The following is a 288,358-nucleotide window of genomic DNA, read 5'->3' as shown; positions in this document are numbered from 1 at the left end:
GGGATGCACAGCAACCTTTGGCACAGGCAGCAAGAGATACCTAGGTTGGATGGCCCCCTCCAGCAGCCTCACCTTCGTCCCCCTTGAGCTCAGTCACCCAGCGACCTTAGGCCCCCCACTGTCCCCAGAGAAGCCAACATTTATTGTGCACTATCCTCTTTGCTGAACTGTATTCTGAATACTTGAGGTTTATTAATTGAATCTAATGACAACCCTAGGAGCTCTTCCCATTCACAGATGAGGAAACTGAGGCACACAGAGGTTGAATAACTTGCCCACGTAAGTGGGGGCAGAGAACCTGGAGTCCGGTGTAGGTTTTACTTGTGTCTGCTGCACCTGCAAATGACTCTTTTCTCAGGGTTCTGTTAAGGACTGTGTCCCAAGCATGCCTGGACTGTCTCGTCGCCTGCATTTTGGGTCCTGGGCTGTGATGTCCAAAACTAGACCTCTGTCACAAAGTCTCCCCCTCCCTCTCCATCTGTTAGATCTGCAGTGTTCTGTCTGAAGAAGTAAGAGCAGGACAGGGGCAGCATGAGGTAAGACCTTCCATCGCCCTCCTCCTTGTACTTGTTTTGATTAAAGAATATTTTATTCATTGAGGAATATTTGCATACCATATTATGCACACAGTCAGAGTGTGAAGTTTGATAAGATTTGACAAATAGATCTAGTCACGTAACCACTGTTCCAATTAAGAAATGACCATTTCCATCACCACAGAAAGCCTCGTGCACCTTTATAGTCAAAACCCTGTCTCCACCCCAGGCAACCCCTGATCCCATTTCTAGCACCACAGATTAATTTTGCCTGTTCTCCAACTTCATAGACATGGAAATATAGAATATGTACTTTTTGCGTATATGATTCATTTTACTCAGCGTAATTTTTTTGACATTCATGCGTGTGGTTATATATGCCAATAGTTCATTCTTTTTCTTTTTCTTTCTTTTATTGCTGAGTAGTATTCCGTTATTTGGAGGTACCACAATTTGTTTATCCATTCAACTGCTGATAGACATTTAGGTTGTCTACAGTCTTGGGTTATTACAAATAAAATTGCTGTGAACATTTGTATATGTCATTGTGTGAACTTGGGTTTTCATTTCTCTTGGGCAAATGCCTAATAGTTGAAGGACTGGTGTATGTTTAAGTTTTTAAGATACTGAAGAACTCTTTTCCCAAGAGGCTGGACTATTTGATGCTCCCACCAGCAGTGTACGCAAGTTCTAATTGCTCCACATCATCACCAGCACTTCATGTTATCTATTTTTAATATTTTAATGGTTCTATTGGGTATGAAGTGGTGTTTCATTGTGGTTTTAATTTGTATTTCCCTGACAACTATAGATGTTGGCAATCTCTTAATGTGCTTATTGGATATTTCTTCTTTTGTTAAGTGTTTGTCTTTGGCCAGTTTTAAAATTGGGTTTTTTTTATTACTGAGTTGTAAAACTTCATTATAAGTTCTGGACGTGGGTCTACGTCAGATATATAAGTTGAGAATATTCTCTCCCAGTCTGTGACTTGCCTTTTCATTTTTAAAGATAATTATTTTGAATTCTTTGTCAGACAGTTTGTAGATCTCCATTTCTTTAGGGCCGGTTACTGCAGCTTTTTTTTGTTCCTTTTGTGGTGTCATGTTTTCCTGATTCCTCATGATCCTTGTAGCCTTGTGTTTGTGTCTGCACGTTTGAAGAAACACTCACCTCTTCCAGTCTTTACTGACTGCCTTCAGCAGGAAAAGCCCTTCACTACTCAGCCCAGCCAGAGATTCTGGGAAGGCCAGTTGGTGAGGACCATAGTTGTTGGTAGGATGAGCCTGGTCTTGGGGTCCCTGAGTGGGCCTGGTGCCAGGGCAGGACACACAGTTAAGGAAGTAAACACCACATTTATGCCATCCTTGTTTGTATCTCAAGAACAATAGTCGTAAGTTCCCTTGGTCCTCTTTTGGTAGTCTGAATAAACAGTAACGTAAAGCCAGCTCAAGTTACTGAGCAGAGCTTCTCAGACTCTGCAATCTCAAGGGGTCCTGTTTGCTCAGCTCTTTATTCTCTCCCTCTCTCTAGTCTGCAGCATACATGCTTTTTGGCAGTCCCTCCAGCTTCATTGTCATGTATCCCAAGGACACATTCATACACCCACAAACACGCAGATACCCTCAAACCACCAGGCCCCATATCGGACACTTGAGAACCTTGGACTAGAAATTGGTGGAGACAAAGAAGACCTAGAAGTGGTTAATCTCCCTCTCCCTAGGGAGTGTGTGATTATTATTGGAGACAGAGGTCATTAGGAAGGGGACAGGCGAAACTTTATAAATGAGTAAGTAGAGACACATCTGTCAGCACACACAGGAATAATACTAGGGAAAGGGGGTGGGCTGTAATAGAAGAAGAGCATCTGGGAACTGGAAGCGTCCCACAAAGTTGTATAGCCTGACTCCTGTTGAGATGCGGGAGATCACCCCAGCTCCCAGCCCTTCCTTGACAAACACCTTGACTTTGTGAGATGAAGCTTGAGGATGGGGAGGAGGTGCTAATTACACCTTATATTCATGAGGTTTTGTATGACAGTAACACAACTCATGCTATCAAGCGAAAGGGGAATATTTTGACTCACGTATCTGAAAAGTCCAGAGGATATGTCTGGTTAGACAAGGCTGGGTTCAGGATGTCCACAATGTCATCAGGGCTTCGTCTATCCCAGCTGCTCTCCTTATGGTGAGCATGGTGGCCACTGATAGTGAAAGGCTCACATCCTACCAGATTAGTAACTCAGGAAGAATAAAGCTTCTTCTCCGATAGTTTTGGCAGAAAAGTCCTATGGAAGGATCTGATTGTCTGGGTTTGGGTCACATGACCATCCCTGATTCAATTACTTTGGCCAAGGGCATGAAGTATTGTGATTGGGTCAGGACAGGGTCTTGTGCACGTCCCTGAAGAAAAGCAGTGACAGCCCCATCCAAACCACTTCGAATGGATTCCCCACAAAAAAGAGAGTTCTTTTACCAGAAGAAGTAAGGAGGTCGGTTCTGGACAGGGAACGCAATAGAAGCCCACTACACAGTCCAAATCTTAACTCCATGTGTGATTAGATGAATTAAATTACTTAACCTTGGTGGAAAGACAGTCTCTTCAACAAATAGTGCTGGGAAAACTGGACAGCTACGTGCAAAAAAAAAAAAAAAAAAAAAGTGAAATTAGATCAGTCCTTAACACCATACACAAAAATAAGCTCGAAATGGATTAAAGACCTAAATGTGAGACCGGACACTATAAAACTCGTAGAGGAAAACATAGACAGAACACTCTCTGACGTAAATTGCAGCAATATCTTTTTCGATCTATCTCCCAGAGTAATGGAAACAAAAGCAAAAATAAACAAATGGGACCTAATTAAACTCAAAAGCTTTTGCACAGCAAAGGAAACCATAAACAAAATGAAAAGACAACACACAGATTGGGAGAAAATATTTGCAAATGATGTGACCAACAAGGGATTAGTCTCTAAAATTTACAAACGCTTATGCAGCTTAATATCATCAAAACAAACAAACAATCCAATCAAAAAATGGGCAGAAGACCTAGAAAGACATTTCTCCAAAGAAGACATACAGATGGGCAAGAGGCCCATGAAAAGATGTTCAACGTCACTAATTATTAGAAAAATGTAAATCAAAACTACAATGAGATATTACCTCACACCAGTCAAAATGGCTATCATCAAAAAATCCATAGACAATAAATGCTGGAGAGGAGGGAACCCTCCTGCACTGTTGGTAGGAAGGTAAATTGGTACAGCCACTATGGAGAACAGTATGGAGGTTCCTTAAAAATCTAAAAATAGAGCTACCATATGACCCTGCAATCCCACTCCTGGGCATATATCAGGAGAAAAACGTGGTCCAAAAGGATACATGCACCCCAATGTTCATAGCAGCACTGTTTATAATAGCCAAGACATGGAAGCAACCTAAATGTCCATCGACAGAGGAATGGATAAAGAAGATGTGGTACATATATACAATGGGATATTACTCAGCCATTAAAAAGAATGAAATAATACCATTTGCAGCAACACGGATGGACCTAGAGATTGTCATACTGAGTGAAGTAAGTCAGACAGAGAAGGAGAACTATCGTGTGATATTGCTTATATGGGAAATCTAAAAAGAAATGATACAAATGAAATTATTTACAAAATAGAAACGGACTCACAGACTTAGAGAATGACCTTATGGTTACCAGGGGAGAAGGATCGGGGGAAGGGATAGTTAGGGTGTTTGGGATCGATATGTACACACTGCTGTATTTAAAATGGATAACTAACAGGGACCTACTGTATAGCACAGGGAACTCTGCTCAATGTTATGTGGTAGCCTGGATGGGAGGGGACTTTGGGGGAGAATGAATACATGTATATGTATGGCTGAGTCACTGTGCTGTGCACCTGAAACTATCACAACTTTGTTAATGGCTATATTCCAGTATAAAATAAGAACTTAAAAAAAATTACTTAACCTAATTATGCATCTATTTCTTTTTGTTTTTGTTTTTGTTTTTTGCGGTACGCGGGCCTCTCACTGCTGTGGCCTCTCTGCGGAGCACAGGCTCCGGGCGCAGGCTCAGCGGCCATGGCTCACGGGCCCAGCCACTCCGCGGCATGTGGGATCCTCCCGGACCAGGGCACGAGCCCATGTCCCCTGCATCGACAGGCGGACTCTCAACCACTGCACCACCAGGGAAGCCCTATGTATCTGTTTCTGAAAGGGGAATAAATTCTTGGTGGATGTAGGACTTTCACATGGCCTATGGTCAAGAATGCACTCTGAGATGTAAGGGAGTGTGTATTCTCTCCAGCTGTCGCCCATGGCACAGACATCTTCTTCGTGGGAAGCCTAAGAGACTCCATTCCCAGAGGCTCTTTATCTTGGTAACCAACTGAGGTAACAGAGAACTGTCCTTCGGAAGACAAAGGCACAGAGATGGCCAGAAAGAGCAGACAGTAAGGATTCCAGTCCCTCCCCTCCCCTCCCCCCAAACTGGGCTCCCAGGTTGGACCCCAGAACACAGGACGGGCCTCAGGTAGGTGGGCCTTGGGGACACACACCGTGTGGCCTTCTTTCCCCCACTTACCGCCCCGCCTCAGCACAAGCAGCAAATAAGATTACAGAAGCCACGGAAGGCAGCGTTCGGAAATTTAAAAGATAAACGTGCACCGGGTAATTGAATAGCATTCTGCTGAGAAATGAGCTCTCAGAGCTGATAATCAAGACTGTGCTTCACCCGAGGGGCTCTGCCTGCCTTGCTATGCAAACACAACAGCTCTAACCCTGGGGAGGGCTCCGCGGGGCAGGCAGCCCTTGGCTTTAGGTAAGGATGAAGGTGTGAGCTGCCCAGCGGCAGGCAGGGAGCTCCTTGTCCTCGGGACAAGCAGGGGATAGATGGTGGGGGTGAAATCCGAAATTGCTGAGGGGCCTATCAGTGCTGAGATTCTGATTCTCCTGTCATGATTTTTCAGACCCAACCAGTACTGGGCTGAAAACTGAGGGATAAAAACACAAAGAAATAATAAAAATGCAAATAGTTTATACAGTACTTAGTATGCACTATGCATCATTTTAAAGTGCTTTCCAGGGACTTCCCTGGTGGCGCAGTGGTTAAGAATCTGCCTGCCAATGCAGGGGACGCGGGTTTGAGCCCTGGTCCGGGAAGATCCCACGTGCCATGGAGCAACTAAGCCCGTGCACCACAACTACTGAGCCTGCGCTCTAGAGCCTGTGAGCCACAACTACTGAAGCCCACATGCCCTAGAGCCTGCAACAAGAGAAGCCACCGCAATGAGAAGCCTGCTTTCTGCGACTAGAGAAAGCCCATGTGCAGCAAAGAAGACCCAACACAGCCAAAAAAAAAAAAAAAAAAAAAAAAAGAAGTGCTTTCCATATAGGACTAATTTGATCCTGGAAGCAACCAACAACTGTAGGAGGTATGTATTACTACTGGCCTGACTGTACCATTGAAGAGACTGAGGCACAGAGTTCAGGTTAATTTACCCAAGTTCACATAGCGAGCAAAGAGAGCATGGGATTCAGACCCAGGTGACAGGAGAAAGAATATAAGATACTTACTGATAACACAGTCCCCACTCATGTGAATTCCCCATCCTGTTGGGAACAGCAGAGAGTCTGAGGATTTGAAAGGGTGGGGATGGACGAGACCAGAGGCTGAAGGGCTCCTCTGGGCCTTTTTTGTCAATCCCCCTCCAAGGCCTAGCCTTTCTCCAGCCACCCTTGGAGGGGGCTGAGGATGGATGCTGTCCTCTGGGGCCATTACTCACCGATGTGCTGGCAAACCTCCCCCCTCCAAACCCACCTCCCTCTCTCCTTTTTTCCCCTTTCTCTGGTTATTGTAATTATTGGGGAATTTACAGAATAATCTGTCACCAAGTCCTCCAGAACAAATTGAATGTCAGGTTTATAAAACAACCTAATAAAGCAGATGGCGTTACCCGCTGGTAAATCTCTTCCCCATTTCCTGCCCCACTCCCTCCCCACTTCAGTGTCTTGGAAGCTGACAGATTATCCATTTATAGGCAGATTAATCCTGAACAGTATAAACATGGGGAGAAAATTACACTTTCTTGTCTCTATAATTGATAAGGAGGACACATCAATCTATAAAGCCCAGAGGAAAGGCCCATCTGTCTGCCCAGGCAGACCAGGGGGTGTCTGGGAAGGAAGGAGACCCGTTGATCTCTGTCTGTGTGTCTGCCTTTTTATCAGAAACCGCTTTCCCGGGGGTTTCTCACTCTCTCCCTGGCCCTGGCAGCTGGGCACTTGCAACCTTAGACTACACCCACCCCCAACCATGAGGCAGACAGGGTTCAAGGTCCAGGATTTCAGGGCTCCAGGCCAGGGGCAGAGGCTCTGCCGCCAGCTTTCTCCTTCTTTCCAGAAGCTTCGACAATTGAGGGGGAGTCTGTCAGCCTCGCTCTGCGGTGATGCCATGTTTGCTTCAGGTGGCCACTCTCTGGTTGGCCCTTGAGGGGATCCAAGAGGCATTTGTTCAAAAAGATTCAATTCCCTCCCTACTCTATACTATTACTTTAAAACTTTTTGCAAATTTAAACACTTCTCTCCTCCTACCCCGTTTCCTCCTCTTCCAGCACCTTCCCTGGTAGAGGCAGCTGTGAGGCATTAATTGTCTCCTTGAGTCCTGTCAGGAAATGTCACACCGGCCAGATCCTCTCTCTGCCGAGGGAGCGGGGTGGAGACAGGGATTCTGAGGAGGCTGTGCTCCAGAAACAACTGTCCCCCTTCCAACTCAGAGACGGACAGCGACATGGACAAAAAACACTCCCGCCCTTCCCCCCCCACCCCATCTGAAGAATTTAGGGCAGGCTCCCTCTGTCACTGTGCCACCCCATGGCTTGAGCTGGAGATGCGGGGAGTGTGGCAGGTGGGGTGGATTTATCTAGAGTGGGGGAGAGGGTCCACGGGAAGTCCTGACAGATCCCCATTTGAGCAGAACGACTCTGTTTGCCAGTAGGGCCTCAAATGAGAGAGGGAGGAGATTAAAAAAAATGAGGATGGAGAGGGAGACAGGCAGAGGAGACAGCCAGAAAATACCAAGGGACCAGGAGAAAGGGAAAATGAAATAAAGATGGAATAAAGGAGAAGTAGAGAAGTCTAGGACAAGAGGTCATCATTTCTGCTTTCTGGATGGGTGGGCATCTCTTATGATCTGGGAGTCTCTGTTCCCTTACTCACTGCTTCCAAAGGTGCTGGCCTCCAGATAAGTGGGTACCTTCCTAGGGCATCCCCCAACTTTGTGTTAGGTGCTCCAGGTGCACAGAGTCCAAATGAATAGCAGAGACCTTTCACCTGTGTATTGTGCTTCACAAAACACTTCACAATTGCCTGCTAGATTGTGGACCAGCTTTGGCTAGGCCTCTCCAAAGAGGTGGCCTGGGGGAGAGGGTGCCACGGACTGAATCGTGGTCACCCAGGGCCACTTCCCTTGGCTGGGAATTGGTGGATGCAGAAGGGCTCTCCACAGGTGTTCCAGTCTTTGCCTTTAGACTTTAAGCTCTTTACACAAATGACACCCACTACTCCTGGAGAGAGTTTGAGGATGGCTATAACCAAGATTTCCTAGAATATGTCCCTGGGAGCACTAATGGTGCTTGAACTATTTTGGGGGCTCTGCAGTTAAATAAATTTGGAAGGTTCTGGGCTAACAAAGTTAATGTCATTTCCTCTGTTTTACTTTTGCTATTTTCTGCTTTTTTTCTCTTCTCTACTCTGGATGATTTTTCTCCATTTCTTTCTGGTTTTCCTCTTGCCCTCTATATTACAAAGCACTGATTGTGGGTTTGATGCATTCCCAGGGAAATTATAAATACTAACTCAGTTTAGTTTCATGCTTTCCTTTTTAAAATAAATGATTAAGTTCTGCCTATATATATTTTTCAATTGACAATTATTATTTTAAAAGAGAAACAAATTAGTGACTCTGACCCTAGGGTCCTGAAAGCTTGGAGGTAATATCATTCCATTTCCATTTACTAATTTTAATAAAAATCACTGCAACATAAATGGTAAAGTAATGGTATGTAAATTATTTAGAGAAACCAACAAAGCACTTAATTTTTATCCCCTTAAATGTCATAATTAATGCTGGATGAACATCTAAGGTTTGGAGGGTTAGTTTTAATAGGTATAAGTTTGGGTGATAAAATGAAATTTTTTACTTATTCTGTTTCTAAGAGTCCCAAAGTGCGTCAACCAATTAACTTATTACTGTCTAAAGAGGCAGATTTTGTGCCTTTTTAGTAGGGAAAACTGTTTCCTTGTTCTGGCACTGTATTTTCATAAAGTGACAAACCCGAATCGGTCCTCCACATACTGTCCAAAGATCATGGCTGTATTTTTTTTTTAATTGGCAAAGCGCCACATTAGAAGGTACAGGAGAAGGGGGGAATTCTATTCTTGCCCTTAAAAAGACAACCGTGTAAGAAAACATGTCCCTCCTAAAGATGTCATTAAGAACTTCACAAACAAAGTCAGCTGGTGAAGGAAAAAAAAATAAAAATAGAAAGGTGAAGTGAAAGAGCATTGGAGAATGAAGAACTGGGTTTTGTATGTGTCATGTCTCATGTTTGCTTACAATGTCCCCTTTGCCTAGACTGCCTCTCCCACACTCTGTATACCTGCTTAAGTCCATTCCTGGCATCTCCTTCCCTCCACTAACTTGGTAGAATTGATTCCTCCTCTTTTGGGCCTTCACTGTATGTGGTCCGTACTTATATTAACATTTTATTGAATTTTAATTTTATTCCATGTTGGCAGATTCAAGAGTCAAGAAGCTTAATAAACCCTAAATAGGCTAAACTCAAAGAAAACCTAGACTCATCATAATAAAAATGGTGAAAATTAAAGCAAAGAAAAACTTTTGAAAGCATTTAGAGGAAAAACAACACTTTACATATAGGGGAACAAAAGTTCTAATGATTTGAGATTTCTCATTAGAAACCCTGAAGGTCAGAAGACAGTAGTACCTCATCTTTCAAGGGCTGAAAGAAAAGAATTGTCAACACAGAATTCTATATCCAGTAAAAATACACTTCAGGTATGAAGTCAAAATTAAGCTATTCTCAGATGAAGGAAAATAAAAGAGAATTTGTCACTAGATTACCTGTTCTGTGAGAAGTGTTAAAGAAAATTTATCAGGTTGCAGAAAAATGATAACAAAAGAATATTTGGTCTTGAGGAATGAAGGGAACAAAACATAAATGGTAAATATCTGGGTAAATATAAGAGACCATATTTCCCCCTAGTTCTTTAAAACACATGTGACTATAGTAAGCAGAGGTTATAACACTATATGGTGGAATTTTCAATGTATAAGAATATAATACAAGTGACAATGATAACATAAAGTTTAGCTGAGGAGAATAGTAAAGGAGTTGATATGATTGCAAAGCTTCTACATTTTACTTGAATATGAAAGTGTATGTATTGTAATCTCTACAGTAAACACTACAAAATAATACAAAGAGGTTTATCCAAAAAACCAATGCAAAAAAAAATAGAATATTAAAAATTATTTACAGGGCTTCCCTGGTGGCGCAGCTGTTGAGAGCCCGCCTGCTGATGCAGAGGACACAGGTTCGTGCCCCAGCCCGGGAAGATCCCACATGCCATGGAGCAGCTAGGCCCGTGACCCATGGCTGCTGAGCCTGCACGTCCGGAGCCTGTGCTCCACAGCGGGAGAGGCCACAACAGTGAGAGGCCCGCGTACCGCAAAAAAAAAAATTTAAGTAATCCCAAAGAAGGCTGGAAAGGAGGATATAGTACAAATATAGAGGGGAAAAATAGAAAACAAATTGTAAGATGGTAGAACTAAATTCAACAATATTAATAATTACATTAAATGCTAATGGTCTAAACCCTTCAATTAAGACCTAGAGTTTGGCAAAGTGGATAGAAAAACAAGTTCCTACTTTGTTTCCTTCAACTAACAAACTTTAAATACAAGAACACAGATAGTTTTAAAGCAAATAGATACCATTCAACTAATAAGCAGAAGAAGCCTAGAATTGCTATTTTTAACAGATAAAATAGGCTTCAACATAAAGAGTATCACTCTTTCACTTTTCAAGAAAAAGGTGGACAATTCAAATGATAAAAGGGACAATTCATCAGGAAGACATAACAATTATAAACATATATGAACCCAGAAACAGAGCCATTCCAGTTTTAGAAATAAAAACAACAAAAAGGAATACACAACATTGATGAACCTCAAATTATTACACTTAGTGAAAGAAGCCAGGCAAAAACAGTACATACCATATACTCCTATTTATGTAAATTCCAGAAATTACATCCTAATCTATAATGACAGGAAAGAGATGGAGGATGGAGGCAGAAGAAAGGATGGATGTTAAGAGCAGAAAGAAACTTCTGGGAATGATGGAAATGTTTGTCATCTTTATTGTAGTGATGGTTTTAATTGTGCATACATTTGTCAAAACTGAACAAATTGCATACTTATATATGTGTGGCTTCATGTCCTTCAGTTATATCTCAATAAGGTTGGAGAAAAGTGAATGCTTAAAAAAATCATGTATTGGACTTAATTGATATTTATAGGACACTCCATCCAAAAACAACAGAATACACATTTTTCTCAAGTGCTCATGGAACATTCTCCAGGATAGATCATATCTTGGGTCACAAATCAACCCTTGGTAAATTTAAGAAAATTGAAATTGTATCAAGTATCTTTTCCGACCACAACGCCATGAGACTAGATATCAATTACAGGAAAAGATCTGTAAAAAATACAAACACATGGAGGCTAAACAATACACTACTTAATAATGAAATGATCACTGAAGAAATCAAAGAGGAAATCAAAAAATACCTAGAAACAAATGACAATGGAGACACAACGACCCAAAACCTGTGGGATGCAGCAAAAGCAGTTCTAAGGGAGAAGTTTATAGCAATACAAGCCCACCTTAAGAAGCAGGAAAATCTCGAATAAACAACCTAACCTTGCACCTCAAGCAAATAGAGAAAGAAGAACAAAAAAACCCCAAAGCTAGCAGAAATCATAAAAATCAGATCAGAAATAAATGAAAAAGAAATGAAGGAAACAATAGCAAAGATCAATAAAACTAAAAGCTGGTTCTTTGAGAAGATAAACAAAATAGATAAACCACTAGCCAGACTCATCAAGAAAAAAAGGGAGAAGACTCAAATCAATAGAATTAGAAATGAAAAAGGAGAAGTAACAACTGACACTGCAGAAATACAAAAGATCATGAAAGATTACTACAAGCAACTCTATGCCAATAAAATGGACAATCTGGAAGAAATGGATAAATTCTTAGAAATGCACAACCTGCCAAGACTGAATCAGGAAGAAATGGAAAATATGAACAGACCAATCACAAGCACTGAAATTGAAACTGTGATTAAAAATCTTTCAACAAACAAAAGCCAAGGACCAGATGGCTTCACAGGCGAATTCTATCAAACATTTAGAGAGGAGCTAACACCTATCCTTCTCAAACTCTTCCAAAACATAGCAGAGGGAGGAACACTCCCAAATTCCTTCTACGAGGCCACCATCACCTTGATACCAAAACCAGACAAGGATGTCACAAAGAAAGAAAACTACAGGCCAATATCACTGATGAACATAGATGCAAAATTCCTCAACAAAATACTAGCAAACAGAATCCAACAGCACATTAAAAGGATCATACACCATGATCAAGTGGGGTTTATTCCAGGAATGCAAGGATTCTTCAATATACGCAAATCTATCAATGTGATAAATCATATTAACAAATTGAAGGAGAAAAACCATATGATCATCTCAATAGATGCAGAGAAAGCTTTTGACAAAATTCAACACCCATTTATGATAAAAACCCTGCAGAAAGTAGGCATAGAGGGAACTTTCCTCAACATAATAAAGGCCATATATGACAAGCCCACAGCCAACATCATCCTCAATGGTGAAAAACTGAAAGCATTTCCACTAAGATCAGGAACAAGACAAGGTTGCCCACTCTCACCACTGTTATTCAACATAGTTTTGGAAGTTTTAGCCACAGCAATCAGAGGAGAAAAGGAAATAAAAGGAATCCAAATCGGAAAAGAAGAAGTAAAGCGGTCACTGTTTGCAGATGACATGATACTATACATACAGAATCCTAAAGATGCTACCAGAAAACTACTAGAGCTAATCAATGAATTTGGTAAAGTAGCAGGCTATAAAATTAATGCACAGAAATCTCTGGCATTCCTATATACTATGATGAAAAATCTGAAACGGAAATCAAGAAAACACTCCCATTTACCATTGCAAGAAAAAGAATAAAATATCTAGGAATAAACCTACCTAAGGAGACAAAAGACCTGTATGCAGAAAATTATAAGACACTGATGAAAGAAATTAAAGATGATACAAATAGATGGAGAGATATACCATGTTTTTAGATTGGAAGAATCAACATTGTGAAAATGACTCTACTACCCAAAGCAATCTATAAATTCAATGCAATCCCTATCAAACTACCACTGGCATTTTTCACAGAACTAGAACAAAAAATTTCGCCATTTGTGTGGAAACACAAAAGAGCACGAATAGCCAAAGCACTCTTGAGAACGAAAAACGGAGCTGGAGGAATCAGACTCCCTGACTTCAGACTATACTACAAAGCTACAGTAATCAAGACAGTATGGTACTGGCACAAAAACAGAAATATAGATCAATGGAACAGGATAGAAAGCCCAGAGATAAACCCATGCACATATGGTCACCTTATCTTTGATAAAGGTGGCAGGAATGTACAGTGGAGAAAGGACAGCCTCTTCAATAAGTGGTGCTGGGAAAACTGGACAGATACATGTAGAAGTGTGAGATTAGATCACTCCCTAACACCATACACAAAAATAAGCTCAAAATGAATTAAAGACCTAAATTTAAGGCCAGAAACTATCAAACTCTTAGAGGAAAACATAGGCAGAACACTCTATGACATAAATCACAGCAAGATTCTTTCTGACCCACCTCCTAGAGTAATGGAAATAAAAACAAAAATAAACAAATGGGACCTAATGAAACTTCAAAGCTTTTGCACAGCAAAGGAAACCATAAACAAGACCAAAAGACAACCCTCAGAATGGGAGAAAATATTTGCAAATGAAGCAACTGACAAAGGATTAATCTCCAGTATTTACAAGCAGCTCATGCAGTTCAATAACAAAAAAACAAACAACCCAATCCAAAAATGGGCAGAAGACCTAAATAGACATTTCTCCAAAGAAGATATACAGACTGCCAACAAACACATGAAAGAATGCTCAACATCATTAATCATTAGAGAAATGCAAATCAAAACTACAATGAGATATCATCTCACACCAGTCAGAATGGCCATCATCAAAAAATCTAGAAACAATAAATGCTGGAGAGGGTGTGGAGAAAAGGGAACACTCTTGCACTGCTGGTGGGAATGTGAATTGGTTCAGCCACTATGGAGAACAGTATGGAGGTTCCTTAAAAAACTACAAATAGAACTACCATATGACCCAGCAATCCCACTACTGGGCATATACCCTAAGAAAACCAAAATTGAAAAAGAGTCATGTACCAAAATATTCATTGCAGCTCTATTTACAATAGCCAGGACATGGAAACAACCTAAGTGCCCATTATCGGATGAATGGATAAAGAACATGTGGCACATATATACAATGGAATATTACTCAGCCATAAAAGGAAATGAAATTGAGCTATTTGTAATGAGGTGGATAGACCTAGAGTCTGTCATACAGAGTGAAGTAAGTCAGAAAGAAAAAGACAAATACCGTATGATAACACATATATATGGAATTTAAGAAGAAAAAAAATGTCATGAAGAACCCAGGGATAAGACAGGAATAAAGACACAGACCTACTGGAGAATGGACTTGAGGATATGGGGAGGGGGAAGGGTGAGCTGTGACAGGGCGAGAGAGAGTCATGGACATGTACACACTAACAAACGTAAGGTAGATAGCTAGTGGGAAGTAGCCACATGGCACAGGGATATCGGCTTCGTGTTTTGTAACCGCCTGGAGAGGTGGGATAGGGAGGGTGGGAGGGCGGGAGACGCAGGAGGGAAGAGATATGGGAACATATGTATATGTATAACTGATTCACTTTGTTGTAAAGCAGAAACTAGCACACCATTGTAAAGCAATTATACCCCAATAAAGATGTTAAAAAAAATCATGTATTAACACCTCTAATTCCAATCCAATACTACAGGATTCTTCCTCTCCTTTTCCCATTCTTTATCTGTATCTCATTCCTCCACAATGATTCTCTCAAATAGGTTCTTAACCTCCCTGGTTCTCAACAACATCAATATATTTACTCATTTGCTCATTGCCTAAACACATGCAAATAATTTTGAAATTGCTGTACCCATACCACTACAAAAACAATACTATTAGAAAAGGTTAAAATTCCTTTACAGTTCTAATTTTTAGAATATGTCTCACTGAGGATGTACAGTCCAAATACTAACCAAAAGTTAGCTGGATTAAATTTTTTCCTTTCTATATAGTTATCTTACCAATTTAATATGTAGATAGGTTCATTTGTTTCTATTTACATTCAGTTTTAGGGTCTTCCCCCACGTTTGATGATTTAATTTTATTTTTTGTATGGTAAAATATTTACATGGGTCAAAAATCAAAACTATACAAATAGTATATTTGAGAGACATTTGTGTCTCTTTCTTAGCATTTTTTCCTTATTTCAACTTATTCTCTGAAGATGACCAATTTCATTGGCTTCTTTTGTTTGCGTGTTTGTTTTTTTGTTTTATCCACTGGCTTCTAATTTATCCTTCCTATGTTTCTTTTGCAAAACGGGTATATATTCTTTTTTAAAAAATAAATTTATTTATTTTATTTATTTATTTTTGGCTGTATTGGGTCTTCGTTGCTGAGCGCGAGCTTTCTCTAGTTGTGGCCCGCGGAGGCTACTCTTCGTTACGGTGCGTGGGCTTCTCATTCTGGTGGCTTTTCTTGTTGCAGAGCACGGGCTCTAGGCACTCAGGCTTCAGTAGTTGTGGCACATGGCTTAGTTGCTCCGCAACATGCAGGATCTTTCCAGACCAGGGCTCAAACCCGTGTCCCCTGCATAGGCAGGCGGATTCTTAACCACTGTGCCACCAGGGAAGTCCCCTGGGTATATATTCTTATTTCACCTTATTTCTTACAAAAATATAGCATAGTATCTGTGTCTTCTACTTAAAAATACCCTGGAAATCACTTCATACCAATTTATAGAGATATTTCTCATTTTTATAGCTTCATATTATGCCATTGTATGGATATACAATGACTTATTCTACCAATCTGCTCTGCATATATGCATGTAGATTGTTCTCAATATTTTGCTATTATAAATAATACTACAATGAGTAACCTCGTGCATATTTTATTTCATATTTTTGAAGATGGATCTTCAAAGTAAATTAATATAAATAGGATTATTGGGTGAAAAGTTATATGCATATGCAATTGTGTGAGATATTGCCAAATCCCTCTTGTGGAGTTGTACCATTTTGCATTTTCACCAGAATTGATTTTGAGTGTCTATTTCCCCATATCCTTGTCAACAGAATACCTTATGAAGCTTTAGAAATTTTGCCTATTTTGTAGTTGCAAAATGGTATCAGTGCAGTTTTAATTGGCATTTCTCTTATTCTGATTATCTTTTTAACATCTCTCTCTCTTTGCTTTTTTTCCATTAATCTCTGTTTGGGCTTTTCCCTCTTGATTTTTTTTTTTATATATTTTTTAATTTATTTATTTATTAGTTTTGGCTGTGTTGGGTCTTCGTTTCTGTGCGAGGACTTTCTCTAGTTGTGGCGAGCGGCGGCCATTCTTCATCGCGGTGCGCGGGCCTCTCACTGTTGTGGCCTCTCCCGTTGCGGAGCACAGGCTCCAGACGCGCAGGCTCAGCGGCCATGGCTCACGGGCCCAGCCGCTCTGCGGCATGTGGGATCTTCCCGGACCGGGGCACGAACCCGTGTCCCCTGCACAGGCAGGTGGACTCTCAACCACTGCGCCACCAGGGAAGCCCTTCCCTCTTGATTTTTTTGAGCTGTTTACATACTAAGAATATTAGCCCTTTATCTGTGATATGCATTGCAAATATTTTCCCACTATATAATGTGCCTTTTGACTTTGTTTATGGTGATTTTAGCCATGCAAAAGATTTTTTCATGTAGTTGAATTATCTTCTATTGATTTTGGATTTTGAGTCATAATGAGAAAGCTTTTCCCAATTCCAAATTATCAGGTACATCACCTGTTTTCCTCTAATACTTGTGTCGTTTCCTTGTTGTATCATATATCTCTGATGCATTTGCAGTTTATTCTTGGGTAGGCTGAGAGGTATGATTCCAGTTTTATCTTTTTCCGAATGGTTATTCAGTAGTCTCAACGGCATTTATTTCAAATTCTATCTTTTCGTCAGTGATTTGAGATGTTGCCTTTATCATATAAAACATTTCCTTATGCACTTGGGCCTGTTTCTGTACCTACTAATTTATTTTAATTGTCTGTCTACTAGTACAGCAATACCACACTGTTTTAATTTTAGAGTGAGTTTCAGTGTTTTAATTGGTAAGCTAAATCACCTTATGTCTTGTAATACTACTAAATAAGGAGTTTTTTCTGCCATATTATTTCATATTTTCCATTTACTATACATTCCTTTTGTTTTTATTTTGTCTTATTTTCATTGCATAGATAAATTGTCTTAGGCTTATTCAAAAGTTATATCTTCTATTTTTATTATTATGGTGGTTGCCTTTAAGAGCTATGCTTACGTTTATTTGCTTGAGAGTGTCTAAAATCTTAGCTTTGAGAGCTATAAATATGTTTTTTCTTTTCAAATCTTTTGTTTGATCCTTACTTTTTTAGAGAACAGTGAGCTTTTTTAGGGTATTTGATCAATTCTTCCATTGAATTTCCCTTGAAGCACTTTCCTGGATTTATTTCTCTTTATTTGAGTACTCTTCCAAGAGTTATCAAAATGGGATTTTGTGATGTAAACCTCATATGTCTGGAAATATCTTACTGACACTCTTGCATATAAATGACGATTTGACTATATGTAAAATTCTAGGTTCAGTGTTCTTTTCTTTTAATACTTTAAAAATATTTCTCGGGGCTTCCCTGATGGCACAGTGGTTGAGAGTCTGCCTGCCGATGCAGGGGACACGGGTTCGTGCCCCGGTCTGGGAGGATCCCACATGTCGCGGAGCGGCTGGGCCCGTGGGCCATGGCTGCTGAGCCTGCGCGTCTGGAGCCTGTGCTCCGCAACGGGAGATGCCACAACACTGAGAGACCCGTGTACCGCAAAAAAAAGAAAAAAAATATATATATATTTCTCTGTGTTTTCCTATACCCAATGTACCGTTAAGAAATCTGATAAAATCAGAGTCTTTACTTCTTTAGATGACTTGTTTTTCTTTCTGGAAACTTTTAGAATTTTTTTGCATCATTGATTTCTGAATTTCACTAAAATATTTCTAGATGTGTCTTTTTATTATCCTACTTGGCACTCTATAAATCCTGTCAATCTGAGGTCTTTCATCTTTTAATTTCTTCAAATATTTCCTTCCCTCTGTTGTTTCCTTTCTTTCTTGTAATTCCATTATTTGAATATTAGTATCTCTATTTACTTACCGCATGTCTTAGTCTTTCTTTAATTTCTTTCTTTTTATCTTCTTTCGCTGACTTCCAGGAAAATTCCTCAACATGATCTTCTTGTATATATATTCTGTCTTCAGGGTTATCCATCCAGCCATTCATCTCTTTTATTTATTTCAATTATTATTCAAATACGAGATTTCTATTTGTTTATTTTTTTAAACTTATTTTATATTTCAATACTTTTGTTGAGAATATTTATTATGCTTCTTTAAAAATCTTGGTGCAGCTGTCCCAATTATCTTGTTTCATGGGATGCATGATGTTAAGTTTGTTATCTTTCTTTTAAAGTGGTTTTATTTCTCAGGGTCAAATTATTTTGACCTGTAAACATACTTTCCCTTGGGAATATAGTTATGCTCTCTGTAATGTGTAGTGGGAGAGGTTCTAAAATCCTAGTGTGTTATCTCTTGGTGAATTTAAAGAAGAGAGGTGAGGATGAGCTCCAAGGCAGAGAACCTTTGTCTCTGCAGAAACCCTCTTGATTTGTCCCAGTAACCTGCTGCCCCTTCCCAATTTAGGATCCCTTTTAGATACTGTTCCCTTACTGTGCAACTCCTCTCTGTCTGGCATTCTCCTTTGAAAGAAGCTGAACTTGAGAGGGAGCTATATCCTCAGTAGATACACCAACCTTGACTGTTGGGGGATGGGGAGGAGTGTTGGATAGATGCGTGAACATCCAAGGGCAGCTGGAAGCACACTTCTGGCCCCACTAGCTCTCATCTCAGCAGGGTTTTAGGATTTCTCTAATACTCTTGGAATTCTGAAGGTCTGGGTTGTGATGCTGCTTATTCTGCGTAGACAATGGTCATCTCAGGGTAGCTCTGTGTGTGTGCGCATGGACATGTGTTGGGGGAGAGGAGGGTGGTATAAGATCAGACCTTCAGAGCCAACCTAGTCTCCCACTAGGACTTCTCCCCCTCTATTCCCATTCATCCACCACCCATCCCCCTCACAAACACAACTATTCTCAGTTTGGGGGAGCCTTCTCTCTCCCAGGGGTTTCTCTTAGTTTTATGTTTAGATCCTCAGATTCATGACTTATTTTCTCATCTGTAATTTCTCCAAAATTAATTTTGGGGGAAGGTTCCAGCAGCTTATGCTAGCTTGCCATCTTGTCAGGAACTGGTGTTTCATTCTTTTTGGGTAAATGCTCAGTCTTAGGGATGTCTTCTCCCTTCCTCTGGTCCCCTTCACTGTGGTAGAGGGTTTAAAAGACGTTGTGCTGCTGTGGGGAGAAGGATGTCTTGGATTCACATGACATCATTTCAAGTTGCCTGGTCTCTCCTGCAGAATGGCTGATCTGGGCTGGTGCCTAACCTGGCGACCCCTGAGGTCCTGTCTGGCTGTTTGGAGCATTCACTCTGGCACCCACCTTTAGTGTCTATGGTCCAGTTCTGGGACTCTGATTGGAAAGGACCTGTAGCTTTTTCATCAAACCTCGAGCCTCTGCTTGTCCACTGGCCACCAGCTGAGTTTCTTCACCAGGGCACAAGGAGGTCCTACATCATCCCTACAAGCCATTGGCAGACAGAGCAGGGACTCAAGGGCATTGCCTCAGGCTCACTAATGTAGCTCCCTCCCTCCCCAGTGGCTGCTCTTATGCTCTGTGCCGTGTTGGCTGCCTGTGTGCCAAGCATCTCTTAGACTGAGGTTTCCAGCCTTCCTAAACCTACACCCTGAGAGGGTACTGCTGTCCTTCTGATGGTCTTGATCTCCCCTCATCTATCTAGATGTTTTCATAGTGCTTCCCTTAACCAAACTATAGAATTTTGTGTAAACTTCTGTTATGACTGACCTCTTTCCCTTTGCATCCTAAGTATTTATGCTTCTGTCTCTCCAGCAAGAGCATGAGCTCGCCTCGGGCAGGTACAGTCTAATATTTTTTCTTGCACTGCTCAGTGTCTGGCTTAGGGCTTGGCATAAAAAAAAGCACTGGGTAAACATATTGTTGAATCAAATTGAATAATACAAGTTAAAACGAGATAAGTGCTTGAAAAGAGGTGTTTGGGTGAGAAAGACATTATTTATTGTGGGGGAATATGGGAAGGTTTCTTAAGAAGGTGACGTGTGAGGGTGTTGACTGATGGAAGGAGAAGAATGCTTGGGCTGCAGGTAACATCAGGAGGAAAGGCACAAAGATGGGAAAGCACAGGGTGTTTGTTCCTTTCCTTGAGATGCTTTGTGAATCCCTTCTGCAGTGTCTTGGACGTAAGTGGTGCTGAGAATAAACTGCATTGAGTGGAATTAAATCCCCGTCTCCTCCTGCCTCACTAGGAGGGGGAGCGAGGAGCTGGGGATGCCCTGTGGTCATAGAAGACTTTAGGTTAGAAAGAAAAGGACTTTTCTTTGGTGCAGACACATGCAAGTTTACAGTGTTTCCCATACTGTATCAATCAAGGTCCCTGCAGAAACCACATGGCATACCCAGACAATGTGACTGAGGAGAATTTAAAGGAGGAGCTATTCACAGAGGTGTGGGCTGTTAAAGGAAACCAACAAGGTGTGGGGGGTCAGGCACCTTGGGGCCAGAAAAGATCATTCCGAGGCCTGAGGGGGTGTCCAACAGCAGCTCTGTCTCCTATAGAGGCACTGCCAAACTCTGGGGTGTACACGTGTGTGCCTGTCAGGGTGACGAGCCTTCCGACCTCTTTCTCCTCCTGCCCTCTGGAGTCCCCCACCTGTGCCTCCCATTGGGCCAACTGGAAGCCTCCAGGGCCACAGAGCAGGGTGGGGGAAGGCGAGGGTGGGTCTGCAGATGGAGAATATCTAGTATCACCCGTTGTCTCACTCGATTCTCACAACAGCCCCATTAGGATGGTTGTAGCTATTGACATCTCTGTATTATTGTTGAGGAAAGTAAAGCCTGAGAGTTTGACTTTTCCAGGATCAAAAAGTTACTCCAAGGAAGACTTGGGTCTTTACTGTCTATAGTAATTGTTCTGTGTGTGTGTTGTGTGTGAGCAGATATAGGTGCTGAGGAGAGGGGACACATGGCAGGCTGGAGGCCTCATAGACCACCCTGAAAGGGAATCCTTGGAAGGATCTGGAGGGGCGTTATGGATCTGGGGTTGATGTTCTGAATTAGAAACTGGACCCTGGGGCTTGGATGCAGGAGGAACACCAGGGCCCCAGGTCCAAAGAGAGGTGTTATGGCGATGGGGACAGTGAGCTAGAGAGGGATTCTCAAACTTTTTGGTCTCAGGAGTCCTTTACACTCTTAACAATTATTGAGGACTCCAAAGAGCATTTGTTTATGTGGGTTGTATTTCTAACACAATAGTTCCTGTATAAGACATTCAAACGGAAATTCAAAAAAACTTATTTTCAATTTATTTTAAAATAACAGTGGAACATAAAAATAATAGTAATAGAGCCATTCCATGTTAATATAAATAACATATTTTTATGAAAAATATTGTCCAAAACAAAAAAAATTTGTGAGAAGAGCAGCATTGTTTTGCATTAAAAACAATCTTTTTCGTGTTTGACTTGATCCCATCGGCTTCTGCATCAATCTGTTGGGATTTGTTGTTTTGGTTGAAAATGTGAAGAAAATCCAGCCTCATCCAAATATGTAGTTAGAAAAGGTAGGAGTTTTTTGTAATTTCTTTAGATAATTGTGGCTAATCATCTTTGATCCTACACTAAAACTCAAAATATGACAGTTTCTTAAAGGTTATTTGCAATTGAGAATTTGAAACCATATCAACGAACGTTTTATACCCTGTTGTATGTATTGTATAAAAATACACGGGTGATTCTTCTACTTCCAGTGGCTCTTTTATCCAGCCATGGTCTTGTAGACTCATGCCTTGGGCATTTGGAAAATATTATTTCACTGAGCTATGTAGATTTCCAAAAGTTGACACATTTCATTACGTAAGATAGAGAAAAAAAACCCAGAACAAAAAATAGATTTGTTACTATCATCACTGACCTCATCAAGAAATATTTGAAGTATTGGGAAGCTATCACTTCACGGTGGTGAATACAAATTTTCCAAAATTTCCACATGAAAGTCAAATTTTATCATTGGCCACATATCTGTCAACTGTTTTCCTTAAAGTGACAGGTTCACTTTGTTCATTTTCGAGAAAATTCTACCCAAAACATAAGTCTAAATTACCATAGTCTGTTAGCTGTTCTTTCAAATAAAAATGGTGTTCTGTGAAAGGAGTAACTTGTTCAGTTCACAGCTCACCCACTTGAGTGCTTTTCATTCGGGGCGGGGACTGGGTTTCAGTGTCTGCAGAGATGCTCTATGTGTACTTCTCATTTACTCACACGGAAATTTATAAGATGTGACTCAAGGGTTGAGATTTAATATAATTAATGATTTCTGCTGCTTCATGAAGAACACTCATAAAACTGTGAGTATGAGATGAGGAAAACATAAAATGACTATTAGTTCAATCTGGTGCCATTACTGTGGTTCATGTGGGTGTCGGCAGTTTTACCCACCGATGCCTTTGCACCATTGTGCAAATGTCAATATAGAGAAAAAAGATAAATAATGTCTTAATATTATTATAAAATGTTTTGACTTTGTGGACCCCTGAAAGTGTCTTGGGGAACCCCAGGGCTCTGTGGACCATACTTTAAGAAGTGCTGAGCTAGAGAACCAGGCATAGGTGGTACTGAGAACTGAGAAGGCACGGCCCCACCTGTTGGAGGAGTAGCTTCTAGCCGCTTCTGCACTCCCTTCACAGAGGCTGGGCCTTTGCCACCCACACAGACTGTGGCAGCCACGGATGGGGGAAATGTCTGGGGTGGGGGGTGGGGGTGTATGTGCCAGGGGTTGAGCCACTCCAATGTGAAGCTTAAGTAGCTTTTCCGGGTTAGACAATGCAACCTTCAAGAGTGGATGCTGAAAATTAAGCAGAGACTGTGTGGGCAGCAGCTGCTAAAACAGGAAGACCCATAAGGGCCATTGGGTGGGCTCTTCATTTAAGACACCCTCCATGGAGACAGCTGGCTAGAGGGCTGAGATGGCTCTGGGCTCCCGTGCTGGTCCTTGCCTGCCCGGTCCCACACCCCACGGCCTCTTGGAGCCTTTTAAGCTCAAAGTTTTTTCTCCTTTATGTGCCTGAAGGAGACGGTCTCCAAATGGAGGAAAAAAATCTCCCAATCTAAGCTCACAGATCTGAAAAGGAGTCAGGAACTTGTTTTGAGCATCTGGATTTAGTTCTATTTTAATTTAAAATCCTACATATGTCTTACCCGTATATTAAGCAGAATCCTCCTGTGTGCAACCCTAACTGATTCTTGAGTCCAGTGACTCACAGTTCCCACCTCCAAACAGATGTCTGGTCCAGGCCTTGCTGCCTCCCACCAGAAACCCCTGACACCCTCCTTCTCCATCCCCATGTCAACCCACTTCCCTCCTCTGCTTTACACTTGGCTTGAAATTCACCTCCTCCAGAAGTCTTTCTCCATTACTCCTGCCCTCCTCTGTAGAAATGTCACTTGGATCCAGTTATTCTAGTTCCCTCTGTGCTCAGAATCCGTAAAGCGCCAGTGTGTGCTAGGCACTCTGCCAAGTATCTGGTTGTTTCTAACTCTTATTACAGGAGTCACTCTCTTCTCCCCTATCTTTCTTCTGGTTCTACCACCTAACCTATCAGCAAGTCCTGTTAATTTTACCTCTAGCACTTAACTTGCATCCATTCTCTTCTCTCTGCCTCCACACCACCGCCCAGTCCAAGGCTCTGTTGTCCCCTGGCTGCGCTACAGCAGAGCTTCTTTCTGGTCTCCATCCCAGACCTCACACCACCAGAACATAAGCTCCTTGAGGGCAGACGCTGTGTGTCCTGTTCAGCATTCTATCTCCAGTGCCTAGCACAATGCCTGGCTCAGACTATCTGTTCAACATTTACTTTTGAATAAATGGATGTAGGAGTGAATAAATGAAGAAATGGTAGCCCTTGACTAACGAAGATATTGAGGCTTTTTAAGTAATGCACCCATGATCTCACGATCTCACCAAGGTTAGATGAGATTCCAGCCATGTGTCTGGGTCCCTAACGTTCGTGCTCTCTCTACTTCCCCACCTGCCTTGCTGTAAACTCATTTCACACTAGCGTCAGATATATGCTATCCTTTTTACCTATATGCATTTTTTGTTGCTGTTGTTGTTTTTGTGGTATGTGGGCCTCTCACTGTTGTGGCCTCTCCCATTGCGGAACACAGCCTCCAGACGCACAAGCTCAGCGGCCATGGCTCACGGGCCCAGCTGCTCCGCGGCATGTGGGATCTTCCCGGACCGGGGCATGAACCCGTGTCCCCTGCATCGGCAGGCGGACTCTCAACCATTGCGCCACCAGGGAAGCCCAACTATATGCATTTTTGATGAGCTTAAATTGATCGTAAACTTCTCGGGAGAAGGGAATGATGGTAAACTATCTCATAAGTCCCTGCACCCAAGAGTTGCTCCAATTTTGAGTTAGGAGATCCAGGTTCCTGAATAGATCCATCAATATAAGTTTTGCAGTTCTTTTAACAAGTAATTCCACCATACAGAATCTAGTTTCCTAATCGGTATATTGGGGTCAATATTATTTCTCTGACTTAGCAAAGCCACAGGAAAGCAGAGGGCCCTGCACTGGACTGGGGTGGTGGCAAAAAAACGTTGGGGAGAAGCAAATGGGATCTAGATTTGTATTGGAGGTGGAATAGGCAAGGCTGGTAGCACCAGGGATGAATATTACCATTCCTGAGTAGGGACTGCACTGCAGGCCAGGATGAAACGCACCTTCCGTCATTTACTCTCCTTCCTAAGTGGGCTGTGCTCCTCCTAGCAAGGCGTTAGGGTCCCTGATGCTGCCACACTCCTGTTTCTCCATCAGTAAAACCAGAGGTCACCTTTCATCCACCTGTTTGTTCTCTCATGCAGTGCATTCCCCAAGGGCAGTGGCTTCTTCCTGGGTGAGGCTCTGTCTTCTCTCATTCACTGGTTCTTAACTGTGTTTCTGACCATCTTCACCTCCACCTCTGTCTGAATAATCTCTTCAAGCCCCAGGGTCCCCCTGCCATGCTGCCATCAGCCCTCCCAAGGCTCCCCATTGTCTGGTGGACATTCAAACTCCTCTGCTCAGCCTCAGGCCCCCTGTCCGAGTCTCCTATCTGGTCCTAGTGGCCTCTTACCTCCTCAGGCCCCTACACTTCAGCCAGACTCATCTCCCACTTCCTTCTTCAATGAGGGCTTTGTTGTCCTTGGAAAGTTTAAAATCTTCACTCTGGAATCCAGAGTGCTGAATGACATCCAATCCAACTGGCTGCTCAGGTATCCCTTCTAGAGTCATCTCTAATAAAATGGTTTCCTCTGCATTGAAGTGGTCTCTGCAGGTCCCCTCCTTCATGCAGGCACCAATCTCTCATGTGCGTTTTGTTATTTTGCAAACTTTCACACCCTAACCCCTGCCATTAGAGTCCTTCCCTCCTTTCAAGGCCCCATTCAAATCTCACTCCTCCACACTGTGGGCTCTGGCCACCAAGCCCACAGTGATCTTTCTTCCTTCTCTACTCCCTTGGCATGGTACTTAACAATGCCAGTTGGTTTTGTTTTGTTTTTTAAATTGTGGTAAAAACATATAACATAAAATTTACCATCACAGCCATCTTTAAGTTTACGATTCAGTGGTGTTAAGTGCTTTCACATTGTTGTACAGCCGTCACTACCATCCATCTCCGGGATGTTTTATCCTCCCCAACTGAAACTCTGTACTCAGTAAACACGAATTCCCCATTCCCCCCACCTCTCCCAGCCCCTGGCAACCACCATTCTATTTTCTGTCTCTATGAATTTGACTACTCTAGGTCATTCATATAAGAATCATACAGTAGTTTTTTGTGACTGGCTTATTTCGCTCAGCCTAATGTCCTCGAGCTCATCCATGTTGTAGCATGTGTCAGAATCTCCCTTGTTAAGGCCAAAGATATTCCATTGTATATATATATTCCATAACGTTTATCCATTTATCCGTGGACCGACACTTGGGTGGCTTTGACCTTTCAGCTATTGCGGATAGGTCATGTGAGTTTGGCATCAGACGGAAGAGTTTAAATCTCAGCTTGGGTAAAATGCCTAACCTCCAGGAGTCTCACATTTCTTGCATGTCAAATGCAATGGTGTCCTGTGTCTTTTATGATTTTTATAGACAGTGAGTGAGAGAAGGGTTGTGAAGCGGCTGGTGAGAGCACCTGACGACTAGCAAGTGCTCAGAGCAGGCTAGGATGCCACTCATATCTCTCAAGTACTACTTACCGGTCATGGTTTTGTAGTGTACTTCCTTTTATTGTTTTTAAATCCACAATCGTTCTGTCTCCATAACTCACGCTGGAATCTCAGGGGGCAGGAACTTGAACATAATAAACGGTCACTAACTCTTTGCTGATTGTTTGACTTGGGAATGGTTGTGTGTGTGAGTATGTAAAAGCATGAATGTGAGTGTGTGTGTGTGTGTGTGTGTGTGTGTGTGTGTACACGTGTGTGGGCTCCCTGGGGAGCACCAGAGAGGATGTGAGGATGCGTGTCTGTGGTGGGCAGGGTTGGCATATAAATAATGCCCCTGCGGGCAGCATATGAATCTGTGGGACTCGGGGTGGGGGGTGGGCACAGGTGAACGTTTTGTGCCCACTTCTGTATTTGTCCCCTCCCCACCTGTCATGCCACCCTTTCCGTGGGGAGGGAATGGGTGTGGAGTGAGCCAGGAGATGGGTACCAGAGGAGGAGAGCAGCTAAAGAGTAGATGCAACCGGCGGATGGATTCTTTGTTCTGTCCGGTGCTCCCCCTAAACACCCGCCGCTCCATACACACCCGAAAGAGTTGTTTTCTGTGCCAGCTTGGCCTGCCCATTCCCGCAGCCCAACAGAAGGACTGTCCCCACTTGGCTTTTGCACACCCTGGCCTTGTGACAATACGGTCGCTTTCCCAGCCTCTCCCCTCCCCTGGCCACGTCGCTTTGGCAGGTGTGAAATATTAATTGCCTCGCTGGGGACTGGGCTCTTTCTGTCTGTCGTGTCTGACCAGAATATCATTCTCTCCCACAGATATAATTACCGGGGTTGGGGAGGGGGTCTGCAAGGTAGCGATGGAGAGCGAGTGGGGGAGGGGTGTGGAGAGGGGCTGCAGCTTTTTTTCTTAATCGCCTCTCGCCTGTCTGTTAATTAGGAGCCGTGCTTTGCTACATGCTGAGATATTTTGGTTAATTATGAAAGAGAAAAGGACAAATTTGTCACGTCTTTTGTTTTCATTCCACCACGTCTGGTGGTGACGGCGGTGTGAAGGGTGATGGACTGCTCAGGCGGTGGCGCCAGATGCTCTCCCCGGTACCCCCCTCCTCTGGAAGGGGGGCCCGGTGGGAGGCGGGCAGGGGGCGACCTGGCAGACCTGGGCCTGGGGCCTGGCTGGGTTGCATCCTCGGGGGATCAAATGGAGAGATTCACATTCTTGGATGAGAGCGCGAAGCAGATGCCAGGAGCGAGTGTTTCTGCAGGAGCCCGGGAGCCTCCTGGAGGAGGGGGAGGGGAGACACTCATTCCTGAGCCGGCCAGTCTGGGTTATTGGCCTTAGGTGAACACCCACCTGGGCCAAGGTTGCCCTTGGCAACCCGAGCAGACAGAAGGCTGGCTGCCCCTCCTAGGGTGTTGAGGAAGTGCGGGCCTGTGCATGTTGGAGGGTGGGGGTGTGCAGAAGGCAGTGTAATGCTCTTGAGTCTGTCATGGGGTAGACCACCCAGGGGGTGTGGAGGGATGCGTCGGTTCTCTCTGCCAAATGTTCACCTGGCTAAGCCCCGTTTCAGGTCTCGGCTTGTACCTCCTTCCCCTAGACTCAGAGAGATGGGAGCAGCACCTTTGGGCGCTATGGCTCCCTGAGCTTTCAGTGTGAGGGTTCATTCTGCGTGTCAACTCAGCGAGCCTATGGTGGCCAGTTGTTTGCTCAAACACCAGTCTAGATGTTGCTGCAAAGATATATTTTAGATGCTCTCAACATTTACAACCAGACTTTGAATGAAGCACATTGCCCGCCATGACTGGGGGCTTGGGGCTCATCCGATCCCCTGAAGGCCTTAAGAGCAAAGACAGGTTTCCTGAATGAGAAGAAATTCGACCACAAGTCTTCAACATAGAACTCTCCCTTGAGTTTCTTGCCTTCTAGCTGCCCTACACATTTCAGACTCGAGACTGTATCAACTTTTACCTGAATCTCCAGCCTGCCAGCGTGCCCTACAGATTGCAGACTTCCCAGCCCCCATAACAACATGAGCCAATTCCTTAAAATAAACCTCTCTCTTTCTATGTATATGTTGCATATGGAATGAGTTCATTTGGGAAACAAGAAAGACCTATATCTCCCGAACCAATCAAATAACCATCCACTGCAGCCCAGGCAGTTCCTGACTTATAAATGGGTTGAGTTCCCAAAAGTCCTTTGAGTTAGTTGTCTGAGGTTTTGTTCCCACAAGAACAAGGGTGTCAGTGCTGGCGAGGCTCCCGGGCTGGCTGCCAAAAACCTATTTAACCCATAGTACAGATTAAGTACTGTGCATTTGCCATGAAAAATAGCAGAAAGTAATACTCTCGCAAAGCTAGTAATTAAAAGAGAAATATGATAGCATCGAATAAAATAGGTAAACATTTTTTATTTTGAATATTGGAGTCTGAGGAAAAATGATTAGAAAAAGATGAGAAAGTAGAGAGAGACTTATGGAAAAACCTAAATGGACTTTTGGAGTATTTTCAAGGGTTTTAGAAGTCGATGGGACTGAATCTTTATTTCATCTAATTTCTGTGCAAAACTCAGAGTTGTCCCTCCCCCTCCCTGATTGCTATATAATGAGGCCAGCTCTTTTACTGGTCTCAATTAAGGTCATTAGTTTGTTCACAAATGTAACAAAAACGAGGGAGTAAAGGAATCCTGGGGAGCTTCAGCAAGAGTTAGAGAGAGAGAAAGGGGAAAAAAACCCAGCATAGAACCGGAAAAGGGTGTGTGCCTACGCGGGAACGAGATTGCTTGTGCTGAAATGCACTGAGCCTGGAGAGGTGGTGAAAGAGAAATAAAGCAGGATGGAGCAGTGGGTGCCCAGGCTCTGAAGAGCTGTAGGCATGTGGGGAAGTGGTGTGGAGTCAGCAGTTCCTCGTAACAGTCCCCAGGAGGCACTGTTGTCCTGTTCTCCAAAGGACTGAGGGTCTGAGCCTTAAAGAGTCGGTGGGGAAATTAGGGGGTGGGGAGGTGGCATTTTCGAGTTGGGTGTTACTCCTGGAAAGCTACTCTCTGCTTATAAGGAGCGAAACGAGTGATGTGGACAGCAAATACCCTAAGATGCAAAAGAGGGAGTGTGCCGGTTGGAGAGTCACAGAGAAGGTGAGCTTGGGACTGACCTTCTAAGGCTGCTGTGGTGGGACCAGCAGGAAGGCAGGGGGCAGGCCAGTGTGAGCAAAGCTCACGAGGCAAGAGGGAGCTTCGTGTGTTCAGGGAAGTGAAATAACCCCAAGGTACTGACTTTGTGACATAAAGCAGCACAAGTGGACTTTTTTTTTTTTTTAAGGGAAAGCTATTTATTTATTTATTTATTTTTGGCTGTGTTGGGTTCCCATTTCTGTGCGAAGGCTTTCTCTAGTTGCGGCGAGTGGGGGCCACTCTTCATCGCGGTGCGCAGGCCTCTCACTGTCGCGACTTCTCCCGTTGCGGAGCACGGGCTCCAGACGCGCAGGCTCAGTAGTTGTGGCTCACGGACCTAGTTGCTCCGCGGCATGTGAGATCTTCCCAGACCAGTGCTCGAACCCCTGTCTCCTGCACTGGCAGGTGGATTCTCAACCACTGCACCACCAGGGAAGCTCACACAACTAGACTTTTAGGAATAATACCACCGAGGTGGAGTGCCTCTCTCATCCAGCAATATCACAAGGTTCACGATCTTAACATGACAAACTGGGGAAGTAAGCCCTTCTAAGTGCTCTCCAAAAGGGTAGCATCAGCCTGGTTTTCCAGAATAATCTAGCATTCCTGCCTATGTGTTCCTTATTATCCAGATGAACTAGAAAAGGCTTCCTGCTCTGGAGAAATTGCACACTTTACTTCCTCTGGGTAATTGCTCATCAGCATACGCAACTGAAAAAATCACTGTTTTTCCCTTCCTGCACTTCATTTGTAAGAAGGAGCTCACTAAGTCCAACCCACAGTCAAGGGGATGTAAATTAGGCTGCACCTTCTGGAGGACAGTAAAAAAGAATTTATGGAGAGGTGCTAAAACCACCAGGTACACAGTACATGTTTTGGGGAGATGCTCTGAAGCTATGCAGATATCCTGTTTCTGTGAGTTCATTAGTGGGTTAGTTGATTTTGCCAAAGCTATAGTGCAGAGGACATAAGAGGGAGATAGAGACACAGGATGAGAGATCGGAGGGTCCCTAGGACTTGGGATTTGTGTGTGAGAACCAGAGAGATTCATTCTTTTTCCTGTTGCATCTAGCATCTAGCAACTTGTTGCCAGAACCGGGACTAGTTGAGTGTTGAGAACCAGGCCAGGACCTCTGCAGACGTGGTCATGGTGGTGGAGGAAGTGATTGGGGGTGAGGTGTGGGAGGAGAAAGTGCGATTAGCGTGGACTCCTAGTAATGAATTCTTGGCCATCTTTTGCAGGAGAGGGCTCAGGGACTGAGCTGTAAGAATTCAGTCTGTCTTGTCTCCCTGCTTGGCCCTGGGACTGACATGAGTGGAGGAGATGCCCTTCAGCTTCTTTGAGGGTCTTACTTCTGATCTGTGATAGCAGCCTGCTTCTCAGCCCACTAGGGACTGTCGGCAGCCTCCTTCATAGGGCTGCAACCTGACACAGCCCAGCTTGCTGGCCCACTGATTGGCAGTCTATTCTTTTTTTTTTTTTTTTTTTTTTTTTTGCGGAACGCGGGCCTCTCACTGTTGTGGCCTCTCCCGTTGCGGAGCACAGGCTCCGGACGCGCAGGCTCAGCGGCCATGGCTCGCGGGCCCAGCCGCTCCATGGCATGTGGGATCTTCCCAGACCGGGGCACGAACCCCTGTCCCCTGCACAGGCAGGCGGACTCTCAACCACTGCGCCACCAGTGAAGCCCTGGTGGTCTATTCTTGATCAACTTCATCTACCTCTCCTCCTCCCCAGATTCGGGGAGTCAGTCTACAGTGACTCACTAGCTCTGTTGGTGTGTAAGTAACACTGATGCACCATTATAGGAGCTGATGTCCCAGCATCAGGACCCTTGAGGTTTTGCCCCTTCTGTTTTCCCCTCCACATCTCAGTTTTATAGAGAGTTGCCTGAGTTGGGAGCTGTCTGTTTCTGAAGAGCTGAGGTTTGTATTGGCTGCAGGGCTGCTTAGGACCTCCTTCCTCTACTCAGAGTCACCTCTGCCACTGTCCAGCCTTTGAAAGACAGACTGACTTGGTGGGATGCAAAGGGCGTTATCCCAAAATATCTCCTTGGGTTGACCAAGCCTGGTTCCTGATGTCTTGGCTTGAATCACAGCTGGTGCTTACTGTGTGCATGAGAGGACACACACACACACACACACACACACACACACAGGGAAGTGCATTAAATACACTGTGCATTGTCTCTTTCAGCATCCTCAGCCCGTCTTTGATTTATTTGATTCCATCGATCTGTGACTTGGCTCCGTCTCACTTCTTCCAAAAAGCCTTCCTGATTTACTTCATGTCAACTGAATTTTACTTTAGCTGATTTAACCTCAGCTCTATGCTGTCCGTGTTACTGAGTAGTTTCAAATGTGAACATTCAGGCTCCCCATCCAGAGTGTAAGCTTCTTGAGGGGATTTCCTGCCTCCCTAAGTCTGTATTAATTGACAGGCAAACTGAAGGATGGAAACTGAAGGGTTTTTATCTTATATGGTCCCTAGTGACCTATAACTCAATTCGTCCTTTGGAGTGGTTCAAGATCTGCATCAAACTTCTAAGAATCTGGGGATATCCTCCCTATGTATGTGTGTGTGGGAGTTGGGGGTGGGTGGGGAAAAGTGCTTCTTATTCTAACCCGATGGTCAGACCTCTGTACTACAGCTTCTCCATTTCTCAAAAGAAATTAGCAGGAGGCAGAATTACTTTTCCTCAAAGGGGTTCAAGATTCCTCCCTTCCCTGAGGCTACAATCCGCTGCTCCCCAGTCCCTGCAGAGAGAAAGCTGGGTGCATAGACTAATGATACCCTGGACAAACATCTTCCATCTGTCAGGAAGGGGGAAAAGTGCACTGGTTCTACTCAGGGCTTTAATTTGTTTTCCTTGCCTCCTTATTTGCATTCAGTAAGGAGGTGACATATTCTCGAACATAACCTCTCTTTTCCATTACAGGAATCTAATTGTTATTTCTGTGTTTGTGAAAGATAAAGGATTAGCAAGAATGCTTTGCATTAAGGTGCCATTTGTAAATGCTTTGTAATTATTTATGAAATTATCCTGCATTTTATAGCATGGGAGATAATAACTTAAATTGATGTATTAAACATGCATAATCATTATTTTAACAATATTAAATGCACCTCTATAGAATAATCATTTCATAAATACGAAGAAAGCATTCAAAAGTGGCAGCTTAATTTAAGACATTACAGGATTCGTGACACCCAAACCCACGACCCTTTTTCTTGAAGACAGATGGAGTTTCTTATCAGGCTGCCGTGTTCCTCTTTCTTGAAGTGAAAATGAATTCTTAAATTAAAAAAATATATCATCGAGGTAATTTTGGCAATGTGATGAAGCAATGGGAGGGGAGATAAGAAGCAGAATTTCCAAGGACCCGAACAAATTGGGCACACCTTATCTTTGCTCGTCTCCATCCCTATCCTTCCCACACCTTCCCATACTTGGAGAGTCATCTGGTCTCCTTCAGGGTTCTGGGGAGGAGGTAAGAACTGACTGATGGTGGGGGTCGGTACATTATTCTCCGCTAATGCCAGGGCTTTGGGGCTGTTTTGAGCAAGGGGAACCCGAAAATAGAAGATCCATTTCACACAGCAGTGGGTTTCTGTAATGAGGGGGAGAATCCGGGGAAATGTAAAATCTGGCAAAAAGGTGTAGGGAGAAAGAAAAGAGAGGAAAAACATAATCCCAATGTATTATTTATGCGGAGCTAGTTTGTTTGTTTATTTATTTACTTTTAGTTTATTTTTTCACCAGATTAGTGGACCCAAGGCAGGTATGCCAGTCTCCCTAGCAGCACAGCCCCATCGTCTCCTGCTGGTGGTGCCCTCTGCTGGTCACTGTCAGAATTTCAACACCGTTCAAAGAGTGTTAAAACATCTCTACCAGTAAAGAAGCACTTTCCAGGGTCTAGACCCTGTGTTACGTATTTTATGAACATAATCTTACTCAATTCTCACAATAATCGTTGTGATGAGAAAATCGTTGGATGAGAAAACATACCTCAGAGAGTTTAAGCGCAAATCTAACCTCTTAACCGCTGAACTATCCTGAGTCAGCCAGTAGGCTAGAGAGCTGACCTTGGGTAGAGGGCCCTGTTATTTAGCCCCAGGCCCCGGGATGAATGCAATTCTATTCTGCATTAAAGACCATACTCCAGAGTCTTAATGATTCTATTTGGAAGTGCGTCTTAGTCTCTAACTTAAATCCAGCAATATCTCAAGTGCATGTTTTGGGGAGTAGAATGTCTTTGAAATATGTATTATTTATTCTATGATCTAATCATGGCCCCTGTGCATTTAAATACTGGAAGTCATGCTGATTCTTTTGCTTTCACACCTCATGCCCAATCTCCATCAGGAAACTCTATCAACTTCACCTTTAAAATATATCCAGAATCCAGCTCCTTTTTACCAAGTCCACTATTACCATCTTGGTCTAAAGCACAGTCATTGCTTGTTCATGTTACTGTGACAGCCTCCTAACTTGTCTTCCATGGTCTTCCACAGCAGTCAGAGCGAGTCCAGGAAAACATAAATCGAACTGTGTCCTTTCCTCCACCTCCTCCAGGTAAAAACCAAATGGTCTCATCAGGATCTATAGAACCCTACCAAGTCTGGCCTCTCTGGTCACATTTGCCACTTCTCTCTCCTTCCCTTTCCCTTTGCTTACTCTGCTCCAGTCCCAAGGGCCTCCATGGAATTCCTTGAATTCCTTGAGGTCAAGCTCTGCCTCTGATCCTCTGCACTGGCTTATCCCTCTGTCTGGAATGCCCTTCCCTCAGATATCTTTGTAACTTGCTCCCTCACCTCCTTCAAACTTTTGCTCAAATGACACTTTCTTAATGAGTCCTACCCCGATCACCCTACTTAAATTTACAACCCTCCACCCCTCATTGTCAATCTTCCTTTCCTGTTTTATTATTCTCCATGGCATTTTCTAGTACATTACGTCATGCACTTATTTATCATGTTTATTGTTTGTCTCCTTGACTAGGATGTAAACTCCCTGAGGGCAAGTTTTCATCGGCTTTGTACACTGCTTGCTTCCCAGCAATCTGGAAAGGTGGCTGGCACGTTGTAGGTACTTAACAAATACTTGTTAAATGCACAGTGCAGCTCCCTTGTCCCCCGGTGGTGGCAGGTAGGGTGACCAGCTGTCCTGATTTGCCCAGTTCCGACCTGATTTTGGTGCTGAAAGTCCAGCATCTTGGAAAACCCTTTAATCCTGGCAAATTGGGATAGACAGTCATCTGAGTGATGGGCAAGAAGGGCATGGCGAAGCGGGGACAGCCATTCTAAGGAGCTGCTGAGACCTTTGCCCCAGCCTGGGAATTTGGAGAAGGCACCTGTCTTTATATCACCGGAGGATGGAGAATGGCTCCATCTCAGAAAAAGCCTTCTGAGTTATTGAATTTGCGGTTTATTATGAAGAAGAAAGTGAGTTTCTATTTCCCCGTAATTGGCACAGGAGTAGAAAAATGATAGTGTAATGATGTTCCAGTGGAAAAATTCTTTTCCTCAGATGGACCAACATAAAGTATCACTTTGATTACACTCGGCCTTCTTTTTCCACCCCCTCCGGCTGAGCTTAGTGGCCAATAAATCTTCCTTGAGCCTCCCTGACCTGCGGCTGCTGCCTCCGCAGGTACTCACTGGCTGGCTGAGCCCTGCTTCTCCTAACTGCCCTTCAGGTGATTCATAGGGGGCAGAGGTTGAAAGGAGACTGAGGCAGAGGGAGAGGGGGCCGCTTGGAGGCTCAGGGTATGACCTTGAATCAGAGATGAAGGCCTGCACTGGGGCTGGGCAGGGGCTGTTAGTGGAGGGATGGAGATGGAGGGCTCAGGAAGAGAGTTTAAAGGCAGTTCCATAGGGTTGTTTGGGGATGAAAACAAAGAACAAGGATCTCTCAGAAGGTGAGGATGGGTCTGAAACTGCAGAAGACCATAGACGGGGTTCGTCTGTGCTGCCAGCTGAGGGGGATACATGGAAAGCTTTCTCTCGTTCTCTTGGATTAAATCTGCTGATATACTCAGGTTGTTTGGTCCCTGAGTCTGCCTTAAACTGCTTAGGCTGCCATAACAAACTACCGCAGGCTGGGTGGCTTAAACAAAAGAAATTTGTTTCTCACAGTTCTGGAGGCTGGAGGTCTAAGATCAAGGTGCTGGCTGGTTTCTGGTGGGACTCTCTTCCTGGCTTCTAGACGGCCTTCTTGCTGTGTCCTCACAAGGAAGAGAGAGAGAAAGAGCTCTGGTGTCTCTTCCTCTTCTTATAAAGGTACCAGCTCTCTCAGATTTAAGGCCCCCCTCTGACCTCGTTTAACCTTTATCACTTCCTTATAGGCCCAAGTTCCAAATACACTGGGCTTCAACATATGAATTTGGAAGGGGGAACACAAACATTCAGCCCATCCCATTGACTGTTGGAACTGGTGCTTCCTCTTGGGTCCTGGGATTGCCTCAGAGAGACAGTCTGGGAAAAGCTCACTTGCAGCCGGAGGATTATATCCTGTCCCCAGGTATTTAAATCAGTGGTTCTCAGAGTGTGGTCCCTGGACCAGCGGCAACAGCATCACCTATGAACTAGTCAGAAATGCAAATCCACAGGCCCCGCCCCATCCCCCTGAGTCACGGGCTCCAGCAATCTGTGTTTTAACAAACCTTCTAGGCAATTCCGACATAAGGTAGAGTTTGAGAACAACTGTGAACAAATGAATGTCTTCCCTGAGAACCTTGCTTGGAGATTTTCAACCTTTAGAATCAGAATCACCGGGAGAGCCGGTAAAAACAGAGATTGTCCAGCCCCACCGGCAGAGTTTTTGATACCGGGGACTGAGGTGAGGCTAGAGAGTCTGCGGTTCTAACGAGTTCCCAGGGAGACAGCTGCTCTTGGAACCACTGTCTTCAGTGAGCTCTTCGGGGCACTTTCCTGGAAAGTTGCTCACTGTGAACCAAGTTCCAAAGTGTTCTCTGCCCCTTCCCTCCAGACCTGACTGGCCCCTGCTTCCCAAGGTCACATTCCCCTGGACTGTTGCTCAGTCCCCCGTTGTGTGGTGTTGGGGGTTGGGTGCCAGCCACTCCCAGGCCAGAGCTCCACCAAAGCACCTGCTGCCTGTCAATTCAGGCTCAAACTGGAGGTGGGGAATAGGGCCACCTAACTGCTGCCAGCAAGCTTGCTCTCTGTCCCTGACCAGGCCTCTTTTGCCACCTCTATTTCAGGACTTAAGTGGGACCCTGGTCAAGGTGTCTGAGCCCAGCATCTGATCTGGATCCCGTTTCCCCACTGCTGGTGGAGCTTGGCCTTAACTGTGCTTTGCTCTCCTTCCATAACACCCAGCTCTTGTACATCACTGCATCCCTGTTTTAATTTCTGTTCCTGAACCTGGATGCCGGAGCCAGGGTCCTCCTACCGACTGCCAGCCTTTACTGATCCCTTCCCCCTGCTTCCCCAGTTTTCTGAACTTGGCCTGCTGGGAGGTGATTCCCAGCCACTGGGTTGTCCACTTGTGCATCCTGAGGCTCCAGGCCACCAACTGCTGCCATTCCCTCCACACGCCCCTGTGTCCACACCACCTCCAGCATGAGCAGCAGTCCTCACAGGTCTGGTCCACCGCCGTGGACCGTCGTGGCCCCGAGTCCTGCCACCTCTTAGCCTGTCCACCCAGCTGCAGTCCTTTTTCCAGCCTGGACCATGTCCGGGGATATGACAGGTCCCAGTTGTCATATGCCAGGACATAGTCCTGCCTGGCAGAAGTGGTGCTGGCACTTGGAGATGCAGTATCGTTAAGTCCCATGTTGCTGTGGCCATAGAGGTCTGGGCTGTGCTGTTGGATGGGCTCCCAAGTCCTTAGGATTAAGGACAGGTGGTGGGTTTTTATTTCATTGTTATCAATTATAGGGGTGCTTCAGCAATTGCCGGCTGGGAATGAGAGGAATGAAGAAGGCTATGGTTTTTGTCCTAATTTCTTTGCTTTGGGGCTGGACCCCAAGCTCGGGAACCATAGTAATTAGCCCAGCTGTGGAATTGGGCAAACATAGCACATGATGGCTGTCATTGCTCCAAGGGGCTGGGCTGGCATCAGAGCCACTGGATCTAATGAGGCCTTTTGTCAGCTGGGGGGTGGGTGTGATTGCAGCAGCAGATGTGGAGGGGGCCAGGGTTTTCAGTTCCCAGCCTCCCCTCCCCATTCCCTCTCCCTCCCCTTTTTGGCTTTTTGAGCTGCCCCATTGCTGAGTCCGAGGGTGGGAAGATCAGGGAGGCAGAGAGTCCTGGGATTAGGAGGGCAAAGTGGAGGGAATGGCACAGTGTCTGACCCGCATCGAGGCTCGTTTGATAGAGAAGTTGGGGTCTGGCGCTCACTGAGCAGGGGAGAGCAGAGAGGAGCATTGCAGCTACATTCAAATGGAAGTTGTACATAGGCCCAGAGCTCTGGGGACAGAGCAGCTGCAATTTGCTAAACCAACCAGAAAATTAAAAAGATGGCTCAGCATGCATGCTGGAGCTCTGGGTGGGAAAAGGGTAGGGAAGAGTCAGAGAAGTGAGGGTGTACTGGGCTACTGAGAAGGCCTATGTGTCAGCCACTGACAGGGACCAGGCTGGGGGGGCATCTTCCCACGTGGGGCTTGTCAGTTTCACCTGGAAGTGCATCCCAAGGCCCGTCACTGGAGCTACAAGCTGTGCCAGAGGTGGGCACTGGTGTACATCCCACAGCTTTCAGGGGGCTCCACGGCCTCTGGGGGAAGCTTCCCTACCCTGGCTTTCCTTCCGTCCTTCTCAAGCCCTATTTGAGATGCCTCGTCCTCAGCTCACCTGTGTGAACAGTTAAGCACCTTCAAGCACTTGGTTTCTGTGTGCTGCAGTGTCCAGAATCTGTGGCATTTTTCTGACTCTAATTCTTTGCTTTTAATTGTAGAAGGAAATACTAACAGGAGAGATACAGGGCAGACATCAGGAGGAAATTCATACTCATAAAAGGAAGTGAGGAGTGAGAGAAAAAGGGCTGAGGGTTTTCTCAACAGTTCATTTCAGAACTCTGACTAGGAAGTCAAATGGGGTCGAGCTGACCGCTGACCCCTGGAGGCTGGGGAGGAATCCACCAACCAGAGACTTTTAGGGTTCTCTGAGTAGACTGAGGCTGGTTCCATACCTTGGAGCTAACATCTCACCACCTATCATTTCCTTCCTTAGTTGAATTGTCTTCCTTGCAGTGTGCCCAGAGGGTCAGCCGTCTTGGTACCACAAGGGACACAGTGCCATTCAGAGAGGGATGCTGGGCCTCTGCCCCCTTACCTCTGCCATGTGGAGTCTGTTGGACACACTTCCTTTCTCTTCCTGTCAGCAAGACTGGAGGACGTGCTCTTTCCCAAACCCATGGCAAACGGCAGCCACTGGCTTTTTTTTCTTGCCCTCGCCATTCCCAACGAGTCTGAATGGACAGAGGGAGAGGCAGGGAAAGGATAAAACCCCCAGATCCCGAGAGGTGGTCAAAGCCATGAGAGACCAAGAGAGAAGGGGGTGTGAGAGTTAAACACTGGACTCTTGGGCTGACGTATGGGGAGAAGAAGGTTGGAAGGGTCATTTCCCTCAGGCTGTGTCCAAGCCAGAAGGATGCAGACTCTGCTGTGCTGTGGGGGCGGGGGTGTGGGTGCACAACATCTGTGGACGTAACAGCTTCATCCTCATGACCTGCCATCTCCCTCGTGAGCCTCATTGCACTGCCCCATTTTTGTCCTCACCTCTGATTGAATAGCAGTGATGTCTGTTTTGTTCATCCTTGTGTCCTCTGGGTCTAGAACTTAGTAGAAACTCACTAAAGTTGGTGAAATGAATTTACCCGAGAGAGATATGGCTGCCGACCCCAGCGCTGGGCATGGGAGCCTCCTGCTGTTTCTACTGTGGGCTCTTCCATCTAGTTTCTTTCTCTTCTCATATCCCCTCCTTTCTCCATATGCTACTGCTGTCATTTTTTCTTTCCTCATTTTCCCCATTTCCTCTCCATAGTCCTGGCCTGGTCCCTGGTTGTTCTGAAGCATACAGGCAGATGCATTCGTAGCGTGCTTTCTCAATGGGGTCCTCCCCAAACCCCCAGTCCCAGTACGAAAATATGCAGCTGGGGTCCCACTGTGCACTCCCTTCATGAACCTTCCTGGATTCCACCTGCTCACACCCCTCTCCAGGCGTCTGAAAGGACCAAGCCAGCCTGCATCCAGGCAGGTGGAGCTGGCCCCAGATGTGACTTGATCATGTCACTCTGACCACATATCACCCTGTGTTCTCACTCTACCTGCTGATGCTTGACACTCCTTTAAAAAAGTAGAGGCCTTGGGACTTCCCTGGTGACACAGTGGTTAAGACTCTACGCTCCCAATGCAGGGGGCCTGGGTTCGATCCCTGCTCAGGGAAGTAGATCCCACATACATGCCACAACTAAGAGTTCGCATGCCACAACTAAGGAGCCCACGAGCTGCAACTAAGACCAGGTACAACCAAAAAAAAAAAAAAAAAATAGTGGAGGCCTGTCGTACACCATCACAGGAAAGAAATCGTGTTTTCCTAATGTGACAGACTAGATATTGGAGCTCTGTTCCCAGAAGATTTATCAGTCGAGGTAACACTGTGAGAAAGTACAGACAGAGCTTGGTGCCTTTTATTTAAGAGACTAATTTGTAACACAGAAAATAATTTTAGAGGAATTTTTGAGAGGAGCGATCAGCGGGATGGAGGGAACAAACGTTAGGATGTCATCAGTGATTTGGTCAAAAAGTCAGCTTGTAGAAAATATCGGAAAATCAGTACATAGTTACTTGAGCTGTCTAAGCCTTCTATTTCAACGTCTGCTGCCATGGAAAATAATAACCAATGAAGACAACGAATGAGCCAGAAATTCTGCAAGATTCTCATCTGCCAAAGAACTTGTTTATCCCTCATGCTGGTTTCCAGCATGTAATGGCCCTTTAAATGAACTTGGCTTGCCCACACATGCAGTCCCACCTTTGGAACTAAAAAAGCAACCGCAATGTGGTAGGTAGCCTTTAAGATGGCTTCCAGTGATCCCTGCTTCTTGGTATTCACTCACTTGTGTAATCCCTTCCCCTTTAATGTGGGCTGGATTCACTGATTTGCTTCTAATGAATAGAATATGATAGAAGTGATGATATGTCTCTTCCAAGATAATCGGGTTATAAAAAGACTGTGGCTTCCTTCTTGGGTGTTACTCTCTCTCAGTTTCTCCCTCACTTTCTGTTCTTGTCTCTTTCTTTCTCCAATTACCAGCTGCCATGTTGTGAAGACCTTTAGATAGCCTATGGAGAGGCCCATGAGATGCCAGCAACCACATGAGTAAACTTAGAAGTGGATCCTTCCTCCTGCCTCACCCCTGAGTCAAGCCTTCAGAGGAGGCCTCAGCTCTGGCCTTCAGCTTGACTTCAGCCTCACGAGAGACTGAACCAGAGGCATTTGGCTAAGACATGCTCAGATTCTTGATCCACAGACACTGTGAGATAGTAAATATTTGTTTTAGGCCATTAAGTTTTGGGATAATTTGTTACACAGCTGTAGATAACTAATACACCCAGATACAACCAATTCCTAACCTCTGGGACTCCTTCAGAACCCTTCCATTCACCACTGTCCCTACTTACTGTTCTCCAGCTTCCCAATTCTATCTCCCAACCCCTAACCTTTGACTCCATCTTTATCTCCTTCTCCAGCTGCTTGGGTTGATGGTCAGGTCTTGGCCTTATCATGTGGCTTTGACCTTTCCATACACAATGTTGGGAGTCTTCCTTCTGATTTCACACTTTATAATCTTGTGTAAGAAACTGCTACCTCTGGAACTCTACACTGGTCAGGCTTGCCTCCCACCTGCCCCAGGTCTACCCAAAAGCAGGATCAGAAAATCAGCTGACATACTAGAGCAGGAAAGCTTAACCAGACCCCTGGAAAGATTTTCAATGAAAGCTGAAACAACTTCCTTATTATGAGAAAATTCATTGCTTTGTAGCCCTTCACCATTCTCTTAGCGTTCCTATCAATCTGGGCTTCCCTGCATTTGTTAGCTGATGGATGGCAAATGGTTAGCCCATTACTTTGTAAAAACAAAGATGCTGTTTTCAGATATTTTTCTTCTTCCCTCTTTCCCCCACTCCTGCCTCACTTAAAAGCTTTCATTTTTTAAGTTTAGTCAGTATTTCATTCTTTATTATCATTATTTTTGGAATTTAGACATTAAAATGATTGGGTCTGGGTTCCATTATGGGGCTCTGGTGACTTAGGAAAAATATTCTCTGAGACTGAGAGAGTGTTTGGCTACTTTTTCTCAGTCATCCTGGTCTCATGATAGTTCTGGCCTCGGAGTGAATCAGAGGACAACCTAAGGGGGGCATAGAATTGGAATTTGATTCATGGTCACCGGATTGCCAACAGATTCTGATGACTCAAATAAAATCTAATGTTTCTGTGTGGATCTGGGGGAAATTGCACATGACATTCCTCATCTCTTGTCACCAAGGAAACAATATCCTAATAGAAGAAATGCTTAGTAACAAGAGATGAGTGCCTTGCCTGTAGGAGATGCATGCTAAGTGTTTGCTGCAAAGATGAATAAAATTGTGGAGGTCCACTGAGGACCTGTCTGGTCACCCACCTGCCATTGACCTCATCTGTGATCACACTGAAGTCATTGTCTATGACCTGGTCATTCCCAAAGCATTATCTCCAGGCCATTATCTCTCTTGAGCTCCAGTCCCCTGTACCTAGCAACTCACTAGACAACTGCACTTGAATGTCCCTCAAGAACTGAAAGCTCTGCATGGCCCAAATTGAAGTTTTTTCTACTTACTTAAGTAGAGTTGATTTACAATGTTGTGTTAGTTTCTGGTGTACAGCAAAGTGATTCAGTTATGCATATATATATTCATATATATTGTTTTTTAGATTCTTTTCCATTATAGGTTTTTACAAGGTATTGAATATAGTTCCTTTTGCTATACAGTAGGTCCTTGTTGTTTATCTACTTTATATATAGTAGTGTGTATCTGTTAATCCCAAACTCTTAATTAATCTCCCCCCCCCCCCGCCATATCTCCTTTGGTAACCATAAGTTTGTTTTCTGTGTCGGTGAGTCTATTTCTGTTTTGTAAATAAGTTAATTTGCATCTTTTGTTTTGAGTCCATGTATAGGTAATATCCTATGATATTTGTCTTTCTCTGTCTGACTTCATTTAGTATGATAATCTCTAGGTCCATCCATGTGGCTACAAATGGTATTATTTCATTTTAATGGCTGAGCAATGTTTCATTGTATATATGTACCACATCTTCTTTATCCGTGCATCTGTCGATGGACATTTACGTTGCTTCCATGTCTTGGCTATTGTAAATAGTGCTGCAATGAACATTGGGGTGCATGTATCTTTTGAAATTAGAGTTTTCTCCAGATATATGCCCAGGAGTGGGATTGTAGGATCGTATGGGAGCTCTATTTTTAGTTTTTAAAGGAAACTCCGCACTGTTCTCCATAGCGACTACACCAATTCACATCCCCACCAACAGTGTGGGAGGGTGCCCTTTTCTCCACACCCTCTCCAGCATTTATTATTTGTAGCCCAAACTGAACTTCTTATCTTTCACCCAAAGCTGCTGTTCATCCATTCTCTCTTTCCCGTGTTCTGAAATCCCTTCATTTTGTTCAAGCTAGAAACCTGGGATCAAATGTGACTCCTGTTTCTCTCTCACATGTGCTTGTTGCCAGTCAATGAGTTGGGTGGATTCTATGTCTTCTACGTCTCTTGAATGGGGCCACTTCTCTCCACCTCCACAGTCACCCTCATGTCTCCCCTGCATTACTCCTAACTGGTCCTCTGCTTCCAGTGGCCAGTTCATCCCCACATTCCTGCCACAGAGACAAGAACTTTAAAATCATTCAAAGACTTTTCATCACCCTTGGGTGAGCTGCCCAAGCTGTGAGTGTAGGCAGCAAGGCCCCACCTGATGTGATCTGGCCCTGCTTCCTTCTGCAGCCTTATCATTTTTTCCTAATGCACCTTGAATTTTATGTTTCAGGCACAGTGAACACTGTCCAGCTACTCTCTCAGGCCTTTGCATGCAGGGTTTCCTTGCCTGGAAATCTCCTCCTCTTGGCCCACCATAGCGCCTGGGCTTCTTCTCTTTGCCCTTCCGAACTCAGCTTAGCTGCCACCTCTCCTGAGAAGTCTTCCCCATCCCCCGGTCTGTGCTGGCTATTTCCCAGCGGGCTCCGATGGTGCCCTGTGTTTGCTCTGCCGTTGTCAATACCTGCTTGCCCCTTGAGAGTGGGGATGGCCATGTGTCCAGTGCCTCAGACAGTGCCTGGCCCACAGAAGGAGATTTGTAAATAAGTCACTGGGAACAAAGGAATGTGCCAAATCCCCTGAGGGGGAGTTTTCCACCTTCTAGGAACCGATACATAGTAAACCCCACACCTGCACCACTCACCCAGGGAGGAAACCTTAGCAGATAGAATGCGACAAGTCCTAGACTCAGGGTCTTGAGGCTGCAGGTTTGAACCCCACTTTCCCTCTTATTAGGGAACATGGAAGCCCCAGCTTGCTGAACCGCAAAGCAGGAACCGTAACACATCCCAGACAGGGCTTGTGTGAGGAACAGGCAAGGCAGCATAGGCAAAGGTGTCCATCTCTGTAAATGCCAGGCTAGGAGGGAGTCATTCCCTCTGCTCCCATAGAAGCCTGTACCCAGGGCAATGAACTTGTGCTTTCAAGAGCAAAGCTGACAGAGCAGACTTGATAAGGGCCCTGGTTGTCGGATATGATAATAATAGTCTCATTTATTAATATAAAGGCCCGCTAATAGAGGCGGCACTTTTAATTAGCCAACACGGCCACGATATTAATTTTTATCCAGAGTTATTTAAGCCCAAGAGCTTTCCTCCTCTCTTCTGTTAGCACTTAGCTGGAGGGCGATTGAGAACATCTGTAATTGGATTTCTGTGCAGGACTTAATTATAAGGAGACAATAAAGCCCCTGAAATGCGGCAGGTTCTACCCTGCTAACTATTATTTTCCAGAGACAGGCACAGGCCAATGAATGCACAGATTTATCTAAATTATAATTTTTAAACTTAACAAAGCTTTCCTTCCCCCGCCCCCCAGGGCTGAGGGGAATCTGCTGGGAGGGCAGCTTTGCAGGGAGGAGGGCACAGAGGCAGAATGCTTCATTCCTGTAATCAAGTCTTTCGATCCACGGGCCACCAGGCAGCTTCCCCGGGCCCCTCAGGATCTCGGAAGAGTATTTTCTTCTCTTGGCCAAATGGCTTATTAATAGAATCGGCTTATTTATATCTCACCCAGAAAATCCCAAAGTGATACAGCAAAAGGGAGGTATTGAGCCAATTAGTTGTTGGGCTTGTTGTCATGGGGGGAAATCTAGTTATTAATTTACTGCCCTTCACCAGTGGCAGAATCAATTCAGAGGAAACCAAAAGGAAAAGAAGAAGAAGAAGAAAGCCACGTGTTTCAGACCATCTGGGAAAACTCAGAGGCAAAGCTAAACCATTTATACCTTCAGCGAAGCTGCCTAACCGTAGGAGAGCAGGGAGGTAAGGGCCTCGTCGGTGGTCGGCTAGGTGTGGCGTGGGCACCGGCATTCACTGAGCATCTACGATGGGCCCGTTTGCATACATTATTGCATTTGGTTCTCACAGCCACTCTGTCGAGTGGGTGAAATAAGCCCACTTCACGGAAGACGTGTTGTTCATTCATTCGTTCAATATTTATTGAACCCCTGTGGGGAGACAGTGGTGGCCATGACAGAGCCTGCCCTCCTGCAGCATACTTGGCTCAGATGGAGAGCGTCCCAAGGTCATTAGCCAGCATGCATACTTACTCAAGTAGGACTAAGATATAAACCCAGGTAGGGTGCGCCAACACCAAAGCCTGGGGAATCGCTTTTCCCTCTTCCGGGGTGCTGGGTCCTGTGGGTGGTGTGGCCTTGACGAAGCAGACTATGTGAGGGCCCACCTACTTCCCAACTGGGCAACCTCAGAGGAGTAAAAGAGGTCACCTATGGGGACAGTTTAGTTGAGGACTGGGAAGAAGAGGGTCCACTGAGACAAGAGCATGGGAGAGTATTTTGGCTGTACCACAAGAGTGATTGTGAAAGAGAAGTTCAGGGGTACAAGTATTTTTAAAAATTACAATCATTATTACACTTGTAGAAATTGGGGGCTGGGGTGGGAAACAGAATAAGTACGAAGTAAAATAAAATTCACCCATGGGGCTTCCCTGGTGGCGCAGTGGTTGAGAGTCCGCCTGCCGATGCAGGGAACACGGGTTCGTGCTCCGATCCGGGAGGATCCCACATGCCGCGGAGCGGCTGGGCCCGTGAGCCATGGCCGCTGAGCCTGCGCGTCCGGAGCCTGTGCTCCGCAACAGGAGAGGCCACAACAGTGAGAGGCCCGCAATTCACCCATGGTCCCACTGTCTTGTTCAGATCATGATGTAACACATTATGAACAGTTTTCCGAATCGTGAAAGATTCGATGAGGGCATAATTTTAAATGATAGTATAATAGTCCATCTTGTGGATATACTGCAACTTATTTAACTTTCCAAAACTTGGTGGATATTCAAAAACTTGGTAGATACTTATTTCTACTTATCATTATAAATAAAAGAGATGAATGTATGCTTGTCCTTATTTTTATTTGCTTGAAATCGAAGTTGGATAACTGCAACAAAGAGAACGAATATTTTAAAGACTCTGGAGGCTTGCTGCAGCATTGTGTTCTAGAAATACTGTACAAATTTTATCATGCTAGCAGTGTGTGATGTGCTAGCATCATTGCATCATACCTTCATCAATACTCCACATTGACTTTTACATGTATTTCCTAATTTGATAGGCAAGAAATGTATTTCATTACTGTGTTGTGTTCACAGATATTGATTGCTAGTGAGGTTTAACAGTCCTTTGCATGTTTAAACTGTTATTTGTATTTCTTCTGCAAATAGCCTATTCTTGTTCTTTGCACATTTTTCTTTTGTGTTTAGTGGTTTCTGTTATGTATAAATGCCATTTTATATTTTAAGAACATTAATTTTTTTGATGGTTTTGTTGCAGATATTTTGCTGTTTATTTTTACCTTCAATGATTTTTTTTTATAGAGATGGTTTGATTTTTTTTTTTTTTTTTTTTTTTTTTTTTGCACTACGTGGGCCTCTCACTGTTGTGGCCTCTCCCATTGCAGAGCATAGGCTCAGCGAGCCGGCTCCGCGGCATGTGGGATCTTCCCGGACCGGGGCACGAACCCATGTCCCCTGCATCGGCAGGCAGACTCTCAACCACTGTGCCACCAGGGAAGCCCGATGGTTTGATTTTTTATGCAGCCAAATATATCTATTTTTTCTTTGTGACTTCTCAAGTTGCTTTTATGCTTAGAAATTCCATTTCCACACCGAGATAGAAATAATCTATATTTTATCGTAAGTATTTTATGGTTTCGTTTTTTACATTTAACTCTTTAATTCATCTGAAATTTATTGTGTTCTCTGCTGTGTGGTAAGTATTTAAATAGATTTTTCCCCTAAATAGTTAACATTTATCCCAGCATCATTTTTTTAAAGAATGTTTTTTTCTCCATTGGCTTGAACGCCACCTTTATCACATGCTAAATTTTTTTTAATATACGGTAGTCTATTCTGAGCTGTCTTACTCTGTTCAGTTAGTTCTTCTACTATCATCACACTGTTTTAATTATTGTATCTTTATACATTCACATATTTTAAAATGTGACATATTTGTGTATGAAATGTAGCATTTTGTTTTCTGGTAGAACAAATCTCCCACAATTACCCAATTTTACAAAAAAAAAAAATTGGCTATTCCTGCTATTTTTCCAGATGAATTTTAGAGTCATGCTGTTTGGCTCCAGAAAAAAACAATCCCATTTGGGACTTTGAAAGGGACTGGATTCAACATATATCTTAATTCATGAGCCATTTGCATCTTTATACTGTTCAGTTTTACCATTCGGGAAAAATGACATGTTCTGTTTTTACTCCCCCCTTCCTTTGTTTTTACAGGTTTAACCCTTTAATATAAGTAAAATTTTAGTGTAGACTGTGAGAGGAGGACCAGAGTCGATTCCTTTTCAAATAGCCAATTTCCCCTGATTCCAGTTTTTGCGTAACTCACACCTTCTCCAATAATTGATGATGCTTCTTTTATCATTTATTCAGTCCTTAAGTATATATTAGGGTCTGTTTTTAAGCTGTTTTTAATTCCCACTGATCTGTCTGTTCTTGTGCTATTGCCACACTGCTCTGATCACTGTCTGGTCTTCCCCAGTACCAGTTGGAAACGCCACCCCTTCCAGATGGCTCTTGGCGTCACTGCCTGCTTTCTCCCAAACCGGGGTTCATTTCCTAATAGAGTCAACCTTTTGGCCAGAGCTTCTCAGTGACCCGAGAGATGGTCCAAATGATCCGAGAGATGAAGCAGCTTGGTGCCAGGTTTCAATTTTCAGTTAAGAGAACACCAAGGTGGGTGGAGGCTGAGACCTGTCCTGGTTCCTTCCGCTTCTCTCCGCATCTCAGCACCACCAGCTGCCGAGGGAGGTGGTGCAAGATAGTTAACGCTGGACTAGAAAGTTCCTCACTTCTGAAGTGCCTGCTAGGTATCTGCCACGCCTGGGCTAAGGACATTACATTACCTTCGTCTAATTTTCCCCGGAGCATCTGAGCCGATACCACATTTTACACATTAGAAGACCCGCTCAGAGGGAGTAAGAAACATCTAATATCGCCCAGCTACTAAGAGGCAGAACATGTTTTTCACCCCAGTTGCCTCTGATTCCAAATCCCATGCTTATCACTTCTGTGCCTGGGTGACTCAGACAGAAGAGGAACTGCAGCCCCTCCCCCAAGGGCTCTTGTGACGGGGAATTTGTCATCTGGAGAAAATGCTTTCACCTCCTTGAGCTTTGAGGGGTCTCTCACTCCAGCCCCTATCCACCCAGGCTAGTGGGGTCACCTTAGGGTCCACACCATTCTCAGCCCTGGTGGAAGCTCTGCCTGCAGGTCCTTCTCCCTCCCCCTCTCCCCAACCTGCAGCTGCCCTGTCTTTCCAGCCTGCCAGGTAAGTTGGCCTTTTAGCTGCTGACTCTCAAGGTTGGGTGTGTGTGTGGTGGAGCCTGTGTGCCTGGTGAGGGTGGGAGCAAATGTGCGGGACCTACAGGGAGAAGGAAGAGGAGGAAACCCATTGCTTGAAAAAGGATTCTGTGGACCTGGTCACATTCTGTCCCAAACAGTGGCTGAGATGGCTAAGACAGCCAGAATTTAAAAACAATAAGCACAGGGGCTTCCCTGGTGGCACAGTGGTTGAGAGTCCGCCTGCCGATGCAGGGAACGTGGGTTTGTGCCCCGGTCCGGGAAGATCCCACATGCCGCAGAGGGCTGGGCCCGTGAGCCATGGCCGCTGAGCCTGTGCTCCGCAACGGGAGAGGCCACAACAGTGAGAGGACCACGTACCGCAAAAAAAAAAAAAAAAAAGAAAAAAAAAGCAGCATACATTTATTTAATCTGGGCATATATCTGGAGAAAACTCTAATTCAAGAAGACACATGCACCCCAATGTTCATAGCAGCACTGTTCACAATAACTAAGACATGGAAGTAACCTAAGTGTCCATCAACAGATGAATAAAGAAGATGTGGTACATATATACAATGGAATATTACTCAGCCATAAAAGAATGAAATATTGCCATTTGCAGCAACAAGGATGGACCTAGAGATTATCATACTAAGTGAAGTAAGTCAGACAGAGAAAGATGAATATCATATGATATCACTTACATGTGGAATCTAAAATGTGATACAAATGAATCTATATACAAAACAGAAATAGACTCACCAACATAGAAAACAAACCTATGGTTACCAAAGAGGAAAGGGGGTGGGGGAGGGGTAAATTAGGAGTTTGGGATTAACAGATACAAACTACCATGTATAAAATAGATAAACAACAGGGTCCTACTGCATAGACCAGGGGATTACATTCAACATCCTGTAGTAAGTCATAATGGAAAAGAATATGAAAAAGAATATATATATATATATATATATATATACATATATAGATAACTGAATCCCTTTGTGGTACACCAGCAACTAACACAACATTGTAAATCAACTATACTTAAATAAAATAACTTAAAAAAAGGACACAATCTAAATTTTCATCTAATCTTGGTCAATAAACAAACGATGAGCACATGGTTACTTTCCCACCCAGATAATCAGTGTGTACTTGTCCCCACAGTATACACTGTCCTCCTTTCCATGTGAAGTTAGTCCATATTCACACATCCACATATGGACATAGTTCCCACGTTTAGTTTTTCATGGTCTATAGCATTCCATCCTGTCAATAATCCATAATTAAAGAAAATATATTTCAAATGCTGTCTGGAAGGGGCAATGCATGGACAGACTGATAACAAAGGATCTGGTCATGGGAAGATAAAAGCTCATTTGCTTGGTGGGGGGATTTTACGTTTGGGAGGAGGAGGCATAGAAAATGTAATAGTGTAAGTTGTTATTCTGAAGATATTCCTTTGATGCAGGTAGAGCCCTAGGCTAGGAATCTAGGCACCTGGGTTTTGAGCTTGGCTTTTTCTTTTATTTACTTTGTGTGTCTTTATAAGACACTTTCTTCCCCTGGTTCTCAGATTTTTCTTGTTTTGTTCTGATAGTCATAGAATTCATAACACCACAGGGATGGAGGGACATCAGAGTTGACTTCATCTAACCCTCTTATTTTATAGATGAGAAAAAATGAGCCCTGGAGGTCAAATGAATGGCCCAAGGTCACATAGTCAGCCATTACCTTTGCAGATGGCTCCCCCACCAGCCTTGTGGTTCTGGGACTCATGTCAGAGATGGAGGGCTTGGCATTCCCTTGAAGAAAGGCGTGGTGAGACCCTTCATTATTATTCATGCCAGCCCAGCTTTGAACCTTTGGAGTGTTTTTCCATCTAAGCCTCCTGGACTCCTGCTTCTCCTTCTGGATTCCCAATAGAGCTGATTTAACTAGGCTCTGTAGAAAGAAAGAAAAAAAGGCCACAAGGTTTCCACCTGAGCCCTGAGGCCATCTTGTTTCTTTCCAGGACGCCTGCCCCATGTCTCTTGTCTTTTCCATCTGTATGAGCCAAGTTGCTCTTGGAACAGACCAAAGCAGCCACAGTGCTGTTATTCTGCACTGGCAGAGCCTAGGTACTGTTTGGCTTGTCATAATTATCTCACCATCTTGCTGTATTTCTCTCTTAGTTTGCAGAAAGCTCAAAGTGAACAAAGACATAGGCACAGGGGCTAGGATAACGGGGACTGGGTGGGGCTTTGCAGCCCCGGAGATCTGGTCTGGTCTGATCAGAGAATCTACAGCTAGGAAGTCCAGTGGAACCTCCCACAGGGAAACTGTCTTGCTGTGTGGTAGGGACTGGAATGAGACCCTGGGAGCAGGTTTTGTCCATTTAACGTTATCATAGAATGATAACAAGTTAGCAATGTCACTGACACAGAGGTGGAGGAGATTCAGAAAGGGATGAGACCAGCTCAGGGGCAAGGAGGAGGGATGTACGGCCATCTGTGGTATGTGGGTCCCTGTCCTTTCTCCTCCCCTACAAGGACCAGGGGAAGGGGCCTTGAAAGGAGAGGTGGGGAGCCTGGGGGGAGTGGGATGGAGCACAGAGGGAAGAGAGAATCACATCACAGTTTTTCCAAGTTCAGAATTTTCTAAAGACCGAGATCAGAGAACATCAGAGGAAGGTTTCTCAAAGCTGATGTTTTGGACTGGGGCTCTCTGAGCTGTGTGCTTTGCTCAGTGTCCCCCTGGCTCTTTCTTGTGTCTCTGATAAAATACAACTTTAATTCAATGCAAAGAAGCAGAGAAGGAGGAGGAAAATGGTAATGGAAATGTAGCGATAGGGAGAGGGCAGGCTGGGCTGGCGGGAAGGGGCTGGCCTCCAGCCTACCTAACATCTGGAGTCTAGGTCCGTGTTCTGAGTCCCCCCTGCCCAGGGCTTCTTGAGACTGTGAAGTGGAATCATTGCTCCTGGAAGTTTCTTCGTGGCCTGCATGGACAGAGAGGGGGAAGGGGTAAAAAGAATAGGAAATGGGCCAAGTTTAGTCCCTTCTGTCCACTTGCCATCCCCCAAAGTTCCTGTATGTCTCTTTCCCTTTCCTTTCTCTCTTCATTTTAGAGCAGGAGGTTGGCCTGCTTATCTCTCTTCTCATCAGCTGCCCTGGATCCAGGTCGCTCTGAAACAGGAGCCTGGTTCTTGAGTCAGCACAATCCCTTTCCAGTTTTGAGACCCTCTCAACTCTTCACCACATGAAAACAGACAGAGTTTACAATATAAACAATCCTGGGGCAGATAAAGGTTACATAAATCTCAAAACCATAGGTATTGGGTAATCCTGGTCTTTGTTCAAGTATAAAAGGGTTGGGTTCACCCATCCCATATGGCATTTCTCCCTCATCCTCCTCGGGTGGTGCCTCGGGATCTCTTTCTCTTCACTCTGTCATACTCTACTCTGGGGTCGGGGCTCCCCAGCCCTCACAACCTCTGGACACGCAGAACCACCTCCAGGCTCTCCCTTGTTCTGCCTCCTAGTCTAGCAGAAGTCCTGTTGGTTCTCTGTAGGTAGAAAAGCAAGCACCTCAAGACTCAGGTGACCTTTGTTATGTTCCTTGGGAACGCTTCAGAAACTCTCTGCCCCCTGCTCTGTAGATCATTTCCTGATCCGAGAATATTAATGAGGAATTTAGAGAAAAAAGCTATGGCTGGGTCTGGGGGAATGGATGTTTGCCCATGGTGGCCCCTTAAAGGAACCTAGAATGCCCTCTCCTGCTGGGCTGGACCTCTATAAGAGCAGCTGCATCCTTCACTATCAACTCTGGAATTGCTCAGGCCCCTTGTACTGTTGCCTCTTTGCTACTCCAACTTTACCCTCTCTGATTTCATTATTCTTATGTTGGCTCCATATTTGGCCCTTGCTCTCTCCATAGTTCCTTGGATTTGAAGCTGAGTTTTTTTTTTTTTTTCTTAAGCAGTGTGGATCCGAGGGTATCATTAAACCATCCAATGGGTAATATGTAAAGGGCAGGGACTTAATCACCGCAAACTTATGACCTGCACTCACTGGGAATTCCTTGTTCATGGGCAGTAATTGCAATCCCCGGTCCCCATCACGAATGGGGTTCCATGGGTTACCGGAGCCTGCTGGCGTATGGTAGGCACACGCTGAGCCCGCCAGTGTATCTTGCGTGCAGCCCCGAACAGCTAAGGGCATCACAGACGTCTTATTGCTCAATCTCGGGTGGCTGAATGCCACTCGTCCTTCTAAGAAGTCGGGGGTGAAGCTGAGTTTTGAACCTGGATTGCAGTGTGACTTTTGGCACCTCTCTCTACCTGGTCTACAGCGCAGCTGTGGGCTGGAGGCGCCTGTCTGATAGGAAGGGTGGCTTCTTGGTGGGACCATAGGGGATCATGGGTATTCCATGGAGCCCTAGGGGTGTACAGAGGTGCTTTAGGGGGCAACACAGAGGAGTGGTAGGGGAAGACCTGGAGTGGGGAGGCGGGACCGGGTGGGCTGGGGCTTGGCTTCCTGTCTGTGTCTCCCCTCGGGCAACTTCACTTGGAGCTGGATTCTGTATGAGCCTTTCTCCGATAAGGAGTTGAAAACTATGGATCTTTTCTAAGCCCCTTCAATTCATAAAGGAGAAAGCTGAAATTGAACAAAGAGAAAGGGTTTGTCAAGGCCACCTAAGTGCTTTAGTGACAGATTAAGGCTTTAGGAAGAGACAATCCTAATGGCTGGGGCAGATTCCTGAGGACACTGGCCCAGCAGCATGACCCACCTCTCCAAGAGTCTTGTGGATTTCTGTATCTTGCCCAAGCTCAGGCTGGGAGCGGCCTGAGGGTCCAGGAGTCTTCAGTGCTGCTGTCACAGACTGGCTCTGAGCAGTAAGGGCCATCTACCCCTTCTGCTATGAGTATTGTGTCCTGGAACAGGTGAGGCTCCTTCCTTGAGTCCTAAAGAGCAATAGGCCTTTCTCCATGGCTATTGATGTCACAGCTTGTGACTGTGTGTGATTTGTTATGTAATCTCTCTGAGCCTCAGTTTCCTTATCTCTAAAATGGGAGTAAATAGTATTTGCTTCTTCAGGCTTTTATAGGAGCCAATCAGATCATGTATGTATAGCCCCCAATGACAGTAAGTGCACAGCAGACTCACAGAAATCATTGCTACCAGGTGAACATAACAGCCAGCAAAACTCACAAGATTAGGATGTCAGCTGCCAGGTCCTGGGCTTTCCTGGTGCTTAGCACAGAGAAGAGCATATAGATGGCTCTCGATAAATACTTGATTAAATAAACAAATGAACAGGGACTGGCTGTCCTAGAGAGGAATCCCTATACAGCTTTCCCATGTCTGTGCACTCTCCCCACATTCTACCTCACTCCTCAAGTTTGAAGAAGAACTTGCGGGAGGAGGACGGAAGATGCCTGTTCCTGTTTCCTCGGCATCCTCACACTTCTAACAAGGAAATGGAGTTGAAATAAAAACTAAGGCCTGCCTCTAACACAGACAGAGGAGGTGGGTTCACTGCAACCACCCAGGACTTCACTCTGGAGACGGTTTTGTGGCTTTTAAATTCACCGAGGGTTGTCAGATGGAGGTGGAACGAGGCACTGTGAGGATGGACTTGGGGCTCTTCAACTGAGTGGCTGGAGGCAATTTGCGATGCTACGTCAGAATTCCAGGTTGAGATTTCCCAAAATGCGCATCATCAAAGTTAGAAACGGAGCCAAATGAAGATGGGAGAATGAAGGACGGATGAGACTGGGGAGATGGATCAGGAATGTTGGAAATCTGCATGATTCTTGGAGATTAAACAACTAAACATGTTTTTGTTTGTTTTGATCAGCTTCTAGTGTGTGCTCCTTAGGTGGGGCTTTTATAAATGGGCTAGGACAATACAGACATCTGTGAGTTCAGGAGAAACACCAGAGGATGGGATGGTGTCGATTTCTTCCCACTCCCTCTTATTTATGATGAGTGCAAGAATCAGCGCCTCTTCCCTGATCTGCAGCTGGAACCCTCTCCGTTTCTCTCTCATTTCTAGCATCAGGGGCTCCATACCTGTTGATATTTGTCTCTTTTCTTCTCTGGTTAGCTAACAAAGGTTGGGATTTTTCAGAAACATTTTCTACTAGGAAACTAAGGGTTTCTTGGTTAGTTTGTGGGGAGGGAAGAAAGGGGAGTTATTATTGTTTAATGGGTATAGAGTTTCAGTTTTACAAGATGAAAAGAGTTATGAGGACGGGTGGTGGTGACGGTTGCAAAACAATGTGAATGTACTGAATACAACTAAACTGTACATTTAAAAATGGATAAGACGGTACATTTTATGTTATGTGTATTCTACTGCAGTAAAAAAAAAAAAAAAAAAAAAAAAAAAAAAAAACACATCAAAGTGGATGGATTTACAGATCATTTGCCCTGAGTTTAGCTTCAGTGTTTGTTAGTAGGTGACTTGTCTTTTCTTCACTGTGATGGTAAATTTTTTGTGTCAGCTAAGCTAGGCTGTGGTGCCCAGGTGTTTGGTCAAACACCAGTCTGGATGTTGCTGCAAAGGTATATTTTAGGTGTGGTTAACATTTACAATCGCAGACTTTGAGAAAGCAGATTACCCTCCATGGTATGGGTGGGCCTCATCTAACAGCTGAAGAGCAACTCTGAGGTTTCCCAAAGAAGAAGAAGTTCTGCCTCCCGACTGCCTTTGTACCCGAGACTGCGCATCAGCTCTTGCTGGAGTTGCTAGCCTGCCAGCCTGCCCTGCGGATTTCACACTTGGCAGCCTCCACAGTTGTGTGAGCTGATTGCTTAAAATCTCTCTGTCTCTATCTACCACCCTATACACACATAGACACACACACTTCCTATCCGTCTTTTGGTTCTGTTTCTCTGGAAAACCTTGAGTAATATATTCACCTGAAATGAGTTAGAGATGGAGGTGCTCAGACTTCCCAGAGGGGAGACAGGAGAGGCCCCCTCCCAGGTCTGGTGAGCACCCTGTTCCCTCTCCTCCTCTGTTTCCCTGGGGACTTGGCCCATGGAGTCAGTGCCCTCTGCCTCCAGCCTACTTGCCTTTCTCTGTTGCCCCTGCCCTGGGCCTGAGGTCCTGCCCCGCCCACTGGCTCTCTAAGTGAAGGAGGGTCTTTCCTATGAGGCCCCACCGTGTTTTGGACCCAGGCCCTGGTCAGGCCTTCCGGAAGCCACCTCCTGACCTTGCGGCCAACCGGGCTCTGCCCGTGGTTCTAGCACATGCAGATTTGGCTTGATCCACTCCCGTCTGTTCCTTTGCGTTTACCTGTACCATATTTACCAGCTGGTTCATAGCTGGTTCTTCCATTGGGTAAAGCCTTGATTCACCTCCTATTTTCCTTGGCCAGCATCCGTGCCTAGTCTCCTAAGGACTTAACTCTCAGGCACCAACTTTTATTGCTGAAATCCATGGGCATTAATTCAGCTTCTTCCCACAGCCAGCTAGAGATCCTCATCTCCTCCTGTAGGTCCTGCTGGACTGCCTGTAAAAGGAGGATGTATGGTTAATTCCCTCTCTCTCTCATTTACCTATTGTAATATTTAGGGAGTTCATTATATACACTATCTTATTTAACCTCTACAAAACCCCTTATTTAATGTATAGTAAACCCATTTTATAGATTTGAAAATTGTTACACAGAGAGGTTTTGGAACTTGCCCCAGGCCATACAGTTTGGGAATGGAATTTAACCCCAGGCACTCTGAATCCAAGGCCTGTGCTCTTAGCCAGGGATACATGAAAACTTGCAATTAGGAAAGAGGAGGAAGTGAGGAATAAAGTAAGTGAATTAGAGACATAAAGCAAAACCAGGAATAAGATAAATATTATGAGTAGACTGCAGAAAGTCCTGCACATGTGCTACTGGTGGGCCGCAGATTTAGCTCCCAGTTCCTAGCAGCCGACACACACCCAGGCAGGGGCCTCCCCTGCCTTTCAGCTCACCTGCTGAGCAGGGAGGTTTGGCAGTGCATGGTGTCATCGTGATGGAGCACAGATCACCAACATCACCCACTTCCCTAAAATCTCTTGTTTGGCTTATCATGCAGGTTTTCCCTCAAACTGAAGAGCCCAGCTCTCTCAGAATCCTACTGCTGCAGTTTGGCAAAATTATTTTGCACTTGGGCTTCCCTGGTGGCACAGTGGTTGAGAATCTGCCTGCTAATGCAGGGCACATGGGTTCGAGTCCTGGGCTGGGAAGATCCCACGTACTGCGGAGCGACTGGGCCCGTGAGCCACAACTACTGAGCCTGCGCGTCTGGAGCCTGTGCTCCACAACAAGAGAGGCCGCGACAGTGAGAGGCCCGCGCACCGCGATGAAGAGTGGCCCCCGCTCGCCACAACTAGAGAAAGCCCTCTCACAGAAACGAAGACCCAACACAGGCAAAAACAAATATAAATAAATACATTAAAAAAATCATTAAAAAAATTATTTTGCACTTGTAGTAAAAATGATATCTAATTCCCACTAAGAAAAAGGATGAGTTTTTCTCTCTTAGAATAATGAATAGTGTTGATATTAGATTGTAAAATCTGAGAAACCTGCAACTTTAAGACTTAGCTTTTTTTCTCCTTTGTATGTCTAACGGCGCCTAGTCTAGTGTCATTCTACTGCAAGTAATGGATAGAAATGATTGTATTGAGCAGATGTGAATAGTAATGGATGCTGAAGAGTGCTCTCATAGCACTTGCTTTTTACAAGAGGAAGGATCACTTCCTGGGAAGACTTTCAAGTATTAAATGGTTCTAGAGCTAATGGAAGGCAGTGTTGTGCAGTGGAAAGAGCAGAGTATCTGTGTGACCTTAAGCAAATCCCTTAACCTCTCTGATCTCAGACTATAAAAATGGAACATGTCTATCACATGAGACTGAGAGGCCTACAAGAGAGGATGTTCCAGTGTTTGCAGTACGGAGGTGTTTCACAACATCCATTTATTCATTCTTTCATTCCGAACATTCTCATCGGCATCTGCTATAGGCCTACCCAGTGCTCAGTGTGTTCTGTCTTGGGACTACAACAGTGACCAGGATAGACAGACACCTCCTCCCCAATTTCTTCCTTCCCTGAGGATAGTAGTTCCTGCAGCAGATATTTAATAACAGAGGTGCCCCAAGATCAAGTTACTGAGGGGAGAGATGGTGGGGTGGAAAGAAGATTGGGGAAACTCTGGGGTACAAGGACTGCATGCAGAGAAATGGCCTTTTCCATGCAGTCCATATGGCCCTGCGTGCCAGCCCAGCTGACCCCAGGGTCCCCAGCAGGCAGTGGCAGAGGCCGGTCTCATCTAACTGCTCCTGTCTCACACTGCCAACCCTCCAGGAACTTGCCAGGGCGACGTTAATGCTTCTGCTGAGGAACGATTATACCTTCATCACTGTGGTGGAACAGAGTGCCTCCAGTGCTCAAGGCCTGCATTTATAAGAGAAGCGGAGGATGGTTTAATGTTAGCAAAACAGCCCAGTGCACTCACAACAAAACCTCTGTGCAATCGAAAACGATGTACTAATTACACACAGGCCTCGACAACGTGCTCTTTTCCCGGCTCTTCAGGGTGTTGTGTTTGCATTTTTCTCACCCTCAAGACCAGCATTTGCATCTCTCCAAGTCTCTCCGGGAATGAGTGTGTGTGTGTGTGTGTGTGTGTGTGTGTGTGTGTGTGTGTACGCACAAACACCATAAACTCAGAGGCTGCAGAATAGGCCCTGAAATATCTTCACAGGAATTATTTCTCTGAATCCACAATAATTTTACAACTCTAGTGTGCATAGATTTATCAATATGCAGTTGCTTACGTGACTGTGGTTTTCAAGTCCCAGGCCCCATTCTTACATGCGCTGTCTGTCTGTATAAGACATGTAAGATTGGGCTGTCCTTGAGAGCAGGGTCTGTGTCTCCCCTGTCAGGCTAGCGGCACCCTGAAGGCAGGGACTATCTCTGCCATCAGATTGGAGGCCCTCTGAGGGCGAGGGCTGCATCTCACCCTTAAGGATCCTCCACTGAGTGCTGGGTCTGAGACTGTGGGCCCAGACACAGTTCTGACGTCATGGAGGTAGATCGGTGGTTTCCCGGCACGCTCCGTTGAGATGTCAGATTGACAGATTATCCTCGTTTGCTCCTTTAGCGGCCGAGAGTGGAAGTGTCACCCACACACTTTGGGACATGGGAAAGAAAAATAGAAAAAAGGAGGTACAGCAAGGGGAAAGGGACATGGCATCCTCAGGCCAAACATCAATTCCCTACCTCTAGGATGCGTTGCCTCTGGACTCCATGTCAGCCCTGAACTGCTTTTATCCCCCAGGCCACAGCCCAACCCTTTTCTCTCCCCTGGGTTGGATCTAAAAGCACACAGTATCCAGCATCTTTCCCTCGATTCACCCTTAATCCCTCAACTGAGAATAAAAGAAAAACAACCAAAAAACCCTTCCATGGCACAGCTGAGACATTCCTTTTTCAGAATCCTTATGATTTTCATACCCTAAAAGGCTGATGAGGGCAAAGATTGTGTCTTTCTCATTTATTATTTCATCCCCCAGCACTTACCACAATGCCATTCCCTGGTAGGTGCTTGAAATTTTTAATACAAATAAATGAATGTAATTTTCAGGAAGGAATGCAGGTGGATCTCCTCCTTCTGAGACCTAATTCACCCCTAGGAAAGCACCTCAACCCAAAGTCTACACTATCAGCCTGTTGTTGGAGAAAAGCGATGTTCTGGGTCTTGGGGCCAGGGGGCAGTGTTCACCCATTGGTACAGCCAGAACATGTGCGTGTGTGTGTGTGTGTGTGTGTGTGTGTGTGTGTGTGTGAGTGCTGGTGTGTTGATGCTGATAACTGGACACTAATAAGCTCCGGCTCCAGAGAGAATTCTAGAAGTCCCTCAAAACAACTTAGCTCATCTTCCCACGAGTACCCGCTTCTTAAATATGCCCAGGAAATGTTATTCTGCATATACGCTACTGAACAACCAGGTTTATTTGAAGATTTAAGGTTTTTTTAATCCAGTAAACTTTATTTATATATAACAACAGTACAAATTGTGTCCTTGGCTTGCAAAATAGGAGTGTTTCATATTTACAATAGGTACACAGTAATATATTAGAATGACAAAAAAACCCCAGTTTATTGGAACATTTTAAATACGTAATTTTCTTACAGTTTTTATTCCACAACACCTGTAAAAACAACAAAACTGGACAGCTATCATTCTATTTTCTTAAAAAAATATATAATACAGATTCCAGTGTGTCAAGAAGAGTGGGTTTGGGTAGGAGAAGTTGAGGGGAGAGGCAGGTGGGCTCAGGTCCTTAGTCTCGTGGTACAAAGAGCTTGTCCCTCCCTCCCTGACACACTTGGGAACATCTGCTCTGTAGGGGGAACTACGTTCCATTATGTTCTCCACCTGTAATGCCAACGCAGAGAGCACACGAGGCCTGAGTCAGGGCCTTGACTGAAATCCAGACGATGCCTCCCATCTCCTTGAGGTGAGGACAGGAGGCACGGGCTGCACTGCAGAAAGGATAGAGGGCCGAGTCCCTTTAGGGTGAGGGGAATGCGATGGGCATGTCCATGAAAGGCCCAGAATCTCCAGTTTGCTGACAGGGCTGAGGCCCTGGCCCCCAGGTCCTCCCTAATACCGAGGGTGAAACTTTATTTTTTTATCCCTGGCATCACGGAGCCCCCAGATGCTAAAACTTCACTCTTGGGGAAACCAGAAGAAAGGAAAGGGACAGGGAACAGAGACTGGGGTGATGAAGAGGAGGCCGCCATCTTCTCAAAGCGTGTTCCTGAGACAAGGCACCAGAAGGCCCTGAACTTCACCTCCCAAGTCCCCCCAGAGGACCTGCTCCCACAGCCCTGTGTCCACTAAACTCCTCTGCATTTTCTCACCCACAGAGCCCCCATCACTGAGGCTCAGTTCTTTCCTGCCCGCGGCCAGGGCCCAGGAACCTCAGGCAGGACAGCGTGGCTGGGAACAGTGGCCTCCTCGAGGGCAGCTGCCCGCTCAGTATCTACTGGCTGCAGGGTAATGGGGGCAGTGTGGCAACTGGGATGCACCTGGGGACTGATCAGCCAGTGGCTTTCAAACACTCTCAATTTGTGCTGCCCAGACCATTGTAGTCCAGCTCACCCATCCGTCGCTTCTGCTTCATGCTCAGCAGGGCCAGGGGCCTCCACTGCTATTTCTTGTCCTCGTTTGGTAGAAATAAAGGGAGGCCAGGAGCTCAAGCAGCAGGGGAAGTACCCCCAGAAGAGACAGCGGCAGTGGGAATGAGAAGGGCTCTCATGGCTCTCGGGACTGTCCCCAGAACGAGGTAAGGCAGCTGGGTTGGTCGGCTTTCTTGCTTCCTCTGGCTCCCTTTTCTACAAAACTTGTGCCCTCTGCAGGTCTGGGAGGTGAGCTATGCGGGCTAAGTTGGTGGCAGGAACCAGCAGCCCGAAGAACGTCAGTTTGCTAGAAGAAGGCCCTTCTTGGTCTTGTTTGTTGCTGTTTCTTAGCACCTGGAGCAGGGCCTAGCAAACAGTGTTACACAGGAATGTTCTCTGAATGAATGAATACAGAAAACAGCTCCCTCCCGCGAGTGAGGTTCCCAGTGGATCCGTGCTTCTAATGACTGAACGTTTCAAGGAGGGGGAGCTCTCTGCCAGTAGTGGATCAGGAATGGTTCTGAGAGATGGGCTGTGGAGAGCTGTAGGAGGGCAAGCACAGAAGCACCTGAGCCCTTGCTGGGCGGTAGGCAGCAGCAGGCCAGCTGGAGGGACTCACTCCACCAAGATGGACAGCTTGTCCATCTCTTTCTTGTGTGTGAGCACCCTCTGTCTTGCCAAGCACATTTCTGGGGTGCTTTTCCTTTCCAGAAGATTGTCTCTTGTGCAGACCAGTGAAACAAAATGGAGCTGGATCAACCTTCGAGAGAGAGAAGTCCCTCTCTGCCTCCCTCCAAGACGGATGACTTCATGTGGGGGAGGGAACGTGACTTTAATACTTATCCCTTACACAAGGTCAAAATATCTTCACATCACATTGGATAACAGTGAGGACAGAGGCCAATTAACTCCCTCCCCTCCCTTCCCACAGGGCATGCACTCTCGGTGACCCAAAGCCAAGCAATGCTCTCCATCCTTTCACCCTCATGGTCTGACTTGAGTCCAGTCGAGTTCTCCTTTCTCTTAATTCCTTCCTTAGGGATGCCCCTGTGCCACAACCTTTGCCAGCCCACATTCCCCAGCTCTCTCATGGAATCCTGAGAAATGTGGTCAAGCTTCTCAGGCCAGCTCTGGCACCTCTCCTCTCCACTGTCCAAGCAGCCATGCCTCCATCATTCTCCCACTCCTCCAAAACCTTCAAGGAAGCATCCCCAGGGGTGGTGAATGGTCACCAAAAGTAGCTGCTGGGAGACACCCGGGTAGATGCCTACAGGTTGCAGTTGAGATGTCTAACTTTTACTTCTTGGTGGGGCAGAGCCCAGGATGCCAGTCTGAGCAGTGGTGTGATCAGAAAACCTTCATTCAGAGCTCGGAAGTAAAAGGAGGGTGGGCTGCACTTTTCTGTGGGCAGCACAGAGTCCCCTGCTCACGTTCCTCTTGCCGTTAGCTCCTCGCCTTTCATCTCCATAAATCATGGGCTCTGAGCTGGTAAGCTTTGGGTATATGAAGGGCAAACACTTTGGCTTAGTGCAGAAGGCCAGTCATTAGTATTTCTTTCAGGCTATTAATAGGGCCCAGAGACACGTTAACAGAAGTGGATTATCAGAAGAAAGTGGCCTTCACATGGCTGGTTGTGAATTATAATGAAAACAGCGAGTTTCCTGAGTATTTTGCTGAATGCTTTTCTTCTCCCATTTGTCGGCTGCATTCAGGCAAGAAACTGGAGCTGAGGCCAGGACCGGGCAACGTCTGCTGTGTGGTTAGCACAGTGATGCAAAGCCACACCCCAGCGATGGAAGCCAGCCCTCAGAGCTACCCCTCCCCCTGGCCCTTTCCTGGTAATCCAATGTGGTCAGCAGAGCTTTTGGAAATTGGAAGTGTTTGGAGGTAAATCAGGGCACAGAGAAGCCAGGGCCCAGAGTTAATTACAGAGGAAATGACCCTGGTCTGGTATCGCTGGGGGTGGCTGGACCCGATTCCCAGCATTGCAGCCCCTTGTAAAGTAGAAGGTGGGAAGGGTGGGCTGGTCCTCTCCTGCTGCCTCCCTTCCCACCCCTTTGCCTTTCTCTTGTCCTCCTTCACACTCACTCCGACGCTGCCTGCGGAGAAGTTGGAGCTGGCTGGATTCTTGCCAGAGTGGGAGGCCCGGAAACGCCGGTGGCTGTCCGGTCACTAGGGTCCTGCACCAGCGGAGGTGTCTTCCTCTGGATGCCTCCCACTGCCTTCCATGGGGCCTCAGGACCAGGGTGTGGAACTTTGGTCTCTTTATTTGGAAACTACACTCAGGACGGAGGGTCATCCACGGATTTAGGTGTTAGCAGGAGAGAGAGAAGCTGCCCACTTGTCCTTCAAACTCATAAGGGAGAGACAGAAAGAGAGGCCGAAGAAGACATAACATGGGGATGCTACAGTCATCTCTACCGAGGCCAGTGCTCAGACAGACGATCAGGAGCTTCCGCATACGAGCGAAGGGCTGTCTCCCCTCTCTAGGCATGAGAGAATAAAAGACAGAAAGCACAACAGTAAATACTGCAGCTTCTCGAACCTATGCTCTTCAAGTATTGCTTGCTGTAAACAGTGTTTGAGTTTTGTTTTCTTTTTAATTGCAAGAAACCACTGGCGGATTGGAGCAGAATCCGAAGCCAAACACCCACATCCCCAGGTCAGCTCTCAAACGGAATCTCCTGGAGGCCTGGCCCACGCGCCTCCAAGGCCTTTCCCCAGGGGTGCCTGGTTTATGACAGTGACGGACGTAAGGCAGAGCTGCCCAGCATCCTCGGGGAGGCCAGGCCTCTGGTCTCGGAGAGGCCCACCTCTGCCCCACTTCTGGTAGTAACTTTAGGGAAACCCAAAGGAAAAGTACCAAAATCAGCTCCTCATTTGTGGAGGTTTGGGATTAAATAAAACAAAACCACCAAACAGTAGCAAAAAGCACTGGTACTCTACAGACACATATGTCCTCTGGAGATGAGAATACACAGGTGTGCGTATGTAAAGCTGTTTCCAGGCAGCCAGGTGGAGCCGCTCGACGGCTTCGCCATTTGTGCAAAGGCTAGTGAGTCCTTCCCCACCTCTTACGGCTGCCGGGATAATTTCGGGTTTCACTGGCCTCTCTTTTTGCGAAGTGTTTGGTGCCAACTTGTGCTCATTCTTCTCCTCCTCACTTTTTTAAAACAACAATTCCGAAGTTAAGGAAACAATCATTTTTCCCTCTGCTTTCTCTCAGCATCTCTCTGTAGGCTTTTTCCGGCATTGGGAACCAGGAGTTATACGAGGAAGGAGGGACAGGGGTCGAAGAAGGAAGGGGGACAGAAATCAGAATTAAACGAAAGTTGGACGGGATGAACAGGGAAGCTTTTTGTTTTGTTTTATTTCTGGTTTTCCTTTTTCTTAAAAAAAATTAAATAAAGTTCTCATTATTTCCCCAATATACACTGAACGAGTTTTCATGCAAAGCAGCAGTCACAGAGGCAGAGCCGCGCTCAGTCGTGCCTCTCAGCTTGAAGAGCCACCTCCTCTGGGTCCTGGCGTCCCTCTCGTCCTCGCCGCGGGGAGATGGGGCGGATGACACCCCCGGTCTCTCCCTGCAGGAACAGGCTGTGACGGAACTTGGCTGGCGTGGGGAGAGGGGTCCTCCCCTCTCCCCGGGAGGGGGTCTCAGGGGACAGCAAGCGCTGGGGCCCGATCCCCTTCACTTGTCCTTCCTTCTGAGATGCCCAGTGTGACAGCTTTCACGGGTCCCTCTTCCCAGGAACAGGAGACTCCATTGCTCAGCTCTCAATGGACATGGCGTTTATGAGCTGTTCCACCTTGTATGCCAGCCGCTGTCGCCGGGCCTGCTCGTCCTGCTGGAGTGCCCCAATGAGCTGAGGAACAAAAGCAAAGTGGGGGGGCAGACTCAGCATGGAAGAGGCCATTTTCCAGAATCCTATATCCTTCTATCTGCCTTTCCATTCTGCCCTCATGAATATAACCATAAATAATGTAAATAATTGAATGTATGTATGACATACAGATGTCATACATACATGTATGTGTGTGTATGTACATATCTAAAGTATTTAAAACGACATTTAGCATATAGCAAGTGCTATGTGTTAGCTATTATTATTACTACGATTATGTTCAGGTACAGTGCTAATGCATGACTTGTGAATCCTCTGGAGCTGTCCTCTTCAGGATCTAGTCATGTCCACCTGTCTGTCTGAAATGTAACTGACAGCATCTGCCCAACTGCAAAGAAGAGTGTGATTCATTGTTTAAGAATGGATGAAATTAATCGTACACTTTGAACTGAAAAACAATTACATTATTTTTTTTTTTAACTTTTTTTTTTTTTTTTTTCTTTGCGGTACGTGGGCCTCTCACTGTTTCGGCCTCTCCCGTTGCGGAACACAGGCTCCGGACGCGCAGGCTCAGTGGCCATGGCTCACGGGCCCAGCTGCTCCGCGGCATGTGGGATGTTCCCGGACCGGGGCACGAACCCGTGTCCCCTGCATCGGCAGGCGGACTCTCAACCACTGCGCCACCAGGGAAGCCCAACAATTACATTATTAAATAAAGGTGTTACGTATTGCATGAACAATGAAGGCAAGACAGTGGAAGGTGTAAGAAAGCACTGAATGAATCAGGAGAGGATAGGTTGCCTTCTAAAAGCACGGTGATGACTTTTTGACTCCGTGAATGTGTTTTCTGAATTACCCTCTGTTGCTGTTATTAAAGGATGGAGCCCTGCTGTTTGTTTAACCTGCTTTGCCCCCGGAGTGCGTCCTTCCCGGGGCCCTGACTCACCTCTTCGCTGTACTTGCTGACGTAGGAGTAGATCTCATTGAGGGCGCTCAGCATGTTGAACTCCACGGCGTGCAGGCGGGATTGCTCGGCGAGGTAGGCGTTCATGTCCTGGTCACTGATGGCGGGGAGCTTGGCGATGTCTGCGTAGTATCTGCCATACAGAGGACAGGCTCCTTGGTGGGGACTCAGCAAAGACTGCCTATACCTACCCTGGCCCCAGAACCCTTGAGACCACAGTTGTCCCCGACTGCTCCTGCTTCCCTACTTCTCTTCGGACGAAGCTTCCTCTGGCCTCTTCCCTCAAGCTGAGGTTGGGGCCTGGAGGCTGGTTTTCCCTAAGGTTGGGGCCTGGAGACTGGTTCTCCCTAACTACTAACTTTCCAGGGTAGTTAAAAGCCCAGACTCTGACCAGACTCCTTGTATTCAAATTCCAGCTCTGCTACCTGCTAGCTGTGTGACCTTGGGTAAGTTATTTTGCCTCTCTGTGTTTCAGTTTCCTCCTCAGTAAAATGGGGATGATAATAAAACCTACTTTACCACTCTGCTGGATACTTTAGTGAGGTGATACATACGACATCTTTATCACAGTGCTGGGTGCTTAGCATGTGCTCAGTAAATGGTAATTAGAATGCTAATGAGCTGACCTGAAGGGTACAAAGCTTCCCTTTCTTCCCCCAGCAGGAACTTTGGACAAGAGAGAAAAAGGTGATCATGAGGTCCCAAAGGCACCACAAACATGGTTTTGAGTCCTGGGTCAGTGAAGCCCAGAGGAAGGAATGCAGCAGGCATTCGGGGCCACGGGCCGGTCCTGAGGGCGCTACTGACCTTTCTACCCAGCTCTTGTAGCTGGGGATGTCCTTGGCATAGAGCAGCTTGTTGGAAGGGGAGTCCTTGCCCAGCCGGTGCTCTGATGTTGAGCAAGAGTCCATGAAGGTCTGGGCCACCACAGAGAGGCAGGCGTCCGTGATGCTGCCCTTGTGGATGTCAAAGACAAACTGGGGGTTCTTGATTACGTTCACCCAGAAGCGCAGAGGGAGGCTGTAGGAGACAGCAGAGCAGAGTCTCAGGGCTGTACCTTGGCCGTGTCCCATGCTGTTCACTAACATTCCTCCCTCCCCCACAATTCTCTCTCGAAGGGCAAGAGAATGAAGTCACAGAAAACTGGTCCAGCCTGGGCTGCCAATTTAGGCTAAGCTGTTACTGATGCTGGGAGAAAAGGAGAGGCACTATTGCGCCCTAATGGGGTGCTGACCCTGTTCTCTAACAACTGAGAGGTGGGCGTGGGTGGCTTCGTTCCCTCATGGAGGTCTTTTCCAAAGGCCTCTGTGTCCCCAGGGAAGCCCAAGTACAGAGGGCTGCACAGTTTTCCCAGAGGTTCAAACAAAGTCCCCAGGCTCCCAGAGTCCCTTCCCAATGCCTGTGGCCATTATCCAGAAGGATGCAGTGGCAGCCCCAGCACGGGCTCCGAGTGGGCACAAAGGGCGCCACCTGTGCTCCCCACCCAGCCTGGCTGCCCAGCCGCTTCCCAGGGCTGGCCCGGCCTGGCTGGGCTGAGGAATGGGCTCCCCTGGGGGCAGCTCTTTCACGACTCTCCCCGGGGCCGTCTCGGATCTGGTCAGGGGCAGAGGAAGAAGAGGAGGCCATTGTTGGCACGCTGGGAATGACTCACTAGGACTCCGAGTTTTTCCCACCCCAAGAGGAACTGATCAGTCGTTAGGAGAGTTCTTTCTGCAACTTGGGAATTTATAATCGGAGGAGAATGCTTTTTCTCTGCTCCTTAGGCCATAAGGAGGATAAGCCCATTTACTCCCCTTCAAAACCAGAACAGCTGCTGTTTCTGCTGCCTTTTCCAACTTGGCCCTCTCCTCCAGCTGCCTGCAGGCCCTTAACTCTTTTGGATCCTCTGTGGAATGAGCCCTGTCCCCGGCTTGTCCTTCGGGCCTGAGATGTTTCAGCCATCCAACCTACCTCCCCCGTCTCCTTCATTTTCTCTTGATTCTCCTGGACCCCAAACTTTCCCAAATGTCTCAGTTCGTGCCAAGTCTTGGGAAAGATCAGCTGTGCCCACTCCAAGTCCTTCCATTATGATTTCTGCTTATCCTTCCAAATGCAACGGGATCACTCACTTTCCTTAACCCGGAGGGAGTGGCCTGGGCTGAGAGGTGACTCCTCTCTTCTACCTCCCCTTCCCCCGGCAGCTTTGGAAGCTTCTAGTAGTCTTTCCTGGGACATTAGGGACCTGAGGTCTGGCTAAGGGGACTCTCCCCACCACAACTCCAGAGTCTGCTCTCCAGGGTATGACTTGGGCCTGGCCAGAAACAAAGGGCACAGAGATGGGGATAATCCAGAACGTTCTCTTGATTCCCTTGAAATTGCCACTCCCAGCGCTGGACTGAGGATCCGCCTAAGCAAAGGGAACAGCCATGGCCCCGGCCCTGGGAATGCAGATGAATGAAAGGCCTGTCCCAGTGACCTGCACTGGAGGCTCCTCACCCCACGACCACCAGAGCCTCTTCATTTCACTCCACTGTGATCAAAGCTGTAGACTTTGGAGCGCTTGGCAACCACAACACCCCGGAAAAGAAGGAATATATGGGGTTCGGGGTTGGGTTTTTCCAAAGTGTTTTGCTGGTTGCTAGGACTTTTGATTCCCAAATAACAGCCGGGGCCCATCTGTGCTGGCTCTGTTTTCCGAGGAGATGGCTGACTCCAGACAGCTGTGTGGGCTGCCTGCCCAACCCAAATGCCTGGACCCCCTCTCTCCCCTCTCTGTGCTCTTTTCCTGAAGGAAGGCTTTTACTCTGGCTCTTGGCCAGGCCCTTTGTGACCTGAAAGTCGGTCTTCAGTGTGGTCTATGGTCCAGGTTCAAAACCCAGGAGAGAAACGTCTTGCGTGAAGAGCCCGCAGGAGCTGTTTCTCCCAGTGCTGGGTTTGGCTGCAGAGGTTACCTTAGGGGAGACAGTCACGCCTGCAGGACGTCCTGCCTGCTGCTTCCTGAAAGCCATGGCGCCGGGGTAATCACTTGGCCTTAAGGGATCACGTTTGCAATGACAACCTCGTAGTTGGTGGGCTCAAGTCTACAGCAGGTGCAAGCTCTCTCCCAGCACTGGCCAACTTCCCCAGGGTCTAAGTTTAATTCAGGGCTTCCCCATTTCAGGAAGCGCCTTAGGTTCTGCCGTGCTTAGAATGCCCCACAACGCCTGTCTGTGAAGCTCTGCTGCTAGGTCTCAGATGTGGCTCTTTGTGTAGGTTCCTCCAGCTCCCTTTCCTAAGAAGTTAGGGAGGACGAGGCACGTCCCGGAGAAGGCTCTGAGCCTGAAAGGGCAGAGCTCTGTCCTGGTGCCAGGCTCTATGCCCGGCAGGGCCCACTTGGTGCCTGGGGACCACATCTGCTCTGCGGAGCATATGTTTGTCCCAGGAACCTTGGATTACTCAGCCACAGCAGAGAACAGGCTCTGCCCATCTCCCTGGTCCCTGCTAGTTCTCACGCCCCGCAGCTTGCAGCCTCGCCAGGCTGCAGCTCTCCCTGGGCTCCCCAGGGGGTTACCAGTTGCTCTTCCAGGTGTGCCGCACATCTGTGTCGTGGATGCTGTGCCTGTCCGCCTGCTCATCCAGGAAATCGAACATGTACTTGATGGCCAGGGGGAGAGCGCTGCCCCGGTGCACGGTGCTGAACAAGGTCTCAAACAAGTCATCCACGAACTTCTGCAGCGTGCCCTGGCGGAGGGGTGGTGGGAAAGTATGAGGTGGGGGAGGGGAACGGGCAGCAGGTGGGCAGACCAGATGGTGCCTTGGACCGATCCTGCCTTGGAGATTTGTCTGCAACGCCAGGCTGTGCAGAGTGTGGTGGGAGTGGGGGTGGGGGTGGGTGTTAGGCAGGTGGGAGGGACTGAATGGGCTGCAGATTCCTGGCCAGAACCTCCTCCAACCTGCGGCCACATGCCACATTTCTGCTTGTGTCCGTGGCAGGCGGGTGTGGGTGTGGGGAGTCTGACTGAAGACAGCAAATGCTCTGAGCCCAGGCTTCCAACGGGGAATGAAGGGCACAGGCCGGTACAAGAACAAAATGGAGGGCTGGACCTTTCCAGCGGGAACAGGGCAGGACTGCAGAGGGTCTCACAGGAAGGTGTGAAGGGCCCACCATGTGAGTGGCCAGGGATAAGCAGTGTCTGGAGTGGGGACTGGGTGAAGGGTCCAGGTCCAAGAACGCTGAGACACAGCCCTGATCACAGGGCCTTGGAGGGAACCTGGGGCAGGGACAAGGCTGGGCCTGGGGCCCACAGTTTGCTGATTCAAAAATCACCTCTGAAGGTCAGGAAAATGTCCAACCTTTTGGTGTCTCTTTGTTGGTCTCTTATTAGCATATTAGGCAAAGCAAAATTTGAGACGCATGGTCTGATGGTGTATTTCTGAGGCACTTCAGGGAGCAAATCTGAGAGGCCACTGTATTAGAATTTCAGCCACATTTTTGTGGGGTCAGTGGGGGACAGTACTGGCAAATACGGGCTGGATGATTGCTACGCATATATAGGCAAACTTTTCTCTGCTAGGGAGGCTAGAACACAGCTTTAGATCATAGCTTCCAGCACTGCTGCTGCCTCGCTTCCATGAGCATCTGGGGTTAGATGAGATGGGATGGGGAAAGGGAAGCCTTCTCTTGGATACCAGAAGGACCAGGCCTTCATGCTTTTCCTCCCACTGTGGCCAGAAAGTGGGTAGAAAAGACACTGATGGAGGAAGCTGGCATATCTGTCCATCTAATACCAATAAAAAACCCCAATGATTTCCTAAGGGGTGTAGGGGCCTGAGGTGAGACCGTCGATCCTCTGAGGAGTAATGGCGGTCCTATAGGGTGAGCTAGGAGGAAAGATGTCATTGTGATTTTTGCCAAAGGGTAGAGAACAGCAGTGGCCTGATCTCCTGGGAAGCCTGCCCCAGACCTGGACCTCCTTGTCCAAATGTGTTACCTTGAAGGACAGACTCCATGCTGTCCTTCCTATGCTGTGGGCTGGGTGGGGGGTAGGACACACCTCTGAGGAGGCCTTCCCTGGGCTGGGCAGGGCAGGGCAGGAATTACCTTGGTGGCCAATAGCCGGGTCAGGTAGATCTCGGACACCATTTTGCTGCCCCGGTCACCCTCCTTCTGGTCCCCATGGTCGTGGTTCTTCACCAGATGCCACACCTTGACCCCACTCTCCAGGTCTGGGGTGATCATGGGGGCCCGAGACCGCAGGCTGTCGGGACTGCCTGTGTACCTGAAGGAGGAGTCTGAGGAGAAGGGGGCAGCGGAGGCCTGTGAGCGACTAATTACATCATCCTGGCTTGTAGAATCCTTCTAGAATCCCTGCCCACCTGCTGCACTCACTCAGAATAAACCAGTTTCAATTGGAAGGGGACCCTTGGGGTTTCATATTTGGTGGGTTATTTTATCGATCCTTGGTTGGCATGAGAACAGCCTGAAATCTCTTTGTCAAAAGAGGACCTAGAAATTCTGTGAGCTGGAGTGGCCCTTGGGAATTTGGGAGTCCCTCATTCCCGGATGCTTCCAGCAAAGAGCAATCAATAGGGAAAATGTCAACCAGATATTCTCATAGAGGCTTTAATAAAAGTCAGGATCCTAAGGGCTGTGAGTGGAAATGCTCCCTCTCGGGAGTCGACGAGCTCCTTCTTACTTGGGGCCCAGAATATAGAATTGTCTGAGCCCCTTTTGGAGCTGCCAGCTTCAGTCCTGAGGTGTCCTTTAGCTGGACAGCCCAAAGCCTAGTGCTATACAGAACCAGAGGAAACAGAGTCAGAGAGAGTGAAACACCACAACCTCATTGCCCAGAGGGCACTGGGGGCCCTAGCACTCCTCAGGGGTGGAAGGGCTAGGATGGCCAATTGACTGCCCAAATTGGGACATGACTGAGAGCTAAAGGGGGCACTGTTAATAATTCAGTCAGGACGATAGCATAAACTGGACTGGGTTATGTGAACCCCCCCATCCAAGAGCCTCCCTGGGTGTGGGCCCTTCAAACTCCTTCATCAGACCTGGGCTCTCAAAGGAGGGGTGCCGGGTACCACCTGCTGCCACAGCTCTGAGGAGACAGGCTGCTCCGAGGATGACTGGTCCAGGGAGAAAGGGAAGCCTTTGACTGCAGGCTGGCAGCAGCACGGGGCTCCTGCTGTCAGAAGGGATGGTGAGTAGCCCCTGGGGGTCACAGAAGACTCCACTGGCTGCCCAGGCTACCTTTCTGGTCCTCACCGTATCTGCTGATGGATGTCCGGGAGATGCTGGCAGAGGCAGGGATGTTGTAGGAGGAGGTCTGTTTGGGGACCAGAGCCACCACCGATCTGTCTGATACCTGAGAAGGGTATGAGAGATACAGTTCAGGTGAATGTTGGTATCTTGGGGAATAAAACTGTCAAGTACTTCTAGAAAGCTATGGAGTGGGTTTAAGTAGAGCGTAAGGAGATCAGAAATGCTACAGTTCCTGCTTTTCAATATGGTAGCTACTTGCCACCTGTGGCTATTGGGCTCTTGCAATCCAATCAGTCCAAAGGGAGATGCCCTGTAAGTGTCTGAGCTCAGGTACGCTATAAATATACAATACACACTGGATTTCAATGACTTAGGATGAATAAAAGTATACAAACTGTCTCATTAATAATGTTCATATTGATTACATATTCAAATGACAATTATTTTAGTTCAGTTGTGTTAAATAAAACATTAACATTACATTCATCTGCTTATTTTTACTTTTTAAATGTGACTAGTAAAACATGTCAAGTTATACGTATGGCTTGCATTGTATTTCTATTAGAGGGAGCTAGCGTAGCCCAGCCTGCCTTGAGCTCTGTGAGTTACATACAACTATCCCCATCTTAGAGATGAGGAACTGAAGCATTGAGAAGCTAAACGACACCTTCAAGTTCACACAGCTAACACACGATAGAGCTAAAATTTGTCGCCCGGAATGTCAGGCTCCAGAGCACATGTTCTCCTCATTGCACCCTTATTTGGGATTTTATTTCAAGACACACTGGTCTGAAGCCCATTTTCCCTTTTGGTTCTGATTTCTTTCTGGCCTGGGTCCTATAATGGCCCAGTCACCTTGAGGGGCTTCACCACAAGACAGCTGCTCTTGGGGAGTCAGCAAGAAAGAAGGTGTCTTGCCTGTAACCTGTGAAGTTGCCCAGGCTCAGCACCCAGCCTGCAGGGAAAGGGCTGATAAATGAGGAGCCATATTGAAGACATTTGGGGCCATTTTCATTTAAGGTTACCCTCCATCCAATAAAAACAGAGAATCCCCAGAATTGTGGCGATCCAATTAAACCCCTAATGCAGAGGGAATAAAACAGCTATGATAATGTTATGGGCCATAAAACATTCCTATTAAACCATTTTTTACTTTAACAATTTTTATGAACTTTATAAGTTTGATTTATGGCTGCACCAGTCGTAAAACCATCTTTCTGGGTCTTAAATTGTCAGTACCTCTCTCCCACCAAAAAAAAAATTAAATGTTGGGAAGTCAAACTGTAAGTGACCATTAGCACTAACGAGATTCCCCGATAGCCAGTTTTAGTAGTGCTGTTTAATTTCACCCTCCCTATAAATCTGCCGGAACCCGGGAAGTTTTTAAAAATCTCTTTGTTAATTAAGATTATGCAGATTTTTCTCCTGTAGGGGCTCCAAGGACCTTTGACTCCTGGGAGGGTAACAAGAGGTTGATGCTTTGACTTGATGGCATGAAGCTGCAGGGGCCAGGGCTCTTCACAGTTGCCAATGCGTAGTTACTTCCCAGTTGGGGCGGCTCCCCAGACTGCAGGCAGCTTGTACCATCAGCACTAGGTCTGTAAAGTGGGGGGGGCTCCCCTGGCGGCGCAGTGGTTGAGAGTCCACCTGCCGATGCAGGGGACACGGGTTCGTGCCCCGGTCCGGGAGGATCCTACATGTCGCAGAGCAGCTGGGCCCGTGAGCCATGGCCGCTGAGCCTGCGTGTCCGGAGCCTCCTGTGCTCCGCAATGGGAGAGGCCACAGCAGTGAGAGGCCCGCGTACCACAAAAAAAAAAAAAAAAAAAAAAGGAGGAGGAACTCCCCACCTAGGACTTTCAGGAACTCTCTTTGCAATTGAAATGATACACGAAAGCCTGGCAGGAGCAAGGGTTTATTCTCCCAGGGAGAACAGATTATGTTATCATTTATGGCTTGTCGTCACCTAAAGGGAGATTCACAAGGTGACTGGAATGACCACAGTTCAACTGAATTCCAGGTCTCATCACTAAATCTCCCTTGTCCTTAGTCTCCAGTCTTTCTCTTGACCAACAGGTGATGCAAACCCGTGGGCAAGATGCCTGGCTGGGTCTGACCTTGCCTCTGCACTTCGCAGCTACGTGACTTCGGGAAAGTCACTTAACCTCTCTGCACCTCAGTTGTCTCATGTGTCAAAGGCGATAATAACCGAGTCTAGGTTTGTTGCGAGGATTAAAGGCATTAGGACACGTAGAGGCTGGGAGCAGTGGTGCCTGGCACCAGTGACACTCAGTAACTGCTGGTATTACTGTTGCTATTATGAACATCATCATCATCATCGTCTCCCAAAGGGAAGAATAATCCCTCTTGTCCCCTGTCACTCAGGGCTAGCGTGTGGGAAGAGCCTTGCACAAAGTAAAGCTCGGTAAATATTTGAGGAATGAATGAATACATGAATGATAAATGACATCGGGGAATTCAAAGTGCTTTGTAAGATGAGCACTGTTAGAACAGAATATTCCATTCTTCTGATTGGGAGTCATAGGACAGACAGACCAGTAACAAGCATTAGAGCACCAAAGACAGAAGAGGGGCCCCATTCCTGCCCTGGAGAAACTTACAATTTGGGGGCATAATGCTCATTTCTTTTGCACTTTCTTCTTCGGTTCTAATTGGTTCATTAAAACTGTTCTACGAAGCCCAGTGTGAAGTGGGGTCGGGGGCTGGGGTGGAATCAACAGAGTGATTATAGCTACTATGGAGTCGTATATACATCCTGGTATACCTCACCTGTGGTTTCTCATACTTCCAACCACCTTCACAATTTGGGGTCATATCTCCATTCACTGATGAGGAACCCAAGGTTTAGGGAGATTAAAGTCACATCACCAGTGAGTGGGGAAGCAGGGGTTTAAATAGAACTCACAAATTCTTTTCTCTGCCCACTATACCACACGTACTCCATTTAGGGAGGGGGTCCAGGCAGAGTGTCAGCATGGGAAATGCAGGCCAGTAAGGGGGATGGAGCCTGAAAGGGAGCATTTTGGGGTTTCCCCAGTGCCCCTCTCTTTCCTCTGTGCCCCAAGAGGCTCCCAGGCAGGTCCTGCTGGCTGTTAGGACCCCCAGCCTCCTGGTCGTTGGCAACTCAGTGCTTAAGAACCCAGCCTGCCAGCCCCTCCGCACCCTCCCCGTGTGAGGCAGGGACAGAGGATGATGTTATTAACCAGGCAATCCCACAGGGTCCTGCTGCCCAAGGCGCTTCCTCTGGTTGGTTTAATTTCCCTCACTGTCGCTCATCTCCAGCTTCTATTTTAGTATGTTTTTCGAATCCCAACCAGCCTACCCGTGCTTAATCTTACAGAGACCCCCAGCTGTGAGTGGTTACCATGAGAAGCAAGGGGGGGTGAGAGTAGATACCTCTCGGGATCTTTTGTTCTTTTGCTGAGATTTTTTTTTTTTTTTGACTGTTCCATTCAATGTGTCTGCCTGTGTGCTAAACATTCTACCTATATATTCAATCTATTCCTCACAGCTTTATGGGGCAGGGATCACCATTAACTCCATTTTAGAGATGAGAAGAATGAGAGCTTAAGCAACTTCCCCAGGGACACCAGCTAGTAAGTGGCAGAATATAAGACCCAAGTCCCTGCTTCGTTGCAGGTGAGACGTGTAAGCCGCGTTAGTAAGAAAGCAAAGGGAAAGCAGCAGGAGACTATGCAGCTATCTGTGAAAGATGCCATTTTTCTGCGGGCGAAGAGCTACACTCTGTACAGGATAGGAGTGTCCAGCCCAACCCCACACCAGTTCAGTCAGTTTCTCAGGGCGAGTCTGGACACTCGTGTTTTCGACAGCTTCCCCCAGTAATTCTAATCAGCAGCTGCGGCTGAGAATCACTGCTCTAGACTCAGGCAGGAGGTGGAGAGGGGAGAGAAGAGAACCCTTTTAGGGCTTTGAGGGCCTTAGAGCAAGCCTTAGAAGGAGGGGGCATTCTGGGAGGGCAGGGGTCCCTGACGCAAAGCCCTGCCCTCACCTGATAGTGCATCAGCGTATTGAGCCGCTTCCAGTCACCCTCGATCTTGGTGGTGATGTCCTCGTCCTGCAGCACGACCCGGGCAATCCGGCCTTGACGCCACTCTGGGTGGAGGGGTGGTGCAGGAGCAGTGTGAGGGGCGGGGGCCGGGACTGCCCAGTCGTGGGGTCCTCTAGGGGCCTGGCAACCCCGGCTCCCTCAAGCTGGTGCAATGACAGTGTTTCAGGCGTCTGGGGCTCCGGGGGTGTCAATGCTGGCAAAAGCATGGGCCTCCCCAGAGGCGGCCACATCTGAGTGGGCAGTGTTTCAGGCACGCATTTCACCTGGCCCCTCACCTGGACGGGACCCAGTCATGCCCCGACGAGGGGCTGTCTGCGGGGCAGGGCTTCCCCCCCACACCCCTGCCATAGCCCAAATGCCCTCCTGGAAGTTGCCCTCACACTCCAAGGCCAGGTTTCCTACCCAAGTCCATGTCAACAGCCCTCGGCCGCTGGGAGTAGGGCACGTTCTTGTAGATGGCATCGAGAATCTTCTCTTTGACCTGCGTGATGGTGTCACAGTTCAACACCTTCACTGGGATCTCCGGACTGTTCTCATTGTCAGGGTTGACGCAGTTCAGGATCTACAGGTGGTGATGGAAGAGGGACAGGATGCGAGTTGAAGGAGCCATTTGGGGGAGAGGGCGTGAGGCCCTGGAGCCTTCTCTTACCCAGGCTCCCCCTCCTCACAGGAGAAACGGGTGTCCCTCTGTCTGTGTCTCAGTTTCTCTCACCTTCCAGCCATCTGCCAATGACAGCTTGAGTCCTTCTGCCCACCTCTCTTTCTCAGAGAGACAGGACTCTACTTTCTAGCACCTGATGGCTTAGGGGAGGCTGTCATCCTGGGTGGAGACGTCCTGGGGGATCAGGGGTGCCTCCAGGTGTTGCAAGGGCTGGCCTCCCACTTCCCCGAAGCCTCTATATTAGAGATCAGCAGACTTCTTCCCCGTCATGCTAATTTCCCCACAGCTAATGCTGAGTGATCTAGGGTAAACGCAGGCGATGCAAGCTCTTTAGGCCCACCCAATGAGATAGGGGAGGAGGGGCCCAGGCCTGTGTGTCCGCCCTTGGAACACTTGGCATGCCCCCTGGACTGGCCCCCAGGCCGGCCTCCCAGCCTCTTTATTGACCCCTCAAACTGGCTTTGTGGTGAGAAGGCAGAGCACAGATTAGAGGCAGGAGGTCCGTGCTGTCCCCTGGGCTTCCTGCCTCCTCACCAGGGTCTTGTAGTCGATCTGCTGCCGGATGAGCTTGTCCTCGCTCAGGGAGTAGCGGGCCTCGCCCGTGATGGCATCGATGGGGCCCTTCTCCATCTGCTGTTTGATGGCGCAGTAGAGCATGAAGAGCGGCTCCCCCGCACACTCCTGTGGGCGGACGCAGGGCGTAGGTGGCGGGGTACCAGCCTCCTTCCCTCCCTCTCCCGACCCTATTTCTAGGCCCGCTTGGCTTTGGGGCACCCAGCCAGGTAGGTTTCTGTTCCTAAGGGGGGGGGGGTCCCCATGCAGCCCTGATGGCCAGGCTCAGAGGGGCAGCCCCCATCTTGCTCTCAACTCCCAGTTCCTGTCTCACTCCCAGTCTCACCTTCAGGAACTTGTGCAGGAGGAAGGCAAACCAATTGGTCAGCATCTTCTCAGCCACGGACTCTGTCCTGGGGAGGCAGAAGGGATAAGGGCAGTCCTTTATGGAGGGGTCTAAGGGTGGGGGTGTGCCTAGCTTGTTGTGTGGACCAGGGTTCAAGAGAACAAGGGCATGAAAGAAGCCAGGGCTGGGGGCCAGGACACTGTGTCCTGTCCCAACGCTACCAGTAATGAGAAGTGAGACCTTGGGCTAGAGGCTTCTTTCTGGACCTCAATTTCCAGCAAAAATGGAGTGGTGCTATGGGTTTGCAGACACAGGGACCAAGAATACCATCCTCTTACCCTCTTCCAGCCTCAGGGTGATGGAGTTTCTATGTCCCTTTGGGATTTCCTGCATGTCTGAATATCTGCACAAGGTCCACAAGGTCCCTGGTACCTTCCCCTCCAAACAGAGTCAGACTGCCTGGGTTCAAATCCTGACTCTGCTGCGTACTGGCCTGTGTGATCTTGAGTAAGTCATTTCCTCTCTCTGGGTTCAGTTTCCCCATCTCTAAATGGGGATGATAATAATAATAACCATCATCATCATCATCATCATCTATCCCACAGGGTTGTTGTCAAGGTTGAATGAATTAATGTATGTAAAGTGCTAAGAATAGTGCATATACCTGCTCGCTGTCATCACTGTCCTGCGGGGTCGTGGATCCCAGACCCTCAGGTAAAGAGCAGTGTGTGCAAGTGTTTAGCTGACAGGGGATCTGCCTCTGTAAGCACCGCCCCTTCGTCCTGCCCCACCCCCATCATCCCAGGCTGCAGATCTGGGGACCTGCAGAGGAACGAAGTGGCTGTGACAGACCCGCAGTGATGGGGATGCCGGAGGGGTATTTTAACTCGCTGCACGTGGTGCAAATAATACCCTCCGGTTGCCGTAAATCCCAGGCATTTGCCAGGGCTGATCAGCAATGCGGGCCTGGGAGAGAGTGACAATGGCAGGAGAAATTGTGGCTCTCTCCCTGGCCCCTCCCAGCACCCTCTCCCTGCATTGTGCCTGAGATTAGCTCTAATTTAAATACAACAGTTCTTAATGAGAGTTTCTAATGCTCAGATTGGCAGAATGGGGGCTCTGTACTCATAAAACAAAGCTATTCTTTCTCCCTCCTCACCCCACATGGGGTCTGGAAGCCTGAGATCTTGCAAGGAGAAGGCTGCCGAGAAGGCAGTGAAATGGAGGTGGCACATTCCAAGCCCTGCTGCCAGCTGAGCTCCAAAGCTGTGCTGGGCTCCCCAGGGCCCCCAGAGAGGGTAGGCTCAGGGATGGACGGCCAAGGTCTCTGACCCTCTTCCCTGCCAGGAAAATGGCAACCGAGGAGGGAGTGGTGGTGGATGCTGGTGATTCAGATCCAGGAAGCCGGGCACTGATGGGAGAGGCCACACCATATCTCCAGCCGGGTGCTGTCCAACAGAGCCCCTGCTATGATGGGAATGGCCTCTATCTGTGCTTCCAATATGGCGGCCACTGAGCACTTGGGATGCAGTTAGTGCAATGGAGGAACTGAATTTTACATTTTCTTTTAAATTAATGGTCACATGTGCTACTGTGTTGGACAGTGAAACTCAGGATGCATGGGGAGGGAGACTTCAAGACAGGTATTATTAGTGCCATTTTGTTCACGAGGAAACTAAATAGCAGAGTGGCCACATCACTGGCCCAAGATCACACGACTAGCAGGTAGCAGAGCCGGGGTTCAAGCTCAGATGCTCTGGGGCCTGTGCTCCTGCATCACGCTCAGCACCTGCAGACACGGCACAGCCACCCAGACTGAAGGAAGATGAGACTCTGCACTGGGAGCTGCAGGGACACAGGCCTTCCTGGGTGGGGGCGCCTTCTCGTGGGACCCACACTAACCAGCCCTGCCCCACCCCGGACGTCCCTGTTTAGATGCCTCCCCGCGTCTGGCGCAGGTCAGACCTCCGGAGAAGCAGCTTGGGGTGGTTCTTGTTCTCCAGGTTCTTATCGATGAGGTCGGAGAGCAGCTGCTTGAGGACGTCGGTGGCGTACTCCAGGCGGCCCTGCAGGCCGGTCATGATGAGCGAGGCCACGTTGCCGCGGTCCCGCATGGAGAAGCTGCGCTGCAGCTCCAGGGTGCGGATGAAGGTCAGCAGGAACACCTTGTTGTTGATGAGCTGGGCGAAGAGCTTCAGGGCCTTCTCCACGTGCTGCTGCCCGTTGCCCTGCACCTGGGATGGGTGTGATGGGCGTGGCTTCAGAGGACGAGCTTCCGGCTCTCCAGGAGGGTGTTGGCTGATGACGATGCCAGCTATAGGACCCTCTCCATGACGCCTGTAACCGCCCCACCCTCGGTGATGTAGGAATAACTGTTCTCTGAGGTCTGCAGTCTGCTCTGACTTCCCCCTGGGTTGAGAGGGTTGGGCTCCAGGTAGAGACCTCAGAGAGGATGCTACTCATCTGATTTTCCCAAGGATGCAACACAATAGGAGGTACCGCAGCAGACTAGCTTGGTTTACTAGCCTCCCCTTAATCTCCTCTGCCCTGATTTATTATCTTTAGTAAAACAAACTGAGAAATGAAAAAACAAGCCTCACAGAATCATAGGTCTTTCCTTAAGCCAGCTTAAATCCATTCGGAAATGAGGCAGAATCTTAGTTAATTAATTCAGTCATTAATTAAAAAATGACAAATAATCAGCTTTCCCCTGGAATCATCCCAAAGAGCCTGGGTGCCCCCCCGGCTGTGATTTTCCTGGTTGGAAATATCCCCGTTACGGTGATGCTTCTACAAGCTATTTCTCCTCCTCACTCCTGACCTTCTTCTGAGCACTGGGCCCCATTGGCATTTCCTAGGAAACCCAGGGCCCACGTCCCTGCTGGGCAGCTGGGCGAGGGAGGCGGGTGTTACCTCCAGCTCACGCAGGACGGGATGGTCCTCAATGCCGGGGAACAGGACTCGCATAGCATAGGTCCGATAGTCCAGGTAGGGGATTCCTGAGCGGTCCAGGTCACTGGTCAGCTCGTTGATGTCTGTCTGGAGCTCGGCAAAAGCTATGAAAGTGCAGTGGAGACAGGGAAGCTCAGGAGGGGAATGCAGGCCGGGGAGGGGAAAGGCGGGAGAAGTTCGTGGAGGAGGGAAGGGCCAGGTGTAGAGACAGGGAGGGTTATAGGGGTGCGTCTCCAGGGGCGATGAGATATCTCCAGTCTGCCTTTCTTAGGTGGTGGGACTATGGGTGATTTTTATATTATTTCCTCCTCTATGCTTACCTATAATTTTGAATTTTCTTTCTATGTATTATAAGTGTAGTTAAAACAAAGGAAGCCCATGACTTGGGTCATGCAGGTGATACAGGTGCTAGAAGCAGGTGAGAGGCAGTGGTCGAACAGATCAAACAAAGACCAGAATAGGTAGCTTTGCTCCCCTTTTCCAAGCAAGAGAATAAACCAAGATGCAAAAACCTTGGGGGAAAATGAAAATCAAAACCACCATGAGATACCACTTCATACCCATTAGGATGGCTATTATAAAAAAAGTGGAAAATAACATGTGTTGGCTAGGATGTGGAAAAACTGGAACCCTCATATCTTGCTGGAGGGAATGTAAAGTGGTACAGCTGCTCTGGAAACCAATTTTGTGATTCCTCCAAAAATTAAACATAGAATTACCAAATGACCCAGCAATTCCTCTCCTACATATACACCCAAAATAACTGAAAGCAGGGACTTGAGCAGATGCTTGTACCCTCACGTTCACAGCAGCATTATTCATGATACCAAAAGGTGGAAACAACCCAAATGTCCATTGACAGATAAATTGATAAGTAAAATGTGGTTTATATACCCAATGGACTATTATTCAGCCTTAAAAAGGAATGAAGTTCTTTCAAATGCTACAACATGGATGAACCTTAAAGACATGATGCTAAGTGAAATAAACCAAACACAAAGGGACACATACTGTGTGATGCCATTTATATGGGTTTCCTAGAGTAGTCAAATTCATAAAGACAGAAAGTGGGAGAGGAGGGTGAGGGATTATTGTTTCATGAGTACAGAGTTTCAGTTGGGGAAAATGTGGAAGTTCTGGAGATGGATGGTGGTGATGGCCACACGATACTGTGAATATACTTAATGCCTCTTAATCTCTTTTTAAATAACCAATTAACTTCTGTGCACAGAAGTGGAGAGAGCACTAGGGTGCAAAGATAAGAAAGTTAAAATGGTAAATGTTATGTTATATATATTTAACATTCACACTCACACATGAACGAAACTGAGAACACCACCAAACCCAGACTTAGGGAGCCCTGACCACCAGGCCCTTGGCCAAACAGGGGCTTCCCCTTGGTGGCAGACCTGTCTCCTGACGCCCTCCTTGCTCCTCCCCAGCCCTGGCGCTGGGAGGAGCCTGGCCCACTTTGCCCCAGCCCAGCTCTTCCCTTTCATCCAGCAGAGGGCTTGTTCTGATCTTGAAGTTTGCAGCAAAAGGAGAAGTCTTTTGATTCCTAATTGAGATGTTTACCCAGGGAGTCTTCCAGGTCCTCAGCCCAAGGGGACACCAGGTAGCTGTGGTTGCTTGGGAGACAGAAGAAACACTGTCTCCACCACCACAGCCTGGGATGCCCTGCACGTGGCCTTCAGAGGCTCAGCCTGCAGTACTGGCTGAAGTCACAATGTGGGGGAGGGGATGCGGTGGAAGGGAGGGCATGTGCTCTCACCTTTCCTGCTGCTCCAAGGCAGCCAGGCAAAAGGAGCTGTCACTCCTACGTGGGGATCTAGAGTCTGAGGCAACAGGGCCCAGGAGGCTCTGACTGTGGGGAGACTGCGGTCCCGGGAAGGAGAGTAGGCTGGGCCAGACTGTGGGATGAGTCAGGGCACAGGGGGACAGAATAATGGGATCAGGTCTGGGGCCTTACTGTGGGCATTTTAAGGGCAAAGGAAGTTTAAGAGAAAACAGAGGTCAAAGTGGAGCAGGGTGGCTTGTGGTAGAAGAGATGGGAGCAAAGATGAGAGCTATTTTAGGGAGGGGGGTAATAAGGCTGGTGAGGAAAGAGGGTCCCAGAAACGAGGGAGTGCCTCCACTTACCTTCCTTACACTCCAGGGCCACACGGGACTCCAGGTTGTCCATCTGCATTTGGAGCCGCTTGAGAGTGAGGTCATTTTCTCGAGACTTGCGCTTGTAGGCGATGAGCACAATGATGACGATGATGAGCAGTAGGCTGCCGCCTGCCGCGATGCTGACGATGGCTGGCAGGGTCAGCAAGCTATCTGAGATGACACTCACCGAGCCAGGCGAGAATACCATGCCACCCACGTGGACCTGTGCATGGCACACACACGGTCACTGTAGAGCCCTGGCATCCAATCCTTCTTGATTCAGAAAGGGCATGAGAGACCACAACCACACAGTGCAGTCTGGATACAAAACAACTTCCTGCTTATCATCTGCCTTTCTTTTCTTGTGTTCTTAGCTCCTACCCATTTTAATATAGCACTTTGTGATGAGGAGATATGGAGGAGGTTGAAGACCCTTTCTTTATGACAGATTATACATGAAAGATGAGGAGGGGAGGAATAATAAGACGGTTCACTCACCATGACCTTGTGCTGCCCAGTGAGGTTGGGAGGCTCGCAGAGCAGTTGTGTCTCGGACACAGTGACAGTGCATGGGGTCTCTCCAATCAGCACAGTGTAGTTGAGTTTGGCACCTCCAGAAGCAGGAGGGCAGAGGTTTTTGCCCTGTAGGTAAGAGCAATCTTAATAGGAATAATTGACACATGTGCACAGAAGTTAATTGGTTATTTAAAAGGAGATTAAGACCAGTCCCTCCCATCAGGAAGCTTCCACAAGCCTCTTAGATAGCCTCATCCACCAGAGAGCAGACAGCAGAAGCAAGAAGAACTACAATCCTGCAGCCTGTGGAACAAAAACCACATTCACAGAAAAATAGACAAGATGAAAAGGTAGAGGGCTATGTACCAGATGAAGGAACAAGATAAAACCCGAGAAAAACAACTTAATGAAGTGGAAATAGGCAACCTTCCAGAAAAAGAATTCAGAATAATGATAGTGAGGATGATCCAGGACCTCGGAAAAAGAATGGAGGCAAAGATCGAGAAGATGGAAGAAATGTTTAACAAAGACCTAGAAGAAATAAAGAACAAACAAACAGAGATGAACAATACAATAACTGAAATGAAAACTACACTAGAAGGAATCAATAGCAGAATAACTGAGGCAGAAGAACGGATAAGTGACCTGGAAGACAGAATGGTAGAATTCACTGCTGCGGAACAGTGAATGAAAAAGAAATGAAGAAGAATGAAAAGAATGAAGAATGAAAAGAAATGAAGAGAGCCTAAGAGACCTCTGGGAAAACACTAAACGCAACAACATTCGCATTATAGCGGTCCCAGAAGGAGAAGAGAGAGAGAAAGGACCCGAGAAAATATTAGAAGAGATTATAGTCAAACACTTCCCTAACATGGGAAACGAAATAGCCACCCAAGTCCAGGAAGCACAGAGAGTCCCATACAGGATAAACCCAAGGAGAAACACGCCAAGACACATAGTAATCAAATTGGCAAAAATTAAAGACAAAGAAAAATTATTGAAAGCAGCAAGGGAAAAACGACAAATAACATACAAGGGAACTCCCATAAGGATAACAGCTGATACCTCAGCAGAAAGTCTACAAGCCAGAAGGGAGTGGCAGGATATACTTAAAGTGATGAAAGGGAAGAACTGACAACCAAGATTACTCTACCCAGCAAGGATCTCACCCAGATCCGATGGAGAAATCAAAAGCTTTACAGACAAGCAAAAGCTAAGAGAATTCAGCACCACCTAACCAACAAACACTAAAGGAACTTCTCTAACTGGGAAACACAAGAGAAGAAAAGGACCTACAAAAACAAACCCAAAACAATTAAGAAAATGGTAATAGGAACATATGTATTGATAATTACCTTAAACATGAATGGATTAAATGCTCCAACCAAAAGACACAGGCTTGCTGAATGGATACAAAAAACAAGACCCATATATATGCTGTTTACAGGAGACCCACTGCAGACCTAGGGACACATACAGACTGAAAGTGAGGGGATGGAAAAAGATATTCCATGCAAATGGAAATCAAAAGAAAGCTGGAGTAGCAATAATAATATCAGATAAAATAGACTTTAAAATAAAGAATGTTACAAGTGACAAGGAAGGACACTATATAATGATCAAGGGATCAATCCAAGAAGAAGATGTAACAATTATAAATATATATGCACCCAACATAGGAGCACCCCAATACATAAGGCAACTGCTAACAGCTCTAAAAGAGGAAATCAACAGTAACACAATAATAGTGGGGGACTTTAACACCTCACTTACACCAATGGACAGATCATCCAAACAGAAAATTAATAAGGAAACACAGCTTTAAATGACACAATAGACCAGATAGATTTAATTGATATTTATAGGACATTCCATTCCAAAACAGCAGATTACACTTTCTTCTCAAGTGCGCACAGATCATTCTCCAGGATAGATCATATCTTGGATTACAAATCAAGCCTCAGTAAATTTAAGAAAATTGAAATCATGTCAACCATCTTTTCTGACCACAACACTATGAGATTAGAAATCAATTACAGGGAAAAAAATACACAAACACATGGAGGCTAAACAATACGTTACTAAATAACCAAGAGATCACTGAAGAAATCAAAGAAGAAATCAAAAAATACCTAGAGACAAATGACAATGAAAACACGATGATCCAAAACCTATGGGATGCAGCAAAAGCAGTTCTAGGAGGGACGTTTATGGCTATACAAGCCCACCTCAAGAAACAAGAAAAGTCTCAAATAAACAATCTAACGTTACACCTAAAGGAACTAGAGAAAGAAGAACAAACAAAACCCAAAGTTAGCAGAAGGAAAGAAATCATCAAGATCAGAGCAGAAATAAATGAAATAGAAACAAAGAAAACAATAGTAAAGACCAATAAAGTAAAAGCTGGTTCTTTGAGAAGATAAACAAAATTGATAAACCATTAGCCAGACACATCAAGAAAAAGGAGAGGACTCAAATCAATAAAATTAGAAATGAAAAAGAAGAAGTTACAAGAGACACCCCAGAAATACAAAGCATCCTAAGAGACTATTACAAGCAACTCTATGCCAATAAAATGGACAACCTGGAAGAAATGGACAAATTCTTAGAAAGGTATAACCTTCCAAGACTGAACCAGGAAGAAATAGGAAATATGAACAGACCAATCACAAGTAATGAAATTGAAACTGTGATTAAAAAGTTTCCAACAAACAAAAGTCCAGGACCAGATGGCTCCACAGGTGAATTCTATCAAACATTTAGAGAAGAGCTAACACCCATCTTTCTCAAGCTCTTCCAAAAAATTGCAGAGGAAGGAATACTCCCAAACTCATTCTATGAGGCCACCATCACCCTGATACCAAAACAAGACAAAGATGCTACAAAAAAAGAAAATTACAGACCAATATCACTGATGAATATAGATGCAAAAATCCTCAACAAAATGCTAGCAAACAGAATCCAACAACACATTAAAAGGATCACACACCATGATCAAGTGGGATTTACTCCAGGGATGCAAGGATTCTTCAATATACACAAATGAGTGAATGTGATACACCATATCAACAAATTGAAGAATAAAAACCATATGATCATGTCAAAAGATGCAGAAAAAGCTTTTGACAAAATTCAACACCCATTTATGACAAAAACTCTCCAGAAAGCGGGCATAGAGGGAACCTACTTCAACATAATAAAGGCCATATACTACAAACCCACAGCAAACATCATTCTCAATGGTGAAAAACTGAAAGCATTTCCTCTAAGATCAGGAACAAGACACGGATGTCCACTCTCACCACTATTATTCAACATAGTTTTGGAAGTCCTAGCCACGGCAATCAGAGAAGAAAAAGACATAAAAGGAATACAAATTGGAAAAGAAGAAGTAAAACTGTCACCGTTTGCAGATGACATGACACTATACATAGAGAATCCTAAAGATGCCATCAGAAAACTACTAGACCTAGTCAATGAATTTGGTAATGCTGCAGGATACAAAATTAATGCACAGAAATCTCTTGCATTCCTATATACTAATGATGAAAAATCTGAAAGAGAAATTAAGGAAAGTCTCCCATTTACTACTGCAACAAAAAGAATAAAATAGCTAGAAATAAACCTACCTAGGGAGACAAAAGACCTGTATGCAGAAAACTATAAGACACTAATGAAAGAAATTAAAGATGATATCAACAGATGGAGAGACATACCATGTTCTTGGATTGGAAGAATCAATATTGTGAAAATGACTATACTACCCAAAGCAATCTACAGATTCAATTCAATCCCTATCAAATTACCAATGGCATTTTTTACAGAACTAGAACAAAATGTCTTAAAATTTGTATGGAGACACAAAAGACCCCAAATAGCCAAAGCAGTCTTGAGAGAAAAAAACGGAGCTGGAGGAATCGGACTCCCTGACTTCAGACAAAGCTACAGTAATCAAGACAATATGGTACTGGCACAAAAACAGAAATATAGATCAATGGAACAGGATAGAAAGCCCAGAGATAAACCCACACACCTATGGTCAACTAATCTATAACAAAGGAGGCAAGGATATACAATGGAGAAAAGACAGTCTCTTCAATAAGTGGTGCTGGGAAAAGTGGACAGCTATATGTAAAAGAATGATATTAGAACACTCCCTAACACCATACACAAAAATAAACTCAAAATGTATTACACACCTAAATGTAAGACTGGGCACTATAAAACTCTTAGAGGAAAACATAGGAAGAACACTCTTTGATATAAATCACAGCAACATATTTTTTGATCCACCTCCTAGAGTAATGGAAATAAAAACAAAAATAAACAAATGGGACCTAATGAAACTTAGAAGCTTTTGCACAGCAAAGTAAACCATAAACAAGACGAAAAGACAACCCTCAGAATGGGAGAAAATATTTGCAAATGAATCATTGGACAAAGGATTAATCTCCAAAATATATAAATAGCTCATGCAGCTCAATATTAAAAAAATAAACAACCCAATCCAAAAATGGGCAGAAGACCTAAATAGACATTTCTCCAAAGAAGACATACAGATGGCCAAGAAGCACATGAAAAGATGCTCAACATCACTAATTATTAGAGAAATGCAAATCAAAACTACAATGAGGTATCACTTCACACCAGTTAGAATGGGCATCATCAGAAAATCTACAAACAACAAATGCTGGAGAGGGTGTGGAGAAAAGGGAACCCTCCTGCACTGTTGGTGGGAGTGTAAATTGATACAGGCACTTGGAGAACAGTATGGAGGTTCCTTAGAGAACTAAAAATAGAATTACCATATGACCCAGCAATCCCACTTGTGGCCATATACCCAGAGAAAACCATAGTTCAAAAAGACACATGCACCCCAATGTTCAATGCAGCACTATTTACAATAGCCAGGACATGGAAGCAACCTAAGTGCCCATCGACAGAGGAATGGATAAAGAAGATGTGGCACATATATACAATGGAATATTACTCAGCCATCAAAAGGAACGAAATTGGGTCATTTGTAGGGACGTGGATGGATCTAGAGACTGTCATACAGAGTGAAGTAAGTCAGAAAGAGGAAAACAAATATCGTATATTAACGCATATATGTGGAACCTAGAAAGTGGTACAGATGAACCGGTTTGCCGAGCAGAAATTGAGACACAGAAGTAGAGAAAAAACAGATGGACACCAAGGGGGGAAAGCGGTGGGGTGGTGGTGGTGGTGGTGTGCTGAATTGGGAGATTGGGATTGACATTTATTCATTGATGTGTATAAAATGGATGACTAATAAGAAAAAAAATCTGATAGTGGAATGGACTTGGAATCTTTCATCACCTTACACGGTTCCTTGAACTTTGTAGGTGTCTGAAATAATATTCAATAATTCTCTGCCAGCTGTTGATCTTAATGAACTAAATAAGGCTTTTGTCTTAGCTTTCTTAATAAGTTATAATACAGAGAAAAGTGCATAAGTTTAACTATAAACTTATGACTTATGTGAGTTATCTGAACTCCCATTAGTATTACCACTACTCAGATCAAGAAACAGAATTTTTCCAGGATCTTGGAAGCCTTCCTTATACCATTTCCTCATCATGACCCCTGCTTTCTGCCCCCAAAGTAACCATTATCTTCACCATAAATTTGTTTTGCCCAGTTTTGAATTTTTAAAAAAGAAACCATACAATGTATATCATTTTATGTCTGCCTTGTTTTGCTGAATATTGCTCATGAGTTTTATTTCTGTTGTTGCTTGTAGCAATGCTCACTTATTTTTATTGTCTTCTATATTTTATTACATAAATGCAAAATATATTCTAATGTTGATGAACAAAATAAATAAATAAAAATAAAAAGAGATTAAAGAGGTGGGGTAAGGGGAGCAATGCAAAAACCAATGAGTGACTCCATGGTAAATTTTTGGAGAGGACTTCTAACAGCCCCAATTTAGACAGAAAAAGAGAAAACAAAGGGAAGAGAGAATGAAAGGGAGGAAGAGAGTGGTAAAGAGAAAGGAAGCGGGGACCAAACCGTAAACAAGTGAAAGTTTGGGGGAGGATGCAGGGGATAGAAGTGAAAGTGGTAGAGTAACACACACCTGGAAGGATGGTACCAGGGGACCGTGACCTCTTCACATCTGAGGGCAGTTACTGCGGCCACGGATGGGGTCAATAAAGGACATCGTTGCTTCCAGTGCACTGCAGGACTTTTAGGTCCCAAAGCTCACAAGGACACACAGAAATACTCTACGGTGTTCCTTGAGAATCCCAAGTGCAAGATATGTCACTCAATGGGTCGATATGTATAACCAAGCTCCCTTCACAGGGAGATGACACCCATGTGAGCCCGTGTGCATCGAAGGGAGGCCAGGCCAGGAGAGGGGTGCTCCGGCCACCCCTGCGCGTGGCAGGCAGCCATCCCACCCTCCTACCTTCAGAATGATGGGGGATCCCGGCTTTTGATCCAAGACCCCAGTGGGGCTGAGCAGTTCAAAGGTCGGGTTGGGGTAGTAGATGAACTTGGTGTCGTTGTAAATCAGCAAGGACTGGACATTGTTAAAGACGAATCCAAACTCGTCCGGCCGTTCCACGGTGTCCAGGCCGGGCCGGTAGTCCGTGGTCAGGGAGGGTGCCAGGCAGGTCAGGGTGGTGGTGTTCACAACCTTGCACACCTAAAGGGCCCAAGAGCATGGCGTTCAAACACCCAGCAGGTGATGGTGGGGGTCACACTGCCGCCCTCCCACCCTTTGCTTGTTTTGGCCGGTCTCCAGTGGGCTACTTGCTTGAGGAAAAAGGCTGTGAAATTGTTTGTTTTTTTTTCTTTTTTGGCAGGGAGGGGCGTGTTTTAACTTCATTTATTCATTCACCAACACTGAGTGAGCACCTACTTTGCGCCAGGAACGGTGCCAGTAGTTGGGCCATCCGTGAAACAGTCTCAGTCTATCGGGGAGACAAATGATTTGACAAGCATTACAGTGCAGTCCTGGCAGAGGGCCTGGAGCACAGGAGGGGCACCAGCACTGTTAAATGCATGGATGGAGGTGAGAAATGTCCGGGTTGGGGAAGTACTAGGCACTCTGCGGGTGTCCGTGTGTGTGCACGAGCCTGTGTTTGTGCGCGAGCGTGCATGGCCTGAGGCAGGGTGAGGGTGGCTCATGGGAGCTTTCCTTTGGAAGAGATGAATGAAATTTAACCTGAAGAATGCGTAGGACTTACCCAGACAGGGGGGATGGTAAGGGATCAAGTCCCTGGCAGAGAGAACAGCAGCAAAGGTCTGGGGATGAGGGAGCATGGATGTTTGCGGAAAAAGTAGGACAGAAGCAGTCTCCCGCACACGCGTGTGTGTGTGTGTGTGTGTGTGTGTGTGTGTGTGTGTGTGTGTGTGTGTGAGATGGAAGGAAGGAAGTTGTGTGAGATGAGCACATAGTAGGTGTTCAGTTAATGTTTATTGAAAACACTGATGGATGAAAAGGATCCTTCACCTCCTTAAATGTTTTAGTCAGGATCTCTCTCTTCTCCAACCAAGTGCCCCCTAACTCTCCATGGGGGGTATAACCTTGGTATTGACACTGAGTTCATAATGTCCTTTCTTCCTTGGTGGACCCTCATCTCCCAGATAACATCCTAGCTGAGCTGGCCCCGCGTGGCATGTGTTGTGCCATTCTCTCCTCTGGTGGTTTAGTTTGAGGGCTTCCCAAGGCAGCAGCCAGATTGAAGAAAGCGCTCTAGGACCCACGTGTGATCTGGGAAGAAAACCTGGACCCCTCCCCACCTCCTCCTGTCTCGCGCTGCGTGGCTCAGTTTTGGCTCTGGGAGTCACAGTGTCCCAGCAACAGCCAAGGGCATCTGTGAGAACCCTGCTCAAGTACACACTGTCCTGGCAGGTCCACACATGTTGCGTGTCTGGCCAACACACACATACCCAGGCTTCATGTTCGGAAAACAAGACCGTGTGTGAAATTGCAAAAATAGCTGATGCTTGCATAGAAATTATGTCAGAGCTCCAAGTCTTAACCCTCCCTTTCCAGAGGGAGTTGAAGAGTTTAAACCAACAGCTCGCCGAGGGCTTCGTGCCGTGTCGGAGGTTAGTACGCATCCCCGCCCTTTTCAGCTCACCCTTCAGCAGCCCCTTGTGAAACTAATGTCCCTTTCCCGTTCCAGCTGGGGACACCCTGACATGAGGAAAATGGTGGTGCGGTCAAACAGAGTTGAGCTGGGAGTCCCCTCCCTGGGCTCCACGGGGCAGACCTCCCAGCCCAAGGACCGCTTCCCTGCCCCGCCCCTCATCTTCCTCCCTGCTCACTCCAGTGTCCCTGGATGGGACTCCTCTGTGAATGAGCAAATCACCCCCAGACAAACGGCCTCCATTTGCTCTCTGCCCAGCGCTGCATCGGCACTTTGCCAAACATTCCTTTGGGTTTTGCGGCCTTCGCTTTGGCCCTTCTCACGGGCTGCTTCCAAACCCAAAGGCAGGGGGTAGCCCCCGGGGACTGAGGATGACGTGGAGCCCAGGTAGGGCCTCAGGGGCAACATGGTTCTTTCTCACCACTCCTGAAAGAGAGGGCATCGGGCGGAGTTTACGGGCTTCCCATGCTGGGGCCCGGCTTGGTGGAAACCTGCACACCCAGGCCTTTCCTCCAGGCTGCCTGTCAGCCTGCAGACTCCAAGCAGGTCCCTCTTGGAGTTCAGGGCCCCGAATGCTCGAGAGGCAGGAGCTGTCTCTTAACTCCTTGAAGCACTGAGGTCCTGGTGGGTGAGCTGGGAGAACTGCTGGGGAGATTCCTGCCTGGGGCTGCCAACGTGTCCTGGCGGGCGCACAGGACGCCCAGGACCCAGGCCTTCTCAGAAGGCTGCCAGGTGTGGGGAGGCCTGCCCAGCCCAGTCTTCTCTTCCAATAGCTTCCCGGGGACCAATGCTGCAGCCTTCGGAGGTTAATCTTGTCAGTCATGCACTCATCCTCCAAAATTCCCTCTGTACTAGATTAACCACGTCTTTTCTTTTCTGTGTTCTGAGGCTTTAACCTCTGGGGCCTTGCTGGTCCAGGAGGGGCTGCCCCTCCCCAGGCTGACCAACTCCTAGAGACAGCAAACAGATGGAGGTGGCCTGGGGACACTGAGCCTCGGTCTGGAAGTGGGGCGGGGGCCCCCGTCTTTCACTCATGGATCAGGCTCTACGTTGGGATCTGGAGTTGCGCGCTCTTCTAGCCCAAAGAGCTGTGAGCACAATGGGTCACTGCAGGTGTGATACAGGTGTCTCCATGTCTCCGGCATGATGAAATGTCAAGCCCACCATCATCTCACGTGGTCTAGTTAGAAGAGTCAGATGTTTGGGATCTAGCTTGGTCCTGCCACCAGCCACCTTCATGACTGGGGGCAAGTCATTACTGCTTTCTGGCCTTAGTTTTCTAAGCTATACAGTGAGAAGTTTGGACTAGATCATCCCTGAGACCTTTCCAGATCTAGCCTTCTGGCAGCCTGTCCCTTTCTGTATTTCTCTGTTTCCTAGGGAAGCCTCAAGCATGCTGGGAATGTGTCAGGGATAAGAGGGTAGATCCAACACCATCTCGCCCATCTCCGTCTCCATCTCAGCCTCGTCAATGCCCAGAAGGTCAAAGCAGTAATTCATATGAAAAATAATGGCCGTAACAGCATCTCCTGGACTATAATTATGAATACAATAACATTTCAGAAAATATTGCCTGAAAAGAGAAGGATGGAGCCAGTAGAACGAACTAAAAAATTTATCACAACATAGCAGACATTCTGCTCTTATGATAGAGAACTTTTTTAACATCACAAAAATCCACAGTGGAAAAAAATTAAATTACATGGGTCTGCACAGAGGAATAAAGTGAAATGTTCAGCTTGATCATCTTAGCAACCAGGGTGGAAATATCTGCATGCAGTGACTAACGTTTATCAGGTGCCAGCCTCGTTGCAGGTTACAAATCTGCGAGGCAAGTCTTATCATCAGCATTTCTAGCCAGGGAAGGGAGGATCAGAGACGTTAAATGACTTGATCATGGTTGTAGAGCTAATAGATGGTGGTGTTTTGTTTCCAATTCACAGATGTCTGAATCTGGATCCAGAATTTCTTCTCCCTCTCACCCTACCTCTTATCGGACCTCAAAGTGAACATGGCAGAAAACAGGAGCCCTTTTGCACCATATCTTAAGCTCAGAAGCCAGTATGTTTATACACTCATGACATCACCTTCTGACAAGAAATGATTATACTGTAATTATAAAAATCATTGTGAGGCCCAGGTGTTTGGGGCCATGATTCTGGACTCTTCTCTGGCGGTCGAATGTCCCAGTGCCTAACACAGACCTTATCACACTGCAAAACACAGACACAGCCGTGCTGCCTGCAGATCAAGGGGACCCGTGGTTACTCACATTGACAGATTCTTTGCCATTAAACTTGACTCGGATCCTTGGCTCCTGAATGACATCCAGGTTGAAGCCTGTGACGGTCAGGGGTGTGTGGCCGCTGGGAACAAGCAGAGTCTGGGTTAGGTGAAAAACCCTCTCAAACTGCTACCACTTGTCCCCCTAGGATCCTCACAGGAGCTGCACTTTGGCAGAAGGGATCAGGTTGCACGGCAGCTGGGTGTATCCCCGCCCGCTCTGCCTCACCTGGCGATACTCCACTCCGGCTCGATGCGCTGCACCCGGGGGTCATCTATGTACTCGAACTGCAGGTTGTTGTCTACACGGGCTCGGTCGACACTCACAGAGACAGGGACGGGCCCCAGCCCATTGGATGACGGGGGCGAGACACACACGATCTCATTCATTGATCGCCTACAGGGAGACCGCAGGAGGGTGGTGAGCAAAGGCATGGGCAAGAGGTGCAGCCTCTGGCCTGAGAAGGGGTTTGCCCCGGTTGGGGGGTATGGCCCAGGAATGTTCTTCTGTCCTTTTATACTCTAGACTGGGGAACATCCCTCAGCAGTGTGTATCAGTGCTTCTTTTTACCTGAGATCCCACTCCAGATGGACTAGGGAGGGAGCCAACTGGAGAAGGGGATTAGAGAAGGTGGGGCAGGGGCGGGGCTCCTTGGGCTTTGGGGGAACTCCTCTTTTCTGGATTTTTCTAGACCATGACTATTTAGCCAGTGCTTGGTGTCTGGTCAGTCAGTTAATAACTTGAGCACCTGCTAGGCAGAGAAGCAAATATTCAGTCCTTGCCCTCAGGCAGTTTATGGTCCAGGGAGGAGGTTTACTGGGCAAGTTGGGTTCTCATCCAGGGATCCTTTCAGAATTCTCTCTAGATTCTCTACAACCCCAGGGCTTCATCAGAATATCTGACGAATAGACAAATAGTAGGTGTTCAATTTTTAGCGCATAAGAGATGCCCTGAGGATGAGTCTGTGCTTGCAGAGGACAGAGGCCATGCAGTCTCCATGTTTCTCAAGTCACCATGGTGGGGACATAATGAATGCTTGATCCTGGTGGTGACTGAGAGCTCCTGGGAACCTCCCTCATCAGCAGCTCTTATGGTCCTCACTTCTAAATATCTGTAGAAGTATTTAGCCCCTATGATACTCGCGATACAAATTGACTAGTGGTATATATTTCTTACAGTGACTGGAATGGTGTTTGGGCCCAGGACATGACACATAACATGGGGATGATGGGGCAGGCACATATGTAAACATGCACGGGAACATGTGTGCACAGGCCTCACGTGTACAGTCTCCTAGGGCTCCTTTGAGCCCATCTCACCCATAGAACTCGCAGGTCTGGTTGCCCAGGTAAACAGCCACGCTGCTCCCAGCCCCGAGATAATGGCCCGTGATGGTCACCATGGTGCCTCCGGACTCTGGCCCTCGGATGGGGCTGAGTGACAACACGGAAGGGTTCTTTGGGAGGAAGCAGAGAAAGGATCACAGCTCAGGTTTTACCCAAAGACAGAAACCCAGGCTAGACTTAAAGACAGAAGGAGGGACTGTGTCCACGCTCAGAGTGAACCCTTTCTAATCCCAAACACTCTTTGCCTACCCTGGAGCTCAGACCCTTTCTAAGAAGAGGCTCCAGGCATATCCAGGGAAGGCAGAAGGGCCGTGTTTTGCAATTAATTAACTCCCCTGGGAGTCTTATGCTCATAACACTGTTGGGAAGGCAGAGATGACACTGACTAATCTATCAATTAGTTTGCAAATTGAGAACAATTTGAAAATGCTTCTCTATCTGGAGCGCATACTGATTTTTTTGGCACAAAATCGATAGGGCTGAATAAAGGATCCCTGCCTGGATTGGGCCACCAAGAGGATCCATTAATGGCCCACGCTTGTGTCCTTCCGTCCCTCCCTAAGCAAGAGAAGGGCACAACAGGTGCAGAGACCTGTCAGTAAATGTTAGATGCGTCTTCCCTGACCTTCACCAGGAGGATGGCCCATCGTTGGCTGGGATTTTCTAGTAAGCTCACTAAATCGTAAAATTAAGCCTGAAGCCTAAAAGAAATGTCATCTGGCCTAAAATGCATCAGAAAGAAATTGCTCCTGCCTAGCCGGCAGGGGAGTGGAGTGGAAAGTGCATTTAACTGAGCACCTACACAGGCATGAACTCTAGTCCGCATTAGCCACTCACTAGTGATGGGCCCTGAAGCAAGTTTCTGTATCACTCTGGGCTTTTGTTCCCTCCTCTGTCAAGACAGGAGAGTGGGCTACATGATCTGTAAAGCCCTCCCAGCTCTGACACTCTACAGCTCTCTCCATCCAGTCTTTCTGGGTTTGCTTCTCACATGAGACCCTGTCTGTCCTGCACAGGAGATGGGGTAGGTGGGCTGCAGATATAGGCCATGGTACCCTCCCATCTGAGAGAAGACTGGTACAAGGAAAGGTGGAGATGCTGAGATAAGAAGGCAGAGACTGGAAAACCTAAAACAAGCAGTAAAGTGCTTTAGAGAGAAGAGAATTTTGTGGTCAAATATATTTTCAATACTCTGAGCAAGGCTGGTTTGACCCCCTCCGCTGGTGTTAACACTTTTCAGTGAAGAACTTGATGTGGCAATGTTGCCTAGGTGTCAGAAAAGGGACTTTGGAGCCCCAGAAGCAGGTTGTTCAGCACGAGAAAATAAAGCCTTTGTGAGTCCACCATCTGTTGCTTGGGCGAGAAGAAGTGTTTCCAGGGCTGAGTGTGTGCATATGTGTGTGTAACCACACCAACACACAGAGCAGCTCACTCGTACATCCCACTCCCATGGTCCTGCACACAGACATGCGTTCCTGCAGGATTCCAAATGGCTCCTCTAAACTCCCACTTACAATATCCTTGGCAGAAAACAAAGCATGTGGATAAATATAGACCTTTATAATTAGGTCCCTCAGATGATCTGTCCTCATTAGGCTGGAATTAGACAGAGATATCACATCGGTGGGACAAAGGGCAGCCCCTCCCCACCCTGTGTCTAGGATCCACTTTCTAAGAAAGGCCTGATTTTGCTTATTTAGAACTCTGACCTGTGGCTCTCTGGGACGCCAAAGTCTCCAAAGTGTTGTTGGTCATGCACTTGACCCACCCAGGAAAGACAGGCTTTCCCTTTTCTGGTCTCCTACTCCATCTGCAAGAAGCCTGGAGGTGCCAGCTCGGGAGAGGGGTGGGTGGGACTTTCCTGGGAGAAGCCTGGAGCAGAAATATGCCCTTGCTAGAAGCCTGTAGCTCAGCACTAGACCCAATACTCACCACAAACGTGTACTGTTGATGGGATTTGGTCATGAACTCTGGCTTACACTCGCCAATGCACAGGCGCACGGGCCCAGAGGTGGTCCCCACAAGGGCATGGCCCATCTCACAAACGATCCTGAGGAGAGAGCAAGCCTTTCCATGAGAGACCTGGGGAAGAGCTGCATCCCTGCCCCAGCTTGCTCACCCCGTCATAGTCACAGTGAATGACTCATCACAGTCTTACAATAGTGCTGGACCAAGACTCAGCTTGCTCAACCATGTGGCTGTGTGACCTTGGGTAAAGTACTTTCCCGCTCTGGGCTTTAGTCTCTCATTGGTACAGTGAGAGGTTGGATGAGCTCAACGCTAAAGCCCTCGAAACGCTATGCTGCCTATTTCTATGAGCAAGCCTGTAGTCCCCGGTGCCTAGTGCAGGGCTTGGCATTGGGTACCAACCCAATATTTGTGGAATAAACCTAATGTTCAACAGAGAGATCTAGGGGCAGTAATTTAGTGCTCTTTTTCGTGTGACAAGCCAACACTGCAACACTCCCGAGAAGAGGGAGTGAGGACTGATTTGCCAAGCTGATTCAATTGTGGTTTGTTTCCTGCAGTGAGGGAACAGATAATCTGGTGAGATAGTGAGTTCCCCAAACCGGAGCTCCCAGCTGAATGGGAGGAGTGGCATCCAGTGGCAGCAGGCGAGGGGGTGGGAGGTGGATGAGTTCATTAGGACAGCAATCGACACTGGACTCCCACTTAATCAAGGGCTGAGCTCACAGAGCTGGTGGGCGAGGCGGTGAACCAGCCCTGGGGTTGGAAGTCATGTCTCACATCAACAGGAGAACTGGAGAATGGTGGTGGTGGGGTGGGGGGTGGGGGGGCGGGGGGGCGGGGGGAGGGATTGGGGAGGCACTCTCTCTCGTGATGTGCAGCTTGATACCCCCAGTGAGGGCTTCCCTGGTACCTGAGATAAGTTACAACAAGCATATTTACAGACGGACTGCCTTAGCCACAGCAGACTCTAGAAAGAGTGGGCAGTGGAGGATATGGGAGGGACTGAAGAAATCAGATTCTTGGGGGGATCTCTTGCCTGGAATTTTAAGGCATGGGATGGGTGGGAAAGGGCTCCACCAGGCTCAGCAAAAGGGAACCCAGGGGACAGATGGAAGGCTTTTCTTTCCTTCCCAATGCCATTTAAGTGTTCAGTCTGAGCAGTCTGGTGCCCTTGGTAGGTTGGTTTAGTGGGGAGTCAGAAAAACAGACCCCTCTCCACCAATCCCCAGCATTATCCAGGCACGGTGGGGAAGATCCGTGTTTAACGGAGGACACTTATCTCAACAACTTCTCTAGGAAGTGGTTCTCTAGGTAACTAAACAGAGATTTCATTTTGATGTAATAAAACTTGCATTAAACAAATACATGGCGTGCTCACACACACGTCATGCCACCGATCTCCAGCTCCTTCCTAACAGTTAATCCCAAATAAGTACTTTCACTCCCGGTGAATATTTACTTTACATACAATGACTGTCTTATTACGTTTAGCATATTAGGTTCGACAAGAAAGTACTGAGTGCATGTCAAAGGACGTTCTCCTTTCCCTTTCTCTGTGAATAAATTAATTATGAACCCACAGTAAAGATGATAGTGATGATCAATTAGTATTTTACATGTAAGCGTCTCCTTAAACCTCATTAGCGGAGCATTTGAGAAGCTTAATTTAAGGTACGACGTGGGGTTATTTCCATGCTGCTACCTGCTTGGAGTAACAACTCTCCCATCCTGCTGCCTGGGCCCCAGCACCTGTTCCCGTTTGGGGTCCCTGTCATGCTGTCACATTGCTCCGGGCTCTCAAGGAGCATCAGAGGATTATCGACTCTCTACTGGGGGGATGGGGTGTGAAGAAGAGGAGGCAGCAGATAAGTCTCTTTCTCTCTCTTCTAATCAGTGCTTTCTTGTCCCTCACTCACCCCCCTTGGCCACTGTGCTGGAGCCACCCTTGAGAAGAAAAGCAGAAGCAAATCATGGCAGGCTTGAAGTCATGGAAAGAGGAAACATAAGAACACGTGAAGGTCATAGGCATATTTGCTCCTCCTGGGGCCTGTCTAGGAGAAGAGAAGGCTAGAATGGCCTGTTCAGCTGTCTGGGGCGTCTTGGCACACTGTCTCTTCTAGAACATTTTCTTGTTCAGGGTTTGTGGCCCAAAAGATGAGCTTTGCACGTCAAGCACGTGGGAGAAGAGGGTGGATGGGAGATGGCACTGCCCAAGTGTCCAAGGCTGAATGCCTGCAGTTGGCTCTCAGTGTCCCGCTTGGAAGGGTATGATGCAGGGGCCGAGGCTGCAGGGAGGGCCTAGAGCTGGACCATGGGTTCCCTTCCTTGGCACTGCAGCTGACTCCTTTCCCTGCTGGTGGAATGAGGTTCTACTTCATCCAGTGAGTGGGAGAGGAGAAGCAGTCAGCGGTGGACTGTAGAATGGTCTGGGTTGCTAAGTCTAAGGGCTGGGTGCTAAGTCTAAGGGCTGGGTGAGAGTCCTGAGGACTCAGACCATGTTGTGGAAGAACTCTAATGACCTCTAACTCTTCTTCCTTTTTATTCCTGGGACCCAGTGCTCGCAGCGAAGGATGGAGAGGCCTCCTTGAGTGTATTTGTTATTGGCATTTGTTCTCTGAGCTCAAGGAGATAGAGGGTTAAAGGAAGAAGCAAGGGCAGCTATAGGGAGTGGAGAGGGTTATACTGAGGAATGAGGGTCAGGCCAAAGCAGATTCTGTACCTCAACAATAAACAAGAGCTACAATTTGTCGAGCTGTGTGTGGCAGGCACTGGCCCAGATAGGATCTCGTGTCATCCTCAGGCATCCTACAGGGTGGGTCTTCTCCATTTTTATAGACAAGGAAGCCAAGGCTCAGAGGTGCTAAGTGACTCATCTGTGGCCATAGTGCTGGGAAGTGGCAGAGCCACGATTCAAATCCAGGTCAGCCTGGCTGCAAAGCTCATGCCTTTGACCGTTCCACTCTACTGCCCCTAGAATCAGTGGAATCTTCTGTGTCTCTCATGGAAGGGACAGGATGGACATGGTGGCTGTGCTGGGGTGGAGGTGACGTGGCTGTGGGGGGCTGGGGCGGGAGGAAGGGGAGGTGGGGTAGACCTGGCTGGGTTCCTAAGTCTCTGAGGAACCTGCGCTCCCTCCCTCCCTGGTTGGAGATGACCACACTTCCTCCTTTAGGCTTTACAGGTCATCAAAGTTCCTGTGGTTTGACTTCTGGGGGCCTCCTGCCTCTTCTCGGTGTCCCTGGTAGCTTTAGGCTCCCTGTGTATTATCAGGAGACAACAGCTGGGGATGTCTAAAGTTTCTCCTTGTAAAATGAGAAGTTAGACTAAATAACTCTCTACTAGTTATTTAGCTTCAACATTGGGAGGCTTGACTCCTGATGGACAGGCACCTCTGGATTCACATTAGTCCCACTGATAAGCTTTCTAATGGCAGGAGTTGCAGATTCCATATTGCTTCTGACATCCTAGGGCCACAGAAGTGATTGTAGAGGTCCATTTCTACATACCCATTTCCAGATGAGACATTTGAGGATCAGGGAGCTCATCAATAGCTGAGCTCCTGGCACCCAGCCCGGTGCCCTCGCCTCACACCGCACCACCTCCCATAGATTGGCAAAGATGGTGCCTTTCTCCCCGTGAGTGTGCATCCTTGGGGTGGGAGCACAAGCATGTAGCATCCGTCAGGACATGGCTGACTTCGTAGGTGCAGCAGATGAGAAGGAGGGGGTCTGAGGACCCAAGCTGAGTCCACCTCATACAGAGCCCCTGTCCCAGGCAGGGCTGAGCTGCAGCCTCAACCTGCATCTCATCACCCAGGAAACGTCCTGTGATGGAATCATCCGGCCCTCCATAGACCTGTGGGGCACTGATTACAAGAGACTAAGCGGGGCCCTTTAACCAACATTAGCCTAATTGCTGAGTGATAGATGGCACGGCACAAGCATACGGTGAGTCATCACTGTGCCCGCTAATCCTGCCCGTGCCCGGGACTCTGCACTGGGTCCATTTAGCCAAATTCATCTCTCACAGATATCTATAATGATTGTGCCTGTTGCTCACTGCCCAGGATGGAGGCTTTAATGATGTTAACAAGCTCTCAATAATGAGCCTGACACGGCTGGAAACCAGGGCTGCGTGCAGGCAAGGTGAGGAATGTGCCTGCTGCCTCCTGCCTGCCCCGCGCCTGAGGAGTTGATGGGGCTGGTTTTCTAGGGTGATCACTGGCCCTGGTAGGGACCCCTGGCAACCATTCACCTCCCCAGGCTCCTTTTGTATCCTCACTTCCAGTTTTTCTTGGAACTTTCTTCCCTAGGGCCCTGGGTGAGTGTGATGCATTTGATTTCAAAGATATTGAATAGAACAATATTTCCTTACGTTCCTACGGCACATTACGGTCTTCACATTTTCATCTCACTGAATTCTCTCCCAAAACCCATGCAGTAGGAATCATGATTTCCATTGGGCCAGTGAAGATTAGAGAGACCAAACAGTTTGCTAAGGTCTCAGGGCTGGCAGGTAGAGGAGGCAGGATTTAGAAGACCTTTGGATCCCAATTCTCATGCGATTTCCATGTCCGGCTGCCCAAGAATTTATATTTCTCTATTCAAAGCCTTACCCTTCAGTCCCCTGTGAACCTTTCCTTTGGAGTCCTGTGGCATCTCACCAAGTTGAAGACTTGACCTGTGTCCAGTGGCCCAAGGCAGCTCCTTGAGGCCAAGGTGGGTCTGGGGTCAGTGTGACTGAGAGTCTAGCTGGGTGTGGCAGGGTGCTGGGCTCTGTAAAGCCATCTCATCTTGACAAGCCCAACAGCTCTCCCCTTCTCTTCTGGCTCAGAAGCGCTACTTATATCATTTCCCCCTTTCCTCTTCCTCATGTCTTTCCTGTAGACCCAGCCAGTCTTCCCTCCATGATTCACTCCTTGAAGGGACAAGGCTGTCAGTGAAGGGTCAGTTCTGCAGGATCTGAATGTCTGCAGGGTCAGGCAGCTCCTTCTTCTCCCCTGCTGGATGTGCCCTAAGTCGGGGAACTTACCCCTCTGACTCTGACCCTGCCCTGGCCACACTGGAATCATGGCCCCTGACCCAGAAGGCCACAGGCTGACGGATAATGGAATTTGCAGGCCACTCTTACCCAGAAGTCCTGCCCCATGGCTGTTAGGGAACGGAAAGAGGCCTGAACCAAAAGTTAGGAGACTTGAGTTCCAACTCTGTCATGGCCACTTATGCACTGAGTGAGTGGGGGAAGTCATTTCACTTCCCAAGTCTTTTACTCTCTCCTACTTTGTAAAACAGTGATAGCAATGTCTACCTCTCAGAGTCCTTACCAATTAAAAGCAAGAGAATGGATGAGAAAGAGTAAGTGCTGATGAAAGATGAAGTGTCATTTTTACGGTTGCCAGTGCCACTTTTCTGGTTGTTACTAAAGGCTGGCTCTGGGGAGGCTGCGAGGGGTGGAGCTAAAGGAGAGGAGCCCTGTTCACGGGCATGCTCCCAGTACCCCCTGCAGAGCTGTGTGCCCAGTGGAACCAGGGTGACTTGACCCAACTTTACATGATAAATCATGCAGAAGGATCTGGCTACTCTCCTCCCTTTCTCCATAGGAGGGGAAGCATCACTCCTTCTACCCTCCCACCCCCAGCACCCCCCTAGCTTCATGCCCACCTCCTGCCCACCAACTTCACAGCAGCCGCCATTGCCAGATGAACACCCCAAATTGGAACATATGTCACTTCTGGAGCCCCGTTCGCCTGTCCACCGCTACATGCCTATTTTCTAATTTCCAGCTGACATTTCCCTTAGTGAAATAAATGAATTTGCTCTGGCGGAGGCCCTGTTCAGATTAAGCTGCTGTCAGAGCCCCTTGAGCCAAACAAATTGTTGCCTGCAGCCCACCGAGCGGGATGCATTCCAATGGGGGCTATGGGGGGAGGGGCGGGGGGAAGCAAGGAGGAGCAGAATGGACTGGCTGGGAAAGTGGCTCAGTTAGCCAGTGGGCAGGAGAAGACCAACTGCACGAGAGCATTGCACCGGGAGCCCTGATGCCAGAGGAGCCAGGGAATTGGGAATCAAAATGAATAGGGTATTCTAAGAGTGGAGGTGGGCTAGGAGAGGGCCCTGGGAAGGCTTCAGGGAGTGGGGTCCATGGGAGGAGGGACATAGGAGATGGAGGGAGAGGGGAGAGTCCCCCCCACAAGCTCCGGGGTGGGGAAGAGGGTGGGCCAGAGCGGACTGGACTCACTGCTCAGCGATGATATAATCCCCCGGCAGGGGCGTGCAGGGCACCCCAGCCACCTGCACGTGGTGGGCGATCTCGGAGAAGTCCAGGCCCAGGTTCACGCCATGGATAGTCACTCGGGTCCCTCCTTCAGGGGGTCCGGACACCGTCAAAATCTGCGGGAGGGAAATGGGATGAGCAAAGCTGGTCGGTCACAGGAGTAGGGGCAGTGGCACCCATTTCCCTCCCCACGGGAAGGCTTTGGGACACCTGGAATCTGGGGGAACTGGGTGTGTTTTCTCCACTTTTCAACTTATCTAGGATCCCGACATTGTCATGATGTAGCTATTTCATCGGTTCTTAGGACATCCATCCAATGATTCATTCATTCATCCACTTATGAAAAAGAAATTATCAGAGAGTACTGGCTCAAGGCAGTACTTTTTTTTTTTTTTTTTTTTGCGGTACGCAGGCTCAGCGGCCATGGCTCACGGGCGCAGCTGCTCCGCAGCATGTGGGATCTTCCCGGACCGGGGCACGAACCCGTGTCCCCTGCAACGGCAGGCAGACTCTCAACCACTGCACCACCAGGGAAGCCCTCAAGGCAGTACTTTAATTCACTAGCCTGATTGTGATCAAGTCACAGAATCTCTCTGAACCTCATTTCTTCTTAGTTAGTAGGAAGGATAAGCATCTCTAACCAACCTCTCCCTGGAAGCTCCCGAATGCAGGGTGTCTGGGAGCATTCTGTAAACTTGAAAGGGCTTTGTCATTGTGACCACGCTGTGATGTGCCACTCCTGGGTGCTAGCCTCTGTAGAGTTTACAATGATGAATAGAACAGGAAATCTGCCCTCGAGGAACTTAGCGGTCAAGGAGGAGGAGATAAGGGAGCCATAAATAATGCTGATGCAGGGTACACAGTGATAAGGTGAAGGAAGAGCTGTGGGAGCTCAGAGGAGTTCCAGATTAGGGACTGCTGTGGGGGATGACCAAAGATGGAAAGTATATTTGACATTGTTCTGCAAAAAAAAAAAAAAAAAATCCTGTGACACGTGCTAGTACCAAAGAGAAATAGCTTTCTGAGTTTCCAAATGTTGCTGGCTTCCCAGCAGCAAGGATCGTTTATTTATTCATTTCTTAATTCAGTCACCAAATGCCGACTGCCTGATTTTGTTTTGACCCAACAGGAAAAGGAACTGCAGAATCAGGCAGCTCTAAGGTATACATTTCTGTCTGGGAATGGATCAGGCTCCAGGAAAAATGCAGCTCTTCAGGATCCAACAGATCCCGGGGAATAAGCTCCTACTTCGAGGTCCATAGTTATCCAAAGCAGGAGGAAATTAGACATGAACCCAACTGAAGGCAGGAGCATGGAATTTCAGAACTGGAAGGAGATACGGGGTGTCTTATTCTAAGATCATCATACAACATGTACACAAGGTTTTAAAAAAGTCCAGGACTCTTTTCACTACACCATTAGAAGGGCAAGAAGGGAGGGAGAGAGGCAAGGAGGGCTGCTCAAGGCCAAGAGTCCACCAGAATCTTCCAGATACGGCCTCTGGGCAGAGATTGGAGGTGAGTACAGGCGAAAATGCTATCGAAGGCTCTGGAGACTCTTCCCCGCTCCTGTCTCCAGCAAAGGGGCATTGCTCTCTTCCAGTAATGTAAGCACCATGAATGCGGCCGCCAACTTGGCCACGAATGCCCAGGTGATAGCAGACACAGAAGAGATGATGGAGGGGATGAGGCCCCGGGACAGGCCTCCTCCCTCACTGCCCACTGACTCCTGGGCTCTTGTGCATTGGCTGCACAGCCAGGTCAGACTCCCACTCATACCTCCTGATCTCCCACCCTCTTCTGCAGACCTTACATGGTGCAGCCTCCTTCCCTCCTTCAGGCCCAGGCTGGGAACTGTCTTATCCGGGGGCCCATTTCACCCAAGTCACCTTGTCTGTGGCTCTGACTCCCTTCTCTGGGAAGAAAATATCCCACCTGATGAATAAAAATAAACAAGATTCATGAGATGAATCAAGGTTCTCAGAGGCATCTTTGTGCACTGGGCCTTGGCGGGCCGGGGGAGGCAGGACAATTTGGAGAGAAAGGAGCTGGCATGAGGAACCGGTAGCCCCATAGCTTTTCTGTCCCTGAGGGTTCTAAAAACAACTGACACTAGATCTTGGCTGTTACACTCTCCCCTGGTGCCACTTCCTCAGGTCCCCAGGCCTCTTGGGCTCTGGGAGATGGATATTCGTAATGAGGAACAGGAAAGGGGTGGCCTCCATGCCCCTGCAGGAGAGATTCAGGAGGAAGGAAGTAGCTTTGAGCAAATCTAAGCACCTGGTTCTCCTCTGATCACTTGGAATGAACATCACTGGTCCCCCTCCCCTCCTCCAGCCACCTGGATGCCAGGAACCCACCTACTGAAAACCCTGACAGAACTGTGGTGATCAGCTTGCTCTCTTTCTTCCACTTTTATTTTATTTATTTTTATTTTTATTTTTTGCAGTACGCGGGCCTCTCACTGTTGTGGCCTCTCCGATTGCGGAGCACAGGCTCCGGACGCACAGGCTCAGCGGCCGTGGCTCACGGGCCCAGCCGCTCCTCGGCATGTGGGATCTTCCTGGACCGGGGCACGAACCCGTGTCCCCTGCATCGGCAGGCAGACTCTCAACCACTGCGCCACCAGGGAAGCCCCTTCCCTCCTTTATGGAGGGAAGCCCCTCCATAAAATTAAAATTTAATTTTAATAAATTAAAATTTATTTTAAATTTTAAATAAAAATTAAAAAATTTTTATTTTTAAAAATACATGCTCTTGCTCACTGCGGTTAATTACAAGCTTTAAGAAAATCTGAAATGAGATCTTTCTGGAAAGTCTAAAAATATTTCCATCTTGCAGGTAGCATGCGGGGATTGTACTGGGGATATTTAGTGGGGTTGGCAGGCCCACGGGGCAGCCTCCTCCTGCTGGGAAGTCTCTGCACTGTCCCCTTCTGACATTCGAGGGTCTGTGGCAGAGACACAGTCATGGCACTTGGGGGTCTGCAGGGTTCATTTGTTAGCACAGAGCTGCCCAGAAACATAAACCAGCTTATACTGTTTAGAGAAGGAAGACTTACAAAAATATTAATATATGCAAGCATTATAATCTTGGCATGAAGACACATGTCAAGGAGATGGGTCCAGCTAACAGCTGGGAGAATTAGCATCCTCATGGGTCACTGGAAAGTGCCTGGGTAATACTGGGTCCACGGGGATCTTCCCCATACAGCACACACACTGTGCTGTGCCATGAGCACCTGGGGAGGTGGTGAAGGAGTTTGGGGGTCAAAGCACTCAGCAGCCCCCATGCCCTGGGGCTTACATGGGATGTAGTTTCCTCTTTCTTGCTTAAGACAAAACTGATGTATAAAACTCTGGATTTCCAAAACATAGATGAGGTGGTGAGCACTTGATTTGCAAGAGGATTCCCAAGGTCTCCATTACTGATGCCTTCTAAACCTATATCGCTGGCTCAGACCTCTCTCTTGAGCTCCATAGCCATATATCTAATTGCTACTGGGCATCTCGACTTCCACACGTATGTCCCTCAGGCACCTCAAATTTCACCATGTCTAGAAACGAACTCTTAATTTTCCCTCCTTCCACCCCCAACCTGATTATCCTCCCAGATCCTTTCTCAAGGTTAATGGAACCACCGTGCACCCAGCCAGGAATCTTGCAAGCATCTTCGACTGCTTCCTTTCCCTCTCTTACCATGTATAATAAATATAGGGACCATTGGTTCTTACTCCCAGGTGTCTTTTTTTTTTTTAAAGATTTAATTAATTAAATTTTTTTTTTGGTTGCATTGGGTCTTTGTTGCTGTGTGTGGGTTTTCTCTAGTTGTGGTGAACAGGGGCTACTCTTCGTTGCGGTGCTCAGGCTTTTCATTGTGGTGGCTTCTCTTGTTGTGGAGCATGGGCTCTAGGTGCGTGGGCTTCAGTAGTTGTGGCACGCGGGCTCAGTAGTTGTGGCACATGGGCTCAGTAGTTGTGGCATGCGGGCTCAGTAGTTGTGGCTCGTGGGCGTTAGAGCGCAGGCTCAGTAGGTGAAGCGCATGGGCTTAGTTGCTCCACAGCATATGGGATTGAACCCGTGGCCCCGGCATTGGCAGGCGGATTCTTATCCACTGTGCCACGAGGGAAGTCTCCCAGGTGTCTTTTGAATCTGTGCCCCACTCTGGTTCCAGCGTAGGTTATAAGCAGGGCTGCATCACCTCTCACCCACACTAACTGCAAGGGCCTTTGTCTTCCTCCATGAGATTTGACTTCTTCACATGGCCAGGTGGGCTTCATTAACACATACCTGCTCTGATTACTAGTCACTTGCTCTAAAGGTCTTCAGTGCCTCTGACCACTGTCCCTAATTCCTGGCCTGGTCCTCCACATTCTGATGTTTGTTACTTCTTCAGCCACATCTGCCGTCTTATACTATATCCACCATGTGCTACCCAGATCCCAGCAGTTTCTATATACACAACACACTTTAAAGATCTGTGCCTTTGCCTGTGTCATTTGTTCTCCCCCAGCTTAAAAATCAGAGAGAGTCAAGGTGGAGGTCTGGGCTCAGCGTGCAAAGGAACAGAGGGAGGAGTCCTGTGTGACACGCCCCGTGCCACCTGAGGGCTTCCAGGTGACTGTGAGGATGAGCATCAGGGTCTACCAAAGCCCTGCCTGTGTGGTGGTAAAATCCAAGGCACACTGCTTTCCTCATTTCTCCCCAAGAATTGAGGAGAGGCTCTAGAAGGGAGGCTTGAAGGAAAAGAATTTATCCTCCAGAGAGGGAGTGAATAGGATTCTTCAGATACCGCTTCATACCAGGCAGGGCTCTACCCTGGAGACAGCCTCCAAGGCTCTCTCTTCAAAGCAGTGTTAGATTGCAGGGCACCCAGCATGGCACCCAGAAAACTTGGTTTTCTTGGGGGCCACGTCTGTCCTCTCCACGTGGGTCTATAAGGAGGCAAGTCAGTGGAGTCCCATACTACTGCTTGCAAAACTCCCAGGAAGGCCTTTCAGCTCTGGAAGGAGTTGGGGGGCCATAGGGGAGGGGAGAGCTAACCTCCCGCAGAGATGGGGGTGCAAGGGCAGGCTGCAGTTACAGACGTTCCCCCACAGACAGAGGGGAAACCAAGATACGGCCAGGATGACAGCCAGATCCTCTCGTCTCTGCTTCTAGTTTTAGATGGTCCTCGGGCTGCTGGCTGCTCCGTGGTGTGGAAGGGAGACCTTCTGATGCTTGGGCAGTGTCTGTAGCAGGAAGAGAGTAAGCTCTCGAGTGAGACAGACTTGAATTTGAATTCCAGCTCTGATACTTATGAGCTAGGTGACCTTCAGTCTCAGTGTCCTTATCAGAAAACAGATAACAATGCTTGCCTCACAGGGATGTTGTGAAGGTGAAAGAAGACATTTGGAAAGTCCCTAATATGATGGTGGTTTCGAAGTAGGAAGTAGGTCTTGATAATTGGCAGTTTCCTTCCTTGTGTTCCCCCTGCACCTGTTCCTTCCTAGATCACAAAAACATGCGATGGTGGTGTTGGAGGGAGCTTAGAGGTGATGGGGATCTTCCTATTTATCTGGAAGGAGGACACCTGGTCCAGGGAACTCATAACATAGATGGTGTATGGTGGGGTCCACGGCAGAGAGAGTCGCTCGTGGGTTGACTGGAGAAAACCTGAGCTTGGATGGGGAGTGGCCGTGATGCCCAGGGCAGGGTCTCAGCGTTGGTGGCTTCTGGGCTCCGCACAGAAGCATATTCTGAACCAGACATCACCCTTTCACCCAGAATAAATTTGGGAGGACACTGGCTGTGTCTAAAATCATCTTCATTCCTCCCTCCCTCCCTTCTTGCCACTTCTTTGCCCCCAGCTATTAGCCATTCTGGGATAAGGCACAGCATTTCCCAGTGAACTCAATGGATTCTTTCAGGAAAGTAATTCTGAATGAGTCGGCCATGCAAACAAATGGTGTGACAGTTTGGGGTGTGTGTGAGTGTGTAGTAGGGGTGTGGAGAGAGGGGGAAGGGAGCTGAAAACCTGTGAAGTCATCTGGGAAGATCTTTCGATATGGCCGAATTTCAGCCCCATGTTTTTCAGCACATACTGTGGACCTGAAATCTATTTACATTCTCCTCTGTGGACCTCAGAAGGGAGAGCCAGAAGTAGGGGACGAGGGAGAGAAGAGCCCAGAAGCAGCTGCTGAGTTGGGGTGCAGGGGGTGTCTGAGGGTCTCCCCTAGGCTCTGTGCTGACTCTCTCTGTGTGCTCCCCCTTGCCCCCTCCCAGACCTCCGGTTCCCCTCTCTTATGTACTATGCAGGCTCCCAGGGGGAGCTGGGGGTCCCCATGGCTATAGTGGGTAACGCCCATGTGCATTTGACCTGTGGTTCCCTCTGCTGGTCAAGCATGACGCTGACAAATGCTTACCCTTCCTGCAAGGGAATATTTAGTAGCCCCTTTGCCTACACCCCAAGACAGCAACAGCCACCGGACTGTAATTGCGTCTTTTCTCAAGAAGGCGCTAATTATATGGGGATAGGGACCTTGCTTTCTCTTAGTAACCTGATACACAGCACACTGCCTGGGACACAGCAGCTGTCAAGAAATATCTTCAGTTCTCTATTCCTGGGAAAAGCTGGTCTCAAGAGGATCCTAGTACAAACTGTGTTCTTGAATGACCACTGTAAGAATGGAGATGCTTACGTGTCGCTTGGGAGTGATGCAGTATTTTCACATCGGAAGCATTAAGTTCTTCCTGCAATCTCTCTTATTTTAATTTAAGCCAGTTTCTGCTGTGATTCCTCATCGAATGGAGGACTCAACAGCTGCCTCCTCATCAACCCTCTTTCAGATACTGAAGACAGCAATTAAGTCGCCTCTGGTCTGCGCTTCTGCAATTCTGTTAGCCTTTTGTTGGAAGCGCTTGTTTTCCAGGTCCTTTGATCATTTCAGATGCTTTTCTTTGGACCCTTGGATATCCATGCATCCTTTGAGAGTGTAGGGACCCCAAGCAGGCTTGTGGCTTGAGCAAAGGTCTGTGGATTTGCAGCAAACGAGGTCTGAGCCAACCATCTCACTTAGCGCATCCCACATGCCATCAACCAGGCTGGCCCTGGGCAAATCCCAGAGGGAGGGTAAGCCCTTATCTTTCTCAAGTGCTTTTTTTCACTACCTGGAGTTCCTTCCCCCATTTTAGTCACCTTACACTCTACTACTGTCTCTTCTCTAATGAACCCTTTATTTGCATTTAATGGGACATTAAGTTGTTATTACATTAAGAGTATTGGCTTTCTAACCGGTTGTAGAATTAAAAGTTTGTCTATTCGCAGGATTCAGAAGGGAAATGTGGGAAACATTAGCACAGAGCGCTCAGTCCAGCAGCCCCTAAGCCCTGTCCCAGAAGCAGTCACAGACCACGCCCGGGTAGAGGTGGCTGGTGCCAGTCCAGGCCATGTCCCTGATCTGGTCGCCTTAAGCTCAGGTGAATAGGCCAGTAGGATGTGGGATGAGGCTGGCACGTGCTGACGGGAGGGGACTAACCAGGAGACTCCTATCTCCTGCTGGGTCCTCTCAAAGACGCCTGGAGCCCCTGATTTGGGGAGCCGCTTCCCCATCTCCTCAGACCTCACCTGTCAGCGGCACAGCCCAACTGAGCCTGACGCACGCCTGAGCATCCCAGCCAAACCTGTATTCCTGCCAGACTGTGTCATGTTTGTTTTCCACCGTGGGTGCCTTGACCTGGAAAACAGCCGCCGTGATGCTGCACTCGCCCTGATTCTTGCAGCCGCTAATTGAACAGTTCGGAGGGAACTGTGCCACAAAGCCGTCCAAGGGCAAGAGCAGATGCAGCGATTAATTACAGCTGGGGAGCTCCGAAGGGCTGCACCAGGGAGCAGAGTGGGAGACGCTGGAGGCCCAGGGGCTTGGCAGCCTGGGGAGTGCCATTCCTGAACTCAGGCAGAGCCTTGGAGAGATGGAATTGGGGCCTCCTACAGGGTAGATGTTTAAGGGGTCAAAGGAGAACCCGTTCATGGTGGGAGCCTCATGAAGCCCGGCTCCCATCCTAGAGACCCTGTCTTCCTCTGCTTATATCTCCTGCCTGATAGACGTGATGGCAGAGAAGACAGAAACGGGCATTGGCTCCAGGTTACTGAAGATTCTAATAATGATGCCTACCATTTTCTTTTCATTTATCAAGTACTTATCATGGGCCAGGTATTGTGCCAAGGGCCTTATATATTTTATCTCATTTAGGGCTCACAACAAACAAAGTGAGAATAGTAGTATTCTCATTTTACAGATGGGGAATAGTGTCCCTGAGAGGTTAGTAACTTGCTCAACGTCACACTGTGAGTGGTCTATCTAACCGGTGCCTCAAGCCTCCATACCACAATGCCTGAGTTACTATCCTGCCGGGGACAGCCCCGAGATCACCAGCCATGAGAACTCATGCTCCAGGCTGCCTGTGGGCCCCTCTGCGCAGGTCCTGCAGCCCCGCTCCCATGGCTAAGGTCAAGCTTGCTGCTTTCCAAGGAGCCCTGGAGTCGGCTTTGCTGGGACCACCATCTCTCCGAACTTCTCAGCTTCCACCCTCCCTCCTCTCTGGCCCTGCCCCTGTGAATGCCCACACGCCCCTTGGCCTTGCCACTGGGTCATCTCTCCCTGTGCATCCCAGTCTCCCCAAATGATGCTTGGGGTGGGGATTACGGCTTGCTCCCCATCTCTGCAGCAAGGCTTGATGAAGAGCTTGGTGCCTGTGCCATTTCCTCCTCCAGCCCTGTGGATTGAGAGTTCTATTTGTCTAAGTGAGCCCAGGAAAGAGATGAAGGATGCTATATGGGTCAAACATGGGAGTTCTAGAGTCAAGTAGTTGAAGGTTAACTCCTAGTTCTAAAACTCACTAGCAGTGTGACATTAAAAAAGTTATCACACTTCATAGTGCCTTGGTTTCCTCATCTGTAAAGTGGGACTAATGATAATAGCTTCCACCTCATAAAAGTTGTTGTAAAGTCTAAATGAGATAATATACATGAGGTGCTAAGTTAGCAGTGCTAGGTGCCAGGTAAGCATTCAGTGAACGTTATCTATCATTTTTTCTCATTACTATTTTATGATTAAGAAATTTGGACAGAAGCCAGGTCAGTTGAGGTCCAGAGGAAAAGTGGCTTCATTTTTATAAGCATCCCAGGAGGGTGGAGCCTCTGGGTATTGTTCTTGGTGGGGCTCAGGGCAGGGGCAGAGAGCCGACCTGCGGAGGGGAAGTGCCGGGTGTGGAGGTTGCCCAGCACGGTTTTGGCTGCCTCTCGGATGGGCCTGTGCAGCTCTTGCCATGTCTCCAGCAGGCTGTCAGCACCCTAGGCTGTGCTCTTAAGAGGAGATGGGAGAGACTGACGTCAGATCCTCCCAGAGCAGCCAAGGGAGGGGGGGTCCCAGAGTAGTCGCCCCAGGGTGAAGTATCCCCAACTGATGGTCACGCTTTGTCTGAAAAGCTCCTGTGTCTGAGATTGGGATCGAGAGGGTTCTGCCCTGAGCATCCCCCTAATCAGGACAGGCCAGCGAGGACAATTGTGGGTATGTAGACAGCTAATCCTCCCCTGACTAATCCAGTTACTCCTTTCCTGTTGCTTAGAGTTTTCCTGACTTTAGAGCAGTGATGCCAACTTTGTGCCTGCAGATTTTGATCTCAGCCTGGCTCCCAAAGGCACCTGGATGCTGGATCCAAGACGGCAAACTGTCACATTCTTTTCCAACTTGGTGTGTGTGTGGGTGTGAGCGTGCGAGCACATGTGCATGAGAGCAAGTATGTGCACACTCTTCACGGCAGGCTAGAGCCCAGTTGACGAGCCCTGCAGGAATCTACCGCATCGGCGACACCAGCTCTCCTACCCGGCATGAATCCTTGCTGGCTCTGTCTTAGCTGATAGCACATTCAAAACCTAATTGTTATCTCAGCAGAGTAACTCCATTATTCATCCTGACACCATCCCCCGTTAGCTGTTTGTTGCAGTGATGTTATATTAATGAGCCCTGCAAATAAATGAACGGGAGATCAGAGGGCCGACTTGTTTCTCAGGAAAGCTGGCTGACTTATTTATTTATTTGTTGGGAATTTCGCAGTGAGTCGCTCTGGCCCTGGGCAGGTGGCTCCCGGCTTTTCCCGCCGAGATTCAGTGCAGTCTTATGGATAAATACCTGTAAGCTTCCAGCTTTCCAAACAGTTTCACAAATCCATTTGCATCTGAGAGAATCCAGGAAAAGAATCTACTTTAAAATATTTGGTATACACACTACTATATATAAAATAGATAACTAATAAGGACCTACTGCATAGCACAGGGAACTCTCCTCAATACTCTGTAATGGCCTATATGGGAAAAGAATCTAAAAAAAGGAGTGGATATATGTATTGCTGTACACCTGAAATTAACACAATGTTGTAAATCAACTCTACCCCAGTAAAAATTAAAAAAAAAATTGGGCAAACGGAGAGCAGGAGAAAGCAAGAGCAATGGATCATCTCAAACTACCATCGCATCAACGATTATTTATGCTTGATTTTGGAGGGCAGTGTTGGCGGTTTTCTACAATTGGTTTTCTTTCCCGGTTACATGTAATTAAGAGAATGCTAAACAGAATCAGTATTCCCTAAACATGGACAAGTGAGGTGTGGGGGAAGTTACTGAAGTTAAATTTATACAGTAAAAGCTACAAGGTGGTCCTAGGTCCCAGTACTCCTAGGACCTGGCAACAGTGTGCTCTTACTGTGCATTGTGTTAGGGGACGTCAGAAACACACAGGAGCGTTTCTTGGTAGCCAAAGGGTGTAGGTTCCTGGTCACTCCCTGAGGACCCCTACACTGGGGATTCGTCCCTTGCATCCCAAGCCTGCTTTGCCTTTACTGCACCCTGATCTCCGTTCTCACCTGCAGGCATGAACCACCTGGGCCTCATCCTGTGGGCTCTCCCATCAGGCTGAGATGCTTGTGAGAGTAACTTTCACTGTAACCATCCTCCCATTGATAGACACACCCAGAAACCAACCAAACCGAGTCTGATAGCTTTAAGAAACACATGTAATTAAAGTAACACATCCCCTGGACAGGCAAGAATTGATTGCCCTAAGCTCAAAAGTGCCCCCAAATGCTCTTCCATGTTTCTCCCCAACTCATAGGAATAAGTGTGGACTTAATTATCTTTAGGAAGATAGGTGACGGTTATTTTCAGACTTGAAAGAGTAGCCCATGTTCTCAGTTTGTCTGGCATCTCCTGAGACCTTCCAAGGGGATTCAGATCCTGGGCACAGATGTTTTGGGGGTGGGGTGAGGTGGGAAAGTGTATAGCCAGGGAGTACTTCTCCATCCATCTGACCAAGAGAAGTAGCATCAAGTGGTGGAGCAAGTCCGTATTCTGGAGTCAGAAGGGTCTGGTTCTGAATTTGTTTTGTCACCAACCAGATGTGCAACTTTGGGCAAATGACTTACTCCCCTAAGCACTGTTTCCCCAGCTCTTATAGCCATCTTGCAGGATTGCAGGGAGGAGTAGGTATATGGAATACATGGGTTCTGGCACAGAGTAGTGTCTTGTTAAAGAAAAGCTATTATTATTAAGGCTCCCAGAACTAAGAATACGGCTTGTCTGTTCATGTCCTTGGCCTGAGGTTGGTGTCCTTATGAGGTGTGGAGGCCTTGGTCCCTGTCACAGTTCTCTTTCCTAATAGAAGACAGCTGCAAAGGGTGTAGATTAGAAATCTCTGTCCGAGGCCCTTTGGAAGAAACAGAGCCGCCTGCAGGGCAATCAAGTTCCAGCCTCTTCCAGGTGGCCAATGCTCAGGGACAGGCTGGTTGCATCCCCCTTCCTCCCCACCCAGGACTAATTTATCCACGTGATAACTTCCAATCTTAGCACAGTGCAGGGCATAGAGCAGTCACTCATGACATGAATGTTTAATGGATGAATCAATTCCTTAGAACCATGGCATCTCCTCCTTTTGCTCAGAATGTTCTGTTGTGGGTTGAATTTTATCCCCCACAAATTCATATATTGAATCCCTAACTCCCATTACCTCAGAATATGACCTTATTTGCAGATAGGGTCCTTAGAGAGATAATCAAGTTAAAATGAGGTCATTAGTGTGGGCCCTAATCAAATATGACTGGCATTCTTATTTAAAAAGAATTAACTGGAGACAGACATGCACACAGGGAGAACACCATGTGGACACGAAGGCTTAGACTGGGGAGTTGCTTCCACAAGCCAAGGAACGCCAAAGATCGCCCCAAACCACCAGAAGCCAAGAGAAAGGCATGGAACAGATTCTCCTCACAGCCCTCAGAATGAACCAACCCTCTGATACCTGGATGTTAGACTTCTGGCCCTCAGAACTGTGAGAAAGTAAGTTTCTGTTGTTTAAGCCCCCCGTGGTGCTTTGTAACTGCAACCCTAGCAGACCAATACACTCACTTTGAGTGGAGACTTCTTTCACGCGAGCTCCAAAGCCCCTTGGTCCTTTCTAAATTTCTTTTCCCAAGAACATGTTCGATCTCTTTCCCCTCTCTGCTGGATGCTGCCCACTCACAGTTTCTTGGGAAATGTTTTCTCTGGGTTTTCCCTTTCTCTCTAGGGGATGGCTCCTAACATCCCCCACTTCGATGTCGCAGCAGGTCCTGAAGCACATGCTGGGAAGGACAGAAACATGGCTTCCTGGCATCTCACAGGCTTTCCAAACCTCTGCACGTTGTCTCCTGTACTGGGAGTTGAACAGGTGACAAGTGCACAGACACCCGGGATGACAGCTGGAATGGGAGCAGCCTGGGATGCCTCCCACAGGGGACAGCGTCATTATCACACCAAGGGCTGGCTGAGAAGCAGCAGACGGTGAATCCTGAGGGGGTCCTAACCTGAAGATGATGCAAACTGGGAAATTCAATCTGCTGTAAGACTTGTCCTACATGGAGCTGCCATAAGAGATGGGTCTCTAGGGGAGGAATTGGTTGCTATGGAGACAGTTGGGTTAGCAGGGGTTAAGAAAGAACACAGCTGTTCATCCAACTGAGCTTGAGCTCACTCCTTTTCCTAAAGTAGAATTCCTTTGAGGTCATCTCATTGATTTCCCTGCCCCTGGGCAGGACAGCACCATTCCAGTCCCTACTGGTTTCCAGCACTGGACATTCTGCTGCTCCCAGTAGCTGTCATGGGCCATCAGAGAATCCTTCTCTTCTCCCTCAGGAAAGATCTTTGTAGTCAATGGCTTCTGTTTGCACGTGGGCATGCACTGAGGGGGCTACACATTTTGCAGATAAGGAAGGGCCAGAGACAAGAGGGAGGTATGTATAAAAGGGCACAGAGCTCGTAGAATTCCCTGTCCCCAGGCAGGACAGCACCATTCCAGAAAAATAAGATCTATGCCAACATCAAGGAATTAACCAAGAAAACTGAGGTAAAGAAAATGAGTTGATTCTTCTTAAAAGTTACTTTTAACAAATTATACATTTTTGGTAACAAATGCCATAGAAATGAGGTTGTCTTCTTCTCAGCGCATCCCACGGAGAGGTGCCTGAGGTTGATTCTTCCCGTAACTGGTGGTTAACTTTGATCACTCGGTTAAGGAACCTTAACCCTTTAACCACTGTCTACCAGGTTTCTTCACTGTAAAGGGTATATGAAAGTATACTGAACTATTTTTCTTGTTGTAATTAATACATATCTTGTGGGGAGATAGCTTGAGGCTATATAAATATCCTATTTCTCATCATACTTTCACTTGCTAATTTTAGCATTCATTGGCCATTCTTGCCTGAAACAATTATTACTGTGAATTTTGCCAAATGGCGATTTTCTATTTCCCTAAGTCCTTCTACACTTATGAGTTGGAGTTCTAGTATAAAGAGGAGCTTCCTCTCTCCCACATTAGTTATTAATTTATTATATCAATAAGGACCATAGATTCTTATATTATTCTCTTGAGTATAGTCCATTAGTATTATAATTTATTTTCTTGCTTACATTGCCCCAGATTTGGCCACTAGGGCCAAATCAAGTTGGCTCCTGTGTCCTTTGGACATGCACCCTACAGTTTTTCTGGTGTTCCTTGACAAAACTATATAACCTGAATTTAATCGTGAGGAAACATCAGACAAATCCCAGCTGAGGGACGTTCTACAAAGTAAGGGTCCCGTGCTCTTCCACAGTATCAAGGTCATGAAAGACAAAGACTGAGGATTATAGCACTGTGCAGCCATGACAGTGGAATGCCACATGTGATCCTGGATTGGAGCCTGGACCAGAAAAAGGACATCAGTGAGACGACTGGCAAATGTGAATAAGACATGTATATTAGATGGCTTTATTCTATCACTGTTAATTTCCTGATTTTGATCATTGTACTGTGGTTATGTAAGATGTTAATTTTGGAGAATCTGGGTGAAGGGTATATGAAAGTTCTTTGTGCTATTTTTGTACCTTTTTATAAGTCTGAAATTATTTCAAACATGAAAAGTTAAAAAAGTGAAAAATGACTTTTATAAGGAGAGGAGGATAGATTGGGGGTGGGAGGTGCAGGATGAAAGTGAATAAAACATTCCAGCCCTGTCTCCTCCAGCTCACATGTGCTGTCCAGAATGCTGTCCCCCAAGTGTCTGGAGACACGGTGTGGGTCTGTCTCTCTCCCAAGATACTCTTTCTTTCTCCACAGCCTCTACTTGAAAAACACCAAGAGGAGACCCAACTGCTCAGGGCCTCCAACTCCTGCTGCTATGTTCCCTGGGAAAATCAATTACAGCCTAATTACCTCAGGGGGTTAATTAGCATCGTGTAGCCTGGGTGTCCTCTGCGAACAGAGCAGCCTGTCAGTCCTCGGTCAGCGAGCAGGGGTGGCGGAGGCAGAAGTTTCTCAGGGAGAAGGCTGCCTCCTGGCTGGGCTGGGGCCCCTGCCAGTCAGAGAGGAGATGGGGCTGGGGCAGCAGCCGGTTGTTGGAAGTGAGAGGGGCTGATGGAAGCAAGTCCTTGCCTAAGCTCCCCTGTACCAGAGGTGCAGAGGCAGCAGCAAGAAGAATTACAGAACAGAGCAAGTTCTCAAGGCAGCCGTTGCTGGAAATCACTAGAATCAGGGAGAAGGCATGGAGCCCTGAGCTGCTCAGGGAGCTAGCTGTCTGAGGGCAGGGAAAGGGACAGTGCCTCTGCTCAGGGAAGAGGTAGAAAAGGAGCAGCCCCTTCTGCTTTTTTTTTTTTTTATAATTTTTTGGCCAAACTGCATGGCTTGTGGGATCTTAGTTCCCTGACTAGGGATCGAACCAGTGAAAGCCCGAGTCTTAACCACTGAACCACCAGGGAATTACCCCCTCCTACTTTCTTAAACATGCAAATCACAGTGGTACTTGCCCTGGCCGATATTCCTAGTCACCATAAGGAACATGCAAGTACTTTCAAAGCACAAGTGACAGTCGGTGAATAGGGAGCAGCAGAGAGTGATGAGCACATATTGCAACCGAAGTTAAATACAACTATTCCTCTCCCCGGCCATTCAAACTCCAAGCAGCTGCATGTTCATTCACATTACCTATTCATCTTCCTTTGCAATTGACTATTCAGGAAACATCATTTTTTCCAGGGTAGCTAATTACCTATTTCTTTCCATTAAAATGCACAAACAAATTGGGACCCAGGGTAAACCCGGGGAAATGGCACGGTGGCTAATGCAGTGCCTGCTTTCACTTTCTTCCTCCGTTTTCAGCTTTGCAACTCTGAGCTAACTGCAGCTCCTGAAAGCGCATTTCTGCTGAGAAAAGCTAAACCTGTTTTCTGAAACGTTCACCCGCCATGCAGCTGATTTCTCGTCCCCACCTGGCTCAGCCAGCCTGGCAGGGAGGCTGCACTGGCTGTGCCTCCTCGGTGCCCACCGACGGGCACGCACATTCGTGCACGGGCGTGAGGACACACTTCCATACGCTTGGCATTTACGCCTGGACACAGGCCATCGAGACACCCGTGAGAGGCTTTACACACCCTCACATTAAACTCACTCTATGCCAAGAATTCTTCCATAAAGGCTCAACTCCCACTGCCCTGGGGTCAGCTCCCAGCCATCCCATCCCACTCTGGGAAACTGGGGGACTCACCTCGGTGATTTGGGGGTTGGAGCACTTAACATTGTGGCTGGACCAGTCAAGCCAGGGGCTGGAGGGGCTGCTACAGTGCTGCTGGAGGGTGCACCTGCGCTCACCGCTGCACCAGCCACACTCGAACTTCCGGTCGGCCTTGAGGCAGAGGCCACAGCTCTCCCGCTGGGCTGCACACTTGTAGAGGTGGACTGCAAAGAGAGGAGGGGCAGTCACAGATGGGGTTGGAGAGGACGCCTCACAATTTACCCCCTTCTTGCAGGCGTGATAGAAACCGCCCCCCATCCATGGATAACACCCATGATCATCATTATCCCTGCAAGAATAATTGATGGGGAATTAATAATAAACTGAGCCTCTTAGCAGTCGTTTAAAGGCACTACAAGAAAATATTATTTAAGAGTTCTGGCTCTAGATTAAATTGGATCAGGGCTTTAATTGTGGCTTCACCACTTCCTAGCAATGTGACAAAGAATTTAACTTCTTTCAACGTTCAGTACCTACTCTATAACATGGTGATAATCATTGTTTTTTGTGAGGTTTGAATGAGATGTTGTATATTCAGGGCTTAGCACAGTGCCTGTAACATAGCTGATGTTCTGTACATGCTTATTATCTTTTCTTTGAACTCAGACTACATTCTACGCTGCTGCTTCTCTTTCTGCCACATACGGCCCTCGCTGAAAGAGGTAAGGACTGATTTCCCCATTTCAGGCAAAAAAGAAGCTCAAAGAGAGATGTAATGACTCTTGGAGTTTACTAAGGTTAGTGCCCCAAGCTGGGATTCTGCAGATCCAACTCGCTGTGCTGCTAGCACGCAGGTCCTGAGAGGAGAGAGGCACACAGGGGACTGGGTGGGTCTGGGAGAGGCATCAGCTGGGGCTTCAAGAAAGGCCACATGCCTGGCAGAGTGGAGGCAGAGCTGATAAGGAAAGATGGTTGATGCCATCCTGTTCATGGCCCTGTGGATGGAGCGGATATCCCCAGAGAGGGCAAACTGGCTACTTAACAGGTCACTTTTGGAGTCTGCAAATGCTTTTGCTTTTGTCTCCTACCCACTTATAAGCCCTAGACAGGCCAGTCGGCAGAACCGTTTGGAGAGCCCGAGGCTTGGTGGTTGTCTGCTGGAGTTTTGAATTCAGAGTCCCAAGTAGAAGTCTTCAGAAGCAGAATACTTAGAAAGTCATTTTTCAACTCTTCTGGTCAAGCAGACATAAGCTCTCAGGCCTGGGCGGCATGCCTCTGGAGCTCAGGTACATGCCCCAGGGTAGAGGTATTTTTTTATTCTTCCATGCGTCCCCATTCTACTCCTCTGCTCTGCCAAACATTCCTCAGTCTCAGCTGCAGGGGCTATAATGAAACATCCTCATGCCTATGGCTTCTTATGGTAGAGGGCAGGAAATGGGAATCTTAAAATGAACAAATCCACATGATGCATTTATTAATATGCAAATGGTCCACATCTAATTTCTCATTTGATCCTCATGGTGACCCTGAGAGGCGGGCATCTTTTCCCCCATTTCCCAGATAATGAACTTTGGACATTGAGAGGAGCAGTAATTAGCCTGAGTTCACATAGCTATTGGTGAAAGAGCCAGAATTTGAATCCCAGTTTGTTGGATTCTAGAATCCGCGTCCTTAAGCACTGTGGCCTCCTCCACCCAACATGGTGCCTAATCTCCAGGAACAGCTGGGATCTGGGTGGGAGGTGAATGTGAGATCGCCATGGCCTGTGCATTCAAGGAGCTCCTTAAAAGTTGTCAGGCGCCACAAGGGAGGGTTCCGATGCCACAGCTCGGATGTGGCTGTTTTTTCTCTAAGCTCCAGGTGCAAAGGCAACCTCTGGGAACTAAGCCCAGATCCTCAGCAGGGGAAATGTCTATCTCTTAGCACTGAGAAAATTTGGCCTGGGTACGAGGGGAAATAGAAAAAATCTCCCAGCCTAAGTAGCACTGATTTTCATGGCAGCATCCGGGACAGGGACCGTAGCATCTGGAAGAGATGCTGAAGCACTTTCAGGTCCTCCTGTGGCCTCAGTCCCTCTTTTTGTGCCCATGGGGTGACCCTCGGGCTGAAGGACAGGCTTGTGACAACCCTAGCTACTTGAAATGTGGTGGAATGTGGCTCATGGTGGGGGGCGGTGATAGGGTTCTACGGGAAGGAGGTTTCACATCCCACAGTAGCCGGAGCCACTGGGAGGGAGGACAGTGATGTGGTTAAGCATGTGAACTCCAGAATTAGACTGTTTTGGTTCAAATCCTGGCTCTTACTATTTGACTCTTGGTTCATTTTTTTTCTTTTTTCAACTTCATTGAGATGCAACTGACAAAAAAATTGTACAATATTTGAAGTGTATACTGTGATGATTTGACATACATACAAAGAGTGAAAAGATTCCTCTCATCTAGTTAATTAACACATCCATCACCCCCATATCTATATCTATATGTGTGTGTGTGTATGTCTATATACGTATATATATATACATATATATGTGTTAAGAACATTTAAGTTCTACTCTCTTAGCAAATTTCAATTATGTAATACAGTGTTACCAACTAGAGCCACCATATTATACATTAGATCCTCAGACCTTATTCATCTTATAGCTGGAAGTTTGTACGCTGTTACCAACCTCTCCCTATTTCTCCAACCCCCTCAAACCCCTGGCAACCACTCTTCTACCCTGGTTCTGTGAGTTGGACATTTTTTTTCAGGTTCCACATATAAGTTATACTGCACAGTCTTTGTCTTAAAAACATGGAATGCTTTGTGAGTTTGCAGCATCTTTGTGCGGAGGTCATGACCTCTGCATCGTTCCAATTTTAGTGTATACGTTGCCAAAGTGAACAGTCTTGGTACATCTCTTAACTTCTTTGCATCTCAGTTTCCTTATCTATAAAATGAGGATAATACTGGTACATACCCTTCAGAGTTGTTGTGATGATTAGGAAAATAATCTCAAATAAACCACTTAGTGAGTGCCTAGCCAGAGTGCTCATCAAACTGGAGTCACTTTTGTCATTCTTGAGAGCTGGGAGGAATGCTGCACTGGGGGCAGCCTGCCTGCACCCAGGAGGACCTCCACATGGGTGTGTAGGACACGAACGAGGTGGCCTCATGGAACACCCCCTCCTGCATCAGCCCAGCTCCTTCCTGAGCTTCCTTGCAACAGCTGTGCCCTCGAGTCAGCAAGCTGGTCCCTCCCGTCCGCCTCAGGACCAGGGGAGCCGCCTTTCAAACCTCCCTTGTGCAGTGACTGGGGCCAAGGACAGGGGAACCAGAACCTGATTGGAAATAATATCTCCATTTCCAGGGAAACTGGCAGGACATTCCTGCCTGCTGCTCTCCTGGTCGGGTTCCACAGACACTTCAAAGTCTCCGGGAGCCGAAGGAAAACGTGATGAACCGGCAGCCACCCGGCGGATGCTCTGGTTGTAATAAAACAGGTTCCCAACAGGACTGCTTTGATGGCGCCAAATGTTGCTTTAGGATCCTCTGAAGAATTACGCTGACAGAGGCAGTGTATTATTCACGGCACAGCAGCTGGCCGGCTCTGATCCTTCCAGCCCCAGTTTTTCCCAGGGTCACGGAAAGATCAAAACTCTACCTGGGGGCTTCCCTGGTGGCGCAGTGGCTGAGAGTCCGCCTGCCGATGCAGGGGACGCGGGTTCGTGCCCCGGTCCGGGAAGATCCCATGTGCCGCGGAGCGACTGGGCCCGTGAGCCATGGCCACTGAGCCTGCGCGTCCGGAGCCTGTGCTCCGCAACGGGAGAGGCCACAACAGTGAGAGGCCCGCGTACCGCAAAAAAAAAAAACAAAAACAAAAAACTCTACCTGGAAGTAGCTGCTTACCTTTCAGGTCCTGAGGGTTGTCAATGATGAAGTTGCCGTTCCACACCACGGCAAAGTCCACGGCCAGGTTGCTCATGTCCATCCCGTCGTACTGGTACTGTGGGGAGAGGGGCAGAGGTACACGCTCGTGAGGCTTTCTATCACGGGGGGGCGGGGAAGCTGCTGCTATCTCAGGGGACCAGGAAAGAAACCAGGGGCTCTGGTTCCCTCTGGGCTGAGAGAGAACCAGAGGGAGAAACAGGAACCCCGTGCACCGTTCACATTAACCATATGGTGTCTTCCCCCCGACTGCTGGTCACTAATGCCAACAGGATCCAGCTTAAACCCCTTAGTTGGCATTCAATACCCCCTATAATCCCATCCAAGCTTAGTTCTCCAACCTTCTCTTCCACTTCTCCTCCAGAATCTTTGAAGTACCTGTCTCCAAGCACACCCACCCAAGCCCCTCTCTGTATGTGTTCAGTTCACGTCTCCTAAGAATTCTTCCCTCCCCCGACAGCCTCCACCCTTCACCACCTTTACTCTCCTAGTCTAGCTCAGACTCACCTTCCCCAGGTGTCTTCTCTGCCATTCCTCCCAGCCCTCCCCAACCTCTCCGTCCCCTGGTGTTTCTGTCTTTAACCAGGCACTTCCTGGGAGCTGCTTTGCATCTTTTCACATGGAAGTCTAGTCTCTTTAGAAAGTCCACATGCCGCTCTGTAAATCCCAGAGCCCTGAGCACAGCATGTGTGTAACACACAGTGGTGCCTCGGTTGGTTGGCCAGGCCCTGTGGTGGCCCTTTCTTTCTGCACCTGAGCTTTACTTTGGTCAACAGTTCACTAGGGAAAGTGCCCAGAGCTTTCTGGGCACAGATCTGATCAGCTCTGCCATTTAAGGCCCCCAAGCTGTAGCTGGGAGTGGACTTTCTCCCATGCTGATCCCACCGAGGACTCTCAAGCCCTCAGACACATCAGAAACAGCCCCACTGGTGGCCCAGCCCCTGAGCCTCTGTGGGAATCCCCTCTGTGGGGACTGCCCAGCCCGGCCACTTAGCTCCCAGGGCCCGTCACTCCGGCCCTTCCTGCCACCTTCCTCCCTTTGTTGTGCTCCATTGCTTTCTCATCTCCCACCCTCCCCGGGTGCTTGGCGGCCTTCTACCGATTACAAATTTCATCAAGTGCCCATGACCGGGAATCTGACAGCTCCCTGATAAGAGGCCCAGATTCTCTTTATCTCTCCCGGGCGAATTACCTTCCCTCAGCACCTCTGTCACCTTTGTCACATCCCCCCCATCTCCCAGCTGACCCCCCAGGGAGACAGGGAGTTAGCAGATGAAAAGATCTTCTCTGGGCTAGTAGTATAATTAAACACCTCGTGCTTTCTGTCTGGCATTCGGGATTGGTTTAACCCTTGCTGCTCTTGGAGTTCACGGCTTCCTCCTCCTCCCTTCCCCCCTCCCCTCATGCCACTCTACTTCCACTTGCACTGATCTCTTCTGCAGCTCTCCTCCCGTGGGGTGCCCTGCCCTCCAGCGGATCCACTCCCTGAATGCGGACAGGGATTGGGGTCAAGTTGACTGGCGTTGGCTGAAGTTTCACCAAAGGCCAAGAAGTATTCTTTCAACTCAGAAAGGGCACAAAGCTATCAGCTTATGCCAGGAGACTCCTTTGTCCCTGGAGACGTGGGTCAGCCTGTGGACCCGGAGGGTTCTGGAAGCCGGGGCAGGTCAGGCTGAGGCCGTGGCTCAGGTGTGAGAGAAAGCCCTGCCCTGGTGCTCTTACCGAGCTGTTCTGGCACTGGACGCTGGAGCTGTTGAAGCGCAGGGCGGGGACCCGGTGGACGGCTCCCTGTATGTTGAGGACGCACTCATAGCCTCGCTGGCCGGACTGAGGCTGGGGCAGGTTTCGAGCCTTGAGGGTGATTGGTTTTACTTCCCCGACGGGTATCAGGATCTCCTCCGTGGGCACCAGCTGGGGACAGTCCTGGGGAACAAGCAGAGAGCCTCCGTCTGGTCTGTCCTGGCTCATACCTCCCTGCTCCCCAAGCCCAGGCGATGGACAGGCCTTCCATGCCAGGCCATAGCCTCTTGCATCCAGGCGGGCTGCCCACAAGGATGTACCTCATTTAAGGGGCACATGGAGTCAGCAGGGAATATGAAATCTATCTCTTAGCTCCCGGGCCTCGATACCATCATCCCCGTCCCACAAGTTGTCCTGTATCTGCTGTGTGTGTTACAATTTAGGAATTAATTTTCAAGCCCCACGTGGCAGATTGTGGATTTTATCTCCTGAGACACAGGATAAAAGACGCTCCACGCGTCCCTGTCCCCAGCCTGGACCCCCCACCTCTGGGTTTCATCTGCCCCCCAGCTCCTCTTGCACTGTCCGTGCCCAAGGTGATCTGTTATCGGCAGCCTCAGCTTCCCAGCGCCGATTGAGTGGCCTTTCCAGGAGGTGGCTCAAGCCCTCCCAGCAACGCTCTAAACACTCGCTCTGGCTTTTTATCTCACTTCATTACCAAGCCTTGCATGAAGACCATATCGCTTTGGGAAACAAAACAGAAAAAATAAAGTCTGGTGTGGAGGCGTTGTGGGAAGGACCATGAGAGAGGGAGGAAGTGAGGAGGAGAGTGGTGCTCCTTAGTTCTTCTTCTAGAGGCTGCTTCTCCACCAGAGGTCAAATGACCACCTCTTGACAGTTCCACCCCCTGCCCATATTCTCCCTCTCCAGGGAGACATTGCCCAGTGGCCTCTGGCAATGAGAACACACAGCCTCCTCCATGTGCAATCATTTCCCGTCTCTGGGGATCAACTGGGCAACGTCTTGAAGGCACCCCTTTCCCTGTGCCCTTCCCCTCCGTGGTGGTGGCGGTTCTCAGAGGGAGCCTTTGGGAAGGTGTGTGTGTGGGGGGGTGTTGGTACGTTGCTACCCTGCAGAGGGCGCTACTGGCATTTACTGCTGGGTGTGGGGCAGGATGCTGAACTTCCTCAAGGTGTGGGACAGTCTGGAACAATAAATGGTCCCTCTCCCAATGCCAGAGGCATCCCTGGTAAGAAGCCTTTGGTGCCACAGGAAGGTGAAACAATGGACTGCCTTAGCCGTGGGCTTCTCGCTCAGTGTGGGCTTAGGCAGGGGCCGCAGGAGCAAGCCCTTCCCTTCATGATTCGGCCCCTGCCTCCTTCTTACCCTGTGATTCTTGGGCATCGTGGTCCAGCCATACCACGGAGGAATTTAAGGTTAGTCCTGAGGGACCATCTCTCTCACTTATCAACCTCTGATCCTTTGAAGATGCTTTTCTCTCCACCAGAAACACTCCCCTTCCACCCCCCGAATCTTCCTCCTGGCCCCTGACTCAGCCCTCTTTAGCTGATTACCTCTTTATTTTTTTCTTTTGCGCGGGCCTCTCACTGTTGGGGCCCCTCCCGTTGCGGAGCACAGGCTCCGGACGCGCAGGCTCAGCGGCCATGGCTCACGGGACCAGCCGCTACGCGGCATGTGGGATCTTCCCGGATCGGGGCACGAACCCGCGTCCCCTGCATCGGCAGGTGGACTCCCAACCACTGCGCTACCAGGGAAGCCCTGATTACCTCTTAATTAGCCTTCAAACTCAACGCTGCAGCTCCTTCTTTGTAAAGCCATCCCTGACCCTTTCCCTGCACTGGCCCTCAGGATGGGTTACGGATACTCTCCCCGATCGCATTTAGCCCTCAGAATTGCAGTTTCTCATTGACTTGTCTTCCTTATTGGTCTGTGAGCCTTGAGGATTAGGCTGCGTCTTATTTGCCTCCGTATCCCCAGGCTTTATCCAAATTCCTGACATGTAGTTGTTGCTCGTGGGAGGGTAAATGGAAAATAAGAAAATAAAGCAACAGACAAAACGATCTCAAACTTTCTATTTGGCTCCAACTTCCTAGATTTTTTAGAGATGAGGTAAAGTCCTGCCTTCTGAACATCTAGAGACTCGAGCAGGAGTTTGATTCCCGAAGCTGGGCTTGGAAATGGTCATTGTTTCTGGAGTCACAGGATTACTAAATTGGAACATCTATATCTATTAAGGAATCCTGAGGATTGATGAAAAGCTGGGTCCAGGAGAAATTTCCCACAGAAACCTACTCCCACAGAAACCTATCTAGGAGGGTCAGGCGGAACCTCACGGGTCACAGTGCCATCCCTCAGTGACTGCATGTGAGGATATCAAGCAGGCGAGTTTTCCACAGGAGACAGGAGCATAAGGCAACCCCAGAACAGATGGGTCCCTGTTTAGAAATCAGTCACTCAAGCTGCCAACTCATAAACTTGCTCTTTACTGCACTTTTACTTTCAATCCCCACGGGCACTCTTGACAGTCTTTCATATATTTATAGCCAAGGGAAAAAAAAAAAATGAACACCACTTTAGGGAAACCCAGGCTTCCCTTTGAAAAGGAGATACTATTTCCTGTTAGTGGCTAAAAAACTCCCATTGAGTCTAAAAAATTAGAATTTAAATTTAGACTAGAAATAAGGCTGAGGTATAATGAGGGTGTGTCTGTGTGTGTAGGTGCATGTGTGTGTGTATACCTGTAAGAGAGAGAGGGAGAGAATAGATATTCAGAATCAGAACTAGTTGATAGGGATCTGGGGATTAACGGGAAAAGTTTTGGCAGGAGCCTGCGGGCCGGCGGTGGTGGCGCGGAGGGCAGCCAGGACAGCGTTGCGTGGTGTTTTGGGGTATGCACGTGGTACTCACGCAGTGGCTTCTGTTCACCGACAGATGAGGACAGATGCACCAAGGAGGGGACACAGGTTCGAGCCCTGGTCCGGGAAGATGCCACATGCCGCAGAGCAACAAAACCTGTGTGCCACGGCTGCTGGGCTTGTGCTCTAGAGCCCGAGAGCCACAACTACTGAGCCCGCACGCCTAGAGCCCATGCTCCGCAACAAGAGAAGCCACTGCAGTGAGAAGCCCGCACACTGCAATGAAGAGTAGCCCCCGCTCGCCGCAACTAGAGAAAGCCTGCGCGCAGCAACGAAGACCCAACGCAGCCAAAAATAAATAAATAAAATAAACAAATTTGTTTAAAAAAACTATTAAGAAAAAAATTGTTAAGGACCTCAAGAACTTTTGTTTACTGTATTAGAAATTAAAACTGAGGCAGTTTTAAAAATTAAAAAAAAAAAGAACTAGTTGATATATTGTAAAGGGTGACCAGTTGTTTTTTCATCTCTAATGAGTTCAGAGAACAAATTCAAATTTCATGAGCGGAGTCTTAAAGATGTACTTTTGGGAGTACAGTGTCTTAGGTTAGTAAACAAGATTGCAGAATCCTTTTAACTATGACATAAAATATATATATGCATGTGTATATACACGAACACACAAATACACACTCCCCACACACCCTCGTCCTTTGGGTTGTGCTGTCTGGTCCAGCCTGGAAGTTGGAGAATCATAAGGAGACTTTATGAGTACTTTTATGAGTTTTTTAAAGAGATTCTACAATTTTAGAAAAAACTCCCATGGTCAGACTTTCAGACTTTTTGGGACTAAATTGAAGGATGATGACTAGGGGCTTTCCAAACGCCTAAACAGCCTTCCAAGATTGCCCCAGGAGAAAAGAATGCCTTAGGCTTTGCTTGTTTTTTGTCTGTTTCTCTCAGGCCAGATGGAATAGCATCCTTCCTTCCCTTCTTTAGGGCAAAGGGAAGACATGGCTGGTGCCCAGGTACACTCTCTTCTCCCTAGGAAATACAGGGATATACAGACTCTTTGGGTTGTGAGATTGTTTTGGTGAATATCTTGAGGGAGCAGCGAGTCTTAGGTGGAATGGCAGTGGTGAGGGCTGAAGGCAGGTGCAGGAGAGGCGGCAGCCTGAACATTGCCAAGCTGTTGGAACTTCGATACCTCTGGGGCTTTAGGAAGGTGATGGGTTTCATTAGCTACAATAAGGCCACTTCCAAGCTGTTTGCTTCTGTGAGTACACACCCATGCATGCACACAGTTCCTGTCCTAAGAACAAGAGAACAAATAATCATGGTAGGCTTCTTCTGCAGCATGTGAAGACTGTTGTGAGCACTGTTAGAATCTCCATTGCTTCTGCAGACCCGCCCAGTCTCCTGAATGACCTCGGTAGGTCATTTTACTCTGCCTTCTGCCTCTAGGCTAACTGGCGGCAGGATGGCCCTCCTTGGCAGCAATCTGAGTTTCTATCGAGATGAGCAGATGTCCTGTTGGGGAACATCCCAGGGGAGGGGTGAGCTGCGGAGGAGGAGACACGACCGGAGGGAGGGCAGGACCCTGGCACAGCAGCCCTGCGTACGGACCTTTGGGCCGCATGAGCCACCCTGTTTAGCTGTGCTTCTCCAGCTTTGAGCGCTGGGGACCCTTCAGCCCTCAGAAACGACTTCTCCCATGTGGAAATGACATTATCTTCACCAGCTGGACTTCAAAGAGACAGAGCAGCCAGCATCCTGGGAAGCTAATCGGATTTATTTGGTTCTATCTTTCCTCTGGGACAGGGCGTAAAGAAGATATGTGTATCTACATCTCACAAGGCCTGGTTTAGCCATGGAGGGAGATGAGCTTCTAAAGCTGAAAGCCATACATACTCCTGCACACACCCACTTGCAAACACCATGTCACAGCTTGATCCGGTCCAGGGAGGCCCAGATTTCTGGGACCCCATCAGAGATCTGCTGTGCTCTGAGTGGGGGAAAGGTTTGGCTCGTTACCTTAAAAGAGCTCAAGAGACGGTTTCAATTGAAATTCAGCTTCCTCATCTATCAAATGGGGCCTGTGGTACCTGACAACCCTAGACTGCAGGCAAGAGGGACATGAAGGTCTGTTGTAAGTGGTGATAAACTGGGTTAACCATGTTAACATGACTACTGCATACTTCTCGCATGTGTACGTGAACACAGGGTCGGAGGACTTCAACATCCTTGGAACCAGCTTGGGGACATTGAATCATGACTTCTGCATTTATGTGAGGATCATAAGAAAATGGTTTAAACGTATCAACTTATTCATCTATAATAGAATCCTCTTCATAGAGTAGTTAAAATTAAATGAGATAAAAATGTGCATGTATAATGTTGTATATATAATAAGCACTCAAAAAATGTTAACTACTAATACTTTTATTTTTAATTGCATTCACTCTAGCACAGTGGTTCTTGGTTATCGGGACTAAGTGTGGGATTGGTCCATCAGCCCTCTGGAAAGAAGTAGGCAGATTCATCTCATGTCCTGGTTGCCTTTGTATCTGGAAGTAGCACTACTGACCTGTATTCCATGGGCAATTTCTGCATCTGTGGGGATGGATTTGTGAGGGTCCCTCATGACCAACGGTGCAGGGCTAGGTTGAGGTTAGACCCACAAGTGTGGCTGCGACCGTGGAAATAGACAAGCGGACCAGTTCTGATTTTCTGGAGAAAGCCTCCTGTACTCTGCCTTTTTGGATGCCTGAATTCTCTGTAGTCTTGGGCAAAACCCCCAATTTTTAGCATCTTGGTTACTACATCTGTCAAATATGAATTATGTGAAACTGAAGGTCTGTTGTGAGAATCAACTGAGATGCCATATGTCAGTGGTTCTCAATCTTCAGCCTAATCTGGGATGAGGCCCGAGAATTTGAATTTCTAACAAGTTCCCAAGCGATGCTGATGCCACTGGTCCCCCCATCCCCCACCCTCCTGTCACATGTGAGAGAAATGCAAATGTGTGATACATTAATGTTACTATACACATCAATGGAGCTAATCAGTTATACATTGCTTCTAGGAAGAAGACAGATGTAAAATTTTGATTCAAAGTTGGGGGGCCCTTACTGGAAGTGGAAAAGAGATATTCTAGGAGCCCCAGAGAGGCACCTAAGGGATTTCCAGTCCCCAGAAGAACCTGAGGACATAGGCAGGACTCTTAACTGAGTAAGGGGAACCTCACTCGAGCCGGCCATGTGCACTTTTGCTGTTCCCCACATTTTCAGGAACGGGGTTCCCCCCCAAAGCAGAGCTTTGGACAGGACAGAGTGGGGTCTGGGAGCTGTTTGCTGAGAAAGGACACGGGAGTGGCTGTGGCCCTGGCAACCTCCTCGGAAGTTGCGCCCTATTTCCTTTCCTGAGTAAACTCAGGAGCCCCAGAGCACCCTCGCCCACACCCAGTCTCTGGGGCCCTGCTGGCTAGTGCACGTCAGCAGGGCGAGGGGGAGGTGACGGAGACAAAGGCATCTCTCTCACCTCAAGGAACAGACATTAAGGGAGGAAATGAAAAAGGAGATGGGAAGCCTCTGGTTTTCCCCGCAGGGCTCTTTCAGTATTAATTTAATCCTGACTTGGGATGGCAACAGCTCCTCCCAGGCCCAGTTCTCTGGAATTCTTGAGTCACCCGTGGCTGAGAGGCAGCTGTGTTCCAGTGACTTCTAAAGGGTGAGAGGGAGGTGGCGTGATTTCAATTAGCCTCTGGGCCTCAGCCCTTCGGCCTCCACACGGGGGAGAGTTACTGGTCTCGCTCGGGCTGACACCTCTCCTGCCCTCACTCCAGCTGCCCGTTGGGCCCTGTCAGGCTTGGCTTCGGGTTTCTCTTGGCCCAGGGGAGCCCGGCAGCCAGATGGAAGTCAAGCAGCTGCTCCTTCTAGTCTGGACCTGCGCGTCACCCTCTCCCTCTGCACTCTGTGATCCTCCTCGATTTATTTTATTAACAAACTTCGGAGGTTCGAAGTGGCCACTGAGAAGGTCAGTTTCTGAGACTGTTTACCATGACCTTTCACTGCCCACCCTTCATCTCTGCACAGCCCTGCCCTGGCCTCCTTGCCTCCCTAGGCCGATCTTCTATTGACACCCAAGCTGGGGGTCCTCTCCCACCATACCCTCTCCTATCATACCCTCGGCTCATGCATGGGTCCTTTCCTCTGGGTAAGAAGATTGGCCTGAAAGCAGTCTCATCCTCTTGCAGAATCCCAGGGCTGGGGTTAATTTCCGGTGTCCACTAAGACCAGGCTGGCACTTCCTGGTCAGCTACATCAAAGCATACAGACTGGCCAGAGGAAAAGCCTTCCTTGAAAGGTTTTCAGGGCACTAGGTAACTGGTTCCATCCTGCTGAGGCATCTGTGGTTGGGTCTGCCTTAAATACCGCCTGTGGGCACCATCTGTGTGTCTCTCATTCAAGACAGGCAAACTCCATTTTTTTCTGGCTGAATGTAACACATATTGTTTCAGGAGCTCAAAAGAATTCATGGTCACGTGTGTGTGTGTGTGTGCGTGTGCGTGTGTGTGTGTCTGGGAAACCTTTCAAGGTCTACTTTCTTCTTAAATTAAAAATTTTTAAAAATGTAGCTTTACTGAGGTATAACTGACAAATAAAATTATAAGGTATTTAAATTGTACATCATGCTGACATGTATATCAAGGCTTTACCTTCTCGTGTTTATGCATGGAAGCAACCAGTACTTCTACCCAGATTAGGAGACAGAAAAGACTCTATTTCTTGAAATCTTAGACAAGTAGCTCCAAGGAACACTTCCTATTAATGGCATTTGGGTAAAGTGGTCATTGGTTCCTCTGTGCTTTCATGCATGCCTGCTACAGACTTTCACTGAAAAAGGCACTGAGGATTTAAAGATAATATGTAATCCTTGCCTTTAAGGAGCCTGTAGCCTAGTGCAAGAGGGAGACATATAAAGGCCGTAGCAGTATTTGCAAATGCTACACTGTCACTTATTTACATTTTCAGATTTTCTAAAAGGTGGAACGAGAGGTGAATGTATATTTATACATATGTGCATTTGTGGGAATACATAAGGTCTCTATCGTTGTTCAAACTCACCTACTGGTCACTCTGGGGCATGAAAAACATTAGACACTGACCCAGCAGGCTCCGTTGTCCTAAGGCCTGCTATGAATTTGTAAGAAAGTCAACCTCAAGGAAATATCATTGGGTGCGATATTCATTGGAAAGAGAAGAAATCTGATATTGTACTGTGTTGATGACAAAAGTGGGTCTGGCCTTAGGGATGGCACTTTGACTACACAAGAAAATGGGACTTTTAGCAAGGCCTGGTTCTTTTCACCAGCTGACTGCCTCTCTCTTCTGCAAGGCCACCCACACAGTCATACACCAGAGTCAAAGAATCACTGAATTTTAGACTAGGAAGGGAGGTTGGCATGAAAGAGTGGCTAAGAGTGAATGCTCTATTGAACTAGACGATGTCTGCAGCCAAGCAAAGGGCTTAGACTCAGAGAACAAACGCCATTCACTACACTCTTCTAGACCATGGGGCCTGTTCGGTTGGATATATTTCCTCTAAACTTTCAGTCTCAACCCTCAGGTCCCCTCAAGCTTTTGAAAGCACACAGTCTTAGGAGTCTAGCAAATACGGTACACTTCTCCTTCTCTGGGGTATTTGCTGCCACTTTTTTTAGCTCTATTATACCAGGGCTTTCTAACATCTCTGGGAGGAAGACCAACATGGACCAGGGCAAGGAGATGGCCACGCCGTTGGACGGACCATCTGAAAAAGGAGGACCACTCAGATTCACTGGGGCTGCTGTTGCGCCAGGGTGAGCTATGCTTACCTCTGAAATGTTGATCCGGCCCTCCTGGAAGGAGCAGGTGGTGGGGTCATGAGTACAGAGGTTTCGGTATTTGCACCAATGGCAGCGGAAGGCGCTGTTGACACAAGACAGGCACCTGCAAGGATAGAGACAGTAAGAGGCAAAGAGAAGGCAGCAGACGGGGAAGGTAAGGGTGACTGGTAGCCCATGCGTCATGATGGAAGTCTGTTATCCTAGTCTCACTCTCAGAAGGGTAGGTTGGTGGGGCATCCCCAGCCCTGAGAATGGTGGCTTATCCCTCTAAGATGTTCACGGGACCAGAAAATTGAGAGAAAAATGTGTTCCGAGCGGGAATCATGTAACTTAGAAACCGGTGGTGTGCTAGACCTGGTCTGTATCAGCTCAGGACAGCCAATTATTCATATTTTCAGGAATTTTACAAGCGGTTGGCATCATGATAGCAGCTGGAAATTAGCCATGGAGGGAGTATTTATGCCATAGAAATTGGAAAATGCCATATAATACGCTTTCCCCCTGATTTCTGGTGGTTAAACATTTGGCAGCATACCACCACTTATAAGACAGAATCGCCGGGGTGGGATGAATTGGGAGATTGGGGTTGACATATATACACTAATATGTATACAACAGATAACTAACAAGAACCTGCTGTATAAAAATAAATTAAAAATAAATAAATAAAGACAGAATCGCCCAAAGAGCGCAGGGATAGAAATTGGGCAGACCTGGTTGCAGTTTTGCCTCTGCCACTGCCACTGAGGTCACCCTGAGTAAGCACTTTACCTTCTGACTCGGAATTTCTTCATCTGTCTGTACTAAGACTTTCCTGTCCACTCCATGGGGTGTTTCGTGTCAAATGAGATAATGTATAGGACGTGATTTGGAAAAGTATTAACAATGCTAAATGTATTATTTTTAAGTGCTTAAATCACCTGTTATTTCAAGCTCTTAAATCACATTGGAGTGTTAATGATTGGTTCATACCACCTGTGTTTCTGAGTTTTGGGGGAGTAAACCATATTAAATGATACCTTTATCCCACTCTCCAGGTAGCCAGGCATAGATAGCAACAGGCTATGTGTGTGGCTTCTGCCTTTCTCCCCAGGGTGAGTGAGCACTTCTTTCTCTCTGGTTTCCCCTGGAGGCTGTCTGTATTATCTAGGTTCTCTGTGTGTGATCAGACCACTGTCAGGCAAACGGGTTTTGCAGGTAGGGTTGTTCTTCCTGCTTCTTGCCAGATCCTCTAGTCTAGCCTCTCACAACTAGACCAACCTGGAAGGGACACGGCCAGGTCTGCAATCTGGCGCCACCTGGTGGGAGCTCTGATGACATTTGGGCGGATGGGGCTTGATCCAGGGGTCACTGGCTAATACTCCACAGTGGATCGGGTGCGTTAGCCCATCTACACTTCTTCTCCATGCCAAATATTTTTATCCCCTTCTAGATATGCCCCTAGTTATTTTGTTCCTGAACCTAGCCCAGATGGATTGCTTCTTGCTAACATCTTATGATTCAGCAAGTAAATCATGAAAATGGACCAAGGATGATGAGATCAGGGTTTTAGAACAGGTTCTTCCATTGGCTAATTTTGTGACCTTCGTTGCAGCACTTATACCCTATGGGCCTCAGTGTACCATAGTAAAAGAAAAGAATTGAACTTGACTCTGTGATTTTTAACTGTGAATGCCAGGAGTAAAGAAGGGTAAGATAGTGTTTTGCAATAAAATGGAATCTTTAGTGTCAAGGATACCTGCTTTGTTTTTCTGCTAACACTTGTTGCCTGTGACAGCAACTCCATTGCCATGGCAATATGGTTGAAAGTGGTGACATCACACTGAGTTGCCATGGAGATGTGGATGCTCTCACAAACAATGTATTCCTTCACTGCTGTGTTGTGGGAAGTTCACTTTCCAAGATGCTTGCATTTCCCAACAAAATGGGATTGGAATGCAGTGGGTAAGGGGCAATTTTGTTCATTTCAGCTTCAGCCACATACTGCCCTGCCTTGCTTCCTCCCAGGCCATTTTTACCACTTGTTCTGTCTTTCTCAGCACATCTATTGATTTGGCCAAATGGGGCTCAGGTACGTCTCTTCCCTTAGCTACTGCGGAGACCCTAGAACTCTAGAAGATGATTCTAATCATGAAAAATCAAGACCAGAAAAGAGGAGACTAAGGAGACTCATTTGCCTATTTTGATGGCTAAATTCCTTTAGGGCTTAGCTGCAAACAGACCCTCTCCCCACATGGACTGCTGGGTCCATCGTGCCCACAGCCTAGACCCTCAGACTTGATACTGCTGGAGTTCTCAGGTTGTTCCTGCCCTGGGCAATGGGAAGGATGGGTCCATAGAATATTCTCAGGTACTGCTCCTTCTGGCATGGAGCCGTTGCCTGATCTCTCTCCTTGTTGATTGACCAGGGTCACATGGCCCTTATGTGGCCCTATTATAGAGACGTGTTTCCCTCTTTCTAAATCTAAATCTAAATGGTGCATGAGTTTCCAGATGGTATGGAAGGAGTCTCAGTTTCACTTCGAGAGAGGAACCAGCAGAAACTAAGTATGGGTCTCTCTCTCCTCCACTCCTGGTCCTGCTTTTTACTTATGAAATGCTCCCAGCTTCCTGCGCAGCTGTTGGATCTCACAGCCAAGGGCACTCAGTTGGTAGGCATTCTGCTGCTGGAGATGGCTGGTGAGGTCAGCTGGGCTGCACTTAAGCCCCTCTGAGGGCTGGTGGTTGGGTCTGGTTTTCCCCTCCTCCTCGAAAAGTTGAAGGCTCAGTTTGGACCACGGTATAGTTTAAAGCTTCCTCTCCCTCTCCCAGCCTGAGTCCTTTATTTGAGTGCTGGGTGAGGCTATTTCCCCATCTCTGAGTCCCTTCTTCATGTGGTCATGGATGATGTGTCCAAGCTCCACTGGTTGTCAGTCTCCATGTTCAAATTCACCACCAATTGGTATAAAATGGAGAACTTTTCTTCTGGGTCCTGAGCCATGACCTTTGTTTTTACTTCAAACCCTCTTTTAACTCTTAGTTTGAGAGTTGAGGGTAGGGTGTGTTGCAAGGGAGACCGAATGAGATCAGAGGCTGTGGAGAGTGAAGCCATTCGGTTTAATATAACCGAATGAATGGAATATAACTGAAAAGTAACCGTTATGGAGAGCTTACTCTCTTCCAGACAATGTGCCAGGTCCAACTGGGAGACTGTGAGGTGAATACAATATGATTCTTGTTCTAAGGGAACTTAGAAAAACCCCACACTCATATCCAGACCCAGGGCAAGACTCCTTCTGGCCTGGCCCTGCCGTTACCTGCTTGCTCACTAATTTCTCCCGACCTCATCTCTATAGAAGGACGTTGGTCTGCGTGATCCTCTGGCTTTGATACTGAACAATTACTAGTGCTGTAAGGGGCGTGCTTACAGTTGGTGGGCGCTGCAGTTGTAGAACTTGAACTCGGTGCCGACGAATATCTTTCCTGTCTCCTTGGATCTCAGCTGCAGCTCTAGCCCAAACCAGTCTGGAAAAAGGAAAAAAAAAGGAGAGGGTTACAAATCTGGGGCACAGTGGAGAGACTGAGGGTAAATCATTCAGCTACTCCAGGGCTCCCCTGGGGCACCGATGGTAGATGGAACGTCCTTGAATCTTCTTCCAAGAGACTCCCGTTCATCCTGCTGATGACCAGCCCATCACTGAGACCCAGACGCCCCCAGCCCCTCTCTTAGGGAGGAGGTAATGGATCAGATCCCACAGAGTCCCCTGTTTGGTCAAATATGTACAGTTACTGTCAGAAATATCAGGTCACCGATACAGAATAAGAATTAAAAAAAGAGAAATATCAGAACAAAATTGGGTCATTTGTAGAAATGTGGATGGATCTAGAGACTGTCATACAGAGTGAAGTAAGTCAGAAAGAGAAAAACAAATATCGTGTATTAACGCATATATGTGGAACCTAGAAAAACAGTACAGATGAACCGGTTTGCAGGGCAGAAATTGAGACACAGATGTAGAGAACAAACGTATGGACACCAAGCGGGGGGAAAGTGGCAGGGGTGGTGGTGGTGGGATGAATTGGGAGATTGGGATTGACATGCATATACTGATGTGTATAAAATTGATGACTAATAAGAACCTGCTGTACAAAAAAATAAATAAAATTCAAAAATTCAAAAAAAAAAGAAATATCAGGTCAAAAGCTCTGAAAGCCCCCAGTTCTATGGAGAGAACCCACTGAAAACCACTGGCTGAAACCACTGACATTCCTCGAAGGGAAGGGAAGTCTGGAAAAAATCTTTATGCACTGTGCAGGCTTAACCCAAATGGGAGCAAGGGATTTCCCTCTTCCTGAATTTTGCTTTGGGGCATGACAGTTTGCTTTCAGACTCAAACAAGTTTATAAGCCCTATTGGTATCTGGCATAAGAAGACCTAGTCAGGCAACTGGCAGTCAGTCTGTGCTGGTACTTGCCACCCTGTTCCCTGGGTCCTCTTCCCTTGGCCACCCTGGTAGGGCAGCCCCTAGCATATGACTCTCATGGCAGACACTTCTTACCTTGATCCAGAGGGATGACAGGGACAACCTTGGGCCCTGGTGAGATACAGATGACCTGGCTCCCAGATACCTGTCCCTCTACCTCTGTCAGGTTCCCAAAGGCACAGGAGATGCCCGCAGACAGATCAGGAGCATCACTCACGACCAGGCTGAGCTGTGGGAGGAGCAGAGGGATAATGCTGTAGGAAGAGCCCTTGGGGCTCAGGAGACCTGGGCTCCAGGCCCGGCCCTGCCATTGCCCACTTGCTCACTCATCTCCACTGACCCCATCGATAAAGAGGATGTTGTTTCCAGGTGATCTTCTAGCTTTGACACTGAACAATTACAGTAGCACTGCGAGGGGTGTGCAGGGCCAATGGTCTTTATTATTAATACCGTTAATTTTTCAGTCTTGTCCAGCAGCAGAAAGCACTGGGGGGAGGGGAAGGGAGGGATGCTAGGGGGAAAGGTCCCAAAACCCATCTCAGACCCAGCTCATTTTGACATGAAATCATGCAAACTTGAAAGCAAGTCATGAGCTGAGCCCTTCACGAATAAGCCTTAGCCCTGGATCATGGGAGAACACGTATCACCAGTCTGCAGGTTTATAAGGAGTTTACCGGGTTGGCGAAAGACAGCTGGCGCCTCAGCCTGGCTGTCATTTAGGGTCTGCTTGCCAAGGTGGTGGGTTTCCTAGAGTTTCTATTCTCTGTTCCTCTCTGGCTCTCTGCCCCCTGACAGTTCCCCTAGAGTAGGGCAGTCGCCTCACAAGGAGTTTAGGGGATCAGAGGAAGGCAGGAAGTGAACACTAATGGCTCAGATGATGCCTGCTGTTTCTTAGGGACCCAGTGATCTAGGTCAGTGGTTTGCAGGCCTTTCAAGTTTGAACACTCTCCTTTGAATGGTAAAAATATCACAGAGTGTCAGAAGAATCTGTTGATTGAGAAATCATTTAATGGTAAAACGCTGCTCTGAATTCAGTGTACTTGGAAATGGGGTTGTACTAAGTGACCACAATATAGTATCTAAGTGGTATTTGAAACAACAGGTGAGAAATGTGACTCCCAGTGGGGAGTGCCCATGAGGGTCCATGGTGACAACACCCTGCAGCCTGCAAGTGGCGAGTCCTAGCGGAGGGAGGTCTCCCTTTGTCATCCCACCTGGCAGGGATTTCTTAGTCACAATGGCTATCACCTAGCCTTTCTATACATTTGTTTGCTGCTGAATCTCTGCCCCAGTTTCGTTTCCATGGGGCTGAGAGACTTAGGTACAAACTCTGCTGTTTGTTCCCTCAGCTCCATGGGAGCCAAAACCTCCCGGTGGGGATGAATGAACGCAAGTCTTGGAAGGTTCATTAACTAATTAACATTTGTGAATGCTCATATAACCTCCAGAATGAAATAATCCTGCAGGGCCTGAGGACACGAAGTATTTGGGGTTGCAACTCGACAGGTGGTTAAGGACCATTGTATTCTCTTTAATAGTCTAAGCACATACTGCGAATTAAGTCTCGGTCTCTCTGTGTCTGCCTGTCTGTCTGTGTCTCTCTCATATACAAGCACAAAGGCAACTCCAGGTTTCTGTGAGACACTGTATCAAGTGGACGATTGAAATACACCATATACCAAAGAATGGCATTGGATTGCATTATGTTGTAGCTGTTTGTTACTAAATGCAAAATCTAGATTTACAAAACAGATCAATAGGTAATGAATCTGCAAGGGGCATGGCGAATGACTAGGCCCTTTACAATAAGAGTTACCATAGTTTTCCTACAAAGATCAAGTTTCCTCGGAGCATTTAAAGTGTGAGCCATTTACACTGCGCAAGTGTTAAAGGAACACACCCACACTCGTGCGGGTCCCACACCCCATGCCTCCACCCTTCCGGATGAGTTTACTCACCAGCCGGCTGTGCTCAGACACGGAGATGCTGCTGGGATGTACCTCGAGGCTCATGCACTGGCTGATGCTGGCAGCAAATCGATTAGGTTCCCAGGCCCGCTGACACTTGTCCCTGCGGGAGCACCTGCCACAGACACAGATCCACAGGCGGTCAGGCCTCTGAGACCCATCTGTTGGAGGCTCCAGGGTCCCCTGAAGGTAAGTGAGAAGGCTTTGCTGCTCTGAGGCCTGTGTCCGTCTTCTCATGACAACATTCACTTATCCCAGAGGGCCTGGTGACTCCCAGATGGTCTCTATTGCAGTTAAAGTCAGACTAAGAGAAGTGGGATTGACCGCCAACACAAGAGATGCGGTTTAGACATAAAGAATAGCTCTAGAGGGACGGCACCTTTACGGGAAACTCGGTGAGTGAGGGAGGGAAGGTTGGGGACGTGAGAAGTAGCAAGCAAGAGGCTAAAAATGTGAACTCTGGATCCATGATGCCTGGGCTCTAACCCCAGATCTACAGCCTACTAGCTGTGGCCCCTTGGACAAGTTCCTTAATCTCCCCTCGCCTCAGTTCCCTCAACTGTAGAATGCCGAGGCCAATGATAACACACTACCTCACAGGCTTGCTGTAAGCATTAAATGAGCTAGTGTTTAGAAAATGGCCTGTTCTTAGCCCTTCTAAGAACAATGTTAATGATGATGATTCTGAATATTATTATTCTCCTCCAGGGATATTTAAGAACCTGGACAGGGTCTTAGCTGTGTGGGACAGCATGCAAGTGATCTTGTGGCTGGATTCATAGCTCTCTGAAGGCAGGGACCATGTTTTATGCATTGAGCTATTCTACCTGTCCATGGTATATTTTCAACAAATGTTTGTGGTGGGAAAGAGAGAGACAGACAGGGAGTCGCAGGCAGGGTTGCCCCTGTCAGAAGGCCCGTGTGGCCGCTTCTCCTCACATCTTCATCTCTGGTTCTCGGCTTCTCTGCCTACAGCAGCAGGTGGGCACTGTGATGCCTGCACACAGGGGCGTCTGGTGGCCACTTAAGTCACATGGGAACATGCTCCAGGGCTGGTGCATCTCCAACCAAAGAGCCAGTGGGGACACTACAAGATACCACAGCCAGGCTGAGATTCCCACCCGAGCTCCCCCCAAAGTCCCTCCCCCCTCTTCCTTTCCAGGCACATAATGGATCTAAATATGAATGCTGTCAAAGAAAAGAATTATTGAGGTTTAAGTGAATCCTTAAGATAGCTCTAAAGTGAGCTCTTGACTGGAGCCTTTATCTCATTGACTCACTGAAATGGCTCTTTTTTTTATCATACTATATATGGCAACAGCCCTAACAGAGATAAATAGCCTCTGAGACAATAACACACTTGCAAGAGCAAGGCATACAGAAGACACAGGAAGGTTTCAAATCCCCCCCGGACCCAGAGGCTCCTGAGCAATTTCTCTCAGGCCTCTGCCTCCATTAAAAGCCAGTGTGTGGGCCTGGCAGCTGGGGTCGTCCATCCACTCATTCCTGTTACCCAGGCAGGCGGATGGTGACAGGTGGGAGGACACGGCCGGAGGGGCTGGTGAAGATGAGAGGGACCAGAAGAAGAGAAACCTCTGGGTATAACCAGGAGGAAACTTGCTCCCCATGTGCTCTTGGCAAACAGAGCTGCTGGAAGGAGAGGTGTGCCCTGGCAGGTGATGACAGGGAAGGAGCTCAGACAGCAGAGGAAATCTGAGACTATCTTCAGGTGGTCCAGTCATTCTAGGAGCCCCAGCTGACCTGGCCCAGGAGGATGACGGGGTGGTCTGGGGCCTCCGGGAGACTTGGACATTGAGGCTAGATTGGCAGGGAGAGCAGGGAGTGGGTAGTATGGCCGGATCTACCCACCACCGCACAGTGAGAGGGCAGGTAGCCCAGGACAAGGCCTGAAGCTGGGAGTGGCTGCCAGATTCTGTGGAGAAAGAAATCCCCTAGAGGTGAGAGAGCCTTCTGGCTGTCAGGCCAGCCTCACTGAAGGGAACCCAACTGTAGCCACCTTTGCCATTCTGGGGGCATAGTGGGAGCAGCGTCAGTTTCTTTACCACTGGTCTGGCCTAAATGGAGACTCACTGTCCGGGTTCTGGTGACAGCGCTTCTGGCAAGACTTCTGGAGGAGGCCCTTACCTCCAAATCTAAGCAGGGAACTCGGTATCTGTGGGCTCCAATCCAGTCCGGAGTTTGCATCTGTGAGGTGCCCGCTTCCCTCCCTCCCTCCATAGCCCTCCCAACACCTGCTGCAGAGGCTGGAAGCCAAGAGCTATTGTGCAGGACCCTGAACTCTGGCCCTCCGCCTCCGCCTCCACCCTAAACTCTGCACATTTTACGGGGATGCTTTGCCGGCTGGCACGGAGCCAAGGAGTTTCCAACTCCACTGGGGAACAGAATTCCTAGCCAGCTCCTGCCTTTGGAGTTTTCACCCTCTTCTCTCCCTCTGGGGCTCTTCGAATCAGGAAGTTTAAGTGCGATTTTGCATTTCTATTGAGCTGGTATTCAATGGCAGGGGGTGTATCTGAATAGGGATGTGAGGCCAGTTGGAGTGAGATGCAGACTTCTTGGAATCCGGAATTAATGAGGCCAGAAGGGTCCTCCCAAGGCTTCTGTGTCCATAACAATTATTTTGACTTGTGTAGCTTATCCTGAGCTTCCTTATTGCCAAAGCATTTATTATTTCATTTAATCCTCTCAGCTCACCTGCGAGGTAGGCATTACCCCTGTTTAGCGATGGGGAAATGGAGGCCCACAGCTGGCAGTGGACCATCCTGGGTCACACAGCAGCTAACTGGAGTCCAAGCTTCCCAACTCTAGTGCAAACTCCAGGAAGGAGGCACCTCGTTCAGGCTACACTGAGGAGCCTCTTGGGAAACCTAGAGATTCTACAACTTCCCTTGTGAGCTCTTCCAACACCACTACCCTTCCCTGTAGAAAAGGTACAGACTTCAGAGCTGGCCAGGGGGGGAGGGGGTGGGGATCAGATTTTGGAGGTGAAATGAAAAACAGAGAGGCAGAGGCACTGCACTTAGAAAGAAGGCCCACCCGTGGCCTCTTTTCCTCTTCCTGTTCTCAGCACTCCAACCACGATGAGAATGACTGCTCAGAAGAGGGAAATTCCTCTCCCCCTACGAACTGATGTCACATCCCTCATCAACACTCCCAGGAAAGTACCTGGTTTTCTGCATTCCAGGCTTTTTTCCAGAATGTGCCAAACTTACATGTTGTGCAGGGCACACCAGCCACAGTGAGGGTCCCCCGAGCTCAGGCACTCCCCACAAGTCGTGTACTGTTCACAGGATTCCACAGGGACCCTGGTGATCTGGCCAAGAGGGAAAAGAGAGCAGGTTAGATCGGGGAGTGACGCCTCGCAGAGGTGCGTTCAGACTCAACTACACCTAACCACACTTGCACTGTCACCACCCCTAAGAGGTGACAGTGGGGGTGTGTGTGAATCGGTGGCCTCAGTGTTCTCATCTGTTTTCCCTGCACGAGGCAGGTACAGCTAAGAGGCCCCAGGCTTCTTGCCTTTGCTGGAGGTGGAAGCAAATCCTCCAGTTTCTCCTTGCCTGCACTAAAGTCCTCCGAGAGCTGGCCCTGCTCCTGGCAAAGGCTGAAAATGGTTAACTCTGTTGAAAGGCTATTGAGTGCCACCAACTCGTCTCTGAAGAGCTTTCAGCTGGGCTTGGGCTGAGACATCCTGCCTGCACAGAAAACATTTAAAAAGGGAGAGAAGGAGAAACTTTTCCTATCAAATAATATTCATCTAATGGCATGGTCTTTTTACAGCCAACCAAACATACCACCTGGATCCAATTATCCCATTCTCTGATGCCTGCATTCAGGTTCTCTAGTAAATCTCCCATCCTTTGAAAAGTCTGGCTAAATGGGAACAGAGATGAGCTGCCTGTCTTGCTGGGGAAAGTGGGAATGTACAGATGAAGCCCCTGCCCCCCAGAGGATGTGGCCTCCTCCTGGCTTCCAGGTGGGGCCCTGCGGGGACACGGGCCAGGCCTGTTTGGTCATTACTCACCCTTACCTGCTTAGCAGGTGTGACATTAAGGCCAGGCAAAGGGTCAGAAGATTGAAGTCTTGCATTTGGTATGTCCTAGGTATCTGTTACTGGCTGGGGCTGGAGGCTGCTGGGCTGGGAATGGAATCTCATTTGTCAGGGCAGAGAGGTCCCCCACCTACTGGATGTGCGAACCCAAGTGGAAACACAACCTGCGGTCCAGCGGCACAGTGGTCTGCCTCTAGCAGGGGGACAAAGGATCTGACGGAGTTGCCTTCACAGCGTGCTCCTGAGAGGCTCGGGATGGAGTCTAATACTGCTCACCCGGCAACTGTTTATCAGATGTCACTATGAGAGGCTCCGGTGCTGTGTGATAGAGAAACAGCAGCGAACAGGACCCAGATCCTGCCCCCCGGAAGAGCACGCAGCCCAGTAGGAGTTGATAATTACAAACCGAGACCTGCTCTACACTGTGCTCGACATCCATTGCAGGCAATAGGCGTGTGCCCTGGGGGCCTTGGCACCTTAAAGGAGGGCCGTCCAGCACAACCTGTCTGGAGGAAGGGACCAGCCGAGTAAGGGTGAATCAGGGTAACAGTGGGCCCAATGCAGATGCCTGGAAGGGCATTCCTAGCTGAGAGATTATCACGAACAAAAGGAATCATGGGGCTTCCCTGGTGGCGCAGTGGTGGAGAGTCCGCCTGCCGATGCAGGGGACACGTGTTCGTGCCCCGGTCCGGGGAGATCCCACATGCCGCGGAGCGGCTGGGCCCGTGAGCCATGGCCGCTAAGCCTGCGTGTCCGGAGCCTGTGCTCCGCAACGGGAGAGGCCACAACAGTGAGAGGCCCACGTACCGCAAAAAAAAAAAAAAAAAAAAAAAAAATGTAATCATGGCTAAGTTCAGCCTAACTCAAGTGTGGAGTGTATACTGGATGGGCGGCTGAGAGATGAGGCTGGTGGCATGGAACCAGGGGCCAGACAACGAAAGGTCTTGGGTACCAGCCCCAGGAACCTTCCTTCTCTCTGTTGGGTGCCCCCCACACCCGCTCATTCTCCCCACATCATAAACACTTAACATTCTGAATTACAAAGCTTTTCTCTGAGTGACGTGATCAACTTTAAGCATCCCTAACTTCCCTTTAATAATAAAAATACAAAATGCAGAAAGCATAAATATAAAATCTTGCAATTCAGTGAAAAAATTGATATTCTAAATGGAGGTTGGGGGAGTAGCTGACTTGAAATAGTTCATGCGGAATAGGTCCGAGGGTTGAATTGACTCTATGTCTAATATGACCTGACAGGGTGATGTCATAGCTAAAGGGGCTAATTCGATCATGGGCTGCATTAATGGACATGGTGTAAGGATGGAGATGACCTGAGTTCCCAGTTCAGGTCTTTGCAACCTGCTCTAAGAGGAGGGTTGTTCAACCAGAGAAACTTTCCAGAGGGTGGTCACGATGGGGTGGGACCCAGGTGTGGCATCTGAGGTACAGCTGATAGACCTGTATGTTTATTTAGGTCAAAGAAGTTGAATGTCAGGGTGGCCGTGGAAGCTATCTGCCACTGTTTGAAGGGCGGCAGTGTGGCTGCAATAAGACTCATGGGTGAAAAGTTCCAGGAAAGCTCGACAGAAGAAAGTCAAGGTTGTCCACCAGTGCACAGACCTGGCTTCCAGCAGGGACTCCCTTCCGTGGGACACGTAAGCAGAGTCAAGGTGACATGTGTCTGGGAGGCTGTGGAAGGTATTTCTGCCCCCGGAGGAAGGCTGCCCTCGTCCTTCTAACTCTGACATAGGGATTCTAGTTCCCACAGTTTGCCTAACTCCTTCCTGAGACTGTTCATTTCTGTCCTGAATGACTTGGACAGTTCAAAGATCCAGCCACGCCACTAGCCACTGATAGCACCCCACTTTAAGGAGCAACCATTGACCCCTGACTCACGTCCCGTGATTCCTATCAGAAGCACCTTTCCGGCAGGTGCCTGCCAGACGCTCTCCCAGCATGCCTCTCCTGGGCCTGGGACTCTCGGCCCTTCAGGATATCTGTGACCCTAGCCACCTGGGGGGCTTCCGCCAGCCCCCTCCAACCCGCCCTCGGAGGCCTGAGAGCCGCAGCCCAGTGCCCGGCCTCCCTTTCCTGGGTTTCGGGCTCCGTGTGAGTGATGTCTGCATCTGGCTGGAAATTAAAACAACTGTCTGCATTGCATTCGGCCCGTCTGTCAAAACACAGCCCAGCTCTCAGCAGCTGGGGAAGGGGGCCCTGAATGGGAGCAGTGTCTCCAGCAACAAAGCCCACTTTGACGCCAAGTGCCGCAGAGATAGTGAGAAGCCTGTTCTTCTCCAAACGTGAAACCAACAGCGCAACTATTTTTCCTGTTTCCTGGGCCCTCCTGGTGGGAATTTTTTTTTAAATACACTGAGTTGAAGAGCAAAGTGAAACAGGAAACTTATAAGGGAGGTGGTTCCTAAAATTTGAATTATTCTCTTCTCAAAGACCTCATAGCCATATGCAAACCAGAGGAAAGAAATGTCACAGGGACTGGAGGGAGGCCCTCAAAGTCAGGTGTTTCCGTGGGTGCTCTGTCTTTCCTATAATCATGTGTTTCTGTATTCATTCATCAACCCATATTCATAGATCATGTCCTACAGAAAGACCAGGGCTGGGCACCTTAGGGGAATAAAATCAACAGCAACATTAAAACACAGCCATCACCTTCAAGTTGCAAACAGACTAGCAATAAAAACAAGAAAAGTGTTGTGTGTTCTAAGAGAGGTATTGAAAGAGGGCTGAGGCAATTCAGAGCAAAGAAAATACTACTTCTACGTCTACGCCGTCCAATGTATGGGCCCGTGTGGTCACCAGCATCTGGAATGGGGTTAGTTCGAATTCTAGTCCTTAGAGATGTGCTCTAAGGACACCGGATGTTGATGGCTCAGCACGGAAAACAAGAATGTAAAATAGCACCGTAATAATTTTTTATTGACACATGTTGAAAAGATAAAAATTTAGCAAATATTGAGTTAAATAAGATCTACTATTAATTTCCACTGTCTCTTCTTACTCTTTAAAATATGGCTTTTGGAAAAGTTAAAATTACATGCGTAGCTGTGAGGACGGCACTTTGTCATCATGGGAGAGCACTGCTCTAGATGGGAGTCCCAAGAAGGCTTTGTAAGGGATGTGGCCTGGGTCTGGGTCTTCAAGGGTGAATAATATTTATACAGATGAAAAGCGTCCCAGGTGGAAAGAACTACATAAGCAAACACAGGGAAGCAGAGTTTCTTCAGAAAACGTTGCACGAGGGTGAAGAGTGATGGGTATAAACCTGGAAAGGTAGTTTTGGGTTAACTTGGGAAGGATGGAGAAGGCCACAGAGCTGGAATACATGACGTCTGTAAGCTCTCCAGCCTGTCACTCCTTGGCCAAAAGAATGTCCTCCATGAAAAGGTGGCCCGAGCTCTCAAACCAACATCCTTGGCATTACCTGTAAGCTTAAGGGGCATAAAAATCCAGAGTCCACTGGGTTAGAACCTCTGGGATGGGGCAGGGCCTGAGAAATGGTTCCAACAAGCTCTCCAGGGGATTTTTTTTTTTTTAAAGAAGATGTTGGGGGTAGGAGTTTATTAGTTAATTTATTAGTTTATTTTTGCTGTGTTGGGTCTTCGTTTCTGTGCGAGGGCTTTGTCTAGTTGCGGCAAGCGGGGGCCACTCTTCATCGCGGTGCGCGGGCCTCTCACTATCGCGGCCTCTCTTGCTGCGGAGCACAGGCTCCAGATGCGCACAAGCTCAGTAGTTGTGGCTCATGGGCCTAGTTGCTCCGCGGCATGTGGGATCCTCCCAGACCAGGGCTCGAACCCGTGTCCCCTGCATTGGCAGGCAGATTCTCAACCACTGCACCACCGGGGAAGCCCCTCTCCAGGTGATTCTTATGAGAACCACTGGTAAATGTGACCTCATGTCTTGGGAAATCTTTTTAAGTGTCAGGCCCTGGGGCCATGAAGAAATAGAATCAAACTCTGCCTAGGGACTACGGAAGGAATTAGACTGACTCAGGAGGAGGAGAGATGGAGGTTAGCCTGGGGACTGCTTTATAGCCAGGGAGAAATTGGTTCTAATATCTCTGAGTCTATGGAGGCCCTGAAAGACCAAGTTCAAACTTCTGGGGTCAGGGGCCACTTCACTGCAGCAGGCGAAGGCGGGCACTTGCTCTAGGACCTGGTGGGTGGGGGAGGATGGGGAGGGGATGGGCATTGTCCCGGGAAGCTGGAGAAGGCAAGGGAGCTTCTCCTGGAGAGTGTCAACCGTGTCAGGCGGCTTTGTCAGGGCTGACTCAGAGTTTAATGGGACACTCAGTGGCACTTTAATTAGCGTTTGTTTATTATGATTGTGCTTTAATTATGCCTGAGGCTCCCCACCCCCTCTGCTCCGAGTGCTGGGATCTGAGGGTGGCTGCGTAGGCAGAGGAATGTGGCGGTGAGGCGCCTCCATGGAGGATGCCCTTCTCCCACCTGCCTCCGCCGCCTTCTCCCCAGGACCAGGGGACCGCTCCGCATTGGATTCCCCCCACACGCTTGGCATTCTTCTCCGCTTGATCTTATGTCTTGTAATTACACCTCTAATGAATATAACTGTTCGATTAAGTCATTTACTGAAGAAACACTCTTCATGAAAGGTGACTCGTACTGTGTTCTTGTCTCCTCTGACCCCAAGGCCCCTCATCTCCAGTGCCTCCCTTGGCCTCAGTCTGTGAGGTTGACGTACGTGGGAAAGAGCTCAGCAGGGGTGCAGAGTTCGGAGTGGTTCTCTCCCCCACCCAACTCCCTCCCCTTTAAGGACACTGGTCAGCCCACAGGGTGCAGCGCCCCGCACAGCAAGGGATGTGATATCAGATTATCATCGGCTGTGGGGATGAATCACCAAGGGACCTGCTGGAACCATCCTCCTTCCTGAAGATGTTGAAGGACAGGGCACACCCACAGGGCTTGGACTACCCAGGGTGAGGCCCCGAAGGCCTCTGTGGCCCTGGCAGTTACTATCAGCCTGGAGAGTCACTACCATCAGGTACAAACCCATCACTCTTCAGAGAAGAGTTCCCCGGTGCTGGACCGAGGGAGGAGCCCTTTGGTGCATAAACCTGGGGAAAGAGAATCAAGGTTGTATCTCTGCCACCCTGTGTGGACTCCTAGAAGGAGCCACCTCGGTTCTGAGAATCTGGGGGCAACTATCGGAGAAGCAGCTGAGTTGAAAGCAGAACAACACAGAGGATTCTGACCATGGGCTGTGCCTGGGTGCCATGCGGTCCTTCAGTATTTACAGAGCATTTATGTTGTGTTAAGCTCTCCATTAGGCATCGGGTGACATTCTCTGTCCCCCTGGGGCCCATGGTTTGGCTGAGGACAAAGGAAACAGGATCATCTTAATACGGGAGAATAGATGCCGCAATAGAGGTATAATCAAGGGACAGTCGTGGCTCAAAGGCCAGAGCTTGGAGGTTCTCCTCAGGGAGCTTTGGCATGGGCACTCTGTTCTAGAGGCTGAAGGATTCCTTTGCAGTCATGCAAAGAGAGAGAGGGAGAGAGGGAAGGAATAAGGGAAAGCTGTTCCCCAGGCTGGTAGGGCCCCTTGGGGACAGAGCATTTAATCCCCTGCTTCTCTGGAATCTGCTCCCCCCTGCCAGATGGTACACCTGTCCCCACATGTGTCCCCTGCCTCCAGACATAAGGAAAGAAACAGTGGCCTTCTCAGTGGCTGAGAGCCAGGTGGCAGGGGGTGGGAAGCGACGGAGCCTGGGCGGAAGCATGCAGTTGGCCTGAGCTACAGCCTCCTAGTCTCCAGGGCCCGGAGCAAAGTGCACGGCAGCTGAAACGCAACTGGCTCCCCACACCTCTCTCCTTTCCTTTGTATCTTCTCTTGGTGGTCCCTCCTTGCCAGCCCAGCCTCTCTCCCCTTGGAGTTTGTAGGGTCTTACACCCAGTTTCTCCTCTTTTTCCCAAACCAGATCTGTTTTCAAGCAGCAATCTGATGCTCATTTGCATTCACAGCTGAGGGCAGACTGATGGGAAGCCCCACAGGGCTGGTGTACGGGATGAGCTCCGCGGCACAATCACAACAGATGCCGATGCCCAGAGAGGGCTTTAGCACTTTCTGAGCGCTTTCACACCCCTTATCTCATTTGAGCTGCACAGCTCCCTTGGGATGAAGGGAGGTTAGGGATCCATTTGTTCCACCAGGAAACAGAGGCACCCAAAGGTCTGGCTTAACCCTGGGCTCTGTCTCACAGTGAGTGGAGGTGGCCAGCTGCGGCGCGTCCTCCGTGGCCCGTGGTGATAACATGTCATAAAGGATCTTTCTGAGGAAAGGAGGGACAGGGGGTTCAGGGGTTAGTTCCAGGAGATGGAGCTGGGGCCAGAGCAGGATTCAGGAGGCGGGAAGCAACCAGAGGGCAGGTGAGGCTTTGGTTTCTCTGATTCCACTGCTCCTAGGAGCTGGCCAGCGCCCAGCAGTTGTTACCTGTTCCCATGGGTGGTGGGAGGAGTCTCTCTTTTTTTTTTTTTTGCGGTACGCGGGCCTCTCACTGTTGTGGACTCTCCTGTTGCAGAGCACAGGCTCCGGACGCGCAGGCTCAGAGGCCATGGCTCACGGGCCCAACCGCTCCACGGCATGTGGGATCTTCCCGGACCGGGGCACGAACCCGTCCCCTGCATCGGCAGGCGGACTCCCAACGACCGCGCCACCAGGGAAGCCCTGGGAGGAGTCTCTCTTCACCGCTTACCCTGAATCTTGTCAGCCCCGTGGCGAACAGGTACAACCAGCACTGGGAGGTCTGAGAGCTTAGGGTTCTGCCTTCCCTGTACACCCGCTGGGGCCAGGGTTCACAGTCCTCCCAGGGAGAGGAACATGGGCAGATGGTCAGGGAGGCCAGGGCAAGGCCCCAACCCTGGTCAGTTTCTCTCAGGCACCCAAGCCAAAGTGGACCCTCCGGGAACAGGCCAGGCTCCCCTGGCTCTAGACGTGCCTCACACTATGGCCCCTTTGAGTCAGCAAGACTATAGAATAGTCCACAGAATAATACCTGCATCCTGTCTCCTATCCTTTACAGGCAAAGAGCTGACTGTCAACCGGATGCCTGAAACAGCATCTTAATCTAATTCTCCCCCGCTGGGTGTGCTTGGGGGCAGAAATGAGATCGCCTCCTTGGATCTGCTCCCCAGGGATAGGGGGAGAAGCGAGGGGGACTGAGGCCTCCTGCCTGGCACCGCCTTCCTCTGAGCCGGGAAGTTGACTGAGCTTGTCCAAGGGAATGAAGCAGCAGGAACCGTTTATCCTGCACCTACTGCACGCCAGGCACTTTCCCTGTGTCACCTCACCTAATCCTTACATCAGCCTTGCAGGCGAGGGATTAGGCCCACCTCACTTATTAGAAAACCGAGTCTTGGGTTAAACAAACTGCCCAAGTTGCGTGCCTTGTAGGTGGCGGAAGCAGAACTGGAGTCCAGGTTCATCCGACTCCCAGGTTGAGGTGCGGTGGAGGCACAGGGAGCAGTAAGGAAAGGCCTCTGTCCTGGGGCTGCCCCCAAGGGCGGGCTGTCAGGGTCCCCTGGCTTTCTCCTGGAGGTCAGGGCCCAGCACTGTAATTACGCTTCCTTCCTGGCCACTGCCTGCCTCTTTCTCACTTTTCTCTGGTTGTTGACAGCGATTCAGCTGGTGCATCTGGAGCCAGACAACACAAGAGAGAGTGAGGGAGGAGATGGGTTGGTGGGGGTGAGGATGCCCTGCTAGATTTTTTTAAAACCTGCCAGGGCCGTAACAGTAATGGACATGACTCTGAATGGGTTCCACAATCTCCATCCTGAGCCTGCTCGGAATGTCAGGGCCCTCAGTCGGCACAGAGTGGGGGCAGTGGAGGTGGCAGGGGCCTCCTGTCCTGGTCTTGCTAGCTGTTCGCTGCGAGGCCCTGGGCAAGCTGCTTAACCTCTTCAAGCCTCCCTTCTTTATTTTTAAAGTGGAGATAGCAATTCCCGTCTCACCTGTCCTGCCTGTTCATCAGGGACCAGGGCACCTCTGAGCTCCTATTTTCATCTTCAGTTCTCCCTATGAATCAACTTCCCAGTAATTAATGTGAAGGACTCAGTATTGTTTGTTCCCAGCCTTAGGTCCAGTTCTTTAAAAATCAGTAGTCATGTGGGAGATCACCTTAAATTTTCATAAAGTAAACACCAACCCAGCCCCGCTGCCCCTCCTGGGGGCTGTGAAAGTCACATGATCAATATCATTAAGAAGAAGGAGACACCAACACCCCCCCACCCCACCCCCGCCCCGCCCCACCCGGCCCCACCCCGCCCCGCCCCCCAGAAAACCAGCTGGAGGTTCTGGAGCCTGTGATTGCAACCAAAGCAACCTGCAACCTTCTGACCAAAAGCTGACCCTGGGGCCTTCTCCTAAGAACTTCTGACTATCTGGAGACCCTAGGGCAGAGTGACTGTTCAAAGAGAAAATCTATTTTTAATGACTTTGGGGAGAAGAGTGGAGTGGCTGAGTAATTTGGAGTAATTAAAGCTATCTATCACTCCGAGAGTGGGAGCCAAAATTGGTTGAACTTTTCAATGATATTTTTTCCTTCTCATTCATAAAACCCAGCAGAAGGTCACGCAGGAGTCAAAGGGGAAAGGATGATGGGGAAAGAAATTTCTGGCCCCAAAGAGTGGAATTGATCCTACAGATGAGCACTTGGGCAATGATGGCTCCTCCTGTACCCTTTTGGTAGAGGCCATGTTTACTTTGTCCTCGTTAAGAAGCTGGACTTCGGGCTTCCCTGGTGGCGCAGTGGTTGAGAGTCCACCTGCCGATGTAGGGGACCTGGGTTCGTGCCCCGGTCCGGGAAGATCCCACATGCCGCGGAGCGGCTGGGCCCGTGAGCCATGGCCGCTGAGCCTGCTCGTCCGGAGCCTATGCTCCGCAACGGGAGAGGCCACAACAGTGAGAGGCCCGCGGACTGCAAAAAAAACAAACAAAAAAAAGCTGGACTTTGAAGGAGACAGTCCTCAGTTTCAAATCCAGCTGCTATAATTATCGACTGTATGACATTAATAAATGGTCCTTATTGTCCTTCTTGCACCTCAGTTTCCTCCTCTGTGAAATGCTGACAATAATGGTATTAACTTCACCAGGTTGTTTTGAGGTTTAAGTGACATCTGTACACAAAGAGCCTTGCATGCAGTTGGTGCTTAATAGTGGTAGTTATCATGCTCAATCTCTCTGTGCAGACCCACTGAAGGCGGCAGTGTTTGTGCAGGAAGCTGCAGAGGGCCCTCACCCAGACTCTGCACTCCTGTGTAGGCTGACCTCGAGTAAGCTACCTCGCCTCTTTGGGCTAGACTGCTGATCTATCTATCATATGGGGAGAATTAGGTCTACACAGCCACTCAAACTGTTGTCTTTATTCACGACATAATCCCTACTGGAGGCTGAAGAACACGGAAATTCAGGATCCTTGGCTGGAAAAAGTCAAATTGAGCTTAGTCTCCTAAGGAAGATGGTGGAACTTGGGCAAGGAAGAAGTACAAAGAGGGAAGAAAGCAAATGGGCAAAGCAGATATTCCAAATACCATACCATACTTTCTCAGACAGGACTCCTGTGCCAGAAAGGGCCCTCTCTAGTGCTGTTTTTTGGAAGGTTCTACAAAGAAGCAGAGAGGCTGATACTATGTTGTCTCCATGACAACCATGGATTTATTCAGTTAGGGAAAGCAGGTGGGGTAGGAAATAGGGGACGAGAGGATTTGGGAAATACAGGGTCTATGAAATAGCTAAATCAGACCTCTCACCTGGAAACCAGATGCCTGGGTTTAGCCAGGGCCCAGAAAGCTCCCTATAGGGCCAACATCAACTTGTCTGCCCCAGAGGGGAAAAGTGATGATGGCAAAGGGATGGAGTAATGAAGCAGGGATGCCCCTTCACCTGTCCATTCCCATTCGTTCATTCACACTTCTATTCCTCCAGACTTTTCCAGTGGGGCCCCTGGATGCAGAGAGCCCAAGGGTAGCCTTACCACATGGAGCTTGATTTATCTGAGAGCTGGCATCTGCCTAATACGTCCTGGTTTCTGGGCACCACCCCTTCAAATTCTGGCTCCCCTGCCTTCCAGTCACCAGGAGAGCCAGACAAGAGGGTGTAGCCCTCCCGTTAATCCCAAATCCTCTTTGAAGAATGTACGGCTCTAAAGCATGTAAGCTCTAAAAGGTGAGGTTTGGGGAGGAATCACCAGGGCCCGAGAAGAGGCTGGTCGGAGATCTGGGGTAAGAACACCTTTGCTGTTGCCTCAGTAGGGGATGGGGCTACCTTCAGTGTTGTTTGAGAAGAGGACTCAGGGAGTCGTCTAGGAGGGAAAGTGGGGCCTTCAGGACACCACTGCTCCTCAAGGGGGCCCTAACGAGTTCCCTTTAGCAGAGTTCCTGGCATCGTCTCCACACCAGGCTCCAGTTCCTGCCTCCCAGTGCCCAGCTGCACTTCCGCCTCTGATGTTGCCACTCAGGGTTATTGGATGGGAGCTGGTAAGGCCTTGGGAACTCCTTGTGTGCTGATTTTCCATCCTTGATACCTTCTGTGGAATTCTGGGGTATTGAAGGGACCCCAGGTTGAAGTTCCCAGGTCATCTTGATGTAGGGAGAGCAAAATCCTACCAGATGGTGAAAGCTGGAATGGGATCTGGTCAAAAGCTCAAGTGCCCTGGCCCCTCTTCAGTCCACCCCTGTCGACAGCTGTGCACATAAGAAAGCTCTACCCACGGGCGCTGGATCTGAGACGGGCCTCCCCCTCTCTGCCTAAGCTATCGTACAATTCTGAGTAGACAGGAAGCCATTGGACCCTCGTGCTATGAATATTGGTCTCCCGTGGACCCATGGCGTGCATCTTCTCCATCATTTCTCAACTTGCCTTTCTAACCATCTGAGATGAGGCCATCTTGTCCTCCCTGACACATCAACTCTGAAAATACTCTCTCTGGTTCTTCTTAGTATGCTAAGTGACTAGCTCCCCAGGGAAGGACAGAGCAGTTTCTTGTCACTCACAGCTTCCTGGGACACGTTAATAGGTAGGTAGACGAGTGTGCATGTGTGTGTAAGAGACAGAGAGAAAGGTGGAGGATATGAGTGTAAGTTAAATCTCTGCCTGAGGAAAATAGTCTCCTACACTTGTATTAAAATTTTTAAATTTCCTTTCTGTATAGAGCTCACTTCTTCATTCATGCCGTTCGTTCATTTAACCTTGGCAAGGTGGTATGAGGCAGGGAGGGTCCCATGCTTTGCTGAATCCCGGGCCTTGGTGCTGCTTTGGGAACTGGCAGAGACTGGCCAATTGAATAAAGACCATTCCGAGGCAGCGATGACTACAGAGCCACAGTGCTCTGCCCCCTGGGGACTAGCCAGTACAGGTTGACTGACATGGCCTCAGGCATCTACATTCATGTAGACTTGCTTTATAACTGGGTGGACCTGCATGTGGTGGAAATACATTTGGTACTTATAATTTGTTCATTTGTCTATTCATTCATTTACTCATACATTAGTCCATCCAGCTACGGATCCGTCCTTCATTCGTCTACTCATTTATTCAACACACGAGGTATCAAGTCCTGTGCTGTGGTATAGCAAATCCGAGTTAGTCATGGCCCTCCAGTGCCCTCCAGAAGCATCCCCTCTGGTGGGGAAGCTAGAAAGTGAAAGATGTCACATAAGAGTTTCAACGGGGAATGATCACTTCAGGCTGAAGGGACCAGGAAGGTGTCATCATGTGTAGCAGGCCTTGAAAACTTGGCGATATTTTGAGAGGCAGGAATGGAGGAAGGGCATTCTGTGAGGAGAGAAAAGCATGAACGGAGAACAAACATGAGAAGGTACAGGAAGAAGCCCAGGAATGGGCATGTATCAGGACGAGTTGGCTGGTCAGAAAAGTGATTCGGGGGTAAGTCACGGAGGGCCAGGGTGGTGGAAACAGAAGAGAAATGAGGAAGAGGAGAAGTTTTGCATTTCTTCTCTCATGATGTGTCCTAGGTCTGTCCCTGCCATGGCATGCCTGCTGCCTCCCTCCACTGGCCCCAGCTGCAGGTCCCCATCCTCACAGCGTGCTGGTGGCTGATGGCCCATTGGTCTCCCTCTCCTTCTCTCCACACTACATGTGTTCTGCACACCCTCATTTTTTCTTTTCTTCAAAAAGGTGTAGTCGTTGAGGGCATGGGCCCTAGAATCAAGCTGCCGAGGTCCAAATCCCAGCCCCTTTGCTTATTAGCTGCGTGACCTTTGGCACGTTACTCAGCTCTGAGCCCCATTTGTTGATTTGCAAAATGGTGATAATTATAGCACATACTTCTATAAGACTTGCTCTCTGCAGATGAGGAAGAAACGGAGGCACAGAGAGTCTTAGTGAATTTGTTGATAGTCATATAGCCAGTAAGTTGTAGAGCTGGGATTCAAACCTAGGCAGGCTGGCTGCAGAACTCCTCACTAAATTGCCTCTTAGGCATAATGGGTGGCATGGGTTAGAAAACACTTAGCCCAGTGCCTGAGATATAGCTGTCAGTTATTATTAATACATCAGGGACTGGCTAATTCTGTATTCTGTGTAGGCATGAAGTTCCAAGATGAACAGACATGGCCCTGATCCTGAAGTACTCATAGTATTGTCAGGAAGACAGATGGACCCCCAGATCATAACGAAACAGCACTATGACCGAGATGTGGTAAAACTACAAGAGCAAAGAAGAAGGGCAAATCAAGGAAGGCTTCCCAGAGGCAGTGTTTTGTAATGATGGCCTCAGCTAAAAAACAATCAAAAACCAACACCTTCCCCTACAAAAAACAAAATTCAAAAACAACACGAAAAAAATGCTTCTTGGATGAAGTTGATAATCCAAATACCCCAGCCCAATGTTTTGGTCTTTTAACCTCTACTCCCCACCCAGGCTGAACTTCCCACTCTGGACTCTTCTGTCAGCATGAATCCCACCCCTGGCAGGCTGGTCTCCTCTCCTGCTCAGCGTGGTCCCGCCTCCATAACTTTCTTCGCTCATGCATTCCTGCTATCAGAATGTCCTTCCCTCCCCTACACGTGCAAATGACTGCCCCACACAGCCTTCTTCCATCAACCTCTGTGACCCCTCTCTCTGAATCTAGACTCTGACCTCCTGCCCAACTCGCAAGACGCAAACATACTGTTTAAGCTCTTCTGAGGTCTCTCTCTTTTTAGGTTATTCACAGGGTTCTGCTTTTTATTTCTTCATATGGGATATCCCTGTATATTCCAACTCCAGTTTCCTACATAAAATATGTCTATAAATACCTGCTGAGAAGCTAATCACACTTACTCAGTGATGCAGGTTTTATTTTAAGCTCCTTAAGTAAATGTACTAAGAACTATGCAAAGACTCTCTAGGTGTGGCTGAGACGGCTGGCATTCTGCTGGGATCCATTAGGTGATGTGAAGGCTTTTTGTGGTTTGTTTAAATAGACGACGTTTCTAACCCAGCAGAGGCGCATGGTGTCACGGAAAGGACACGGCTGCTACTGTCAGAAGAACTTGGCTCAGCCACACTAGGTACTCGGCTGTGCTGGGTAAGCCATTTAACCTCTCTGAGCCTCACTTTCCACATCTGTCAATATTAGCGGATGTCAAAATTAAAGCATCCACCAAGGCACCGAGATATAATGAATGCAGCTTGCTAAAGTACGGTGGCCGACTGTCATGCAAGATTTCAGAGTAGATTCTTAAGATCCAAGTTCATGATTCTTCTACCCTTTATTCTAGATCCCCGACCCAGATCAATGCAATGAAAGGGTGGAAGGAACGACGAAAGGATTTTGTGAGATGTTTGGAGGAGGACCTTGGGATGCTGTGACCTAGCCACCCTTCAGTAGGACCACTTAGAAAGCCTGATGCATCCTCTGGACTGTAGGGGTCAGAGTGGACGGGAGAAGCCAGGAGGCAGGAAATCCAGAGGGTAAGGTGGCGAGCTCTTAGGAGGCAGAGTGAAGGCAGAACCGCGGGAGGCCACTGAGCTCCCCGGTGATGGTGGCAGGCCGAGGATGTGCAAGGGCTGCCTTGCATCACATCTAGATGTGGACACCTCAGGAAGGAGAGCTGGCCTGGCAGTATTTTACTACTTGTCCAAGAGGACCCCTGGAGGTGGGGCTAAGTCACTAGTGTCAGCATCTTCACGTGAAGGGAACCGCTGGCTAATGGAGGCAGAGGAGAGAGTGGCAGGATGAGAGGAAGTGCTGCCCGCCTGATGGGAGCAGAAGCCAAAGCAGCTTGGCAGAGGGGTGTCCACAGGCCCAGGGAGGACTCAGCCCCGAAAAGGTCAGAAACGCCAGCCTGCTCGGAGAGCATGAGGTTGTCTTGCGACAATTCCAGTTCAAGAGAGAAGGACCTCCCTGACCCTTCCCCTCCTCCTCTTCTAAAGGGGTAACAACAGCTCGAGTGCGGGAAGGTAAGTGACAGAAAGGGAAGAAACACGCCTCCCCACCTCTCATCCCCGCAAGTGTGCGCCGGCCCAGGCTGGGGGTCGGGGAGAGAAAGATCTGGGCATCGATCAAGGCCAGAGTTTTTCTTCTGGTCTGGAACTGGGCATTACGCTTCGGAATGGAGACTGTGCTTGAGACGTGAAAGACTTTTTATTATCCAAGAGTGAGCTGATGAGCTATGCAGCCTGCCCCAGACGTAAGTAAAGCGATGGTGGGAGACAGAATAAAGCTGCGATTTGATTCTGTCTCGGCATACTGATTGGGTGTGCGAATGCTAACAACTGCCGTTCCTAACTCATTTGTTGTCACGAGGATCATGTGAAGTGAGAGCCACAGACGTGCATTGTTCAGGATCAAGTTTAGCGCACACACGCTGGGGAACTATTGGTGTTATTTCCGGGGATAGACTGATAACTTATGGATAACTTATGATTTTTTTTTAAAGAAAACTCTGTAGCTCAACTCTCAGATGACTCAGCAGACCATTCTTTCTGAAATTCTGGTGTCCTTGAACAGGGTGAACTGGTGTGAGGTCTCTTTTTTCTCTGCCTGCCTCTTTTTTTTTTTTTTTTTTGAATTTTATTTATTTTTTTGAGGTCTCTTTTTTAACTCAAGTGGCTCGAGGGTCAGAAGAATTTGTGGACAGCCACAATGGGAAGGCTCTCAACCCGTTTGCCTCTGCCCTCCTGGAGATGCAAGTGAGATCATTAAATAAGGCATCCGAAGCTGGTCTAAGGAAGACAGGGATGTGGTGAGGAACCGGCTCTTGGTTAGAAGCCCTTTGGGTGCTCCGGCCTCCCTGCCCCTAGTGCCCAGCCCTGTCTGAGCCATCAGTGCAGATTGGAGCTTTGCAGCCGCCCCTTGCCTGAAGGGTGGTGGCAGGGACTGTTCAAATCTTTACCTTCCTCACTTCTTTCTGTTTGTGGCCTCCTTCAGTGGCGGCCTCTAATGTAACCAATGTCACAGAGCCTCTGGAGATACAAAGGGGTGGAGGGGGAGGTAGGGAGATGGAAGAGAGACAAAAGATTCTTTTCCTTTTTTTTAAAAAAAAAAAAACAGGTGCTTAAGAAATTAATTACAGCAAGTAATCACCGGGTTGTCTGAGTCTCTCTTTTATTTGGTGCATGCAGGGTCTGGTGGAAAAAGGGAATTTTAAATAATTTTGGAGTTATAACTGATGTAATTAGGTGCTCAGTGAACACTTAGCATCGAGCTGTGCTTATTAAAATTACTGTTTTAATCAGAACATTGGAGGAAGATCATTAATAATACAATGGCTTGATTCCCTGGAACTCTAATTAGACCTGGACTTTTAACCACCTGAGCGTAATCTGGCTCCGTCTGGATACGCACCACGGGTGACGCATTATCATTTCAGGGCATGCGGGGATGGAGCATCAATACTGCTATTTAGTGACTTCCTGAACGCTTTATTTTGGAGTGTGAGGGTGGGTTGAGGGAGTACCAATGCTGAAAGGTGTAGATGGAAGTGGAGTGGGTCAGCCAGGGACCCGGGCTTGGAGGTCTTGAGGAAAAAAAGGCAACTTTTCCCACTATTGCAGGCTAGACACGCCTCACACATTTTTCTGCAGAATCACAACCAAACCATGCCATAGACCCAGCTAAAGGCCATTTCCTGGGATGCTCTGCCTCCGTGCGGGCCTGTCCCTCATCCAAACCAAACATGCATCTGAAGGGGTACAGCTTTAGTCCTTGCCAAGCCACGGCCCGTCAGAAGCCTAATCGATGATTCACTAAGTGATAATTAAAGGTTAATCTGGTGAAGGGCGGGGCCCCTTCTTCATTTTCCTGTCCAGTACTTTGGGTCACCCTAGACAGAAACCAGGAGATAAGGCTGAGTTCTTCCAGAACTTTCTAATCCTTAGGAACCTTTTGCAGGTAACTAGGACCAGAGCGGGAGGGAGGCTGAGTAGATGGGTTCTGTCCCCTGAGATGCCCGGCTGAGCTGGTGTTTTGGGAGATGGGTCGATGCCCTGACTCATGGCGCTGAACACAGAACTCTGGTTTCTCTGCTCCTTCAGCTGGTGGCTCAGTGTGTCAACAACACCAACTTGGCCCTCAGTGGGACCGAGTCCTTGGATAGATGTCACAGGGGTGGCCGAAAGCAAATGGAATGCAAGTATGCTCTCCACCCTCCTAAAGCTTGGTAACTAGTTGGAAGGACATAACAAAGATGTGAAAAAAAGATTTAGGACTCTAAAAGGCAGGTACTGAGAAGTGAAAATTAAGCCGGAGTCAGATGAGGGCATGTGGAACTAGGTGGTGACCGGAGTGTGGTGGGATTACTCAGAGGGGTCAAGGTCTTCTGAAGGAGGGCTGTGAGGGCCAGGTTCATCTGCCGAGAAGTGGGGAAGGAAGGCAGCACTCCCTGTGTCCCTCAGTAAGCACTCCTCCGGCTGCTACTGGGGGCCTTGAGACAACAGGACTGAACTCTCTGGGGCTCCCTGGCCACCTCTAGCCAATAAGAGTCCTTTTGTGCAATTTGGGAAAGGTGCCCCCTTTAGGTGCATGGCTTGGTAAGATGAGTGAAAACCTGGTTTCAGCCTCACTTGGCCCTCAGCCAGATGCCTTTGTACAGTACACAACCTGAACCATCGTATCTGGCGGCCCTGATGCCCAAACTCTCTAGGGAAATAGGTAGCTGAAATGTGTAGTGTGGGTCAACCAGAATTTTACCCAGATGACCCAGAGACAGAATAATTTTAGGTGCTAGGCATTGTACCTCTTATAAGCCCTTTGGGGGGGTCCAGAGAAGGTGGGTGTCAAGTGTGAGTTGAAGAGCAGAGAAGGCTCCATGGAGGAGGTGGGACTTGAGGAGGGGCAGAGTATAGGGCAGTATAGGGCAGGAAAACATCACAAGCCAAAGCAGAGGGAATGAGCTTTGGTGTGTACTCTGGGGAGAGCAAAGGACACAAAAAAGGATGTCGCTTTTAGATGTCTTTTCTTACTGGTTCCTTGGGAGTAGACTTTTTACATATGAATTAAACAAAGTAAAACAACTCTAGGCCTCCCTCACAAAGAATAGTCCAGTGGAAGAATTTTTCTATAAACCAACAGAGTGGGGAGGAAGGGAGATTTCCATTAGCAGGAGTTCAAGGTCCCTGATGAGTGACAGGCTGGACTCAAGACTCCCCTCCAACTCCAAGCTTGTCTTAGGGGAGAGAGCCTGGCAGGCCGTGACGGGGGAGGGGAGAACGGCCCCTGTGTCTTGGAAACCAATGGTTAGGCCTCAACTCAAGAATGTGTGTGATTCTGAAAAAATAGGATACAGTGAATGATAGCCCCCTGACATACACATACCCCCTCACTCCACAAACGCATAGTCTCATGCAAACACACTCATGAACACAAACACACATTCACACCATCCACTCACATTCCACACCAACACACTGACAGCATACACACTTCACACGTACTCCCATCACATGCTCACACACATATTCACGTCACATACACTCATGACACACCATGCTTGCCGCCCCCTCGCACCCCCGGCTGCACGCAACTGCAAGAAGAAAAGAGCCATCGGGATCTGTCTCCCTCCAGCTTGTAGTGAAGAAGGATTAGGGCTGTGCCAAATTAAACAGAGGAGTTAAAAATGAAAGGCTTCTAGACAGGATTAGAGTCTTAATGAAAACCATAAAGAATGGAAGCGCCACATGGATATCACCCATAAATGGCCGTAAGTATCCGACCAACAGATGAGATTGTAGATACCGCAATGACTTCTATTATAATTCATCAATGAATAACCAAGCCCAGAGTCATATTTAAGGTCTTCTCATGCTTTGGAGAATTAGGCTCTGAGGCCAGACAGGCCTGGATTTGAATTCTGGTTTTGCCCCTTGGTAAGCTTGGGTATGTCACTCTGCTTGCTTGAATCTCAGTTTCTTCACCCCCTTAATGGGGATGTTGTGCAGATTAAATTAAGTCCTGGACAGCTGTAATAATTTATCATCATACAAATAATTTATTATTATAGTTATGATTAATTTTCACTGTTATCTCTTGTTCCCTCCCTTTCAGTTTCCCGGGGTCAAGGAAAGCCCATTGGCTGGTGGGATCAGTAGGGAGAGAAGGAAAAGGAAGAGGGGAAACAGAAGGAATAGGCAAGAGCAGGAGACCAAGGCAGCAGAAGAGCAGGGAGAAGAAGGGAAGGAAGAAAAAGCAAGAAGGACAGCAGACCCCGCAGATGCCACCCACCGGCATCACCCATGGTGGGGCATCCAGGCCTTCTTGGGTGGTGGTGACCAGAGAGGAGAGGTTATGGGGTAGCCACCAATTATGGCCCAGCCTTCCTATGATTTTTCTTTAAGTAACAGCTTTATTGAGATAAAATTCACATACCATAAAATTCACCCACGTAAAGTGTACACGTCAATGGTTTTCAGTAATATTCAGAGTTGTGCCACCATGACCACAATCAATTTTAGTACATTTTCCTCACCCCTCGAAAGAAACCCTGTATCCATTAGCATCACCCTCCGTTCTGCCTGCCCCCGGACCTCTCCAGCCCTAGGGAACCACCTATCGGTTCTTTGTCTCTATGGATTTGCTATGCTGGACGTTTCATATAAATGGGAGCAAACAGTATGTGGCTTTTTGTGGCTGGCTTCTTTCACTAGTATTATGTTTTCAAGGTTTGTCCATGTTGTAGCATGTAGCATTTGATAACTTCCTAAATTTCTCAATTCAAAGCCAAGAAGGTGGAAGAGCAGAGCTTCATATATACACACATAAACAAGTGTCATATTGGAAACTGTCCAACTGTTCACCCCATGAAATCTCACTGAATCAAGATTAGTCACTAGTTACAGACTTAGAGATCAGGCAGTTGGAGTTTTTATTTTTACCATTGAGGAGACCAAAGGGTGGTGAAATGATACCTCTTTTTGAGTGCATGTTTTTTGCACACTCCATACACTTATTACAAAGAAAGGAAAACAAAAGGGTCTCCAAATGTAAGAGTCTCTTGTCTGTGGTTTTATGATTTAGATTTAATGTTAAGAGACAAATGAGAGACTCTTGGTATTCTGTCCATATGTCTCTCTCTTACCTCTCAAAAGTGACAATTCCCAACTCTATTCTTACAATGTAAAAGAATGACTCTCCTCTAATGGTTATCTGTCACTGTTTATGTTTCAAGTGATTTTGTATGTTAAGACTGTAGCCTTAGGATGCAGGAAAGCGACACCTCTGGGCCAAAGGCATCCCTGAAGTAGGAGGGGCTTATAAGTTGGATTGAGAGGACGAGGCTATTCACTGGACTCAGAAAATGTCAATCACCTTTGTTCTATAACTAATGTGTCCCTGAGGGGTGTGTCCTGAGAGATACAGGGCATCTATTGTATCCAGTTGACCCCAGAGACAGAAAATATTTAAAGACTAAATTGTGTGTGCAGCTTCGGTCTCTGTACTGATGCTTATCATCATTACACCACGGCCACTAGATGTTAGTCTAGGGCCACAGGTAAAGAAATTGAACTGACACGCAAAATAGAACCAGACATACCATGGACTCATATCTACCCTCCTTCAGGAAAACACAACAAAAGAGGGTTATGTGAGGCCTTCTTTCTTTCCTATAAATTCCAATATTGATTTAGCTTGAGTTACAGGGAGAGGAAATTGCTCACAGCCAGGCCAAGATAGAGGTACAAACTACAGTGTCGTTAGGTGCCGGACCTGGTGGTTGTGACAGTGGCCACAGTCAGAGTAGTAGGGAAGAACTCAGATAATGAGGAGTGGCTGTGAAGTTCAGGTACAATTACTGGTCACTTCCTATCTGGGCTATTCAGTGACCAGTATCCCTGGTGACCTCAATGGACACTGTGAGAGTCGCAAAACCAAATTCTATTTTAGAACTACACTCATTTGAAAACGGAACAATAACTATACCAAATGGCCTGTTGTGTCAGGGCCTATTTCATGAAATAAAATGATACAGTGTTGCTACTCTAAAAAGGTCAAGCATTGTTTATTAACAATGCTCAAAGAATCTCATTAAATCTGGGAGTGTGAGGACAGTACCAACTAATATCATACATGTGAAGTGATTTCCATGGCGGTAAGGACTGCCCTGGGGCGAGATCCACACTCTAGGTCTCCTGTGGCTGCTGCCCAGGAGCCCCGGGCTCCTTGGAGGGCTGCTACCCAGTGCCCAGCGTCTCTCTTCATTCCATCTAGCATAGAGGAGGCACTGGTCTCATTTACTCAGGCCAAGAGTTCCTTCCTCTATTGGAATTTACTCCCTAGCCTATCTTTGGCAAACAAATAGGTGATCCCAGGTAAGGGAAATAGGATTCTGGAAAAAGTGAGTGGACTAGACTTTTCTCCATTACTCTGGGCATGCTCCAATTTGCACTAAGAGCATACATTTGCCTGTTGGATTCCAGAAGCCCCAACTGTAAGAATATTAGCTAAAATAAAATTAATTATTGTAATCCTCTGTGATCATATTCAAACCCAATATTCTCAGCTTGGCTTGCCTGCCTGCTTCCCTCCGTGCTTTCCTATTAAAATTATTTTCTCCAACGCTGATTGAGTTCTGGCTCTACCATCGCCCTGGGAGGGTACGGGGTACCTCTGACCTGCCTCGGGTCCCCTAGTAGCTTAGAGCCTAATGTGGGTGGCACCAAATAGACAGCTATTCCCCAGGTATATGGTTTTTAACCATAAAGTCAGAGAAGCTCAGAGAGCTGAATTCATTCTGAGTGGGGTGAATTGGGACGGTCTGGAGTTCCGTTGGGGGCATGGAGATCAAGGATACAGGAGGGTGGCGGCAAGCAGATACTCTTGTCTTTCTACAAGTTCAAAATACCTGCATGGTTCTTTAGTCTATACTGTTTCCCCTCTTTCTAGGGAGGCTGTTAATGAAAGAGACAGCTCCTTGAGATGAGATGGCTGGAGGCCAAGCCCAGCAGGCCGCTGAGACTTGGGAAAGGCCCCTGACTATGGGTAATTGCTGGGTGGGCCTGAGACGGTGCGTGTGGCCAGGCTACGACAGAAAGCAGGATGCCAGCTTAGTCCGACTTCCTGCAGAAATCTGGTGGGCCTTGGCAAGCAAGCTTGACATCGAGCAGTGGCTTGGTTCCTTCTGGCTTCTCCCTGAGCTGAGGCTTTTTTCTGTGGCTCTGGAGATGGGAAACAATCATAAAATATGGGGGCTTCCTTTTCTTGGAGAAATAAACAGACTCCCTGTATACCAGTCTCTAGTGATTAGTAAGCTGACGACTGCCCAACACTACCAGGACTCATCCAGGACAATTCAAGATCTTCACCTTGTTTAACCCCTGCAGCACCTGATAAAGTAGAGTCTATCATCATAGACAACCTATCTAAGAGAAGACTGAAGGTTTAATAAGATTAGATAATTTGGTGAAGGTCGGTATAGTAAGAGGTGGAGCCAGGATTCCAGACGTGCTTAACACGGAGCCTGCCCTTCCCCAAGCTGCTCAGTCTTTTCAACAGCAAGCAGGTAGCATGGAGTGTGTTCAGAGGCTGCAACATCCACTTGCCTGTCTGGCCTTCTTGGGGAGCTGCAGGCTTTGCTTTCACTCTCTCCCCTGCTACTCCCCTCCCCTCCCTACCACCAGAGCCCTCCTGTAAGGAAACTCATGAGAAGAGATGCAGGCCCACTGTGTCCTGGGCCCAGGGACAGGTGACCTTTCCAATTCAGCACCTTTATAAATCTTACCTAATGAAGTTAAGGGGAAAAAAGAATTAATGAATAAATGAAGGTTAAATCACTCCCTGCAGAAAATTGATGCTGACAGCAAGGGCCAAGAAGAAAGCTTGGAAAGCAGGGCTCTAACTTGCACAAGAGACTTTTAAAATTTCTTTCCCCCAGTAAAAGGGAGCTGTAAGGCTGGCCAGTTCTAAGATGGACATTGAAGGCTTTGGAAGTCCAAGGCAGATGGCCTGAAGGCGATGGAGTAAGGAAGCCATACCCTACCTTGGATCATTTTTTCCAGAAGCCAGTTTGCATATGATATACATAAGTGTGTGTGTGCACACACTCTGTCTCTCTCTCTCTCTCTCTCTCTCTCACACACACACACACACACACACACACACACACAGAGGCATGCTGTATGAACAATTAACTCCTGCAGCCCGTGAAGACACAGGGAGTTTGGGTCTGCCTGCCTCATGCCTGGCCTCCTGGGACCTCTGTGGTGTGTCTTCTTGTCAGCGCCCACTTGTTAGTCAACTCTGTCCGCTTGTCACCTCCATAGCGGTTCCTGCCCCCAGTTACTGCTCCTAGGGCTGCACACCTCAGCCCAACTGGCTCAGAGGGGCCTTAGGTGAATGCATAGCTGGCTTCAGGGAGGAAGGAGACAGAAAAGCCAAAGAGCTGCATGGCATCCAACCAGGCCAGGAACCAGTGCAGGGGGTGGCAGAGGTTGAGGGGAAACGGATGAAAAAGAGGAGATTCCTGGTAAAGCTCAAAGGGCAAAATCTGGGATAAGGAACTGGGAGAAACTTATGTTCTTCTAGGCAGTACTGCTGACTTACTGAGAACTCTGGGGCAGGTCACTTACTGGCCGAAATCTCAGTTTAGCTCCACAGTGAAACTGGGATGGAAGAGGAGGCCTGCAGAAGAGGGTCAGCAGCAGAAATCTTCTCTGGAGGGAGCACCGAGCAGGAACCGTCAATAATTCTGGTTCTTCCTCCTCCCTGTGCCCCACAGGTTTCTAAGACTCTGATCATGAAGACAGGGAGGCTCAGAGGGCCCAGCGTAGCTTGCGCATCCTAAGTGTGATGGAGCACGAGAGGCAGGAGGCCATCCCTGGGGATGGGGATGCTGAGGGTGGGCTGCAGGGTGGGGGTGGGGAGCGGGGAGGCAGAGAGTCCTGGAGCCAAGAACTGACACCAGTAAATAAAAGGTCACAATGATTTTTCTAGGTACCCAGGGACAAGCAGACAGAGCTCTGCTGATGGGCAGGAGCTGACAATTAGTAAATGAGCCTCTGCAGTTATCTGTTTCCCTTCCTTCTTCTTGTTTCATAAGACAGAGGCTAGAAATAGATGCAACTGGCAGGTGACTGAAGGGTGAAAAATGAGCAACCTGTTAGCTGGAGTCGGGGGAGGGGCACTCAGTGGCAGAGAAACAGGACACTCACGCGTGAACCAGAGGGTAGGGACAGGGCTTAGCTGGGGCCGTTTCCAGGGTCTGGCTCTTGCTCTGTCCCAAGCACTTTGCAGGGATTAGTCATTGCATCTTCTCAGCAACCTTACAAGGCAGGTATTATTGTTCTTCCCACTTTTCAGAAGGTAAAACTGAGGCTTAGAGAGGATAAGCCAGGCCCTACTGAAGAGTGGCAGAGCCAAGAATACAGGCCCAAGTGGCTCCAAAGATGAGCTCTTTATATTATCCTACAAGGCCTCCTTTCCATACACCCTTTTTCTCTCTTTTCTTGTCTCCCTTCTTCCCCTTCCTCTCTTCCAAACCTTCAGCAAGTGTTTACTGAGTACCTAGCAAGGGCCAAACCCTGTAATATCTCTTCGGGGGACAGAAGCAGCCCAGACAGGCAAGGTCTCTGCCGTCGAGGAATGCTGTTGGAAGGGGCTCTGCCAGCGCCAGCCATCTGTTTTCTTGACTGTGCTGCGCAGCCCCACAGCCTGTCCAGGGGGCCTGCTGGTGGAGGAGAGACACCGAGAGCTGGGCGCAGGCTTGTTTCCTCCCAAGTTCTGTGGTGCAGCAGCAGGGCTGGGGGAGCTTTTGGCGCCTTCTCTTTGGGCTGAGTCTCCTTTTATCTTGGTGGTGGTAGGTGGGTTGAGTCCACCTGCAGGCTGCTCGCCTGTGTGCTGTGGATATTCTGTGAGGACTCATGCTCCTAACCCTTGCCTTCAGCCCCAGCAATATCAGATTTGGGGGAACAGTCCCTGAAAAGGCTGAACTCTTTCATGCCTCCATGCTTTTCCTTTGCTTTTTTGTTTTCAACTGAAATCTAGTTGACTTTCAATGTTGTGTTAGTTTCAGGTATACAGCAAAGTGATTCAGTTATATATATATGTATATATATTCTTTTTCAGATTCTTTTGCTTTTTTTTTTTTTTTTTTTGCAGTACACGGGCCTCTCACTGTTGTGGCCTCTCCCATTGCGGAGCACAGGCTCCGGACGCGCAGGCTCAGCGGCCATGGCTCACGGGCCCAGCCGCTCCGCGGCATGTGGGATCTTCCCGGACCGGGGCACGAACCCGTGTCCCCTACATCGGCAGGTGGACTCTCAACCACTGTGCCACCAGGGAAGCCCTCTTTTGCTTTTTATTCCACTCAGTGAGCCCCTCTCTTTTCATAATACACCTAGAGCATCACCCCCTCCAGGAAGCCTTCCTTGACTCTCAGGCTCTGTTGGGTAGCCCTGAGAGGTAACCCTCTCACACATTCCCAGCACTCTGCATACTGTACTGTAAATCTGTCGTCCTGTATGCGTGTATGTGTCCTGAATCTACATATGTGATCTTGTGAGGGTGAGCTCTGCATGCACAATAGGACCTCAAAGGTCGTTGATGAATTACTTCGTGGCTGAGTGGCTAACTAAGACATCGTTCTTGGCTGTGCCCATTTTTCTTTTTCCAATCTTCCTTCCGCCTGACCCTCATCTCTGACCATCTCCCCCTTCTCATCATTAAACAGTACTTGAGGGATGGAGACTGAACCCAGACTGTCTGCTAAGCCACCCACCGCTGATGACACAGCCAGTTCTCCCTGTACCTGGTACAAATTTCAAACCCCAACCTGTTGGCAGAGGTTGCGGGGGTGTAAGCGGGGGCGGGAGTGAGGAAGGTGACTCCAGGCAGAGTGGCGGAGGCTCGAGGAATTTAACTGTGCGGCATGCACGCTATGAAGGAAGACTGTGGCTGAGACACTGTGTTCCTGAGCTGAGCAGGCTACGGCAAGATCAAAGGGCCAGCTGGAAAAATGTCAAACATTTTTCTAAAAACAGCAAGCCCCGAGGAGAAGGAGCACGGACCGGCTTCTCCCGCAGTGAGCACAGCCCTGCCCCGTTGCACGGAAGAGCCGTGTTAGTGTAGTTACCCTTCCACACCCCAGAACACAGAGCAATGCTTATTCTCACTCACTCATACCCACGCACCCCTGTCTCACAAGCACACACAGCCCCGTATCCAGGTCAGCCTCCCAGGGCTGTGCACTTAGACGCTGCTTGAAACGTATTCAGGGCCACAAAGAATGCACCAAATGTCACGGCCGCAGGGGACATTCAAATACATTTTATCGATGGGGAAACTGAGGCTCCAGTTGGCCTTAACTCAGATGCAGTCGTGAGATCCTTTGATGATTAACAGAAGGCAGGATCCGAACTTACCACTCCCCCGTCACTCTCCTGTCATCCCTCTGTCATCCCGCCACCCAGTTCACCCCCTCCGACTCCCTGGCAGTTCAAAGTTGGATTCTAAATTTTGTCCCTTGGACCAGCTCCAGAGAGAAAACGTGTCTGACAGGCAGCATGTGTGAGCTGCTGGTCAGAAGTTACGGGCAGTGAGGAAACCCTCTCTCCAATATTTATGTAAACCAGTATGGGGGTCCTTTCTGGCTGAGGAGCTCAGAGACTTTTATCTGCAGAAATCCACTAGTGATCAGCTTCCCACATCATGGAAACCCGGTGTTCAAGGGACCGCTCTGGATAAAAGGCCCTCTCGCATGGGCACCAGGAGCCCTGCCCTTGCAGGAAGGAGCCTCAAGTTGCCTAATGCCCAGCACCCACCTCCCTACTCTCTCTGGGGAGACCCTTTAGTACGGGCTGTGAACCTCAGAACCTTAAATCATGCTTCTTTCCAAGGGTTCGCTGACTCCCCTCTCCTCCCTCCCCCTCCCCAAACAGCCGGTGCATCTCTTGGCACCTCCAAAGCTGCATCTTCACATCACAGCAACTGTCCTAGTCATCAGTGGATGGAAATAACTTTTCACGACGGCTCCTCTGATGTTGCCATCTTTTGTGTTGATCAAAACCACAAAACGAATCAGACTCTCGGCGTCTGACTGAAGCCTAATTGAAAATACAAAGTGGCACTAAATGTTACGGTCTAAATAAAACACATTCAATTACAGAAACTCAGCTTGGGGAGCGTGAGGGAGAGCTCTGGTTAGGAGCTAAAAAGCAGGCTGCAGGATTCTGAGGCATCACTATGGGGACCCCCACACTGGCTGGATGAGACTCAAGATGGCAACACAGAAGGCTTTCTAGAGCCCAAGAACCCCTGGGTAGGGCCAGCTAGGGAGCCTATACCCATTTGCCTGGTCCACACTTGAAGTTGCACTTAAGAGGCTGAATCGGCTTCGTGCAATGCCTCTCACGTGTCCTGCACCTGCCCTCCTTGCAAAGGTGTTCCTCTGCCAGACAGGCGGAGCTGCGGATCGTGGTAAAGAGTGCAGGGGAGTCCTGACATCACCCACTGGGCACCTTGAATGGGCCTCCTTGGTTGGGGGTGGTGTGGGGATGGCAGGCGGGGCAGGACCTTTGCAAGCACAGGGACCTGCACCTCTGCTCTGGCTCTGCCTCCTAGGCTGTGACCAGCCTTGCTCTGGTCGCTAAACCTTGCCACCCTTGACTTCCTCTCGTGTCACACAGGGGTGATAATACCCGTCTTGCAAGGTTGCCGTAAGGAGCTGAGATCATGCTTGTGAGGGGTCTGACCTGCTGCACAGGACAAACCGCAGCTTCCTGGGGCGGGTGCCCTCTCGGCCTCCACTCTGACCATCAGAGACATGTCCTGTGACTGGACATGTCAGGCCTGGGCAGGGCTCACTTGCCTTTATTGATTTTCTAAACAAAACAGTGCACTGCTCCAGTGTCCTTGAGGGTGTGAAGTGAGGATATGTGAGTCTGAACTGGTCTGAAGCCTTGAGAGCTGCAGGTAGAGAGGGAGCAGTAGGGGTGGTCCTTCTGCACTCACGCGGCCGCCAGGGGGCGACGTCTCAGGAAGACACGTTAATAAGGCTTGGGCTTTCAGAAGTTGGGGGAATCCTAGCCCTGCTGCTGGCCAGCTTGGTGGCCTCGGGAAAATTACTTAGCCAGATTGAATTTCAGTTTTATTATCTGTTAAAAAAAAAAAGGTAAGGACAATACTACTTATCCCAGGAGATTGTTGTATTAGCTGAGGTCATGTTTGCAAACTAAAAGAAGAAAAACACACGACCTAAATGTTAGTTAGATTTCAACACATCTTAAATTAGGTAGAGCTGAGAGGCAAGGCAGGGTGGTTAAGTTTCTCTTCTAGGTGTGGCTATACTTGGAGCATGATTTGCATGGCTTGGCCTGGAGATTATGCATGGGGGCACAACCATAAAAATATAATTACTACCACTAACATTTATTAAGCAGGTAATATGTGCCAGGTAACTTTTCAGAGTGCTTTTTAATGTACTAATTCATTTAATTTAATCCTCAAGCAGATGTCATAATTATTGCCATTTTAAAGGTGAGGAAAGTGAAGCACAGAGAGGTGAAGCAACTTGCCTAAGGTCACACAGCAGTAAGTGGTAGAAACAGGACTTGAACCTAGGCAGGCTGGCAGGCAGCCTCTAGAGCCCATGCTCTTCATGGACGCCAGGAAACTGCCCATCATCAACCACTATCTTGTTCTTCACACCCTGGCTTGGTAGATACTCCCATCTCAAGGTCTCAAGAGTTACTTCCCCCTCAGGTCTCCTGTCCTCATCTATAAAAGGAAGGACTGCCTTTCACTAGACAGTCTTTGAAGCTCTACCAGCTCTGGATTGCTGTGTCAGAAAGAGGGTGCGTCCTCTGAGTGACCACAAGTATGGAGGGACAAGGACAGGGCTCTTCATGATTAGTATGAGTTACTTCTGTCACGGAGCACATTGTATATCTCTGCTGTAGCACTGCTCACTCTATATTGTAATTTATCTATATATCGTTCTTCCCCACCAGAATGTGGCCTCCCTGAGGGCAGGGATTATATTTTATTTATTTCTCTATAAAAGCACATTTAAGAAGCACAGAGAGTCCCATACAGGATAAATCCAATGAGAAACATGCCTAGACACATATTAATCAAACTATCAAAAATTAAATACAAAGAAAACATATTAAAAGCAGCAAGGGAAAAATAACAAATAACACACAAGGGAATCCCCATAAGGTTAACAGCTGATCTTTCAGCAGAAACTCTGCAAGCCAGAAGGGAGTGGCAGGACATATTTAAAGTGATGAAGGAGAAAAACCTGCAACCAAGATTACTCTACCCAGCAAGGATATCATTCAGATTTGATGGAGAAATTAAAACCTTCACAGACAAGCAAAAGCTGAGAGAGTTCAGCAGCACCAAACCAGCTTCACAACAAATGCTAAAGGAACTTCTCTAGGCAGGAAACACAAGAGAAGGGAAAGACCTACAATAACAAACCCAAAACAATTAAGAAAATGGGAATAGGAACATACATATTGATAATTACCTTAAATGTAAATGGATTAAATGCTCCAACCAAAAGACACAGACTGGCTGAATGGATACAAAAACAAGACCCACATATATGCTGTCTACAAGAGACCCACTGCAGACCTAGGGACACATTCAGACTGAAAGTGAGGGGATGGAAAAAGATATTCCATGCAAATGGAAATCAAAAGAAACCTGGAGTAGCAGTTCTCATATCAGACAAAATAGACTTTAAAATAAAGACTATTACAAGGGACAAAGAAGGACAGTACATAATGATCAAGGGATTGATCCAAGAAGAAGATATAACAATTGTAAATATTTATGCACCCAACATAGGAGCACCTCAATACATAAGGCAAATACTAACAGCCATAAAAGGGGAAATTGAGAGTAACATAATCATAGTAGGGGACTTTAACACCTCACTTTCACCAATGGACAGATCATCCAAAATGAAAATAAATAAGGAAACACAAGCTTTAAATGATACATTAAACAAGATGGACTTAATTGATATTTATAGGACACTCCATCCAAAAACAACAGAATACACATTTTTCTTAAGTGCTCATGGAACATTCTCCAGGATAGATCATATCTTGGATCACAAATCAAGCCTTGGTAAATTTAAGAAAATTGAAATCATATCAAGTATCTTTTCTGACAACAATGCTATGAGACTAGATATCAACTACAGGAAAAGATCTGTAAAAAATACAAACACATGGAGGCTAAACAATACACTAATTAATAACCAAGTGATCACTGAAGAAATCAAAGAGGAAATCAAAAAATACCTAGAAACAAATGACAATGGAGACATGACGACCCAAAACCTATGGGATGCAGCAAAAGCAGACCTAAGAGGGAAGTTTGTAGCAATACAATCCTACAATAAGAAACAGGAAACATCTCAAATAAACAACCTAATCTTGCACCTCAAGCAATTAGAGAAAGAAGAACAAAAAAACCCCAAAGTTAGCAGAAGGAAAGAAATCATAAAGATCAGATCAGAAATAAATGAAAAAGAAATGAAGGGAACAATAGCAAAGATCAATAAAACTAAAAGCTGGTTCTTTGAGATAAACTGATAAACCATTAGCCAGACTCATCAAGAAAAAAAGGGAGAAGACTCAAATCAATAGAATTAGAAATGGAAAAGGAGAAGTAACAACTGACACTGCAGAAATACAAAGGATCATGAAAGATTACTACAGGCAACTCTATGCCAATAAAATGGACAACCTGGAAGAAATGGACAAATTCTTAGAAATGCAACAAAAAGATGAAAATATCTAGGAATAAACCTACCTAAGGAGACAAAAGACCTGTATGCAGAAAATTATAAGACACTGATGAAAGAAATTAAAGATGATACAAATAATGGAGAGATATACCATGTTCTTGGATTGGAAGAATCAACATTGTGAAAATGACTCTACTACCCAAAGCAAGCTACAGATTCAATGCAATCCCTATCAAACTACCACTGGCATTTTTCACAGAACTAGAACAAAAAATTTCACAATGTGTATGGAAACACAAAAGACCCCAAATAGCCAAAGCAATCTTGAGAATGAAAAATGGAGCTGGAGGAATCAGGCTCCCTGACTTCAGACTATACTACAAAGCTACAGTAATCAAGACAGTATGGTACTCGCACAAAAACAGAAAGATAGATCAATGAAACAGGATAGAAAGCCCAGAGATAAACCCATGCACATATGGTCACCTTATCTTTGATAAAGGAGGCAAGAATATACAGTGGGGAAAAGACAGCCTCTTCAATAAGTGGTTCTGGGAAAACTGGACAGGTACATGTAAAAGTATGAGATTAGAACACTCCCTAACACCATACACACAAAAAAACTCAAAATGGACTAAAGAACTAAATGTAAGGCCAGACACTATCAAACACTAGAGGAAAACATAGGCAGAACACTCTATGACGTAAATCACAGAAAGATCCTTTTTGACCCACCTCCTAGAGAAATGGAAATATAAACAAAAATAAACAAATGGGACCTAATGAAACTTAAAAACTTTTGCACAGCAAAGGAAACCATAAACAAGACCAAAAGACAACCCTCAGAATGGGAGAAAATATTTGCAAATGAAGCAACTGACAAAGGATTAATCTCCAAGATTTACAAGCAGCTCATGCAGCTCAATAACAAAAAAACAAACAACCCAATCCAAAAATGGGCAGAAGACCTAAATAGACATTTCTCCAAAGAAGATATACAGATTGCCAACAAACACATGAAAGAATGTTCAACATCATTAATCATTAGAGAAATGCAAATCAAAACTACATTGAGGTATCACCTCACACCGGTCAGAGTGGCCATCATCAGAAAATCTAGAAACAATAAATGCTGGAGAGGGTGTGGAGAAAACGGAACCCTCTTGCACTGTTGGTGGGAATATAAATTGATACAGCCACTATGGAGAACAGTATGGAGGTTCCTTAAAAAACTACAAATAGAACTACCATATGACCCAGCAATCCCACTACTGGGCATATACCCTGAGAAAACCATAATTCAAAAAGTCATGTGACAAAATGTTCATTGCAGCTCTATTTACAATAGCCAGGACATGGAAGCAACCTAAGTGTCCATCATTGGATGAATGGATAAAGAACATGTGGCACATATATGCCTGGAATATTACTCAGGCATAAAAAGAAACGAAATTGAGATATTTGTAGTGAGGTGGATGGACCTAGAGTCTGTCATACAGAGTGAAGTAAGTCAGAAAGAGAAAAACAAATACCGTATGCTAACACATATATATGGAATCTAAGAAAAAAAAAAAAAGGTCGTGAAGAACCTAGGGGCAAGACGGGAATAAAGACACAGACCTACTAGAGAAGGGACTCGAGGATATGGGGAGCGGGAAGGGTAAGATGTGACAAAGTGAGAGAGTGTCATGGACATATATACACTACCAAATGTAAAATAGATAGCTAGTGGGAAGCAGCCGCATAGCACAGGGAGATCAGCTCGGTGGTTTGTGACCACCTAGAAGGGTGGGATAGGGAGGGTGGGAGGGAGGGAGATGCAAGAGGGAGGAGATATGGGAACATATGTATATGTATAACTGATTCACTTTGTTATAAAGCAGAAACTAACACAATTGTAAAGCAATTATACTCCAATAAAGATGTTTAAAAAAAAAGCACATTTAACAGTGCTGTTGTTGCATTGCAAAGAGCACAAAGAAATCAGGACAGTACCTATCTTCAGGGCAACCCTATTTATAAGATATTTTGCTGGAATATTACTTAGAAAGACTGCCCTGTCTATATCTGCATATGCAAATAACTTGTCAGTGGACAGCTCTATGCATTATACATGGTAGACACTTAACGGTCTGTTGAATAAATAAGTCTGTGTATGCAAATGAGATGCAAATCTTTCCCTATTTTAATTTGACCCTTGGGAACATCTTCAGGGACTCCCTTGGGCTCGGGTTGTTTTAATGTTTTTTAATTGAAAATCTTTTAACCCAACCAGTTTTGTATCTTGTCTGTGTTGAGTGAAGCTGTTGTCAAGTTGGGAGAAGAATGCTGGGCTGGGCCAGGTTAATTAGGATTAATTCTGGCTCTTCTGGTAATTCAGAACATGATCTAGGAAGTGACTCCCCTCTCTGGGCATCATTTTCCTCATCTTTAAAATAAGTGGGCTTTCCTTCCAGTACTGAGGTATAGTGATCTCCCATCTTTTGGTCCTGGGCATGTCATTCTGGGCAATCAGAGTCTCAGCATTCAGCAATCCTATCTAGAAAGAGAAATTGCATCCTTTGCCAAGGATTAGAGAAAGAGTCTCCAGGCCCCCTGCCCATTTAGAGAAATGAGTTTTTTAGGCACCAGTTCTCCCAGCCTGGGCATTGTGTTCAATCATTTCTTTCCAAACCAAAGGATTTTTAAATAAGAGGCTGGAGTTTTCTCTCTTAAATACAACAAGCCAAGCGTCTGATTAATAGGGTGGGCTTGCATTTCCTTTTCCTCATATGAAAATATTTATAAAAAATGCTCCAATGAGAATATTAATAGCCAGGGAATCAGCTCCGTGTCAGCTTCTTTGTTCCCCGATATTTGAAATGGGGGGAAAGAAAGAGGAAAAAAAATCAAATCCAGGCTTGGGGGGGGTCACCAGTCCCTGAACGCCCTCCTCCACGAGGCAAGATTCCCCTCCTCCTTTGGGAAAGACACTGAGATGCGCACTCAGCTCCTGGGCCACACTGAGGTCCTTAACCAGAAACACATGTGCATCAAAGGCTTGGATTGAAAGTGACACATTTGAAAACAAAAGTACAGCAGAAATTCGCTTATCCTCACTTTCCTAATCCGCAAACTCTGTAATTCTCCCCAAAGTCCCTCAGGCTCTGCTCCAGCCCCTGCCTCCTCAAATTCTCTCCCCCCTGTGGCTCAGCCCAGGCCTCCAGGCTCAGGCAGAAGGGAGAGCTCCAGTTACCGAGACTTCGACCGCCTTGTAAAAATACACCTTGGCACGCTCTGCCTGCACCCTGGGAAGCCTTATCGCCAGGACTAAACAAATGTGCACAATCAAAATAATAGTCTGAGATGTCAAAATAAATGAGCAGGGGACATCTGGAAGTATGGCTCCCCAGAGTTTTTTCTTCCCCTCCCCCTTCCCCAAGTCTTCAGATGCCTAGGGGCTTGGCAGTTCAGTGGCTTTGGTCACAGGTGAGAGACTTACTGCCCTTACGTCACAATAGGCCCTTTGAAAATGCTTCTTATTTTTGGCCCTAGGTCCAGGTTTAGAGTCGACAGGCCCTCCCCCAAACCAAGGACACCAACATTCGTTCTCTAGTGAAGCTGGCTGGACACTACCAGGGTGGCATGCTAGAGGCGTCTGGTCTGTGTCCTTCCAGCCCTCTCCCCACCCCAGGCAGGGTCTTAAACCAGTGCAAGGAGCTGAGGGGCAGGGATGTCTCTTCTGCACTTGAGACCTTCAGAGAAGGATAGCTTCATAATCTTTCCAAAGAATTCTGGTTGCTAATAACTCCAGGCCAAAGTTCTTCTTGCCTCAACTCTCTGAAATTACTTAAGATAGGGGTGATTAAAAAGTTACTTTCCTGTCATCCGTGAGGGTAAAGTCCCATTGGCCCGCATGAGACGGTGGATCCTCCAGCAGGACCATCTTCTGAGTGGACTGATGCAACACTGCACAGGAAGACTGCCCGGGACAGCCCTTAAAATCACATGCCATCGTCTGGGCAATTTCCAGGCAGTGTGTCCCTGTTCCTGATGGATTCCCTCAAAGGCTTCCCAGAAGCACTTTCAGAGCCACCTTTGATGTGGGTCTCGTTTAGGACTTAACACAACCTTCAGTCCATCAACAGCAAGCTTTAAAGCCACTGGCATTTCCCTGTGAGTTCAGAGAAATCAAACCAGCTCTGGTGACTCTGGTCTTAGGTGTCGGGTGTTGTACAAGGCTGAAAGGGCAGCTAGCCTGCTGCATGTCCTATGGGCCTCATACTTCCCATCTGGGGTCAGTATGGGTGATCTTTGAAGTCCTTACCAGCTCTGATGCTCTATGGTTCATAACTTGGGAGACAGGAAACCATGTAGTTACCTTCCCTGTGCCTTGTTTCTCAAAGCATGGTCATGGGCCACACCCATCAGAATCAGCTGGGGTGATGGGCGGTAGAGAGGTGAAGAGTCAGGTAGAAGAGAGAACGAATATGACTTCTAAGGCTAAATCGTAAAAAAAGACAATAACATTTCTACCTTATTTGTGGGAATACTCACTCTTGGAGCCCTGAGCGGCCATGTCTGCCATGAGCTGCCATGCTCAGGATGTCTGACCATCTTGAGGCCACCATGCTGTGAGGAAGCCCAAGACACAGGGAGAGGCCTTGCCTAAGGTACCCTGGCCGACAGTCCCAGCTGATCCCAGCCTTCTAGTTCCCAGCTGCCAGACATGTGAGAGGACGTGCTTCCAGATCATTCTAGCCCTAATCATTCCAGTCACCCCAGCCCATTCATGCCATCCCAGCAGAGGCTCCAATCCAGATGTGGCTGAGAAGAGAAAAGCCCTCTTTGGTGTACCCTGTCTGAACTCCTGACTTACATAGTTTTGTGAGCATGTGGAAGTGGTTGTTTTATGCCTGTCAATTTTGAAGTGGTTTGTTACATAGCAATAAATAACCAGAATGTGTGCCGATAACTGACATACATATGGGCATTCAGAACTGGGGTCTGAGTGTCCACTGTTTGGAGAATGGCAGCCCCATCTACTGCAATGAGCTTGAGGCCTGCTTACTTACTTGGTGAGGCCAGACATGGAAAGCCCCAGGGAGAGCCCCTTTCTGGCCCAGTGTCCACACATGCAGCCAGACAGGGGCCTGGAGGCTTGGGAGATGACCAGGGCTCAGGGTCCCCCTCCCTTCTCTCCACAGATGCCTGGAATACTGGCCTCCCGGGCCTCACACATGAGCCCAGGGCTGCCTTCGCCTGTATCAAGGGGACCAGGACTGTTTAGTCTGCTGGGCACATTCCTGGATTTTAAAAATAAATAGCAGATTATGAGCGACTTAGTCGGATGCTGTCATTAGGCCAGGCCAGAGGCTTCTGAGGTGTCCCTTGGGAGGGAGCAGCAGGAAAGTCAGGTTGGAGGTGTTTGCCTGAGACTGGGATCTCTGTCTCAGCCGTAATTTATAGTGGAGATGCTTCTAGCCCTCTCTGGGGTCTCCGAAGTTCTAATAATACTACGAATGACAATACGATAATGATAATAATCACTACCACTTATTGAAAGCACTGACTGTGTGTCAGACACGGTGCTAGGTAATTTACATATAGTCTCTCGATCCTCACAACCGTCACCATTATTAGGCCCACTATACAGATGAAGAAATCGAGGTGCAGAGAGGTGAAATAACATTCTCAAGGCCATATGCCTAACAAGCGGTGACAGATTGTGTGCAAGGCGGTCTGACTCCCATGCTCCCACTCTTAACCACTATGCGATCTTGCCTCTCCAGGCCTCGAAATAGACAGCAGCATCCCATGTCCTCAGCCACCCTAAACACACACACGCACACACCCATCACCAGCCTTTCTGCCGTTCCCAAGGCCCTTTCCAGCCTACATGGAGCCATTCTCCACTGTGACTCCCTTTTTCCATTTCACCCTTCGCTAGATCATTTTATGCCTCTATTCCCTCTGCTAATTCAAACTAATTAAAGTATAAAATAGAATAATTGCTTCCATCCCCATACATTTTTCCCATCTACCCTGAGTATAGAGTTAGATTCCCTTTCTGGGAGTGGCCAGGCTGACAAGTTGGGTGGAAACTGGGGCTATCAAGTTTCTTTTCATCTTGTGACTTGCTTTTTTACTTGGCTCGTCGCCTGATTCTCCCTGGTCCCACCGTCTGACTTCCATTAGACACTGAGGATATGGTAGCGACTTGAATTCCCTCCCATAACATCTGCCGGTCGATTCGCTGTTGAGGAAGCTGGGGTGGACTTTGTAGGGAAGAGTCAGGCATCCTATCCGTGGAGCACCTGGATAATTAGTAGGATCGGGGAATTGGTTCCCAAATGTTCCCCTGGGACTGGCCAGCATTGGGTCTATTAACAGTACATTAACATCGACTTGTTAGGCAGTGGCACTAACGACCCAACACTTCTTACTAGTCCTATTTCTTAATTACATTTAATTAACTGAGACAGAGAGAGAGGGAGAGAGAGAGAGAGAGAGAGCGCGCACATGAGCCCATACTGGATTGTTCTAGCTCTGTGGGGAGATGAAAACCTGTCTAGGCAGAACTGGAGGGCAGAGACTTGGTTCTACTCTCTCGTGGCATCACGGATACAATAGATGCCATGATTTGGGGGAGGGGGAGGGGAACAGGGAGACGAGCTGGGGACATGGCGAAGGCAGGGGTGAGAGTAGGCTGCCCAGAGATTTACTGGAAAGTGAGGGGGTGGGAAACCCCATTCCCACGGTGTCTTATAAGGTCTTAGGTCTTTTAGGGAACTCCAAATTGTTAAATGACTGCCTCAAAACAGGAATCTGCTTATCCATAGACGCCAGCGTTTCTACCCTCATTGCAGTGTTTACCCTTCGGGGAAGGAGTTCATATGGGCATGCAGGGACTCATAAAACTCGTTCAGAAAGTTCTTTTGGTCTAACCTCAAGGCTGTTTCCTGTGCTTTGGGGGTTGTCTTCTGGAGACGGAGAAGAGTCCTGATCCCAAGACCTTAGACAAGTCTCTTTAAGGTCTGAAAGAGCCTCTAGAGAGTTCGATTTATTATCTCCATCCTTCAAGCTGAGGAAACTGAGTCCCTGCGAAGTTCAGGGTCTAGGTCAGCCAGCTGGTTAGAGGGAGGCCAGGGCTAGGACACAGGCCTCCTGGCTCGGCCTGAGGCCTGCCGGGTGTGCCGCCACTTAGCTTCCTCCTAACCACCACCCACGGTCACCACCCTCCTGAGTAATGGGATCATGAAGGCTGAAAACTGGGACAGGCCATGAGGAATCTGAACAATGAGTATTCTCGGTGCGTGAGGTGGTGTGAAAGGAATTCCCCTCTTGCTGTCTCAGCCAAGCCTCACAGCGACCCTTGTAAGACATACTGAGGTGACGTGACTTGTCTAAGGCCACCCGGTTATAAAATGTGGAGAGCTTCAGACCTCAGTTAGAGCAAAAGCTGAACTAGAACCCACGTCGTTTGACTTCATTTCCATTGACTGTTCTCTTGCCACACATTCAACTGTTTCCTTTAAGAGGTCCGAGCTGTCTGTGAACACCCGGTGTACTCTTGGCCGCTTGGCCTCAGACAGATGGCCCTCCTGAGGTGTTCCTGGCCTTCAACCCTGGACCCAGTCCCTGGTGAAATCACCGGGCTACCTACTGCCCCATGGCCTGCGGTTCTCCAAGTGACAGGCCTCCGAGCTCCACCACCAGTCCCCCTCCGACTCTGCCTGCTGATCACGGCTCCACCTGGCATAGGGAGCTCCCTTGACTAATATCTCACCTGACTCAAGATAGCCCCATGGCATTCAACCCAAATTCTTCCTATATCTGCTCAGAATGACTGGCTACTACTAAGCCCTTCTGTTTGGCGCCAACTGACAGGCACCAGGAAGCAGATGCAGAAGATGAGACCAAAGGAGGGATTATTTAGAAATAAGCTATGCCGACACTTGGTTTAGCCAGAGCTGATGCTCTCAGAGAGGACATCAGATATGGCTTCAAGAGGTCATTGTATTCCCTGAAGGCCACTTATCAGCCTCCAGCCCTCCTCTTTGGCCACGTTTTGAATTCAATTTCAGAAAGCATCTCATTTGACTACAAGATATGCAGCCCAAATATGTGCCTTGGCATCGTCTCAGTTCCACTGAGGTCTCACTGGTCACTTCTATTTGCTGTCTCTGCTTTTCTACTTCATGGGTTTCAGAGAACCCAAGAAAGAATTTTTATCCAGAGTTACCAGCCTGGTCCTCGGCCATACATAACGTCTTTTGAAAATATCATGTTAACGTAGGTCTATTTGATCCCAGTGACTATCCTTTAATGCACCGGTCTAGGGGGCTATCTCTCCACCCACCCTTCTATCTGTAGATATTTCTGCAGAAGCATCTGGAATGGTGTTCATCAAATGTTAACATGGTGTTACATTTGGGGGTGTGGGGTTTGGGAACTTGTTATTTCCTTTTCTGTATGTACTGTTTGAATTTGTATGGTGCCCACCTATCAGTTTTGTTTAAGAAATAACCTTTCGTCTTATAAACAAAGAAAAATAGGAAGGAAAGGCAGAGGATTTATAGCCTCCAATCTGATGATAAAGATTTCCTTGTTAGACTGTAAGCAACTTAAGGGTAGTGACCAAGTCCCATTCATTTTGATGTTTTTCCAGTACATTGTTCCCCATAAATACATGCCCAGTAATTTTTGTTTTTAGGGGTACAAGTTTGCATCTGGACTTGTTTACGCCTCAACCATGGGGGTTACAAGAGAGAAGGTAAAAAGACAGGTGGGTTCAAGAGGATCTGGATGTAATTTGCATACAATTAGCATATGGTTTGTGTCATCTCTTCTCAGGAACTAATTTTCAAGTTAAAGTTGCATCCCTGCTTCCCTTATGCCATCATGTGCCCATTCACCTCTTCCTTCCTCCACTCATCCCTTGTCCCCGATTCAGAATTCACACATACAAAAAGGGAGGAGGGAAAGAGAACTCTGGGCAGGGTGAACTTGATGACAGACACCTGGAATCTTTGCAGAGTATTTCGAGAATGACACCTGAGTGGGGAGGTACCCTGAGAAAGCCCACTGGTCCTCCAGCGCCACGTCCTTGTCTAGCCTCTAAGTCAGTGTCCCCAGCACCAAAACAGATTCACAGTCCTTCCCCTTTTTCTTTGGCCTTTATCTTACTTACCATGTTCAGGTCAATGTCAAGATCACCAGTCCTGCTGACTGTTGACCTGCTGACTGAATGAATGGAAGGTACCAGCCTTTCCTAAGGTCTAAGCTTTGCTTCCTGCACCTCCACTGATTTGGGGGATCCCCTGTCCTTCTCTTGTCCTTCACCATGGCTCTCCCTGCATTTGCCTTCTCTCTGCTTCCACATATTCAGGTCAAATATAACCCAAAGGAATAACATTTCATCCAAGAGGGTGTGGAACCCACTCAGGTGTTACCCAGAAAAGGACAGAATTCGATTTCTCAGGCCTTCCCATCTCTGCAGAAAGAGCTGCAGCTTCCCAGAGCTGGCCAGCTTCTACCCTGCATCAGTCTAAGACTCAGCCCAAGATTTTCATCTCCTTCTGGGGACCTATCTTGGGTCTATCTCTCCCCGCCTGGAGGCCTGGATTATTTACACCTCTCTGGCTCCCTTGAGCAGCAGACTGTCGGCTCGGGAGCAGTAAATCTACCTCCTAATCACACCAAGCTGCTTCATGCAGTCTGGCCCGTTCTTGTGGGGCTGTTCATCACATGCTGAGACAGGGTCTGCGGCCTAAAGAGAGGCTCCAGGAAGTGGCTGGCCCCAACCGCTTCTCTCTGACTCCCTGCAAAATCTTCCTAGGACCCCTGAGCAGCAGGCCCAGGGGTCTCTCTTGTTTGATGGAATAGTTTCTGAACAAAGGTCACTGGTTATCTGCTCCTCCTGGGCTCTGGAAAGGAGGGATGTGTGTCAGCACTTACTTGTCTCTCAGACATAATGTATAGGTAGCGCTGATCAATGGAGAAGGCCATGTCCCGGAGGATGGGGCTCCCATCTTTGAGCACGGAGACCATCTCATATTGGACCCCACCATGGGGGGGACCATCGGCTCGAATCTGCAAAAGAAAAAAGGGCATCCTCAGCATCTGTACTCAGTGGTTCCCTGTGGGTTTACCTGCAGGTAGTTTATAGAAGATAATCCCAACATCCTGCCCCCCAAGCGCTACCCTGAAGCAGGCTAGGTTACAGGGAAGACAGAGGTGCTTCTTAATTCAAACAGCCCAACTTCCACCAAGAGGAATCCTTTTCCAAGCAGTCTGAGTGTGCTGGTCTGGGACTTCTGATGGTGAGTTTATTTGTGTGCACGTATATATTTTTAGGTGTGATCTGAATATCCCTATATGGTTATTCTTGTGTGTGTGTACATATATTTACAGCACTGCATGATGAGGGTGTGTGGGAGTGTGTGCTTGTGCACACTTATTTGTGTTTGGGGTAGGAGAATTAACATCTGCACCGAGTGTTTTTGCCTCGGGCAAGTAAGAGAGGATGGTGGGACCAGCATACAAACCATCAGAGAGCTGGTCATCAAGAGATTCAAGATTTTAGGATCTCAGAAAGGTCTTTCCGACCCCAAACATATCCCCTGAATGGGTGCAAATCCACCAGGAGATTTTGGTGAGCCGGGAATCCCTGAGAACAAAAATCGGAGAATCGGCCTCGGAGCCCGTCCCAGGATAAGAAGTCAGAAAGGACTTGGAGGTCATTTAGTCTGGTGCCTCTCAGCCCTGGATATATATTAGAGTGATCTGGGGAGTTTAAAAAAATATATGGCTGGATCCATTCATCAGAACCTCTGTGCTTGGGGTCGTGGCATCTTCGTTGGGTTTCAAAGCTTCCCAGGTGAATCTAGTGAGTGGCCAGGGTCTAAAAGCACTGATTGTAGCCCAGTGGTTTTCAAACCAGCATGCCCTGAGAACCACCTGGAGGGATTGGGAAAATGCACCCCTGGGCCCACCCCAGGGTTTCTGATTCAGTGGGAATGAGGCCTGAGAATTTTCATTTCTAACAAATTCCCAGCTGATGTAGATGCTGCTAGCCTGGGGGTTTGAGAGGTGTTCCTCTAGTCTAAGCTCTACACAGAATCTGGAAATTCAGCGGAGAGAGGTCCCTAAGGACAAAAAGTTGATGGCAGGGAGTCCATAATTTGAATGTGCTCTCACCACTAGGTTTCCTGTTCCCAACACAGCAGCTGACTCTTGACCAATATTGCCAACCCCGGCTTGTTTCTTTGTCCTCCGTCCAACTAAACCCCCTCTAGCTCAAGCTCACTTTCCCCATGAAGCCTTCCCGTCTCTCCACCACACTAATTGCTCCTCACCCTGATGGCTTTTCATGCACCAGACATTTTGTCCTGGGATTATAATCAATTGACTTGTTCATCGTATATGCACTAGCTAACGTGTATTGACTACCTACTTAAATTGTTCTCTAATTGTCTCGCATGTGCGTAAGTCTGCCAACATTTTGAAGGCAGGAAGGCTTTCTATTTCTCTGAGGATGAGCCTCTGAGGACTAGAATGGAGCTGGGAACACAGCTGGTGATGGATAAAAGGGAATGCTTGAGAAATGCTTGTTGAAAGGACATGAACTATGAACCAACTGATAAAGTATCGTGGGCTCTTTAGTGCTAAATCAAAGTGAGGTCAAAAGACAATTTTCTGTGGACAATTTTAAGCTGAAGTCTTTCCCTCCTATTTCCTTTGATTTCTCTCTTGGACTTCTAACCATCTTCTTCCCTCTGCCCATTTCTCCCACCCCACCGAGAGCTCCTGAGAGCAAGGACCATGACTTATTCATTGCGAGGGCTAAGCTTGGGGCCTGACGCAAGGATGGATGAATGGATACTTGTTCAGTTTTTATTGGCTGAGTAGAGAGGATCAAGAGCATTATTTCTTGCAGAGTTGGGAGGGTAGGACCAGTGCTTCTATTCAATTTTTTCTACCCTCCTGAGAATCTGTGTACTTGAGGGGCCTGAGCCAGGGTGTGATCTGTGCCCAGAGTTGGGCTGGATTGGAGTGAGTGAGAAGCAGACCACAAGCCCATTGTGGGATGGGGCACAGTGGTTCTGGAGTTCCTAGTGGCAGAAACAGCACTTTCCTGCCTGAGGCCCTGGGCCTAGACCCCAGGAGTGGGAACAATGGAGCAGGGCTAAGAGTCAGAGGTACCAGGTTCTCCTTGTCTGCTTTGATGGGTGACTTAAAGATGAGGAGGTGACCTCAGTGGAACCGAAGAAACTCTGCTCTCAGCCATTCCTACTCCAGTAACTACCCACTGTGGGTTGGACTGTCCTTCTCTCCTAAGCTCCTCTTTCAACCTTTTTTCTGCTTTTTTAGTGGCTTCCTGCTGTTCCAAGCTGTTGCCTTGGCAACTGTCACTAAAGCCCCTCCTTCCAGGGGAGGGGTCAGGGGGTCATTTAATTCATTCTCATAGGGCAGAGGAAGACTCTGGGGTCAGGAATGATGGTGTGGGGCTGAGGCTACTGCCTTCCACCCTGGAGCAAATCTCATGATGGATTCAAGCAGAGGGAAGAAGAAGGGTCTCAGTCTGGGAAAATGCCCCACAATTAAAATAGTTCCCCTTAACCTTCAGAGCAGCATTCTCTCTCAGATGGACAAATACAAAATTTCCATGAGATCCTTCTAGAAATATAGTAGCTTTTAATCACAAAAGTTCTCGGGCTATTGCAGGAGGTAGGGGGAGATGTGATAGTCATGACTTCTTGTTGGCTTAACCTCAATATTCCCTCTCCATAAAATGAGAGAGTTCAAGCTCTGCTCTGTCCTCCAAATGGGAAATGTCCCAGTGCTTCTCACCACCCTTCGTGTGACAGCTGCTCCTCTCCAGGGATGTTTCAGTCTCCTCCGGGCACTGGCTCAGCCCCAGGAACTGAGGAACCATCCTCCCACGCCAGGGCCAGCCCAGGATCTCCCCACCTGGGGAGGCCGGTTAACCCTCTGCCAGGTGAAGCAGCCTCGTCCCCAAGAGCCTGGGCACACAAAGTCAGAAGGAGGAAAGCCATGTCTGGCCCTTTGTGGTCCCCAGGACTAGATGGTACCCATGGCAAGGTTGGAGCTGAATTGAACCAAAGATGATTTATCATCACATACTCTGCTGCATCACAGTTAGGACTAATCCCAGCCATTAACTTTTTTCTGAATAAGAGACCTAAACAGTTTTTTTTTTTTCTGTCTACAATCCCAATCTTTCAATAAAGCAGTTGAAGCCAGAATCAAACCTACAGAACTCTCAGACATCAGAGCTGAAACTAAACCAGAACAGAAAATGTTCTTGGTACTGAACCTGAACTAAGCTATCCTATTTCATTCAGTCTAAATCCCTGGAATGAAGAGCGGTATTGCCTAAGAAGTCTGTGCACCCCTACTTACTCCCTCATCCCATGCTATCTGCCTTGAGCTGGTACAGCGCTCCAAGATACCAACAGGAGGACAGAGAAGATGGAGAAGGGGGCCAGGAGGCTGGGGGTCAAAGGGAATGAGGTGGGGGCAGGGCTGGCAGGCAGAAGCCAGGGGAGGCCAACTGGACGGCAGAGGTCTTTCCCTTCCCTAATTCCCTTTGCTCCCTCCAGGCAACACACTAAATTGGGACTCAGGGTTCCTGGGTTTCTGCTCTGACTGTGTTCTTGTTTGGGCTTGCTTTATGCCTAACGGTACGCTTCTAGGTCAGTTACCTCATCTTCCCAAGGCTCAGTTTTCCTCTCTGAATAACACGAAGGAGCAATCTTCTCGGGGTCTATCACAGGAGAATCACAGACTTATGAAGACTGCCAGAGCTGTAGGGCTTTTGAGCCCATCTCATTCAAGGGCTTCCATTCATGGACATAGCTAGTCAGGGGTGGACCTGGGGCTCCCACCAGCTCCAGCCGGTGTGGTCCAGAGGAAAGCACATGGCTGATGAAGAGAACACCCTGTGACTGAGGAGGGACAAAGGTGGGCCCTACTGTAATTCAAGCACACGAGTCCCCATCTTTCTCTGTCTCAGATGGGAAGTTTTGAGGTTCAATGTTGTCCTCCATCCTTGCCAGACACAGGGTGGTGGTGGAGACTGTGACAGAGTCCCAAACAAAATTGGGATTTTAAAATGCAACACAGGGCTTCCCTGGTGGTGCAGTGGTTGAGAGTCCGCCTGCCAATGCAGGGGACACGGGTTCGTGCCCCGGTCCGGGAAGGTCCCACATGCTGTGGAGCGGCTGGGCCCGTGAGCCATGGCTGCTGAGCCTGCACGTCCGGAGCCTGTGCTCCACAACGGGAGAGGACACAACAGTGAGAGGCCCGCGTACCGCAAAAAAAAAAAAAAAAAAATTGAGTCTATTCTGTGGTATCCCACAAAGTGAGTTCTCTTCAGCTTCTGAGCTTGTGTCTCCAGGGCCAGGTTTCAATGACCACAAGGACAGCAATACACTGAAATAGGCCATGAATCTAATCCAAGAGAAGGGCACTATCAGACCAAGTTGCACAGGCCCCAGCCAGACATCCAACCAGGCAGAGGAGGAGCATGGAGAAGGGTCAGAGGAGGGAGGTGATACAGACAGGGGAAAGCCAGTCACTTCAACCCGTCTTTCTACTTGGGCTCCTCCTCTCCTGGGAGGGCTTGACCTCAGCAGACATGCAGAGCTAGTGGTGTCAATTTGCTTGGACAAAGCTCGGGTGGGATAAGGGCAGTGTGCTGCAATGGAGGGTGACAGTCTCTACAAAGACGAGCAAAAGACAAAATGTGCCTAAACCATTGTTCAAGGAGATTTAGGCTAGCTCTAGTAAGAATTCCTGTCATGAGGAGCCCTGACTACAGAGTGGGTGACCACAGAAGACTGTATCTTCTTTCTCAGGAGAGTTCTGAACACGGGATGACTTCTTTTTTTTTTTTTTTTTTTGTGCGGTACACGGGCCTCTCACTGTTGTGGCCTCTCCCATTGCGGAGCACAGGCTCTGGACGCACAGGCTCAGTGGCCATGGCTCACGGGCCCAGCCGCTCCGTGGCACATGGGATCCTCCTGGACCGGGGCACGAACCCGCGTCCCCTGCATCGGCAGGCGGACTCTCAACCACTGTGCCGCCAGGGAAGCCCCGGGATGACTTCTTTTGCTTCATGGTTAAATGTGGCCCTGCCTGAAGGTTGTGAGGATGATCTTGCTGGATTTTCAAAGGGCCCTGTTGGCCTAAAGAATTTAATAGCTACCACTTCTATTGCTTTTACCATGTGCTGGGTGCTGTTGAAAGTACTTAACAAAAATGAACTCATTTAACCTGTACAAGAACCCATGAGGTAAACATTATTATTATTCCCATTGTACTTGTATAGATGGGAAATTGGAGGCATGGAGAGTTATGTGACTTTCCCAAGATCACACAGCTAAAGGGTGGCAGTATTGGGTTTTCCACATAAAGCCTGATTCTCAGCCACTCTGTGACTCTCCTAAGAGATAATAATGTGTGAACACAGCCGTTCACTGCAGCCGAGAACAGAGTAGATGGGCAGATGAGAGTTCAAATCCTCTCTTTAGCTGCTCTTCCTCTTTCAGACCCCAAAGAAAGAGGAAGTGGCCAAAGTGGGACAAACACCTACTTCCTAGAGGCAACAATAAACTCAGAGCCTAATTTGGGGGGACCTGCTGGGAGGCTAAAAGGCAGTTTATCAGGGCTGGCTCTGGGGCAGGAGGATGTGAGGTGAAAACCAGGGGAGATTTACTGTCTGGTCCTCCTGGGGGGAGGGGCCTCTTTGAAATGAGAATGAAATAGTAATCCTATTAGTAGTAGCTTTCCTTTAAATCACAGCTAGGTCTGTACAGAAATTAATGACAGCCTCTTTATTTGACTATCCAATTTAAATCAGCATATCCAATTAACTAGCTTATCTGCAGGCCCCTCCAAACTCTTTTTCTTATGCATCAATTTCTTCCCTAGTTAGTCCTAAATTATGGAGTTTTACTTGGGATTTGACACTCTAACATCACTTTATTATTATTATTAGTAGTAGTAGTAGTAGTAGTAGTAGCAGTAGTAGTATCTTGTTTTTGCAAGAGCTGCTGAAGAGCAATAGAATTGGGAATCTTCTTGGGCCTCTCAGTAGGAAAGACATTGGTTTGAGAGACATCACCACACAGAGGGAGGCACTGGTTTGCGTCTGCAGGGCTGGGATCTAATCCCAGCTTTCTCAATAATTGGCTATGTGACTTCAGGCAAGTCACTTCACTTGTTTGTGTGATAGTTTCTGTGGCTGCAAATTTCGGTACTGTCTAATATTCATTCAGGACATGCCTCCTGTTAGCCAGGCCTGTGCTAAGAGCCGGGGACACTTCGAGAAAGGATACCCTTAGGAAGCCCCAGGAATGGGGAAGCAGACAATCCAATCAGTCCTCACATACACCTGGGCCACCCCGTGTGAGAGGAGGTTTGCATGGGGATCCCAGGGAGGCCGGCATGGAGGGCAGGGAGGCACCTCACCTGGACTGAGGGGAGGGCTTCCTGGAGGAGGTGATACCTAAATTGAAAAGTAGGAGGGGAAGGAAATGTGAGTTCTTTGGAAACTTTAGAGTGTGATATAAATATAAAAGTGTTATTGTTATGTCCAAGCCCAGATTTCTTGGAAACTTGGTTTGTCAGACCTGAGTATTTGGAGAGGATGAGGTTTTTGACATGTAGTTATTGAGGGCTCAACAACAATTTCAGCAGGTCTCGTCACCATGTGTCCTAAAATTCCCTTTGGAGGAGGCCTTTATTATTTGATTTTATCTCTGGCTTCAGGATTCTGGGCTTATGAGTGTTTGTGTGTGTGTGTGTGTGTGTGTGCACGCGCACACGCGTGTGTGTATGTGTGTGTGTGTGTGTGTGTATACTTTGACACCTTTAAAGAGGGGAAAGGTGACGAAGGCCTGGTGCTGCTCAGACTGAACTTGGGAATGAGTCAATGAGCAAGTGTGTCTGCAGCTGTGCATTGAGTGGCGAGGGCGAGGATTCATGCTGAAGTTTATTTTTGTAGAGTTTCATGACCCGAATTATTTATAGATTGAAGTGTTTGGTAAAGTCAGTCTCTGAGATTCTTCCTCCCTCTATCCTGCACACACTACATGTGCATGCGTACATAGACACACACACACACACACACACACACACACACACAGAAGCAGCAGCAGTGACTTCCAGGGTGCCTCTGGCTCATGGCAACCCCTGAGGTGTGCAAACATTATCTATCTACGCAGAGTCACAGTCCAGTGGGCCGAAGCTCCCTGGAGGACAGCTGGGAGCCTGCCCCTCAATGCTTGGATGATTGGAGAGGAACACAGGAGCCTGGAAAACTTGGCCTGTGGCTTGCACAGAGCCAGGAGAGATGAGGAAGAGGGGGGAAGCCAAGGACCCCTCCTGTCCGCGAGAAGGAAGGAGGTCACCAAGGTGTGCTAAACTTCGAGAATTCTGGCTGCCCTCACGTTGGTGTGCATGTGCACACACATCCTCCCACACACGTGCAGATGCTTCCAGTCCTGGTCCCCAGTGCGCTGTCGGCCAATCACAGGGGCTTTGACACTGGAGATTGATATTTCCATGTACAACTATTTCTATTTCTGTGCATGTCAGGAATCTGCCCTAGATATTAAGCTGGGGGTGGGTGAGCTAGCAGAGGGGGTGCACGGGGCTAGAGGCTCCTGGATTTTAGAAGGCCAGCCCACCGTGGGCTTTCTCCTGGAAGGGAGGGAGGGGGTCCCTAGAGGAACCACCTGTCTCTGGACTTCTGCATCTTGGGACAGTCTGAGAATCCTGGCTTATGAGGACCGGGGATGTGGTGGATATTTATTGAGCGTGTACTCTGAGCAAGGTTTGGGGGTTAGCTCGGGGAGGTTGGCTGCAGTGGGATTCCCTTCTAGATCATGGCTTCTTTGCTTCTCATCAGCCAGGGGTAGACGACCAAGCAATCACCATCCAGCGGCCCACAGAACCGCGAGGAACAGCCTCTCTTCACACCTTCCTGGGGTGAAGGACAAACTGCACTTTACAAGGGCACCAGCTGCTGTCCCAGGGGCCTCTCCCTTTACGCCTCAGGGGAGAGTGACATCAAGTCCCAGAAGCACCAGAATCCAATCTCTTGGTTCTCGCTCTGTCAGGCAGGGCTTGGAGCTCCAAGGCCCAGGACAAGGGAGTAGAGCTTATAGAGCTGAATGACATGGGGCAGCTCTGGAGCACCGGGCTCTGACCCTAGATCAGCCCCACCTTTCAAGGCTGCTTGGGCGGGTCAGGAGGCTCCGGGAACAAGCTGAAGCTGCCAGGGGCAGAGGAAACACTTGATTGTTCTGGGAAACAATAAGATAAACACAGCGAGGGATGGAAGAAGCATTAAGCAGCTTCAGATGAAATCAAATCACGCAGCAGCAAAGCAATAATTCACCGGGAGTGCACAGAGTTGGGGGGAGCACAGAGGGGTAGCAGGAGGAATTCATAAAGAATAATGAGCGTCTCCTGCTCAACCGGAATCTCTGTTTACCCAAAACTCTAGCAATGTTGGACTCTCGGAATCTCCATTCAAGGCATCACACTCAGGTTACCAGCCTGGGGATGCCCTGGCTGTATCGGGATAGAATCTAACCTCTTAGGCTTTTTGAACTGGGAATGATTTAGAAGCAACCTTTAGGGTCCATGTGGAGGCAATGCAGCCTTCACCGAGCTCTGGAATAGGATGCAGTGAAGATGAGGCATATTGACATATGCCGAAGGTTAACTACTACCTTGGAAAATTTCCAGGGGGAGCTGGGGGGGGCAAAGGAAACTAGCACTTCCTAGAACTGGACATATAGAGGGCTTTGAATCGCTTATCTCCCTTTATCAATTAGTTCAACGTATTTATGGAAAATCTATTGAGCATGACAACCAGCGTGCAAAAAGTTGGAGATACAAACATGGCTAATCTAGAAAACTCTGTGCAGTAGGCCTTCCCATCTCACAGAATAAGAAACATAAACTCTCTAGAGCAGGATCACACAGGAAGGAGCCCAGCAGAGCTCCAAGCTGCAGCTGCCTGACTGCAAAGCCTGTACTCATCTCTTTCACTCTGCTTCCCTCTGGGGCCTCGGTCTTCCCTAAGTCAAACAAGAGGACAATGCCTGCACTGGGACTAAAAATTACATCTAAAAAGTGCTGGGTGTCCCTGGAGATAACTCCTGGGGAACAAAATAGATCATGTAGCTGTCTCCTCCAGTGTGACAAAGAAGGCCACCTGCAGCTGGAAAAGGAGCAAAGGGCGGGGCGCCGGAGAGGGTTATTACCCTCTTTAATTAACTCATTCTTTTCAATGGCCTAAAATTGCGCCGCATTTTAGAACCTGCAACAGTAATCTCTTGCTTTCATTAAGGCTGAGGATGGCATTTCGGGCTGGAAGGATGGGAGGGAGGTCTAGGTTTGTGAGCACGGCTATCTGACACTGGGCTTGTGCCTGAATGCAGGAGACTCCCTGAGATTTTAAAAGGAAAAGTCATTTTAAAAAAACGCATGTGGCATGTGTCTACCATGGTGCAGAAAATGCGTGGTAACTGAGAGAAGCACATCCGTGTCACTGTATTTCTCTTCCCATTGCTAACGGGCTAGGTCTGAGTCTTTATTGCCTCTTATCTGTGTTACTGCGATAACCTGAGAAATTTCCTTGCTTCCAGCATATTCCTGCTCTAATCTCTTCTACCAAACACTGCCAGATTAATCTTCTTAAAACACTTATTTGATCCTGCCTTTTCTGTATGCAAAAGCCTTAAATTTCAGGTGTTTGTAATTTTCTCTCTCGCTTATCTCGGTCTATTTTTTTTTTATGATGAACATACACTACTTTTGGAAGACGGAAAAAAAAGGAAATCATTGTATGAATCCATGCACACACACAAAATACCTTTAATTGTCCCTATTGATAATTTAGAAAAGTTCACATGCCTCAATTTGTCATTCAGGGGTCTAGCTAACACGGCCTTCTCACCATTTTCCAATTATGTCCCCAGGTTCTTGGTCTTTACGCCTTTGCTTAAGAATTTATTTTACTTCCTAGATCCTAATCATCCTTCAAGACCCAACCCAAATGCCACCTCCTCCATGAAGCCTGTATTGATCCCTCCTTTGAACTCCGACAGTATCTAGTGTGACTCTTGGCACAGTTACTTGTGAACACGTGCAGTTATCTTTCCTAAGATTGTAAGTCCCTAGAAAACAGACACAATGTTTTGTGCAGCTCCATATGCCTCACTGTACTGGGTACTACTGTGTACAGAGCAGGATAACACAGGCTGATGGAATGGATGGATTCTTGTTGCTGAAACCAGGCAGGAGCGGAACAGAAGTCAGAGCCCACATTTATTTAACCCCTATTATTGTTAGATACCATGCCGAGGGCTTTATACACTTCTTCTCATTTAATTCTCACAAGAACCCTATTATCGCATGTTATAGATGAGAAACTGAGGCACAGAGGGGTGAGGAAACTTCCTCAAGGTCACAGAGCTGGTAGGCAGAGAGTCAGAACTCAACTCTCTAGAAAAGAATGGGGAGAGGAGGGAATCTTGTTCCGTGCATCCCCCTGCCCCCTGCAACCAAATCTTCTGGAACCTGGAGCACAAACACACTGTATGCATTAGTGTCTGTTGAAATGATCTTTTTGGCTCTCGTTGGACTGGTAAGAGCTCTTAGGGGGAAAGTACGATAAACACTCAAGGTGCTGCTCTGAAAAGAACTGCAGGGCCACTAAGCTGGAGCTCTGCTGGCTCAAAGGCAGACGGAGAGCAAGAGTTAAGGTCATGAAGATGGGGTCAGAGTTGGGGTCTGAGAAACAGGGTCAGAGAAGGGAAGGGAAGTGAGGCCAGAAAGCCTCCACCCCCTGAAATCTGGGGCGGTCAGTGCAGTGCAGGGCAGCCCTGTAGGCTTTGGTGTGTCTGACTTCCTGGCAGAGCCCAAGGGCAGAACAGACAGCTGAGGGAGGGTCTAGCTCTTTAAAAGATTCTGTTTGAATAGCTGTCATCTTCACACCTTTCCCCATCTCCCCTCCCAGGAGAGGGACTCTAATAATGAGCTGCTTCATGACAACAGACCCCTAATTAATTCATTGCTATTCTTCTGGGGCCAGATCATTCTAATCAAGGTGGGATGGGCTGGGGCTGGTGAGCAAGGATTGTCTCATCTGCTCGATCTGCCATGGACTCTAGCTGCACGCCCTGGCATTGCTGCTCAGAGACCCTTCCCGGTCACCAACTTCTCTTTGGCCGGACCCCTGCTTCTCCTCGATGCCCGCCCCCTCCTGTGCTGACGCCCCACAGCTGCTGGGCACAGTGCAAGCACGGAGCCCCTGCCGGTGCCTGGGTACAACAGTGAAGTAGGTGCCAGGAGCTCAGTGGGGGCGGGTAGTGAAGGAAGGAAGGCTTGTACAGAGCAAACCTTGTACCATCTTTTCTGTGAGCATTAGCAGAACATCCAGTGGGCTCAAGGGTCAGCAAAGTGAAGCACCTGCCCATCCTCCCGACCCCTGAGAGGATCCCACTACCAGGATGCTATGAACTCTTGGGCTCTGGGCAGCCACACACCATGGCACCCAAGGTGCGGCTGCATTTTCGCAGCCGATAGAATTTTTGTATGAGGATGTGAACAGATGAGAGGTATCAGGACGGCAGGGAACTGCTCTAGGGACAATATGAATCAAAATAACTTAAAAAATACCCCCTGCCCCGCCCAAAGGCAGATCACACTTGCAGATGACGGAAAGTAAAGGGCACGCAGTTCTCGTCTCTATGAAGAGGGCAGCCTCTACAGAGGTTTTTCAGTTTCCTTTCTAGATCTTTCAAGCCCCACACTTCAATCTTCCCTTCTGAGAGGTGTTGACTGTCCAGTCAGGGCTGATGTCTTAACTCGCTGGGGGCGGAGGCCACACAGGGGCATTCAGCCAAGGGAGTTAATTCTCACTTTCTTCATCTGCAAAACTGGTAAAAAACAGCACAGCCTACATGACAAGGCTGTGGTGAGAACAGATTAGATAAGGAATGTGAAAGCATTTGGAATGCTGGAAAGGGCTGCACGGAGATGAAGAATTTTGGGCTGGTTTGCTCTTAATCCATAGACTTGGGTGGGACCAGACTGAGGAGGAAAACTGGGCAGGGAGGGAATTCTTCAGGGGTCCACTGGAGCCATCGGTCACACCCTACTCTCAGTCCTTTCCAAGGGAGCAGCTGGGGAAGGAGGAGGGGTTGTGGAGGGAGCGGAGGAACGCAGGAACCTTTGCACTGTAGGAGCTTGCAGGCTTCTTTTTCAGGCAGCCTCCCTGAGTGCGAAGGGATGGTTTTGCTGGGGTCTCCTACGCTGGGGACACAGAGGGTGGAGGCCCCTGGGCCCGAAAGGATGGCAGCGTTCTGATTCAGACCCTTTCTACTCTGTGAAAAAGAGAAAAGTGAGGGGGAGGCTCCAGGCCTTTCCCCACAGAGAGAAGGCCGCTCGGGGCAAACCTCCCCACTTCTAATCTGTTCCTGAAAAAGAGCTAGAAGGAGCTGCAGCTTAGCTTTTGTTTAAAGTACTGAAGCATCCCCCTGTCTGCCCCTCGCACACCCCCAACTCCTCTCTATTTTTTTCTCTTAAAAGAGTGTTCCACCTCTCCAGGGACTGGAATCATTAACTGAACAGCACTTTGCCTCTCATAGCTTTTGACAATTTGGCAGTGAGCTGGAAAGTACCAGAGAAACTGCAGAAAAAAAAAAGCAGAGGGAGAGAGGCTGGGCAAAAGGGATGTGTCCGAAGGAGCAGCCCGGTGTGTGCCTGGCCCCTGGCTCAACACCGCGATGCTCTGGATCTGCCTCTCTCTTCCTGCCCAGCTCTGTGGTTCAGGGGAGCTCTGGGTGCCCGGCTGTCAGGGAGGTGTGGTCGGGGTGGGCGGGGGAACATCACGTGGCTTCCCATCCGACCCCCCACCCCCTTTGCTGTCACTTAGAGGCTGCCTGGGACTGGCTGGCATCCAATCTAGACAAGGATGCCTCAAGGAGAAGCAGGAGGTGGTGCCCCTCACCCTACCTGACACCTGAACCTCGCCGTGACGAGCAGAGGAGGGGCCCCTGAGGGCTGAGGTACGGGGAGACCACGGGGCTGGACGGGGAAGGATGGGCCTTCCTTACAAGGAGAGATGGGCCTTCCTTTGCTGAAAGGCCAAGTCCTGGGCATTTCTGAAGAGGAACGAAAACAGGCCAGGGAAAGGAGGGTCACGGGTTTCCCAGTCAAGTTGTGACAGAAACAGAGCAGAGAAGGGGAGAATTCTGGGGCTTCCTGGGAGACAACTTAGGTTGGAGCATCTGCAGAACCGCTCTGGACAGTCCCAACCATTAGGAAGCTGATGGCTTTGAGGGGATTTCTCAGAAGGGGCGACGGGTCCCCAGCAACCCTGGCAAGGACCAGCGAACTCCTGAGTCTCCTCCCTTGCTCATGGCTCCTCTCCCCACGCTAGGAATGCCACCTTCTTCAGTAACCCTGGAATGGAGTGTAGCTGCCACTATTCGGGCACATGCTACATGTTGGATGGGGCACCAGGCACCTTGCACAAAATATCTACATTAATCCCCCAAACCCGTTTCACTGATGAAGAAACTGGGGCTCAGAGAGGTCAGGTAACTTGCCTTAGGTCACACAGCCAGTAAGTGGTAGACAGAGGTTTTGGAACCTGGGTCAGTTTGATTCTACAATCTTATTAAGCCGCATGCCTCCCCAAAATGCGTTCACCTTTGCCTTGCGTATGACGTTAACATCTTACTGTCTACCATTTTAAGGCTCTTTCTTATTCTGCTATCTGAGCCTCTAGAGAAGTGTCCACAAAAATTATAAATTCCCAGATGTAGAAGCTGAATCTATATAGTTCATTTTATTCAACTTAAAGCACAAAGGGGTTGCTTTAAAAATTGCATTCTATCCTTGAATCAAGTTAGAGCTCCAGAAAGCCACAAACGTGGACCACAAAAGCTTAACCAGCAAGTTTCACTTTCCTCAATGGACTTATCTACTTGCTTTTTATTGTTGGTTACTCCACGAGAGTAATTCATTGAATGATAATTGTTACATGGATGTCACGGCCTTGGCACTTTAGCGGAAGTTTATATAAGAAATTACCATATAAAAGAGGCTTCTGATTTTGATGTCAAATTTTGTCCTGGTTTCTGTATAAGCACTCACATGATTAAGTCACTTATGTAATGTCCAGGGATTGTCTCTCCTGAAAAAATAGGTATACTTCTACTGCAGACTAAGAATTCTAGTTCATCTCATTTCCCTTTTTGATTCAGCTGCCAGGATACTCAGGCCAAATTTGAGGCTGGGTGCTGGCGCCCATATTGGCTTTATTCTTAGCATATTTATTTCCGCTCCCCTCTTATGGCTTGAACTATCTAGTTCCATACTGGTTTTCACTACATATGTTTGACAAATCCTTTATAAGTCACCTAATTCCTTATTTGGAAAGAAGTTATGCTCATGCACTCATATACTCTGTACTGCACACGTTTGCATTCTGTTGTCTGTTCCCTTGACGTATTCTCAGGTCTTTGCACTGTGCGCTCATATCTTTTGCCTCTGTGGGCAGGAGCTGGCCAGGGTGTGTTTCTGGACTATTCCCAGGATGGTTTAAGTGTATGTGAGATCTTGGAAGAGGGGGAAGAAATGAGGAGATTATCACTCACAACTTAGAGCCAGAGGTCAATTTGCATTCTTCTGGGCTAATGAAAACCCATAGATCACTGTGCATCTGGCCCATAATACCGGTCCCTAACTATTGGTAAAACGGAAGAATGAATGAATGAATGAGTGAATGCGTCTCTGAGCCAGGAGGTTCTTCTCCTAGGAGAAGAAAGCAAGGGCTGGCAGGAAGCCCCATCTTCAGGCCACAGAAGAGACTCAAGATCACTAGGAGCCCAATGGAGTCCATGCTCCCTGCCCCACCCTTGTCCCCCTACACTTGTCACCTGTGCTGTGTGTGGCAATACTGGGCCAGCGTGCCGGGCACTGGAAGAAGGAGTGGGAAGACGGAAAGGAGGAAGGCAGGAGGGAGGCCTGCCTCTGCGGCCTTTCAGTTCTTCCCCCCTTGAAAGGGAACATGACAGAAATGCTAGCCCACAGCAATTGCGGGACAGAATGCTGGTCCCCAAAATGCCTGCTGTTCACCTCCCACATGCCCATCTCTTTCTCCCTCTCTTGTGTTTCTCCTGTCAATTCCAGTTTCTCTGCATGTCTACTACCTCTCTTTGTCTTTCTTTGCTGTCTCTCTGCCTCTCTCCCTGTCTCTCTCTAACACACATATGCACCTCTCTCCCCGACCCCCAAGGGAGAATCTCTTGGAGCCCTCCTTCTACCCTCATCTCACGGACTCCAGAGACAGCCAAGAGCAGAAGACCCCGGGATGGAGCACGGGGTGCTCCCACCTTCCAAACTGACCTGCCTTCAAACCTGGACTTCAATTCTAATCCCAGTAGCTTTGCCCACATCAGTTGGTCTAATTTTTTCCTGTAATTAAATGGGAGCCCCCCCCCCCATTTCTAATCCCAGATAATTAGCTCTCTGATTGCCAGTGCTGGGCAGGAAACCTCGTGTTTGGAGAGGGATTTTGGACAGACGGATTAGGCAAACACTACGCAGGAAGCCGAAATGGGAAAACAGGCTGTTCTCAAAGTTTGTTGTGAAAAGAGATTCATGGTGGGCAAAGGGCCTGGTTGCCTCCAGGTGGTCTGAGCTGCCTCTGACCCCGTTAGGTTCTCCAGCAAATGGATAGCTTTCCTCAGCTTGCAGGATCCTCCCTATGGTGGGCTCTGTTTCTAGCCCACCAGGCAGAGGGTATTCCGGGGGTGGGGGGCATTCCTTCCTGCTCATGGAGAGGAGTGTGTGTCTCTGCATGAGAGAGAAGAGAGAGCCCCACAGGTATCCATCCCCACGTGCTGGACGGGTGTGATCAAAGGTTAATCAAATGTGGTGGGTGAGAAGCCTGCCATGACTCCCACTGACCCAGGGGGTAGGGAAGATGCCAGGAAAATGCAGGAATAAATCTCCCTTCTACAGGCTTTGGGAGGCCGCCTCAGAGAGGCAGAGGACAGGGGCCCTGCGGGTCAGAGTCTCCCAGCTGAGGCTGGCTGGCACTTTGGCTGAAACTGCCGTTGTATTATCATCTGCTCTGCAGAGAGTGTGCTTGGTCGATGACATTTTGTTTTTGGTTTCTGTCATCCAAATTTTCCTCTATGATATCATGACCATCCTGCAGGGGTCGGTGTCCTATTAGAGAAGAGGAAACTGAGTCCCTCAGAAAGCAAATGACTCCCTCAAGGTCAAGAGTGAACCACCACAGCAGAGCTGAGGATAAAGTGTGAGGCTGCAGGCAGCCGGTTGTCCCTACTCTGCGCTTAATGCCATGTCTTCCAGCTCTGGGATCCCTCCATTGGGAGAGTTTGGGCATTTAGAATATTGGAGTGATGAGAGATTTGGGACACCGGACATCCAAGGAGATTCAGGACTCTGACAGCCAAGGGCTGGGAGGATTCTGAAAGCCCAGTGCTACCTGGATGCCCATCTGGACGTCTTCCTGACGTGGAATGGGGCTGGCACTCTCAGGTCCCTGCAACGACCTCGGTATGGTCCAAACGCTGAGGCGCCTTCTTTCCTCTGCGCTACTGGGAGCTTTGAGGTTCGCTCACTCTGGTTCTGAGAGGAAGGGGCATGAACTGATGCCGGGGGCTGGTGCAGGGGGGGACCTGTGCTTTCTGAGCTGGGAGGAGCAGCACAGGCCTGTGGGCTGGCACCTGGGGGATCTTCCCAGCCTGCTGCTTAAGGCGTCCGGCCCTGCTTCCCCACGGTGGCTCCTTCAATGAGCTCAGGGCGTGGGGGAGGGAGGGAGGGAGGGCAGGGAGGCCATGGATGGATTCCAGATGGGCTATCAGGTTTGCCCACAGTCGGCTCTGAGGCTCCTCTGGTCTCCGAGGCTCCCTCAGCTCTGATTCAGCTACACAGCAAAAGCCTGCTCTGGAATGCCAGTGAAACCCAACCTGCCTCTCCCCACAGCCTCCCCCCACCCTCTCTCGGCACCAGAGACAGCACTTTCCTTCTCGGCCCCTTCTAGAAGTAGAAAGGGTTAGAGCTGGGAATTTGGCTGGTGGCCGGCCCCCAGCTCTGGATCTCTGACCTATTCCCCCAGGGAAGAAGTAGCTGTACAAGGTTCTGGGTTCAAATTCTGGATATTCGAGAACAAGGTAGCTGCATGGGGAGCCGGGGGGTAGAGGGCAGAAGCTCCTTGTGTCTCTCTGACTGCCAGCTCTGTCTAGCTGGCTGCGACCCAGTCACGGGAGGGAAGAGCGGAGGAGCCAGAGCCAGGCAGAGCGAGGCAGTCAGAACATCACCGTGCGGTTGACCAACAACAGCTCCACATTCAACCCACTCAACAGCCTGGAGGAAAGCGAAGCTCTCTTTATCTCCATCCTGTAGACGAATATACTGAGGCTCTGGGAGGTCTGGAGCAAAGATTGGACCACAGACATTTCTGAAGACCTTCTAGATGCCAAGGGTAGTGCTTATGCTTCGGGGATAGAGAAACGAATGCGACAGAGATCATGCCATAGAAGCTGCTGTTTTCTTTATGTCACGTAATTAATAGATTAATTATTCTCATAGAGGGCCCATAGGGTCTCATAATATAATAGACTTTCACACATCCTCACCCACCCACTGCTGATTGAACAAGAAGATCAAGTTCATTTCTGTCTTGCAGAGAGAGGAAGGAAATATTATAAGTGGCATGAGGGGATCACATTGGGACTTCCTGCCTGCCTCAGTTTCCCTTTTGGTGTCAAGGTTCTGCTCTATGGTGATATCATTTTGAAGTTTCCGGAACCTTCCGTCGTGACCTCCTCCATCTGGGACTGGCACTCTTCATTTCTCAGGTCTGCCTTGGGTCGTCTGTTAATGACTGACAGGCTCGAGGTGATGCTACCCTGTCAGGGTTGATTAGTTGGGTTGAAATTTGCATTTTGCTTCTGAAACCCAGTTTGGGATCCGCTGGCAGAAAGCAGCAGGGCTCCAGCTTCAGCAGAGAAAGCCCCGGAGGCCAGGCATTTGAATTAATCACAGAAGCCTTTTCTCCCCTTTCCCTCCACTTCCTCAAGCCCCTTCCTCACCTCTCCCCTCACACCACAAGGCTGGTTAACTGCAGCAAAGGGCTCTCTGAACATGCTGGCAGAAGAAAAGGCCTTTTTTTTTTTTTGCTTCTTCAAAGAAGACACGAAGCTCCCTCCAGCCTCTCTGGAGAACTGGCGAGGGAACAGACTGTCTCAAAATGCCATTAAAGCATCTCTCAAATTAAAAACAGCCCTGGAATGTGCAACCTCATGAGAGTGGTTCAGTGATACACAAAAGGTGGTCTTTTACCGAGGCGCTGGCCCACACTCAGGTCCCTGCCTCTATCCTGGGAGACACACAACTATCCCCGGGCAAGACATTTTGCCTGCCCAAGGTCCAGTCTCACCCTTATTAATAAAAATATTACAATTGTTCTCTTTCTCCTCCCTCCTTAATTTCAGAGAGAAGGGACCCTGTTATTTGCAGAGACAATGGCCTTGGTTCTCATCACATGCCATCTTCTGAGCCTCCCTCCCTTGCCCTTGCTCACCCCACAGCCATGGTGCTATTTTAGGTTGAGGCTTCCAGCCAAAATCTGTACTTTATTAATTACGCGCCAACTACTCTGTGTAATGTTTAATGCGTTTTCCAGATTGTATCAAATCTACAGTGAAGGGAGGAGTCTGAATGCGGCCTGGGTGCCTGGCAGGGTGGGTGCCGGCAGGGGGTGGGGTTGGGGGCTGGACCGTGTCCGCTTGACCTGGTCTCCCTCTCCTCTCCTCTCCACCCCTGGAGTCTCCGTGAAGGCAAAGCCCCAACCTGCCTTGCCGCTCCCTATTTAAAGCACACGCAGCACCCTGACTGGAAAGTAGGAAACCCTGCCTCATTAGGCAGGGCCAAAGGGCTTAGGACAACAGAGATCCATTAGCGGGGAGGGTACAAGGCTGAGGGGCCATCTGAAAGGGTGGCTCAGTGATATGCCAAGAGAAGGCTGGAGATGACACTGACCATCTGTTCTCCAAAGAGGGGATAGAAATAGCATTTGTGTTGGCGCAGGAAAGCCTGAGTTAGACCCGGATCTCACGCTCCTGACCGCTAGGTTCCTTCGGCTGCTGGGGACTGGCGGTATGATTTGAGCAGGTCCTTCAGTTCGTCTGGGCCTCAGTTTATTGGTAAGGAAAACTAGCATTTACTCCAAATGACCTCTGCAGTCCTTTCTGGCTTGAGCCTTTTGTGTTTCTTTCTATAAGAAGTTACAAGAGACTATGGGAGAAGCAGAATCTCTTTGGAGGAATACAAAGATGAATTCTGTGTGCTTCTTGACCGCCAGGAATTCACAGTCAGGTGAGAAGGGCAGATAACGATAACAGAGGAAATAAAAATAATAGCAGGCAGGCCCCTTCTGTGTGCTTTACCCATGACAACGATTAAATGCCCACAACAACCCCAGTGAGACAGGTACCACTATTCACCCGTATCGCCGATGAGAAAAATAAGGCACAGAGAGGTTAAGTTACTTGGCCAAAGTCACACCAGCAAGTGGACAGACCACATTTTGAACCCAGATAGTCCCATCCCAAAGTCTGTGACACCTGTCACCATGCACACTGCCTCAGAGAAAGGAATATAAATAACTCACCTAGAAAGCCGCCTTTGCTAAGTGTTGTCACCAATAGCAAGGACTCGACTGAATGGGAAAATCCACGAAGGCTTCACAGAGGTGAAATCTGAATTGTGGACAAGGAAGGGCACTGAGGAAAGAGCAAGGGGACTGGCAAAACTAGAACCAAGGCGTGTGAGTGTGGCAGAGGTGGGGAAGGGATGTGCGTAGAGATGGAGTGTTCCTCGTGGCCGATGTCAGGATCTTACTCAGGTGTCTAAGCTACATCCTAAAAGCTGTGGGGAACTGTGAAAAGGGTGAAAGAATGTGGCCACTTACTTAAGGGAGGGGTCCAGGAGCCAGAACAACTTCAAGAGCAGATAGAAAAGCCTCAGCTGGGCTGGGGTAGGAAGCGGGAGAGGAGGGCAGGAGGGGCACCTGGAGAAAGCAGATGGACTAACTGAATGTGGGCAGCACGGAGAGCACGCCTATGCCTGGAATGGCTGGTGAGGAAGGCGGACGGCGGTGGGGGGTGGCTCTGAACTGCGCCCAGGGCTGAAGCAGAGAGGCTGATGAAGCATTACCAGTTCAGCTTACATCTTGCTGCCCCAGGGAAGCCTCTTCTGATCCCCACCCCTACTCCCCATAGCCCTGGTTCCCTAGTTAGAGGTTCTCACCTGCTTATGGGAACTCATACACCCCTTTAACACGGGTCACCACCGTAACAAGCAGTAACTCCTGCAGGTACTTGCTGGTATCCTTTTCCCCATCGACTGTGCTTTGTTCAGTCCTGTGCCAAACACAGTACCACTGGCGTATGCTCAGTAAATACTAGCTCAGTGAATCGAGTTTTGCCTCTGGCTGGATGCCCTCCTCCCACCCTTGGATATCAGCGTCGCGCAGCCTCTCATCACCATTTCCCCAGGGTCTGAGCCTCCTGCAGAGCGCAGGACGGGGGATGTATTCATGTGTTCACCTGTCCACTCTCCCTGCACTGATGGGTTCTGACACCTCCATACAGTGTTGCCGGGTGGCCGTAATGAACAGTTTAGCATGGAAACTGGCCTTAGCAGGAGGGGCTGTGTGTGTGTGTGTGTGAACGGTTAGAGAGGAGTTGGCTAGGGGACACCTTCAGCCCCATTGAAGAGCTCTTCCCTTCCCCGGACAGCCCCTCCCGGCCAATCTGCCTCTGCCCCTTCTGTGCTCCCCCAAACTCCTCTGCTCCATCACTACCAACTTCTACCTGAGAAGGGTCAAGGGAAGAGTCAAGAGTTCTGCCCTCCCTTCCCCTGAATCCTTTTCCGGACTCTGGAGTTAGTTCCTCATTCCCCTGCCCCAACCAAAGGTAAGGAGTAAGTGGCTCTTCCTCCCCAGCCTCCGTCCCAGGGGTTTAACACCAGTTACCCCTTGGTGGTGCCTTCCTTTGAGGGCCAGTCCCAGGCATCTTCTAAGAAATGCTTTCTTCCCAAATCCCTATGGGATTTTGAGAGGAAAGGGAAGACAAGGGCATCTGATCCACTCTTAGAAGTGGAATAATTTGGCTCCTGTATACACATGGAAAGGGACCATCCCTGAAAACTCCTAAGAAGGGGGGACACAAACTCCTTCTGGGGCCCCACTGGAGCCTCTTTCGCCTGGGCCCAGAGCCAGCCTGCCTCGCCCTCAGTGTCCATCATCTGGCAGGGGTGGCTGGGGAGGCCGCACCTCAGGACATACTTAGCAGGCACTGCCTGACGCTAGCGGCACTAATGGATTCTGTTATCTCGCTGGGACCCTTGTCTGCAGATCGGCAAAGCGGAAGGAGGTGGCAGGTTAAAAATACTCTGTTAGCAAAGAGGCTTAGGTGGGGGCCAGCCATGGGAATTACAGTCACGAGAGGTCTCGGGGACAGGAAGTCAGGAATGGAACCAAACGCGCTGGGCCTCAGCCTCTCTTTTGCCTCCAGTGTGAATTTATAAAGGAGCATGGAGATGGAGGGATTCCTTTTGCCTCTTTTATGAGGTCTGGGCAGCCAGGTATTGGTGGGTTCATTGCAGTCACCTGGCCCTCTCTGCTCGAGGTGATGGGTGCCCAGGCTCTGATTCATTTTATAATGCACATTCTCTTACCCAGGAGAGGGAACCAAGTCCTGGATGGGAGAGCATAATAATACCCTACATGTATAGAATGTTTTTATTGCTTATGAAGTATTTCCATAGACAGTGCCTCACAGCAGCCTCACAACAGGCCTCGAGGTGAGAATTATTATCCCAATTTTATTTTATTTTATTTTATTTTTGTTATTTGTCCAAGGTCAAATCACCAGGATCTCTCAGACACAGAGTGCTTTTTTTTTTTAAGAAGATGTTGGGGGTAGGAGTTTATTAATTAATTAATCTATTTTTGCTGTGTTGGGTCTTTGTTTCTGTGTGAGGGCTTTCTCTAGTTGCGGCGAGCGGGGGCCACTCTTCATCGCGGTGCGCGGGCCTCTCACTATCGCGGCCTCTCTTGTTGAGGAGCACAGGCTCCAGACGCGCAGGCTCAGTAGTTGTGGCTCACGGGCCTAGTTGCTCCGCGGCATGTGGGATCCTCCCAGACCAGGGCTCGAACCCATGTTCCCTGCATTAGCAGGCAGATTCTCAACCACTGCGCCACCAGGGAAGCCCCCCAGTTTTATATATGGGGAAACAAAGTTCTGTGAGTTTCTGAGGCTTGCCCAAGCTTACCTATCTAGAAAGTGGCAGAGCGCGCACTTGAATGAGGGTTTTCTGATTTCCAGTCCTGGGCTTATTTTGCATCCTTTATTCTCTCAACTGTTTTGCTCCCATAATCCTCTTATCAGGGAAGAACCCACTGGGCTCTCCCCATCAGACCAGGGCAAACCCTCATTTAATTTCATTTGTCTAAAAAGCCCACAGGCCTGGGCGCTTCTACTAGGTTAAGGGCCGTTCTAGCGCTAGGCTGGTCTTGAGGGATTTGTCTCACTCCTGTGGGACCCAGAGGCAAGCTTGTGGCTGGGGCATCCCTCCTTCATCTCAGGACTGCAGAGTCCCAGCACCACGTGGAGCCCCAAGCTTCCAGGTGAGACTTCACCCTCTACATGGGCCAGGGCACCTGGGTCTCATTTTTTGACCAAAGAGAACAAATGTTCCACAGCTTCCATTGGCAAACTGATTCAGTGCTTACTGTACTCCTCCCTCCTGCACAGAAACTTCCCGCCTAAGGGCTCACTTCCTGCTACAGCTGAGGGCTATTTATGCTGTACAGATAAACTGGTCACTTCCCACAAGAGGGCAGGGCCCACCTCCAGTGGTCCAAGAAGACAAGACTCTGAAAAGGCACCCCATATCCACCACCCCAGGGAAGGGCAGATGACATTTCTCACATTTAACACATGGTGCAGAAAGAAATCAACCCCAAATAGCAAGATTTTGCAAGAGAGAGGAAAAAGAAATCTCAACTGATTGGGAACTCCCATGGAAACGCCAGCAGCAGGTCACCTGAGTGCCAACCCAGTCGCACCTTCTCTGGGTGAGGCCTTTGGCTTGGGCAGCTATGCTAAGAGCTGATACTAGGTTGGCTGGAAGTAAAGCCACCAGCTGGTCACCAGGCTCTGGCCACTGAGATGGGAGCAGGGACTCCAAAGACAAAGGAGACAGGCTCACAGACCTGCTGGGACTTCCTGAAGATCTGATGAGGACAGAATGCATCAATTCAAGCATTGCTCGAATGCCTGCTATGAAAAGCACAGTGCTAGGCACAGAAAGCTGACTGTGATTTGGGCTTTGCCCCCAGCAGCTTGCACTGGGAGGGAGACATACAGATAACTTTGAAGCTTAATGACAAATGCAGGTGGAGTGCTTTGGAAAATGTTCCAGAAGTTCAAAAGAATGAGAGGTAAAGTCCATAGGGTAGGGGGCAAGGAAAGTGAAATTGACAAACATGCAAAATGGTACAATAATGAAATTTTCAAAGAACACAAAATAAGGATTTCATGCACTGACATAATAATTCACCAAAGGTAGGAAAAGCACCGATTTGGAGGAGGGTGAAGGATACACACTGGCAGGAACTTAGGAGAAAGGGTCTTTGCTCTTTCAGTTTCTAAGTGGATGGATTCCTAACCTGTGGCTTCAGTGCCTCACACCTTACCTGGCTCATTCCCAGAGCTCTTCCTCCTTGTCCCCAAACCACTCAATTCCCAGCTCGATGGGATTCTGTGCAACTCAGCACCTGAGTGAGTTTGCACCTGGGGCTACAGAACGGGAGAGGGAGTTCCCAAAATAGAGAGCAGAGCTTGGGGCTACGTTGGCATGTCAGTTCGCTGGTTCCCCGAGTCTCTAGGTCGCTGGGGACTGGCATCAACTAGACAAAGGAAATCCACACGTAATTTCCAGGCTTCACTTACTTCTGTCCCTGTCGAGTTTTAACCCTCTTTGCTCTCTAACCCTTTGACCAGAGCTCTTGATGGAGGCTGCCCTGACTGCTGAGAATGTCCTAGAGCTTCTGGAAGAAAAGGGCTCAGAGGAAGAAAGGAACAAGAAGGGAGAGGAAGCAGGAAAGGCACCAGGAAAATAGCTGGTGTCCTCTCCCCCCACTTCCCCCAACACAGCAAGGTGAACAGCTAATGCATTAATTAACTAAGAAGTTTTGAACGTACTGCATTGCACCTCATTGTCTGCAGCTGCCATTCCCTGGAGCAGCCATAATATACTCAGCACACTATATAATTAAATATCAACACATGTGTCCCCTGCCCAGCGCTGGGATGCAGATTTACTTGTGTTAATGAGAACAGGAATGGCCCTACTGATGAGGAATCCATAGCGGTAGGAGGGGGTGAGGCACATGTCCTCTGGAGCTGAGGGGCATACGCCCCCATCCCCCTCTCTTCTCGCTTCCCCCCAACTGCTCCCCACATCTTACCCCCAGAAGGCCATCTCAGGACCCCTGGTGGAAAATTCTCGCCAGACCACAGGCCAAAGCATCATCAGTTTCCCACTTCTCCACTGTGAGACAGCCCAGGCAGCCTGCACGTGGTACATAATGACTATCTTTTTGCTTAATACAAATTGTGGTGATTTAGCATCCCAAATACCAACTCCCTGCTGAGATCCCCGTTGTGGACACTCCACACACATACACAGACTCGGCAGATACAAACACCAGCACCTGTACGTCGCCCCGGCCCCCACTTGCCCCCCTCAATCCATAGCAGAATTACTCTCTGGCTTTGGGGACCCAGTGTAATTAGTACTTATTCGGGGGACAGAGTGAACTTGCTATATGGACGCAGCTTGGTGGAACCAACAGGGCAGGGCTTTAGAGACAGAAGGCCTGGGTTCAGATCCTGGTGTTGCTATCCTCGAGCAAGTGACCTAAACCTTCGGAGCCTTGGTTTTGTTAAATGGAAAGTGGGCCCAGTGACACCTACATTGCAGGTGAGGATTAAAAGGTAAAATTTATAAGAAATGTCAGTGCTTCTCTTTCTCTCCTTTCCCCTCTTCATACATAGCCGTGCCTGGATGGGCTGTGCAGGCATCTGTCCAGAGGAGAGGAATGGACCACATGGATGGAGAGACGCCTTACACTCAGACTTTTGATTTTAAAACAGGTCACTAGAATCCAACAGGCTCTTCACTCTTTTGTTCACTAATGTATCCCCAACCCCTAGAACAGTGACCAACATACAGTAGGTGTGTTCAGGAAATACTTGATAAATAAATGAATGATACGCTTTCTCTTGTTTAATCCTCATAACAACCCCATGTGGGGGGTTGTTAAATAAGTAAATTCAACCTCAGAGAGGTTGAATGCCTTGTCCTAAGGCACAACAGCTAGCCTAGGAAAATAACCTCGAGTGTCTGGTTCAAGTGCTCTTTCTGGGGCTTTCAGCAGGCTCTAAATGCTTGGGGAGTTTCTATTTTATGGAAAAGGGAAAATAAAGACAGAAAGAAGATTAAGTGTGTGTGGTTTCAAAGAATGACAGGCACTGCTCCTGAGAGGCTAATGGGCCCCAGCGCAGTTCTTAATTGGCCATCTGTGGCCAGGTTTTGGCATCCGAGTAAGTCCCAGTTTCAACCAGGACTGGGGCCAGGGAAAGGGGACCTCTCGGCAGGCGCAAGAGGCGGGATGTCTGTGAAGCAGAGGCTGGACCCCTCCAGGATTATGGACTCTAGACTCCACCCCCGTATTCATTCTAAAAGATACTAAGCCCCTTCGGCAGTTTTCGATTAGGCTAAACTGATCTTCAGCCCATCCTGCACTCCTTAGAGCGAACTCCCTGAAGAGGGTCCTGACTGTCCCCACTCGGGCCAAGTTATTAAACATGGAACAGCTGGGCTGGGTAGAGGCAGGCCCCTCCCTGCATTGTGCTCCCCTGTGTGTTGTAGAGCGAGTCGGAGGAAAGAAGAGGCTGACCTCTGGGAGTCACAGGCAGAAGTGGGTGACAGGTCACACGCTCCAGATCCAGACATGACACATACTAAAAAACCGATAAACAAGTGCAGATTAATGGAGTGACGACAAGACACAGGGAGAGTTCACATGGGTTACATATGATCAGCAACATCTTAGACCATCAGCCTTGTGTGCTGATAAAACTGAAACTCATCGTGACTATTTCTCTGTCACTTACAGGGGACTGGATATTGCATAGCCCCAGTACCAGGGCAGATCGGTGCTCCATCCAAAAGGATATTTTGGGTGCATCTGCCCTGTCTGGAAGTAAGCCAGAGCCCCTCTCCTAGAAAGTTTGCTCTAGAGTGACCCCCAACTTGTGGGCAAGGGGGCAGGGGCTTGGGGCAACAAGGAGTCAGAGAGACTTGGACTTGGAGGTAACACTGGAGGGGCAGAATCTGGGTGATGGGCGAGGAAGAAGAACTGAAAGAGCATGTCCAACAGGTGAGAAAGGGGACTTAGGTCAGCAGAGGAGGGACTGAAACCCACAGTGCCACGAAAACGGGATTCTAGCCTTGGTTTGGGCACTTGCTTTGAGTAAGTCACCTTTCATTTACAGACCTGAGCTTCTTTACCCCCCAAAAAATGAAGGGCTAGGCTGGATGAACTCTAAAATCTTTACTACTTAAAAAAATTCTAAAATTCCAGACTTATTACTCCCTCCCCAAATGTCTGGATTTTTCTGGTCACAGCCAATCACAGAAACGAGGATGTGCAAGGACTTCTCCAGCTGGATGTGGGGTGCCTCGTGCATCCCTTATTAGCTATTCACCGCCTCTTCTCACTCCCCAGCCCCCCTTCATTTCCCCATATGCAGATGGCTTTGTTTTCCAAACCTGATAGATGCTGACAGGTATATTGTCTCAGCATCACCATACTGCCAGAGGCTGCTTAAGTCAAATGATTTTCTTTCCCCTAATAACTTAGAGGATTTTTTTTCCTACTAAAAGGCAAATATATATATATATATATATATATATATATATATATATATATATATATATATATATATATATAGTCTTTTTAAAATGCCTCTTTTTTACCATAAAGAGACAGAGTGTCATTTATCTTTCTCTTTAGTCCAAAGTCAAATGAAAGGAACGTTAAACAAAGACCAGCCTGCCTTGGAGCAGTCATTTGTGACTGGAGGCTGGGGAGAAGGAGGGTGGGCCTTGGGGACCATCTCCAGAGAGTGGTGATTGACAGGCTGAGGGGAAGCAGGGGGTGGGTGGGATCTGAACTGCCTCCTGGAGGAGGCTCACAGCCACCCACAGAGGCAGGTAAGCAGGAGGCCTTGTGGGGTTGGATGCCTGCCAGATGGGGGTAAGGGGCTGGCTAGTAGGCAACAGCTATCCGTGAGGGTGCTTGTAACGGGGCTAGCTGAGCCAAGGACAAGAAGATGGAATGATTCTGGTACAGCCAAAGTCAAATAGGCTTCATGATATGATTCCATGACCCCAAATTATTTTGGCCTTTGTAATAGGCCTAGATACTGCCGAAAATTGCCTACAATTTGTACTGTTTTTAATGAACAAGTAACCATGATTCGTGATCCTCCAACCAACAAGTTCTTTAAGCCCCTCCTGAGTGATAAATATCCTGCAGTATGAAGCTAAATAAAATATGGTCCTTGCTCTTAAAAATCCCAGGATCTAATGAAGAGGACAAGACAGGGAAAGAAAAGTAACAAGGAGCAATGCCAGTGAGCAAATGCCTGATACTGGCGATAATCGTGCCAGGAGCTCAGAGATCAGTTAGGGCTGAGGAGGGAAGGCTTCCTGGAGGGGGTGTCATTCCCAGGGACACTGTAATGGGTGCTACTATCTCAGTACGGGGTGCAATCTGGCTGCAAGGTGGAACAAAGGGACACAGATTAAAGGAAACTAACTAAAGGTCAATTTGCTTCGCACTTGACAAACTTGGAAAGAGGCAAATTGTCCATATCAAAAAAGAGTGGTGATGGTGGTGGAAGCAGGTAGGCTGCCATGTGCTGGTACTGTCACCGTTTGACCCTAAAGGACTATTAAGAATTAAGGATGCTGGGAATGGGGTGGGGTGCTTTCAGTCAGACTTCACGGTAATCATAATCATAGCTCACTTTTATCAAATGCTTACTACAGCCAAACACTATTTTAAATGCTTTGTATGCACCATCTCATTGACTCTTCAAAATAAAATTAGAAGGTAGTTCCCCCTTTTAGAGGTGAGAAAACTGAGGCACGGAGCATTTAAGGAACTTGCCTAAGTGGACTAATCTGCTCTCTAAACTTTAATGTCTTAAACTAAATGACGATAATAATAGTTCCCACCTAATAGAATTATGTTGTGAGGATTAAATAAGAAAATGCATGGGAAGCACTTAGCACAGTACCTGGCACAGAGTAGGTCCTCAGTCAGTATCAGCATTAGCATTGTGATCACGGCTCTGAGCGAGAGATGCACGTTATGTTCACAGACCTATGTGGAAGCCACTGTTTTGGGCCCCTGTTAACTCACAGAGTAATATTTTTTAGCTGGGGAAAGTTGTAATTGGAAAGGTAGGAGGGATCATATTATGAAAGGCCTGGGATGCCTCTGTGAAAGGGTATGCTCTGTTCTTCCCTTTATTTCTAGCTCTCTACTTTGCTACCAGCTTGAAAAAAAACCTCCTAAGTACTTGCAATTTAGGGCTGCCCCTCTTTTTCCATTTCTGATGCCTCTGCCTGCTAGATGCCCACAGCACTGCCCTCATCTGCGGGTGACACCCGGGGCTCACAAGGGTCTGATCTCAGCCTGGGCAGGCTGAGCAGAGCACATGCCCTGACACTTATCTCACCGCTGGGGAGCTGGGGTTCTGAGTTCTTGGGTGGCAACTAACCCAAGGAAGCTGCCTTCTCTTTCTAAAAGATCCTGGTGGGCAGAGGGTGCTGATCTCATCGTGTCCTTGTGGAGTACTGAGTCTACGGCCTCTGCGCAGAAGGGAGGACTGGGTGGGTCCCCTGGAGTCCGCTTAGGACCTGCACGAAGCTGCTCTTTGTGTTCAGGGGACACTTTCTCCAGTAGCAGAGGAAGAAGGGGTAACTGAGTTGCTCTGGGGCTGTCTGGCTATAGAAGATGGGTCCCTCCAGCACCTTCTAAAAAATGTGGCCAGTTAGCTTGAGGCCATGGAAAGAGCTCAGGCCTAGGAGGGAGAAGATTAACAGCTGGGTGGCCCTGACCAAGTCCCTGCCCTTTCTGGGCTGCAGCTGCCTCCCGGGGCACATCCGAGGGCACTGGTGGAGAACGAAGCCTGGAGCCCTTCTCACTCCGTTTGACTCCAGTCTGTACCACAAAGAGCCTGCGTGACCTGGGGCAAGGTACTTAACTCTGATGAGGTGAATTTCCTCATTTGCAAAAGGGGTTGGTGCAGGATTATGAATTAATGCATACACAGCACTCAGAACACGACCTGGTACAGGAAACACGAGAGCTGTTTACTAGGACTGCTGCCGTCCCACTACTACACTGAGGCTGCTGGATGAGTGAGCCTTTTCAAGGGCTCTAAAAAGTCTGTGGTTCTCTTTCCCTGCACTGTGTGCACCATTTAGATTCAGACTTAACTAGCATTTGCTGAGCGTTTACTACACGTGAATATATTATTGTACTTAATCCTCACAACAAGTCCTGCGAGTCCCGTGTTATTATGCTCATTAAGAAATGAGGAAACCAGGGCTTCCTTGGTGGCACAGTGGTTGGGAATCCGCCTGCCAATGCAGGGGACATGGGTTCGAGCCCTGGTCCGGGAAGATCCCATATGCCGTAGAGCAACTAAGCCTGTGGGCCACAACTACTGAGCCTGCGCTCTAGAGCCCACGAGCCACAACTACTGAGCCCACGTGCCACAACTACTGAAGCCCGCATGCCTAGAGACCGTGCTCTGCAACAAGAGAAGCCACCGCAATGAGAAGCCGGCGCACCACAATGGAGAGTAGCCCCTGCTTGCCGGAACTAGAGAAAGCCCGCGCCCAGCAACGAAGACCCAACGCAGCCAAAAAAATAAATAAATAAAATAAATACACTTATTAAAAAAAAAAAAAAGAAAGAAATGAGGAAACCAAAGCTCAGAGAACTTAGGCGAAGTTCTCAAGGCCACACAGCTAGTACATGGCAGAGCCAGAATTCACTTGCGGCCCCACCAAGTCCTCTTTCCAGTCTACCTGCAGTGGGACAAAGGATCTATCCTTTGGTATCAAGCTGTCACATCTGGCCAAGATTTGAGGCCAAGGCTCTGGTTCGAGGCAGATTCAGTTTGGGGCCTAAGTGTGTATGATGAGCCCATCTCAAGGGCGGGTAGGGGAAGTGCCAATGAAAGTGTTATCAGCTGAAGCAGCATTAGCCAGCCGTACTGGGGCTGAGATTGAGGGGAACTAAAATTAATCCTCTCGTTACAGGCCTGACTTACAGAGGGATGGGCAGCACTGAGCCGGGAAGAAGAACTCTCAGCAACATCTGCTGCTATAATCTTGACTTTCATTTCCTCTGTCCTGACTGGGGACGCTAGCCGGGATTGCACCGGGATGCCATGACGGGATGGGTGTACGGACACACACACGCAGGCACACACTCACACCAGGGACAGAATTAGGAGCCCGAGGAGGGAAATCCCTGGAGAGAAGAGAAGTTAATGGAATACTGGCTTATGTCAAACCCTCTCTGAGGGAGATATTGGGGTCAGAGGCCAGAGTCTCAGAGTCATGATGAGATTCGTCTCTGCAAATGCATCCATGGTTTGCCTGGCAATGGAGGGGCCCTGCCCGCTGACTGGACTCAGCTCCTGTGAGTGAGAGGGGCTTCCAAATGTAGGAAGGAGGGGAGTGGGGACTTGATAAGGCCTGGTGGCCTGGCGGTGTGTGTGGGGCTGGGGGGTGGGGAAAGAAGGGCAAACGCTTCAGAGAGCCCATATTTTTGTTCTATTCTTGCAGGGCAGCTGGGGGAGGCAGGGAGGAACACAGAAGGTAGAGTCATAAGGAGACCCAGCGGGTGGGGGTGGGAGGAGGTAAGGGCTGCTGAGGGCGGGAGGAGGCACTGTCAAACTCTCTGGTTGGTCATCGGCCAGATGTGGAGACCATATGGAGGAGATGGGCTGGAGGCGGGAGGGCGAGGAGAAGAGGACAAAATGCGGGGCGGCGGGTGGCTGAGAAGGGTAGAGGAGGCAGGTAGAGAATGCAGCTCACCTAGATCGGCCCGCTCAGTGATGCCATAAGAGTGAGAAGCAGGGGTGTCGCCATGCCTCCTGCTAAGCTGGTTAGTATATCAGGACCGCACTGACTGCCGGGCACTCCAGCCGAAGGCTCTGCCTGCTTCCTCTGCTTTAAGTTTCCATGACGACTCACCCCACAGTACACCTCTTACTCTGCATTAGCCTCTATGCCTCCTCTCCTTTTTTACACCCTCAAGTTCACTGCTGCAAAGTGACAACACTGCCAAGACTGCAGCGGTGCACCCAGGAGAAATCCCCTCAAGGAAATTAGTTGGTGTTTCCTGGTCTCCTTCAACACCCCTGGGATGCAGGAAAAATTGGATTTGGCCCCTGTTGATCTGACACCTCCCTGATGCTGGGAACTCTGGCCTGGGCCTGGCCAATTGCTGTTCTGGGGGGAGCTGGGTCAGCTGGGAGCCAGCTTTGTATACTGGCAACTCTGTAGGAGCTCCCAGACCCCTTAGCAAACAGAATTCAGTAGCATATCCACCAGCCCTCCAGCAGTGAGTAGCCTGGCTGATCCTGCAGAAACCTTTGGGAGGAGGTGTAGAGGACCTGAAGAGGACTCAGAAACTAGACTGAGGGATGATGGGAAAGAAGGCTAAGGGGAGAACGTGGTGGGGAGGACGGCGAAGTGCTAGGTGACGGACAAATGTGGGTCTTCCACCCAGGTCCACTCATCCCAGAGCAGCAGCTGACGGTGAACACGGACTCAACTGTGGAATATGGCCAGTTACTGGGCAAGTAGAGCCATTCCTTCTTTTCCCATTGGATGCCCCCAGGGCTGGTGTGTCTGCCACCCCAGCGTTCTCTGAATGGGAGGTTCAAAGGCTCCAGCATCCAAGTAGGAAAGGATAGAGGCCACCTAGCCTGAAGGAAGAGAAAGACGTAAGATTATCTCTGAAAAATCCTATCAGGGTGGACAAGGCCTAACTTTGCTTGTGTCCCTTAAAATTCTAGGCAGCCTGGTAAGGACTATATCCTCCTGCTGGAGTCTGTTCTCTGCTGGGAGGTCTTGGGCCAGCTGGCTCCACCCCAGTGGTCACTGCTCTCCTGGGAGATGGGCTGAACATCTGGAAAGGCTATCCACAGTCCTAGCGGGAGATGGGAGCTACAACTTGAAGCCCTGGGGAGCAGAGGTCAGGCTGGAGAAAGGCAGTCTTCCTAAGAAAGAGCCTAAGAAAACCTGACAGCCCGAGACAGAGGACCCTACAGTTCAAAAGAGAGTTAAAAGGTACCTAGGGACTCCGTGGGACAGTTATAGGGTTGGACACGGGCTGGCCTCCCATTGTGTGGTATCTCTGGGTGTTGTTTGAAGTGAATTGACGGATGGCTCAATTCTATTCCTGTCTGAAGCAACCAGCCTTATGTACCCTCCTTCTATCTCGTATTCTTCTGGTGCTTTCCAGTTTACAAAATGCTTCCAAAGTCAGGTTGGATTTCAGGTCACAACAACTCTGTTGAATAAATGGGTAAGGAATTATTGCCATTTCACAGGTGAGAAAATGGAGGTCGAAGGATGTTGCCTCTGGTATTAGTTCCCATCAGCATTTCCAATCAGATGATAAGAGGCAGTTTAGATAGACCTCACGAAGCCTTTTAAATGCAGTGGAGGTGAGCACTGCAGAGGGAGTCCAAATGGCTTGCGGTTAACTCTGGGGCCCATCTACTTCCATGGGTATGAGTAGGAGGAGGGGCCGTGACACCTATAGTCCTTGAATTATGTATGTATCCAAGGGTACCTTTACCTGCCCGAGCAGAAGCCTCGGTCAACCTAAGCATAGGCTTTGAGGCTATACAAGGGCATGGCTTGGGGTCATGGAGAATAACGCCCACCGATGATTGGTGACAAGGTCAGAATTAGGTTGAAACCAGCTGGAAAAGCCTTGAGAAGGAAGGGAAAGATCAACTAGAAAAACCCCCAAAGCACTAAATAGACAAAGGCTGTTGTCCAGGTAGATAGAAAGTGCTACGGCAAGTGATTTTGTTCAGGGAAATGTAAGTGGCCGAGGAAGCAGGGGGAGGTTAGCTCTTTCTGTGTCTGGAATGTAGCCCATGGTGGATTCCAAGGCTGAAACCTGGAGTTACCTTTCACAATATTACATCTGATTATGTCCCTGACTTGCCCAAAGACCTTATATGGCTCCCCCTTCATCACCAGAGTCCCGCCTCCGACCGTGCCATTCAAGATGGCGCACCACCTGGCCTCAGCCTGCTTCCGTAGCGGCTCGCCCTCTCCTTCCTCCCCCTTCTTCCTTGAGCCCCTAGAGCACGGAGCCACTCATAGTCCCTGGATTGTTCGGTTGCTGCTAGGAAGTGGCCTTTAGCCTTTTCTCCAGCTCAAAACTCCTTCTTATATTTGTAGGCTGAGCTCGAATGCCCACTCTTCTTTGATGCCTATCTCAGGCCAAGCCATTCATTGTCTCTGCTTCAGGTACTCAGCACTTGGTACACATTTCTGTCTTGGTAAATACTATCCTATGCCATCCCTTCCATCTGGTGATACAAGACAAAATGTGGCATTCATCTTTGTATTCTCCCTACCTAACCCATTCAGAATTCATCATGGTGCCTACCTTATAACAGAAAGATAGTCAGGAGTTGAAGATTGGTTAGGAGTACAGATTCCAGACACACACTGCCTGGTTTGAATCCCTGCTCTGTCTCTGATGAAACGTAATGCAACTCATAACCTTAACTTCTCTGTGCCTCAGTTACTCATTTGTAAAATGGGGCTAATAATTACAGATACCTCATAGGACCATTATGAGGACTAAAAGAGTTAAAATAGGCAAAGCTCTAAGACAGTGGCGCTTAGTAAGCACTGTGTAAGAGTTTGCTATAATGATTACTATCTTTTGAATGAATGAAGAAACAGCATGGAATTAGCAAGCTGGTCACATTTTTCCTTAGTGACAGAAGAACTTAGAAAGAGTAGATAATCTAATGTAGTGGTAGAAATAAAGTTCTGATGAAGTGAAACATGGAATTGCAATCAGCAAAAGCCTGATCAGTGGGCTGCAGAACTGGACCAGTGGTACTCAGAGTGCGGTCCCCACACCAGTGGCATCAGCCCCACCTGGAACTTGTTAGAAATGTAGATTCTCAGGCCCCACCCCGGCCCAGAGATTCTGAATCAGAGACCCTGGGGGTGGGATGCAGCAGTGGGGATTCTGATGCCTGCTCGAGACTGAGAACAACTGGGTTAGACTTTGCCCACCTCTTACGATCCAGGTATACTGCGTGCTCTGCTGTTGCAAAAAAGTTTGGGGCCTTCTCCTGAGGACCAGAGCAAATATCAGGGAGCAGACCCTCCTGCTGATGGGAGACCACGTGAAATGAATCCAGCCTGGTCTCTGCCCGGCAGGGGAAGCCCACCCAGTGTCAACTCCCACCCTCTTTCCTCCTTTTCCTACAGAGAAGTGGTCCTACAGGGGTGAAAGAGAAACAGCCCCGCTCCCAGGACACAGATTCTGGAGAATCCCTGAGCTCTGTAGTGGAGGGGAGGGGAAAGCTACGACACAGAATTGCGGGAGCCTTGCTTCGAGGATGTGTGCAGACAGCGGGCACCCCGGGTGCCTGTTTCTCGTGGGCGTGGGGACCGTGTGCACAGGGACCCAGTCACTCTCTGCTGAGCCTGAAGCTCAGCTAGAGGAACAGGTGGGAAAGAATGAGGGAGGACAGCTTGGCTGGGGCCCAGCGATTCCAACAAAGTTTCACACAGTGAGTCAGGCTGGCCCCGGCCTCCCTCGGAGGAAGGCCCGAAATGCCAAATGAAGGAATAAATCTTCAGTGGGTGGGGACGGGGGTGTTGCCTGCCTCTGCCTTTTCTCTAGGGGGTCCTTATGTGTGAGAGCTAGCAATGCTCCCTTACCTCACACTGCACCTGGGCCCTTGGCCCCCTGGCTGGGAACCCAATTTGAGGGTACTGGATGAGGCACAATGTAAACACCTGTCTCTATGAGGATGGGAAGAGAAAAAAGTTCAAGTGACTCACCCCTTAAATATACACAATTGAGGATGATTTAAGGCCGTGGTTTGCAAAGTGTGGTCCCCATGAGGGCATTAGCATCATCTGGGAACTTGGCAAAAGCAGCATCTGGGAAATGCACATTCTCAGGCCCCATCTCCTATCCGTGAAATCTGAAACTCTGGGGATGGGGCTTAGCGATCTGTACTCCTATCAGCTCTCCAGGTGATACTGATGCATGTTCAAGTCTGAGAATCACTGGTTTAGGGCCTGGATTGAATCTTCTTGTTTGGAAGGAGAGAGACATATGCCACCCCACAGCACAGGGATCTCCCCCTTGCCCTGGCAGCTAACCCTGCCACATGCAGTGTCCCCACAAGGATGAAGGTGCACTGGACTGGGGCCAGGGAGAGTCTCAGGTGACAGGACAGGAGAGAGGCCCTGTGGGTGGTAAGGAGGGAGGAGAGAGGCGGGGAGGCTGCCACAACTCATTTTCTCTTAACAGAAAAGCCCAGAGGAGGCCTAAGCCTCCCTGCCATTGAAATTGGTAAATTACAGGATGATGATGGTGATATTACCAATAATGATGATAATAGCACCAATAACGTGAGGTCAGACAGGCACTTTCCCGTCTTCGGTCAAGGGGTAAGGTTGCAGAGTTGGTGCATTTGCTTCTGATTTAGAGGAAAACCTGGATTCCAGCCAGCTCCATTTCCATGCCACAGGGTGCAGTGGAGCTCCTAGCCCTGTCTCTTCTCTCCCTTCTGTTGGATCCTCCCTTCTGCCGGTCAACTCCTGTCTCTGGTACAGGAGTCTGGCCCTGTGTGGGTAGGTGCGGGGCTGGGGACACGACCAAGAGGCAGGCGGTACCTGCCTTCCATCTCCGGCAGACCATCCCCTGGGTACCATTCACAGACAAGATGTCAGTGCTGGAGGTCAGGGGACAGCCCTGAGGATGGCAGCGGTAGAGGCTCACCCTGGATGCTGCCTGTATTGGGAAGATGAGGGCCCTGGGCTCTGCTGGTCCACGGAGAGGCCAGGGAAACCACAGAGAAACTGGAGGCAGAAACCATGCATGTTGGTCGGGGTAGGAGGCTTCAGCAAATCCATAACTACTCTGAGCTAGAGTCTCCCCTTAGAGGCTTGTCCCCTCCCTCCCTGGCCCAGAGAAACAAGACAGCAGAGATTCAGAATCTCAAGGAGAGAAAAGGTCATCTGGTAGCAATCTCCTTCCATCACAGCCCCGACACCCGCCCAACCCATCTTTCTTATTCTTCAAGATCTCTCAGGATGAAATATTTCCCTAAATGCTACAGCGTTTCTAGGAGGATCAAAGGGAACAAGCAAATGCCCAAGCCCTCCATCTCTTCCCTCTTGCTGCCTGCCGCCCCACCCCCATGCTCAGGCTTCAAACACAGGAGGAAATTAGCACGAGGACCCCTGTCAACGCAAGCAGTGACTTGTGAACATGTGCTCGGGTTATTTCTCCTCCACTACAATGGGTCCGGGGCAGCTCACGGGGGGCTTGTATTTTTTTTTTTTTTTAGAACTGTGTGTATGTTAAAGTCATTAAGGTTTGAAAAGGGGTGATGGGTAGGGGAGTAAAGACCATTATATGGGAAGAGAAGAAAAATGACCTGTCTTCAGGCTGTCAGCAGAGGAAACGCCTCTGCTTCATGGAGGGGGAGAGGGGCTTGGTTAGGGGATCTGAGTGGGCACCTCTGCACCTGGGGAAGAGGGGTCATTGCTCGGTCCATGCCTTGGCTACGGCAGTGGCCGTGGCTGCCTGGGAGTGGACGGTCACCATGTATGTGTCAAAGAGCTACCCACAAAGAAGACAGCTAGGAGACAAGACAGAACCAGAAGAGCCGACACTGACCCAGTCCTCCCTATGCATCCAGTGCTGCGTTGTGCACTCTGCATCTACTTTCTCGGGGCATCCACGTGCATGTGAAGAGGCGCTAGTAATATCCCCATGTCACAGAGGAGGAGGTGAGAGTCACAGCGGTTGGGGACCTTGCCCAAAGTCACACAGTTAGCCAGTGGTGGACAAAGCAATGAAGACACAGGCCACGCGACACCATGGCCCAGTCTTTGGAGACTTGGCTCCAGTTAAGACCTGCTCGTGGTAGGGAGTTCTTGCCCCTCAGGAGTATTTGCTGCCACTGCCCTGAATTTTGAAGCAGCCAAGGGGAGTTGGGGGTAGAAGACATTTAAGCTGGGGGAAAGAATCGTAATGGCTATGGCCATGGTCAGGTCAAGTTTTTGGTGTCTCCCTTCTGTCCAGGTTTGAGGAGGGCTGCTAGGGGCTGACTCCTCTGGCCTCCCAAGCCCCCAGCCTTCCAAGTCCCCCCAGCACTCACTCGGCAGGAAAACTCTAGCCTCCAGGCCCTGAGCCTGCCACCTCTTCCTTCCTTTCAGACCTTATTTTGTCCGCACAGGAGACAGATTTGCAGGGTGGTGGTCTGGAGTGACACGGCGATGTTGAAAGTTACCAGGAGCATCGCAGAAGTAGCATCCTGGCTGGGGCACTGAGGATCCCCCACCGACCCGCTTGACTGAGCCTTTCTCATCCTGAGCAGCCCCTTCACAGAGAGGCTGTGGCCTTCCCAAGCACTTTTGTCACCTCCCCAGGCGGAGGAGAGTGGGGGCAGGAGGGGTTCAGGGGAAGGCCGTGACTGTTATCTAATCCTTACCCCAGGTAGCTGGGCCCTGCTCCCCAGAGCACAGTGCCTCCAAACCACCACTCAAGTGACAGCTTTTGTTTTCCTGGAGAGGGAAGCTCTGGAAGGATGAAAGTCCGATCCCACTGGTTGCTCCACAGGCCTCCTTTGCCAAAACATACTGTGAAACGACCCCTGACCTCCCCCTCATACTTTCTCTGCTCTACCTCCCATCAGCCCTGTTTGCCTCCCTCCTCTCTGGGGAGGGTTAGACAGCTCAGTAATTTAGGGGTCACTAGCAAGAAAGGTGCAGAGGTCAGATGTCAGTGAGAGGCTGGGAGGGGAATTTCACCCCTGCTCTCTGGCCAGACCCCCTTCTCCTAGAAGCACCCCCTACCCCCATCTGCAGACCAGCCCCCATGGACCCGGGCAGGAAGGGACAGGGTCTGGGCATGGGAGGTGGTGGTGTATCAATAGATAGGAAGAGAACGTGTACTTTGAAATCATGTCCTGAAAAACAACTTTCAAGATGCAAACTTGAACTTTCTTATTTGGAAACTTAGCTAGGAAAGGAAATGCTACACTCCCCGGAGAATGCACTGATTTAGGAAGTTCTATTACCTCACTCCGTCTCCTCCCTGCTCTAGCTGCTACACAAACAAAAGTGAATTTACTAATATCTGTCCTCTCTCCCCCCAACCAAGGCCTGTTCAGTCTAGCTCAGCGCTCAGCTCAGCTCCAAAGCACAGAGCTGGAGAGGCAGTGAGTGACTCAAAGTCAAAGGGAGAGCTGGCTCGTCTCTCTTCCTTGAGAAATCAGAGCCACAAAAGAGCTGCAAGAGAATGTTCCTGTACTTCCATAGCTATTAAAAGCCCCTTGCTTGGCCCACAGGAGTGGAGTTTTTGGGAAATGACATTCAGGGAAGGTTAGCTCAAGAAAGGCCTTCCCATGCAATCTCCTTATTTTGCAGAGAAAGAAACGGAGGGGTATCGGCCATTGTTCTGCTGGTAGCAGCAAAACGAGGGCTCTTCTGCTCCTCTTCAGGTGCAAGAAAGGGAAGGGGCTCGCACAGCTGCCTTCCAGCTGAGCCGAGCTGTGTGGGGGTCTGCGTCTTGGACTCCTGGGTTGCCACCCACCCTGGGCTGCCTCTCTCCAAGGAGAATCCACTGCTGGGCGATGAATGAAAGCAGCTTCACAGGATGCTCAGCTCTCTGGCTGGGAGAGCCAGCAGAGGCTGGGATCAGAAGAAGGAAGGCTTCCCACCCGCCGGGCTTTCTCCACATGTGGGATCCAGCTGGGGCTGCCAACCTCCTGGCCCAGAAAGAGGGCTTTTCCCCTCTTCCTGTTGTGTACCCGGAGGAAGCGGGAAGGTTGAAGGCAGGGAGGATGGTGGAATTTATTCAGTCTGCGATGGGGAGTGAAGGCTCTTCTGGGGCTTTCTCCCCTTCCAGGGGTGAGGTCAGAAGAATAAAGGTCACAGATGGACCGGCCACATGTGTTCTTGTATGTGTGGGAGGGAGGGAGGGGATGGGGGTACCAGGATTTGACGACTCGGACAGGAGAGAAGTTGCCGATGGCTTATAAACCAGACAAGGTTCGTCCTGAATCCGGAGGGAGGGCAGTGAGCGGCCTACGAAGTCTCTTTCTTGAATGTCACTATCATTTCATTTCACCCACACTCTGCCTTCCTGTCTCCTTTTCCCCTCTTTCCCTCTTAACCTTCCTCAGCAGGGGTGGGGAGCTGAGGATGCCGGAACACAGGTCTGCGGGGCCTCTCTGACTCTGCTGACCAACAGCGGCCAAGAGCTGCTGCTGACAGAAAAGAAATGAAGGGGCAGAGATAGAGGGCGAGCAGATGTCTGCAGCTGCGGCATCGCTCTGCGTGGTGCCCCCAGGCCCCCGGCCTCCGAGGGTCCCACACTGTGGACGGGGAGCCGGGCCAGGTGCAGTGGAGGACCAGGGTGGTTCTCGGTGGGGGCGGGTGGGGGCGGGGTGCGGGGGAGGGCTGGGCCCATCCTGCTTATTCCATCCCTCCGTTTCTTTGGCCTGGGAAATAGATCATAGAGAGAAGTGTATCTAATGCTTTAGGCTAAAAATGTGGCTCACTCTGGGCTGATGGTAAATACCCTGCCCTGTGGCATCTTACAAAACTGCCCTCTCTTTAATTGGGACTGAGAGACGGAGGATGCTCTTTTAGGCTTGAAAGGTCTCCCAGACTTTGGAGTTGTTTCTACTTCATATTCTAAAACTGTGCCATCTGGTAGAGTAGCCACATGGAGCTATTTCAATTGAAATGAATTTAAAATTCAGGAAAACCAGAAATTCAGTTTTTCAGGTGCACTAATGCATTTCAATCTCTCAATAGGCACTTGAGGCTAGTGGCTACTGTACTGGACGACAGAGATATAAAAATTTCCCTTATCACAGAAAGTTCTTTTGGACAATGCTATTCTAGAAAGTCTCTGACTTGAGTCAAACTTTCATTCGTGGTTTCTCCAGATGTTCACATGCTGTCCTGCTCCTTAGGAATGCAGACTGACTGTCGTTGAGGGTGGGTGTTGGGTAGGGTGAGACACGGAGGAGGAAAGGGAAGTGTAAGAGTGTCCCAACTATTATGTTCTTTTCGCCAACCTATACGCCTTCTTTAGACCTTGAGTCTCTTTGCTAGTACTAAGCTACACAATTTGCCTGGGGAGGGGTGGCACTAGGTGTCTGCTGTGGAGGAGGAATTCAGGTGGCAGCTACAGCCAAACGGGTTTTGCAATAATATCCTGCCTCCCATCCCCACCCGCTGCTTCAGAAACATATCGAGGAAGGTATACCAAGGGCAATGCTAGATAAGGTGGGTGCAGTGTCATTAGCCTGACTTACTCATCATACCCCCGGGCCTCCAATGGGGCAGGTATGGGCAGAGATGGGGACGAGTGACACAGGCTGGAAATGAGGCAAGTGGCCATGCTTCAGTCAATTTTGAGAGCTGTTGACATGACGGAGATGGGATGAGAGATGCAGAAGCAGATACTGGGCCGCCCAGCTAGTCCTCCCAACCAATTCACTCACGGCCCTGGCTGCCTCACCCGCTCTGGGAGGTCCCTTGATGGAGAGAAATCAGGAAGAGTGCACGCACACACACACACACCCCCCACATCTCCCACCGCCACACATGCGCAGACACATACACACACAAACACATACATGCACACATATCACATACACCCTCCCACACAGGCATGCATGCTTACACACATACATACACACAAACCACACACACCACGTATGCACACACACTCATAAACACATATTCACACCACACACACATAAACACATGTACACGCACAAACACACACGTACACACACACGTACCACACACATACCACACATACATCGTGTAGTTCCAGGGAGATTCTGGAAAGAATCTTTAGCCCAACTTCGCAGTAAGCCTCGGCCGTTCCTCCAGGCTCCAAGGGGGCCAGCAGATGGTACCAGCCAAGCAGACAAGCCTCCCAACGCCTGTAAACTCAGGGTCTCGGTCCCTCCAAGGCTGACAGTCCAATTAAGCTTTGCTCCCACAGGTGAAAAGCAATTGAATTCGGAGCATTCCATCCCTTCTTTGGGGCATCAGCCCTCGGCCTCCCACTCCACCCTGCACTGCTGCATTTTCCCATATGGCCTCCTTGCCTCTCACACTCTGCTCTGAAGACTAGGTTACTCAGGGATCACAGAGCCCAGAAGGATCTCCTTCCAAGATGTCCTCTAGATGGCAGGGACCTGCCTGAATAGTTCAAAGGAAAACTCTGGCTCAGAGGCTTGGCCTCCATTAGGAAGCTTCTCTTGGTCCAGGAGGTAGGTCCCTGGGGATTAAGCCCAAAGATCCCAGTACCTCCCATGATGCTCATGTGTCCTTCTCCCAGGGTCCAGAAGAGCTGTAGGGAGACCCTCGTGTTCTCCTCTTTTTCCAGGGCACCTCCTCCTGCCTGCAGAGCTAACTGGCATGACTGGCATGAATATATCCACATATCTCTCCATAAATACACTCATCATTAGCTATATATATCTTTTCTTCTAAAGACTTGGCAAGAATTCCCTAGAAGCCTTTTCCATGACACAATAGAAAACCATCAGAGTCATCAGTTTGATTGTTCCCACAAATACAGCTTCGGGTTGACCTCTGCAAAGCTCCCTTGGACCCCGATTCCAGTAACTCAACCCCTCCAGCCCTCACCAGTCCCCAAACCCCTGGCAACCACAAGACACAACTCAGTTTTCTGAAGCTGCCATTTTCTTCCTCGTTGGCCTCTGTCTGAAAGCAAAAATAAAAATCCATTGCTTTTGACCTATCATCTTAAAAAAAAAAAAGTAGGCTTTGTATCTGAGCTCCAGCTGGCAGCAGGAGGCAATGAGCCAGGCAGCAGGATCCCATGGCACTTAGGGACAGTGTGGTTAAGAATGGGTTGCTGGGGTTTCCAAGTGGGCTAGACCTCTGTGGGCAGGATGGTGGGAACCACTGAGTAGGCATCTACCCAGGCTTAACAACCACTGGGGCAGTGAGCAAAGCTGTCAGGGGTCTCCCTATGAGGCTCCTTGGATAAACAGGAGAAACTCCAGGGCAGAAGCACAGAGAAGGAAAAGGCACCCAGGTAATGACTTTCGAGGGAGTTATTATTAGGCAAAATTCTGAGAACCCCATCTTTATCACCCTGCATCAGCATTTGCTGGAAGGAGGTGGGAGGGAGGGGTGGGGGGGGAGGAGGGAACAGCTGGCTCTTCCGTCTTTTTTTCCCCCTCTACTGTTAAAGGCTTTGCTGGGTGGAGGTAGCCCCTGTGAAAGGGAGGGTGGGAGGGAGACGCAAGAGGGAGAGGATATGGGGATATAGGTATATGTATAGCTGATTCACTTTGTTATAAAGCAGAAACTAACACAACATTGTAAAGCAATTATACTCCAATAAAGATGTTAAAAACAAATTCTTCATTTACAGAATAAGAGAATCAACAGAGAAGTGCAGGAAAAGTAATCTGGCAAAAAAACCAAAACACAGAAAGTCCCCGAACCCACGACGACACCTCTTACAACCTTTCTTGTTCAGTATTCTTTCTTTTTAAAGTTGGGTTGTTATCCTTGCACCGGAGAACGCCAGCAGGTGTTGCTGGTAGCTGTTTAATGACAGTGTCAAGAATGTCTTTCAGGAAGGTAGGCTTGGAGGCAGGAGGCAGTGATAGAGAAAATGGGATGGAGGGAGGAGAAGGGGGCCCCACATCTGCGGAGAGGTAGCTAAGCAATGGAGTGCTGCTCTGGGAATTGCAATGTTATTTTGTACAAAATTCTTCCTGTAGGAAGGAAGGGGGAGGGACAAGAGACACATTTCAGTGTTTTGCGGACCTAAGAATTTTGAGCTGGAATTACGAGCAGCTCACAGTGTCTTTGGGCAAATACTTTAGCTCCTCTCCTCCGCATCTCCCACTTTCTTTATTGTTACTGACTCTCCTGAGGATTAAATAAAAGGACGTGGAGTCCCTTGGAGAGGGATCCCAGCAGCGCCCTCCCCCTCCCGGGGTGATGAGCCCTGCAACTATTCCACATCTGGAAAAGGTAATGGCTCCCATCCTGGCAGGGGCGTGTCACAGACCAGCAAGAGGAAGATGTTTCTGTTACCGAGCTGATCTCAGCTCCAATGAGCCAGAGAGACTGTGGGAGGCTGGATGTGGAAGGGATTGGGCAGCAGCCTTCACAACGAATGCATTCCTCGTGAACACTCGAAATCTGAAATTCCTTCCTGCTCTGTGCTCAAGCTTAGTTCCCTACAACCGAAGGCAAACCTGAAAACCTCTCCAGTCAGAAGTCTTCCCTGGAGAGACCACAACAGCCAGAGCTGTGGAAAGATATCCTCAGGGTCTTGGTCCTCCCTTAACTGTTGCTCCCCTTCCTGCTGGGACAGTGACCAAGATCTGGTGAAAGTTTCTGGCATTTTTGTTCTCTACCTGCAGGACATGACCAGGCCACGTATTCCTGGGGTATAATCTGCAGAGGTCAGCTTCTCTCTCTAGGGCTTAGCTCATTCTATATTCTTTTTTTTTTAATTGGGAGGAGGGCATGGCTTTGGGGTAGCAGTTGAAACACGCACCTGTAATTGCCCTGGTCACAAGACATATGGTCAGGCTACAATGGTGACTGGCAATAGAAATGTCTCAGAGTGTCTGAGGCTGCTAATAAGATGTAGGGGTTGGGGAGGGGGAACAATGAGAGCACCGACCCTAACATTTGCTTTCACACATATTATTTCACTAAATCTCCTCCTTAGTCCTTCGAGCTAGGAACCAGAATCATCAATGTCTCCATTTTAGATGTAAGGGAACAGGGTAACTTCCCCAAGGGCAATGGCTATAGAGCCAGGGCTGGAGCCCAGGCTACTTGATGTCTGGGCTCCTTTTCTCTAGCTCCACACCACCCCATGCCTGAGCTGCACCGCCAGAACCTCTGGGAGAGGGGGCACAGTATCCTGTCTTCTGGGGAAGTGAGAAGCTAGCAAATACATCCCACACCTTCAAATAGACTGTAGGTACCTGAGGAAAGGCCCATTGCTGTGCTGTCCTTTACATCTCCCGTGGCCCATAGCCTACAGTGTTCCAAGAACAATTTTTAAATGGTTACTTTAGGTAAGATATAAGGAAGAATCCAGCAAGGGAACTGAGGCATCTCGGGGGTTGTGAGCTTCGAACCACAAAACTAGGACTTATGTCAAGGCTCCAGGGCTCACTGACTGAATAATCTATCGGGACCTGTTTACCCCATCTTCCAAAAGGAGATAAGAATATCCACCCCTCGAGGTGCTAGCGGAACTAAATGAGATGGGAAATGAGAAAGTACACCGCATACTGTAATTCCTAACGTTGGGTCTTCCTGACCCTGAGGTTCAGGAGGTCCCCAAAGATAAGACAGCAGAGAGATAAGGAAGGTCATCTTCTGAGGGTCTTTAGACAGTGCTCATGCACTCCTGCTGCAGGGGGACTGGGTATCGTGCGCCCAGGAGGGGAGGGTGGGCTACGTTCAGGTGGCAAACGGTCTAGTGCATGGTAGGTGCTCAATGACTGGGTTTCCCTTCTGTAGCTGCCCATTCTAGTACATCCTCCATTGTGAGAAGCTGGAGGAGAAGGACCAAAGGATGGTGGTGAGGACCGTCATTTAGGACAAGGCGTCTTGAGGATCCCTCCTAGCCTCGGGGTCTGAAATGACGTCAGCATACATCTTTAAATAGGGTCAACTGGCACCACTGCTTACTCTTCCGTGCCATTCTTTGGGCCTCTGCTGAGTTGAGGGGTGAATAGGAATCACGGATGACTCTCACTCACATGATGTGCTGGGGAGGTAGTGGTGGGTGTGGTCTCAGTAGCCCGACTCACCACGGGGGCAGGGCGGTCTTGTGGTCGATTTGGGGGCCTGGGCTGACCTATGCACGTGGGCCCCAGAGAAGACCCAGAGCAGGTAGGGAGGCCCACCAGGAGGGTGGGAGGATGCAGTGACTATACCTCGCCATCTGTCTGAGCCCCTGGGAAAAGCCAACCTGGGGCTGAGGTGGAAGATGCGAATACTGGCTTGCATTTCCCGAGGGCTCACTCTTTGCCAAGCACCGGGCGAAAAGCTGAACATGCCTGACCTCATTTAATTTTGAAAGCACCCTTAAGGTAGGTATCATCATTTCGTAGATGAAGAAACCAGAGCTCAGTAAGGATAATTTTCCCAATATCGCCTACCTAGTAGGTGGCAAAGATTTGAACCAAGATGGTCTGATTCCAAAGTCCACATTCTTCCCACGACACATGCTGGCCCCATCCAAACAGCCCACCAGTCAGGAGCTACAGATAAAATACCACACCTCCTACAGCATGCCCTAAATCAGCAAAAGGAGAAGCTGGAGGCTGGCAGAGAGCAGATCTTTATCAAGACACTTCAGGAGCAGGAGAAATATTTCCACCCTTCTCCCAGCCAAAGAACTGGCTGTGTTTATAAGATGAGACACATTTTGAGGGGAGAGGAAGGAGGGTGTAATCTCAAGCTAAAATCACCGCCCACACCAAAATAAACTTGAAGGCAAACTGGGGCCTCAAGGATTTTGTTCAACTGCTTATGTGTGTGTCTGGGAGCATGTGAGTAGGTGTGGGGAATGAAAGGCAGGAGAAGGCAGGTAAGGAAAAGCAGTACCTTTGTCATAACCAGTGGCATTTATCAACTCTGCTTTCCTCCCCAAACTTATACTTCTCCCGCACTTACTTATTTCCTGTTTCTCTTTCCTGCTCTGGAGCAGAGAGCTAACAGGGTTTAGTGGATGAGCAGACTTCGGGTGGGTTTGCTCTCCAAATCCACCACCTACTGAGTTGTCCAATAAATACATATGACATGAATGAATGGGGAAATAATTTCACCTCCCTGAGCCTTGGTTTTCTCATCTGGAAAGATACGTAGTTCTAGTCCCTGTGTTGCAGGGCTGTTGGGAGGATTAAATAAAGCAACGTGCTTAGCATGGTGACTGGCACAATACATGACGTGATGACCAATACATGTTTGTTGTTTTGCTCAGTTTCTCAACCTCAGCACTACGACATTAGGGGCAGGATCATTCTTTCTTGTGGGGGCTGTTCTGTGCATTATAGGATGTTTATCAGCATCCCTGGCCTTTATCCACCAGATGCCAGTAGCACCTCCTGCCCCCAGACATAACAATCAAAAATGTCTCCAGATTTCACCAAATGTCCATAGAATCACCCCAGTTGAGAGATACTGGCTTCATGTAATTAACGATGATATTAGCAACAAGTAATATATTTGAAAGCACACAGTAGGCACTGATAGTGATATTCATTATTTTGAATGAGCGGATGGATAAATGAACACGCTAAGTAATCATGGGTGTAGTTCTGCATCTTCAAACCCTTGGTGGCAGGAGGTGTACAGTCTACTAAGTTCTGGACTCCGAAAGGTTGATGGAATCACAGAGGGGGATGGGCAGGGCACCACATGGACCACCTTGGTGTCTCCGCTGCCAGCTCTCTTTTGGCATCGAACTAGTACCTACTGGGATTTGCAGATGGAGCACTGACAGGTGGGTGAGGCTGTGAGCTAAGTGAGGCTGAAGGAATTTTCCCCTCTGCGAAAGGGCAGTCCCAAAGGGATCTGTCTGCAGCAACTGATGGCTTGAATTTCTGTGTGTGAGCTGTGATTGCTTGAAGCATGTGCACTCCCCGAAGAATCTCATCCTTTGCCCATGGCCAGCCGGAGACATTGCTAGGAACTTCTGAAGTCCTACCTTACCTGGAGGACACACATGCAAGCCCCTTTTGACTCCCATCAAGAAGATGTCTTACTACTGGGGCAGAAAGATGACTCCTGTCCTAGGAGTTTTTCCCTCCTCCCCCCTCCCCACTTTCCCCCTCTCCTTTCTTTCTTTTTAAACATGTATTGAATCTCTGCTACATTAGTTGGTTCTACAGACAAAGAGATGATAAATGCAGCCCCTATTCCAAAACTGCTGAGTGTACTGAGGGCCGAGAAAAGAAAAAGGGTGATGACAATACATACAAGGATAATAGGTAACATTTACTGAGCCCTTATCCTATTTTGGACGCTTATCCTCTTTTGGACACTGCTCTCTGTGCTTTACCTGTATTGGCTCATTTACATGTAGCTCCACAACAAGCCTGTGAGGCAGAAACTATTATTATTTCTAGTTTGCACATGAGGAGACAGGCACAGAGAGGCGAGGTGATTCTTACTATGCCACCCAGGTACTAAGGAGCAGAGTCAGGAGTGGAATCCAGGACACCTTGGGCTTGGACTCTTCTTAACCGCTATGCTCCCTGCTCTGATAGCCATGTGATGGGGTGCTATGAAGCACACAAAGGGGGGCCTTCCTGGAGGAGGTGATGCCACAGTACCTTGAAGATGAGAAGGCGTTAGGTGGGTAGGACAACACGCGCACAGTCCCGAGGTGAGAAGGCCATGGAGATGCAACAACGTTCTAAAAGCAAGGCTTAGCTCCCGTATGTGCATCCCCGCCCCGACCTCATGGCCGGGTTAGAGCTGTGAATTCAGCTATCAGGACTCCTGCCTCTGGCCTGGGCTGGTTCTCCGGACACTCACTCGGAGCCACCCATTCGGCCCCCTGTCCTAGCCTGTGCTGTCTGATTTGGCTTTACAACCAAGACCGGGGCTGATACTCTGTCTCCTGCCTGTGAGGTCCTCAACGATCCACTCCTCCCTTAGGCCTGATCTAGTCTCCATGCTTCAGCCCTCACTCACCTCTTGGTCTTGATCTGGGTTCTTTCTGTCTCACCTTGTTCTGCTGCCGCTTACACCAAGTTTGGGAGTGGGAGTTTGTGTGTGTGTGTGTATGTGTGCATGTGAATGTGTACCTGTACTTGTGTACATGCATGCATATGTGTATCTGTGCATGTGTCTAATATGTGCATGTGTACGTACGTGTGTGTGCACAGTAGGTGGTGAGTATGGTGTATGCATGCCTGTTACAAGTGGTACACACCACTCGATGGTCAGGTAGGCCCAACATTTCGTCTTTTGTCATTTAAATCTGATACATATAAAATAGATGAGAGCAAGATGCTTTGATTGAAGGAGGATGGAACTGGGGGATTAGAGTGGTCACCTTAGAGCTCAAAGGCACACTGTCTAAAAACCATTAGACAGACTCAACATTTTAGGGTCAAAGGTCTTTGAGAATCTGATGAAAGCAATGGGCCCTCTACACAAAAATTATAGACATACAAATGTTTGCATAATATTTTGGGGGGTAGATCATGAGCCCCCCTGAATCCAGGAACACTGGTTAAAAGTCCTGTGCATTCAACTTCTGCCATATCCTCCTACTGGGTCTCCCTGCCCCTCTGACTTTGCAGGGGAGAGTTATAAGAGGTTGGCAGCTCCAGCACAGGGAATGATGAAACCCAGACAAGTCCTGCCATTGCTTCGTTTGCTCAAGGAGAGGAGAGGCCCAGGATTTGGAAAGCACAACCTTCTCGTACTCAAATTCCTATGACAAGGGCATGGCTGTTAACATTGCTCCCACATGGCCAGCCCTAGGTGGCTTGGGTGTCAGAGATGACTGTTGCCTCAGTTTCCACACTAGCTTAAAGCCTGTGAGCTCCTATGTCTAGAATGGGCAAGGGATGGACATCCAGGGTCCAACCATAGTGTCATTGCTGGGTGATGCTGGGCAAATCTCTTGACTCCTCTGGGCCAGTTTCCTCAGCCATAAGACCACAGCCCATGGGGTTGTTAGGATGACTAGATGAGCTCAAAACGAGCGCTATATACATGAAAGCTCTTTACATACCTCAAACCATTAAGTAAGTTTAAGGGGGTTCTTAGTATCTTGGCATTCAGAGAATGACTGCGAGATTTATACCAAGAGAGTTGTCTTCTTCCAGACTGGGAACCAGGGAGATTTGTCCAGGGTCATCTCTCGATAAGGCCTGGGATAGTAGGGGAGCTCACAGCTTAGGGCACTTAGCTCCGGACAATCCCAGCAACATCCAGGGGTCCTGGAGTCATCTGCTCCCTCTTTCAAGGCTCCCACCCCTCAGTCCAGGAAAGAGACTCTAGAACAGCCTCTTGCTACAGCTCCCCTGGTCCTCTGGGCTCTGGTTGGGGCTCTAGTCTACTATGAGATGCAAATCCACTTCCAAGTTCACAGTGAGGGAAAAATGAGAAGGTTCTTCATTGGGTCTGCCTGCTGTTAATGAGCTGATCTGGGGGAAAAGACTGAGTGAAAATGAACAGTCACTACCCAGAGTCACTGGAGTGTTCCTTGCAGCTGGCCCCGATGTATGTGTTTTATGTGGCGCTCAGGCTGCCGGTGCTTGGGGCCCACAGGCAGGTTTATGAGATTAAAGCCCAGTGCCCAATAAATAATTTAGCAGCTTACTGCAAAAATACAGACACACAGTATAATAGCTACTATCTCCAGCAGCCTGATGTGTACGGACATTTTAAATGCACGTCACTTTCATCTACTTGCTTCCATTTTGATGTGGGGTCCAAAACCAAAGAAGGAAGAGAAAAAGAACATCACCTCCACCCTCTGTCCGTGTCCTGCCACTAAGATGGGGTTGATGAGAAAGAAAACTCTTCAACACACTAATTATTCAGGGCTTTGCTGGCTGTCCTTCCCCACCACCCACCTCCTTCTATCTCTGCTCTATTCTTTGCTTGCGGTTCCTGTTTGTGTGTGCAGAACGAATCTGAAATCTCCACTAGACTAATTATTCATTCAGAATTTGGTTTTCTTCTCCCAGGGGTGCCTTTGATGGAGCAAAGCTGGCTCCAGGTGCTGGCTCCTGCAGAGTCACAAGTGACTTGCTTGTGGATGCAGCTCAAAGCTGAAATAAATAAATATCACTGCCATGACCGCCAGAATCCTGGCTGAAGTTCTAATGAGGCAGAAGTTAGTGGTGATTGATTGGTAAGACTTGGTCTTGGACATGACGGAGGGGAAGAGGATTGGAGAGGCAAGAAGGAAGAGGTTGGGGTGGGCGTCACAGGGAGAGAGGGTGGGAGAAGACAGAAACAGTGGCTCCAAGATCTAGAAGCATCAATGGGACATGAGTGGCACAGAGTAATCTATGTAGCGACATGAGCTAGCAGCAGAAAACGATGCCAAAGGGAACCATCCTCTTCTTATTGGAAAGTTTCCTGGTTCTGATCGAAGTTCAGGGACAAGTGGCTTCAGTGGGAATGAGGGAGAGTGGTAGGATTTCCCTCTAGCTCTTGTAGAAATCTGGGAGGGTGGCATCCACTTCTGTACCAACCCCTTGATTCTCCTTCTGTGGGTAGCATCTACTCCAGACCCACTGGCCACTGGGCTTGTACAGACGCCACCAAGCTTCCCCAAGCCCCCCTACTTTTTTGCCTCCTTGGCCTTGGATACATTTACTGCCAGTGGCTGTGGTTTATCTCCCGTTGTTTATGGCCTGGGACAGGCTGCCTACAAATAGGTCTCCAAAGAGTGGGGAAATGCAGCACCTGCCATTCTTTGAAGCTCTTTCCAGAAATGAAAAGGACAGTCATAAAATGTGGCATGCGGGGGAGGAGGTGGGGTGGGGGTGACATGCATCATAAAAAGCGTAATGGACTAATGCTAATACACAGACTGGCTGCAGCCCAGGGGTGTCTGCTGGGTTCAGACATAAATATTGGGGAGGCACCAAGGAGACAGATTTGTTATTTCTTTGATTTGATGGGGAGAGGCTGGGCATATTTTTTCCTCTATTTCTCTGACTGTGGCCATTCCTCTGGCGAGACCACCAATCTGTTTGAGACTGAAGCTACTCAGTGTTTTATGGCTTCCAGAGCAGTTAGACTCTTGGAAAGATGGGAGGTGCAGAAGCATTTGTGGGTGCATCCCATTGCCCCTGACAGGGTCAGTCCACTTGGGGGTTTTGCTGGCGTCATCCAAGAGCTTGCAAGTGACAAGAGATCAGAATGGGGTGAGTGTCGCTGTGCTGGATGTATGCTTGAATGCATGTATGAGTAACTAGGTACCTGCCCAACATCAGGCAAATTTTGAAAATTAAAGGGACTGATTTATGTCCTCTGCTTCGTGGGAACCAAAAGAACAGCAACCCCAGCAATAACCCAACACGAATCTCCATCCCCTCTTCACTTCAGGCATAAAGAGGAAAAGAGCTGTTTGTTAACTAGTGGCAAATTCAGGTACTTCTGAGTTTGGACTGAGCCAAGCACACTGTTTTCGAGGGTTTTCTACATTCTCTGGCTAACGTTGGCCATTGGCCCACTGCTATCTAGCCACACACTTGTCTTGAAGTTTGCCCATACATAGAAAGGGTAAATGCACAGTGGAGGTACGGGCAGAGGGCAGAAGCGAGTAAGAATCCTGTATGAAAAGGGCCTCCGTTCCAGGTGAGGCTACGGTGCCCTTGCCCCTTTCCTCGTACCTTGAAGCACTCAACGCCTAGGAGCTGTGCTCGAGCTCTGGGCCCTGAACTCAAGGACGGATTCAGTCCACCTAGAACCCTGGGCTGCTTGAGAATAAAGAGAAACAACAGAAATTGTGGTGCCTATGGTGGGGTGAGAAGCCCCGGCTCAGCCTTTCAGCATGTGCGAGAAAAAGACCGAAGGCGTTTGGAATTCACGGCGCAGTTCACCATTTGTTTGGAAGAGTTAATTTTCCATGTGGTGTCCCCGAGAAGAGGTGGGACATAAAGCGGCAGTCTTCCGAACGCCGTGGGTACCGAGAGCTAGAGGCTTTTGTCCTCTGCATCTGGGTATATGTGAGAGGAGAAAGAGGAAGGGAGTGAGGAATCTTATGAGGTGTGGAAGGCCCATGATGAGCAATTGAGATGCTTCTTTAACCTCATTATTATCCTTATGAAGTAGATATTATTATTCCTGTTTTAAAGATGAGAACCCTCAAATCTGAGTTTCCAAGAGGTTACATAACTTAGCTAAGATCACAAAGTTAATACATAGTAGGGTTAGGACTTGAACTCAAACCACTGTCTTCTCACAATGACATAAAAATACGAAAGGAAAAAACATCAATAAATGTTGATTTGGAGGAAAATTTATTTTCAGTCTGACAGTCAAGAGAGCAGGGACAAGTGCATCTCTTATGCCAAGTGGTGCATATTATTCGCAGTAATAAGGCAGGGGGGTGTCACGTGTGCTACTGTTAGAAAAGGATTAGAGGACCCTTATGTGCATGATGACGTGTGATTACTCAGAGGGTGTGTGGGGCATTGAGTCTCCAGCGCTGACCTGGGTGCCTGATGATAATAAAGAACTGGGCTCCCCAGTAAATAAATACGCTGCAGATCTACCTGGGAAAGCACCTCATCGTGAGAGAGAGCTCATCCTTTCCCACCAGGTGTAGCAGTGGGCCCTTTTATGTGTGAGGTTAACCGGCGCTCTCTGGATGGGAACCCTTGGGATCAGTTGTGAGTGGGGGTCTTGCCCAATCATCTACCTAAAAATGAGGCCAATTGGGCGTATCCATAGGGGTTTGTCTCAGCCCCTTCCAACCGAGCTTGGGGCACACCAAGACGTTCCTCTTCCCTCAGTTGGCTCATAGCCACCTGAAAGTCTGAGAAAGAAATCACCAGAGTACCTAGTCTTTTAGCCTAAGGTTAAGGTTAGACTGAAAGAAGACCTTCCTGACTCTGAGCTGTCGGACCCTAGACCGTAAGCAAGCAAACTGGCTCTGGAATATCCTTTCCTAAAGATCTCAAAGAGAGGGAGAGATACCTAATTGCTGCCCACAGCTCTGGGCAAGGGGGGACCTTCCCTCCAGCCTCACCTTTGCTTGCTGATATTTTAGTAAAGGCCCAATACAAATATAGAATGTATAATTTTCACATCATTCTTGGCAAATCCCAGGTGCGCCCCATTAGCAGAGTTCCAAGGATGCCATTTTCTATCGAGAAAAAGATATGCCGCGTCGGAGTGCTTAGCTAAGGGCCCTATTAATAGCGATCCTAATTATATGGCTGCAAATTTAATTCATAGCAATGATTAGTGTCAGAATCAAAGGCATCAGGCATCAATATTGATGGAATTGCATAAGCTCCATAAACAGAGAACAAGCATTCGGGCCCATCCCCCCGGCAGTGGTTTGCTGTTAACTATTACATTAAATGTCTCTTCCAATTTTGCCAGATCGAAATGAGTCCATTTCTCAGTGTCCTCCTCCCCCACCCGAAACCTTTGCCCGGCCAGCTCTGAATGGGTATGACTGGCACACAAAAGATCCCAGACAGCGTCTTTGAAGGGAAGCCCGGGGCCTCCAAGGGATGCACGGGTGATGGGCCCAGGCCCCACGCTTTACACGGCAGCTCTTGGCCTTGTCAGTAACACTCCTTTGTCTCCCCTTCAGAAAGCTCACAGCAAACAATGATGCCTGGAGAAAGGGGAGTCAGCTGGGGACTGTGTGTGGCACAAAGGCTGCCACTCCATCCATTGTGGCCTGGGCTGAGATGGGTGGGAAGGGGAGGAGGAGGCCTGAGGGGAGTGACACAAGGCAGCGTGTGCCGAGGTGACAGCTGCCACGTCCCGGTTTTCCAGGGGATCTTGGCTGGAAAGAGTGCAAAGTCAGTCCTTCCACTCTTCTCTCCTGCATCTTCTTGCAGCTCTCTGTAGGGCAGGTGGTGGGTTACAGAGGGACCAACAGAATCTTGGAGAAGGGCGATAGAGTGCTCAAAGTTAGTGGTTCACAAAGCCCAGGTCTGGAGTCAGAGGGATCTAGATTCCAATCCCAGCTGTCCAATTAGTAGCAATGTGACTCGGCAAGTCACCTAACTTCGTTGGGCTTCAGTCTGCTCATATGGAAAACGGATGTAATATTAATCCTTACCTTACAAGGGTATTGTGAGGTTTAACTAAAAAAGTACGTAGCTCAGGGCTTAGCACATAGTGAGTGTCTAAGTTATAATAGGCCTACTCCCTGCAAAATAAATAAATAAATAAAGCCGCATGCCTAGAAAAAGGACTCATATGTAAAACCTGAGGTTCCCAATTCAGTGTTCTTCTGACTTGTCAGAACTTCTTAACCCCAAGGCAAGCATTTTGTGGGTAAGCAGACCTCCTTGCTGGCCAGGCTCTAGAAAGATCCTCAAGTCACGTACAGTGAGGGCTCGGCGATGCTGGGCACCCCAGAGCAAGGCTGCGTGGCCAGGCCTGGGATAGGAAGTTCAGCTAGACTCTTGCCCTGGAGAGAACGATCCCCAGACCAATTTTAGGGTCTGCTTAGGGAATGCTTGCATGCTAGGGAAAGGCAGAGGTCAGCCTGAGGTTTTGTGCAGAGGGAACGTTCTTCCATATGATACAGAGAGAAGGGCCCCAAAAGTAAAGTCTAAAAACCTGGATTTTATCTTGCTTCTGTTGCTAAGGACCTGGGTGATTTTGTGCAGATCCCTTAACCTTTCTAGGCCTCAGCTGTCTCATCCACAAAACAGAACAATAAACATCTCACCTGCCCAAAGTCTGTTGGCTGGACTACTTTTCTGAGGGCCTTTCCAGTTATAAAATCAGGGGAACATTCCTGACCTTGTGTGATGGAGTCCACCTTCCCCCTGGGGGGTGGGGCTGACCCCTTTGCAGGGTCCAGACTCCATGGCCTCTTCTCCTTCCTTGGCTGCACTCTCATCCACCCCTAAACACAGAAGTGTAAGAATTCCTGATTTGCTACTAAAGGCTGTTAATACTATTGCCCCTTCCAGGTTAGGTGGGGACGCCCAGCTGGTGTCAGTAGCCTTTGAAATCCAGTGAGGTTTTGGAGAATGATGGCTGATTGGGACAATTCCAGAGGCACCAGCTCCTAAACTTGTGCCCCATCTTGAAGCCTAGAAACCTTTCTGGAGGCTGAGGCCAGGAGAGGAACAGAATCCCAGGAAGAAACTTAAAGGACAGAAACTCAGGGTGACCTTCAGCACCTTGCATCTCCATATATCTCCTGCTTCTCTGGACAGAAGGACACATGATAACAGGAAGGAAAGAGAAGTTCAAGTAGCTGCAAGCTTTTAGCTTCATCATTGTTGGACTATACAGGTGACTGTATACAGGTGAGGTGTGTGCTGCACCATTGCCACCTGAAATATTTGTAGCTCTGATTCCAATCTTCCCTTGATTTACCCTGGGACCCTAAGCAATCCATAATAATCCATAATCTCTGTGAATTTCAGTATCACCATCTGTCACGGAGCAGAGAAATATCTCAATCCTTCCTGTTTATCCTAAATGCTATGGGATTAGTGAGCTAATGGAAACCAAGGGAATCTGGGTCCTTAGAAAAGGATGGTAATGGTGTAGGAGTGGTAGCAGTAACACTAGTAGAGTCACACTTACAGCAATTATGGTAATAGCAGCAATAGCTACCATTTATTAAGCATCTGCTACACACTGGGCTCTATATTAGGTACTTCATATCCCCCAAGTCTGACATGCATAGCAATCTTGCAAGGTAGCATCGGTGGACCAGTTGATGACACTAAGGTCTGCCCAAGATCACACAGTTCATTGAAGGTGGAGTTGTGTAGCCCTAGGATATCATGGTTGGCTTGGGAACATGCAAAGGGCAGAGACTGGCCCCGTTTTAGTTAATTCTGCAAAGCCATAAGAGCCGAACCACCACTTCCCCCAGCCCGGCCCTGAGGAGGGGTCAGTACCTATTGTTTGGTGATATGGGACTCGGAAAGCTCTCACTGGTGACTAATGCAGCTGGATGTCGGTGTCCAGCAGGATTAGATTAGTTCGGCCCAGCTGGTCTAGCCTTCCAAGTATTTTTTTTCCCATGACACAGGGCTGGGGGCAAGGGGCAGGATTCTCTTCCTCCATCTGACCTTGCAAACATGTCACTAAAAAAGAGGCTGATCTGACAGCTCCACTCCCCCAGGGAGCCAGAGAAGAAGCGGGCTTCGGGGGAAGCCTCCAAGATGTTGGTAATAATAATGGAAAGCACTTTTGTTGCCAAGCACCATAGTAAGAACTTTTCATACATGATTTCACTTAGTCCTTCCAACAACTATGCAAAGTGTTTATTACTACCCACTCCACAGAAGAAAAAAATTGAGGCTCACAAGTTAAGTAACAACAGTAGTGATATTTAAATGCATATAAGCTCAGCACCCCACTTTACATAAATGATTTCATTATGCTCTATTTTTTTCATTAGCACTTATCATCTTCTAAATATACTGTATATTGTGCGTTCTCATTATTTTCTTTCCACATTAAGGTATAATCTTCACTAGGGCAGGCGATGTTGACAGTTTTGTTTACTACTGTATACCAAGCAAATGGCGCAGAGTAGGTATTCAATACATTTTCGTTCAAGAATGAATGATTTCATTTAATCCTCATTACAATCTCATGCGGCAGGTATTATAACTGTCTTCGTTTTACACATGAGGAAACTGAAGCTCAGAGGTCACACAGCTAGTAGACTGGAGTCAGAACTGCATCCTGTAAGCTCATATGCTCTCTGTTATGCAAATAGGTTCCTACCTGAAGACAAGAGGACAGCACCAGCTGGCCTTTGGAGGTCCTGTCCAACCTCAAGATATATGTCCATGCTTTGTAACCATAAGCAGGCAAGGCTCAGTGACCTAAAAGGATGTGCATCTATGCGGTCTGTATTTTCCTAAAGATGACTGCTCTGTAAACATTAGCACTTTGGCTTCTTAAACATTCTACAGAGCCTATTTGGGTCACCTGGATTCTGTGAGCTTGAAGCATTATGCCTGTGCTTCACCTGCCCTGAGATAAAGCCCCGAGCTCCAAAGGGCTCCCTCTCGGAGTGCAAAGCACCACGCCGAGCACACAGCCTGACTCCTCACGCCGGGATTATCCAAGATTGAAGCACACAGGAGCCGCACAAAAGGTGCAAAAAATAAACGCATCTTTAGTTTCTCCCTTTCAGAATGACTCTGGGAGATCAGGGGCTCTTCCCTGGGGTCAGCTGGGGCTCTGGATAGAAACCCACACCCTCTCTCTCCACCTGTCATGGTCGAGCAGGGGGATGTGGTGGTCAGGGGAGGAGGTTTGGAAGGATTCTGTAAATATGCCCCCTTCCCTGTGCCAGCCAAATGCTGCCTTTCCCAGGTTCCAGAAGACCAGTTCTTGGGACCCAAGAGGCCTATAAAACAACAAAACAAACAGCGAGTTTGGCGGCAGGAGCCTGGGCAGGGAGCCAAAGTCATTACTGGGGATGTGGTGGTGAGTTCTGAGCCACCAGCCCACCTCCTCTGCACAGGCTCTGGGGCAGGGGGAGAGGGCATCTGCTGCCCACTACCCCAGCCCCCAGAGCTGCTGAGATGCGTCAGGGACACAGAACATTAGCTCAGCGGTCACAGGTCCCAAGAAATCCGCTAGGTCTCCTAGAATGAGACCCACAGCCCTGGCTGTTTACTCAATCCAAGGTTCACAATGAGAGACGAGTGAATCATTTCCATTCCGAGGAATGAGTGGCTATTGTTCGGTGGTGTTGGCACAGCGAGAAAGGTATGTTTCTCAGCTTTTCACCCAACTTGGCTTTCCGTCCGCCAAGACAACTCCACCCCACAAGGGAGCCAAGTAGCAGGTTAGGAACTTCCGTGCATGTTTTGGGAGGAAGTATAAATGCCAATGTCAATTTTGCCAATGGATCGGCCATGTAACCTTGGACAAGATATTTCATTTAACATCCCGGTGGCTCAGTTTTCCACATCTGTAAAATGGAGTGGAGATGCAGGGAACCATCGCCATACTTAGCTGAAGTATTTGTGGAGGATGGAAAGGACCGTGGAAAGATATCTCATAAATAGTGTTATCAAGTAACTGAGCAATAACCCCAGGGCCTGGGAGAGTTAATACTTTAGTGCTCCCAGTGGATTCTTTCCAGTGCCTAAGCTGCTACTGCGAGAGGCTCACAGTTTTCCTGGCCTGGCTCAGTAAACCGTTTGTGAGCTTACAAAGAGAAGAATAAGAATGGGACGGGACGTCGGCAGGGTTTCCTGTGAGCTGCGGACTGGAGACCTTGGGTTGGTATGTCCCATAGGGAAAGGCAGAAAGGATTTTCCTCAAGCATTTCACAAGCATTCTGGTGGCTGCCTTAGCTAATGGGAAAGAAGGTGGTGGCAAAAGAGGCCCGGCCCTCCCCAGACCTTGAAAAGGCTAAGTCTCTGTGGATTTGCAAAAATGTCCAGGAGTCTGATACTCCTGGCAGGGGTGGCAGGGAAGGGGTTGCCTGGGCCTCTGTACCTGCCTCTCGGCTGAAGGCAAAACTGCCTCTGATGCAGGTGAGGCAGATAGCTGGCCATGCTCTCCTGGGATCTACGGGCAATAGTGTAAACGTGGCTCCTTCCTCCCAGCTTGGTCAGCATTGCTGAGAGCACTACCCCACCCTCTTCCAAACACTGTTAACCAGAAAACAGGCTCTTTTCCTGTCCCAGCAGTTCTCTTGTTTCCTAGACCCCTCATCCCACGGCCACCCTCCAACCCTCCCCCTCCCCTGCAGACCTATCCACCACATCCTAACTTCCTTCCTTTGCAAACCAGCCACATCAACAGGAGTCACTCTTGGTGTCTGGTTCTCTTCCAACGCGTGCAAGTAGGTCTCTGGCCTGGAGGAGGTACATTTGAGATAAATTTCATGAGCAACTGATGTGTGAGAGACACTGGGTCTGGCTGTGGGGATGGGTGACATATGTGGAAAAGAGGGCCCCTGTCCTCCAGGACCCGTGAGTCTCAAGAGAAGTGGACCCCTTATTCTGCAGCTGCTCCCGCACCAGATGCTATCGGAGCAAAGCGGCAGGGGGTCTGAGGAGGGCGCTAGTCACGGTGCTGGAAGGGGCGAGGTGAGGGACATGTCACCGGGCCTTGGGCATCAGGAGAGGCTTCCGGTGGCAGGGTTGCGGGAGAGAACAGCGAGCCAGCACCTCCTGCTGCTGTGAGGCCCTGGGGTCGAGGGGCCAGAGGAGGCCTGAAGAAATGGGAAGCCGGGGCTGAGGCAGAAGTTTTAGCAGCTGCAAATGGAGGGGAGGAACCAATGGGACTTTGTCCCAAACCCTAGAGAGTCCTGCTTCCCGGTCCCAGCATCTTCTGCCCTCTCAGCTCGGGCCCCACGACCTGTCTCCTGGACCCCTCCCTTCAACCTGGGAAGTCGTGTTAAATGAGTCTGTAGTCCCTGTTGCCACTACTCTTCCTCGTGTGCTTTGCTATTAGCTCCGGGCATCTCTTAGGTGGACTCCCACCGCCTGCCCTTGGCCAGGAGGGATGTCGGCACAGTCAGCCGTGCCCAGCCCCAGGAGGCCCTGCTTTCCCTCCCCTGCCTCTTGCCCCAGGCCTGCCTGCCCTCATCCTCTGGGTCCTGCCTTGCCCTGTCTGGGCCAAGCACCTCCCCGCTGACCCTCAGGGGCTTTCTGCTACACACCCAGGGCCAGCGTGAACCCAGCTGTGACTTCAAAGCCCACCCCCAGGGTGCCTTGGCCTTCCGCGCTCTGCTCCCCTTCTCTGCCCTCTGTTATCTCCCACCCCTACTGAGGGAGTCAGAGAAATAGGGGCGGCATAAGTGGGAAGGTCATGTGCTTGGTGCAGGTGCCTCTCCACAGCTTCCCTGATCGGTGACCACCTAGTCTCTGCTTCAGTATTTCCACTGACTGGGAGCTCATTCCCGCTTGAGTCAACTCTTTCCATTATGGGACAGTTTGGCTGCAAGAAGCTTCTTCCTCCTATTAGGTGGAAAACTATTTTACCGGAACTCCTAGCTGTTGGCCCTCTTCTGCCCTCTGGGGCCACACTGAATAAGCTTAATTCACCTTGCACAGCTCAATGGAGAAGCATGATTGTGAAACCAGACGATCAAGGTTCAAACCCTGGCTCTGCCATTTACCTGCCATGTGGCTCTTGGACGCATTTCTTTACCTTTTCTGGCCTCTATTTCCTCATCAGCAAAATGGAGGTGACAAGAGCACCTACCCCATCGAGTTGTATAAAGATTAGTTAGTAGATATCAAGCTCTTAGAATATCACCTGACACATAATAAGTGCTCAGTAAATCACAGTCTGTGAAGAAAGCTGTTTCGTCTCCTCCCTTCCACTTCTTCCCTTAGGTTAACATCCTTTTAAAAGTATTCTCCGTACAGCATGGCTCCCGCATCCTTGCAGGCCTTGTTGACCTGGCTCTTTGGTTGGCTTACGCCCTCTTACAATGTTATCTCCCGTGGGACGTGGGGCCTCCACTTTTCATGACCTTCTGTTAGTGTGGTGAAGACTAATTAACTTTGTGGATCACACAGTTGGCTCACAAGGTCAGCGAAAGTCCCAAGATCCTTTTCACTTGATCCTCTAGGACTTGAGCCTCACAGTACTCTACGCCTTGGCTTCCACCTCGCCAAGTCCTCCAAGCCCCTCTGCGCACTCTAGACCTTGCTGGCACGTGCTCTGCATCTTCTCAGTGCGGCACCCAAGGTCTAGAGGGCCCTTCTCTCCCATCCCCAACTCATCACTTTGTCTGTCTCATTCAGTCTCAGAGCAAATCTTAGTAAGCTTCCTCCTCCATGAAGCCCTCCAGGTTAATCACACTGTGGCAGCTGATTTCTCTGGAATTGTTCCATCCCTGTGGTGAATCCTGGCCTGTCTTCTTATCACCTCTGATGCCCTGGACCTTAGTCTAGGCAAGTGTTACGCCTCTTGGTTCTGAGGTCTCGTCCTTATTCTGCCTGTTCCCTCTGCATGTTTGTGACTCAGAAGGCGGTGGCCTCGTCTGCACTGTTCTCTGCCTGGAGAGCAGAGGGCAGGTATGAGCAAGTATGTGACACAGCACAGAACAACACCTCGTGGTCCTGCCACTTCTAGGCAGTCTCTGCTTCCTCTAATCGTCCCCACTCGGGGACATCCTGTCCTATGGGCTGCCATGGACGGAGGCCGCACAGTCTGACAGACACCTGGTTAGGCAGGGAAGAAGTGAGTGGTCCTGACGCACCCTGCTTCCCTCCCCTCTCCAAACTCTTGGCTAGTTTTTTTTTTTTTCCTTCCTGTGTTGAAAGAGCTATGCGGCCTGGACCATGGCAGAGTTTCCTGGGGACATTCCATAAATTCCTCATGGGCCGTTTCTCTGGGTAAATGGGAGGCCAGTGGGAGCCCGACTTTAGTATCAGGTGCCTCAAAGGCGTGTGGGTGGAAAGGAAGGGTGAGTCGCCCAGAGGAGAAGGAGGGGTATTATGAGCTCATAGAAACAACTAAAGAACATCGAAGTGAAGAGTGAGAAGGAACAGACAACTGCAGGTCCGAACAAGCTGTGGGCAGCCATGCCCCAGCCTCCCCCTTGAATCCTCTGACTTGCCCCCCTAGCAACTTGTCTGCTGGGGTTCCAACAGGGCTAAGAGAACTTGGCTACCTTGAGTGTGTGGCTTGAAAAGAGAGATATGGGAAGGTCAGCCCAGGGCCCTTTGAGCCTGGCTGGGTGGTTCTTCCTTTATTCAGTCCTCGTCCACCCATTTGGCAAACATTAATTCCCTAACTCAGATCCAGGGATGAAGAGAATGGAGGCCCTAGGCCCTGGCTTAACCCTGTAGCAAGCCTGAACCCGAAGGCTGTTCTCAGCCTCCACCCCCGGGGTTCCGTGGCTGCTTCTTTAAGTAAAACAGGTGTCAACTCGGATGTCAGGACAAGAGGCAACTTGTCTTCATCTCTAAGCTTGGACGAGTCACTTTTCTTCTCTGGGCCTCAATTTTCCTGCCAAATAACGCTAGTATTGGGCTAGATGGTCTCTAAGGTTCCTTAGAGAATGGTTTTCTTTTTCGAGACAGTTTTGAGGCCCATCCCAGGTGGGAACACTTGGTGAAAGGATGAGGCAGAAAGAAGGAAATAGATATGAACAAAGGCATGACCCCTGCCTTTAACAGAACTTTCAAGAGAATAAAGGAGACAGAATCACAGGAATGATCCAGAACAGTGACTGAAGGTGCAGGAAGGAGAGGAGAAAATGCTGAGCACTAGCTTAGCTGTGGCTCCTGCTGGCCTTCCAGAGCCTTTGTGCAACTGAGAAACAGGTGGTATTTATGGGCAGATGAGTCAGCTCCAGGAGCTCCTCTGGGGGTACGTTTATACCCTAGGGTGTATGGCTTGACAAGGAGAGTTCAGATTGGATTTCAACTCCCATCGGCACCTCGGCCCAAAGTCCCTGGGCAAGTCACAATCTACCCAGCTGTATAGATAACCCTGCAGGAAAGTAGCCAGCCTCAGGAGTCCAGGTTGAACCCTGTCTTGATAGAATATACCACTTTTTTTTTTTTTTTTGTGGTACACCGGCCTCACCGCTGTGGCCTCTCCCGCCGCAGAGCACAGGCTCCGGACGCGCAGGCCCAGCGGCCATGGCTCACGGGCCCAGCCGCTCCGCGGCATGTGGGATCTTCCTGGACCGGGGCACGAACCCCTGCCCCTGCATCAGCAGGCAGCCTCTCAACCACCGCGCCACCAGGGAAGCCGCAGAATATACCACTTTTTAAAAATTGAAGTAGAGTCGATTTACAATGTTGCGTCAGTTTCAGGTGTACAGCAAAGTGATTCAAGATATATATATATATATATATATATATATATATGTGTGTATATATATATATATGTATATATACACATATATATATCTATCCTATTTCAGGCTCTTTTCTAGAGTACACTACTTTTAAATCTTAGTGGAATCTCAGAAGGTCAACTCCTCCCCTCTCCACTTCTGGGAAAGCAAACGCCGGGACCACACTCATCCTCTCTCCCATACCTGAAACCAAGCCAGGGCCCACAGTCCCAGGCCAAGTGGAGGGCACAGGACAGGTACAGGTGGGCACCTCTCCACAGAGTGAGGAAAGGGTTAAAGGGCTCTGGCATCATGAGAAAGAAGGCATCTCCACATCAACCCAGACCAGTTTTTCTCACCTCCTTTGGCAGCAACTCAGAACAAGCAGAACACGGAAATTCTTCCTCAGCCTCCCTCCCTGCCACCCTCCTTCTACATTCCCAAACAGCATCTCTCCTGAGGCTGTAACTGGATTAGGAGGAAAGAGCCACAGGGCTGATGTCAGCATCAAAGGGTGAGATGCGGTGAGGTCTGGCCTGTGTCTTGATCCACAGGTGCTGGGACTAGGGAAAGGTGGCAGGAGGGTGAGCTTGGGAAAAAGGGATTAGCAGGGACTGGAAAGAACGTGGCTGCTGTAATTCCACATGATAAACCAGACTGTGCTCCGTCTCTACACCTTAAGTGCTAGACAAGCAGGTACAAGCTTCCGGCTTCAGCCCGCCGCGCAGGAGGCTTCCCGTGCTGCCAGCCCCAGACGGCCCGTGCCCTCCCATGGGCAGAGGTGCTCAGAGCAGGCACAGGATAAGACGCCTACTTCCTCCTGTCAGCTCAGGTCTTGGGGGTGAGGGAGGAGGGGCGGGGAAGAGACTGCGATTGCAGGAAGAGGGAAGACAGGAGAACAGTCCCTTATCCAGGCACCATATACCATCCCAGAGAGGCACCACCATCGGCTGAGAAGTGAGACCCATAATGTGCTTCAAGCAGCTGCTCTGGACTCAACAAAGACTTTTGATGAGTACAATCACCTCTGTAGACTGTGGGGAGGGATTTATGATGTGGGTGATTCATAATATAATCAAAAAATCAAAAAATTCATAATATAGATAATCAAAAAATTCTACTTGATTTGAAGACTTTTTTTTTTTCCTCCTCTAGACAGATGCACCTTCCTAATTCCTTGGAGTTTGGTCAATATTGAAATATGTTTACATTACCAAGACACTCACTGACCAGTGGGTAGAGGAAGCAGCTAGAAGATAAGGCACAAATTAACCCCTACCAACCCTCCCCACTCTACCTGTTCCTGCCCCAAGAAAACTGAGTTGCCTCTAGTTAAATCTCCATCCACAGCAGCCTTCTAGCAGAGGCTCTCAGCCGAGAAGCTGAACAGCAGCGGGCGTCCAGTCTCACGGACTCTTACCTTTTTCAGCTTGCCGCTCTTTGTACCCACAAACACCACGCTGTAGCCGTTGTAAACATAGGACGCCACCGAGGTCATGCGGTCCCGGCTGGTGGTGTACAGGGTCAGGCCCTCCACTGGAATTGAGCCTCCAAGCGGCTGGTTGATGTCCAGTCCACAGAAGTTGTCATCGATGGGCACCGGCTGGAGAGAAGGGGAGGGACCTGGGGTGAGTAGCAGCGGAGGCAGGGCCGCGTTGATCCTCACCAGCCCACCCACCGTGGCCACCAGCCCCAGGACACCAGGCCTCCGAGAAATTCAGGCATGGAGTTCAGGGGCCTAACACACACTGCACACACAAACATCTCACGGCTGACCCATGAACCCCGCACTGACTCCTGGGAAACCAGACAGCTTTCTTCTCCCTCACCTGCTATCACCCACTCACTTTTCTGCCAAGACAACCTGCGACAGGTTGCAAAGCTGATTGCTCAAACTCATTTCCTGGTCATTTACGTGTCCCTGTGGACCACGCCATTTGTGGCGGTCTTTCTATTTAGACAGTGGAGATTCAGTCTAGAGGCAACATCACAGGATTCCTACCAGCCTGGTGGCACTCCTTATTTGTTTCCTGGACTGCAAAAGCCTGCCTTCGGGCATAAGGAATTTTCAGTCATTCCATTATTCACCACATCCCACACTGGGGATATATTAAAAAGGGTTATCTTAATATTGAACAGTGCCTTATACTTTGGAAAAGTTACTTCATCTACGTGAATCTCAGTTTCTTCAGGTGTCACACTACCTGCCCACCTTTGTGAGAGAATCACTGGGGAGAAAAGGAAATAACACGTGCGAAGAGATTCGTTAAGTTGTACAATGATTCTCATCACTGTCCGTTAGAGGTCGTCAGTGATGTTTCGGTAGATTCTGGGGGAGATGGTCTTCTTGTTAGCAGCCTTTTGCAGGGAGTGGAGGTATGCTTGTATAAAGAATATCTGTCATTGAATAAATTTTTTTTAAAAAAATTAAAGTCTCTTCTCTCTCAGAAGAGACTAGGGCACCTTGAAAAGACATTGCACCTTGAGCAAGTGGAAAAATAGCTGGACAGAAAGAATTCCAGTCTCTGCTCTTCTTCTATGTGAACTTTGATCAGTAACAGCCTCTTTGGGGACTGTTAAATTGATGATTTCTAAGATCTCATTCAGTTAAAAAAAAAAGACTGCATGCTTCCTGAGGACAGGGGCTGCGAGGGGGCTGCATTCTCTGCACACTGTCTAGCCTGGGGCTGGGCTATGACGGATCCTCCAAAACATCCCACTTGATTGCACAACAGGGAATCCTGTGGGCAAAGGTCGCAGACTCTGGGCCAGAAAGAGCCCTGAGCCCTGTGGCAGCTGTTCCTCCTGGGTCTGGAAAGGCATCCTCGAGGAGGAAGGAAGTGACGGTCGTGGGAAGCACAGAAAGCATCATGGAGAGACCTGTTCCCATCACCCTTCTCCTCTCACCCACACCAGGAAAGCGCGGGCTGGTGTGTCGTTCCCTGACAGCTTCATTTCCTTGGAAGAACTGATTTATAAGCTAAATGGGATTTTTTTGGGTAAACCAGGGACTTCTCTTTCATTCCCTGTTCAAATCCAAAGAGAACAGAGGCTCATGTCTTGTGATTCCTTGGTGTTTTGTAGAGAGCTACTGCTCCTACAACTGAGTGGCGGTGCTACCCTTGTGTGTGTGTGTGTGTGTGTGTGTGTGTGTGTGTGTGTTTATTCTTTAGGAAAGAAAACTAACTTTTGGGTTAAGGATGACCTTGAATTCTGGATTATATGGCGCTCCACACGGCAGAAGGGATAAGCTTCTCAGGCAGGGAGTGAAGCAATGGTATAGTAGAGCCAGCTTATGAGGAATGCCTGTACATCTATCTCTGCATTCAGTGACATCACACTGGTGGCTTGAAATTATCCATGGTGGGAGTATTTACACCACGGAAATTGGCAAATGCTTCTAATCAAGATCCTCCCACCCCAACTCCTTCCCTACTACTACCATTGCCTGCATATAGCCATCCATTTAAGATTCACCAGCACATCCCTGGAGCCAATGATGGAAATTTCAGGCTCCCTAGAAAGGTAGGTCAGAGGAATCAGCTACCACTTTTTACATTTTCTACTTCTCTTTCTCATCCCTACACCAGAGGCACAAGTGTCCTGATAAAGAATCAGGAAATCTAGATTGTAGTCCTGTCTCTACCACTAGCCAGCTATGTTATCTTGATATACCACATACCCACTTTGAGTCTGAATGCTCTCATCTGTAAAGGGAAAGGATTAGACCAGGTAATCGTCAAGCTTCCTTTCAGCTCTGAAAGTTCTTGATTTCATGGCTTCAGTTTCTTTCCCACTCTCTCCAGGGACCGCTAAGGTTGCAGAGCCTGGGCTCAGGCATAACCTAAGCCAGCTTCTGAGAAATGATGACAGAAGCCAAAAACTTGCCAGTGATTTTGAATTTCTCTACATCCCTCCTGACTCTAGAATCACCAGACTGTGACGGAAACGGTTTGTTCTGAGCCTAAGCCCCTGGGATTGGCTGGCATTTCCTTTTCTCGTCTCTAAATTGTCAGATATTCCCAAACACCTGCTGTCCCTTTACTTTTGCTCTGAAAGGGAGAGCCTGGTGTATGGCTTTCCTTAGAAGCAGCACGGCTAAATGCAAAGAGTTTGGACTCAGAGGTCATATGGGCTAAACTGAATTCAAATCCCTGCTGTATCATTTATGGTTGTATGGGTGCAACCAATGTACTTAGTTTTTGTGTCTTTGTTTTTCCATCTGTCAAATGGGGGATGAAAATCCTTGCTTTATAGGGTCATATTGAGGATCAAGTGAGGTAACTCTTAAATTGCCCAGCACAGCCTTTAGGACAATAACTGTTATTCAATGGGTGACGCTCCCCTTCCTCATTTCTCTTCTGGAACAGAGCTCAAATCCTTCATCTGAGAGCTCCATGTTAGTCCAGAGATCACGTTAAAATTAAGCCCCGGGACGTCAGCTACCCTCACTCCTCCCTAACGCCCTCTGAGGCCACCAAAATGTCTCTGGGTCCCCAGGTCTGGGACTCCTTAGATTATAAGGACTTTAAGGGGCCCCTCCTGTTGCAGCCCCACCTCCACCTCCACTATCAAGGCCGCAGCCGAAGAGTGATGATGAAGGGAGGGGGTGGTGAGTGAGGGGCTGTTCTCTCTGAGGTCCTGATCCCACCTGCTGTCACCTCTCTCCCAGTGCCTCTGCTGCTCTGTGGTTACTAGCCCGGGCTTGTCTCTCTGCAAGCCAATGGAGCCCCACAAGGGTGTCGGCTCTTCCTCTTCCCTCTGGCTCAGCAGCAGGCAGGAATCAGCAGTTTCCTTCTGACAAGGGCCGCCTCTGGGCAGTGGGAACCAGGCTGGACTCTGCAAGGACTTAACCCTTGCATTTCCTCTCCACTTGTCTTGATTGGTTGGGGCCAGAGGTTATAGAATTTCAGGACTGTAAAGAACTTCGGAGAATATCTAGCTCAAACTCCTCATTTTATAAAGGTAAAATAACAGCAAATAACTGGTTCTATAATAATTAATATTAATAATTATAGCTGTCCTTTATTGCATGCTTATTATGGGCCAGGTATTGTGCTCATACATACTTGCTCCATTTGATCCCCATAAAAAGAGGCTACTATTATTTCTCTTTTAAAAATGAAAAAAAATACAGCTCAGATCAGGTACATAACTTGCCTAAAGTCACACAGCTTTAAATGGTAGGACTGATTTTTAAATACAAATCTCTTGGAATTCCAAGCCTAGGGCCTTAACTACTAGCCTATTGTACCAAGAGGCTGACGGTAGGAACAGAAGCAAACCCTAGGCCTGATTTGTCTTTTGCTTTAAGAAGAGGTGTTTGGTCCCGGTAGCAGACACCCTCCATTTAGGGTGCTCAGAAGGCAGTCGTATGGGTCACTTGGTCTCAGGTTGTTCCCCAGGCTGCCGATCCAGTGTCCACAGCACTCTGCACAGAAATCTATCTTAGCACTTGTCACATGCGTAACAGTTAACTAATAATGCTCAACCTAACACGCCAGGCATGGTGTTAATCTTGCCACATAGTATCTGATCATCCCATGCGGTAGGCATTATGATTCCCATTTCACAGACGATAATGGAGAGATATTAAGTTACTCCTGAAGCCAGGAAGTCACACAGATAGAATTTGAACTCTGAATCCCGAACTCTTAGGTACTATATTACACTGCCAGCTATTTTTTCTTTTACTCTTTCTCCCATTAGATTACGAGATATCTGAAAGTTGTGATCATGTCTTTTTATGTTTGCATCCCCAGCTGGGCACTTGGGAGATCTTCAATACCTTCTTGTTAAGTGGATGGCTGGAGGGAGGGATGAATGGATGGATAGAGGGATGGGTAGATGGATGGACGGACTAATGGGTGGATCACGGTAACCACCTAGATGGCAGCATCTTGACCCTCTGACAGGACAGTGCTTTCCACTGACTTTCTTGTCTCTGCCATCCTCAGGTCTGGACCCCAAGCTCCCTTTCTTCTCCTTTTTCCCCAGTTTTCAAATTATCAGTCAAGCTCAACTCCCTTCTCGCTCCTCCAGCTCACATATCTACCTGCCTACTTTACTCCTTCACTTGGCTGTACAGTGGCCTACAGGGCCCTGTATGTACAGGATCTGGTGTGTGTTACCTCTGACTGGCTCATCTCCAACCGCTCTTTCTGCCACATGCTCGGGTCCAGCTGTAGTGGCCTCCTCGCTCTTCACGCTCTCCAGGCATGCCCTGCATTCTCTGCAAGAGCTACTCCCTCCCTCTCTCTGGAATGCTTTCCCAGATACCTGCATAGCTTACTTTCCTCATTCTTTGCTCAAATGCTGCTTTCTCAATGCACCAATCCTCGTGGGTACTGCCTCTCCCCACTTCTGTGCTTTATTTTTCCCTACAGCAGTTGTCATCACTTGAGAGACGACATATTTTATGTATTAATCTGTCTTGCCTCACTAATGAAAGCTCCACGAGGGCAAGTAGCTGTGTTGTATGGTTCACCTCTGAAGCCCGGGGTGCTTACAACAGTGGCTGGTGGCGTAGAGGCCCTTGATTATACATTGGTAATGACTCCGCGCATCAGCAAACATGCCTCAAGTGTCTGGTATCCTCAGACTCTGTATTATGGGGACCACCTGGTAACGTGAGCCTGAGCACCTCTCTCATTTCAGGCCGTGGTGGTCTGCGGGCAGGGTGTGCAAAGGGGTGTGCAATGCCAGATGCCGCATCAGGGGTAGAGCAGGTGGGCCCTCCTTACCGCCTTGGTGCACTGCACGTCCTTCCCCAGCAGCCAGTTGAGCTCCAGGTTGCCCTCGCCCTGGTAGCAGGACTGCAAGCGCTCTTTGATCTGCAAGTTGATGGCCCGGATGGGGAAGGCACAGAGGGCGGAGTCATCCGGCGGGTGGTGATACTGCTTCTGCCCTTTGGAGAAGATGGCGAAGAGCACGTCGTCCTGGCCGCTGATGTTGAAGGCCTGGGCCAGCGAGTCCCCGGGCTTGGCGAGGTAAGCAGCCTGCAGGAGGCGATATTCCACCCCGGCCCGCGTGCAGCCGAAGGGCAGGGACACGTAGGAGTGGAACTTGGGGTCGTCCTTGCAGAGCCTCACGATGCGCGAGGTGTAGAAGAGGTCTCCGGCCGAGTTGATGGCCACGCCCTCGGGGGTCTCAGGCTGGACGGTGAGGAAGTAGACGAAGCCCCCGCTGGCGAAGCCATAGATGTAGAAGATGTCAAAGTGGGCGACCAGGGCCAGGGTGTCGGACGGGATCTTGATGAGTGAGGAGACGAAGTCGCTGTGGAGCTCGTAGTCGAGCATGGCGGAGGACTCGGGGTCGCGGGGCAGCTTGCGGCTGGACAGGGTGGGAAAATAGTCCTGCTTGCCGTCCACAGCAGTGCCGATGAAGAGCTTGCCGTCCTCGCCCTCGGAGCGCACGATCACCCCGTACATCGTCCCCGTCTTGTTGACGCTGGACAGGTAGTGCTCCTTCTTGTGGGACGGCTCCACCAGGATGAAGAGGTCGTCCAGCCGCAGCAGCTTGCAGACCCCTTGGTACAGGCTGCCGCAGGCCAGCAGCCGGTTCTCGGAGTAGTCGATGATGAGCAGCTTGTTGACGTTGTTGGTAAGCGTGAGCACCTCGCTGCAGGGCTGAACGATGAGCGGCGGGTAGCAGGACTTGTTGTCCTCCTCCGGCCCCGTCTTGTGAGCCACCTGGATGGTCAGGTTGCCCGTCAGCTTGTACACGCGGTTGATGGCCCCCACGTACACTGCCCCCGTCCCGCGGTGCACCGTCAAGTGGTTGAAGGTCCAGTCCCGGTTCTCGGAGTGGAAGGTGCTGAACTGGGGCATGCCGGCCGCCGGGGGTGCCAGCAGCACGCAGACGGCGGAGAGCAGGACCACAGGCCAGCCGTCCACCTCTGCAGCCCGCGGCCAGGGCCTCCTCTGTTCCATTCTGAGCCGGGCGGGGACCAGGAGACAGAGCCTGTGAGCGCTCGCGTACTCCGCCTTCCTGGCTTGGCCCTTACATGGTTCTGGAAAACACAAGGCAGAGGGGTCAGATGGAAAATAAATCCCTGGAGGAGTGAACAGGACTGCTTGACCCAGGTCCCAGTGCCGACTAGCTCTGTGAGGCTCTTTCTTCTGTATTTCAGTTTTTCTATTTTTAACATACTTTCTCCCTCTTCGGGATGTTCAGGGAATCCTATTATCTATTTTGGTCTCCAGCCTTTACGCTGTAAAATGCATTTTTTTTTAATAACTTTACAAAGCATCTCTATTTCTGTCCTCTTCAGATATCGTTTTTATCTCTCAGAGAGGTTAAACGGCTGAGTTCACCCAGCCAGTTGATCCTGGTGTCGGAACTAAAGCCGGACTTCCCCACCCAGTCGCTGGGTCTGTCCTCCTGTTCTCTCCCAGTCCAGTGGAAATCTCTCCTGTCTTGTGAAAGCTGGTCAGCAAGGTCCTCTCCCAGGCTCTCCCAGGCAGCTATTCCGAGTCTGATATCACAAATAAAATTCTTTCTTATTTCAGACTTCCAGCCCCTCACCCTGCTGGCTTCCTTCCTCTTTCATGCTCTGTCCCCTGTAGGGAAGGAGGAGAGCTGGTCATCCTGAATCACAGTGCCTCTCGCTGCCCCTTGACCTCGTCCTCTCTAGAAAGAAGAATCCCTGATCATTAGCGGTTAAAACTCGTTCAGAGTGTGAGGTGGGACTGGGATCCCCACAGGTGCTGTTCAGGAGCCTGCAGAGCCCCAGGGAGAAGGGCGGACAACCCCCCACCCCTCCTCCTTGGGACAGGAGGGCATCAGCCACTGCCTCCCCAGTAAGTGGGGTGCCAGGTCCTGGGGAAATTGCTTCCACTTCTGCTTCTCTGCAGGTGGAGCACAGGGGGAGGTGGCCTCCTTAATCACGGGGACTGGCTGGCTGAGTCCAGTCTCAGCCACCTGGGCAAGGGTTCCGGGTTTGGGAGATGTGGAGAGGAGCAAAGGGAGGCAAGTTGAAGGTCAGGCTCACTGTAGCCACTGCCGGGGCCTTGTGATTGTTTAAGGCTCCGTGTGGCCGACCTCAGGCTGCCTGCCCCAGCCTCATCAGTCCCCTGCCCCGACTTCTTTCCTCCCTCTCTGCCCTCCCAAGCCCCAGGCTGCACAGCTTTTCCTCCTTATTCCAAGGAAGCTGCCCAGAGGGGCAAGGTGGTGTTCCTGCGAGAGCTTCTCTAGACTCCCAGGCAGAGGGTAGAGAGCGGAGCCTGTCCCATCACTCTGCCAGCGCTGCTCCTGACTTCTATGGAGAGGGAGGGACAGCGGTGGCAGTGGCGGCAGCAGTGGGCAGCAGGCTGTCTAGCAGAGGGATCTTTTCTCCAGCTGGATGGAGTGTCTGACAACTTCCTCGGACAAGTCCAGACAGAACTCTGGGCAATGAGGCAGCAGGAGTGGAAACACTCAAGCCAAGGATTAAGAATGTGCTCCAAGGCGGCTTAGGAGAGTCCTGTGTCCCTTCGCCCCCAACCTGGCTAGACTGGGCTGGAATTAACACAGATGCCATCGGCAGCATCCCCATGGCTTTCGCTCTGTGTCTTTAGAAACTCTCCCTCGTCCTCCTCAACTGTGCCTCCCATGCCTGACAGCCATCACGGTGCCAGAGGGAGGCCCCACCTGACGGCTCTCCTCCAACCGGGCCTCACCGGGGTGTTGTTCTGGTGTGACTCATCAGGTCCCGGGCTTCCTTGGAAAGAGGGAGGCGACAGCGGCATGAGGCCCAGGCTGACCTCAGAGACTCTGACACAGCCCTTCCGGCCCCACGTGCTCACCGGCAAAGCCTCCCGACAGACAGAGCTTTCGGTTTGGAGGTTATTTTTAGCTATGTCCTGGGGCCAGTAGCAGGACGTGAATTCCTCAAGAGGAGCCGTGGAAAGGAAATAACAGAATGCTCACATTCTCCAGCTGGACAGGGAACGGCAGGAGGCCGGGCTGTGCATGCCCCTGTCTCTGGGTAGGAGAGCTCCTTTGCCTACAGGTGGAGGGCTGTGTGTCCCCGAGGAGCCGTGAGGATTCTAATCATCACCACTGATGCGCTTGGGCTGTGCCTTTTAGACAGTGCTCTGTGAGACACCCTGGCATCGAGTTTGTGGGCAGTGCACCCCACCTCCCCCAGAACGTACATATGCACATACATGCTTAGCCCATGGCTGGAGGGAAAAGGTCCCAGTAGAAGAGGTGACACCAAAGGACACGATTGTGAGGTTAAGATCAACTATCTCACCTCCCTGCCCGATATCCTCCAGAGACACGGTTTGAATAAACAGTGAGTGGCTTTTGTTGTTAGGCAGAATTGGGGAAGAAATTTGGGACCTTGGGCAAGTCCAGTCTCATCCCCCTTTTCTGGTAGGATGGGATAATTACAGCACCAGCCCCTCGAGTTGTCATAGAGTAAATGAGATAACGCGGGGAAACCTCTTAGCATGGGAGCTGGCACTCAGTGAATGCTTAACTTATGGAGTTATTATTATCACTGAAGCCTCCCCAGGAGACTGCACTTCAGGAATCCCGCCAGACCTCCTGACTTCTCTTTTTGCTCGTATTCTTCCTTTCCAGGGGAATGAACGCTGTGGGCAGACCTCTGATCCCCCTCCCTGGCCCAGTGAAGGGGCACAGACTGGGAAGCATGAGTCAGAGGAAGGGGGATAGATCCAAGGTGATCGTCTCTAGCACACTACTGCACAGGTCCCAACACAGCCTCTCTGCAGCCTGCAGGGAGCCCGGCGGAGGTACAGGATCCTGAGAGTTCAAGTATGAATGGCAAAATTGGCCTGGTGGCTAGAAGGTATGCAGTCATGGGGCAGGAGGAAGAGTGAGGGACTCGGCGAGCCCCGGATTCATATCCTGCCTGTGTCACCCATGAGTTGTATAGCTTTAGACCGGTCTAGCATCGACCTGAGCCTATTTCTTGATCTTAACATCAAGGATGTTAGAATTAACCAGTTCTTAAGATTTCTTCATTCAGACAAAATGATACCTTGAGACTTGTCTGCTTCAGCTTCCAGAGTCTATGACTGCAATGGCAGCTGAGGTTCTTTTGTCCTACTGGGTAAGGCTGGTGAAGTTCAGAGTTCTCAACAGACCAATAATTGGGCTACTCTCCTCTCACCCCTCAATCAGCATCTACCCTGGGACAGACTGCTCCTGGTGACCGGCCACACAGATTCATTCCATGGCACTCAAAGATCACCCACTTGGGAGCAGTAGGCACTAGTGCGTCAGGGTCAAGAGGAGACGTGGTCTCTTGCAGTGCAGGGGTGGCAGAGGAGGCTTGCATTCCACCTTGGAATTCACAAAGACAACTGACTTCAACAGCAAGTTGAGAGCCCCTGGCTTTCCAGGCCAAGGCTGATGCTATCAGGTAGCTCTTCCAAAGCAGGGCCCAGCTGGCAAGGATCAAGCCTCCCGTCTGAATTTGGAGTAAGGGGGAAGGGCACCCACCTCTGAACCTCTGACGAGAGGCAATGTGGTGTAATGGTTAGACTCATGAGCTCTGAACTTAGATGCTTGGATTCAGAGGCAATAATAGCTGTGTCAACTTGGTCAGGGTACTTAGCCATTCTCTGATGCTATCTCACTATTTATATATAATGAGATTAGCACTAGCATCTACCTCATAGGATTATTATGTTGAAGTCCTTTAATACATATAAAGCACTTAGAACAATGCCTGGTCTGTTATAAGTGTTCAAGATACATTAGCCTTTATCAGTAATAATTTATTTCTCAATATTCCCAGCTCTTGATTTCCACCCATTCCGTGGTCGGTCTTAGAATGACTTTTGTAGAAGCCAGTGAACACACACCTATGACTCTGTAGACCTAGCATTTCCTCCTAACCCCAGTTTTCTGCTAGTGTCAACCTCAGGGGTTTTCTCAACGATGCCTCCTTCCTGTCCCTTCTCCTCTCTCCGTCTAGTTCATGAAGTCACTGTGTCACATGCATTCTCAAGAGCCAGACTTGCCAAGTGGCTGTCCTCCTACCAGTTTCCCTCTCCCCCACCCCAAGTCTCCAACCAGGACGTGCTGCCCCGGGATGCTCGCCCTATCAGCGAAGCACGCAAAGCATTCCTGATGCCAAGAAGAGGCCACGCTTTCCTCTTTGGGAAGCAAGTGTCACTAAATATTTTATTTGGAGGGCCTGGTGACACCATCTCCCCGATCAGGATTCAGGAGGCAGGTGTTGGTGACAGCTAGTGAAGGCATCTAATACCTTCCTGATCAGCTGCTGTAGGCAACAGGGGCAGAGCAGGAGAAACGACAATTAGGCATTTCCAGCTCAGCTCAGTGCCAGAGTCTTTCCTCCCTGTGACCCGCCCTGTGGCCTTTTTTAGGAGATCTGGGGGAATATGCCTCTATGCTTACTTGGCCTCCCTTATTGCAAAAGGAAGGAGGAGGAGGTAGGAAGAGGAGTTAGGATCAGGATACAATTTTGCTAAACTGAGTAAAAGTTCATGATGGTAGAGCTCCCACTCTTGGACCCATCTGTAGCTCTTCCATCATCAGTATCCTCCATCATTCTATCATCACTGTCACCATCATTATCACCACCACCTGCACTGTCATCACCAGCACCATTTTGGCTGTGACAGTTTTCATAACAATAACAGTAAAACATGCCTATTAATACAACCGCACCTACTAGGTGGCTCACATAGCCAGGATCCAAATGGTAAGTATGAGAATGAGGGCTGTGTACTATTTACAATAGCCAAGACATGGAAGCAACCCAAGTGTCCATCAACAGATGAATGGATAAAGAAGATGTGGTATATATATACAATGGAATATTACTCAGCCATAAAGAAGAATGAAATATTGCCACTTGCAGCAATGTGGGTGGACCTAGGGAATATCACACTAAGTGAAGTAAGTCAGACAGAGAAAGACAAATAGTACATGATATCACTTATATGTGGAATCTAAAAAATAAATCAATCCATATACAAAACAGACATAGAAAACACATTTATGGTTACTAAAGGGAAAAGGGAGGGGAAGAAGGACAAATTAGGAGTATGGGATTAACAGATACACAGTACTAATATATATAAAATAGGATTTACTGTAAAACACAGGGGACAATATTCAATATCTTGTAATAACCTATAATGGAAAGGAATCTGAAAAAGTATATATATATATATATATATATATATAAAACTGAATCTCTTTGCCATACACCTGAAATTAACACAATATTGTACATCAACTATACTTCAATTAAACAAACAAACAAAAAATGAGCGCTGTGAAGTCAGAGGAGTTAGCACCTGTTCCTGGGCTTCACCCCAACCTCTTCCCTCTCCCAGGGCAGGGAAAGGTCCTTCTTCTCCCCCAGCTTTCCCTTCTAATTAGTGGCACCTTTAAAGCAGGAATTCAAGTCCAGCACTGAAGCAGACTGTAAAATTACTCCAGTCCACTTCTTTTTTTTTTAAATGAAGAAAACTGAGGCCTATGGAAAGAAAACAGATTGTCCAAGGTGACCCAACATGACTCAGGGACAGGCTTCCATCAGAACCTAGACCTTGTGACCAAAGGTCCATTGCTTCCTCTGCTGTAGGCAAAAGAGTTCAGGGAGTCAGTTATGTTCTGCCTCGAGGGTGCCCTGTTTTGGGGAAAGAAGGTGCCTTTTGATCGTGGTGGCCCCCTGATGGGCAGAAGTGAGCCTGGGACTGGGCCTGGACAGGGAGGTGGTGTGCAGGGCAGACTCAAGGATGAGCGGATTAAGGGGCAGGGGAGTGAAAGGGACACCAGAATGGCTCCCTTCTGTGTTGGGGGGATGACCTCCTCCAGGCCAGGCAGGTCCAGGCAGTTGTCACACACAAGAATGGCACCTATACTGTGACTTGGGGGCTAAGGTGTCCTGTACCATATGCCTCTGGGTTGTAGACAACCCCATAGACAGGTCAGATGTTATCCAAGCACAGGCACTTTCTTTTTCTCAAAGACTTAGAAATGCAGCCGAAGGGACTAGAGTGAGATATCCAGGGGGACATCCTATCTAGAGAGGATCCCTGGGGCATCCTGCCAAGGAGATTATGGAATTTTCTGACATTGAATTTTCCTGACAGCTGTTGAGGAATATGTTTACTGAGAAGCAGGGGATTGGTCCCAGTGACCCAAAGAGGCTGCCTTTGGTATAGGATTTCTATGAATTAAAGTCTATGAGGATAAAATGTCTAAATGCACAAGGCTGGGGCCCTGGCTCATCCCCTGTGGATGGAACGATCTTGAAGGACCCGTCATAGTGTCATCTTTGGGGTTGTACATGAACATTCCAAGTGTCACTCTGTCGAACAGCGACCTCAGAGGTAGTCCAGGCACGTTGAGTAGCACAAGGTGAATGCCAGGGCAAGCGCAGAGGCCGCGGGTAACACCGACAGCTGGAAGGCCTCAATTAGAGTGAAAGGAGTTATCTGGTATTTAAATAATTATTAGATGGAAGGAGTAATCATGGGTTTGAGCTGATTTTTTCCCCCACTGTCACCCTGATGGCGTCTATAATATATTATTCAAATGCCCATGATGCTCACTGAGAAGAGACCAGAGAGAGGGGAGAGATTGGGAGAGAGAGGTGGTGGTGGGGAGGCAGGGGGTGGGAGAGAGACTCGTTTAATCTCCATGTGACAGGGCTGCAGGAGGTACGATTAGTCTTTTTCTTATTTCAGCTGTCACTCAGGCACAGACACCAAGATTGTTATTAGCGTATTTTATGCACGCGATTTAAAGGGAAAAGAGGAGGGGGGGGTGGGCAGAGGGAGAATTTCCTACAGAAAATAACGGGACCAAAGGAACAATTTAGATGTCACTGCTATACCAGCTGCGTTTGTTTCATTAATCGAATGTCATTTTTTCCCCCAGACTCAGTGCTGTTATGCGAAGCTAAGTGGCTACACCTCGCCCCAGAGCGAGATGGAAGGGAGGTGAGGGGCGAAAGAGAAGGAAAATGGGCCTCTGCCTACATGGCCTCTTGGCATCTTTCCTGAGAAAGTGCAATAGACGATACAATGCTCCCCACCCCTCCCGCATCCCCCCACGGTATGTCCAGGCAACTTTTGGTAACAACAGCTACCCAGTCACTTCCCTCACCATGAGAAGGGAGATTCCCTGCTTGTCCTTCCATGCAATTTTTTTTCCCACAGGTGGATAAATCAGATCTAATCTCCAATAACCAAGGACTAAGTGAAGGAAATTTGGGGAGGCCCTAACATTGATCAGCAGTAAGGGAAGAACTCATATTCCAGGCGGTGAGAGGGCTGCTGACCAAGCCACTGTGTGTGGCTTTCTGCTCAGGCAGATGGTGGAAGCAAGGCCCTTGCATCCCACATGAGTGCATGACAGAGATGGGGTCTCTGTGTCTCAGATGGCACGGTGGGCAAGGCACTCCCGCTCTCATGCACCCTCCAAATTCATATGTTGAAGCCTTAAGCCCTGCAACCTCAGAGCATGGCTGTATTTGGAGACAGGGTCTTTATAGAGGTAATTAAATTAATATGAGATAATTAGGGTGGGCCCTAACCCAAATGTACCAGTGTCTTTATAAAAAGGGGACATTTGGACACAGAGACAGATAGGCATGGAGGGAAGACATGTGAAGAGACACAAGGAGAAGATGGCCATCTGCAAGCTAAGGAGAGAGGCCTGGGACAGACCCTTCCCTCACAACCATGAGAAGGAACCACACCTGGACTTCTGGCCTCCAGACTGTGAGGCAATTAACTCCTGGTGTTTAAGCCACCCAGTTGGTGGTACTTGGTGACAGCAGCCCTAGCAAACTAATGTAGCTGGGAGGAGTGATGCATTCCACCATCTTGGCTTGGGAATTGTTCCTTGAAAGAAACGGGTGTTTGTGGCGAGGGGTTGGGTAGAAGCCATCACAGGGCCAACACACTTCGAGATGTAGATCTCTCAACATCTCTGTGAGAACCAAAGGCAGCAAAACATGCTTCCCCTTTCACCCAGCTAAACACAGTGGCCCCGAGAATGCACTTGTTCTGCCTCTCCCAGCTCTGGCCCCGGTGGGACTAGAACTGTGTTTTGCCAGCCTCTCACCTCTCGTGCTTGGCCTGCAGAGTTCCTATCCATTTTGCCTCCCTGCCCCCTCCTCCTGCTGCCCAGAAGAGTCCATGTGTCACCTGCCAGACCCCAAGGACACAGGGGATATTCTGTGACTCCCAGGGAGCCATCGCCCTCCATTCCCACCCCAGCTCCTTCTCTGGCCTGTCCAGGGACCACTGCCTCTTCACATCAGGGAGGGTTTTCTGGTAGCTTTTTTTCCCCAGGTCTCCCAGTGGGCTCTGCTCAAGCCCTGGAAACCACACCAGCTCTCCCAGGGCCTTAGCAAAACATCCAGTGTTTGTCTTCTCCTCTCACAGGCTATAAAAGTTTGGAGTTGTCTCCCTGAATTATGAAGGGTTCCAAAGACAGGCGCTTATTTGAAGGGTTGCAGGGGGAGGGGCTGGGCTCCTTTCTGGGGTGCTGGCTGGGTTGGCTTGGCCAAGTCAAAACAAGATTCATTACCCTGGGGCCGGGAGCAGGGAGATACACCGCCTGACCCTGCAGACCTGCCCCATATGTCACGGGCCTGTCAGAAATCTCCCAGAATTCCCTTTATTATCTAAAGGTCGCCACCCGGGCAGCGCGGAGAGGGCCCATGGTATAAACTAAACTACAAGAGCAATCAATTTCAAGCAGCTGCCGGCCTGCCCCCCCTCCTCCCTCCTCCTTCCGTGGGCTCTGCCCTCTTCAACCCCCTCTAGGGGATGGTGCAGCCCAGCCTTGCCATGACTACCTCACCCCTGGGGCAGAAAGAATTTCTGCGACTTAGCAGGGCTCTGAGGCTCCAAGCTGTGGGCACTGGGGGCGCGCCTGCCCTCTGCACTATGGGGCCCCTAGAAAGGTGACCCCACTTGTCCCCTGACTGTAGCCAGACCATACGCATACCATCCTCGTGATGGGGTTGCTCTGCTGGTAGGCATTATGGGATTAAAGGACAGGAAGGGGAGTTTTCAGGCTCCTTCCAAAGTCTGGCAAAGGAATAAAAGTGGGGATCTAGCATTGCTAAATCAAGTCCAAATTTACGTTAGAACTCCTCATACCAGAAGGGTCACGAATAGCATAATGATAGCAATTTCCATTTGTGTTCCACGACAAAAATAATAAAAAGGAGCAGCTATCATTATTATTAATTATTAACCACCTGCTATATGGTACACTGCTAGATTCTTTGCATACGCAACGGGTAATTTTGTGATTATTCCGCAAGATGGGTATTATTCTCCCCATTTCACAGATGAAAAAATGGAATCTCAGGGAGGTTGAGTAACTAGCATCATTCTGCTAGGAAGCAGAACTTTCTGACACCCATGCTTTCTCCACTCTTCCACATCACCTAGATATTTAGAATTTATTTTTCAACCAAACCCTCTTGCCCCTAATCTGGGAAGACTCATGAGAACTTTAAGTAAGACTTGGCAAGTACTTTACTTTAAAGTCAAGACTTGAGGCTCCCATTTTATTTTGGTAAAGAAGCAGGGCTGAGGATGGAGGTGGCCAGGGCTGAGTTATCCATTACAAGGTGGAGTCCATGGGTGTTTTGTGGCAAGAGGTTTGCTGGCTGGCAGTCACCTTTCAGGGGAATTCCACATGATCTTTCCGAGGAGCCTGGAAGTATCTCTCCTGCCTTCTCACCCAATGCTTACTGTACAAGGAAGAGCTAAGGACTTTGAGATAGAAATGGGGCAGGAGAGCAGGAAACAGGGTAGAACGTACCCAACTAAGGGGTTAAATAAATTACAGTTACTCCAAATAACGGCATATTATGCTGTCATTAACTGCAATGTTTTCAAAGAATAGTGACACAGCTCCAATTCTCACCAGTGGGGGGGAAGAGGGAGGAAGAAAAAGGAGGGGGGAGTAAAAAAACAAAGCCCTAGACATTTATCCCAGCTCTCAGGCTGTGGAATGGCCCTAAACGCCACTTACTTTCCAGGAAGCTGTCCTATCTTTCTCCTCTTGAAGAAGAATTTTAACAGCCCCCAGCAGTCCCCAGGTGAGAGCACTTCCTGTTTCTCTTGCAGACCCTCATGCTTTCTGCCCCATGGCAGCCACTGAAAGGCTCTAGGGACAAGGGGCACTCCCCATTGCTGCTGCCTTGTCCTTGTGTCAGGGAGAGCAGCCATTAGTGCCAGATCAAGGTGCATTTTTTAACGCTGTTTCCAGAAGTTGGGATTCCCCCAAGTTCAAAAGAGTGGTCCTCTTTACTAGCAAGCCTGGTGTTGCCTCCCTGAAAATGTGCATGTAAGACAGTCACAGTCACCATCCAGGTCTGCCACTGTGATGGACCCCAGTGAAGGCCATTGGCCTCTAAGATGCAGCCATAGATTTCCTGCAAGGTGTGCCTCGTACTGCTTCATTTCCTGTGTGTCAGAGGACTACCTTTGACTAACTTTGCCAGGTATAGGGCCAAAGTATGGTATCCACCTAGAAAACACCTTCCTTGGCTCCCTGCTGTTGCCCAGACAGACTCGGGACTGCTCAGTGCCCAAGTTCAAGTCCTCCCAAGCTGGCTCTTCTGTCTTTCTCTGGTCTCCCTTCCTACCTCTTCCCGGGTGACCCCACTCCTAACAAACTGGTTCATTTGCCGAGTCCCCGAAACACCTCACACGGTTTTATCTCCGTGGTCCCCTCTCCCTGGAATGCCCATCTCCACTTTCTTCTTTGCCTGTCTAAACCCTGTCCATTCTTCAAAACCTCAGGAAGCCTCTAGGCGCTCCCTGTCCCCAACCCCTGTCTTTCCTCCAAAGTCAAAAATTGCTATTTCTAGCACACATTGATTGCATGGTAGTGTAGGCTCTCTTTTTCATGTGACTATCCTATCTTCCCATTGCAGTAGAGGCTCTTTGAGGGCATCTTTGGCATCCTGTACAGGGGTAGCATGATGCCTTTTACTCAGTACTGCACTCAGTCTGAATCATGGAGAGCAGGGGAGAGGGAAGGGGGGATGCTCATATGTTTTTCTCACCTGCTAGGCTGCTCTAAGCCATGGCTGAAATACACTTGGCTCAATGATTTGTCATAACTGATCTTTGGGAGGTAGTGAAGAAGGGAGTGAACCATTTGGGAAGGATCCTGGCTGTGTTGTTCGTCTTGAGCCCACTGGGTGAAGAGCAAATGTCATTGGCTAGGTGGATAAGGTGGGGAGAAGGATGGAGAAGAGTGAGGAGATGCCAGCTCTCCTTTGAAGAATGCCCCATGCAAACAGGGTTGGTGCAGGAAATGTCTTGGCAAGAAGCCGTGAAGCATACGCTATCATCGATCACATGAAAAGCACGTAATCATAAATGGACAACATAAAGTGATCAAAAGCAGAGTGGGTGGGGTGAGATCCCTCCAGGAAGGTTTCGGAGCAGGGCTGTCCTATGAGGAGGTCAAATCGCTGTGACACATGTTGCCGGGCAGCGGATGCAGAGGCTTCGGAGGCAGACCTGGGCGCAAGTCTTGCTCTACCACTTACTAGTTCCCTGACCTTGAACATGTTATTTAACCTTTTGGAGTCTTAGTTTCCTCAACTGTAAAAGGCCACCGCACAGGGTTGTGGTGAGAACTGATGAGAAAAGAGATGTGAAAGTGTTTTGTAAATGCCACAGTTTTGAATAAACACCAGTTACTCTTATTTCTGTTTTTGGAGAAACACTGTACAAGGGCATCATCTCCTTGGCAACAGTGTCTGCCCTGGATGGTGGCGTCAGCCAGGTGACGGGGTGGTTCTTGTGCATGGAGCTTGGGGACCCAACTCCCAGCTCCCCAGACCCAGGCTTCTGGGGAGAAACTGGGTGCTGCTGGTTCCAAGCAGCCATTCCTCCAGTCCCCCGGGGCCCCATGCTACCCAGGGCACACCCCCTCCTCTCAGGGCCCTGAGAGTGATTTAAGGCCACTTCTGTCACTCTGGGTGATTTATCCAGGTGCCCCTGGAAGGAAAGAGGAAGGAAAGGAGAAGAGAGAAAAGCTGGCCCGTAGGACGAGGAGATGCTGAGAACTGTTCGTACGGGCTGAGCTCCACATTTTGGGGGGCTCTTCCTCTGGGTTTGGTCAGCACGTCAGATGAAATTCCTCTCTGCTATCTTCCCTACCTCTCCTTCTTTCTGGGGCTTTTCTTTTTAATTAATTAATTAATTAATTTTTTGGTTGCGTTGGGTCTTCAATGCTGCACGTGGGCTTTCTCTAGTTGCGGCGAGTGGGGGCTACTCTTGGTTGTGGTGCGCGGGCTTCTCATTGCGGTGGCTTCTCTTGTTGTGGAGCATGGGCTCTAGGCGCGTGGGCTTCCGTAGTTGTGGCACGTGGGCTCTGTAGTTGTGGCTCATGGGCTCTAGAGCGCAGGCTCTGTAGCTGTGGTGCACGGGCTTAGTTGCTCCATGGCACGTGGGATCTTCCCAGACCAGGGATTGAACCTGTGTCCCCTGCACTGGCAGGCAGATTCTTAACCACTGCACCACCACGGAAGTCCCTTTCTGGGGTTTTTCTGAATCAACAGCCTCCCTTCGAATAAAAAGCTGTAACTCCTTTTTATAAGGAAGCTTCTTAAGCAGGCTGTGTCCCCACCCTGTACCTTCCCACCTTCAGTTTCTATTATTTTTCTCCCTTTGTCTGAGACTCTGAGCTTTTGCAGAAAAGATCCTGAGCTGTCAAGCAGCCTCTCTTAAGTAACAGGCACATTCACACTCGCACACACTCAACGGAGCAAGGGAACTGCGGGTGGCGCTGGTTAAGAGAGACACATGGAGACTTTGGGGCGGCGGGCACTCTGGGCAGAGGTGTGTCCACTTATGGGGCTTGTCTGTGCCAAAATGTAGTGCATCGGCCTGAAGGACCCTTAGCACCTGGGTGAGCAGGGAGGCAAGAAGAGACTTTTCAGGCCCTTGCGGGAGAAGCGGAGGGCACAATTATCGGGGAAGCTGACCCCAGGAGAAGAATGTGCTGGGGGGGAGAGGGGGAGACGCAGACCAATGTAGCGTGCGGCCACCTGGGCGGGAGATGAGAGACTTTTCGAGTGAGGATCTGGCCCCCTATGATGAATGGAGTGTGAGAGAGGAGCCTGGAAAAGGGTAAACAGCCAGGAGGGAAGCAGGAGGCTGGGAGGCGGGAGGAGAAAGAATGTTGAGGTCAAAGAGCAGAGAAAATGCTCCTGGAGTGATTGATTCAAGATCCAACTTGCTGCCCAGCCTGGCGGGAGCACAAGTGCTCAGGGACGTGCTTGGCCGGTCTCCCCTCCCGTGGCTCCGCCCAGGTACCAGCAAGTCCGCTTCCCCCAGACCTCTGTCACGCCCTCTGGGAAGTCTTTTTGATGTTTTGTCCTGAGTCTCCAAGGGACCCCGCTGTAGTATAAACTAGCATTTGTGCAGCGATCTTATAGTTGACTAAGAATTTCATGTATGTTATCCCATTAATGTACCCCCATATGCAAGCCTGTGAGAGAGAGAACAGGTCAGCATCACCACTTCACCGGTGAGACTTAGGTAGACCTGAGGTGAAATATTTTGGAGAAGGTACCTGATGTGGAAGTGGGCCTTTGGACTTGGGGCTCCTGGAGTTACACCTGTCTCCCTGCTGCCCTTCTGGCTGGAGTCCAAGTGATATCACCAAGGACAGACCCCTGACTCCAGAGATCAGCCTCCCTGCAGGCAAGCCAGGCTCTGGCCATACTTGGGATATACTGTCCCCACTCTTTCAGAACGGGAGTGCAGTGCAAGGAGCTCAACTCAGGCTTGAGTTCTTGGGGACACCCTGCGAGAGAGGAAGAAGACAGGCTGGGAGCTTGTGGCCCTCCACCGAATGCCACTTAGCTCCTGCCCAGCCCTGGGGAGGAGCTGAGGACTGGAGATGGCCCAAGGGCTGGCATGGGTGGTGGCAGATGGAAAGAAATCAGAAGCAGGGCTTTGTAGGGGGAGAGGCTGGCCTACCAACATCCCCTCCCCACCCAACCTGCTCTTATCAGTGGCGCAGAAAACTATTTGCCGACTCCCCTTCTGAAGACCTTGCTTCCACAATCCCTGCAGCTTGGCCTGAGATCGCAGGCAGCTCCTACCTGCCTCTAACTTGCTGTCCCCCATCTTCTCCCAGCTCTCTACCCTGGCTCTGCGGCGCTCTGATTCCCAACCCTGGCAGATCACTGATTAATTTAGGGCTGTTTAATAACCCTTCTATTTCGATGAAACAAGCTGTCTCGCTTTCTTTATTTTTAACACCGACTTTTCGTTGCTCTGCTAAGCATCTCACTGCCATTTAAATTTCTCTGTCTCCAACCAAGCTGATAATAGACTGGAGTGAGCAGCTGCTTCCGTCCTGTTTATGACAATGATTAGAAGTTAGAGCTTTGCAGGCAGAGAGCTGACCAAGTCTCAGCGCACGCGGGTCTGCCGCTGCTTGTAGACCGAGAGCTCATTTTAACACGATTAGGACAATTCTGGCTCCAGGGGAGGCCAGGGCTTATCCCAGCCCAGCCTTCCTGGCACCCCGCTCCGAGGGGAGTCACGGGGATGAAGGTGTGAGAACCAGCTCTGTTTACTGTGGAATTTAGGCCTGCAGCTGTGGGTCATTCTCACGGACCTGACACTCATCCTCACTTCTCAAAAGAGCCTTTTCCTCCACTGAATTCACTGAGCAGCAAAAAGAAAGACTCAAGGTTAGAGGACTGGGACGTGGGTGGGGACCTCAGCCATCCCTCTTATACCTTCCACACGGGAATCCCTTCTTGAGACCTGGTCATCATCTTCCAGTCTCTGCTTGAATTCCCCAAATGATGTAGAGCCCATTCCCTCCCTAGACGGCCCCTTCTGGGTTGCATGGCTCTGGTTCATCTCTCTCTCCTGGGCTCCTGCAACACTTAACTTTCATGACCATTATTGGTGTGTATTCCCTTTTCCCCTTGCCACACTGGAAGGTTCTCAAGAGCCACGATAGCCACTGGCCTCCCTCCCATAATACTTGCCACATAGTAGATATTCAACAAACATGTGTGCAAAGTAAATCATGTTATGCCAACGCCAATCTCCTTGCAAGTAGTGAACAGTACCTTTCTTCTGCCTGGGCAGGCTCCTGGTGAAGCGGCCTCTTTGTCTCTACCTGAACAAGTGTCCTGCCTCTTCCTGTCCTCAGGCCACAAATGGCCCTCAGGAGCCAGGGCCCTGCTATTTCCTCCAGGCCTGTAGTGACTACACAGCTGGCGGAAACCTTGGCCAAGGAGGCTGGGGGCTTGTGGTAGAAGCCAATCAGGTGGCCTGGACCAGGTCCTCTGGATCCCAATTCCTCCTCGCATCTCCTCTGGGTCAGCCACGGCTGCCTGAGAAAGCTCACAGGTGCGTGGTAGGCAAACCCTGGCCGGCCCAGGCTCCCACCTCCCGCTCTGGCAGCCTCCCAGCCAGCACAGTCTGCAGGCGGCTGCTCGGGTCATTGTCTCACCCTCTTCAACTTGTGAATGCAGAGCCTATAGAGACCGCCACACAAGCAGTACCCACGCTGCCTCTGGGGAGGGAGGGGTGGCTGGGCTTTGCCAGGGCCATTGACTCTGAAAAGAGCAAGGCCTGCGGTGGATGGAGGAAAGCTGGCTGGAGCTACTTAAGGCAGGGGGGCCTTTCTACACACTGCCCAGCGCCACAGAGAGGGATGGGGGTGTCCTAGGGCCGGCGGACTGGCAGAGCAGGGGAGAGGTCACTTCTTGGGGACGCCCGCTCAAACCCAAGGGAGAGAGATGGCGACGGCGCTGAGCACAGGGTTGGGGAATGAGAGAATGGAAAGAGAAGGTGGCCACATGGGCACGTGGAGAGAGTGTGCTGGGCCAGGCCGGGGCAAACAGACCTCCTCACAGGTGGACACCATGACTGGCCACTCACTGTGTGACGCAGGGCAGTCTACTCTCCCAGGCTGGACTCGGCTGCCGCATCTATGATGTGGGGCTGGGTAAAGCTGTTATCAAATCCTCAGAAACATTTCTCAAGTATTCTACATATAACACCCATTCTTTTGTAATTCAAACTGTTTTCTTCATAATATTCTAGAAAAGAAACTCAAGGCATCTTGTCACACTCATTTTCCACCGCTGGCTCTTGGACAGTGCTGTCTAAGGCACAGGGCTCCCCTCCTCTCATTGCCCCCTTCCCATGCTCTGTGCTTCCAACAAGGGCAAGGCTCTGTGCTGCAGCAGGGAAGGCCTGGGGGAGTTTCTTGGGCTAGCACAAGATAGCTGATGCTTCTCCCCAGACATCTTGCTATGTTCTGCCCAGGGGTCAGCGCTGGCCAAGGATCTAATCCCTGAGCTCCAGGGTCCAGCTGGGGCTCTGGCCCCAGTTCCTGCTGATGCTTTTCGTGCTGTGTCCATCCCATTCATATCCATACTCCTAGGAGCTCTCTCTGCAGAGAGATGTAAGCTTGTTTGCAGGCAGGCAGCTAGGGGTCCGTCAGCTCCGCCCCTTGCCCTGCCATGGGAGGCTGACTCCCAGAAAAATGCCAGCTTACCAGTTCTGTGACAGTATCATTCATCTCTCCTCTTAGACTTGAAGGCATCAAAGCCCCAAGGGTAGCAAATTCAGAATTCAAACTCCAGCCCCACTGGTTAGTGCTAACCCCAAACCATGCATGTGGCCCCAGTGCCAGGATCACCATTGGTTTTCCTCTCAGTTTCCAGTCTTCACTGAATCTTTAGCCCTTCATCTATTTTTACATATCAAAACCTTTAGCACACAGATTTTCTTTAAATAAAAATCTTATTTTTTCTCAGAAAATTCCAAACAAATTCAGAGACAGAGAGAGAGAGAGGAGAAAAACACCCCTAGCTTGGCTGTACTCCTGCTCTAAATTTTAGAATAATTTTACACATTTGCAACAATTGTCATTTTTCCAAATGCCCAAACACTATCTTCCCATGCACGGCTTCAGAAACAAGGGCAACTGAGGGCGCTTGGGGAGTCACGGAAAGCATTCATTCCCATTGTACAGATGAAGAAACTGAGGTGCTGGTGCGGGGCAGGCAGCAGTTCTCCCTGAGTGTCTTCTGTCTCCCTCTTATCTCCTTCCCGGGCCCAGGAGCAAATGGAGGGTGAACACTGTTCAACAGGTGAGAAAGCTTTTAGGAAGAGGGAAGAGCTACAAGTGTGAAGGAAGGCCCTTTGTTCCCATGCATTAGGACCTTAACCTGACGCCAGACTCTTCCTGACCATCTGTTCTGACCCCTCCTGGCTGGACTAAGCCTCCTGCGGGAGGGTGCCGGGCGTGACTTCCCAGCTTCACAAGTGGTTCAGATGGTTTTCTCTAAGTCTCTCACAGCTGGGTTCTTGGGCCCAGAACCTGAAGGGCTTCACACCCTGGGGGGTCACTCGGAGGGGGGCATTAGACTTGAATTTTGTTAATTTCCGGATAAACTTCAGGGGGTGTTTGCCTAGCAGAAAAAACCCTAGTGGTGTCAGTTTTAATTTCACAGAGAATCAAGGGACTTGCCAGCAAGGTCTGGGCCGCTGAAGTGAGGGTAGAGGGCTAGTCTTGTCAGGGGACTGACCGCCTCTCTCCTGGAAAACATCACCACCCACCAGCGTGGAGCAGGGACCCAGACCTGGCAGCGCTGGCTGACCCACAAGGCTCTCAGGTCTGGGCACAGGGGAGGAGCCTTGTCCTCCTGTCTGGCTTTGGCCAGGGCTCCCGCTGAGAACACCCAAGTTCAGAGAACAGGCTCTTCTCCCTCAGGTATGTTTGTAGCTCAGGAGAAAAAAAATGGGACGCTGGGGGAACAATCTGGGGAGGTGGGAGGTCAGAGGCCAACGTAATATTTACCCAGCCCAGCTGAGGCCTTTCGCTTTTATGAAGCAGGAAACCACTTCAAAGCGGCAACATCCCCTCTTGTCCCTTCTGTCTGCCCGCTGGTCCTCCTGCCTCTACAGGGCAGGCAGGGCTTTCTCACCCACCTCTTCCTCTCCTCCTGAACCTTCCACCCTCCATCCCTTACAGGGAGGAGTCCTCTGCCCTGCCTCCTGCTCAGAAAAGTGCCATGACCTGTCCATATTTGCAGAGCAATTATGACACCTGGGTTCCCTGACATTCTGAGCCATTTTGTCCCTGGATTTCTCTTGTCTACTCTAAGAGTCAGTCATCTACCACTTGGGGACATGGGGAAGGCACTGGGGTTACAGTTCCTCACCCAAAGCCCTCATTCTACCACCAGAACAGAAAGCAGAAACTGAGGCTAGGAAAAGGCCCTGGAGACTAGAGTCTAGTGGTTCTTTACGTTTGCGGGGGGCGGATCACAAACTCCTTCTCTTCAGAAATACACACACACACACACACACACACACACACACACTCATACTTCTTAAAAAGCACAGACTTTCAAAGGTTTCAAAGGCCTCTTTAAGCCCAAGCATGCACCCTGGTTCTGTCCACCCCAGTGCCAGGTCTCCCCCGCCCCAAATTTAATTTGGGGTGGCTCGTGGAGGGCGTTCTCCTGCTCAGCCATGGTGAGGAGGAAAAGCCGAATATTTTTTCTCTCTCAGGTTTGTTCCCTTTAATGGGTTCCTTCAGATAAATGTGGTGCACTAACGGCAGGTTTCCAGACACTTCAATGTGAATACAGATGAGTAATAACGTTTCCTGATGAAGCACAGTGGCGTCCATGCGGCCAGCTCCAGGGGACCGGAAAGGGATGCAATTTACATAGAATACACGGTGAAAACCCCTTGGGAGGGTGCTACATGGAGATCTTGCTCTAGGATGTTGACTAATAGAAAACAACTACAGTGGTGTCATTTTGAAATCCGTGGAGGAGGATGAGGAAAAAAAAATAGGGGTACTTCTGAGAGGGTGAGGAATATGGGAGAGCGTTAGACAGTCATTCTTGACAGGGAGCTATGAAGTTCTCAGACACCCGAGCCTCTCTCCTGGAAACCTACACCTTCCGTTGACTAGAGCAAAAGCTTCCCGGAGCTCCACTTCCTCTGACACTCCCGACATACTGTTAACTCCATTCTGCCTTACATTAAACTTCTGTGAAGGTACATGGCTTACGTAATACTCCCTCCCCCCAGGATGCTCTTAAGGGTCTTAAAGGTAGGATCTGTTACCTTTTCATCCTGGTACCAAGTGTTACACGTTCCTAGCACTGCATAAGTGATGGATTTCTACTTGATTAAACCCCAATGGATAGCAATTCCTGTTTTCAGTACAAGCGCAACAATTCACGTATGAAGATTAAACTCGGAGGAGTTGTTTAGCTGCTCGACACCTCTTTTTTCTATCCCTCCATACCCAAACAAGACACTAAGGTGGGAAGGGAAGCTTGTAGATACAAAAATACTAAAAGTTTAGCTCCCCAGACAGCGCAGAGAAGCAGTGGAGGTGCCTTAGTCAGGGCCTCCATCTTCACTCTCAAAGCTTCAGAGAGAAATTGTGCTGGGGGGTCACAGAGGAGAGGGGTTCATTCATCGGCTAGTCACTCTGAGCCCCAGGATTCCTCCGCCTCTTCCTTCTCAAAGACACGTTGAACTTTGCAAGGGCAACTCCACTTTATCTCTCATACCGAAAGTAATTTTAGCCAAGGAAAAGCAGGATTAGACTTTCATAATATGATACATTTATCTTGTTTTTCTTTTTTCTTTGCTCTCTCCTCCCTCCCCTCCCGCTTTGACCTCAGGTAAATTTGAGCCAAAGGGAAGCCATGATTAAATATCAGATCTGAAGAGATGCTCCTTTCTGGCCCACTGCCCATCCCCAAGCTTCAAGATTTTTCCCTTCCCCTGTTAGACAGTTATTATCTCCTCAGATGAGAAAAACCTCTGGACTCTGTTCTCTCCATATTGTCCTCTGCTGAAATGAAAGGGGGAATTATAATTCAGAGAAAGGCTCCCACAGAGAGTATGAAGACGAAGATTAAATCAGTGATACAGCGTTGACATGCGTTCAGTTCCTGAAAGGTCTCTTTTAAAATGTCTCCTCAGGAGCACTTTTGCCACCACCTGAGAGTGTTTTGCAAATTCGCATTTAGGGAGCTGGGAGAAGGGAAGGCCTATGAAGGTACCTTGGGGATGCGCCAAAACTTCTACTGCTGATAAAGAAAGGCAAGAGCCTCCTGGCAGGCCAGGCCAGCCGGCGGGCCAGGACTTCTTGAGAATGCCTGCCCCCTCCTGTCTCCCACCCCCAGGTGCATCCTGCCTGCCACGCAGGCCTCTCCCTGAGCTGCTCACCATGCTGGACCGCACCTCCTAATGCTGCAGGCGCCTTTCCCGCTCCCCTGCAACCAGACGGGCCCAGAGGTCCCACCGGCGAAAGGACCCTACCAGTTGTGGTCTCTGCGTAGCGACAGCTGGGAGTTTCTAATATATCTTAACTATTTTTTTCTTCTTAAAAAAAAAAAAAAAAAACCCAAATAAGCACAAAAGCCAGTTTAGGGCCAAGCCTGGTTTTCACGAGTCCCCTCTAGTGGAGATAACCTGCTACTTCAGCTTCCCAATGCAGCCCAGAGGAGCCTCCCCTTAGGGCCTGGGAAGACCAGAAGAGCCCCTCAGGCCTGGACTGTTCCTTCCCACTTGCTTCCATGTCTGTTCTCAGCTCTTCTCGCCACATTTACACTGTCAGCCTTTCCGCCTTTATCTTCCTTTTCTGTCACCTTGCCTCTCTCCGCCTATCTGTGACTTTCTGCATCTTGACTTGGGTCTTGCCACGTATGCCTTCGCTCCTGTATCTTGGTCCGCATCTCTGGTCCGTCTGCTGGTTTTTTTTTTTTTTTCCCCCGAAGTTCAGGGCTCCAGGTCGGAGGAGCTGGAAATGCTTTGACAAGGCCTTGGAGAGAAAATGGCCTATCTCAGAGGGCCAAGGCAGGGACCCTCGCGGAAATCAGGCATTCCCGGAGAAGAGGGAACTTTGGCCAAAAGCCCCTCCTCGCCTCCATCCCCCAAGCAAACTTGGGCCTCGTGCGGTGATGTATAGGTTTGAAGCAGTCTATAAGCTGAGCTCAGAGCTCTGGCTCTGGAGTCCTGTGTGAGCCCAGCTCAGCCCGTCCATCCACTCTCCTCCCTAGTCTGCCTGTCTCCCCGTGGGACGTGCATGCTGTCAGGCAAACAACTGGCAAAGCCTGGGTGAAGGGACAGCTGGCAGGGTTTGGGAGGAGGATGCCGGTGCCAGAGGAGAGGGAGAAAAAAGGGGGAGTGGGGGCCAGGACTGAGCTGGGGGCCGAAGGGGAGAGGGGAGACATGGCGAATGTCCTGTGGCAGGGAGAGGTGGGCATGGGGATCACCCGCTGCTCCTCTGGGTTTCTGAGAGTATCCTTCCATGCAAGCAGGAGACAGGGCCAGGCCAGGGCAGGGGTTAATGGTTAACCAACTGTGGGAGCAGCAGCCTGTGCACTGCTGGGGCCTTTTCTTTCCTCTCTCCCCCATCCCTTCCCTCCTCTCCCTTTACACTTGCCCTGTAGGGACACTGCTCCCCAACAAAGAACTTTCTCGCCTCTATTTCTGCCCTTGAATCCCAGATGGAACAGTAGGGGTTCCATATGCCCAAAGGCCAGGAACAGGGCCCTGGAGAGCCTGAGGGCTAAGGCAGGGAGAAAGGGGGTGTCCTGTTCTTACCATGCATCCCTCCTGGCCCTTAGGACCAGCTGTTTGACACACACAGCCCGTCCCCTCCCCGGGAAGAACTGCCTTTCTCTGTCTCCACAGGGCTCACCTTTAGAAATGACCAGACAAGGAGGGGACACACCCCCAGCCCTCATTTACTCTAATCAGGCATGAAATCTTTGTAACTAAGTGAAAAACACTGTTTCCCATAAGGGAATCAGTTCCATTCACTATTGTTGGAACAGAGCATCTGTGAAGGGGAGAAATATTCACTTATAATGAATTGATAACAGACTGGCCCTGGGTGAGGGTGGCAGTGCTGGGGGGAGGGGTGTGTGCACAGGCTGTAAAACTACGGCACCTCAAAGCCTGCTTCTGCCACTTTCCCTGTGGACAATCCTGACTTATCCGTAGTTAACAGACTGTAGTAACACAATGCTATGGTCTCTTTATGAGCAGAACGGGAGTGGGGTGGGGGCTTGGCTTGAGTTCCTCGCCTCTCGCTGTGCCATGATGGACAGAGTATATTGGGTCCCAGTCTGTGTGTATGGAGACAGCTGTGTGGCAATGCAGGGAGACAGCTGGGGGGGGGGGGGTCGCTGCTGGAGACGGAAATCGTCTGCCCCCCCCCCTCCCGCACCAAACCCCTTATCTTGGAGAGGCAGCCATAGCAAAGGAGGCAGGATAGAGACTATAAAACCCCCAAACAGTGACAACTCCAGAGCCATAAATATTTCATGATACCTGAACAGGTGAGTTTAGGCTGCTGCCAGCTGCTGCCTTGTGTATTTAACTGTGTCACTGGTTTCCCATCCTGCTTGTGTGTTTCCTTGTAACATGCCCATGAAATAAAGATGAACAAAATCACCAGAAGTATTTGGAAATGGGAAAGGGGCCTGGTAGAGAAGTAGCTGTTCTTTGAAGGGTTTCTCTTTAACCTCATGTTAAGCACAGACTCCACTACAACAGATGGTGAACTTTTACCTCCATCACACCTGCAGCTTTGGATGATCAAAAGGTTGGAGAGGGAATGTTCCCTGGTGCTTTGGGGACAGGGGTAGGTATTCAGGGCAGCTGTGAAAGCAGGGCTACCAACCTTGTAATGACACGGTTGCTTTGGGGTGATGGACATGGGACACCACCATTTACTCATTTAGACTGGGGCTGAGAGGCCAACCAGCTCCCCTCTGGCCTGCTCCAGGCTATGAGGGACCCCGGTCCTGGTCCTTACATCCTGTCAAAGAGAAGGGCCAAGTGGAAACCCCTTGGCAGACTCGTGGTCCTGGGCAGAGGGGACCTGCCTGCGCTCCACCGCCTCGCACCCTGCTGCTCTGCAGCAGCATATCCACTGCACAAGCGCTCCAAACGTCATTTCCATTTAACTGCTTTGCAAGCCAATTTGCCCCATCCTAATGCAATTTGTTGGGACGGTGAGGGAGCGGAGAGGGCAGTCTGCACTGCCCTTCCTTTATCAGCGGGTCCCTGAAGAGGGTTGGCTAGAGGGCTGAGGGGAACCACTCTTTCAGGTAATGCTGGCAGTGAGGGCAGGTTCCGGGATGAGGAAGGGTTGGGCGTAAGCGGAGATGCCAGGTGGAAGAAGGGAAAAGCAAAACAAACTCGCTAGGGTATCTTGACAGATTGCTCTCAGTTTCCCTGGTTCCCTACCTTCCCACCTGACCCCCCACCCCACCTGCAGGCCAAGGAGGGGAGATCATAGGTAATTAATTCAAAAGGTGCTAGATGAGGGGAGGGGGAAATTAATGAATTCTTCTCTCCTCTTGCCAGGAGGTCAGAGGAGAGAGGGCTGCTAGCAGCTCCTGGAGTGTTCTGGGGTGTCTGCACAAAAGTTGTCCGTTTCAGTTAGGAATAGCTGAATTCCTCCAGCCAGGGCTATCTCTTCCCTGGGCTCTGACGCTCTGTTGAAGGCCCCAGAATCCAAAACCTGCCCAGAGGGGAGAGTGAAGTTTCAAGGTCTGGGAAAGAAGCCCAGAAGGACAGGAGCCTGCTATTGTGTGGGGACTGGTGTGCGGGGGAACTGAATCTGACTCCCAGCTCCCAGGACGTCCAGCCCTGCCCAGCCCAGATACTCATCTTGATCTGATGCTCATGAACCCCGTCCACTGTGCTCATGGATAGGGGATGAATGGCTCCCCAAATTTCTGTAGTTTCCTCCAAGCTACTGGGTCCCCAAGCCACTGCCTCAAGCTGGTCCTGTCTTATGTCCCTTGTATAGCCACTACTAGGATTGCCACTGTTACCCTAGGATCTTAGAACCCTACAGGAGACCTGATCATATTTCCATTGCCCACTTCATGGGGCTCTCATTTCTAGAGACAACTGACTTTGAACCCCAAGTCTTTTACTTCCACCTCCCCCAGTATCTCTATCCCTCCGAGCTGAGTTTGAGTAGGTAGCTCCTTCTAGGGCAAAGGTCATGCCACACAGGTGGACATTCGTCAGGGAACTGGGATGGCAGTTTCCGGATGACTTTCTCTCTTTGGCCATCAAGACCATGATTAACATATTTACAGAGACTACCTGTGGGATGGATAAAAAGGGCCAGAATTTTCTAAGATCCCTACATCACTTGTGGGTTGGGGCAAGAAGAAGCCCAAGAAAGAAAATATTCTAAAAGGGCTTATAAGGAGCCTCTCGGACCCTGGATAAGCTCGTCCTTCAACACCCAACCCTCTCCTGAGGCTCAGACCAGGGGATCGTGCTTATGGGTGCTTCACCACGAGGGCGCACAGAAGGGGGCATGGGGCACTTATCCCATTCGGTGCCTTGGTGTCGTTCCCTGAGCCTCTGGAAGCCGCGCATATGAGGCATTCCCCTTTGATTCCCAAGTCCCCTGCTCCGAAGGAACAGCCAGCGGCCTCCAGGGACTCCGGCACCAGAGTGAACGTCCCCAAATTGAGCGCCGGCCACAGTGGCCCAGGCCCTCCTGCCGGTGCAGTGCCTCAGAGGCCCGCTTTGGGCTGCAGCTCTCGGGACAGTCCCGCCGCCCCCGCGCTCCCCGAGCCTCAGCTTGCAGGCAGGTGCGCGGTGGAAGCGCGCCGTGGAGCGCCGCCCGCCAGCAGCCCAGCGGGGAAGCGGGGCTCCGGCGGGGAAGCCTGGGCTGGAGGCGGCGGCAGGGAGTCAGCCGGCACACGCGCGCGCGCCGCGCTCCGGCCCGCGAAAGTGGCCGACCCCGCGCGGGGACTCGCCGGCCGCAGCCGAGCCCAGGCGTTCGGGGCCGGGACGCCGCGGAGGAGGGCGCGGGGGGAGCCGCGGCGGGGCGAGCGCGCTTCGGGGGACGGGGCGGAGGGCGCCGCTTACCCAGCTCGGAGACGTCGGTCTGTCCTTCCGTCCCCGATCCGGCCGCTTCGGCCGCCGGCTGCCGAGGCCGGCGCGCTGCCCCTCTCGCTGCCAGCAGCTCGCGATCACGGGAACGACCAAATCCACATGGAGTCCAGATTCATTAAAATCCACGTCAAGCCCCCAGCCACTTATCTGTATTCCTGAAGTGGCCCCTCGGTCTCCTGTCCGCGCGCCGCTCCGTCCTCCGCCGCCCCGTAACAGCCCTGCCGGGCTCTGACGCCGGCTCGCTGGGGGAACCGGGAGGCGCCGAGGGGGCGTGGGGTGGGTGGCTGGCGGTGTCTCTCCTTGGGAAGCGGCAGAGCCCCGGCTGTCTTCAGATTTTTCCAGCGCGACTTTCCGGGCTCCTCTGACATCAGCAATCGCGGCGCTTCCTTCCCTTCTTGCTCCCGGGTTCATTCACAGTCCCATTTCCTCCGGGAACCTGGCTCTCCAGATCTATTTCGAGGTTCGCTTCGCTCGCTCCGGCGCCCGCGCTCCACACCGCTCCCGAGCTCGCGGGGTCTCTCTCTGGATCGCCTGCCCTCTCGGCTGAAAAATTCCCAGCAACTGCGCTCAGCCGCCCTCCCGCTCCAGTCTGGCGCGGACGCTCCGCCCGGCAGCTCCGGCTCCCGCGGTGGTGGCGGCGGCGGAGCCCTGAGAGCCGGCCTCCCTATATTACCATGCAGCTCATTATCATAGAGGCCGCGCGCGTTAACCCCCTCCCTGCCGGCCGCTCCCGCCCGGGCTGGGGCCGCGCCCGCCACTGGCACAGCGCGCCGCAGCCAGCCCCCTGCCCCCTCCCCCGCCCGCCCGGTCTTCCTCCTCCGCCAGCTGTCAACAAAGGAGAATCAGGTTGGGCATCGGGAGGCCGCTCCGCCGCCTCCCTGTGCGCGGCTCAGCCCGGACCCACCCGCCACCTTAAGTGGCAAAGGGGGCAACGCAAATCCTGCTGGGGCCTGGGGATTTGGGTGGAGGCCTGAAGAGCCCGGCCGGCTGAACCCCCGGTGCGGGGAGCTCAGGACGCCGGCAGAGTGGGAGAGGTCAGTGGGGACGTGGGCTCCCCCTCCCTGAGCATCACCTGTCACCGCGCACATCCTGCACATCTCTCTCTTCGTCTTTAATCTGAGGGGTGAGTGGGGAAGAACCGGCCTTGGCTGATGAGGTTAAGAAGGGGCTCTCAGAATTTACCCGAGCAAATTTCCTCTGCTTGTGAATCTCAAAAAGCCAACAAGCTGTCAAATGAGGTTTGAAGTTGTTGTTATTAATTATAATTTTTATAATGCGAAGATGAACCTTGCTCTGAGTCGCAAGCTTCCAGCTCTGTGAGGGATCCTGGGCATCTGGCAAGCGGGGGAGGCGGGGACCAGTGGGGAGCTTTCTATATCCAGACCTAGGGGGCCTATCTGGCAGGGGAATCAGAGGCGGCGGTAAAAAAAAACTTATTTTAATAGCCTAAGGTGAGAGGTGCCTGGATTCTGAATGGAAATGCCTCGGTGTCTTTATGACCAGTGCTTCCATGTCCTATAGAATCTCAGTATCCCCGTAGACTCTGGACGCGGCTTTGAGAAACAGGCCTGCAAGCTAGATCCCAGCGAGTTCGCAGGATCTGCGCAGTCCCTGCTCCCGATTAGGGCACAGGCGAGTTTACTCAAAACGTCCAAGTATTCTGATGAGCTCCCTCTACTGCCCTCTCGTGGCCACAGTCCTCAGTGGTATAAATAGAAAGAAAGAAAGAAAAAAAACCACTCCGGAAACCCTAAAGGGAGTCGCAGGGAATTCTCAGAGCAGCAGGGGCCTTTAAAAAAAAAAAAAAAGGGAAAATAAATGTAGACTCACCGGTTGTCTTGCACAATCACCCATTCAATACAGTATTGGGGGGAAATGTAAGATTTACTTCAGTCACAGAAATTAGCTAATTCTTCCAAAGTTCCTTCCTCATTGTTAATTAGCTGACATTTGTCTTACTGTGACTTTCACTGGTTATTCCTTGTTGTGCCCTGTGCAGCCACAAAGAATCTAAGCTGTCTTTCCTGATCCATACCTACTCTTTTCTTTGAACTTCTTTAGCATTTATCGTTGGCACCCCTCCAGGCAATTATCAAAAGTTACCCTATATTATTATTTATTTCTCTTTATAAGTTGATCTTGTCTCTTCATCCAGACAGTCTTGTCTACCATCCTATCTTTGGTTAAACCGAATATAAACCACAATTTATTAAGGAATATAATTTGAAGAAGATGGTAGAAGATTTTGGAACATTTCTCTTATTTGTTTGACACATGGAACATTGATCTGGTCAGCTCCACCCAGGACAGGCAGTGGTAGGGTTGGAAATACCTAACCGATAAAGCTTGAAGCTGAAAATTAGGACCTTCTGGTTCTCAATCAAGTGCTGCGTGACCCTGGAAGAGGTTACATCTCTTCCCTTTGCCACAATTTAATCATATCTCGGGACTATTTTAATACAATACCATTTAAATAATTTTCTAATACTACCTCCCTACATGTGGTTCAGAAATCAACCCTAGAACGAAGAGCAAGGAAGGTAAAATTAAACAGACTCCTTTACTCACCACATCCTTCAACCCAGCCTCCCTTCCCCTTTTCAAATAAATAGTGAAGAGAAAGAGAAGGAGGGAGAGAGAGAGAAGACAGGTAGGAGAACATGTTGCAGGCATGACACAATGTCACCCAGTTTGTACATTGCCACTGAACTCAGGCCTGAGGTCTGAGTCCTGTGAGATTATGGGGGTTCCTGCGGTCAGCATGACAATGTCAAGAACACTACCAGGTCTCCCGGGAGGCACCCTGTTAAGTACCCTTAACATCTCTGGGCCTCGGTTTGTCCATCTTCAAAATGGGGATTCCTACCTTCAATCTTCAGAGAGTTGTGGGAGTTAAAATAGAAATATGTAGAAATGTTAGAAGAATTAATAGTGTCATTAAAATGGAAAGATTTGTTCATATTTTTAGTCCTAATAGGCTAAAACAAATATGGATCTTATTAGTCACGCACATAATTATAACAATATATCTTGGGAATAAAAAAAGAACAACTCAGTTTCATGGTGTGTATTTAGATATAACATCCTCTGAGGCAATGGCAATATACATGAGCCTTTGATCTTCAAAGGTGCTCTAATAACCACATCTTTTTGATCACTGTGTATCCATTCATTCATTCATTCCACAAATATTATTTATTAAGAGCAACTTTATTCAATTTTTTAAAAATGGAATTGTACATAGTACATGATTATCTCTTCCACACGTATTTTTAGAGAAATTATGCTAATAATCATGCTAATAGGCTCTATGCCCTCAGACCTGTCTATGTCTTTCTGGGACCTGAGTTTTCTGGTATCTAGCTGGTCTTTGATGTCTTCTTTTGCATCCTGTCCAGCTGATAGCAGACGCATGGCCCCTGGGGACTCATCAAGACTCTGCCAGTGCCTTGAAGTTCATCCTCATTTCCATCAGGGGGAATGGTCACAGCCCAGCACCGTTCTGCACACGTGGTGGGTGTTTAATAAGTGTTTATCAAATGGATGGATGGATGGATGGATGGATGGATGGGGAGATGTTTGTCTTATGCCAAATCCTCATCTTTGGAAAACTGTAGCAAGCTCAATAGGGATCTCGTCCATCCCAACCCACCCACCTCTGAAGTCATGGTACTCCTGGAACCTCACCCCTGCAAAGTCATCTGTGGCTGCTGCATTGTCATCCTGAGCCCCAGGCCCCCTCTTTGCTTGTAACTAGATGGGTAACGTGGGGAAGAGGAAAAGAAAAGCAGGAGAGAACAGGGCCATGGCACACTCTGGAATGGAGCTGAATTTTTCCCGGGAGAAATAAGTATTTCTCCTGCAGAGGCAGGTCTGGCCGAGCAGATGTCCTCAGGCCTGAGGAAGCCTAAGACTCTGGGGAGAATAGGCCCAAATGGGCACCCAGCCGACCCCCAGGGGAAGTCCTCTCTCTGTCACAGCAGCAGCTCCAGCTCCACAAATAGATGCCAGTACAGTAGCTCCTTGGATCACGGGAGGTATTTTTGGTGCTGGAAGGCAGCCACACTTTGTCAGGCTTTCAGTATTAATTCTGCTCCCTTTCAGAGGTTGGGAGGGTGGCAAGCCAGCAGTGTTTAGCATGGGGATGCTGCCTGCGAGTGTGCTCGAGCATACATTTAGGGTGCCTTGAGTGGCATGGGGGCTGGGCTGGGGGCTGTGTGCCTGGAGCTGTGGGCAGGTGGCCAGCGTCAGTGGGTGATCTTTGGGTGGTGTGCGGTTGTTACCAGCCTTGCATCTAGCTCCCGAAGCTGAGACCACTGATCTACTTCTGCTCTCAGAGGCACGTCCTCTTTCATTTGCCCTGACCCCTAGCCTTCCACATTTCAAGGCAGGGCCGCCTTCCCCCGTGGGTGGGCCCTTCCGTCTCTCATCCCCTGCCTCACCTTTACCCAGCAGATGCGACCAGGCAGGCACAGTGTAGAAACAGCAGCCTCCTTCCCCCACCCACATGGAGGGAAACAAAGGGATTGGTCTGACGGTCCAGCCCTGAGTGTGTGGGCCAAGCCCTATGAAAGGAGGGAGGGATGACTGGGTTGCCAGAGGGCGGGCCTCTGGCTGGGCAGTGGGGACAGCGGTCCAGGACACAGCCGCAGGGCACCTGCTCCAGGATTCTCAGCCCCATACATACAGATGTCACCCTCGTCTCTCCTCCCCTCTCATCCCTTCACAAAACCCACGTTCCTGTGTACTGTAAACAGTACAAGCCTGTTAAGACTCCAAATCAAACAAGGTGGGATTTCACTCCTTTCTCACTAGACCTCCCACAAGTGGAGCTTCTGTGCCTCTATCCCTCGCCCTCTTTCCCTAACCCTCCCTCCCTCTCTCCATCCATCTAGAATGTTGCTCTGGGAGGAGAATATTCTCTGGGAGGGTCAGCCAACTACAGCCCTAAACTTATGTGAACAGGTCTCTGGAACCATCTAAAGACTCCTGCGTGTCCCGGGTGAGAAGGCTGCAGGATGCAGGAGGTGAGTGTGGACCACCGGGCTTCAGGTGTGAAATGTGAGGACTGGGTGAAGGTCTCAGTTCGGGGACACGACTCTTGCTGCTGCTCTGTGCCTGGCACTGAAGGTCTGAGAAAGGGCCTTCCTCCCTTATTTTTTCTAAGAGATTCCAAAAAAGGAAACACGCTACCCATTAGGTCGTGTAATCCCTGGCTATGCCTCTCAGTGCCTCCATTTCCTCATCTGTGAAGTGGAAATAATATCCCTGGTTCCCGCATACGCTGCTTCACAAGAATCAAACAAGAGACTGGCTGTGAATCGGAAATCATGACATATTTGTATAATGGGGATGTTGTCTTAAGGTTCCAGAAGTTCCTTCCAAAGCCAAACCTTCTTCTTGACTCAGCAGTTCATTCTCTTGTTCGGTTTTTTTTTTTTTTTTTTTTTTGGTGGTACGCGGGCCTCTCACTGCTGTGACCTCTCCCGTGGTGGAGCACAGGCTCCGGACGTGCAGGCTCAGCGGCCATGGCTCACGGGCCCAGCCACTCCGCGGCATGTGGGATCTTCCCGGACCGGGGCACAAACCCATGTACCCTGCATCGGCAGGCGGACTCTCAACCACTGTGCCACCAGGGAAGCCCTCTTGTTCGGTTTTTGAGGGAATCAGCTGGGTTCCTAAGAGATACCCCTCTGCTTATTGGGTGGCTGCATTGTCTCCCCATCACTTTGGGGTCCCTCCACCTCTCCCACGCCTCCACTGGAAAGTGCTGCAGACCAAAAGATTCTGCCTAGTTACCTTCGACGTGGAACCACAGGGAACACCCAGGCTGGAGCTGACCCTAACGGCTTGGCAGTCCCCATAAGCCCGCTCTTCCCAGGCAGGCAGAGAGGAGCTGAGATGCCTGGGGGAACACCCTCAATTGTATGGGAATCAGAATGGCACGGACTCTCACTGCCTGAGATGCATTATGAAGATGCACTTTTGAGGTCCTTCTCTGCTCAGCAGGCCTCACCAGACACACGCTGCCCTCCCTGGCTCTGATGGCCCAGCCTGATTCAGATGACTGTGCTCTCAGAGCTCTACCTGGAGCTGGGCTGCCCAGCTTTCCGAGGATGCAGTGTCTCATGGTGCAGGCACAGCCAGGGCCTTCTGAAGCGGGAGTAAGACAGACTGGAGGAAGCCAGTACAGTTTGTTCCTTCAAGATCAGAACCTATAGGAAGCACCCACTTTCATCATATAGTGGTAAGTGCTAACATGCATTGGGTGCTCACCCTGCTTCCGTCACAGTGCTTGGCAGTGTGCCCACATGATGCTGAATTTTCACAAGTCCAGTCTTAGTAGGTATTATCACCCATTTTACAGATGCGGAAACTGATGATCAGAGAGTCAAGCCATTGGTCCCGAGGTCACCCAGGTAGTATGTGGCATAGTCAAAATTTGAACGTAGGCATATCTGACATTCATTTTCTCCAGTTTTGTCCTCTTCTGAGGAGGAAAAAGTGGTGGAAGTGTGGGAGTCCATTCTACACATGGCGGGACACGGGGGGCACCGAACCTCATCCCTCTTCTTAGCACTGAACCGGCAGTGGCCCTGAGCTCCTACAGACTCATCCCAAGTCCAGCAAAGCGTTGCTCAGCATTGCTGAGCTTCAGTTCTACTGAAGGTCAGGAGCTTCATTTTCTCTTACAAAGGAGAGCATGTTGCAATTGTTATCATGATTATTATAAACAATCATACTAATGAGCTCAAGTCTCCTCTGCTTTGCAGGGTGTGTGTGTTTAACAGCGAGACTTGGCCCAGAGGAAAGAAGTTGCCAACACTTGCAGATCTCCACCAGCTCATGTCACCTCTGCCCCGCACAACAGCACATGCATGGCCGCGCCTGCCTTCCAAGATAATGGGATAATGGGTGCAACGTGCGTCACCCACCCCTTAGAGAGAGCACGCCGGTCGGTCTTTGTGGACTCCACGGGGAGCAGGGCAAGCAGACACCGGTGTCTGCCTTCTCCTGTATTGCATCTGTACCCTACAAACCCCCAACAGAAATGAATTTACATCTCCTCCTAATTAGGGGAGAAAGGAAGACAAGAATGATAGTAGAAGAATTTCTTCCTACCTCTGACTGCAAGCTCTTCAGGGACAGAACATTAAGCTCTCCCTCTGTCTGCTCCCACCCTTCTCTCTCCTGACTGATACCTGGAGTACCTAACACAGTGCCAGGCCCTCCCTGGGACCGGAGCCGGTGTGTGATGAGAGTGACGAAGCGGGGCTGGTTGGAAAAGCTAGACCGCGCCAGGACGCTTGTCTCCGGTGTGCTGGTCTGCTGTGAGGCAGTGCAGAGCAGTGGCTGGGGGGGTGGGTAGTCTGGGATGCCTCAAGCCAGACGCGTGGGAGCTGGTCCAGGGCCCTTTGGAGGGGAGGGTTGGGGGTGGAGGGATTGGGCATTGCCCGGAGGAGGCTGGTAGGGAGTAAAGTTCGTTGCCCACACTGCTTAAATAAATCAAATGTCCTGGCACGCAGATGCAAGCGCCAGTGCCTGCTTCAGTGCTGTAAGTTTAGAGCAGGGTATGAACTACTAGGGTCTAAATAGAAAAAGTCAGAAACGGCGTAAGTCTTGGCAGACAGGAATCAACGGCGTCATCACCAACATCATGAAACAGTTAATAATCACCAGGAAAAAAAAAAGACTTAAATGTTGTTTCCTATATTCTGAGTTTTGAATTCCTAGAAAGTAAGATCCACACATTTCCCTCATAGTCAGTTTAAGGTTAAGTTCATTTTTATTCCTTTTGTGAAATACACTCTTGCGGGTTATTCTGGGTGGTGTATGAGATGGAAAGGAAGATCGAGAACAAAAGTAATTCTGTTCCTG

At 48.8% G+C, this 288,358-nt stretch overlaps 1 protein-coding gene across 1 annotated transcript; it reads right to left on the bottom strand.

The window, feature by feature from the left end:
• Positions 1 to 64,298: 64,298 nt before the first annotated feature.
• On the bottom strand, positions 64,299 to 281,182 carry PLXNA2 (plexin A2). The gene is made up of 32 exons (XM_059995382.1): positions 280,454 to 281,182; positions 254,276 to 255,543; positions 248,953 to 249,135; positions 184,409 to 184,543; positions 143,463 to 143,563; positions 140,224 to 140,347; positions 138,341 to 138,494; positions 137,210 to 137,306; positions 133,791 to 133,905; positions 125,022 to 125,222; positions 123,261 to 123,357; positions 119,406 to 119,596; positions 103,283 to 103,434; positions 97,007 to 97,124; positions 95,048 to 95,184; positions 93,957 to 94,124; positions 93,717 to 93,810; positions 89,752 to 89,991; positions 83,298 to 83,441; positions 82,788 to 83,022; positions 80,610 to 80,752; positions 79,662 to 79,930; positions 77,697 to 77,763; positions 77,333 to 77,479; positions 76,540 to 76,699; positions 76,078 to 76,181; positions 72,054 to 72,153; positions 70,887 to 71,077; positions 69,357 to 69,526; positions 66,635 to 66,847; positions 65,810 to 65,960; positions 64,299 to 64,884 (listed from the first exon to the last, which is right to left on the bottom strand). Exons 2-32 carry the CDS (start codon positions 255,461 to 255,463, stop codon positions 64,789 to 64,791), a joined length of 5,685 nt encoding a protein of 1,894 aa, XP_059851365.1. The 5' UTR covers positions 255,464 to 255,543; positions 280,454 to 281,182; the 3' UTR covers positions 64,299 to 64,788.
• Between the last annotated feature and the right edge of the window lie 7,176 nt (positions 281,183 to 288,358).

This window comes from Delphinus delphis, chromosome 1 (assembly GCF_949987515.2).
Source record: "Delphinus delphis chromosome 1, mDelDel1.2, whole genome shotgun sequence".
Classification (NCBI taxonomy): Eukaryota; Metazoa; Chordata; class Mammalia; order Artiodactyla; family Delphinidae; genus Delphinus; species Delphinus delphis.
The sequence above is the reverse complement of the archived record's forward strand: the minus strand, read 5'-3'. Positions and strand labels throughout refer to the sequence as shown.

Excerpts from the sequence above, each read along its gene's own strand:
- PLXNA2 (XM_059995382.1), bottom strand. The coding sequence starts at position 255,463 with ATGGAACAGAGGAGGCCCTGGCCGCGGGCTGCAGAGGTGGACGGCTGG. Across the intron at positions 249,136-254,275 it reads ACGTGCAGTGCACCAAGGCG|CCGGTGCCCATCGATGACAA; the intron begins GTAAGGAGGGCC and ends CCTTCTCTCCAG. Across the intron at positions 72,154-76,077 it reads ATACGCTGATGCACTATCAG|GTATCAGACAGATCGGTGGT; the intron begins GTGAGGGCAGGG and ends TACCCTTCTCAG.